The following is a 214,629-nucleotide window of genomic DNA, read 5'->3' as shown; positions in this document are numbered from 1 at the left end:
TTTTTCGGTTGTATCTTTCCTAATTGACCTGATAATTTAAACTTCCTTCCTCGAAGGAGTTACTGAGAATTCCACTTACCTCACCTACCGTAGGTCACATGGGACTAACTTGGGTCCCCTACTTTGGAGAGTCAATAGCGATTGTGGGAAAGACTCTTCCAATGGGCCAGGCCTTCAGAAAAGGCCTTGTTTTGGTTTTCCTTCAGACAGCCTTTATACATACACACACAGACCAAGGGCTTTCAAAAAGCTTGTGGAGAAATCCCATTCTCTCTTCTCCCCCCACCCCCCAACTTTTGGAGGGTCCCTTTGTGTGGCTATGTGTTTTGGGGTGGGGGTGGGGGAATAACAATAGACAGAGTGGCTACTGCAGTAGGTTCAAACCTAACGTTTGGGAGGATGGTGCAGGTCCAGGCAGTGTTCCCTCTGCTGTGCACAGGGTGGCGGTGAGTCAGAGCTAACGCCAACAATTCCCACATGTCTGATGTCATTGATGGGAATGCCCTCCATGTAACATTGCTCATCCCACTTCCTATGCTTCCCGTCCCCATTCCTTGTTCTTTCCCACCCCTCCCTGCCTTCCGCACATTGTCCTGCAGCAAATGTTGCCCTTTGGATTTCAAATGGTTGATTGTTCTAAGGAATAGGTAACTTCCTAGTATAAATATTATTCCCCTTATGGCCTGACTATTGCTGACAGTTGAGCCACAGGGTGAGTTCCCTTCCAGGCTTGAGTGTCTAAGAGCCAGCACCTGGGGGTTCTAGCAGTCTCTTTCCAACCGGGAACCTGACCGTTTTCATGATTTTGCATTTTATTCCACATTTCCTCCCACTCTAACCAGCACTTTCTAATGTGACCATTTTCAGAGTTGTTGGGAGTGGTAGCTGGATACCATCTAGTTCTTCTGGTCTCAGGGAAGCCAAGATTTGCATGGTCCATTGGACTATTATTCTAAAAAAGAGACCTCAACTCTCAGATATAATTTAAGGAGAATATAGCATCTTAAACAGGAAATGACAACACAAAGACACAGGTCATCTGGGTGTGGCGGACCATTAGCACGAGGGTGCAGTGGCATCCAAGGGTTTGCAGAGATACAGACACTTTAAAAGGACACAGAGGACAATGGAAATTGTCACAAAAGCATGACTGGTGACCAGTCAATATAGCACAGAGGTGGGAGTACAGAATTGGGAATGGGACCATCAATTGGTCACATATTCTGTTTAAATAGCTTATAAGATTTATAAGAGTGAGTCAAGGCTCTCCCCCCTCTAGGGTAATCAGGATGTCTCATGACCATGAGACCCCAATCCCTCTAATTCCATTAAGGTCACTCCTGGTCAAGTCACTTTTCCTTTCATCAGTCCACTCTCTAATCCACTTTGCCTGAGTACAAAGCCATTCACAATGATATTCAATGGTCAGAAGGAATTCAGTGATGGTTAAAACCATGTGAAGACCCATAAATATTGTGATAGGTAAGATTATTATGCCAACCTGGCCAATAAACACATGTGGGATTAGTAAGGTTCCAATTTAATTGAAAGGTAAAGAGATAAATGGCTTGGCGAGCCTCACCTTTCTGCCTCAACTTGCGAGTGACACTACCTGTGGGACACCCAACCCATGGACTGTGTTGCTATAGTTTGAGCTTCCTTCAAGACCTGCTTCGCCACACTGCTGGTGTGCACATCACTTTAGCTGGGGACTGTTGGACCCTGTCATCTAGCTGACTGTTGATGACCTGCCTGTGGCCAGACTGCCTGTACTGCTCTACAGAAGACTTGGCTGTGTGTTTCCTTGACTTGCACCCAGCAGCCCTTGGAGTTGAAGGACTGCCAGTGTATTAACTGTCTCATGGAAGTGAGTTGAACTGAGCAATTTGTACTGCACTGTGGACTAATTAGCTTTTTATTTCTTATGTTGTCTCTATCTAGCTAAAATCATAAGTGTCCTGGTTTTGTTTCTCTAGAGGACCCTGTCTAACACAAATGGATTTAGGGCTTCCATATAGACCCTAGCAAACTTAGTTCTCAGAAATTTGACTTCCAGTACACAACACAGCTTCAAATTCCTTTACCCAATGCATTGGACAAGGAGAAACCAGTTGATGCACCTTAAATGGTTGCTCACCATTTTTTAAAAATCATTTTATTGGGACTCATACAACTCTTATCAGAATCCTACGTAAATTCATTGTGTCGAGCACATTTGTATATTTGTTGCCCTCATCATTCTCAAAACATTGTCTTTCTACTTGAGCCCTTGGGATCAGCTCCTCATAATTTTCCCTTCCCTCCCCCCACCCTCCTTCCCTCAAGAACCTTGATAATTTATAGATTATTATTTTTTCATGTCTTACACTGTCTGATGTCTCTCTGCACCCACTTTTCTGTTGTCTGTAGGGGGTATATGTAGATCATTGTGATCAGTTCCCCTTTTGTCCTCCACTTTCCCCTTTCCCTACTGGTATCGCTACTCTCACTATTGGTCCTGAGGGATTCATCTGCCCTGGATTCCCTGTGCTTCTAGCTCTTACCTGTACCAGTGTACATCCTCTGGTCTAGCCAGATTTGTAAGGTAGAATTGGGGTCATGATAGTGGAAGGGGGGAGCATTTAAGAACTAGAGGAAAGTGGTATGTTTCATCGTTGCTACACTGTGCCCTGACTGGCTTGTCATCTCCCTGAGACCCTTCTGTACGGGGATTCCAGTGATCTACAAATGGGCTTTGGGTCTCCTGACTGCTTTCAATTTTTTCTCCTTGGTTTTCAGGACTTTGAACTTTACTTCTTAGAGTTTGCTGAGATTCTTGGATCTGTGAGTTGATGGTTTCACCAAATTCATAGCATTTGAGGTAGTGACCCAAATTTTCTTTTAAAGTATTTCTTAAAAACTATTTTTCCGCCCATGCACACTCTTTTCTCCTTCTAAGGCACCATTTGCAATTATGTTAAGATTTTAAAATACCCCTCAGGACCAATAATGAGAGTAGTGACAACAGGAGGGGAAGGGGGAAGGAGAAAGGGGGAACCCATCACAATGATCTATATGTAACTCCTTCCCAGGGGAACAGACAACAGAAAAGTGGGTGAAGGGAGACAACAGTAGGTGTAAGACATGAAAAAAAATTTTTTCTAAATTATCAAGTTTTCATGAAGGAGGGCAGACAGGGAGCTGATATCAAGGGCTCAAGTAGAAAGAAAATATTTTGAAAACGATGATGGCAACATATGTACAAATGTGCTTGACACAACAGATGTATGTATGGATTGTGATAAGAGTTGTACTAGCCCCCATTAAAATGGTTTAAAAAGAAAATGATGGTGGCAGCAATTGTACAAATGTGCTTGATTTAATTGAATGATGGATTGTTATACTATGTGTAAGAGCTCCCAATAAAAATGATTAATAATAATTTTAAAAGATTAGAGAGAAAAAAAGATTTTAAAATATTTTATCTACGGTCTTTGCAAGATCAGAATGAGGCTTTCTACTCCCATAAAGAGGTCCAGTCTCAGAAACCCACAGGGGCAGTTCCACTTATTCTATAGGGTCACCAGGAGTCGGCCTCGACTCAGTGGCAGGGAGTGTGGCAGGAAGGCCTCTGGGTCACTCTTTCATCTCCTAATCTTATTTCTCTCAATTATATTGGCTAGAGAATTTTGGGTTTTAGTCTGTCTTCAAGTTCATTGACCCTTTCATTTGCCATCTCCAATTTATTCTTAAGTTTACCTAGTAAAATTTGCATTAGTTATTGTACTTTTCAGTTATAGAATCTCCATTTGGTTCTTTAATCGTTTTCTGTTTCATTTTGGTGTTTTTTTTTTCACTTCTCTGATGAAATGCCTTCTGTTCATTCATTAGGACCATCTTTTTAATTGAGTCCTTGAACATACAATAGCTACTTTTAAACTTTACTCCAACATCTGGATCATGTTAAGTTTCAATTGACCACCTTTTCTCATCTTCATGTTGGAGTTGCGTTTTCCCATTGTTGCATATCTTGTGAGCTGTTATTTTTTTTATTGCATTTTGAGCATCATGAATGATACTTTGTAGAAGCTCTGGTTTCTATTATCTCTTTCTGGAGAGTCTTGATTGTTGTTTTAGGAGGGAGTTAAACTGTTGGCAGTCTATTTTGAGCTTCTGGAGACTTGGTGTGATGTTTATTAGGGTAATTCTGTTTCAGTTTTGTCCTTAGTCTTAAGGTCAAGCCTTCAGTCCTGGAACACATAGTCCTTTCTCCTAAGGCCAGGCCTTTCAACAGCAAGCACAAGTGCTCACACAACCCCCTCTAACTTCAAGTATTCCAGCCTCCCAGGTGTCATCTTCCTCTTGGATTCCCTTGAGTTTTGCTCATACATGTGCATTTTAGGAACCAGGGGAGGATTTTCAGGGACTTTAGGGGAAAATGTTTGGGCGGTTACCCCTGTGTGGTCACCTGGTATTTTGATCCAAACTTTACTGTGTGGCACCACTGCAAACCAAGAACACAACGGCTTTCTGCTCACATCCTAGTTGTCCACACTGTGTCCTAGAAAGGAGCGGCAGGGGTGGGGAAAGAGCAGTGCAAACATGGATTCCTCCCAGCAATCTTCCCCTCGTGTTCATCTACTTTGCTGGGTTGCTTTCCAGTACCTCCAAACAGTCATTGTTTGATATTTAATAGCGTTTATCCTTGTTGCCTGTGGAAAAGTCAGCAGTCATCTCCCAGGCCAGAACCTGTGTACCTCCGTTTCTACGTGTGGTTGTGGCATCATGAAATGCCTAAAGTTGAATTGGCAGCCTGCTCACCCGCTTAGGCCTGTGGCCCTAGCACAGGAGAGCCCAGAAGAAAGTAAGCTGAAGGAAGTCATCAGGTGCAGGGTTGGGTCACTTTCTAAGCTGCATCCTTCCCTCTCGTGGACGTGGGTGAGGCACACGCGCCTTCACATCTTGCAGAGCAGGCACCGTGGGCCCTTAAAAATAAGAAACGTGGTGAACTCGCCCCTCAGCGTAGTTTTCAGTCCAATAGCAGACAGGTGTGTAAGGGCTAGGGTTAGGGAGGTGCACCCTTAGATTCATTAAACATCTAAGATCCCAAGGGGCAGCATGGACGGATGGACAAGTTCAGAAAGGTTAGGAGTGAAGGAGGAGGTGGGTAAGTAACAGGCATGGCCATGGCAACCAATGATTGGTCAGTAGAGGACTGATGATCTGTTCTGAAACCGCCACCCCAGCCACAATTTAATAAACGCACATTTCAAAGGAAAGGAGACAAGCCATAAAGCCAACATTCACCATCCGTGCTGGCAGCAGCTACGATGTGGCAGTGCCCTGCCAGGGACGAAGGCCCGAGGGAAGAAAGAGGCCCAGTAATGGAGAAACAGCATTCCCTGGGGACCTTGAGTTGAGCAGCCACCTCACCGTGCCAGTCAGGGAAGTCTTCCTGGAAGCGGGGCCAGCCCTCACAGGCAGCAGTGGGGAAAAGTCGGCCGGCACAGCTGGCAGGGCAGTCCAGGCAAAGACCTAAAGGTCAGACAAGGCCGGCCGAGTACACGCTGCCAGAGAACGCAAGGCAATAAAAGAAGGTGCAGTCCTCCGTCTTACTGAGTAGTGGCCGCTGGAGTGGCCCCCAGAGGTGGGGGCTGGGAGTCAGGAGCTTGTTCAAGCCATTGAAGAGAGGATTGATTCAGCATGTCAGCCTCCTGGTGCAGTTTCCCGCCATGACGGGCCTGGGCACCCATGGGACTGGCGGGTATCACACCTTGTACGAGAATGCAGAGAACATATGACAGGAACAACACAGTCCATTTATCCACCATCTCCCCTCCCAAGGATTTTGAGAAGAAAATAGTCCCTGAGCTATGGAAACCCACACCACTGGCTGCTTGGTGGGATTGGATTATTAAAATCTCCCGCCCCATCCTCTCAGCAACTACCGGCAGAACAATGAACTATTGAAGCCTGGTAGAGGCCTTGCCTCCACAGACCCTGTCCGCTGGTGCTTAGACTAGAAGGGTGGGCAGCGCTGGCAACCCTGGGCCGTGGCTGGACCACCACACTCTGAAGGGTTGTCCTTGGGGTCCAGCATCCGTCTTCTCTCTCAATAGATGGGCACCTGAGGAAAAAACATTGCCTCTCCTCACAGACTTGTCTGCCTCATTTTCAGACTCCTTGTGGCTCAGGGCTTAATCATGTCAACCTCGGGGACATTTGTGCCGGTGAAAATTCTTCCAATAGGCTGGAGACACCAGGAATGTCTGTTCCACCTCTGCTCAGTGTGGCCTGCGTGTCTAACTAAACTCCCCAGACCACAATAAACTCACGGCCACGGGGTCGATTCCCACTCAGCAACCCTCTGGGACGGGTCGACCTGCTCCTGTGCACTTCCAGGCCTGTCCTCAGTGAGGGGGGCAGAAAGCGTCATCTTTCTGCTGCGCAGCAGCGGAGCTCCAAACTACTGCTCGACGGGAACCACTACCCTACAGGGAGCGGCTCCTTCCCTCTAAGAAGGGGGCTGGTGCATGGTATCCCCTCTGCCCCTATTCTCGGGTCCCGGTGGACCCGTGGCCACTGGTGAGGACCGGGCACTGGGCCAGCTGGCTTTTGACACCCTCCCCTGCAGGGGCTACGTCATGAGGTAAGGGCTCCCCTTTATTCCCAAGCATTTGGTGTTATCTGATCATCAGTTATAAGCCTAAACGATCTCAGTTTTATGTATTTATTTTAAAAAGCTCAACTTCATGGAACTAGGAGACCGCTTCTTGCTCCATGAAATTCTAGAGGCTGGAGTTTGTGGCCGCCACCACCACTGACTTTGAATTTCCTGCCAGGGGGAGGGCAAGCGGGCCAAGCCAGCAGCTAGAAGGCCCGGCTGTTTTCTAAGCTCCCCCAGACTCCCCAGGGCTGGATTTTCACTCTTGGGTGCCAACCCACTGCCTGTCCCGGGTGTCCATGAGGACGGGCAGTTGTCTGCAGCCTGCTCAGGATGGAGCCCCTGACTGGCCACTCAGACCGTGCTGGGAAGGCTTTGGACCCCGACTTGGATTTCTGGATTAGGGAAACTTGAGCCCCATAAACCGCAGTGGGGCTGGGATTAGGTGGGCTCCGGCCTAGGGTGCTTTACTGGGCCCAGAAGGGCCAATGCTGGTGGCCGCCTTGCTACTCTGGGTCACAGGTGTTTGGCTTGAGCCCAGGATGTACAAGGCAGTGGGATAAGCAGGTGGCAGGGCCAGAAACCCAAGAGCTTGCTGGGAGCTGGGCTGCCAGTAAGGGGTGGCAGAAGGGGCCACCTGGCATGCATGAGGACGTGGAGAGAAGTGAGGGCGGGCCAGTGAGCCTGCTGGGAATGGGCCTGTCACCTTTCAACCATGCTCACTCGAAGCAAGAAGCAAAGTCTGGAAAATGGGCCCACAGTGCCCCCCACCTCCCTCAGCTACAGCACAGGGGACAGGCCTCAGGACAGTGTGTGTGGAAAATGCCAACACCCTAAATCCTCCGCATCCCAGCAGTGTGCAGGGAAGTATACAGTTCTGCTTCAGACAGACCCGACACAGGGTTTCCATGGGCGTTCTGATGTCACAGTGGGTTATGCATTGGGCTGCTCACTTCAAGGTCAGAAATGGACACCCCCCAGCCGCCCTGCAGGAGAAAGATGAGGCTCTCTCCCCACAAAGAAGTACAGCCTTTGGTGGGGGGTGGGGGGTTAGAAGGGAATGGATATCAAGGAGGAGTTCAAGAAAGAAAAGAATGGGGGGAGCGGGGAGGGAAGGGGGGAAAAAAAAGAGGACCTGATGCCAAGGGCTTAAGTGGAGAGCAAATGCTTTGAGAATGATTAGGGCAAAGAATGTACGGATGTGCTTTATACAATTGATGTATGTATATGTGTGGGTTGTGATAAGAGTTGGATGAGCCCCTAATAAAATGTTTAAAAAAAAAGAATTGTATGATCCCCCAATAATGTGATTAAACAAAAAAAAAAAAACAACAAACCTGTCTACCTTAGCCTGTTGTTTCCCAGGTTACCATTAAAGTCTTCTTTTTGCTAAGAAAAACAAAAAAAGAAAAGAATGCTTTGAAACTAATTGTGGTAGCAGTTGTACAATACTGCTTGATGTGACTGAATTATGGAATGATATTCTATCTGTATTCGCTCCCAATAAAATGATTTTGAAAAGGAAAAATGAATGACAGCCTGGAAGCCCTCAGGCGCAGTGCCACTCTGTCCTACAAGGTTGCTGCGAGTCAGAACTGACCTGGCGGCAGTGAGCTGGGTCTACATGGTTTCTAAGACTGTGAATCTTCATAGGAGCGGGCAGCTCCATCTTTCTCCCATGGGGCGGTGGCCGCCTCCGCTTCGTGCTGCACCAGGTCAGGGCACCCCCATGCAGGGCAACGGGGTCCTTGAGTGGGCTTGGTTGGGGCTGCAGCCTGAGCTTCTCTTTTGAGTGTTGTGACCTGGCTGTAGGCCTCCTCCCCAAGGGACTTTGTCATGCCCACGGCGACCCCCTTGGGTTCTTGTGACCTCACCTTCCGGGCCATGGGAGACAGTGAGGCCTCCCCATAAAAGGCGGGGAGAGGATGGCCAAGTGGCAGCAGACAGGAGGGCCGCCCTGCCCAAGCTTGAGGCTGAGGGAGGGAGGGACTGGGTCCCAGTGACTCCTCCCCTCTCCTGCCCTTCTCCCTTCCCAGGCTCTCCACACCATTGTACAACCAGAAGCTGCAACAGTGTGGCAGGAAAACACCACTGGGGAAATTGTGCTGAACAGTCCAAGAAATTAAAACCATATTTTCATTGCTCCGTAAAAACAGACTAGGGAGGACATGGCCTATAGGTCCTGCCCCCACCAACCTCATACCCATTCAGGATTTCAGCAACACCCACCTACTTCGCCCCAGGCCCATCCCCCCAGCCTTCCCAGATGCTCCGAATCAACTTGCTGCATGTGTCGGGCACTTGGGCCAAGGGCTGCAAGGCTGCAATGGGTGACTGGGAAGCTGCCTCTTTGCCGAGCCCCCGCTTCTCACCCATCCCCGTGGCTGTCTGCAGGCAAAAGTCCCAGGGCCTCAGGATAACACCAGGTACAGGAGCCTGTGGGGTGTCCGTGTCTGTGGGGGCCCCTGGGACTGGTCCAATCAGTCAGAACTAACAAAATCTGGCCCCAAGAGCAGCCCAGGCAGTACACTGGGTAGGCTGGGCTCCTCCCTGCAGCCTCTCACCTGCTCACCATCCACAGGACAGGAGTGGACCCTCAGGGCTGCCTGGTGGCAAGTGGGAGCAGGGGACATCCTGCACAGGCCCTGGGGCCACCAGTGAGCACCTGAGGCTGGCTGTGGCGGGTGTGTGGTGTCTGTGGGCCCCACAGAGTTTGGTAGTGACCAGCGGGAAGCCCATGGGCCTCTTGTCCCCTCCTGAACCCCACTACAAAGGTGCGGTATGGGCCCCATTACGAGAGAAAGGGGACCTACAGAGCAAGCCACGCATGGGGACAATGGGCAGCACCGTGAGCCGTTGGAGGGGTACTGGAAGCACCGTGAGTTAAACAGTAGGCTGCTAAAAGGAAGGTCAGCAGTTGAGTCCCCCAGCCGCGCCGAGGGCGGGAGCAAGGCGAGGCTGTCTGCTTCCATGCAGTTGACAAGGGCCGAGCAAGGCTGGAGGTGCAGGCAGTCCAGTACTGAGGGGTCCCGAGTGCAGTGGACACTCTGTGGGGACAGGGGCAGGGAAGGGACCCGACTGGCCAGAGGGGTTGAGTTGCAGGGACGAAGGTGAGAGCAGGAACCCACCCCCAACTAGGGATGCTGGAGCTACCCTAGGACCGAGGTCTAGCGTAGGGACGGCAACTCTGCCCCCACCCCCACCCGCGCCTCCTCATTGGTGATTATTTTTCCCATGGATGCGGCACTACCCCTCCCCCACCCTCCGATTTTTGGCCTGTATGTCAAGCTATAGGAGTGCTGGTGGTGTCCTGGGTTAAGCGTTTGGCTGCTCTTGGCTATTCAGACCGACCTGCGGCCCTGAGGGTGAAGGTCAAGGTTGTCCCCTCTTTAAAGACTGGCAGCCTTGCAAACCCTGTGGAGCAGCTGGACTGTGTCCCCGAGGGCGGCTGCAAGCTGAATCGGCTCAGTAGGAGGGCCAGCAGGATTGGCAGGGAGGCCTTACCACAGGACCTGTCCTGCCTGGACAGTCCTTGCACAACATTTTAGGAACCCTAAAGAGCCGCTTTCAAGCTCCTCCCCGTGGCCTGGGCAAGGGCTGCTCCCCGGGGGCCTGCTGCAGGGCGGGCAGCCAGGCCTTCCCGGTGCCTTGGCAGGGCGGGCTGCACTTGTTGAGGTACCTCAGTGGGAGTCAGAGACTCTGCACCGGCTTTGCCCCCGCCCTCGCCGGGCTTTGCTCGCCCCATTAAGGTAGAGAGCCGTGCCTTTGTTCCCTGACAAGCAGGGTCCCATCCTGGGCTCCTGGGGCAGCCGCCCCAGTGCTGTTTTCTTAAGGAAGACATGCGATTAGCTGCTGCAAAGCCCGGCACAATGCGGGCCTGTCAGGGCGCCTGCAGGTGACTGACTGCCGGCTCCACCCCCTGACGTGGAGCCTCCCTGTGGGGATTAGTTTGAGCGCAGGCTTACTTGAGGCCACAGGGAGGTGTCCAGAGAAGCCCCAAGTGCCGCCAAGCCCATGGTCGGCTACCCCTCTGGACTGGAGATGAACAGAGAGCCCAGGGTGGCCTGGACAGAAGGTCCTGGGACCAGAAGGACAGAAGGCAGGAGGGTGCTGGGGACCCACTGACCCAGGCCCCCCCACCTATTCCATCTGGGACAGCACAGGCAAGGTGTACACACATGGGGGGCAGGGCGAACCCTCTTTATTTGTACTCCACAAACGTCAGGGGGCTCAGACGTGGGCAGCCCACGGGCTGGGTTTCTGCACACGTCTTCATCATCTGACGCTGAGGTGGGGGCAAGGGGTTGCTGGAGGGCCCCAATCAGGAGAGGGCCAGGGAGTCGGTAGAGGGCAGAGAGCCCCGCTTGAGCCATCTCTGCAGAGCACTTGGGCAGGCTGCGTAGACAAGGCCGAAACACCACGCTGGCCCAGGCTTGGCCTTCCTTTCGGCATGGACACCAGGTCAGGGCAGGTCCCGCTGCCAATCTGCAGGTGCACAGTGGGCTCAGAGCCTGGTGGCCACACCCGTCGCCTCCCTCCCCCAAAGCCCTCCCATTACCAATGTCTTGCCCCGGGCCATGGGGCAGGCACCCCACCCTTCCTCCCTTGCCTCTGGCCCTTGGGCAGGTAGATGCGTCACTGGGCACTGCTATAAAAATATTTTGAAATGATAAAAATTTATAGCAAGCTTTTCCCCCCCAGGGCTCTTAACAAAACAGCTCTGCCAGGCTGGATTGTGCAGATAAGAGCTTCCTCGGCATGCCCCTTTGTTTCCCTGTGTCCTAGGCAGCCTCGCTCCCAGGGCGGGGGTGGGACAGGCCCCCCAGGACCCACCCGGGCCCCTCTGCTCAACCAGTTCTGTATGTGATGGTGGTGGGAGCAGGGGGTGCCCAGGGAGGGGCTGAGAGCCCTGGCTGCCAGACCCCAAAGAGGGGACCATTCCAAGAGGACACAGAGGGAGGCGCTTGTCACGCTGTCCTCCTCAGGAAAGGGTTTGATGGGAACAAACCCCCTCCCTGGGCCTCCCAGCCACCACTCAGCTTGTGAAAAGCTGTAGCAGAACCAGATGTGTGACCAAGCCAGCACGTGTGTGAGCCGGCGTCTCCACCTTCTGGGCAGGAAAGAAACAGGAGCCTAGTTCTGCTCTGCGCCCAGGCAGGGCCAGCTGTGAGGCACAGCCCACCTGCAGCCCTCAATGCTCGCCACCCTGAGCCTGACCAGAGGGCCTCGCCCCAGCACCACAGGACAAGGCTCAACCTTGCTCCTCAGCCTCTGCGGGCTGGGCCCGGGGCTCAGCGGTGGCCTGTGCACTCCCCTCTCAGACACGGAGACTTCCACACACATTTACCTGGATCCGGGACTCTGAGGCGGCAGTGATGACGGCTGTAGCATGTGCTGTGGTGTGGTGATGTGCGCTGTGCCCGGCCCTGCAGGGATGGCGGCTTACCCTCAGCAACCAGTCACAGTGGGATCCTGGCCTGAGCGCTTGGAGATGTGCAGCTTGGACACCTCTTCAGCACAGGTCGGGTGGATACCCACGGTCCGCATCATCTGCTCATATGACGCCCCGCACCTGGACCGAGATGTAGGGGCGGAGTGGGCCCAAGGATGGCGCCTGCACCTCCCACGTCTCCGGAGGTGACATCTATGGTGCCGTGGTATCACTAGGTCTCCCCACTGCCCACACCCCACCTGCCCCATGTTCCAACCAGCCCCCAGGAACACCTGTCGCATCTGTCCGGCTGACCCAGCTCCCTCTAAGAAATCGTCGCCCTGTCCCACCCACAAAGGAGCATGGGTAGGCTGTACAGAGCAGCCTCCAGGCCCAGCTGCCTGGCCTGGCCTCCTCTGTGAACTGAACCCCCCCCCCATCCCTCAGGGTCCCTGGTCCAGCCTCCTTGGCCCCTGTGAACAGACCCCCATCAGGCACCCCAGTTCACCTGCCCTGGACCTTCTGTTTGTGGGTTCTCCAGATGCCTGCACCTGCTGGTGGAAACCCACAACAACCACCCACCTGCTCTTTACCTCCTCAGGGGCTACAGCACGTGGGTGCCCTGGCTGGTGGCACCCGGGCCCCAAGAGAGCTCCAATGACGGCAGGTCCATTCTTGGTCATTAAAGACAGGCTGAGACCAACGCCAGTGCAGCCGCGTGCTGAGGTCAGGGGGGAGGGGTGGACAAGTCCCAGGTGTGAACGAGCGTGCCCGCATTTTCAATGTGGCCAAAGGAGGGCCGTTCCAATTCGCTCCTCTTTTCCTGACAGTGTCTTCCAGCCCTCGGGGTTCCCTGGTGGGGAACTGTCACCCCTGATCGCTGTCAGGGGTCCTGGTGGCTAAGCACTGGGTCGTTAACTGAGAAGGCGCAAACCCACGATTTGCTCTGCGAGAGATGAGGCTGTCCGCCCCATAAAGACAGTCTCAGAAACTTTAGAGCCAGTATGAGTTGGAATCCCCTCGATGGCAGTGGGGTTGGGGTTGGGGTTGGGGTTGGTGGTGGTTTCGACGTCGTCAGACCTTTACGCTTGCACCAAGCAAACGGGTTTCTCGGTGTTTCCACTCCGTTGTAAAATTCTGAATGAGACAGAACAGCTTCCTCCGATTTCTTTCTTTTGGCCTCTCTAGGCTCTCACTTTTTCTACAAGGGACCATCCTATTATGGCTGTTGTTGATTTATAAGTGCTCTTTGCATATTAAAGCAACCAGTACTTGGCTGCTATTGCATTAGAAAAAGAAAAGCTAACAAAAATACATCAACCAATCTGTTTGGAACCTAAAACCCACTGCCCCTGAGTCAATTCCTACCCACTGAGACCCTGTCTAGTGCTTTCACGGCTGAAAGTCTTTACCAGAGCAGGCAGCCTCTTCTTCCTCGCTCAGAGCAGCGGGTGGGTTTCACCACTGGCCTTTCGGTCAGCAACCCAACACTGAACAGACAATGCCACCAAAGCTTCTTCTAAGAGGCTGCCACCTTCTAAAGCGCCTGTCCAGAGACTGCAGGCCTGCTGGTACGGTAGCCGAGCATCGAATTTCTAATGAAAACATCAGCTGTTTAAACCTACCTGGTGCACCAGGCTAGATGGGTGAGGCTGTCTGCTCCCGTCAAGATTGACAGCCTCGGAAGCCCTAGAAAGGAGCTGACCCTACTGTGAGGTTGCTTTGGGTCAGAGTTGATTCAGCATGACCAGGTTCTGTTTCTGTTTTGCCGTTTGTTTTTTCCTGAAGAGTATCTGCTAGCAACAACATCTGCATGTTGGGTATGGATAGATGGCCTGGGGGCAGGCCGGGCACCGTCGCCCTGTGAGCTACCGTTTTAATTTAAGGAGCACCCACTGTCATCAAGTCTGTGCTCCTCATGGACCCTACAGGACAGACAAGCACCGCCCCCCAGTTTCCAAGACAGCCAATCTTTCCAGAAGCAGACAGCCTCATCTTTCTCCCAAAGAGCAGCTGACCTTACGGTTAGCAATCCACAGCATAACCAGGCCCTTTCAAATACGACCGCCTCATTTTCTAATGCAACAATGAAGGGCAAAGAGCTCTTATAAATCTCTGACAACAACAACAATAAGGTGACCAACCTCATACAAAAACTGAGGACATGGATGGGCAATTCACAGAAAAAGGAAATAAGAATCAGTAGTAGAAAACTATTGGACCTCATTCAGAATTTTAAAATGTAACGGCAACACCTGGAAACCAATTCAGTTGGTGAGAATTAAAAAGCTTGACAATGTTGAATCAATCTCCTTATTCCCAGACCAGATTCCCAAGTCCTTTTCGCAGGCTCCGGGCAGGACTATGGACAGAGCTCACACACACACCCACATCGGCCTGGGGCCATCCTTGCGGGGCCACTTCCAAATGATGGCTTTGGCCCAGAGGACACTGGTGAGAAAATCCACTGGGATTTCAGACCCACACTGAGAAGGGAGCCCAGCTAAGGCCCTGTCTCCTCATGCTCCTGTTCCTTGCTCTCTTCTGTGGCCCTGGAGTAGGGAGGGCTGGGCACAATAGCCCAGAAAGTGGCCAGACTGTGCCACAAGTCGAGTTGCCCCCAAGGCTACCTGCATGGTGGGTACCCTGAGGGAAGGAGCCTCTCTGGCAGCCTCTTGGGGTGGCATGTCTGCTGCTCCTGGTACCCCCCAGCCCATTTCCAGGCCTTCCCTGACCACAAAACCCCCACTTCCACCTGCCCAAAGCTGGCCCTTAGCCATACCCACTCACTCAGGAACCCTGGGCCCAAGCAGCCTGCACACTCTCCACAACATGGCAGCCACTTTCTCACGCCTGCATCTCCACGTAGCACCTGGCTGGATCCAGCTATCTGCCAAAGCCCCCCTACCCTCTGATGGCCCCCTCACCACTCCAACAAAACTCCCACCCCAGAGGTGGCTTCTACATCCTGTCCAAACCCAACCCAACACCACTGACCCTACATATGCTTCCCAAGGTTATCTGTCTTTTACACAAGTAAATGGCCTCGTCTTTCTCTCGAGAGCAGCTAGTGGGTTTGAACCGCCAACCTTGCGGTTAACAACCTAACACTTAGCCTATAGCACCATCAGGGCTCCTTTGTGTCCGGTTCCACAAACACACATCCCAACAGGCTCCAGAAACCAATCAGCATTGCAGACACCCTGCCACCTTCTAGGCATCCCAAGCGGACTCTGGGCCTCGCTTACCACTCCCATGGCAAGGGCCTGGAGCCCAGTCTCTTGGGCTGTGCCAAGGAGGCTCTTGGTGACCCCAGCATGGAGGCCCTGATGGGCAACGTTGGCCTGAGCCCTCTCTCCTCAGCCCCCGACCGTCAGCCTCAGATGGACACCCATGGCTCCATGGCATCTGGCTGGAGAAGAAGCCTGTCTCTGGGCTGACAGAACGTGCTGTGTCCGAGCACAGGTCTGAGAGAGCCTCTGCTGCCAATGTCCCAGAGGGACAGAAAACACGGAGGTGCCCCATTGCATGGGGTAGCCCATGCCCATGTCCAAAACACCACCGGTGAGGAGGCTCGGGGAGCCCCTGTCCCCCTGCAAGGTTTCTCAGGGCCCCTCAGCCTCCACAGGCCAGAAACAGAAGGCGTTCCTCAGGACTTACTTGATCCCCAGGGCAAATCCTTGAGTGACTTCACCAGCACTGGGTCCGAGGAAATGCAGGCCAAGCAACTGTTGTGGGGGCTCCCGAAGACACACCATCTGAGAGCCACAAGGTTGCCTCAGGCCCCGTCCCAGCAGAAACACGGCGGCCCTACCCCGGTGTGATGCAGAGGGCCCTGCCCACCCTAGCTGGGGAACGGGGGCAGCCACACCACTCCACCCATGGGGACACCCACCTTTATGTAACACTGGGCCGCCTCTCGCTCGGGGACCGTGAACTCCAGCGGCTTGTAATGCGAGTGATAAACCTGGAGAACAAGATGCGTCGGCAGGTGGGTGTCGGGCTTCCCACCCACCGTCGCTCTCCCGGCGGGTGGATGGAGGGGAAAGAGAGGCTGGGCCTACAGGTTGTGGTTGGGGTGAGTGTGGAGGCTGCTGAGTGACAAAGAGTGGCACGTCCCCTGCCAGATGTCTGTGCGACAAAACCCGCCCTGGGTCAGTCTCGGTGGCATAGGCTTGAAGGCCGGGAGCCCTTTGCCAGCTTCCACCCACCTGCCCAAATCTCAGAGTGGCAGCCAGACACCCATAGGGTGACTTTGGGCGGCTGAGCCCGGCAGTATCCTGTGGGAGGGCAGGCATGAGCTGGCAGGCAGCCGCGAAGCCTCCCTTGGGCCCCCAGTCCTGATTTGAGCTTGCAGGGAGGGAGGGAGGCCGGCCCACACCGGAGCTATCGGACACAAACTTTCAGCACTCGTCCAGGGCTCGACAGCAGCTTTGGGGGCTGCGACGGGGTAATAAATGAGCCGGGGCCCTCACATGTGCAGCCCAGGCATCATTAATTAATTGAACTGCAGAGAATATTGTGCTAACTCAAACACTGAGCGCAAGGAAAACAAACAGAGGGTATTTGGCCATTCAACGTGATAAAACATAAAACAACATTATAAAATGCCCCGAACACATGTCCCAGTGTCCTTGTGATGAATCAAACAAAAACAGCAAACACAGCGCCGGGAGGGAGGCCAGCCCTGTCAGCCGTGTCCGCTGATGGAGAAGCTGGGGGAGGGCACGTGAGGAAGGGGCAGACCTTGGGTCTCAGTGGCTCACTCCCAAGTGGCACCAGGTCCCCCCACTCCCACCAAGTTGGCAGCACGGGCCCTGGTTTCTGTGATGTGCCTACGAGCTGCAGTGGAAGTGGAGACTGAGTAGAGACTGCCAGCAGCCACAGTGTGGCACAAGGCAGGGGGCACAGTGTGGCACAAGGCCCCCTGGTGTCTCACCAGCCACTGCGAAACTTGGCCCATTTGCTGGGACAGCCCCACGGAACAGCTTTGTCCAGAAAAACCCTCTTCTCCTGGTTCAGTCTGACTCCTGGGCCCTGTAAGGACTGGCAAGATTGTGGGTGAGGACTTGGGGTCAGGAGTTCGGGGACATGCCAAAGGGCAGCAGAAAGGTGGAGGTATCCCCTAGGACAGGGCTAGGCTGGGCCTGACCCCAATAGCTCAGGCGAGGGCAGGAGGGGACTGGACAACCTCCCTAGGGATTTGAGTTTGGAAATGGGGTGCAGCCCAAAGAAGTGAGGTGCAGCCAGGAGGAGCAGGGTGAAGGGCAGGCTTCCTAGAAGCAAGAAGGCAGAGGCCCCGATGAGGGACGGAGCCACACAGCAGCCCTGTCCCCACATCGTCAGTGACAAGTCAGGCCTGCATGTGAGTCACTGCCCTGTACACCCAACAGAGGGCGCTGGTGACCCCACAGCAGGGTACCCCAACAGTGCTGGACACATGCAGTGTGGCAGGATGCTGCAGGGGCTGCTGGAGGGGAGGGGGTAGGGTGAGCCCTCTTCCTAGTCCCTCCTTGGGTATGGAACAGGGCAGCCTGGGCCCCTGCCTCATCCCCAAGTCTCAGTGCCACCCCACAGGCTGCCAGAAGCCAAGAATAAGTGACTGTCTTGCATTTTTCTCTCCAAGGTTCCTGCTCCAGGACTCCGGGTCTGCCACACCTAGCCAATGTCCTCTCCACAAGGCTCAAGGACACTGCCCTGCCAAGGCTCACAGCAGACAAACCTGAGGCTGCCCCTGTGGGAAGCTGGGACCCCAAGACCCACCCAGCAGGCCTCCATCCTGTAGGCGCCCTCGGTGGGGCTTAATGCAGTGCCCCGGGCTCAGGCTCACCTCCACGTGCTCCTGCCCATGGCGAGTGATGGCCTCCTCTTCGGACAGCCCCACGCAGCCATACTCCAGCGGGGTGAAGACTGTTGTGGGCACCTGGAGAGCCAGTCTGTGAGCACACCACTCAGGCCCCCAAGTCAGGAGACCCTCCCCCCAGATATAAAGAGCAATGGCGGCAGCCCAGGACCCCAACGTTATGAGCTAGCAGCCTGAAGGACCCAGACACACATGTCAGCATGTTCACATGCATGTGTACATGTTCTATGGCACATGTACTTGTGTACATTCATACACCTGCATATACACACAAAGTGTACATGTGCACACACACATGCAAAGGTGTGTACATGCATGGCCACACATAGGTTCACACAAGCCAGCACATGTACATGTGCAGCCTGCCCATGTATCTGTACATGTATGCCCACCTACAAACACATACAAGGTATACATGTACACATATTATGTGAAGGCTTCAAAAAATCTGTGGAAAACTTAGTTATCCTTCATTCCTTCCCTTGTGAAGCCCCCTCATACATGTGTACATGTTTACTTACATATGGACATGTTTACTTGTGTGTACAGGTGCACACATATATACATACACAGATGCTTCAAAAAGAGAATTTAGGACTAATGGGATTTTCCCATGGATTTTTTGAAGAGTTTTCTATACACAGGCACATACATATACAAGGAGGTATCCCCCCCCAAAAAAACGGATTTTTGTGTGTGTCAAAGTTATGTATTTAATTTTTTTACAAAACAACCTTATCGCCTTCAAAGTCCTCTTCATTACACTTAATGCATCTGTCAAACCCACAGTTCCATTCTGGAAACATTTTCCATGCTTGCATGGCCGGCAGCACCTCCCTCGTATTTCTTCACCTCTTCAAATCGCTGCTCTCTCATGTGCCTCTACATTCAAGGGGGGAAAAAAACCTCACAGAGGGAGGTCAGGTGATTATGGTGTGAGGGCAAGAGAGGCAAGCTGTTTTTGCCAAAAACTGGCGCACTGAGATGGCTGCGTAAGCAGGTGCATTGTTGTGGTGACAAAACCAGCCCCCATCTGCCACAAATCAGGCCTTTTTTGTCGCACACTGTTACACCATCTTTTCAGAACCTCTAAATAGAAAGCTTAATTAATAGTTTGACCTGATGGAATGAACTCCAAATGCACTATGAGTCAACATTTTCATCTTTTCAGAAAGTTGACGGACATCCAGAAGGAGGTTTGTCATCAATCGACATTTCACCTTTTTTGAAATAAGAAAACCATTCATAAAGTTGAGTTTTTCCCATAGTGCTGTTCTTGTAAACTGTGTTCAACGTCACAACAGTTTCTGCAGCATCTTTCCCAAGCAGGAAACACAATTTCACAGCCACACGCTGTGCTCTTCAATCTGCCATCACAAAAAAATGAGTTTTGAGCAAAACTGCTTTTATAAAAAAATTCCCCGTGACCAGAGAGCACCTTCCCAGGCGATGCCACTGGGTGCACTGACTCAGAGAGAGTTGCTTGATGCTCGCCTAGCGGGAAAAATGTAAACTAGGAAAGCTCTGCTCCACCCAGCACAACTCCAGGGTTTTTAGGGGGAGGGTACCCCCTCATGTATACAACTACAAACACACCTGAGATGTACAAAGACACCTGTGCCAGCACACCTGCACACATGTGCACACGCATGTACATGAATGACCACACACAACAGGCCTGTAGCCTGTGTGCCTGCATGCACTTGCACATGGGCACACCTGCATACACACATGCATGGCTGTATATGCATTGACACACATTTGCTCCCCAGCCCCAGAGACATGGGACGCCATTCCCACTGGTCCTGGCGCGTGGTCCCTGGGGGAAGCCACCACTCACATTGTCGTACTCCATCAGGACTGAGGATCCACCAAAGAGCCGCCGGGCTAGCAGCTTTCCTGCCATGATGGCCGTAGGTGTGAGCTCGGGCCGTCCCTGCAGAAGGGAGCGGAAGGCTTACTTAGGTCAGCAGGGCCGAGGGAATGGCTGCTGAGCACCTTCCCAGAGGGGGGCCCTGTTTGGAATCCCCCCCACCCCCCAGCGCTGCAGGAAGGCTAAGGCCTCTCCAGGTCCCTGGTGCGTTTCTCTTCTCTCTGCTGCCCTCCAGCTGCCTGGGGGAGGGAGGCGCCGGCTGTCACACAGCCCACTTTGCAGACCACCTCCCATAAGAGCAGAATCTGCTGACAACCCCCACCCCCACCCCCACACAGGCTCATCAGGTTCGTTCTATGAGCGGTTCCCGCCAGAGGGACCGTGGTGGCCTCGTAGCAGCCATCCCACCTTCCACACAAGGCTGAAGCTAGATTCCCATCCAATGCACCTCCTGTCCATTCACCACCCGTCTGTCTGAGGAGGCTCACGTGTTATAACAGGTGGAGCTGCCAGGCTAGGATGGACTAGGAAGAGGTGCCTGGTGGTCTACTTCCAAAACTCATAGTCAAAGAAAACTCCAGAGGTCCCATCCACCCCGATCGTGGCAGTGGTGCTGGGCAGGGTGCCCCTTTGTGTGGTATGCTGTGCCTGGGTAGCCATGAGCCAGGGGCAGTTTGCAACCGCAAGGGCAGAAACCGCAGTGTGTAGAGTGGGTTGCTGAGCATTCTGGGTGATCTGGACCCCCAGTTTGCCGTTGCCTCCATTAGCCACTACAGATCTCAGACCAGGGCATTGTTCTGCTGCCTCTTGTCCTCACACCACCGTGTCCTGCTGGCTCCCTGCGCTCTGCCTGAGGCCTGCTGCCACTCAGCACAGCAGCAGGAAGTCAGGATGCTGTTTGGCATTCCAGAAATGAATGGAGATCAGCGGGGATAAAGCCCCGCTGGCAGCCGGCATTCCACGGGGCCTGACTAACTGGGGAAACCACCACGCACCCGCTGCGCAATATCAAGCCAACCAGTGCCACCCTGCCACCCCGAGCTCTGCCTGGCTGTCACTGGGCCTGCGAGGCTATCAACTCCATGATCGCTCAGAATCAGCTTGGAGTCTTGCTGGGGGTGGGGGGTGGGGGCTGTGAGGGGAGGAGAAGAGCTCTCACCGCTGCAGTAAAGAAGTGCACAGGTCAAGCCCGTGCACACTCGCGCGCAGACGCGGACAAGGCTATGCGGCTGCGCAGAGGTACGCGCGCATGTGGCCCTTCTCTGACGTTTTCCTCCAGTGCAGCATTGATCTGCGCTCAGGATGCTACCTGCCACCCAGCCGAGCCTGGTGGATGGAGGTGATACCAGGCCAACTGTACATCCAGACACATGGGCAGTCAAGGGCACGCCAAACCACTCACCGCCTCCCACACGAACCAACATGGCTGACTGTGATGGTAAAGACACAGCTTGGGGGAGAGGCCAGGAACTCTGGACACTCTCCACCAAGCAGTTCCCATACACGTGCACGCATGCAAGTCCGTCTCTCACCCAAGGGCGATTCATTCTCAGGGCGCCCGTGTCTCCAGCAGCCAGTTCCAGGTTTCAGGCCCCACCCATGCACCATCTCCTCAGCCTGATAGAGCTCAGGGGAGGACAGGAACAGCTACTTGGCTCAGGCCCGGGCACTGGTCATTGGGCAAGCCCCGGAGAAGGGTGCTGCATGGTGGTCACCACTTCTGGGGACAGTGTCCAGCGAGCACACTCAGCCCTGGGAAGAAAGGGCAGAACTCGCCTGGGATCCTCCCTGGGCTGGCTGGTGTGCCATGGCCTGGCATGAGCAGAGCAGGGGCAGAGGGGGACAGTCCTACAGCATCACTGACACCTTAGCCAGTGTCCACACGGCTCCTGGATGGCCTTGGGGACCAGGTCCACCTCAGGCCCTAGCTCCCCCTTTTCTCCTAACTCCTCCCTGCCATTTCCCCAAATGGCTTCCTTTCCCTAGGATGAAGCCCCTCTCCCACAGGAAAGGTGCAGATAGGTCAGAAGGGTAAACTGAGGCAAGGAGATGGCAGATGGAGGGGAGTGAGTGAGTCTACTGCTGGCCCTGTCCTCAAACTCACTGCCATCATCGATTCCAACTCACAGGGAGCCTCTGGGTCAGGGAGAAACTACCCCCGTGGGTTCCCAAGTCTGCGACTCTTCAAGGGAGTAAACAGTCTCATCTTTCTCCCTCGGCGAAGCTGGTAGTCCACAACTGCTGCCTGCCTTTCCAGAACCTTACATCCCATATGAAGGAAGCCTGGGCATGCGGTGAGGTAAGCCTTGGGCTGCTAAGGGCAAGGTCAGTGGTTCAAGCACACCAGCTAATTTGCCAGTTAAGCTGAGACTGTCGTCTCCCGTAAGATTTACAGCCTAGCTCACTATGTAGGGGTGCTATGAGTTGGAACTGACTCAGTGGCAGCGGGTTTGATTTCAGGGCCTCATCGGCATGTGGAACCTGCCCAGTGACTAAGGAAGACCTGAGAAGATTCCATGCCTTTGAACTCTGACTCTGGCAAAGAATACTGAATAGGCTGCCAGGGGAACAAACCGATCCGTCTTGGAAGAAGGGCCGCTAGAATGCACTTTAGAAGCAAGAAGGGAGAGATTTCGTCTCACACACCGTAGGCATGTGATCAAGGGGATTGGTCCCAGGAGCGGGCATCGTGCCTGGCATGGCAGAGGGTCCGTGAAAAAAGTGGGTGGCCCCCAGCAAGACGGACGGACACAGCGGCTGCTGCCATGGGCTCAAACAGAAGAACATTCGTGAGGCTGGCGCAGAACTGGGCCATCTCTGGTTCTGTTGAGCAGCAGGGAGTTGTCCTGGGTTGGACCTGACTCAAGGACACCTAACAACAAGAAGCTTCCAGACCACAGTGTGCCGCCTAGAGCGCAGAAGCCCAAGTCGGCCTTCAGAAGTATGTCCACTGAGCGTGTCTGTCCAGTCGATGCTCAGCTGTGTAAAAGCACCCACCTCCACACCAAGGACCCATGTTTGAGAGACAGAGCCTAACGTCCGGTCCTTCCCCAAAGCACCTGCGCTGTCAGGCTGCTGGAGACGGCCCCTCCCTCTGCTGCGCTAGGAGAGGCAGGCAGCTCAGGCTGGACTCCAGAGTGGGACGTGGCTTACCTCCACCACGTCCCCAATGGCATAAATGTGGGGAATCGATGTGGCTTCCCGGGCATCGACCACTATCTTCTGACTGTCGGGGTTGATGCGTACCCCCGCCTTCTCCAAATTCAGACCCCTCGTTTCTGGAACTCGACCTGAGGGAGGCAAAGAGAAAGGCTTAGACACGGGCTGGAGCCACCCGATCCCCAGCAGCCACGTCCCCTTACTCACGTTGCCTGGTTTCATTGAGCACATTTGTGGAACTCGCTGAACTGTGTCTGCCCGCAGCAGCCTGGAGGGGCGTGTGTGAGTCTGAGATAAACATTCATGAACAACGGTGCTGGGCACAGTGGCTGCCATGGGCAAGGCGTGGGAGAGACTTTTGGGGCCTTGGTGTCTGCCTCCAGCCTCCAGTGCAGTTGACGCTAGCAGGCAGCCCAAATAGCATCCCCCAAGGCCGGTCTTGCCTGTCCTGGGCTTCTGTGCACAGAGGGCTGAGCAGGGCTTCCTCCAGGGGCGCTGACTGGTCAGCCAAAGCTGGCCAGGCCCACCCTGCAAGCGCACCTTGGGGCTCACTCTGATACTCTCTACCCATCAGGTGCCTTGTCTCACATAGAGTGCAATCCCAGGCCGGCTTCCACGGACTTACATCCATAAGCATACCCCTTCCCTCAAAGGGTGAGGGCTCTGGCCCCCACTGACCCCCTGCAGAGGAACTGATGGGATTTGGGGCCGTAGCTTCATTTGTTTTTAACAAATAATTCAGGACTCTTTCCTTGCTTCAAGAAGCCTTCCTGGTTGCTGCAACCCATTGGGAGGTGGGGATGTCACATTTGTTCTCCGAACCCGGAGAGGGTCCGAGACTGGGAAACCAGCGCCTGCACTCCCATCTCTGGAGAGGCCAAGAGCCCAAGTCCTTCCCAGCCAGCACCCGTCCTGGGCCAGCAGGGCTGCCCACTGACAGCTTGGGCTCTTGCCTGGGCAGCAGGGGTCGGTCCAGTGTGGTGAGAAGTCCACGCATAGCTGTATTCGGTGGAGGAACCAGCCAGGAAGGGGTAGGGTGACAAGGAGCTGTACCCACAGTCCCGTGTGCCCACTCACCAGGTCAGACACAGGCAAGGCTCTGAAAACCCTGGAGGCAGGGTGCCCAGAGACCCAGCTTTCACCCCATGACTGCTACTGAGGTTGAAATGCTACAGAGGAGCAGAACCCGGAGAGCCTGCTGCCCATCCTGCCAGACCACGTGGCTTGTTCCTAGGTTAAGTGCTGGGCTGGCACTGGAGCGACTCCCTGAGGACGAGGGGAGTACCAGGTGCAGCAAGGCAGTGGCACACTTTGGGACCCTAACTCCAAGTCCTCTACCATCCAAACACCATGTGTGTGTGGGGGGGGGCTGGGTTGGCATTCAGCCCTACTGTACATCAGAGAACACACCTAGGCCTCTCGCCTGTCTGCCTGTGTGTGGGCAAGTGAGGCAGCATGGCCCCTTACCCCCGGACAGCTCTCTAGTGGCAGCAGGGACCTGCAGACTGCACAAGATGCCTGTGGTTCTTGCACTGATCTTGAACTTGGCTGGGTACTGAGCTCACATACACCTGGGTGGCCAATGAGGCCCGGTCCAGCCAAGAGGTCCCAGCTCTGCCTTAGGCTCTGAAACTGGCTGGCTTCAGCCTCCTGACAGTGCCTCCTGAACCTCGCCCTCAGTGCAGTCCCCCCAGGGCTGAGGGGTGGCAGCTGCAGCCCACCACCCTCTCCAGCTCTGCTGACATACTCTTCAGGACAAGGTGACCATCTCAGGGCCCAGCCCCACCAACCAGCTGACCAAGAAAACTTCTGCCAGCCTGGCCACCACATATCATGTTTTTCTCCCTCTGTGTCCCCTTTGCCTCTCATCACAGGTACGTCTGTCCTCTCCTGATGTCCTGGCCCCTTCCTCCCTCTAACAGGATAGCGGGTTAGTACCCTGCTTCCGATCATGTCCTCTGAGGAGGGCCTCACACAGGGGACCACTGAGGTCCTTACAAATGGAGAAAAGCTGCCTTCTCTGTCCCGCAGTGGGGGGCCTGGGGAGCTATCCCCCCATCAAAGCTGCGTGCCTGCCTCAGTGCACACCTATGCATATGCACATAGATGCAAGCATGGACATACATGGACATCTACATATAAACAGGTGAACACATGTGCACAAACACATATACAAATGCAACTAGATGTACACTGATGTATACATGCAAATACATGTGTGTATGCATGCTTGAGCACACACACATCTATATGCACATGTACACCTGCATGCATGTTTGTATGGATATGTGCAGATACGTGCATAAATGTGTATATACGTGCATATACATGTGTGTATGTATGTTTGAGCACACACATCTATATGCACATGTACACCTGCATGCATGTGTGTATAGATATGTGCAGATGCATGCATAAATGTGTGTATATATACAATCATACAAAGATGTATGTATGCACATGGACACACAAGATGCATGCATATGTGCATGCATGTATAAATATGTAAATGCAAACACATGCAGACAGTATACATGTGGTGCACGTGTGCATCCATGTGTACAGATACACATAAACACACATGTACATGTGTACATGAACATACAGATGAGATGCACACACAAGGGTATTCAAAAAGTTTATGGAAAAACAAAGTTAGAAGGTAAAGAAATTTTCCTACAAACTTTTTGAAACTCCTTCATACAAGGGAGTGCCCCTGAGCAACGGAAAGAAGCTCCTCTGGGCAGAGCTTTTGTGGTGCCCCGTCTCCCCGCTAGGCGAGCCTGGAGCAACTCACTCTGAGATAGCGCACCCAGTGGCGTCTCTCTGGTCACAGTGAATTTTTTTCATGAAAGCAGGTTCGCTCACACCTCGTTTTTTGTAATGGCCAATTAAGAGAACACCATCCAGCTGTGAAATGCTGTTTCCTGCTCCAGAAAAATGCCGCAGAAACCGTTGGGATGTTGAGCACAGCTCACAAGGACAGCACGATGGGAAAAACTTGAGTGGTTTTCTCATTTCAAAAAAGGTGAAATGTTGATTGAGGACAAAACTCACTCTGGACGTCCATCAACTTCCTGAATGAATGAAATGTTGACAAAACCCGTGCACTTGTGCTCTAAGACCAACGACGAGCCATTGAAGAGATGGGAGTGATCTGGACAGTCTTCGAGCTCGGTTCATGAATTTTATCACACTGGGGAACGAGAAGGGCTACTGTGAAATGTGTGCCTCGGGGTCTGACTGAGCAGGAGAAAGAGCGTCCACTGGCAATATGCGGCACTTTGGAAGAACAGCTCCGAAGCGACCCAGACTTTTTCCCAAGGTCGTTACTGGTGAGGAGACCAGGCGCCCGGAAGCAAACATCAATCACCCCCAAAAAAACTCATCAAGTAAAATTAAAGATTAAGACGATGCTCATTTGCTTTTTTTGATGTGCCGGGAGAGCATTTGGAGTTTGTTCCACCAGGTCAGACTGTTAATCAAGCTTTCTATTTAGAGCAGTGGTTCTCAACCTGTGGGTCACAACCCCTTTGGGGGTTGAACCATCCTTTCACAGGGGTTGCCTGAGACCATCAGAAAGCACATATTTCCAATGGTCTTAGGAACCAAGACACTGCTCCTCTATCCATCTCCAGGCGGGTCCGCCCACATGCAGCTACACCCACATACGAATACCCAACGTGAAGACTGTTACCCATACTACACCATGCTTCAAGACAAAATTTCATTGATTTGTAATTAGAAATAAATATTTCACATTATATAATTACATATTGTTTTGTGATTAAGCACTGTGTTTTAATTATGTTCCATTTGTAACAATAAAAATATATGCTGCTTATCAGATATTTACATGAAAATTCATAACAGTAGCAAAATTAGTTATGAAGTAACAATGAAAATAAATTTATGGTTGGGGGTCACCGCATGAGGAACTGTATTAAAGGGTGGCGGGATTAGGAAGGTTGAGAACCACTGATTTAGAGGTTCTGAAAAGATTGCGTAACAGTGTGCAACAAAAAGGCCTGATCTGAGGCAGACGGGGGACTGGTTTTGCCACCACAACAATGCGCCTGCTCACACAGCCATCTCAGTGTGCCAGTTTTTGGCAAAAAGCAGCACGCCTCTCTTGCTCCACACACCTTAACCTCCCTGGCACTAATCCCGAATGTGGCTCAGGGTACATGTTAACTGTGTGTTAAAGTTTATCATACCTGGAATGTCTACTAGAGAGATTAAAATGAGTAATTTCTTAAGAATTACAGGCCTACAATATAAAACAACAAATTTTATGCAAAACAATGTACTGCTTTGGGTACAAAATTACTGACATAATTAGATCACCAGGGAGGTTAATCACCTGACCACGCTTGGTGTAACTTGTGCTTGTTTCCTCGAATGTAAGGGACCTGAAAGGACAGCGATGTGATGGTGTGGGAGTGAAGGAAAAAGCGAGGGAGGTGCAGTCAGCCATCGAAACAGACGAGTTTGAAAATGTTTCCAAGAACGGAATCGCAGATTTGACAAATGTATTCAGTGTCATGGAGACGACTTTGGAGGTGAGATGGTTGTTTTGTAAAAAAAAAAATTTAAATACACAACTTTGAAAAAAATCCAGTTTTGGGGGGGTACTCCTTGTATTACATGCACATACAAGCAAATTGGAGCTTAAAACTGGAGTTTCAAAAGGCTCATAAAAAATGGAATGAAAAGATAAGGAATTTTCGAACTTTTACTGAAGCCATCCCAAGTGCAGGCACACACATATTGCAAAAATATCAATTAACAGATAAACCAAAAAGCCTCAAACTCACTGCCATCGAGTTGCCGCTGACTCATAGCGAGCCTATAGAACAGGGGAGAATTGCCTCTGTGGGTTTCCAAAACCTTAACTTTTGACAGGAATAGGAAGCCCTATCTCCCTCCCACAGAGCGGCTGGGGTTTTGAACTGCTGACCTTGCAGCAAGCAGCCCACTGTGTAACCACTATGCCAGGAGGACTCCTCAATGAGCAGATAAACCAAGACTAATAGCAACAGTGATAAATAAGTAGGAGAGAGGACAGAGGTGGGGGCCTGTCTTCTCCAAACACAGCTTGTGACACACTTTGTTTGCTTTTCTTTTTTAAACTCAGACAAATGTTTGATACATTAAAAACAATAAACTTAAACCAGAAAAGCAAAACGTCCCTAGAAGTCATAAGGCAATATGCACAGCAAGTGAACATCACTGCAGAGGCTGGTGACAGCGCCCAGGGACCCATCATTGTTCTAGAGACCCAGACCCCAAACCATTTGGCTGACCACACCCCTGACTCAGCACCCTCCCTGGCAATGAAAGCACGTGTCCTTCAGCCCATCATCTAGTTCAAGTGTAGGCACCTGCTTCTGCAGCCGCCTGGATCACTCCAGCCGCACCACGCGCCCAGCAGGGGGCTCGACCGCCCACTCTGGGAAACAGGCTTGAAGGCACTCTTGGTGACACAGATCAAGCTGCAGAGAGCTCCGCCACGCTCCCAAGAAGACAGCGCCACACCCGAACGTGCCACGCTGGAGTTTTGGGTTTTCTCTGTAAAAACATGCGTTTCCCGGAAACAACGTGCATCTGAACTGCTGGCTGAAAAGATGATAGGCTTGTGATGCTTCATCCAATTCCCAGTAAGAACGAGTTACCTCCACACACGCGAAACGCGCCATTTCCTGGCTCTGTCTGGGAAAGGTCTAGAGCAGACACAGTGACAACCCAGTACCAACCTGTCCCCCAAGCCTCATACTGTGATCCCAGACTCCCTCCTGGACACCGAGCACCTGAGCAGAACCAAGGCACCCACATCAGGCGCCCTCGGACCTTGGCAAGAACCACCAGAGCAGAGGTCCTAAAAGACACAAACCAACTAGTGTGCAATTAGAGAGAAAGAGCAAGACCCCTGCTCTGGAAGCGAGTGAAGCCCACAGGGACGCATGGCTACACCTGCCCGCAGCCTGTGCTGCCCAGACGTGCTGGCTGCCCTCCCCCACTGCTCATCGGCTTCATTCTTGTGGAGTCATAGCAGTGCAGATGGCGTGCCAGGGTGGGCTGAGTATCTGTGTGGGGGATGTGCCTATATCCCCAAGATCCAGTAGTGGGGTACATGGTAGGTGGAGCAGAAAGTACTTGGCTCCCCCACCTGCAGGTCCAGCCTTGGCCCTCTGTGCCTGTGGCATCACCTGGCTCCGGCCAAACCTTTCCCAAAAGCCCAAAGTTGGCTCAATGCCCATCCAGTGCTTAGGCTTGTAGGGCAGGAGAGGCCAGTGCTGTCTCCAGAGACATGGTGCAACTTTGTGGGCCCCAGGATGGGTGCCATCTGGGTCTCATCAGCCCCAGCTGCCCAGAGAGGTCCCATTCATTCTAAAGATTCAATTACTTGTTGTCTCACACCCAGTGTAAGTGACCTGACCCAGGCAGTGAGGTGAAGGGGTGCAGTGTGGCAACCCCGGGCACTCTGGTTCAGGGCAACGTCTGAGGTGAAGGTCACAGCTCAGGATGGTGAGCGCCTGAGCCGGCGCAGCCTCATTGCAATGTGAGTGTGGGAGCAGCTGGGCCCTGTGAAAGAGAAAACCTTCCGTTGCCAGCTGCTTTCTGGGAAGGAGCTGGGAGTCAAAACAGAGAGGCGCCACTAAGCCGCAGTTGTCACGCTGTGGGGAAGCCGACTCCAGCCTCACACCACCTTGACCGCAGGCGCCGGGCACTTAGGAGCTGCCGACAGTGCGTCAGACCAAACAAAGGCAATGGCGGGCTTGGGCTTGGGCTTGGTGCTCTGCACCTGGGAAGTGGTGTGCCTTTCTGTCAAAGGGGACACCAGGCCCTACAGGAGTCTGGATACAGGCCCAAGGACCAATGGCTTGGGATGTGTCCAGGCCTTGGGACACAACGGGTGCCCTTGGGCATCTAGGAAGCAGCTGGTGAGGAGTCTGCTTGGTAGGTTGGGAATCCAGGGCTGGTACCAGCTTCTGTCAGCACTGAGGTTCAGGACAAACTGCTGAGCAGTAGACAGACCTGGCAGCTGGCTGTGCCTGCAGCCAGGGACCTGGAGCCTACACTCCCGCCTGGCCGGACCCCAGAAGCCAAGAGCACAGCTATGGATCTTGGGGTGCTGGAGATGAGGAATTAGAGGGCACCCAGAGGCCATTTCCCCTTGGACATTCCTAGCGCACAGAAGTGGGGCTTCTCCACAGCAAAGAGGAGTGTACATGAAGCATGGGAAGGAAACCGCTAACTCAGAGCAATGTGGCGATGGTGAGGATGGGAGCAGTGTAGCGAGATCACTGGGCACGCAGAAGGGCTCAATGTGTGGTGCTGGAGTGGGTGGCACACAGGTGGTCACACAGCACCCAAAGGAGCAGCGTGTGGCACGGTGCCTGAGGGAGGGGCTCAGGAGAGGGAGACCTGGTGCCCAGACACGTGGCCAGAGGGCACGGCAGCTCTGGGCCCGAGAACGCACCGTGGACCTCACTGTGCAGCGGTAGGAGTGATGCGCAGATGGGCCCACAGACAGGTGTGCTGAGGTTGTCTGTGTGGTCAGGTCCACTCCCACTCACCTGCAAGCCCGTACGACAGAGCACTGTCCTCACCACCAGTGTCACGGAGGAGCCCCTGGTTGCAGCCACTGTGTCAATCCATCGCCTTGATGGTCTTTCTCTTTCGCAGCGACCCTCTACTTGATCAAGCCCGGTGTCATTTCCCAGTGATGGTCCCTCCTGATGACATGTCCGAAGTACACAAGACCAAATCCCATCAGCCTCGGTTTGAGGAGCATTCTGGCTAGATCTCTTCTCTCTTCTGGCTGTCAGCAGGAGAGTCCCTATTCTTCGCCAGCACGTCCTGAAGACCTCTTAACACTCTGTTCATTCCTGCTGGGAGTGGAGTCGCCTTCCCCGGGGTGCTGGGGCCCCTGATCAGACCTCGGCTGCCCCCATGCAGCACAGTGATGGAAGCAGAGGAAGGTGCAGAGCTGGTGCCGGGGGTCGGAACCCAGCAGTCACCAGTACCAATTGTTAGGCTAGACCCAGGGTGGTGGGTAAGAGGCATAGGGCATCAGCCACAGGCAAATGGGAAATCATTTCCCCATCCTGCTCCTCCTATTAAAGGTCAAATACGAACATTCTGGTCTGCACTTGCATCTCCCTGGGTGTTTGGCCTCTGCCCTGCTTCATGGGACCTGCCCACACTTCCAGGGCCCCCGTGCTGGGCTTGCCAAGTGCTGCCTGCAACTTCTCGCAGGAGAAAGAGCAGGCTCTCCACTCCCATAGAGAGCTAGTCTCAGAACTTCATAAGGGCAGTTCTCAGTTCTCCCCTGTCCTGTCAGGTCGCTGTGAGTCAGAACGGACCCAGTGGCAGTGAGTTAGGTTTGAGCTGGATGCTCCTGGGTGGGGCCACCGGTAGCCCAGCCTTTTACCTTGTCCCAGTCACATCAGAGCCAAGGTCTGGGCCCATCTTGGGCTGCTCCCTCCCTTGGGCAAATCCTGAGGGAAAGGCAGCCAGGAAAGGGTGTTCTTGCCACAGCCAGCGACGCGGCATCCTGTGAGCAGAGGCGGCTAGAGGTTTCGTTTGGCGTCCCCCAGACTCTCACCGAACAATATGAAATGCCGCCGATTATGGTTATGTGTTCACTGCGGCCGTTTCTTCTCTATCAAATTACCCCTTCCTGCCTGTCCTCGGGGAGGAAGATGTCCGTATGCTCCCTACGCCTGTAGAGCCAGTCTTTGAAACCCACGGGGCAGCCCGAGGGAACGCGGTGTTTCTGCTAGCCTGTCCTCAGGCAGTTACGCACAATCACCACCACGGCTATCTTGCCGTTTGCCCAATAGACATGGTGACCTTCAGTCCCATCTTGTGTGCCACCCTTGTTTACAGAAAATGAAACACGGTTTCCATATCTATTAGGCCAGACAGCCGTGGTGATCCTACCACCTCCTCTGAGCCCTCTGCATAGACCCACGGCTGTACCTCGGTGCCCAGCGTGAAGGTCCCTTCCTCTCACATGCTTCCTCCGCCCCCCACCCCACCCCCCAGGCCACGGTGCCTCTAGGGAGCACAGGCCCACTCCCTCGAAGTCCCAACCTTCCCAGAGCACCCAGGCCTAAGTGGCAGCAAGAACTCGGTTCCCCTACAGCAGGGGTTCTCAACCTTCCTCATACCGCGACCCTTTCACACCGTTCCTCATGTTGTGGTGACCCCCCCCCCAACCATAACATTATTTTTGTTGCTACTTCATAACTGTAATTTTGCTACTGTTATGAATCGGGCGACCCCTGTGAAGGGGTCATTTAACCCCGAAAGGGGTCACGACCCACAGGTTGAGAACCACTGCCCTACAAGCTCCCGTGGCTTGAAGCCCCACCAGCTCCCACCACTGACCAGGGGAAACGGCGCAACCATCCCTGAGGCTGAAGGCCGCTGTGGTTGGAGGGGACTAGCTACTCTCCGAGCTCCGACATCACACTGAAGGCCACATTCGATCGTAACAGCCCTCACTTGCCAGTCACGGGAGAGCTGGCATTTCCTCCAATTTCACGGCTGCCTGGAGCACATGTCCCAACGAGGGAAGAACAATCCGTGTAATGAGGAAGATTTCAGTGCCAGCAGGAGGGTGACTCAGGCAGGGCGGGGGTGGAAAGGCAGTCAGAACAGTGCTGGAAGCGCTTGCGCCCCAGGAACCATGCACTCTGCAGGGGAGAGTGGCCGGCCCACCTGTCGCAGCCTCGGGGGGGCCTGGGCACAGACGTCTCCAGCCGCTCCCAGCATCATTTGGGTTTCTCTACGTGGCTCCCACCGGGTTCTATTCTGTTCCACGTCTTGGTTTCCACTGCAGTGGTTCAGTAGGCTCATGAGTAAGGCTCATGGCCCAGGGCGACACTGGGTAGAGGTGGGCCAACCAGCAGGTCCAGCAGCATCTCAGTCAACACATGTCTGGATCTGAGGCTGTACTGGCACACAGCCAGATTCCAGTCCCTATGCTGGAGCCACACAAGGGGAGGAAAGGGCACCAGGCCTGAGAGGACACACAGTGGCCTGTGTCCCACGGTCACCTGGCCTCCTCAAGGTGCACTCAGAGCACTGAGGCAGTGTGGCCTGAGTGTGGTTCACCTCCCGGGGCTATCGGAGAGGGCCTGGCCTGAGTTCTGTCAGCAAGTGGTCCTCCACGCCAGGCCCAGGCAACGTCAGACCTCACCTGGAAGAGCATGCCAGGCAGGTGCTTCATGTGGCTGCAGTGAGGGGTAGTGGGAGAATGGGTGGCAGGGGCTCCAGCCAGGCTGTGCCTATCAACACTGGCCCCAACACCCCTGATGAGCTTCCAGGGGTGTGGGGGACCCCTGTGTGATCCCCTCCTCCCCTGGGCTCAGAGCCAGCAGGGACGTGTCTGTAGTGGCAGGGCCACTAGCTGGCCACACCTGCTCCAAGAGCCCCTGGGTGCAGGCTAGCACATGGCCCCATCGGGCGGTGGGGGAGCGGGCATCAGTGGGAGGTCTGAGAACAGAGCTTGGGGAGCTAAGGCTTCTGGATCCTGGACACCATGTGACAGGCCCAGGACTGACCCAACTGCAGCTTTTAAACAGACAGTGGCGACCCAGCAAGAGCCCTCCCAGGTGGGCAATTGATGGACGGGGCCCCATGACTGGGCAGCCCCCCCTGCACACCAGCTCTTGTAGCCATAGCCAGGACCCCTGGAGGGTCACCTGCCAGCCTTCAAGCATCAGAGCTTCATCCCTGGCTAGCAGGAAGGGACAGAAAGCCACCAGAGGGGCTGGGTGACTGAGGAGGACAAGAGGCCGTTTCCGCTGCGGCTCCCCCGAAGGCTACAATTGGAAGGCACCACTCTGTCCGTGCCATGCAAAGCAGATCAGGCCAACGCCGCCCAGCGCACGCTCAGAAGTGACAGCCTGGGCCTGGGCCTGGGCCACAAGTGGTTAAGTGAGAGGGTGCAGCCCAGGGAGCAGCGAGCAGAGGGCTGACTGTCTTCACTCAGCGCCCTAATCGGCACATCAGCAGACAGGAAATCCTCGTGCGGCGGGTTCCCAGCCTATTATCTGAGACACCTGGTGTGGGCGGTGATTCAGAGGCAAACAATGAGCCGGCCCCTGCGCAGCAATTAAGGGCCTTACGGGCTCATGCGACTAATCCCCCCAATGGAGATCAAGGCTGCACTGGGACTGGGGGTTCATCCTGAGACTCCTCCACTCCGTGGGGCCACGTGGGCACCAAGGCCACGGCTGGTGCCTCTGTCCGCCCAGTGTGTGTTTAGAGCCCAGCGTGGTGGGCTGGCTCATTCCCACCCTTCACACCCCAGGAGGAAACAGCTCCAGGGGCTTGTGGGGCAACCCCTGACAGCCTTGGATTTTAACCACCCTTCCCCACCCCCCAGCAGACTGTCTTTTACCGCATGGAGCAAGTATGCCTGGCTAATGGCTGACCAGGACCCCTGGTGGTGCAGGGTATTAATTGTTGGATTGCTAACCACCAGGTTGGTGGTTTGAAGCCCCCAGCCACTCTATGGGAGAAAATTGAGGTCATCTACTTCCATAAAGATTGCCTGCCTCAGAAACCCTACGGCATCTTACAGGATCACTAACCTAAGCAAACTAGGTGCCATCGAGCCAATCCTGACTCAGCAACCCGACAGGACAGGGTAGAGTGCCCCGGGGAGTTCTGAGGTTGTGACTAAAGAGTTACAGGAATAGAAAGCCCCATCTTGCTCCAGCAGAATTGGCTAGTGGTTTCGAACTGCTGACCTTGTGGTTAATAGCCAACACCTTCCCACTACTACCAAAGGTTCCTTACGGGGCCACTAGGAGTGGGAGTCAACAGCAGTGGGTTTGGTCTGGGGAGACCCCTGGCGGCACGTGGGGCAGGTCCACCGGCCCCTCTATGGGAGAAAGACAAGGCTGGCTGCTTCCATAAAAGCAGGCAGAATCGACAACTCTCTGGGGCCGGTCAACTTGTCCTCGAGGGTCGCTGGGAGCCAGGCTCCGTGCCGCGGCAGGCAGCGTGTGGGGCTGGCTTTAGAGGTTTATCCATTTAGCAGCAGAAAACATTCCCAGTTCCCGGTTGAATGTTTACAAAACTACCGCCCGGAAGCCCGCGGCGGAGCCCACACATGCCCCAGCAGCCCCACCGGACGAGCCCAAACCCAGCCGCTGCCTCCCGCTGCGCACTGCTTGGGATGCCAGGGTCAGAGGTCAAGGGCTCTGAGCGCTCCCCCCATGGCATAAATCATGCTGGGCGGGCTGTCTCAGGACATGCTCATGGAAACTATACGAAAATCTGCCTGACTCCGGGTGGGGGGAGGGAGGCAGTTTGGGGAGGGGTGGCACAGCCCTCTGGGCAGCAAGTACCATGGTGTTTGGTGGGGTGTGGAGACACAGAGAAGGGGTTTTCATGGGAGGGCAGGACCCTGTCACCTCCCCACTAGGAAAACGGACTTGCAGAGAATAAAGGTTTGCTTATCTTCAAGGTCTTTCATGGAGCGTGCCAGAAACCCACGGGGGCAGTTCTCCCCTGTGCTGGAGGGTGGCTCTGAGCAGGACTGACTCCCTGACAGAGAGTGAATGCAGTCCATCTTTATGGGCACCGATGGTCTCATCTTTCTCCCAGGGAGTAGTTGGTGGGCCGGGGCCACAGATCTTTCCATTTGGCTGCTCCAAGACTTAACTCAGCGAGCCACCAGGACTCCATCGCTGTCTGATACCAAGAAACGAAACCCCTGCTGTCAAGTGGGTTCCAACTCGCAGTGACCCCATGGGGTTATAGAGCTGAGACTGAACCCTCATGGGAGCAGACAGCCTCGTGTGTCTCCTAACAACCCAATGGTGGCTGCAAACGGCCTGCGCTCCACCACGGTGCTACCCCAACCCCTTCAACTGTACTCTGGGTCACCTGCCCACACTAAGTCAAGATGTGCAAAATCCCCTGCGGGCCTCTTGGATCCCTGCCCAATTTGGCCAGTGCACTCTCTCTAATGTCCACTCACGCTGAGCACTGAGGGAAGCAGACCAGCGTTTGTCTATGAAAGCAGCTGTGCTTTCCGACTGGGGAAGTGACAGGGTGGCAGAGAGAGCTGGGAGGCACAGGTGGCAGGGCAGGTCGGGGCTCCGGCGCAGGTGTGATACATCTGAGCCTGGCACTGCCATCACAGAGGAAGAGGGTGCCCTGAGGCACACAGCAGGAACAGAGTAAGGCTGCCATCTGGACTCTCCCCTATGAGGTGGGATCCAGGCCAGATCGCCTTTTCTCCAGACGCACTCCCCCATCCCTGGCTCCAACGGCCCCTCCCACCCCAGGCAGGGTTTGTACCAGGGTCCGTTCTCCTCAAGGGCCAGGGTGCCAGGGAACCTGCTTGGGGCTGCAGAGAGGACCCAGTCCACAAAGAGTTGCTCTTATATCTTGGGAACCTGCACAGTGTGGTCACAAGACAGGCAGTAGGTGCCCTCCTAGCACGTGATGACCCCGCAGGGCCCGGAGCCAGCCATTGGAAAGTACCGGGAGCCATGAAAGCGCCACTGCCAAAGACAACCTACAAGTCTGCATTATTCGGAGGGGCTAACAGCAGCCAGCTTGAAACTGCCGTGGACAATAGATCTCATGGTGCTTATTGTACAATCCCCCTCAATATGATCGAACCATTAAAATGTTCAATTGTATAATATGTGAATTGCGTGGCAATAAGAGTGCTGGAAAATAAACGCATGGCTAGTACAACAACAAGCCAGCTCTCACCGCTAAAAAGAACTATAATTGGGCTCACAGGAAGGCATGGTGGTGGTGCGGCAGGTTATAATTGGGCTCACAGGAAGGCATGGTGGTGGTGCGGCGGGTTACGTGTTTGGTTGCTAACTTGCAAGGTGTGATTTGAACCCACCAACTTCACCTCGGGAGAGGGATGAGGCAGTCAGCTCCCAGTCGGAGTCCTGTAAAGGTGGCCGGCCTCGGAAAGCCTAGAAGGCAGTTCTGTTTTGTCCTGTAAAGTGACTGTGGACCCGAATCAACTGGACAGCAGTGGGTGAATCCTAGCTGGGAAGACAGGACTTCTAAGCTAGAACCTTCGCGAACCTTCAAACTTTTTAAACAGGGACTGGTTCACTGTCCCTCAGACCTGTTGGAGGGCCGGACTATAGTTTAAAAATACTATGAACAAATTCCTGTGCGCATTGCACATATCTTATTTTGAAGCAAAAAAACAAACGGGGCAAAAACACCTAGCGGGCCGGATCAATGTCCTCAGTGGGCTGCATGTGGCCCGCGGGCCGTAGTTTGAGGACCCCTGCAAGGGTACAGGAGTCTGGAGGACCGGTTAGTCTCCAGAATAAGGATGGTGTGGACGAGGCTTTTGAATTGTGGTACTGGAGAAGAATATTGAAAGTGCCATGGTTTTCCAAAAGAACAGAGATTTGTCTTGGAAGAAGTGCGGCCAGAATATGCTCCTTAGAAGCAAGGATGGCAAGACTTCGTCTGACATTAGTTGGCCATGTTGGCAGGAGAGACCAGTCCCTGGAGAAGGACATTGTGCTTGATAAGGTAGAGGGGGAAAGTAGGAAAAAAGAGAAAGACTTTCGATGCAGTGGACGGACACAGAGGCCGCAACAATGGGTTCAGGCACAGGGACAGCCGTGAAGATGGCGCAGGACTGGGCAGTGTTTTGTTCTGTTGTGCACGGGATCGCTATGGGTCAGAACCGACTGGACAGCACCGAACAAAGCTGCCCGCAGACAGCCTCAGCTAGCCTGGGAAGCAGTTCTCTGTCCTCAGGGCCAGTCTGTGTGGGGTCAACTCAATGGCAGTGAGCTGGAGCTACATGTTAAGGAACCCTGGTGGGTTAGTTGTCTGTGCACTGGAACGACGGCTGAGCAAAGCCGGTGGTTCGACTTTCTCCTTGGGACGAAGGTGAGGCTATGAGAGCCCAGAAAGACCAACAATCTCAGAAGCCCTATGTTGGTACTGTTGGGTGCCATCAAGTCAATTCCGACCCGCAGTGACCCTACGCACAACAGGATGAAACACTACACAGTCCTGCACCGTCCTCGCAACTGTCCCCGTGAGGGAACCTACAAGCCCTGAGGACAGCTCTACCCAGTCCTCTCCGGGCGCTGCGAGTCAGAATAGGCTGGCCGGCAGTGGAGCTGGCTTAGCTGCCTGTTCGCCCCGCTGCTGCTGTGCGCTCCCGGAACAAGGTCAGAGCATATTAGAGCGACACAGCGCTTGGCACAGGAGGACCGGGGCGCTGCTCAGTGGGCCCTGAGTCAAGGGGTCCTCGGTAGCGGCCATTTGTCCAGGACCAGCAGGGGACAAAGACCCTTGGAGTCAAAAGGAAGATGAGGACCGTCCCCAGGGAATACCGTCCCCTCACCTCTACTGGGGACCTGGGAGATGCATCGGTGTGGCCTAGCAGCCCTTACCAATGGCCCACAGGACGGTGTCGAAGGTGCCCGAGTCTTCCCTGCCGGAAGCGTGTTCTTGCCAGGTCACCTGGAGGCGGCCGTCCGGGAGCCTGCCAACCCGCAAGGGCGTGCATCCCCGGAGGAAGTGGATGCCGTGAGAGGCCATGTGTCCCGTCACCAACGAGGCCATTTGCTGCAGGCACAAGAGCAGGCACGTGAAGAGCAGCGCCACACCACAGCAGAGACACCAGGGCAGGCCCCGCCCCACGCCGGCTCCGCAAGGAGGCGCCTCGGGGTCACTCAGAGAGGTCTGGAGGAGAAGGTGCCCACCACCCTTCTGATGGGGAACCTCACTCAGGACACACACACACCCCAACTCTAGAGCTGGATGCTGGGCCAGGAAGCTTCGGTTTGTCCTGGTTCCTGATCTATAGCTTCCGATCCTTGAGTCAAGATGCATGTGGTGGGTTGTCTGGACTTGTATCCCCCAGAAAACATGTGTTGTAAATCCTAAGCATTAGCCTGCTAACTACAAAGTCAGCAGTTCAAACTCACCAGCTACTCTGTGGGAGAAAGATGAGGCTTTCTACTCCCATAAGGACGGACAGCCTGGAACCCACAGGGCGGTTCTGACCTGTCCCATAGAGTCACTCCCAGTTGGAATGACTTGATGGCACTGGTCTCTCCTGAGAACAGGTCCAAAATATTTGAGGTGAAGTCTCCCCATACCTTCGCTTCTAAGAAGCATTTTGGCTGTACTTTTTCCAAGACACTGTGGGCAAAGGCGCATTCTGTCTCCTTTGTCCTGCCCCAAGCTACCTAGACGTAGCTGCAGTGCCCACCGCAAGCCCCTGCCAACAACTCTGCTTGTTTCGGGCTGCCACTGGGACCCGCCATGTGGCCAGGCTCACTCCTCTGTCACTGGGTGGCCCCTCCTCTGCCCTTACACAGGTGAGAGGTTTAATGTGTGAAGAGGCCCCCCGCTCTCCCTTCCAGCCTGGGAGAGCTGTGGGCCCTTGGCCGCAATGGGGGCCCGAGCAGGGGAAAAGCTCGTGGGAGCAGATGTTCAGCTGCAGTAGGCAGAGGCATGGCTGGCTTACTGCCTCTTCTCTCAGGAGAAAATAAACAGTCACTATGTAAGTCCTCCTAGGAGCAAACACCTGACATTTGCACAGGTGTACTATTCCTTCCTGGCAGCCCAGGGCAGCTGTGTCTAAGCCCCAGGACCAGGGGCCTCTGGTAGCAAAGGCTGGGCCCCGGGGTGCGGTGGCCCTGGTCCCAAGGTCCCTTGCCCTTCAACCTCGCAGTGCCTGATGACACTGGGCGGCCAGCCATGGTCTGAACAGAAATTGCGGGGCCTGCTCTGGCCCCTCTGGCACAGAAGCAGGCCTGGGTTTCTTACACTGAAACAAGCACATGCCAGTCTTTGTGGCCTTGTTCCAGGTGCTATGTGTCCTGGCCATACCTGCTCCTAGGGGCACCTTGTCCTGTCTTTTTCCTGGAGACCCTACAGGGTACAGACCACTCATGGGCCACCAGTCACCCTGCCTGCTCAATTCTGGGTGTTCTGAGGGTTCTGGTTCTCTGGGTTCCTAGGCCCACATGGACGCTGCACCACTTTGACATGCCCACACCCACTCTCCGGCTCGGCTCGCTCTAAGCCTGCTGCCTGTGCGCCCACTCTCGTTTGGGAACGGGGTTCTTTGCTTGGTTGAAAGGCCAGTAGGGGAGGGTGGGTTCTAAGGCATCAAAGGAGCAGGTTCTAAGCCACTGTCTTAGAGGTGTCAAAGGAGCAGATTAGGCCAGAGGAGCCAGGTCACATGACACTTACCCAGGCGCCTTGGTGAAGAGACAAAGCACACCCCAGACCTGTCAGCTCAGCCTTAGGCCCCTGAGGTCCCCTTGCCTCCTGCTGCCCACCCATGCACCCCCCCACCTCTCTCCAGCAATCCCAAGTCCACCGTCTCTTGCTCCTCAACTCCCAGGGACTCAAACCCTGCAGGCTCCCTCCAACCAGACCCCTGCCCCTCTGTGGTAGATATGTAATCGTTTGTCAATGTGAGGATTAAGAGCATAGGGGTGGGGTTAAGGGTCTGGTAGGATCCCACCCTCCTAGGGTTGTCTAGACATTGGGCGAGGCTCAGTCCTCGTAGACTCCAAAGAGGCTCAGTGAGGAGGAAGCTGGGACTGGGATTCTCCCAGGAGGGGCCGTGCCTGTACCACTAGGCTAGTCACATCTACTGGGCTACACTGGGCCTCAAAGTTCGGCCCACCAGGAGCACCCAGGGCATGTGGCACGTATGACACTGCTGTAGACGCCCCCAGCAGCCCCAGGCTCGGTCTCCTCTCTGGCACGTACACGCCGGCATTTTTTTTCATGCGTTGGGAGGTACCACTGAGCTGTCCCTGGGCTCATAGCACCCACACATCCATCAGAACGAAACCATCCACTCCTGCGCCACCCTCCCTACTGTCCCCATGCATGAGCCCGTGGTGACAGCCACAATGCCAGCCCACCTTCGGAAGGGTCTTCCTCTTAGTTTAGAAGGATGGCCACTTGGCTGCTCGGAGGGAAGGAGTGGGGAGGCCCCGGGGGCAGTATTTGGGATGGGTGTGGGCGGAGGCGACATTACCTGATCAAAGCCCCGCAGGGGGATGCTGCGCATCATCACGGTGGTGTCCAGGCCCACCCCGGAGAGGAAGCCAGCACACTCCAGGGCCACGTCTGCCGGCCGTGAGTTAAGGGAAGTGAACAGAGCCCCAGGGAGTCTGGTGGCATGGTGGGTTACTTACGGGGCTGCAAACCCAAGAGGTCTGTGGTTCAAGGCCACTGGCTGAGCCGTAGAAGCAAGGCAAAGCAGTCTCTTCTGTAAGGATGAGCAGTCTCTGGAACCCTATAGGGCAGTTCTGCTCCACCTATAGAGTCACTCTAAGTCAGAATCAACTCAGCGAAGGGTCGGTGGCTGGAACCCACTGGTGACTCAGAGGGAGCATGATGAGGCGGCTTGCTTCTATAAAAATGCCAGCCTTATTCCACGATGCTCACCTTCCCACACAAGCGCTGAGGACAAAGGGATGCACAAGCAAATGTGGTGAAGAAAGCTGATGGTGCCCGGCTATCAAAAGATATAGATCTGGGGGTCTTAAAAGGCTTGAAGGTAAATAAGCGGCCATCTAGCTCAGAAGCAACAAAAACCACATGGAAGAAGCACACCAGCCTGTGTGATCATGAGGCTCTGAAGGGATCAGTTATCAGGCATCAAAGAACCAAAAAAATCATATCATTGTGAATGTGGGGGAATGCAGATTGGGGACCCAAGACCCATCTGTAGGCAACTAGACATCCCCTTACAGATGAGCCAGTCAGGGTGCAGTGCAGCAATGATGAAACATACAACTTTCCTCTAGTTCCTAAATGCTTCCTTCAACCTCCCCTGCCCACTATCATGATCCCAATTCTACCTTACAAATCTGGCTAGACCAAAGGATGTACACTGGTACAGATAAGAACTGGAAACACGGGGAATCCAGGACTGATAATCCCTTCAGGACCAGTGGAGAGAATGGCAATACCAGGAGGGTGGGGTGAAAAGGGGGAACTGATTACCAGGATCTATATATAACCTCCTCCTTGGGGGGTGGACAACAGAAAAGTGGGTGAAGGGAGTGGGTAAGATATGACAAATAATAATTTATAAATTATCAAGGATTCATGGGGGAGGGGGAAGCAGGGAGGGAGGGGAAAAAATGAGGAGCTGATACCAAGGGCTCAAGTAGAATGCAATGTTTTAAGAATGGTGATGGCAACAAATGTACAAATGTGCTTGACACCATGGATGGATGGATGGATTGTGATGAGTTGTACGAGCCCCCAGTAAAAAGGAAAAAAAAGATGATGACAACATATGATATGTACAGATGTGTTTGACTAAAAGGATATATGTATGGATTGTGATAGGAGCTGTGAGAGCCCCCAATAAAATGATTTTTTTTTTAAGTCAGCCTTGGAATCCTTAGGAGGCAACCCCCTCAACGACAGCGTGGAAAAGGGACCACACAACGGCTCCCGGATGATCCGTGCCTGCTGCACCCTGGCGGAGGCTGCGGGGCCAGGCCAGATGGAGGGGTGAAGTCCCACTTGCACACCCCCTCCCTACACTGGTCCCATAGCAAGCAGAGGGGACTCCCTGCAGCCTCACCTCGCCAGGACCCAGGTGGCGAAAGAGAGCTGTCGGCTGGGGCTCCAGTGGGGAGAACGCCCTTCCTGATGGACATGAGGCAGCCGTTGGGGACTGTGCTTGGCCAATCCTTTCATCTCCCTGGCCCTCTCCCCTGACCCCGGCTCTCCTACCCTGCTGGGCTCAGGAGACAACTCCAGGAAGTCTCAGCTGCAGAAGGTCAGCCTCAAGTGGTCTCAAAGCAGAGGTCACTACCCTGAACACCCCTTAAGTGCTGGAGTTCAAGTGGCCAAGCAACTGCCCTAAAGACGTGAGGGGCTACTGGAGCGGGGGCGGGGGCTGGGGGAAGCAAGGACAGCCTCAGTTTCAGGAAGTCTAGAGCAGCAGCCTGTCACCTCCAGGCTGGCAAAGGATACAGCTGGCGCCGACCACCAACCTGTCACAGAAAGAGAGAGAGAGCAGAGTGAGTCTACACATGGGGCCACCACAGTGCATGTGCCGGGGCCGGGGCCTGACTCAGTGGACATTGGTCTCTGGGCCCTGTAGGCCAGATGAGGGGCTATTCGTTCAACAGGAGGAGCGAAGCCCACAGGGGGGTTCAGTCAGGACAGCAGAGGGGTGCCTTGACTCTGGTCACTCTGGTCACCAGGGCCAGGGGGAGGAGGTGGGGAGCAGGGAATGCTTTATAGCAGGTGTGAGATGGGACGTGCACCATCCGTGGGCCCAATGTGCCACAAAGCAAAGCCGGGAGGCCTGTAGGTGCGCAGGCGGCCCAGGGGCATGAGAAGCAGGGCCCTCGGAACTCAGAGGTCCAAAGGCCATGCCGAGGCCATCCTGCTCTGGAGCAGCAGCAGGGGATGCTGGGAGTTTTAGAGATTTAAAATGTAAAGATTCTGCCTGATTCTCAACACCGCACTCTCTGTACACACACACACACACACACACACACACACACAAGTGAAACCTCCAGCCCAGGGGCAGCATGCGGGTGGGCTCGTCAGATCACTCCCTCTGCCTTTGAACAAGAGGAGGTGATGTAAGGACGGATAAACCCAATGTCAGCAGTAATCCCAGCAGGTACTAATGATATAATTCCATTTCAAAAAGTGCCGTATCCTTTGGAATACTTCTGCAGGGGCCCTGCCTGCGCGAACAAGTGGTCTGGGGCTTTCCTCGCCGGAGCTGGGGACAAAGTCGGGCTGGGCACTGCTGACTGAGCGAGCAGATGGAGTTCAGCCCGACCTCTGCTGGCTCTCAGCGTTCCCCACTGACCCAGTGTCACCCAGGCCCCCAGGCACCGACACGCGATGACCTCCAAGAGTTTACTTGTCCCACAAACATTCTGAAACCCCTGCATGTTTCTAGTAGGAGGCAACCCTGGACAGGGAGAAAGGTTAAGGGCTCAACTATTAGCCAAAAGGTTGGCAGTTCAAACTCACCCAGAGGCACCTGGGAAGAGGCCTGCCTCACAGTCTGCTTGCAGAAGGTCCCAGCCTTGCGAAGCCTGGGAGTGCTTCCACTGTGCACCCACCGGGCTGCCATGAGTCGCCAGTGACTGCACAGCTTAACCCCCTGCCATCGAGTCGAGGCTGGCTCACAGCAACCCTGTAGGGCAGGGTAGAACTGCCCTGTGATACTTTCCGAGACTCAAACCAACGGACAGTGATTCGTTTTGAACTGCGGACCTCACAGATCACAGCCCAATGCTTGACCCGCACCACCAGAGCCCCCGGCAACATACTAGAAGTCTTCAGAACGGCTCCCACACAAAATTCCCTTCATGCCGCGTCTCCACCATCGCATCCCTTTCTCCACCAACGCATCGGGACGCACCTGGCTTTTGGACTCATTGTGTGTGTGTGTGTGTGTGTGTGTGTGTTTGGTGAAAGGCATCAACCCTTGCTTTGGGGGAAGATGAAATTCTGAGTGACTCTGAATGAGCCAAGCAGAACGGAGCAGTTTGACCATCTGGCCCGAAATGCAAACTGGAAGCTCAAGCAAAGCCTGGCTGCTTAGCTCAGGAGGTGGCCCGGGGCCCATGTCCATGAGAGGCGCAGCTGAGGGCCAATGTGCAGGTGGGGGAACGGCTGCCTCAGAGGCCGGCTGGGCTAGCCCTCCTCGTCCTGTAAGCCTCTGGTCTCAGCAATGAAGACACTCTCAGGTGAAGAGGCCAGCCAGAAGGCCCCACACCCTTCACAGCCCCCAAGGCATTACCACACCTTGGACCGGCAAGGCGGGCCAGGCCAAGCTGCTTCTTCATGGCCTCCCTCCTGCCACAGTCCCAACAAGCGGCCAGTTCATCTCCTCACTTGGGAAAATCTGTCTTCTATCTTGGCGGATACCACGTGCTCCTTGCAGGTGCTGGGCAAACAAGCAGGCCCCGGTTGCAGCTCCTTCCTCAAGCCACCAACAGGCTTGGTGGTATGGACACTGTAGGGGCGTGAGCACTTGTGTGGGTTTGCGTCATCAAGCCTCCTCCCTCATCAAGCCTCCTCCCACTGGCTTCCTCCCAGCTGTCAACTCAGAACTGGTGCCAGAGGCTCAGGGGCAAAGGGGCAGGGGCCAGTTGAAGAGGGCATGGGTATGGCTATGGCAGCATTGGCTTCAGTGGGCAATGAACTCCCTGGCCTTCAGCAGCCAGCTGTCCTGGGACCCCTTCCCACCGTCCTCAGTGAGGGTTCTCCTCCGTCCTCATGCACCGACTTATCCATTCACGTGCTTAGTCTTCGAAGAAGCCCAGAAATGAGGGTGAGGAGTGAGGCATCCTGGAAGACGGAACGCCGTCCATGCTGCTTCTCGCAGAGACATGGCCAGGCTCCCTATGACAGGCAGCTTCACGTCGGGACTGACTGGCAGTGAGATGGACTGGGTTGGGTTTGGTATTTGAATCTACAGCTGGGCTGCCTTGGCCTGGACGGAAGCTGGGGTACAAACAGGCCTGAGAGGGGCCCTGAGACCACGGCAGGGGCTCTAAGACCCAGCTTGAGTGGGACCACCGGGTGACAGGCAGTGATGCAGGCAGCAGGGCCCAGCTCCTCATCCAAGAAGGAGAGGCTTCCCTGCTGCAGCCCAGTCCAAGCTTCTAAGGCTAGACGCACTAGGCCTCCATGAAAAGAACGAAGGGCCGTCAAGGTGCAGACTGGCCTCTCTACACCGCAAGACAGAGTGAGGAAATTCAATGCCACACGCCAACAATTAGTCCGAGGGGCCCTGCAAACCTCAATGCCCATCGCTCTGAGCCCTGGAGAAGTAGGCAGTGCCCGCCCCCACTGCCTGCTGCTCTGAAAGGAATCACAATAGGAAGGCCTGGGTGAGGTGGGAGGAAAATGTGGAACAAAACTCAAAATCGTCAAAACAAACAAACAAGGCCAGGTTTATTGGTCTGGCAAGGAGAGAGTGACCTGAGACTGGAACTGAACTCACGCCCATGGATGAAACACAAAAAAACAGCGACCAGGTGCCAGCAGCCTCACCCATGCCGGGCAGAGTAGGCCTGCTCCCTACGTTTTCAGAAGCTGTCAATCTTTACAGGAGCAAGCGGCCTCGCCTTCCTCCCTCGCAGCGATGTGGGTGAGGGGGTTCAATGGCTGACCTCCTGGTTAACTGTCAGCACTCGATCCAGTGGAGCACAGGGTTCCTTTTTTGGCATTACAATTTAGAGTTTAAAAAAAGAAAATCCTCCATGACAAACCTGAGAAATCCAAACCCACTACCTGGGCACGGACTCTTGCTCAGAACACCCAGCCTAGGGTTTCTGAGGCTGTCGAGCCCCGCGAGAGCAGCAAGGCTCATCTTTCGCCCATGGAGCGGCTGTCAGGTTCCAACTGGCGACCTCTAGGCTAGCAGCTCTCAGTGCTTAGCTCACGGCCCCACAGCTCCAACAGGCGGCATGAAATCACCTCAGCGGACACAAATGCCCTCCTGCTTTTCCCCCTGAAAACGGTCACAGAGCCCTGGGGATTCAGCAGAAAGTGCTGGGCTCTGGTGCGGTCACAGGCAGTGGGGGGGGGGGGGAGTCTAGAGCTGGCTTTACCACCTGCCCCAGGAGCCAGCAGGTTGGGTGGGCAGTTCCTGGGGTTGTGGAAGGAGGGGTGCAGCCAGGAGCAGGGTGGTTAGGCCTGGTTGGTGTTCTGGAAGACTCTGGGGCATGGGGAGTTGTGCAGAGACAGGTAAGCGTGCTGGCGCCCACTGCTGGCAGCTCTGAGCAGAGTTTGGCAGACAGCTAGCCACAGAGCGTCCAAGCTCCCTCAGCATAGGTACCAGAACCCCAAAACCTGGCAGCCAGCAGGCAGCCCAGGGGGGTGAGGTCTAAGGAATTCAGAGGCCCCCGTGGCCTGGCAGGGCTGCAGGAGGCAGTCCTACGGTGAGCAGAGAGACCAGGAAAGTCGCATGAACAGTGGGCTCACTGCCTCCCCCTCGCCCTCGCCCCCAGCTTTGGCCATGCCGGGTCCTGACCCCACCTGGAACCTCAGGCAGGCCAGGCTAGGCCCTTCCCTCCTTTCCCAACCTCCACCACGGCTGCCCCACACCCTTGCCCTCGCCGGGCCAGGCAAGGGTCTCACACCCCCTTGAGCCCTAGTCATTCTAGGCCCTCCCCCCTTCCCCCACCCCCAGGCTGAGCTATGCCCACCCTCATCACCCCCCCACCCCCCCGCCTCCACCATACCAGGCCCTCACGCCTCGCCCACTAGGGCCCGTTTCCTCTTGTCCTGCTCACTCGCCACCATCATTTGCCCCCGGCCACTCCCGCCCACCCTACGCCTCTCCACCCGGCCTTGAAGTTGCACAGGGAAACTCAGGAGACCAGACCATGGGAAAGGAAAGGCGCCCAGACGCGGCGCTAGCATTCAGGCGGCACAGACCCTTCAGGTGCCAGGGGTCCGGGCCTCACTTCCCCTGCTGCCAGCCTTACAGGCGTCAGTCCCTACGTCCGTCCAGGCTTCGCTGCATGTTGTGGGAGGTGGGGGCCTCCCACTTGCTCCCTCTCCTCAGATTCCTTCAGCAGGACCGGGCCAGCCGTGGGCACCCGGCAGTCTCCTGAAGAGCATTAGTCAGTCTGTCGCCATCGTTCCATCTACCCGTCTCTGCCAGGGGGCAGCTGGTGGCGGAGGGGCCAAGTGCTTAACCCACTGCACCACAACTCTCCAGGCAGTGGGTAAACAGCTCGGTTTCTACTGCAGCTTCCTGGCCTTGAGCCCTGGCTAGCTCGGAGCTCCTGAGCCACGCACAGTGACAGGTGGGGTCCTCAGGTGCTCACAAGGGTGGCAGGGGGAGGTGGCGGGGGCACATGGAGGAAGGGGAGGTTAAGGTGGGTGGGGAAGCCTCTAGGATCTAAAGAGCCCCAGGTTCTCACTGGTGGGTCCCACTGGCCAGAACCCAAAGTTCTTCATCATTGAGGCCCACGTAGATACAGTGTCCAGTAGAGCTCAGCCACCCTGTGTCCTGTGTGCAGCGGCAGAACCCACAGAACAACTCTACCCAAGGCCACTCTGCAGGCACCCCTTGGCTCCGGGCCACAGACTAGTTGGTGCAGCACCCCCAGCAGCTGGGAGGGTGCAGGCACCCATGTCTACAGAGGCACAGGCGTGGTGCTCCCATGAACAGGCGGCCACCCTGTGCTGGCTTTCCGGAGCCAGCCGGCCAGGCCTCTGGGACAGAACCGGCCTTGACTGTCCCCACACAGCTCAGGGGCCAGAAGAGCAGCCCCAAGGTCCATATTCATTTGAGCTCCATTTTAAAGGCGAGTTAAAATAAACACCAGGGATATTTATAAGGCAAATAAATCTGGCAGAAGCAGCCCCTCCGAGTGTGAGCAGCAGCCTCCCCCTCGGCCCTAGCCCAAGCTGATAAAACACAGAAATGCTACTGTGGACCCTCCAGGCTTATTTTGACTACAGCAGAGGAATGTGGCATGTAAACACGGACTGCCATATTACACTGTTACAACTTGCATTAACAGCAGCGGACAAGAGCGGTATTTTCACAGAAGCATCGTACAGGGGAGATAGCTCCAGCTTAATTTTTTTTTAAAACCATTTCCTCACATAAATCATGCTCAGAACCAAGTGGATTGACTGTTACACTGCAAATGTTTCTTTCTCTCCGTCTCCTTCAACAACAACATACTTAAGATTCCTTCTCAGTGTAAGTGCTTTAAACAATAAAAATCTAAACGTGTGTTTTTTGGGGGTGTGTGTGTGTTTCCTGAAGAAAATAAACACTATCGATTCTTTGCAGACCACACTACCTGGGGCATCCCCAGGCGGCATGGACTCACAGAAGAGCCCACTGTCAGCAAGTCATGGAAGAAGTCTGGGGAAGTCCAGAATCTTCTGGGGGTGGGTGATGATGGCTTGAGGATGTGGCAGGAAAATAATGCAAGAAGCATAATACTTTGTACAGGAATAAGGTGGGTAAGAAACGGGGTGGGGGTGGGGCGGCAGCAATCAGAGGACACTGTGCTGGGCACCAGCAGAGTTGAGGGCAGACACCACATACAGACTCCAGGCATCCGCAGCAAAAGACTGACCCCCGCCCCCCACACACACACCGACTGTGTCCATGTCCAACCAGGGGAGATCAGCGGGTGTGAAAAGCAACATGCTTTTCTGCGTGTTGCCTTGTAAGAAGCCCCCATGCCAGAGGCGTGGAGGGAGGGGGCAGGCAGGGATGTGTGTTTGGGGGGGTACTGGATGGAGATAGTCAGAATACCCTCTCCCCAGCTTCTCAACGATGCAGATGCACGGCGCGGGGAAAAAGAGAGCCCTCGGAGAGGCTTGCCGGCAGTGGGAGGACCCCACCACACTCCACCCAGAGCCTGAGGGTCCCGTGAGGAAGATGAGCAGGCTGCGCCACACACACACACACACACACACGCACTCCCTGACTCGGAGTTGAACTGCCCCATGGGGCTCCCTGGCCGTCAGTCTTTTCCGGAGCGGTAGGCTCATCCTTCTGAGGGATTGAATTCTTGCTCCGCAGTCCATACTCAATCCACTGCACCGCCAGGCCTCCCCATCCACTACTGCCAAATCGACACCATCTCACTGGCCTTGGGTCCCTGCTGACTCAGAAGGTCCCTACGGGGCGGGGTAGGCCTGCCCCTGTGGATTGCTGAGACCAACTCTGCACAGGAGTAGAACGTCGCACTGTACTACCCGGGCTACTCCACTTCCCACATGCGCTCACAAACATCTGGAGACACACTCATGCACACACACACACTCACATGTTCTCACATACACGCGCACAACACACACACACCAAGAGATACTCATTCACGCTTCAGCTCCCACATACAGGACACCGAAACACATGCACACAGGTCTGTGCGCGTGCACACATACCCAAGTAAAAACACACACACACACACACACACACACACACACACGCCGGAGAAGCTGGGCACCAGGATGACCAAGCCTCGGCTGCCCTCTGGTGGCCGCCCTGGTCCCTGCAAGCACGGCGTCTGTGGGCTGAGCTGATGGATGCGCTCAGCACTTGCTGGTGGGGCATCAGGCAGACTGCGGTTCTCAGGGTTCTTTGCTCCATTTTAGGGAAGCTCACCTTTGATGGCGGCCAGGGGAGAGCTAAGGGGCTTTTCCAGGTGACCTGGCTCTACTTTGCCCTTCAACACCCTCCCCAATACCCATGCTGGCGTCTCATCCCGGGGGCTGCCAGGACCCTGCAGAAAAGTCAGTGCCCTGGACATACAACTCACACTGTTGCTTCTCAGGCTGCCACCAGACACTGGGCACCAGCAGAGGGCAAGAGGAAAGGGTTTTCTTTACATTTTTATAAACAAAGGGGGACCAGTACCCCAGCGAGGACCAAAGCCAACTCCCTCTAGGGACGGAAAAGAACATGCGTGCCTGTGGCAGGGCCTTACGTTTTTCCAGGGGACTCCTTCAGCCAGAATATGTCGTCGCTTGTAATGCCATACTCCAGGGCACCCTCAACCTGTCAAGAAAAGGGAGCAGTTCGGCCTGCTGCAGGGCTTTCCTCAGAGAGGCACGCACACAGCTCCACAACCACCCCAGTAGTGTGCTGCATCTGTGCGGACAGAGGCAGGCCTCCCCGATTCTGGCTCAGACCACCGTCTGCCCCGTCTCCTAAAGGAACACGTGGTGCCCAGGCAGGCACCTCCTCTTTCATTCAGACACCAGGCACAGAGGCTGAGGCCCGTACAGGTGCTTCAGGGGCCACACAGAAAGAGTACTTGTGAAGGGAAGAGATAGAAAGGGTGGGGAGTGTGGGAGCAGCCCCCCATGGCTCCAGAAGGCCCAGAATCCGAGGGAGGAGGTCAGGTGGAGCATTTCTGGGGATAGGGTCAAAGGTGATGGAGGTGGAGCCACATGATCAGAAGAATCCTGTCCTCAGAGTGAGTGAAAGCGGGGGGAGTACAACACTGGGGAGCCTCTCAGGATGAGGGCTGGGAGTAAGAGCACCTGAGGAGCATGGGGCAGTGGGGCAGCTCCCCGGGGCAAGGCTGAAGGCTAGACCTCCCAGCCCCCTCGAAGTACCAACCCAGGTGAGTTCTGGGGTCCTGGAATTGACCTGAAGTGGGGCAGCTGCACATTTAGGGCCCCTCTTCCTGGGGTGTGAGGGTACCACGTATTCACTGAGAGGAAATAGGTTTTAAACAGTTTACAATTCTAATTGGCAGGAAAAATAAAGTCCAGAATTTCTGAGGTTTGCGAAAAGCAAACCAAGAAGCCTGTAAAGCCACCCGAGGCAGAATCACAGCAAGTCTCAGGGAGCAGTCTGGGAGGAGGTGGTGAGGCAGGGCAGGGAGACGACGGGACTCAGAGGCTCCCACTTCACCCCTCCTTGGTGTGAGCCGAAGACAAGCACCGCCACCTAGTAGGGCTGCAGCACGAGCGCTGCATCCACCACCTGTCTGTGTTAGCTAGGCTAGGTTAACCGAAAGAGGCCCACAGATAGACACATCACTGAATAACCCAGCCCCCAAAAGAATCCTAGAAACAGTCCAGAAGAAATGGCCGTTGTATCACAAGAGCAATCACAAAAGGAAAACTATTCTACGAGGTCAGTGTGGGAAGGGCAGACTTGCATACCGAATGGAACAAACTACGCGAGTTCCCTAAGGGGGGCAGGGGAGGGAAGGTGAAGTAACGAGGGGAGTGGCAGGTGTTGACTTGGTGAAAGGGAGGATGAAGGACCAAGAGAGGGAGAAGAGAAATTAGAGGAAGAGACAGGGTAGAATACAAGAGAGTTGATGAGTGGTTTGAACTGTTGAACGCAGAGTTAATAGGTGTGTTAGTCACAGAAACTCATGTATAAGAGAGTGTTATATAAAGGTTAAGTGCACATCAAGAAAACATCCCAACCCAGTGCTGCCCAAGCCCACAAGTCCAACATTAACCCATTAACCCATATGTTCAACACCAATCCACAAAGTCCTCCTCCATCTCACAAAACACACACTATGATGCTGACTGCAGGAGGAAAGCTGAATCAGTAAATGTATAAGCATCTCAGCACTGGCAAGGGTCTCCACACGGCTGCTCCAGCACCCAGGGCTGCATAGAGGTAGGTCCATGTGGCTTGCAGAAGTGAGTCTCGCCAGCTGAAGCAGGGTACTGGCTAAGGCAGCTGCACACTGGTCTGACCATCAGAAAGCAAGAGATCCAAGAACTAGAAAGGTGAGGCTCACAGAGCCATTTATCTCTCCGCCCTTCAATTAACCCCACCTGTGTTTATTGGCCAGGTTGGCACAATAAACTAACTACCTCAATAGTCTAAATTTACAGCTTAGACTCTAAAATGTAAATCCCCCACTTGATCCACCATAAAACAAAAAATAGAAAAATGAAGAAGATCTAAATGGGAATTAAGTAGAGTCAGCTAAGGGACGAATAGGTCAGTAGGAGAAAGAGGCTTTCAACTCCCATACAGGATTTCAGGCTTGGAAACTCGCAGAAGCAGTTCTACCCCATCCTACAGGGTCATGATGAGTTGGACCAACTTCATGGCAGTGAATTTGTTTTTGGGGGTGGTAGGTGGTAAGGGATGGATAAAGGGAGTGCTGAGTGGGTCTGGGGGCTGCAGTAAGTAGGCTACCAAGAGCCACACTACCAAGCACTAAGATCACATCAGCTGAGTAGAGAAGAACCACGCTAGAAACAACTCCTAAACAAAACTGAAAGATCCATAGGACAGGGGTTCTCAGCCTTCCTCATGCGGCGACCCTTTGATACAGTGCCTCATGTGGTGGTGACCCCCAACCATAAAATGATTTTCGTTGCTACTTCATCACTGCCATTTGCTACTGTTATGAATCGGCAACCCCTGTGAAAGGGCCGCTCGACCCCCAAAGGAGTTGCGACCCCCAGGTTGAGAACCGCAGCTCCAGGGAACTGTCGGTGCACAAACCCTCTTTGAAGTGCTCTAGAGCCGAGATGTCACTTCGAGAAGACAGGTGCACTAGTTTTGACAGCCTCATCCTCACAGGGACAAGCAGACAGGACTAAGGAAGACCAGAGAAGAACGGGCGCGCTTGGACTGCGGCGCTGGCACGAGCCGACGAACAGACGCATCTGTCTGGGACGGACACGCAGAACGCCTCTTGGGAGCAAGGCTGGTGAGGTTTTATCTCACGGACTTGGACATGTCACCAGGAGGGGCCAGTTCCTGTCAAAGGACATCATGCTCACTAACGTGGAGGGCAGGGGCGTGAGAACACCCTTCAAGGACACAGGCGCCGAGCCGGCAGCGAAGGCTGGAGCAGGAATGGTGTGAGGACGGACGGACGGACGGACGGACGGCAAGGGAGCGGGACAGCTTGACAGCGGCCCAGGGAAGCCCACTGCATGCGGGTCTGTCTTGCTCTTTCCCGCCCCTCACCTCCTCTCCCTACCCTTCCCCGGGGCCCTTCCCCGCCATGGCCTTGTCATAACCTTCCAAGGTTTTCCCTGTGACGTAAAAACCATGTTTGTTGCTGTTTTTCTTTCATGATGGTGGTGTGAAATATTTTCTAGATGAGACTGACAACATTTCCTGACTATAATGTCTTCCGGTTTTGTCCATGATCCGGTGTATGTGACAGTCTCATCGTTGTTTTTACGGCTGCATACTAGTCCATGAGGTGCATGTACCAGAGTTGACTTGGCCATTCCCCAGAGAGGGTCTGGGCTTGCTTCCATCGGTTCGCTGTTACAGAGATTGCTCCGATAAGCATGGAAGTGCATACATGTGTTAGTGTTTTGCTCTTTATTTCTGTCGGGTGTTGACTGGGTAGAGAGACTGCTGGGTCTTACGGTGTTTCCGTCCACAGTTGTTTAAGGAGGTGCTATGCTGTTTCCATAGTGACTATGCAATTCCACAATCCCACCAGCAACGGATAAGTGTTCCAATCCCTCCCCATTCTCTCCAGCATTTGTTACTTGCTGTTCTGTTTATTTTTTATGATGAATGTCAGTATGGGATAGTATGTCATCGTTGATGTAATTTGTGTTTCTTTTATAGCTAATGATCATCAGCATTTCTTCATTTGCTTGTTGGCTGCCTGGCTATCATCTTTAATAAATAGGCTATTCATGTCTTAGTCAATTTTTTCATATGTTAGAAATTAATTTATGTCACTAAAGAACATACCTCTGTCAAACAAGCAGCCATCAAGCAGGGAAGCAACAAAGCCCACATGGAAGAAGCACACCAGCTTGTGTGATCACAAGGTGTCGACAGGAATAGGTATCAGAAGTTCAAAATCAAGCAATCAAATCGACGTGAAGGAGCGTGGAAAGAGTGGAGACCTAAAGCCCACCTGTACAACACTTGGCCAGGCCCTCACAGAGCGGCCACATGCAGGGAGGAAGAATCCAGGGTGTGTGTGGTAGAGCACGGACGAAACTCCTACCGATCCCCTGGTTCTTTCATCTTTCTTCCCCTTACTTTAAGGCAAGATGAGACAAGATGGTTCGATGCAGGCATGCCAGGCTGGATGACCTTTCAGAAAGGGTAATGGGAGCCACGATTCCCTGAGGATACGGGAGGAGGGGGGAGAGGGGGAGAGGGGGAGGCTGATCGCCACGATGACCGCATGGTCCCCCCAGAGGGGAGAGAATAAGAGAAGCGTAAGTAAATGGGTAACCTGGGGGGGGGGGCAAGATACGGCTAGATAGACAGACAGAATACATTAATGATACGTAACAATCATAACAAGGGTTCTTGGGGGAAGGGTGGGGGGAGCTGATAACAAAGAGAGTTCAAGAAGAAAGAAAATGTTTTGAAACGGATTGTAGTAGCAACTGTACTGTTGTGCTTAATCCATTTGAATGTTATGACATGTGTAAGAGCTCCCAATAAACTGATGAAGTAAACAAAGGAACACAAGCCCCTTCGGTTGCACTTGTCCCCCTTTGTCAGCCACTCAGACCCGTGTTCAGGTCTAAGGGAAACGGGACACAGGTTTTTAAGCCTGTGCGCCTTCGCTTGCTTTTTCCTTTAAATTTTAACCTTATTTGGTTTTTAAAGGAAAGCGTATTCTGTGGAGTCGCATAGCTTATTTCATCCAATGAAATCCGTGATAGTGTCGCTTCACACCCCCATAAATGAGCTCTGTGTGTTAGTTCACTCCCAACCTGCCTCCCTTCCCTCCATCACCTCCCTCTCCCTGCCCCTCCCACCCCTGTCCCTGCCCCGAAGCCTGCGAAGTTTCATCCTTTGGTGTGAAGAGTACTTCTCTTTGTTTGTCCTGATAACAGTGGTGTCCTCACAGCTTTGTCTTTATAAGACTGACAAACTCTGCTAAGTGTACTGTTCTCTAGGGCTGTCTGTGTCTTGGGGTGTTTAAGAGCCTCATAGCCATGTGTGACTGCACCAGAGTCGGGGTACCCATGCCTCTGGAAGCGGAAGTTTGGGTGGTTCCATCTGTTTGCAACCATGGAAGTTGCGGCAAAGTCCTAGGTGTGTGCATGTGCTTGGTGGGGCTGTGTTCTTTATCTCCTTTAGGGCACCTACCCACACAGAAGGAGGATTACAGGATCAGAAGATCATACTGTGCTTGCATTTGTTTAACGAAGCGTCATACTGAATTCCACAGAGGTTGTATGTTCCTCAGCCCCACCAGCAATGTATGGTTCCAACCTCTCCATAAGCTCGCCAACAGTAATTGCTTTCTGTCTTTAAATTTTTTTATTTAAAGCCAGTCAGTGTGAGGTGGTATCTCATTGTTTCAATGTGTATTTCTCTAATTACTAACTACTTCTTTTTTCATATAGTTATCATCTTTTGTAAATTGTCTATTCATGTGTTGCAACCATTTTTAATTGGGTTATTTGTCTTTTTCTTTAATGAAGATGTTGTAGTTTTCTATAGAGTTTTGAAATTAGCCCTTTAATCTGATGTATCATTAGGAGATATTTTCCCCAATCTGTAGGTTCTCTTCTAACTCTATCAATGAAGTCTTCTGCTGTTCATAAATGTCGTAATCTGAGAATGCTCCAGACCTGTATCTTGTCTTCTGTGGTGTGGATGGTTTTCATTATGTTCGGTAGTATATTTGTGTCTTGCATTAAGACCCTTACATTTGTCCCTAATTTTTTATGGATGGTTTTTATGGTTCTGGGGTTTATATTTAATCCATTTTTATCCGTTTTGAGTTTCTTTTTGTCCATGATATGAAGCATGGGTCCTGTTTCATTCTTCTGCAGGTGGGGATCTCATTTTCCCTGTTTGTTGAAAAGGCTCTCTTCCCCAGTTAGTGTGCTTTCGTCCTTTATCAGAGAGCCGGGTCCTCAATTTTAACCTGCCATTCTTCATGTCTATCACTGTGCTGTATAACGAGCTTTAAAGTCTGGGAATGAAAAGCCTTCTACTTTGTGTTTAATCGTGTTTCCTTTATCCTGGGCTTCTTCTCTCTCCATGTATAACTGGTGATCAGTTTGCCCATTTCTTTGGAAGAATCGTGCTGAGATTCGGGTCAGAGGTGCACTGACTTTGCAAAACATCTTTGGCGACATTAAGATTGTCACTGTTTGGTCTCATAGCTTTCTTTTTTTTTTTTTTCACAAGAGAAAAGCTTGTAGTTAGTTCAGGGATCGTTTGCTGGCCCTTAGGAGTGTTTTCTGGTCCCGTCTATTGGGGCCCCAAAGTCTACTTTCAGCATTCCCTGGGACCTTGCCACTCCATTCCCTTGCTGTTCCGCTGCACTGCCCCAGTGCTTTGCCTCGGTGTGGTGGGATCAGGTCATGCAATTCCCACACTGTGTCTCCAGTGCTGTCCCCGTATCGCCCTTAGTCACTGAGGGGCATCATTTCTCATAGTGGGGCCAGCCATGTTGTTCTCTCTGTGGACTGGCTGCTCCACTCAGGAACATCCTCCTCATGGTCTGGTGGGCCAGGCTGTGCTCCACTCTCTCCTCCTGCCCCTTCATCTGCTCCCGTGTGCTCTGATCAGACATGTCCATCTCCCGGAGCTGCAGAGTCAATGTCGTCCTTTGAAACAAATTCTTTTCGGGGGAGGGGCAGGAATCCACTTAATTTATGGTGCTGGGGCCAGCCTCCCAGACCTCTCCACTGGTTCCCTACTCCACGCCGGGATATTGCATTCACACCTTGCGGCACTGGGTTCATAGCTTTCTTATTAAGGCGTTGCCATTTTCTATAGGTTTTCGAAATTAGCCCTTTATCTGATACATCATTGCCAAATATTTCTTCTCAATCTGTGGGTTCTGATGAAGATTTCTGATGTGGATAAATGTCATATTTTTACCCAGCCTTCTATGTGGCTTTCTGAAATGTGGGTATTTTTCATTGTGTTTGGTAGTATATTTATGCCTTGGATTAGGAGGAAAAAAACCACTTCCCTAATATGAATGATGAGAAGATATATATATATATCCAAGAAGCTGAACAGATCCCAAACAGGATAGACCCCGTAAGAAAATTGCCAAGACACATAATAATAATCAAATTTTCCAAAGATCAAAGAACTCTGAGAGTAAGTCAAAACAAAAAGCTACCTACAAAAGGGAACCAATAAAGACTAGAGTCTCATTCTTAGGAGAAATCATGTCGGATGAAGACAGAACCACATACCTGGAGGGTTCAACAGGATATTGCTTTTATTTCTTGAGATGGGCCGTGTAAGTATATAAGGGATGCTTCTTTTAAAATCCCTCCAGGTTCCTAAACCCTCAACCCTAAATAGTGGCCTGAGTGGCAACAACAAAAAAGTAAAACTGAAAGTAACTTGGACTCTTTCTTGACAAACAAGTTCATCTGAAACAAACGATGCGGGCAAGCAGGCAATGAGATGAAATATATAAACCTCTGACAGAAAATAATCGCTGCCCAAGAATTATATCTCCAGCAAAAATGGTTCTTCAAATGCAGCGGTGCAATTAGGATATTTCCAGATAAATAGAAATAAAAGGAATCTGTGAAACCAGACCAGTCTTATAAGACATCTACGGGGGCTCTTTGGACAAGAGACTGATATAAGCGCACAGGGCAACACCCCCCAGAAGGCAACCCAGGCATATAAGGGTCCGAAATAAGACAGACCTGGGGAGCTGATAGCAGGGGCTCCAGTGGGAGAGAAGGCTTTGAAAATGATGATGGCGGCATATGTGCAAATGTGCTTGACACACTGGAGGAATGTATGCATGTGATAAGAGATGTAAGAGCTCCCAATAAAAGTATTAAAACAAACAAACAACTTCCCCCCCCCAAATTGTGCATTCATAGACTTTCTAGCTGCATAAGCTGAAATAGCTCCTTTTTATTTATTTTTAATCATTTTATTGGGAGCTCATACAACTCTTATCACAATCCATATATACATCCATTGTGTGTCAAGCACATTTGTACATTTGTTGTCCTCATCATTCTCAAAACATTTGCTTTCTATGTAAACCCAAAAAAAACACCTTAATAAATGTTTACGAGAGTTATATTCCTAAAAAAAGATGGCGATATTCTCCTTTGTAAAAATAATAATACAGAAATAAGATAAACCTACAGGACTGCGAGTAAGAAACCAGAGGCATCAATTTGGAGAGGAGACAACTACAAAGAAAACAGAAGGAATGGTGTAGTTCAGGGACTCCCAGATGGATAGGAAGTCAAGTGAATTTTAAGACAGAATGGACTTTCAACTTGGGAAGTAATAAATTACAGAGTAATCTCAAATAAATCTCATCAAAACAAAAACAAGGGAAACCATAAAGATTCAGTACACACTAAACTAACAACAATTAAAAAAAGACAAGACAAGGAAGCCGGCAAAATGAACTCCGCACAGAAGTTTGTCTGGAGCAAAGAAACCGGCAGTACCACGAAAAGCAACTCACACAGAACGGGCCGAGGTTAAAGTCCCCGGTCCGGAGACAGAGAGAGCAGCAGAACGGACAAGAAACCAGGAGCCTCAATCTGACAGCTATGACACACATCTTAGACACAAAGACAAAAATAGCCTACACGTCAAAGGATGGAAAAAAAAAAAAAAAAGAATCGAGCTAATGGCAGGCTAAAAGGAATCGGTGTGGGGTTCCTAGGAAATGAACTAAGGTTTTCCCACTCTGGAATGATGCAAATGGAATCAGATAGGGACAACGGATGATGACACTGAGAGCAACTGACACGTGTAGTTCAAAAGGGTGGACCTTAGAGTACTGGAGTTCCAGCTCCACAGAGCAAAGGCCTGGGACAGAGCTGCAGTGGAAGTACCATGGGCCTCATGGACCGGGTGAGCTGTAGTGACGGTAGCATTGGCTTCACGTGCCAGCTGAACCCAGAGACCACATGGCGGAGGCAGCCGAAGCTGCCTGGGGGACACTCACATGCACGGGGTACTTGGGCCGTCCTCCAGTAGCAATGACAATGTGCTCAGCCGAAAGCAAAGTCTAAGGATAACCAAAGAAAGCTTGGGTCACACAGGTACATGGAAGCCACACATCTAAGGGGCTTAAGTACCCAGAGGTGCTCTGGGTACCAGGTCTCCACCTTGCAGGGGGCCCCCCCGGCCAGCTGCACAGAGTCTCCACAGTGCTGGCCTCCTGGCCTTGGGTCAGCTGAACAGGCAGCAGGAGAGGGCCGGGGGCATCTTACTGTAAACACTCAAGGAGCACCAGCGGGCATCTCCTGGAACCCCCACCAAACCCTGCCCAGAGGGCACAACCCACCTGCCCCTCGTACCACCCAGCACCCACGATTCCCACTCCTGCTGCCCGCACGTGTGTGGAGGGGACTGTGCCATGCGGTTCTCAAGACTGGGGCCTTTGGCAGGCCAGTAGCCAGGTCTCTTTGTCAAGGCTCACTAGGGTGGGTTTGAACCACCACCTTTTCAGCTCGTCAGCGAGGCCAGTCCTTCCCCGTCTGTGCCACCAGGGCCCCCGGAGCATTGCACATGAGCTGGTTACTCTGTTTCCAAGAAAATTCCAAACCAAACTCACTGCCATAGAGTCCGTCCCAACCCACAGTGGCAGAAGAGCACCTGGGGTTTCCGAGCCTTGCAATCAGCCTCCCCTTGCTGCCAGAGAAGCTCCTGCTTCTCAGAGATCCGCTTCTCCTGTCAACAGCTGGAGATGCTGGGGGGGCTCTGGTGGCATCATGGGTTGGATGTTGGGCCACTAACTACAAGGTCAGCAATTCCAAATCTACTCGCTGGTCCCAGGGAGAAAAGAGGGTCTCTCCTCCCACCGAGAATGACAGTCTCAGAAGTCAAAAGGGGCACTTAGTTCTCCCCTGTCCTATCCGGCGGCTACGCATCACAGTGAGCCTGGTGGCATTGGGGAGGTGGGACCTGGGTAAGAGCAGGTGGTGTGTAGGTCGGAGGCAGGCTTCCTGCGAGTCAGGCACTTACCTCCTTCCCCGCTTTCGTAAGGCCGCGCACTGTGTGCTCGTTGACAAAGCTTGCTTTGATATTGAAGTACTTGACCTTTCTGAAAAACCAAAACCAGATGTTCAAATGTCCCGTTGGAGTAGTCAGCAGGGAGCAGTGCAGACGCCCCCCAGCAGGTCAGCTGCTGGCCCACCGCCCACCACTGTGGCTCAGGCTCAAGGAGTGCTACACTAGGAAACAGAGGGGAGGGTGGGACATATCACTGTTGTCTCCTGGAATTTCTGGACCACCAGGACCACAGGTGCCAAGGCAGAGCCACAGTACTGAAGGGCTCTGGAACATCCCGGCCATCTACAAGGACCCATCCTGCCGCCCAAGTGACTGGCTTTCCACTCACTCCCACGTCCTACTGGACAGGTGTCCAATCTCTGTTTCCAGGGCCCCCCTGAGGCCAGGAGAGGGAGTGTGGCAGGTAAGCAGGCACCCAGGTTCTCTGTGCCCATGTTGTCTCCAATGACCAAGACCAGACTCTTCTCCGTGGCTCCCAGAGCCCCACTCCCTGCTCGCTCATGAGCTGAGTAAGTTGCCTTCACTCTGTAGCCAGGAGGTAAAAGATGTGCGATCCAACACGGGGTCCTACACTGTTTGGCCATGGGTCATGGCAAGGCAGGAAAGATGGCTCTCTCCGGGGCCTGCCAGAGTGAACCACCCGACACCAACCAACTCTGAGGGCCAGAGCCCTCTAGGAGGAGGAACTGAGGCCCCAGTTGGCACCGAGCAGTGCAGCCAGCGCTACCAGCGCCTCTCTCTCAGCCCTTAGATTTAACCCACATCTGGCCCAGCTCAGATCGACCCTACTCGACCGAGTAATACTGTTCTCCAGGCTTCCCCAGGCTACCACTCTGTACAGGAGCAAAATGCTTCATCTTTTTCCCACAAAGCAGCTTGGTGGACTTGAACCTCCAACCTTGCAATTAGCAACCCAGTGCACCACCAGTGTTCCTTTTTCAGGTTTAGTAGAGCAAGGCATCACACAGGTCCTACTGGGCTCCAATAAACCCTGTCCCCTTGTCAACCCATGTCAGAGCCACCACCACCAGACTCGAAGCTGGGCAGAGCCCAGCGCCAGGCCGGCACCTTCCTGGGTAGCAGATCCTGGTGGAGTCAGTGCCAGACAGAGAGGATGTGTCAGTGTTTGGGTCCTGGGACCTCATGAGGTTGTCGGGGTATCCTGATCCCAGGTCTAGGCAAGCCATCCCACGAGTGACCACAGCGAGGAAACCAGATGTGGGGTTTGTGGTTCAGGGGCAGTGTCTGGGGCGTTCTCTTTGCTGCTGGCCAGGTGGCCTTCCCAGGTATCTTCCATGGCACTATGGGCCAGGCCCACTGGAGAAAGATCACATACCTGGAGGAAGGAGCAGGCTCCTCAAGAGTCCCTTGCTGGGCTCTGGGTCCCCTGTGCCAACACTGCCCTTGGCATTCTTTGCTCTCCCTTCAGCATAGCCCCACTAGACTGCTGGGCTATTCCTCCAACACGTTCCTTAGGCACCTCAGGCTCCTCACCAGCACCCACTTGCTCAGCAGACGGCTTCCATGTCCCAATGGCACCCCACCAGCTCCTGATGGGGTCCTCACTTGAGAGCAGAGCCCACACTGATACTCACTCAGAGTCTGCCGCCCACCTCACAGGGGCTGTACTCCCTCCCTGTGGGCAGACAAGGCATGCTTGGGGACCCGTACCTGTCCTGCAGCTGGACTCGGTGGCCCCAGTTCAAGGACTTGACATGGTTCTGAACAGCTTCCGCCATTTTCCGCCTGGCGGCACACAATGTCAAAGGTGAGCATTCACAGGCCACAGAAGAAATAGCAGAGTCCCAGCTGGGTGCCAGCAGGTCCCTCCCAACATACGGCGACCCCGTGTAACAAGCACAACCGGCCCATAGGAGTTCTCTCTAAGCTGTGACATTTATGAAAGTGGAGCGCCAGGTCTTTCTGCACAGGAAGTGCTGCGGGGAAGAGGGTTTTGAGCAGCCAACCCCTTGGTTAGCTGATGAGTGCTTGACCTTTGCACCACCAGGCTCCTTCTGGAACCAACTCTGAGGTGCCAATATCAAGAATCAAGGGGATAGATGCCCCCTGAAGTAGTTATAACCCCTGGTTAGCAATAAAGTCGGGGCTCTCCTACTCTCCCTCCCAGGCTCTCCCCATGAGGACCACCAAGCGGGGCTAACGTGAGCATGCTACCATGAAAAAAAAAGAATCCAGGGGATGGGGCTTCAAAGAGAGCATGGCAACATTCTGGTATCTGGTCATGCATTTTCCCGGCATTTTTGGAAGCCCCCACTTTCGACACCCACCCTGAGGCACCACTGCCTCTGTCCTAAACAGGAGGCCTGGGGCTTGGTTTCTGATCATTTGGGTTATGACCAACAAACAGCAGGGGTCATGTTAAACATTACTGTCACCCAGAGCCTGTCAGCATGCCACCCAGAGGCCATCCCTGGGCAGTTCCTAAGGGCAGCATGGTGGCTGAGCCAGCTCAGGGACTCCTCTGGGGAGAGCCCCAGAGCCACCCAGCTGCCTCCCTGGACGGAAGAAGCCTGGCATAAGCTCCCACGCCCCACACCCTACTGCACTTTCAGGGGCCCTCCTGTGCAGGTGGGGGGTGGGGGTGGGCAGTATCTCTGATCTCTACCCATAGTATCCACCCTCCCAAACACAAAATACTTCTCAGACAATGCTGGGGGCAGAGGTGGGGGTGGGTGGGTAGACAGAGTCACCCTAGCAAGCTCCCTATGATGATTCATGGGACAAGCACCCCCCCCCAACCCCATTCTGCCTGTTAGGGGCAGAAGCGATGGCTCAGCACCCACTCTCACCAGTTGTGTGGGACGGGGTGGGTCACCTCCCAGCCGTAGTGGCTGGCATCTTGGATCAAGCCCCCCAGCAGGGCTGCCTGGTGCATCAGTTTCTTGGGGATACAGCCAACGTTGACACAGGTACCACCAAGACCCCAACTGGTGCCTGGACACAGAAAAGCACATGGAAAGTGAGGCAGGCTGCCAGTGCTTGATGGAAGGTCTGCAGGACCTTGGGGCAGGGGAGGCAGGCTCTGCCCGGGTTTCTGCACTTGTCTGTAATGCCCTTGCCTTGTTCTAACTCAAACGCAACCCTTGAGACTTTTGCCTGATGGGTTTACTCTCTGCAATTGAATTCAGAGTCCTGTGAAAAGTCAGAATCCTGGAGAAACTTTAAAATAATGGCAACCAACACAGGAGGCAAGACATTTTGGGCAACTCTATGGCCCACTGAGGATGAAAGTGTCAGCTGTCCTTTGAACATGACCCAGACCTCCCCCCACCTCAGGCCATCCCAGCCACTCCCATGAGCCACCTACCTCTCAGAGAAGGTTCCACATAATCCACCACGGCCACCTTCCTTCCCAACTGAGCAGCTGGAGTGGGAAGAGGAATGGACAGTGAGTGCATGGGGATGGGGACACCCGGGGCCCACACGGCTCAGGAGGGGCTGCCCAGGGGCTTCCCCCGTGGCTGCTGAGCCCCACACAGCCTCAGGTGGTTGACGCACCCGCCACCTACCTCCCACTCAGATGTGGCTACATACAGGCAGGCCCATCAGACCTCCTCTGATCATAACCTTTGCACTGGCCCTCTTGGGCACTGCTCTCTACACCCAGGCTGGATCTTACCCACCTTGTTTCCTGCCCTGCCTTCTCAAGGCCTGGCATTTTGCCTGGGCCCACAGCCCCTGGGCACCTTGGACAGCATATTAGAAGCAGCTCCACACACCAGAGGCCCCTATCTAGGCCTGCTACCCAGCCCCCACTGCACTCCCACGCTCCTAAGAAACCCAAGTCCCCTATAAGAATGTTCTCAGCTCCTCTCTGCCCTGCTGAGGAGGATGAGCACGCTGTGTCCCCCCACACTGCAGTCCTCCTCGTCAGGGCATGTGTCGGACTCCAGACTGCACTCCCAGCCAAGGTGCCTCCCGGTCTCCCTCCTTCCAGCAGCTCTAGCAGCAGGCCTCCGAGTGTAGGCTCCGGGCTGACTTTGACACAATTGCCCAGCACCCTTCAAGACTCTGGAACCTCGCCCAGGAAGATGACTGGACTTGGGCACCATGGGTCCTTGGATGTCAGAAAGCTGCAGGATGCGCTCAAACCAATGCCATTAGAGACCAAGAGGAGGAGGGGGGTTTAGAGGGTTCATCCTACAAACCTGGTTGGCAGAAGAGTCTCATTTCACCCTTCCCCCAAAACACAGTAAGAAAACAGTCCTTAACTTTGACTCTGAATGGGAGACCTGGGGAAAGCAGCAGGGAACTGCAGACAAGCAAGAGTCAGCATGTTGCCCTATCACCACCCCGCCATGGTTTGTGCAAATAGTGTCCAGTCACTGCAGAGTTTAATCTGTACAAGAAAAAACGATTCATGCATTTTGGTCTGAAGCCAGCCTATGCTGGTTTAACAGTGTCTGAAATTCCATACCACTGGCAAAATTAATAGAATTACCTTATGCCTCGGGGGGATGATTAATGATATTCTCTAACAAAAAGTGAGAATGATGTCTCTAAAGTGAACTGGACACATATATAAATTATAGATACATGAATGGATTGGGGGCACTTAATTTGAGCCCCAATCTATGAAGAATTAGTTAATGGCATGGCCCTGCTTGATGCTCACCCTCATGAAGACATCACTGACAACATGAGAGCTAGCAGTGCGTGCTGAAGAAACCAGCTAGTGCCGCTGTCAGAAGGAATAGCTTCTGGGGTCTTAAGGCTTGTTTTAAAACAGTCATCTCAGTGAAGTGCCGACTAAGTCCACAAGGAAGAAGCATACCAGCCTGTGTGATCCAAGGATCGCAAATAATAAAATCCAAATGTAAAGGAGGGAATGGTACCGGAGCTTAAATTGTGAGCAACCAATTGGCAGGTTATGGAAGACAGTGGAGGCCCCAAATCCACTTGCAGGGTCCTTGCCCAGAGCCGAGGGCTGTGAACAGACTTGCTAGCATACAGAGAACACTGGAAAGTCAATTATAGGAGATGCAGTTAGGCTCAAACGTAACACTGTATCATTTGATCTCTCTCCCTTCTGAACCATTTTTTTGTGATTAAGAAAGAGTTTTATATAAAGGGTAAATTGTACATTAAGAAAGCATCCTAACCCAGTCCAATCCAAGCCCATAGGTATAATATTAGGCCATAGCCCATATGTCCGATCCCAATCTATAAAGTCCTCTTCAGAATCACAAAACACAAGTAATGACGCCAAATGCAGGATGATCACAAGTCAGTGGATAGAGAGTCTTTGGATACAGGGGCAATGTAAGCATCTCAGCACTGGCAGGGTCTCTCTCTCTCTAGAGAGAGAGAGTTCCCAGAATTCTTAAGAGAAGATCACGAGACCCTTTTCACAAAGATGGCGCCGAAGGCAAAGAAGGAAGCTCCTGCCCCTCCCAAAACAGAAGCCAAAGCAAAGGCTTTAAAAGCCAAGAAGGCCGTGCTGAAAGGTGTCCACAGCCACAAAAAAAAGAAGATCCGCACGTCACCCACCTTCCGGCGGCCCAAGACCTTGAGACTAAGAAGGTAGCCCAAATACCCTAGGAAGAGTGCCCCCAGGAGAAATAAACTGGACCATTATGCCATCATCAAGTTCCCCTTGACCACAGAGTCTGCCATGAAGAAGATCGAGATAATAACACACTGTGTTCATTGTGGATGTCAAAGCCAACAAACACCACATCAGACAAGCTGTGAAGAAGCTCTATGACATTGACAGAGCCAAGGTCAACACCTTGATCAGGCCTGACGGGGAGAAGGAGGCATATGTTCGACTGGCTCCTGACTATGACGCTTTAGATGTTGCCAACAAAATTGGAATCATCTAAAGTGAGCCCAGCTGGCTAATGCTAAATATAAACTTTTTCAATATATAAAAAAAAAAGAGAGGTCACGCCCACATAGAGGCCTCATTGGTTATATCTTGATTGACAGGCCAGACTCCACCCCTTCACTTGTAATCCTCTCAGATTGACACCAGAGTATGTAACTACCACAGTCACCCTAGATGACTACATCCCCACTGCTCCGCATGGTTCTTAGGAGTAGAAAGTCAAGTGAAAGACGAATCCCTGAGGTATTGCTCTTAGAGAAGGTGCTAACCCAGTGAGGCGCTGGTTTTGTTCTGATGGACACAGCCAGGCTGAAGGTGGAGGTGGTGAGGCCTTTTTTGATACCTGAGATCTAAAGAGGAGAGGCTTCTTGGGACCTATTGTGCTTGTGCAGGTGCACGATGTCAATCAACACACAGCGTTACCTTTATGGATGTCCTTCTGACCCATTTTAAAGTTGTTTCAGTTTATAATATGTTCTGCTTTCTTGTTTTTCCGTGTATGAAGAGAATTTTAATGGAATGTTCAGTGCGCATCAAGAAAACCTCCCTCCCCAGAGCTGCCAGAGCTCACAGCTCCAACATTACACTATGTGCACCAACACTCCAAAACTCTTCCACCATCTCACAGAAGAGACGAACTGAGACCCAAAGTCGGGCAAAAGCCAAGTCAAAGAAGGGGAAATCATGTCAAGAATGATGGGGTCTCCACATGGCTTCTGGCAAAAAGTGCCGCATCATGATAAGGTCCGGACTCTAAGCAGAACTTCCCAGGGGAACAGGAGGACCTCTCCCACTCTGAGCCCGGCCAGTGGCCGCTCGGACGCTTCCACCTCGGACCTATTAAGGGCGCCTCCCATGGAAAAGAAAAAAAACAAAAACAAACCTCCTCCCTCAAGGTCCGTCTGTTGGTCTGCAGCTCTCAGTCGCCAAATGGTAGATTGGGGAAGGAAGGCGAGCTTAGGTTGGGCGCATGCAATAATCCCCACCAGCTGAGTTCAAAGCTGCAAAAGGAGTTGATTCCCTAGCTTGAGCCAGGGCTTCCTTCCTCCGCTGCCGGCAGAGCAGGGATGCAGCATCCAAAGGGAATCGGCCTCTGCTTCCTTTTGGATTAAGATTTTTCTGTGTTTTGTCTAGTCATTGTTATCGGGTCTTTGTTGCTTCCTGTTTGTGCTTGATATGATTTTCTGTATGTGAAATCCAAGAAGTAGATCTCTGGAGACAGTAACTGGATTGATAATTGCCTGGGGGGAATGGAATGGCGTAGGAGGATGGAAGGAAACAGGGAGCTGACCACAATAGGTTGACGGAGCACCACCACCAAACTCCGTTTCAGAACATTTTCTTCTTAGACTTACCCGGGCAGGGAGTCTGGGGGTTGAACAATTCAATTATATGACATGTGAAATATATGCCAATAAAACTGTTTGTTTTTTTTTAAAGACTCAATGAGTCAACAATGAGTCCCATACAACCCGGTCCGCTATTGCCCCTTCCCCTCCCCCTAACAGGCTAGTGAAGTAGGGAAGTGGTTCCCCCAAAAGAGCCTGCTTCTCTAATCCCCTCACGCCCTGCCTGTATAAAGAGACAGGATTTCCAAGCTTCTGCTCTAAAATCAACAAGACAGACCTTGGAGTTCTGTTTGGACTATACCAGCACCTTCGTCTCCTAGAGACTGTCAGCTAGAAACCCACTGCAAAGGCCCCTCCGTGGAGTCTGCTCTCGCGGTCAGCACTCCCCTGGCCTCCCTGCACATGGCTGTAACTCAGCCCTTCGAAACCACTAGCACAGACTCCTGAGGACTCCGGTGCCTGGTGCCCTCGGCCTGCTCTGCTGCTGGGCAGCTATGAGCCCCTACAGAAGGGCCCTGACAGTGGAGCCAGGAGGAGTGTCACCACAATGGAGAGCTGCCACCCACCACAGGGCCACTAGGATTCTGAAATCCACACGGCAGATGTTTGTGACATTTTTCTGAGAAGCGTCAGATCCTTTTCCTCCTGAATCAGCAGCAGCTTTGCTGTGCTTCTGCAAGCCAGCGATGACGATGCAGCCCTCACAGAAGGAAGCCCTGCATAAAACTCAAGGGTACCGCTCAGTCCTCCTAAAGAAGCTTCACTGGGTGTTGGCTCTCTTGATGAAAATATGGTCCCAGAAAAAAAGCAGGGAAGACTCATCACCAGTGAGAGAAGACGAGCCACCAGTAGGAGGACAGACTAATTGGCCCACGATATCTCTCTCACTAGTGTGGTGATGCTGGCTGTGGATGAATTAATCACAGCGCATCTTCTGGTGAGTCTGGGAGAGAGTGAAAATTAAAAACTGAGACCTGGAACTTTCCAGTCTGATTTAAAGCAGTGAGGGGGAAGCGCTGTGGCAGAGGGAGAGAAAACAATAAGCAACTCTGCCCAGCTGGCAGCTCTTTGCATGAAAAAGTGCAGACAAAACTGTTGATTACTAGGGAGAACCAAGAAAACTAACAACTTCAGAAATCTGTGCATCTTTTGGTTTTCAGTTGGGGCACTGAGATTTTTGTAACAACATCCAAGTGAACAGGTAAAAAGAAATGAAAGTACATACAGGGAGGATAAAAATCTTTTAAAAACTCGAACCACACAACAATGGTAAACAGAATGCAATCCTTAAGGGAAAGCATAGAGGAAAACCTCAAAGAAAGCAAGAAAACAAAAAAAAAACATTAAAAAAAAACAACAAAAAAAAAGAAAGCAAGAAAACAATGCAAGAAAAAAAAGAGTATCTAGAAAAGGGTCCTGCAACCGAAAGGGGCAATAACTGAAATGAGAAATGCAACAGGAGGGCTCGCCCACAGATCCAGGCAGGCAGAAGAAAGAATCACAGAAATGGAGGGTAAGCTAGAGGGGGAAGGAACACCCCAAACGCATTCTGTAATACAAACATAAATAATAAGCCTGCGGCCGAACCCAAAGCCACTACAGAAAGAGAACACAGGGCAAGGTCTCGTATGAACACAGCTGCAAAGGTCCTCAGCAAATACTAGTGAACAAGAAGCAACAGCGTCTCCTAAGAGTCACACACGATGCTCAAGCGGGCCAGCAAGAGTACCGCGTTAGAAAAGCATCCATGTAACATGGACAGAACTGGGAAAGAAGTACATAATCCATGTAACACGAACAGAACTAAGAAAAGACATACATAATCCATGTAACACAAACAGAACTAGGGAAAAGAAATACAAAATCAATCCATGTAACACGAACAGAACTAAGAAAAGAAATACATTATCAATCCATGTAACACAAACAGAACTAGGGAAGAAATACATAATCATTTCTGTGGATGCAGAAAAAGCATTTGAAAAAACCTCACTCCCTTTCTTAATGAAAACCTTACAGAAGATTGGAATAAGAGGGAAATTCCCTCCGCATATTCAGGCCAACAACCAACATTATGTTTAATAGAGAAAGACTAAGAACTTTCCCCTTGAAATCAGGAACAAGACAAAGGTGTACATTTTCACTATTGTGTTAGGAATTCTAGGCAGAACAATAAGACAAGAAAGACATGGTATCCACATTGAGAAAAAAGCAAAATTATCTCCATTTGTGGGTCATAGGATCCTACATAAAAAAAAATCCCAAAGAGGTCATAAGGCCTCTTAAAACTAATAGAAGAATCTAGCAACGCTTCAGGGTCCAAGTGGTATAGGGAAAATCAATACTAGAAATAGAACACAATTTAACATTTAGTTTGTTAAAAATCCAAAATGTAACAGTCCCCTCCCCTACAGGAAACATTCCTTTGAAGCTTTTCATCAAGGGTGTCCAAGCTTGCTTCTGTAGTCCCAGCTGTAACCGTGATGTATTAATCTGCCCGCAATCATTCTTTCTTTCATAACAGTTTCCTTTGCCTTCCATGACCTTTTTAAGTCTGAATGTCTGCAAACCCTTGGACCTTGTGTTAATGGTCTCTCTCATTCGGATTATGTGTCTTTATCTTTGTCCTCTCTTTGTCCTGTTTGAGACTTAATAAATATTCTCCCTAAATTGTATTTGAGATTTGGAGCCTCCTCTTGTACCTTAAAGAAGACATTGCTGAAAGAGATTAAAGATGTAGGTAAGTGAAAGATGTTTAAATAAATAAAAACATGTTTCTTGTTCATGGATTGGAAGACTTAGTATTGTTAACATGTCATTATTACTCAAACAGATGTGTAGCTGCAATGAAATCTCCATTAAAAACCCCAACAACCTGCCTTACAGAGTAGAAACCCATCCTCAACACAGAATGGCAATCAAAACCAAACTCACAGCCAGTGAGCTGACGCCCACCTCAGTGCTCTGGGTGGGATTGGCCCTGTGGGTTTCCAAACACATAACCCTTTATGAGATGCTCAGGGTACAAGAGCCTCCATCTTGAATAGAATTTAAAGAGAACACTTATTAAGTCTTAGAAGCGACAAAGACAACCCAAAGATACAACAGATACATTGTTTAGTAGCTAGAGGCAGAACCCAGGGGTTGTCCCTTTACATGCCAACTCCGCCCCCCCAAACTCCCCACCTTACAGGCTAGAGGGAATGCACCAATTCAGGCCTTGGAGACAGGAAGCCAGCACAATTGGGAGGACCCCAATCTAGGCCAGGTGACCTTAATTCAGCCAATGGGGTCAACCAGTACTGTGGGCCATGCCTCCGAGCGGAGGGCCCTGAAAAAGTCAGAACCAGGGCCCAGCCCCCTCGTTTCCAGCGGCCCCTGCGGCTTCTCTGGCCTCAGGTCTCCACGTGCGGGTGTGAGGTGCCCTGAGGGGCTGTGTGAATCCTGACACTTCTGTCCTTTCTAAAAACCCACTTGGATCACAAACCAGGCTTTGGTGTGAATTCTTTCTTGTGGGAAGCCAAGGACGAGGCCTTCCTCCCCAAGAAACCTGAGGATTCACAATGGAGACCTGAGATAGAGTACTCGAAAGAGGGGGCGCTGTGGTGAGGAAACTCACAAAGGCCAATCATGCTTTTGTGACAGTTTCCTCCCTCGCACCCTATTTATCTCAAGTTGGAGTGGGAAGGAGATGGGAACAGAAAACGGGGGTGGAACCGGGGGTGTGGATGAGCGGTTTGCGCTGCTGTGTGGGAAACTGAGTACAGAAGGAGAATGCATGTGGGAAACTCCTCACAGTAAGGTATGAAAGAGCCTGGGAGGCAGACTCTGGTGGAGGAAGGCCTTCACGCTCGTCAGCTGGAGATGCAGCCCCGTCGCATTCTCCTGACGAAAAGTTATTCCCACAACGTCCCCCCATATGAATGACAATCTTAGATGCTTCTTACGAACGAACTCGGGGTTGCTGACTGCACACTGCCATCTAGAGCAACCAGACCCTATCGTCCGCCCACCCCCTTCTGACACTGACCACAGATTGCCCCCCTGGAGGAGAGCTCAGGGACACCTAAGGTCAAGCCAGCTCAGGGGCGAGCAAGGTGAAGCCACCATCTCAACTCTAGTGCGTGCCTTTCCTGTTACATACGTGCCTTCCTGTCATGTGCGTGCCCTACCTCCCCTCTTATTACATGTATCCTTCTAGTGCGTGCCCTTCCTGTTACATGTCCCTTCCTGTCATGTGTGTGCCTCTGCCTCCCCTCTTATTACATGTATCTTTCTAGTGCGTGCCCTTCCTGTTACATAAGTGCCTATTTTCATGTGTGTACCCTTACCTCCCTTCTTATTACATGTATCCTTCTAGTGCATGCCCTTCCTGTTACACATGTGTATGATGTGGCTTGCATGCCCAGTATTACATAAGCCTGTGGAGAATACCTTTGCTTTCTCTCTGGTCCCAGGCTCCACGGAAGAGGTGAGTTCGTGCACGCCTTGTCTGTTGTCCTTTCTTTCTTTCCTTTCAATTACACAACCACTCCTTAGGACCCTATTGGTTGTGAAGGCTGGTCCCCCACACTGGTGAATGTAGACTTAGTAATCGGAAATATAAACCTCCCCACCCAATTCACATTAAAAAACTCACTTAAAATTATTTGAAAAAAAAATTATTTGAAAAAATGGATAAAAAGCGTGGAGGGTCACTTCTGTTAATGTGAGCTGATACCAAGGGCTCAAGTAGAAAAAAAATGTTTTGAAAATGATGATGGCAACATATGTACAAATGTGCTTGATACAATGGATGGATGGATGGATGGATTCTGATAAGAGCTGTAAGAGCCCCTAATGAAATGATATAAAAAAAATAAAACAAGAGTTACCCTTGGAAACCTACAGCAGTAGTTGGACCCTGTCCTCTAGGTGTCAGGGGAGCCAGCCCCTAACAAACCATCACAGGTCCGGTAGGCGTAATCATACAGCGATAATAAGGAAAGATTAAGTCATAGAAAACTCAGGGGTCCTCAAACTTTTTAAATAGGGGGCCAGTTCACTGTCCCTCAGACCCGTTGGAGGGCCGGGCTATAGTTAAAAAAAAAAAAAAACTATGAACAAATTCCTATGCACACTGCACATATCTTATTTTGAAGTAAAAAAACAAACGGGGGAAAAAACACCCGACGGGCCGGATAAATGTCCTCAGTGCACCACATGTGTCCCGCGGGCCGTAGTTTGGTAATAAAAGAGATAGAATATAGATAACAGACAATAAAAGAGATAGAAGAGAGATTGAAATAAAGGAGTCAGACACATTTCATAGTAGCATGCTCACCTCAGCCCCGCTTGGTGGTCCACGTGAGGATGTGGAAGACGGGAAATGCAGGAGCAAGCAAGCCCGGTTTATTACTAACGATGTCTTTTGGGGGTGGGCAAGCCCCCTAATCACAGGTAAGGGCATACGTCACAGGAACGGGTTGTGCCATAGGTAATACGGTGACGAGAGGATGACCATCTAGGGGTATCCATGCAATAGGAAGGGGGGAATTGGGGGTACACATGTGACAAGATGGGTGGATCCTAGATATAGGGAGGCAGCCTAATTTTGGATGTCATGAGTAGGTTTGACCTGTTCTCTGGCTCTCCAGGGAAACAATTATCAGTAGGGTGTGAACCTACCTACAGTGGACCCGACTGATGGCAGAAAGCCTTCAGTGAGAAGTAATCCACTGTCCTTAATAGCAGGGAGTGGGCCCCACCTGTGGTGGGACCAGACAGTGGTCTGAAGGCTGAATGCATCTGACCTCCCACCATGTGCCTACAAATAGCCTCTAATGTTTGGCCTATCTTTGGGGGAGACAAAACTGGGGGAAAGTTTTTTATATCCCACACTCTGGGGGCGCTACAAGTCAGAATCAAATCAATAGTGGTACGCTGAGCGGATTTCAGCAGAGCTTCCAGACTGAGACAGACGAGGAAGGAAGGCCTGGCGATCGATTTCCAAAAATGAAGACAATGCTAACCCTACGGATCACAATGCTTCTGAAAAGATGTATAACCTTGGGAGTCCAGGGGGCCTGCTCCTCTGTCTCATATGAACTGGATTCCACTCAACAGCAAGCGTTGTTAGTTTTGGTTTGGGAGGATGGCTAAAGTGTGAGAACAGAACATTCTGTTGATGAGGATGTGGAGGAATCGGACCACTTACCCACTGTTGACAGGACTCCAAAATGGTACCGTCATTGTGGGAAAATAACCCTAAAATGAGAACTACCACATGACCCAGCACTTCTATTGCTAGGGGTTATGCCCCAAGACTTGAAAGCACACCACCGTTCACTGCAGCCCAAGCGGAGACAACCCCAATGCCCGTCCACAGACGACCCAGCCAGCAGGAGAAACAGCAGTGTGGATGGAGCTTGAGGACATTGTGCCTCGTGAAACAAGTCAACCACCAAAAGACAAATATTGGATGACCTCACTTATGCAAAGCCAGGAAAAGGCAAATGTCTAGGGATGAAAGTTCATTGGTTAGCAGGGGTGAGAGGGAGGGTGGGGGCAAGCAGGGGTTAATGGTGATGGGAAAGTTACAGTGATTAAAGGTAGGGGCTGCACGGCTGATTGCCGTCAATAAGCTGCAGACCCGCAGGAAGTTGAATTGGCAAACGTGTGAAAGATATATTTACAGCAACAACAAATGAGTCACTGCTGAGGCTACTTGTACAACCGAAGATCTCAGGATTTGGTTCTTGGTTTGGAGGTGAGGTTTGAGGTCATAGTATCCTGGAACACCTAGTTCGCTGTATTTGGTGTTTCCACTCTACCTCCTAGTTCACTGTCTAATGCCTGGGGTCTTAAAAGTTTGCAAGTCTAATCATTGGTCTGGATTCACCTGAAGGGAGAATACGGAAGAAGAAGAAGTGTGTGGCTAACTGCCTCCATGAACAACTGCCTCCTCCGCTATGAAACCAGAAGAACGAACTAGATGACGCTGGGTGAGCAAAGATTCCATTAAAAATCCTCATCAAAAGAGGGAAAGGTAGAACGAACTTTCAAATGATCAGACTCCAGACTTCTGGCACCGTGGAGGTTGGATAAATCCCTGAAACTATTACCCTGAGATAAACTATGAACCTGAAAGCCAAAATACCCCCTGAAGTCTTCTTAAATCCAAACAAGAGGTTATGTTAACAAGTTCAAAACAAAACAAAACAAAGCAGGTCTATCTTGAGCATTATGCTCTTCTAAGAATTACCTAGACGGGATCAAAGTGAGTCAATTCCAACTTAGAGCGACCCTACAGGGCAGAATAGAGTCGCCCCTGAGGGTTTCTGAGACTGTAACTCTTTCCGGAAGTAGAATGGTGGGTTTGAACTGCTGCCCTTTCAGGTAGCAGCGCAAGGCATAACCCACCACACCACCAGGGCGGCAACTCTAAAGACTGGAGCAGAACCTTAGAGAGCATTGAGGTTATGGTAAGGGGGGGAAAACAACTCGGAAAAAGCGAGTGAGAATGGTAGCAGAATTCAGACAATGTAATCAGTGTCACTGAAAGTAGAAACTATTGAATTGTTGTATGTTTTCCTTTTGTAGTCTCGACAGCAATGTAAGTTAACAAGATAACAATATTCTCAGAACAACACAACGATAATAAAACAACAGCATCAAAGAGATTTGAGAAAAAGAGAGTTGAGAAACTGACGGGTTGCTTTTTCCCTGAAGTGTCAGGAACCCAGAGCCCCAGTGTCACCGCGGCCGAGAGCTGGGCAGCTCAGCGAAAGGCCACATTTCAAAGCCGCCAGTCGCCCTCGGGGAGGACAGGGTGGTTCACTAGTGCACTGAGGGGACTGCAATACGTGTGCTGAATTAGACTGTGTAAGCGGGGTGCAATGTCAAACGAAGATCTGTTCTCTAAATGTCACCTAATTCACCAGGAAAAGATTAACATTTTTCTCTTTCACAACTGTGAGAACCCAGAGGGGCAGTTCTCCTCTGCCCCAAGGGTGTCTGTGCGTGACGGTCAGTCTGGCGACCAGAGGTTCTGGTTAGACAATGTAGAAGACAGAAACGCGACTCTGTTCTCTTCAATGGACAGAGCTGTAGTGTGCGCTGAGGCCATTTCATGTAACTTAATATTGGTCAGGGCCCAGTGGCAAAGAATCAATCCATACATTTGACCATGAGCATTTTTATAATTTGTGCTGCAGATAATACCATCAAGAGAGTGGGGGGAAAGACAGTGAAAAGAGAGCCTATCCAGTGAGAGGAACTATTAGCAAGTCATATGCTGCGATAGTTGATTGTGCCAGCCTGGCCGATAAACACAAGTAGGATTAACTGAAGGGCAGAGGGATAAATGGCTCGGTGAGCCTCACCTTGGTTGTTCTGTGCCTCAGTTTAAAGGGGTACACTACCTGTGGGATGCCTAGCCTGTGGACTGTGTCGCTGTAAGCTGAGGTCCCTTTAAGCCCACATGATTGGAATGTTCATCTCTGGAGCTGGGGACCGACAGTTGATGACAGTTGGGGACCTGTCTTGCTGTTTGCTGCCTGGGTATGTATAGCCCAGCTCTCTCTACAGAAGGGGACTGGCACCTGGCGGCTCTCAAAACTTGAAGGACTGCTAGTGTCTCACTGCTTTATAATTTAACGGTTAATTCATTGTATTATCTATCTGTATATTATTTAACGGTTTATTTCTTGAATTATAAATCTATCTTTATAAATATATTTATATATACTTACTAGCAATCTGGTTTGTCTCTCCAGAGAACCCTGTCCAATACATATGCCTTACAAGAGTCCAGTAGTCAGAATATAGAAAGAATTCTTACAATTCTATAACAAAAAGACAAAAACCCAAGTAAGATCAAGGCAAAAATTCTGACTAGACAATTCTGCAAAGACACGCGAATAAGTAGCCAATAAGCACATGAAAAGATGTTCCGCTCTGCTGGTCAGCTGGGAAGCGGAAATCAAAACCACGATGTGATGGCACTTTCCAAGCCCTTGGACGGTACAAAGACATAGACAGGACGGCCAGTGCTGGCGGAGGCCTGCATGCTGCTGATGGCACTGTAACGGTGCAGCTGTGGTGGCTGCTTCCCAAGAGAGGAAACTGGGTTAGCTTCTGACGCTGCAATTCCACTCCTGGGTGTGGTGCTATACACGAGGAGTCTCCCCACCACGGCTGGACAAAAGCTGCCGCAGCGCTCTCGGCAGGCACATTGTCCCGCTGCGGGCACCAAGCAGCTCCCTCTGACCTAGCGCACAGTGCTATCGCCTGAGAAGGTTCTCTCGTAAAAGCAGTTTCCCTCCAAGCTTGTTTTTCGTGATTTAAGAGAACAACGTGCGGCTGTGAAAGGTTGTTTCCTGCTTGGGGAAAAATGCTGCAGAAACTGTTGTGATGTTGAACACAGCTTACCAGGACAGCGCTATGGGAAAGCTCAAGTGTACGTATGAGTAGTTTTCTCGTTGCAAAAGAGGTGAAATGTTGATTGATGACAAACCTCGTCTGGACATCCATCAACTTCCCAAGCGGATGAAAACGCTGGCTCGTGGTGCATTTGGAGTTCATTTCACCAGGTCAGACTGTTAATCAAGCTTTCTACTTAGAGGTTCTGAAAAGATTGCAGAAGAGGGTGTGACCAAAAAGGCCTGATTTATGGCAGATGGGGGACTGGTTTTGCCATCATGACAGTGCACCTGCTCACACAGCCATCTCAGTGCTCCAGTTTTTGGCAAATAATAGCATGCTTCTCTAGCCCACACCCCTACTCACCTGACCTTGCTCTGTGCAACTCCTTTTGTTTCCACAAATGCAGAGGGACATGAAAGGACGGCGATTTGACAACACAGAAGAGGCGAAGAAAAAGACAAAGGAGGTGCTGTCAGTCATCCAAAGAGATGAGCTTGAAAAATGTTTCCAAGAATAAAACAGCACATTTGACAAATGTATAAAATGCAGTGGAGAGTATTTTGAAGGTGATAAGATTGTTTTGTAAAAAAAAATTAAATACATAGCTTTGAAAAAAATTCCCAGTTTTCTTTGGGTACCTCGTATCACTTAATATGATCTCTCTAGCCATGTATGGTCTCGTGACTCCCACACAATGATGGGGTTAGACTATGCAAGGTAGAAAGAAAATGTTTTGAAAATGCCGATGGCAACATATGTACAAACGTGCTTGACACATGGATATATGTATGGATTGTGATAGAGCTGTAAGAGTGCCCAATAAAATGATTTATTAAAATAAACATAAAGACTATAAAGGTGTTTGCGGTCCACCAAAGGGATTGGACCGCTTACTAACAATGCAAATAAAGTGCGTGGCATCCTTGTGGAGATGGGGGATTGGTCGGCTTTGCCATCCCACTAGGCTTTTAATGAGCCAATCCCAGAAGCTGAGAGGTGACCTCACTGTCATCAAGAACAGCCAGGAGTAGAGTCTATCTTTGGACCCAGGGCTCTGTGCTGAGAAACTCCCAGACCAAGGAGACAAAGAGAAATGGCTTTAACACCTGAAGCAGCAAGACCCAAGACAGCAAGAAGTCGTGCCAGAGAATGGGCAGCGGCAGCAGAACCAGAGGCTGATGCAGAAAGATGCCGCGGTCTCCCCTGACTTTAAAGCAAGGCAGCTGCAGTGGATGTGCCAGCCCACAGAGCGACAGAGCCGATGCCTGTGCACAGAAGGCTGGCTGGTGGAGCAGAGTACTTCTGGGCATGTATTGGAAGAATGAAAGAGCTTTGTAACACGCAGGCAAGACAGAGGCCAGGCTTCAGGACTGAAGCCAAGAGAGACGCCTGCCTGTGGGTAGAGCTGAGAACTGTATCCACAGGTGTACTAGCTACCTAATCTGGTGTCAACTTGCATAGGGGTGGAGTCTAGCCTGTCAATCAGGTCGCAGCTTGATGATCTCATTTGGAGGCTCGATGGAGATAAATACCTCCCTAGAGTCCAGATACAGAGAGGCTCTCTGCTTGGTCTTCCTGCGGACAAGACACATGGGGCTCAACTGATGGGACCAGAGCCCTGGAGCTGGAGGAGCCACATAGAGACCCACGCCAGTGCTGAGATGCTTCCACCGCCCCTGGATCCACAAGGCTTTCCACCCACAGGCCTGTGATCTTCCTGCATCCGACATCATTGCATGTGCTGCGTGAATCTGAAGTAGACTGATATTGGAAATATGGGCTAATATCGGACTTATGAACTTGATCTGGACCGGGCTGGGATGTTTTCTTAATATACACTTACTCTTGATATAAAGCTCGTTTATACACACGAGTCTCCCTGCATTTGTTTCTCTACTCTACCCGAACTAGCACAACCCTGCTCCTAAATTGTAACGCTGCCTCCCTAATCAAACTGCTAAGTGTGAGTACAATCTCCGAGTTCTGTGTGGCGTTGCAACGAGTTACCAAGCCAGCAGAACAGCAAAGAGTGCCATGGCTGGAGTCGTGATTGGTGACCAGTCTGGAGAGTAGAGCTATATGTCTGACCTCCACCTCGTGAGTAGGGACCGTGAGTCTCCGATCGAGCAGAGAGCCCAGCTCAAATGCCTCCATGCCCCATTGCTATGTCATGTAGTTTCATGAGAGAATTGAAAGCGTCGTCCACATGTAATATCGTACGGGATTGATCGTAGCGGCCCTACCCATCACGGCAGCTGCTAGAAAGACAGACGCAAGCCCGGGAGCCATCCGAGGTTGAATGGCAGATGGACATAGGATCCAGAGTGTTCTTCAGCAATGAGTAACCTTATAGGGACAGCTGGCTCTGTGCTGTCCACTCTGGCACCCGGTCTCCAACAGCCCCTTTCCTGGGGCAGCTCTGATGATCCAGTGTCACTCTAAACCCGACCCAACCCAACTCATTGTGATCCTAGAGAATGGAGTAGAACTGAGGTTGCGAATCCTTACCGGGACAGAAAGCCTCATCTTTCTCTAGAGAAGAAGGTGGTGGTTTCCAAATGTTGACCTTGGGATCTGTGGCCCAATGTGTAACCCACTATATTACCAGAATGCCTCTGTGTCACACTCTGCTAACCCCCAAATCAGGTGGGACCCTGTCCCCACCCCAGCAGGCCAACCCCCTCCACCTGCTACTCAGAGCTCAGTCTGTGGTTTTAAAACCCAATTGTTGAACATTCAAGAGGCCCAGTTTTGGTGTTAACGTCTGGTGAGCAGCCACCTAAGATGCAACTATTGATCTCTCCTCATCCAGAAGTAAAACGAGGGAAGAAATATGAGTATGCGTGGAAACAAGTTAGTCCAAAGGAGTAATGACCACGTGAACATCAGTCTCCATGACCCTGAGACCAGAAGAAGTAGATAGTGCCCGACTACCACTACCAAATGCTCCAAAAGGGATCCCATTAAAAGATCCTGGAACAGAGTGGGAGAAAATGTGGCCCAGACCTTAAAATCATAAAAAAGATCAAGTTTATAGGTCAGAGAGAGACAAATTAAACCCCGAAGACTATGGCCTTTGGTTATTCGTCAGGAACTGAACTCACCCCCATGGCTCAGTTTTCAGGTCTATAAGGGAGCAAGAGCCCCAGGGAGGGAGGCACCCACTTCTTCAGATCAAGGTGGCCACTTTGCCCAAGAACAAAGCTCAGCAGGGTTAGGAGAGAAGGAGGGCCGGCAAGAGGGAGCAAGTGGGATGTGTTAGGCAGAAATTGGAGTGGGTAGGGCAAGTGGAACAATACCCTGAGCAAGTGAAAAAACTCCAAGGACACTGCGACAAACCAAGCCTCCCCCTCCTCCTCGGTGCCCTTCCAAGCCCCAAAGCAGGCGGCTAACATTGCCATAATGTGAACTTTGTAGCTCAGTTCCCAGCTTTGCAGGCAGCCACAGCTCAATGGAAAGTTCCCCAGCTGCTCCCTCCTCAAGAGCCGGGCTATGAAACCCTTCACCTCTCTCCCAGAGAGCGCGACTTCTCTGGCCCCAAATCAGGGACCCAGGAACCTCGCCCGGGAGCGCTGAAATAAACCTTTAAAACTATCTCCTGCCGATCCCCTCACAGAGGGGTTCAGGAGAGGAGATGGGTCAGTCAGGGTGCGAGGTAGTACCGATGAAGAGCACAGCTTTCCCCCAGATCCTGGATGCTTCCTCCCCCCAACTACCATGATCCGAATTCTACCTTGCAGGGCTGGATAGGGCAGAGGCTGTACACTGGTACATATGAGGGCTGGAGGTACAGGGAATCCAGGGTGGATGGTGCCTTCAGGACCAAGGGTGTGAGGGGCGATGCTGGGAGAGTGGAGGGTGAGTGGGTTGGAAAGGGGGGACTGATTACAAGGATCCACATGTGACCTCCTCCCTGGGAGAGGGACAGCAGAGAAGTGGGGAAGGAAGACTCCGGATAGGGCAAGATATGACAAAATAACGATGTATAAATTACAAAGGGCACATGAGGGAGAGGGGAGCTGGGAGGGAGGGGGGAAAAAAGAGGACCTGATGCAAAGGGCTTAAGTGGAGAGCAAATGCTTTGAGAATGATTGGGGCGGGGAATGTATGGATATACTTTATACAATTGATGTATGTATATGTATGGATTGTGATAAGAGTTGTATGAGTCCCTAATAAAATGTAAAAAAAGAAAAGGGAAAAAAAAGAAAGAAAGAAAAGAAAATGATTAGGGCAAAGAATGTACAGATGTGCTTTATACAATTGATGTATGTATATGTATGGACTGTGATAAGAGTTGTATGAGCCCCTAATAAAACGTTTAAAAATTTTTTTTAAAAAACTATCTCCTGCCTTTGCCTTCTTTCTTTCCATCACCAACACTGTCTTACAGGATGAGGATGTTCCATGGTGGGAATGGCCATCAATGAGGAGAAACAAACCTTGTCCGAATGGTTGAATGGGAAACGGCTCTGCTCTGTCAACCTTTGCCCCATTCACAATCAAAGAGAGACACCAGCTTTCCGCCAGGACACCTGGCTTGCTCATCCCGGTCCTGCTTTCCTATCTCCACCCCTCCCATCTGCCCAGCATCCGCCTCCTTGTCCCACAGACGTCAGGGCCTCCTCTCAGAGCAGAGTCCTGGTTCAGTCCAGCCATCTCAGGAGGGGCTGAAAGCAAACTGTAAGGCCTTCTGGTCTGGCCTCTGGGTCAGCGTGACCCTGGCACACCCATTGTGCCCAGGCCCACATGGCTGAATGCCCAGTGGCAGCGCTAGAACATGCAGAGGCTGGATATGTGAGGGCGTGCCACGGGAGGAGGGTCACCGGGCAGCCTCACTGCCATCTTGAGCCTGAGTCAGAGGAGGAAGAGAGGGAGGGCCCATCCCCAAACAACTGAAAGCAGCATGGAAGCAGCGGGACGAGAGGGGTGTGAGTGAGAAGGGTGGATGAGCCGGGCAGACCCTGTGGCCTGAGGCTTCTGGTGGCTGAGTGAAGGGGAGGAACTCTTAGGAACGAAGAATTCTTGAGGAAGTCTTAAGAATTAAGTCGATAACATGCCACCCTGCAGGAGCCCTGGTGGTGTAGTGGTTACATTCTAGGCTGTGATCTGCAAGGTCAGCAGTTCAAAACCACCAGCCTTTTTAGGGAGAGAGACAGGGCTTTCTACTTCTGTTAACAGTTACAGTCTCAGAAATTTACAGGGCAGCTCCAGCCTGGTTAACAGGATGGCAGTGGGTCCTGGGCCATGCTGGCTGACTGCTGTGTAAACAGAGAACAGGAAATGCTGGCAGCAGGGAATGGAGTGGTGGCTGCTGGGACAACCTCTCAGAGGTGACAGGGCTCCTGGCTGGCTCTGAGAATGGACAGGCCACCCCTGCACCTACTCCATTGTCATGCAGGGAACATTCCCAGCAGGCTCTCTCTAGGCAATGTGCACAAGCATCTAGACTCTGCTGTGCCCTGGGGGTGAAGGATGCACACATACCTTCCTTGGCACAGGCCAGGCCGCCAGATCCCCCGCCAATCACCAGGAGGTCATAGTCTTGCTGCCCTGTGGTGGCCAAAGATAGGAAGTGAATAGAGGGGTAGGATGTGGAGCCCCAAGAACTTCCAGAGTGTACCCCATATACAACATAACAAAACACTGCCCCGTGGCCGGTCTTGACTAGGACTACTGTGAGCCAGAGAGCGTTCATTGGCTGGTTTGGGGAAGAAGACACCAGCCGGTTATTTCTTAGTGTGGAAGCTGTGCTGAAACCTGCTCAGCATCCCTGCAACATGGATGGGTGGTGGCTGCACTGGAACACGAACCCTCAGCTCCACATGGCAAGGGAAAACCCTACTGCTGTGCCACCCCTGCTTTGCCATCATTGTTGTCAGTGCCAGAGCTGGTCCCAACCCACAGTGACTCCATCACAACAAAAGGACTCAGCCCAGTCCTGCGCCATCCTCACAAGGGCTCCTGGGCTTGAGCCCATTGTTGCAGCCAGTGTGTCAATCCAGCTCAGCGAGGACCTTCTCTTTTTTGTGTCCCTCCACTCTACCAAGCCTGAGTCAATTCTGACTCATGCCAGCATGAAAGAACACAGCAGAACTGATCTATAAGACGCCTGAGGCTGTCAATACTTATAGAAGTCAACACTTTTTTTCTAATCATTTTATTGGGAACTCATGTAACTGTTATCACAATCCATCCATCCATCCATTGTGTCAGTACATTTGTTGCTATCATCATTTTCAAAACATTTTCTTTCTACTTGAGTCCTTGGTATCAGTTTCTCATTTTTCTCCCTTCTCTTCCCCACCCTCCCTCCCTCACGAACCCTTGATAATTTAAAATGTATTACTATTTTTTCATGTCTTACACTGACCAATGTCTCCCTTCACCCACTTTTCTGTTGTCCATTCACCTGGTGGGGCTTTAGATAGATGATTGTGATCAGTTTCCCCCTTTCTCTCCCTACATTCCCCTTACTCTCCTGGCACGGCAACTCTCAATATTGGTCCTAAGGGGTTTATCTGTCCTGGATTCTCTGTGTTTCCAGCTCTTATCTGTACAGGTGTACATGCTCTGGTCTAGCCAAATTTGTAAGGTAGAATTGGGGTCATGATGGGGGGGGGCATTAAAGAACTAGAGGAAAGTTGTATGTTTCATCGGTGCTATACTGCACCCTGACTGGCTCATCTCTTCCTTGTGACCCTTCTGTGAGGGGATGTCCAATTGTCTACAGATGGACTTGGGTCTCCACTCTGCACTCCCCCTCATTCACATCTATATGATTTTTTGTTCTGGGTCTTTGATGCCTGATACCTGATCCCATCAACACCTCATGATCACACAGGCTGGTGTGCTTCTTCCAAGTGGGCCTTGTTGCTTCTGAGTTAGATTGCTGCTTGTTTACCTGCAAGTCTTTAAGACCCCAGACACTATATCTTTTGATAGCCAGGCACCATCAGCTTTCTTCGCCACGTTTGCTCATGCACTAGCTTTGTCTTCACAGATTGTGTAGGGAAGGTGAGCATCAGGGAATGCTAGGTTAATAGAACACAGTGAGTAGAAGCCCAATGTCCATCTGCTAAACCTATACTAAATATTAAACCTATATTTAACACCAAACCTATACTAAATACTAAACCTATATTTAACACTAAACCTATATTTAACACCAAACCTATGAGTATATGTGCATAGATCTGTTTACCCATCGTGATAGTTTATTGTGCCAGCCTGGCCGATAAACACAAGTAGGATTAACTGAAGGGCAGAGGGATAAATGGCTCGGTGAGCCTCACCTTGGTTGTTCTGTGCCTCAGTTTAAAGGGGTACACTACCTGTGGGATGCCTAGCCTGTGGACTGTGTCGCTGTAAGTTGAGGTCCCTTTAAGCCCACACGATTGGAATGTTCATCTCTGGAGCTGGGGACCGACAGTTGATGACAGTTGGGGACCTGCCTTGCTGTTTGCTGCCTGGATATATATATAGCCCAGCTCTCTCTACAGAAGGGGACTGGCAACTGGTGGCTCTCAAGCCTTAGAGGACTGCCAGTGTCTCACTGCTTTATAATTTAACGGTTAATTCATTGTATTATCTATCTGTATATTATTTAACGGTCCATTTCTTGTATTATATATCTATCTTTATAAATATATTTATATATAATTACTAGCAATCTGGTTTGTCTCTCTAGAGAACCCTGTCCAACACACCCATTGTCATATAAATATATTTACATATGTACATACCTGTATTTAGACCTCTATAAATGCCCTTTGCCTTCTAATTCTCTCCTCTGTTTCCTTTTACTTTCCTCTTGTCTCACTATCATGTTCAGCCTTCATTTGGGTTTCAGTAATTCCTCTCGGTTACATTGCCCTTGAACAAACCCTACCAGGCCTCCTACACCCTCCTCAGCATCTATTTTAGATCACTTCTTGTTCCCTTGTCCCTGGGTTTGTCAACACCCACTTCCTTTCACCCCGCCTCCTCCTCTCCCATGTCCCCCCAGAACCATTGGTCCCATTGTTTTCGCCTCCAGATTATTTATTCAACCTATTTTATCTAGATAAACATGCAGAGATAATAATATGCACAAAAACAAGACAGAGGAAAACAAATGCAACATACTAGCATGAAGCAGGGAACCAATAGAGAGGTCTGAGGGGCTGGCCCCAATCCCAACTATGTGGACTGCCCCCCCCCCCACCTCCTCTCAGAAGAATTCACTTCAGAGGACAGCACAACCTACAGCTCAGGGAGAGGGACAGGTCTGATCAGAGCACACGGGAGCAAAGGAAGCCGGAGAAAGAGAGAGTGAAGCACATCCTGGCCCACCAAGCCTTGAGGATAATATTCCTCCTCCGAGCAGCCAATCCACAGAGAGGACCATGTGGCCAGCCCCACCACAAAACATGACATCCCTCACTGACCCATAGTGCTACAGGGGACAACACTGGAGACACAGTGCAGGAATTGTGCCCAATCAGACCCCACCACACTAAGGTGAAACACTAAAGACGTGCAACAGAACAGCAAGGGGAGCAGAGCAAGGAAGTTCCCGGGGAATACCAAAAATAGACTCTGGGACCAGGGTGTGGCACCCCATCAGACTCGACAGGAAAACACTCCTAAAGGCCAACAAACAGCCCTTGAACTAACTACAGACTTTTCTTTTTTGTTGTTGTAATTGTTGTCATTGGATTTTTGTTGTGGCTGTTTTGTTTTCTTTTGTTGCTTTGTTTTGCTCTGTCTTGTTTTTTGTGCATGTCATTATCTCTGCAGGTCTGTCCAAATACGATAGGCTGGATGAACAATGTGGAGGAGAAAACTACAAGACCAACGGTTCAGGGGGGGACATGGGAGAGGGGGAGGTGGGGGCAAAGGAAGTAGTGTTAACAAACCCAGGGACAAGGGAACAACTAGTGATCCAAATCAGTGGTGAGGAGGGTGTAGGAGGCCTGGTAGAGCATGATCAAGGGCAATGTAACTGAGAAGAATCACTGAAATCCAAATGAAGGCTGAGCATGATAGTGGGACAAGAGGAAAGTCAAAGGAAATAAAGGAAGGAACTAGGAGGCAAAGGGAATTTATAGAGGTCTAAATAAAGGCATGTACATACGTAAATATATTTACATGAGGATGGGGAAATAGATCTATGTGTATATATTTATAGGTTTAGTATTAAGGTAGCAGAAGGACATTGGGTCTCCACTCAAGTACTCCCTCAATGCAAGAATACTTTGTTCAATTAAACTGGCATTCCATGATGAACACCTTCCCGACAAGATCGCTAAAGACAAATGGGTACATAAGCAAATGTGGTGAAGAAAGCTGTTGGTGCCCGGCTATCAAAAGATATAGCATCTGGGGTCTTAAAAGCTTGAAAGTAAACAAGCGGCCATTTAGCTCAGAAGCAACAAGGCCCATGTGGAAGAAGCACACCAGCCTGTGTGATGACGAAGTGTTGAAGGGATGAGGTATCAGGCATCAAAGAACTAAAACTCAAATCATTGTGAATGAGGGGGAGAGCAGATTGGGGACCCAAGATCCATCTGTAGGCAACTGGACATCCCCTTACAGAAGAGTCACGGAGAGGAAACGAGGAGCCAGTCAGGGTACAGTGTAGCAACGATGAAACATACAACTTTCCTCTAGTTCCTAAATGCCCCCCCCCCACTATCATGATCCCAGTTCTACCTTACAAATCTGGCTAGACCAGAGAATGTACACTGGTACAGATAGGAACTGGAAACACAGGGAATCCAGGACAGATGACCCCTTCAGGACTAGTTCTGGGAGTGGCGATACTAGGAGTGGGGAGGGGGGGTGAAAAGGGGAACCGATTACAAGGATCTACATATAATCTCCTCCCTGGGGGATGGACAACATACAAGTGGGTGAAGGGAGACATCGGGCAGTGTAAGATATGACAAAATAATAATAATTTATAAATTATGAAGGGTTCATGAGAGAGGGGTTTAGCAGGGAGGGGAAAAATGAGGAGCTGATACCAAGGGCTCAAGTAGAAGGCAAATGTTTAGAGAATGATGATGACAACAAATGTACAAATGTGCTTGACACAATGGATGTATGTATGAATTGTGATAAGAGTTGTATGAACCCCCAATAAAAGGATTACATAATAATAATAAAAAGAAAGTAGGGAGGCCAGCATGCTGCTCTCCTAGGGGTCAAGGTGGGGGCTGGGGGGCAGTGCAGCTGTTGGGAGAGACAAAGTCACCTAGCTGGAGAGATGGGGGCGGGAGGCAGCCATGACCCTGAGCAGTAGGAGAGCTGGTTCCCATCCTGAATTCCTTCTAGGTTCCCATGGTGCTCCCCCACACATTCAGTGTCTTCCTGTACCTTTCCTGCCCTGGAGACACAGAGTAAGTGGGGGTGGGAAGAAATGGCAGGGATGGAGAAGGGGGAGGGATGAAGGAGGAAGATGAGGGATCAGGTGGGCTGAAGGAGGAGGGGTAGAGGGAAGGGAGACAGCAGGGTGAGGAAAGGCCATGATAGGGAGAGCAGGCATGTCCCTGGTGGCGGCGAGCTTATCAGCCTAAGCCAGCAGACCCAGGGTCAGGGACACCCAGCACCAGGAGTGACCTGCTCACATAGGGATGCAAAATGATTCCTTCACTCGGCTGCGCCGTGGTGCCCAATCCTACACTGACACACATGGGGTCACAATGGGTCGGAGGTGAATCAGCGGCAACTGGGGATGGCAGAAGGGAGTGGTGGGGGGACAGTTGTGACCAGGGTCTGGGTTATAAAACAAAAGCAAAGCAGGAGTCTCCCTTCCCGGGCGTCCGAGCTGGATGGGCAACAAGCTCTGGAAAAGGAGCCTCAGACACCTGCAGTCCCTGCCCAGCCCTACGTACCCTAGGCCGCAGCTCTGCAGGAACCTCAGACGGGGCAAAGGAGACCTCCCTCGCCCCTCCAGGAACCCGCTTGCACCTGAACCCCACAGCTGGCCCCACCCCCAGGGTCTGAGACACGCGCGCCCGCACCCTCAGCATGAAGGGCCACGGCTCAAAAGCAGGCCCGGTCCAAGGTTCCACCCTGGGATTTCCAACAAACTTAAACGGTTGCCCAGTAACTGGGAGGGCCTGAATTTGAGGCCAGTGAAGTAAGAGCTGACTTTGTCGCACACAGCACTAATCCCACGACTTTGCTGAGGGTGTCTCGCCCCTGCCTTCCATAGCAGACACCTGTCCTGCTCAGGCCCTCTGATGGAGCCCTTCTGTAGGCCTAGAGTCAGCGCCTCTGCCGGCTACCGCAGAGCAGTGGCTTATCTTGAGCAGTCCCCAGCCACACTGGTCACACCGCAATGTCCGTGTGCTAGATAACCAGTTGGGAGAGGCCAGAGATTGGCAGGTGGCTGGGAGGGCCCTGAAGAGGTCTGGTCACTGGCTTGCAGCCGGCCCACCCTCAGGCTGTGGTCTTGTTTCTAGTCTCTCTGGACGCCAGGGCCTGGCCAGGAGCACACCGGGGAGACAAAGGACAAGTGGGGGGGTGCAGCGCCCAGGTGAAGGCCAGCTGAAGAAGCTCCCTGTGCTGCCCCACCGGGTGCACCGGCCTACTACCCAGGTCCGGTTCTCCCGGCCTGCATGCTTTCCTGAGGGGGGGGCTGATTCTAATAGCAGTGACCCTGGCTCCAGAGCCACCTCAGCTGTCCCCCAGGGTGGGGATGGAGTGTTCTCCTGTCTCTGTAGATTCTGTGGGGCAACTACATGAGGAGGTTCCAGTCAGATGTTCCTATCTTTCTGCATCACCTGCAGCAAAGTTCTCATTGGGGGCATTTCCCAGCTGCCAGCACACCTTGACTGGGGCTGCAGGCCCAAAGGGTCATCCTGGCAAAGGTGATTCAGCCCGGCTGTAGAAGAAATGCACTATCCCCGGGCCAGGCTGCTACCCAGGCACATAGCTGCACTGGCCATATCTGGTTTGCCAGCACTTCCAGTGAGTCCTGGAGTCCAAGGGCAGTGACTCTAGGGTCTTGCAGGGCCAGAGGGCAGCTCAAGGTCGGGAACCAGGGAGCCCTGGTGGGACAGTGACTCCACATGCTGGTTACTTGTTGGGCTGTTTGAAACCACCAACTGCTTGAGGGAAGAAAGACGAGGCTTTCTGTTTCCATAAAGCGTTCGTTACACGCGGAAACCCATCAGGGCAGTCCTACCCTGACCTATGGGGTCGCTATGGGTCGGAATTGATTGAATGGCAGCGAGTTTCTGTGGGAAACTGAGGGACAGGAAGAGAGTGTATGCCGACAAATTCCTTATTCTCATATTTAAGAAGCCTGGGAGACTGGGTTCTGGGCGGAGGGAAGCCTTTACACTTGTGAGTTAGAGATGAGTCCCGATCACATTCTCATAATTAAGATTATTCCCCACAATATCCTATCATAATAGTGCTCCCTTAAAGTTACCTCTTACAAGCACATGGCCGACTGCTATCTGGCCGGCAGCTCTATGTAGAGCAGGCGACATGTTGCTATTGCTCTCCTGCTCAGGGATGGTCACTTCCCCTTATCTGTCCCCAGCACTGGTGTTAGGTTACTCCTCCAAGGAACTCAGGGACCGCTAGGAGCAGGGTACAGCCCACTTTGATAAGTATGTGGTTACCTGTAATTCCGGGGTGGGGGCTTGCCTGTCCCGAGACTATATAAATCGGTATGAAGAATACATTTTCTCTCTGTTCCGCTTGGACCTGGTTCCTGATGCCATGGAGGTGAGCACCCCAAAACTTTTGCCTGTCTCTTAATTTCTTCCCTTCAATTACACAACGGTACCCTCGGACCCATCCGGATGTGGGGCTGGATCCCACACGTTTGGGGTTTTTGGAGGTCGGGCTCAGCAAGGCCTTCACAGTACAACGTTGTGCAGGTTTATGTGTGAAGTCAGCTCTCACCACTGGCTCCCACCCCAGCTACCACTTTGAAAACATCCTCCCTTCCCACCCGCCACTCACACTCCTGTCATCATGATCCAGGGCCAGGACCGACCACATTACCACAGCTAGAGTGGTGCTGTGGCCGCCGTGGAAGTCTGCCACGCAGGTTGGACTTAAGTCCTGCTAAGTGGCCTGGTCAGTATCCAAGTCTTCCTGCGGGGCCCTGTCAGCACCTTGGACTGTGATCACTCTGGTCACTGTCATGTTTCCGTAAATGTTCAAGGTGCCCGAGTGGCTCTCTGGGTTAAGCATTGGGCTGCTGACCCACAGGTGGCTCAAACCCACCAGCCTCCCAGAGGGGCAAGGTAAGGCTGTCTGGCCCCGTATGCAAAGACTGACAGGGCGCCGCAGGTCTACTGCCATCTGTATTGTCTCTGTATGTCGCAGTGCAGTGTGCCTCAGTGACAGCTCCTTAAAGCGGTCTGGCCGGTCTTTGGCGGTGCAGGGGTGTCGTTATGTACGGGGCTGCTAATTACAAGGACGTGGCTCGGGTCCATTCCGTGGGAATCCAATGGCCTCTCTGCTCCCTTAAAGATCCACAGCCTTGGACCCGCAGGGGGTGAGTGTCCGTGTCACGGCGTCGCTGGGCTGCAATGGCCTGGCTGGAGCGGGGCTGCGCTGGACGCGGTCGATGCGGGCTCCGCCAGCGCAGCCCCGCCGCAGCGCCGCCCCGCCCCCGCCCCCCGGCCCTGCTGCAGTGGGCGCGCAGGCCCCGTGCGCCTCCGCCGCGTCTCATTCATTCCCGGCATGCGCAAGCCGCCAATCGGCTGCCGCCGGGGGCTCGGGGGCTCGGGGGCTCGGGAGCTCGGCGCCAGGGGAGTCCTCCCCCAGATCCGCAGGCTCAGTGCTAGCGTCGGGCTTCGCCGCGAGGAGAGCTGAGCAGCGGCAGGTGCAGCCGGCGCGGGTCTCTTCGCACGCAGCCAGGAGCCGCCCCCCCCCACAGCCTCAGTTTCCCCGCCAGCGGTGGGGGCGACTGAAGGACGACTGCCGCTCGCTCGGACGTCCCCATCGCCTCCGCCGGCGCCCTACCTGCCGCGGCCGCTGCGCCCGCCGAGCTCCGCGCGTACCGCCAGAAGCGCCCGCCGCGTCCCCACCGAACCGCCGCCATCGCCGCCATCGCCGCCATGGTGGCGCGGGCCCTCGTGGCGACCGGGGCTGTCCGCGGCTTTGCCTGCGCCAGCCCGGCCGAGGCGGCCGGAGGCGGGCGCGGCCAGTGCGCCGCGAGCGGCTTGGTAAGTGCGCGGAGCCCGCGGCGGGCGGGCGGGCGGGCGGGGAGGGCAGCCGTGGGGGCGGCCCGCCGCCCCGGCCACGATCACACCCCCCGGAGGGCCCTGCGGGCCGCGCGGATGGACGACGCAGTGCGGCAAGAGGGGTGCGGGAGGGCTCTGCGGAGTCCCAAGCCCTAGGGGTTCGTGGGGCGCCCCAACAGATTCCTCCTTGGAGGTCCGGGGCTGCTCCCCCAGGGCCTTCCCGGCCAGAGACGAGCCACCCCCCAACCTGAGGGCGGGGTCTGGGTGGTGCGTAGGGGCCTCTCGTGGGAATGCCACCGAATTGGGGGGAAATCCAGAGCCTTTCGGGTTTTTCCAGCCAGGCACTGTGTCCTGTTGATTTTGCTTTTTGAATGTGACCTCCGAGCCTGGGGGGGGAGGGGCGGAGGGCAGTGTGAGCTGTCCGCAGTACCAGCCCCTGAGGCCTCCTGAGGGGTCCCGAGAGGAGAGGGACTCCCTGCCTTGAGGAAACCCCCGACCCCCTTTCCAGGCCTTCGAGGACCCGAGTCACCAAAGGTTAGCTTCTGCGCACGCACTGCGGGCTTTGCGCAGGAAAGGGGGAGGGGTCTGAGGCCCCAGGTCACGGTGACCTACACTGGGCTCTGCAAGGGGACAGCTGGGCCAGGAGCTGCCTGGAGGGGTTCTCAGAAGAAGGAGGAAACATCGTCCCCCGCTCTCAGGCAGAAAGGTTTGTGGGACCACCTGCCCTCCCTGGACGGTGCCTGAGGGTATTTATTACCTTTGCCCCCCCCTCCAAAGGTACTTCCTTCTGCTTTCCCCTGCCCCCTGAGGACTGATCTCTTTTGCCTTCCAAACCTCTTGGGGCTCAAAGAGTGGGGGAGACACTGTTCCTTGTGACGGCATCGAATCCCTGCAATGCTCAGTACGCAGGCCCAGTGCTGCAGGCCCAGTGCTGCTGCGTCAGAGCAACCTTCCCCAAAAGCGGGGGGAGGGGCACGGCTGGGCCCCCACTGCAGGATTAAGGCTCAGCCAGCGCCCGTTTCTTGTTACACAGTCGCAAGAAGCAGCAGACAGAGTCCAGCAGAGCTGATGTATTTTTTTTCTGCAACTTGGGGCTTATACCTCTGGGTCTAATAACCCAGCACCTTCCTGCCCACACCTGTTATGCCCAGGCCTGTGTCTGGCCTGGTACCTTTTCTGTTTGTCATTCTAAAACTGGTGTGAGTGCAGCACCTGACCTCCCTAAACTTCCCTAGAGACTCCTCAGCACCGTCAGCTTGAAGGTGAGACCCTGTGTGACAGGGGTCAGCCATCGCCCCTCCCTCCAGCTTTTTTCCCAAACCTGACACAGCCATCCCTGCTTCTCTGCTGGGTTCCAGAATTCCTCATGGCCACACAGAAGTCACAGACAACACTCACAATTTCTTAAGGAAGTTCATGGGTTACAATTCAGGATCAGCAAGGTCTAGGATACAGTTCTTCAATCTGGGCAGCCTCTTCTCAGTCATATTCGCAGGCAGACCCCTCTCTGCCCTTCAGTCCCTCTGCCCCACTCAGGCAAGTGTGACCGTGCACTTGAGCTCCACTGACGGCATGCCTGGAGGCCCACCCTGCCATCTCCCGCTGGTCTCCTGGTGCTGCTGCTGCTTTTGTACTTTTTCTTGCACTGCTTCTCACCGTGTCTGGTGTTCCAGTTCTTCCTGTTAACTAGGTCTAGGAGGTCCTTAACTAGGAATCCCGGGTCCCAAAGACACACTTCACTGCCAGCTCTGTTTTCGTCTTTAGTCCCTTCTCTGTCTTTTGTCTCTCGGGAGACGAAAGGTGTGACTTCCGGAAGGGCGTGACTTGAGCCACCCTCCTCAATAAGTGGTTCAGGATCAGTTCCAATCCTGGCTCATTAACCTAGTGGACAATTAACTCACTCCCAAATGGGACCACAGCCACAGGCCTACCAAATCACTGTCACCGGGTTAATTCCAACCCCTAGTGACCCTGGACAAGTTTCTGAGACTGTAAAGAGCAGACAGCCTCCCCTCTGCCCGATGGAGTGACTGGGAGATTTGAACAGCCCAACACCTAACTCCCAAGAGCCACTGGAGCTCCTGATCAATAGGCACAGAGGTTTAGGATTGCAACACATCGCAAAACGGAGGATAATTGCAGCTGGTCTCAAAATGGAGGGTGATGACGTCACTGTAAAATGACATCATTACCTAGCTGGCGAACCACTGAAAATCCTGGCCGAGCCAAGGAGACCCCTAACCTTCACCATGGCTTTCCATGTGCCTTTGCATAGTGTTAGATCCTTAGCTGGTTCTGACTCAGTCGCCTTTTGCACAACAGAATGGAACGCTGCCCACGCCTGTGCCAGCCTCACAGCCGTGCAGCGCCATCTTGTCCTTGACCAGTTCCCTCGTGTTCACTGGCCCTCTGCTTTACCAACCACAACGAGGACTGGTCCCGTAATAGCTGTGAGAATTCCCTTCAGGCATTGTGTGGGAGTCAAAAGCTTTTCAACAGAACCAGACCAAACCCACTGCCATCCAGTTGATTCCAACCTGCCGGGCAGACTGGAAGTGCCTCTCTCTGTATTTCCCAGACTAGAAACAAAGCTTCATCTTTCTCCCTTGGAGTGGAGGGTGGGTTTGACCTCCTGACCTTGTAGTGAGCAGCCCAACGCATATTAAGTCATTCACTACACCACCGTCAGAGATCCACAGAATGTCTTGTGGAAAGGGCCGGCTACTCAACCCTGCTCTCACATAGGGCATGAAGAGGCAGGCACGCTTTGTAATGGCAGACCGCTGTCTGCGGCTCTAGAGTCCCTTTCCTCCTCTTCCCCCGCCGCCGCCTCTTCCTCGCGCTTCACAGGGACAGCTGGATGCCGTGTGTCCCCTTTGGGAGTTGGAGAAACAGAGAATTGGTGGTTGGGGGTGACCGCGGGCACACGAGAGAGATTTGACTGGAGGTTTGAGGTGCTTCACTTCCTGCAGCTCCCTTGAGTTTCAGGGCCTGCATGGAGCTCAGTGGCTTACAGGTGTCACTTGCTGGCTCACAATCCTCTGTGCACCCACTTACCTCTCAGGGTAGATTGCCTGGTGTTGCTCTGCCCAGTCTCTGAAGTCTCTGGACTGGTTTTCCAGCCCTTCTTTGCCTGAGTTCCCCCTTGACTTCTTGAGCAAGCCCCTCCGTCTGCTTCTAACCTTGCTGAGGAAGCCCCCAGTAGGACTGTCCTAGCCTGAGTGATCTGCGTGAAGAACAGACTGGGTTGTGCTGTCACCTCCGCCACATTGGACACACCAGCCCCAGGCTGTCCGATCCCCCAGCTGTGCTTCCTACCTGCCCCTGTGCTGAGGACAGGACACACCAAGGCCTGGGGAATAAGTACACATTCAGGAAGGACAAGGACCCAGAGCCGCTGTCGTCATGTCCATCCCCACTCTAGAGCCCCAATAGGACAAGAGTAAAACTGCCCCCTGTGAATTTCGAGACGCACTCGTTACAGGAAGAGGCCGTTTCAAACTGCTGATCTTGCAGGTAGCAGCTCAACTCGATCCCTCTGCGCCACCATTCCTCCTACAGGGCAGAGTAGAAGTGCGCTCTGGAGTTTCCGAGCTGTCCGTTTCCACGGCAGCGGACAGCCTCAGGGGCCAGTGGTTTGAACTGCTGGCTTTTTGATTAGCAGCCCAGAGTAACGCCAGAGCTCCCTGAGGGTGTTTCGTTATATATTCAATGAAAAAAAATTTTGTAATCCTAGCTGAGGAAAGGTAGAAAGCATCTGGATACCAAGGTCAAAGAGAAATGGAAGCCAGGGTGAGCCCAGGGGGTCACCAGCCTCCCCGCACCCCACCCCAGCAGTTGGACGCTTCTGGAACAAATGCTTTCCCTTGGCCTGCCTCTGCGTGCGGGGGCCCAGGCCTATGGCAGGCTCAGGCTGCGTGCCTCTGAGAACACCACACGGGGTGCTCTGGGGCGGCCAGGCGTCTTGAGGGTCCTTGTTTACCCTGAGCCTGCCTGAGAAGTGGCAGGCAGCCTCACTCCAGTGTACACGTGAGGAGTCTAAGGCCAGGCAGCAGCAACGAACATGCCTGAGGTCCCAGCATCTGGCCTGAGGCTCTCCTGCCCTTCCTCAGCCATGCTGCCCAGCCCCCCACATTCAAGGCCGCGCTCACTGGGGCCAAGTGACTGCAAGGCAGTGGGGGATTGAATCCAGGGCGGAGTGCCAGACCCAACCCTCCCTGCAGGCAGCCATGGGGAACGCAGCGGCTAGGGTCTCTAGGGCCCACTCCACAGCTGGAGATGCTGGCCACCAGCACACACTCCCCGCTGGAGGAGACCACGGCCGAGCTGAGGACCATCTCTGGAGCCTTAACCCCTGGACGTGGAGAGCAGAGCCAGAGTAGCTGACCCTAGTTACGTTCACTTTCCACCAGCTGGGATTTAGGGGGGGGGGGGATTCGTCCCCTGCTTTGGCCTCTCTGCCCAGGGTGGCTCCGTGGAGTCTGGCTGGGGCTCCAGCCTGGCCTGGCCTGGCATGGCTGGCTGGCCCCTCTTGCTTCTGCGTGCTTAGGAAAGGCTGCCCTTTCCCACCCAGCGGCTGTGGGCCGTTGCTGGGCCCCGTGAGGTCACCATAGGATTCTTCCCAGCAGTCTCTGTGAGTCACGGAGCTCATTCCCTGCATGGTGGGCAGCCAGCAAGCCTGTGACCTCCCAGAGAAGAAGAGGCGGGGGGAGGGGCACACACACCTCTGCCTGGAGGGCTGGATATGCGTGAGCACATTTTTGCCATCTCCTGGACCAGGGAATTGGTTGGAGTTCCAGAGCTCCACGTGGCAGCCCATTGGCCTGCGTGGTGGTGCCAGCTTTGTCTTCGTAGGGAGATTTCTCAAGCACATAACCAAAACCCACTGCAGACCAATCGATTCTGTCCCTGCGACCCCCTAGCATAGGGTAGAACACTCCTGAGGGTTTTCAAGGCTATAGAATGGGAGCAGACAGCCTCATCTGGCTCCTGAGGTTGACTGGTGGATTTGAACCAATGTATCCTCAACCCATGGCACTACCAGAACCCCTTCGGCAAGCTCATCGGAGTCAAGCAAGCTCACTGCCATCAAGCAGATGAAAACTTACGAGTTGCTCTGAAGGACAAAGTGGAGCTGCCCCCGTGGGTTTCCCAGATTGTATAGTTTTACAGAAGCAGACAGCCTCACTTTCCTCCCGAGGAGCTGCTGGTGGGTTTGAACTTTCCGCTTAGCGGCTCAGTGCCTAGTCTTCTACACCAGCAGCACTCCTTCCTCACGCTCATTAGGGGCCATGGAGGTGGTTCTGACTCTTAGCAGCCCCATGTACAACAGCCACCCAGTCCTGCCCCGTGCTCACAATTGTTCTGTGTGGACCCAGTGTTGCAGCCACTGTGCCAACCCAGCTTGTCCTCTTTGTCACCGCCCCTCTACTCAGCATGATGTCCTTTTCCAGGCACAGGTCTCTCCTGACAACGTGTCCGAAGGAAGTAAGACGTGAAGTCTCAACATCCTTCCCTCTAAGGAGCACTGGGTCGTACTTCTTCTAAGATAGATTTGTTCGTTCATTTGGCAGTTCATGGTACTTTCAGTATTCCTCCCCAACACCATAGTTCAAATGCATCGAGTCTTCCTTAGTCAGTGTCCAACTTTCACAGGCACAGGAAGAAACGGGAAATACTATGGCTCAGGTCAGGCACACCTTAGTCCTCAAAATAACATCCTTGCTCTTCAACATTCTAAAGAGGTAAAGTGCAGCACATTTACCCAATGCCAGGCACCAGCTGCTCTTTTTGACTGCTGCTTCCAGGAGCACTGATTGTGGGTCCAAGCAACATAAGCTCCTTGACAACGTCAACCCTTTCTTCCATTTTTCATGATATTACCTATTGGTCCCGTTATGAGCATTTTGGTCTTCGTTTTTTAAAATCACTTTATTGGGGGCTCATACAACTCTTAACACAACCCATACGTACATCCATTGTGTCAATCACATTTGTTGCCATCATCATTCTCAAAACATTTGCTTTCTACTTGAACCCTTGGTATCAGCTCCTCATTTTTCCCCCTCCCACCCGGCCCCCCCATGAACCCTTGATAATTAACAAATTATTATTTTGTCATGTCTTATACCGTCTGATGTCTCCCTTCACCCACTTTTCTGTTGTCCATCCCCCAGGGAGGGAGTTATTTGTAGATCATTGTGATCAGTTCCCCCTTTCTGCCCCATTTTCCCTCCACCGTCCGTTATTTATTGCCACTCTCACCACTGGTCCTGAGGGGTTCATCTGTCCTGGATTCCCTGTGTTTCCAGTTCCTATCTGTACCAGTGTCCATCCTCTGGTCTAGCCGGATTTGTAAGGTAGAATTGGGATCATGATAGTGGGGGAGGGAGCATTTAAGAACTAGAGGAAAGTTATATGTTTCATCGTTGCTATCCTGCACCCTGACTGACTTGTCATCTCCCTCCCGCGACCCTTCTGTAAGGAGATGTACAGTTGCCCACAGATGGGCTTTGGGTCCCCACTCCGCACCCACCCTCATTCGCAATGACATGATTTTTTGTTCTTTGATGCCATTTTGGTCTTCTCGACATTGTGTTGTAATCCATACCAAAGGCTGCCATCCTGGATCTTCATCAACAAATGTCTCAAGTCCTCCTCACTTCCGGCAAGCAAGGTTGTGTATCTGCATGTCACAGCTTGTTAATGAGCCTTCCTCCAATCCTGATGCCGAATTCTTCATATAATCCAGCTTCTCTGATGATCTGCTCAGGATACAGATTGAATAAGGATGGTGAGAGGATACAACCCTGACGCACACCTTTCCTGACTTTAAACCATGTAGTATTCCCTTAGTCTGTTCTCACAGCTGCCTCTTGATCTGTGTACAGGCTCTTAGAGAGGGTTTATTGGGTGCATGGGGGGGGGGGGTTAATTGTTACTGACTGGGGACAGGGACCTTCTCCTAGCTCAGGCTTGTTGACCCCATGTCCCTATAGGAAGGAAAGGCTTGTTTTGAGGACAGTGGTTCCCTGGCCTTGCAGAGGGGGCTGGGGAGGGCAGCAGAGGCAGCTGGAGGTGAGCAAGCAGCACACCCAGAGGTGACTGTGCATGGGGCAGGGACACTGAAGATCAGTGTGTGTGGGGCCCGGGACTAGAAGTGAGCAAGACATGGGAAGCAGGCCCAGAAGTGACGGAGTCTGGGAGTCTATGCTCCCGCAGTGGGGGCGGGCAGGCCGGCAGGGCAGATTGCCTGGGTCCCTGGGGGAGCTGAGTGCTGAAGTTGTTATCCTGGGCCATTTCCCACAGAAAACACCAAGTCCGCTTTTCCTTTTGGGGACTGGAAGAGCCTGGAGCATCCCTGTGTCCCAGCCTGGGTTGGGGGAGGTGCAGACGCTGGAGTGGGAGTCCACAGCTCCTCTCATGCTCTCTCTGCTGCCCAGGGAACAGTTACCAGAGGGGCACTGCCATCGGGGACAGTCCTGGCTTTGATCACATACTGATGAAGAAACCAGGATGGGGGTGTCCAGGGTCCCTGGCACCTCCCAGGTAGTCAATTTCACATGAACTCACGTGCAGTAGAGGCAGGGCAGCGCAGGACACCTTCAGTGAGAGTAACAAGGGACACATCTCCTGGGCCAACAGCTCCCTCAGGAATGCTAAAAGTCGAGGCTGTCCCAGCCCACAAGGACACCAGGCTCTCTGGGCAGGCTTTGGCTAGACCATTGTCCTTTCATGACAGCTCTGAGACCCCCTCAGGCAATGGTTCTTGCTGAAAGAGGCCCTAACCAGCCTTGCTGCCCCAGAGGTTCGAGTAGAAAGAAGCTTCCTGACTCCAAGATGCTTGGCAAATAGGCACGATGACCCAAGCTGTGTTGTTACCCTTCAGAGACGGAAACCCTATAGGTGCGTGGTGCCCAGAGGAGGCGGGCAGTGTTGGGCCAGGGCTGCCCTATCCTGCTTCTCCCTCCACCCACTCTGCTCAGTTTCTGAATATGGCATGTGTGACAGAGAAGAATCTACTCAGTCCATAAAAGGTAAATTTCTTCAGAAAAAGTATTATACCCGGATGTAGAAAGACACGGACTACATGAGTGAGGAATGATGGTCTTTCCACTAATATCTTTTCACACCAATAGCTATAGAGTTCATGAAACACAGAAACTAAGTAACACCTCCCTGTAAATTTTTTGTTGAAGTCACAAGTAGGACGGGTTAAGGATGAGGAGAGGCATTCAGTGGGGCTACAAAATGGCCAACGACACTGTCCAAATGCTTCAGATGGACACTTTGCAGGGCCAGTCCTAAATATGTCAGAATCGATGGGAGGCGTTCTTTGAAGCTACAGCTGCTGATAGTCACACCAGGGCTCCTTCTTGTTGAGAAATTGTTTGTCAAACAAAACCTTGGTTGTCTGGAAAACTTTAGCCAAAAAGCCAACACATCAAGGGTTTTTGTTTTTTTTTTTGTCCCCTTGAGATTTTGTTTCAACAAGAGGACTTTAAAACTTTGTGGAAATATGGAATTAAGAGAAAATGGAAAATAAGCTATTGAGTGGGGGTTGATGAGTATGATAAACTACTAACTACAAAATTGATTGTTGGAAATGTAAACCCCACCTAATTCACAATGAAAAAGTTGTTTTTGTTTTTTTAATAACATAATGGAATTTTTCCATGAACTTTGGGGCATGTGTCCTTATGAAAGAATATTTAAGGCACCAATGTGTCTGTTAAACCCCCATCCTTGGGATTTATTACAGAGAAAACATTCTCTTAGTTATTTATGGCTTCTAGTCGTTAACATAGGCGCCCTGATGACTTAGTGCGTTATGCGTTGGGTCGCTAACCACAAAGTTAGTGGTATGAACCCACCAGCTGCTCATTAGGAGAAAGGTGAGGCTTTCTGCTCATGTCAGGATTTACAGCCCGAGAGAAACCCACAAAACCAAAAACTCAGTGTCATTAAGTCGATGCAGCGATAGAACTGCCCTTGTGAGTTTCCGAGACTGACTACAGGAATAGGAAGCGTCCTCCAGAAACCCAAAGGGGGGGAGTCCTACTCTATCCCAGGGGTCTACTCTGTCACAGTGACTTAGTATCAAAACTATATGGTAGCAGGTCTTTTGCGAGGGGGGGAGGGGTAACGGAGCCAGAAAACAGGAGCTTCTCAAGGGAACAGATTTTCACCCAGGATTCCCCCCATTCCACTGCCATGGAGTGGATTCTAACTCATAGCACCCTTTGAGACAGAGGAAACTGCTCTCTGGGGTGTCCAAGGCGGCAAATCTTTGCGGTAGCAGGCAGCCTCGTCTTTTCCCAGAAGAAAAACATCTACTAAATTTAACAAGCCCCCACCCCCTAAAAAAAAATTCTACGCGAACTCTGGGCTTTCATTTCTCAACTTGCAACAAACCACTACGGAGTGGATTGAAACTCAGGGACTCTGTGGGACAGTCTAGCTGCTCCCTAGGGTTTCAGAGCCCATCGATCTTTACTGGAACAAACAGCCTCATTGTACCTCGAGGAGGTGAAGGGGGTTTGAACTGCCAACCTTGTGCTTAGCAGCCCAACACTTAACTCAGTTGTATAAAAAGAACAGTCGAATTCAGCAAAACTCAAACCAAACTCACTGCCGTGGAGTTGATTCTGACTCAGCCACTCCATTTAACAGGGTAGCACTGCCCTGTGGGTTTCTGAGGCTATAACTATGGGAGTAGAAAGCCTCGTCTTTCTAATAAAGAACAGCTAGTGGTTTCAGATGGCTGACCTTGTGGTTAGCAGCCAAAATGAGCAACTACTATGCCACCAATCTCACCCTGTTTTGTTTTTTAAAAAAACAAAACCACTGGGGGGGGGGGGGAGAGGGCCAGTGGAGCTATTACCAGGACAGACCCATCAGAGGCAGAGTGGACAGTGTCCAGCCAGTCCCTACTTTCCAGAGCTCAGTGACTCTTGCTCCAGTGAACTCTGAACCGTCCTGGGAGATGGTGGCGGCGGACACATGAAGGGGAAATTGAACCCCCAGGCGGAGTGATATCCCCCAGTCTCAACAAGTACTTGTGCTGGGAGCTATTGGATCATTGAAGCGGGGTGGGTGGTCACTTAGCACAGAGAAGGCTGGGAGTCAGGCCGTCCATCCAGTCATGAGCCAGTCCGTTGCCTGGCTTCTAGAGGCTTCTCACTGGCTTAGTCCCCATTGGTATCTCCAGCCCCATGGTCCATGTGGAGAGCAGGATCTACATACGATGCAGGAGCAGGTATGAGGTATAACTGCACCCCCCCTCCCCTGTAGTAATAGGAGCACTGGGGCGCCCACCTCAGGTGAGGGTGTGATCCCCAACTGTCCCTTCCTCAAGCCCCACCTTCTCAGGGTTCCACGAGAGCCAGGGCTGCAGACTGAGGGGTTACACCCACTAAGATGGCGGAGTTCTCTCTCCGACCCCCACAGCATCACCATCTGATGGCCAAAGCAGCTTTCTCCCGTCAGCGCACCTGTCCCCTCCTACCCTCACTTGGGTGCCAGGCTGCGCTGTGGGGGAGGGAGGGTGCCACCATCCTTAGCTCTAAGCTGAACATCTGGCCAAACCCCAAGCCATGCTCACTACCATTGAGATCACTGACCAAAGCAACCTCCGAGGACACAGCAGAGCGCCCTGTGGGTTTCCAAGCTTGACGGGAGCTGACAACTGCCGGGTCCGATCCATGCACCTCCCAGGTAGCAGCCCATCACTCAACCTGCTGCATCACCAGGACTGATGGCTTTCTGGAAGAAACAAATCAAACTCACGGCTATATGGTCAATTCCCACTCACAGTGACCCACCCAGTAGGCCAGTGTGGGCTTCCGAGACGCACTCTATGACTTTCTCCTGCAGAGAAGCGGCCAGTTTCAAACCACAAACCTTGCAGTCAATAGCCCACTACTTACCCAAAAGCGCCACCAGGGGTCTGGAGAAAGCATAAAATAAGCTCTTGGGAGCAGTAGGTGGGCCCTGGCCCCCACCCAGGCAATAGTCAGTGAGCCTTCCCAGGCTTCTGGTGTTTTCTGTAGATTATGTACCCAGATCTGCTGCTCTCACACCTGCTTCTCTTGTTCATCTTCTGAGAGGTCCGTGTGTGGTTTCTGGACGCGAGCCCTTGAGGTCAGTGCTAGCGCCCAGCTTGTAAATTGCTCTTTGAGGAGAAGCAGGTCTTGTACAAACGTGTTCATTGAGGCGGCCAGCTTTTCCCATGGCTCCTGGGCCACCTGCCAGACAGCATTGACAGGGACAAATAGACTATCCTGAGGGGTCCCAGACCAGAGCAAGGCCAGCCTCCAGGGAGGGCCCTGGACCCCCTGCGTGCTCAGACCACAGTGTCTGTTGATGATTAGCTGGCTAACCGTGAAAAACTCTGCACCCATTAGATCAGCTTTGTCGCTTGGCTAGATAGGAGACGTGCAAGGGGCACCTCACTGCCTCGTCACATGACCTCCCACATGCTACCTGAACTTGCTAGCCAGGCCTGGACTGTCAGGTACCCTGTTGAAGAGCTCCACAGAAGGCCAGGCTGGGCTGTTTCCATGGGAAGCCACAGGTAGTCCAGGAGGCCACCTGAGGCCTTGTCTGGCAATCTCTGCTCGTGTGTCTGTCCTTGCCTTGGGAACTGCCCTGGGCCATGTGCCCCCCTCAGATTGGTCCCTTCCCAGGTGTCCTCAACCTGCCGGGAGGGTAAAGTTCACTACAAATAAGCTGGGGGTGAGTGGAGGGTCATGCCCCTCCCCTAGGGATTGCCACTGGGTAAACACCTCTCACAGGGACGTGTCCCCAACAGTCAGTCTACCTGCCGCCTCAGGTGGTTTGCTCAAGGCAATAAGGACAGAGCAAGAAGACCCGAGATGGCTTTTCCTTAGGATTGTGGGAGTAAAGGGGCATCACGCCACCCTCCCAAATCCAGAGGAGTGGGGGGGGGGGAGTCTGGAAGGGTCAACTCCGCCAGGAGGCTTCAAGGCGTCAGTGGAGAAAGGGAATGGCGTTTTGCCAAGAACCTTTTCAATCTGAGGAATCCTGGTGGCAGCGTGGTTAATCGTTGCGCTGCCAACCATAAAGGTGGCAGTTCAAAACCAGCCCCCCCCTCCCCCAGGGCGAAAGATGAGGCTTTCTACTCCTGTAAGCAGTTGGTCTCAGAAGCTCACAGGGCGATTCAGCCCTGTCCTCTAGGGCTGCTACGCACCGGCAACCATCAAAGGCACCAATGAGTATTTTGGAAGCCAACCCCTTCCAGGAAGCACTTTGCTGGCCCGAGTTCAGAGGGCCCAAAGCCCTTCCTGATTTCTGCCCCACCCCGCAGATGCTGGAAGGCCCGCCCCTGCCACTAGTGGCTGTTGCGCTGGGCACTGGGCTGCTGGCTCTGGTGCTGTACCTGCGCTCCCGGTTCCAAGGCCTGTGCTTGATCCTGTGGAACGAGCTTGTCCTGCAGCCCATCCGAGACCTGCTCATGGGCGACAGCAAAGAGCAACGCATCCTGCGCCACGTGCAGCAGCAGGCGCAGCCTGGGGACCCACAGAGCGTGCTGGCCGCCATCGACGTCTACTGCTCACAGAAGGAGTGGGCCATGAATGTGGGCGACGAGAAAGGTGGGCACTCAAGGTGGGGGGAGAAACCTGGGTGCCAGGGCCGGCACCACAGCCCTGTTGGGAGAAGCCTGCTAGCACCCACATTTCCAGGAAATTGAGGGGTCCTTAGAGCCCTGGGTACCCGAGAGCATAAGTGGAGGGGCAACAGTGTGTGGACCAGGACACTCCTCTTGCAGGCTGGACACTGCAGGGATTTTGTACCCAGGCCAGATGTCCCCTGGGCAAGAGACATTATGCCCTGACTCTCAGGAGGGAGAGCCTATTGGCTCGCTCTGTGGGAGGAATCTGGCCTGACTCAGCAAGCCTGCCCCCAACGCCTACATCAGGCACCTACTACCTGAGACTGGCCCAGCCCCTAACATTCCCGCTGCAACATGCTCTAAGGAGGCCAGGCAGTGTCGACACCCACAGACCCTGGGCTGACAGAAGCCTGGGTGGGCAGGCTGGCACCCTTGGGATGGGTAGAGGTGCTGCCCAGAGTCTCCCATGACTCACCTCTGTCCTGGACCCCAGTGGTCTGGTAGACACACAGTCCCTAACTGTCCAGCTCATGAGCACCACGGGGAGACCCGAGTGCAGGCCGTGGGTGGAAGTGGGGTGCTTTCCAAAAGGGTGAAGATGTTTGGCAGGGAGCCAAGTGGGTGAGGAGGGAGAAGATGCCTATAGAAGAACATACGAGACCCTGAGAGCAGGCCCTGGGGTGGGCCTCAGAATGGGTGGAGGACCCTCTTGCTGCAAGGGGGAAGGCATGGGAAGGGAGGTCTGGCCTGGGGGAGAGGCCCAGGACTGGAGGTCAGTATTTGTCAGAGGGGCTCCCACAGGCCGGCTGGCCATCTAACTCACCCCACATGCCCTCCCAGGCCTGATTGTAGATGAGGTGGTCCGGGAATACCGGCCCAACCTGCTGCTGGAGCTGGGCGCCTACTGCGGCTACTCGGCCGTGCGCATGGCCCGCCTGCTGCCACCTGGTGGCCGCCTGCTCACCATTGAGGTCAACCCAGCCTATGCGGTCATCACCCAGGAGATCCTCAACTTTGCCGGCCTGCAGGACAAGGTACTACCCCCCAGTTCTCCATAAGAAGGCAGGGAACCAGGTGGGAAGTCAGCCCCACCTCTCAGTGCCTCTGGGCTCCCCCATGGCCCTGTGGGGTGACTCCCCAGGCCTGCTGGGGGCAGGAGGGACAGAGGAGCATGGCCTTCACGGCGTCATCATCTTCCAGGTGACGATTCTGGTTGGGGCGTCCCAGGACATCATCCCCCAGCTGAAAAAGAAGTATGACGTGGACACGCTGGACATGGTCTTTCTCGATCACTGGAAGGACCGGTACCTGCCGGACATGCTCCTTCTGGAGGTGAGCGGCACGTGGTCCCGCCCTATACCTGCCACTGAGCAAGGGTGTCACCAAATGGGTGTTCCGCCCCCCCCCTCGCCCCCTTCCTGGTCTTGGTCCCTCAGCAGAGCAGGCAGGAAGGAGCACTGCTGAGCAGGTTGTGAGCCATGTGAGCGGCTGCCTGGTGTTAAGGAGTATACATACGTGCAAGAGAGGTAGCCGAGAGTGAGGGTAGAGGTACAGGTGTGGGGCGTAGGGTGGCGAGGTGCTGTGGCGGTGGCCGGAGAGTAAGGGGCCCTCAGAGGTGCCACAGCTGGAGGGGGTGAGCACACATCACGGTGCTTGGACCAAGGGCCACTGGGCCTGAGAGGCAGTGGGCAGCAGGCCTTCAGGGACACCTGCTCTCCTGACTTGGCTACTGGTCCAGCCCCACCTGACAAGGTCCCTGAGCCCCCTGTGGTGCAGCTGAGGCAGAGACAGGGCAGAGCCTATCAGTGGGGGCTCTTGATACGCTGGCAAATGGCATTTAATATTGATGTCCCCAGAGTGACACCTGACACGGAGTCCTCCAATGGGGGTTCAGGACGCTCCTCGACTACCACTTCCCTGCCCTGCAGTATATCTTCTCCACACAGCTGACCCTTTGCACCATGGGACCACAGTGCAAGGGAGCCCCGGCCTAGAGGCCGAACCAGGACTCCTATGCCAAGGGGGTATGGTGCCATCCGCATGGGATTCTCAGCACGTGGGCAATACAGCCCCTTCTGTAGCCTGGATATGGCAAGGGCAGAACCTGCACCAGTAAGACAGCTGTGGGGAGCATGCCCAGAGTGGGGCAGGGCAAAGCAAGGCCCACCTCCAGCTGTGGGTCCCCATCCACAGCCATCCAGTGAGGCTATCAGGTTCTACGGGAGCAGACAGCTTCAGCTTTGTCCAGCGGAGAAGCGGGTGGGTTTGACACATCAACCTTGTGGTTAGCAGCCATCACTTAACCCACAGCACCACCAGGGCTCCATCAGATCCGACATGGAGGGCACAGACTGGCGGCCTCGAACTGGAGAAATCCACACAAGGACTGTGCCATGGCAGGCTGTGGGGTGGGGCGTACTCAGCAGCTCTGGGCTATGTGGTAATTAAGGGGCTTTTGTTTACAGAAAAGCGGCAAATATTGCACTCAGTAACTAGGAAACTAACAGTTTTCTCAGTGCTGCCTGTTCAAAGCAGGTAATTATCTCGAAAGAGGATAAGCAGTGAATTGGAAATGGCTTCCGATGTTCAACGTGTGTCCCCAGCCCTGCAGTACCTTGGCTTCTGTGGGGCAAGGCTGAGACTGGCTCTGTGGGGACCCACAGGGGGAGGGACTGATAGGTGGGGACAGGGCTGGTTGTTAGGTGCCTGACTCACAGTAACCAACGCCCAACAGAAGGAAACGCTACGTGGTCAGGTGCCATCCTCACGATTGTTATGTTTGAGCCCATGCTTGCAGCTCCTGTGCCAATCCGTCTCCCTCCACTTTACCAAGCGACGTCCTTCTCCAGGGACTGGTCACTCCTGATCACATGCCCAGAGTGGGTACTCTGGTGGGCTTGGAGGCAGGTTGCAATTCAGATTGGAAGAGGGCTGTTCAGAGGCAGCCCAGTGTCCTTGCCACACAGGTGTCTCCTCACCACTGATGTCTGAGCACCTGTCCAATGTCAAAAGGACCCGACCTGTTGTGCAATGAACCCATGTGTCCCATGTCAGGGCCTGAACTGCTCACCTTTAGGATTAATAGTCAAGCACCAACCGTGTGTGCCACCAGGGACATGGACAGCTAACTGTACCCAGAACAAGAGAGACAGAGAGGAAGAGGATGCTGCAGTGCCCTGTTCTGATCTCGTACGCCAAACCACAAGGAGCCCTGGTGGTATAGTGGCTACATGGCCGGCTGTAACTTCAGGGTCAGCAGTTCAGAAGCTCTCTTCGGGAAAAAGATAAGGCTTTCTATTCCCATAAAGAGTTAGTTTCAGAAGCCCACAGAGGCAGTTGTACCCTGTTCTGTAGGGTAACGCACTGTGAGTTAGATTCCATTCGATGGCGGGAAGTTTGGAGTTGATCCCAAACCACGGAGAGCTGGGTTGCATAAATGGCTGAGCGCCTGACTAGTTTTGTACGTGCCCCCAGGAAGGGCCAGCTCCTGGGCAGGACATCACGGTTGGGAAAGTAGAGAGGCAGTGACAAAGAGGCAGACCCTCCATGACACAGTGACTGCAAGCATGGGCTCCGGCCTGGCAGTGGTGGTGAGGATGGGGCAGGACTGGGCAGTGTTTGCTTCTGTTACACGGGGTCATACAATAGGGAACCAGCTCAATGGCACCAGGCACCACCACCACCACCAGCCAAAGGGTTGACGTTTCCCACCCGCCCAGCCATCATGGCGGTCTGGCCCAGCCATGTGCTTCTGAAAGGCCATCTCTGTAAGCTGGGAGAACCTGATGGGCAGTCCTACTCTGCACATCACGTGGGGTCTCCAGGAGCTACAATCCACGTAGTGGTAACCAGTAACCGATCCCCACGCTGCCATCACGTCTGCCTTATTCTGCATGCTACGAGCCAGCCTCTGAGGCCAGCCGATGCTCGTGGGCCAGCCGATGCTCGTGGGAGAGGACTTGGGTGCCACTTCGAAGGGAGGAGCATCAGGATCACAGGACAGACCCACACTTCTAAAGTCCCCTACCCGTAGTGCTCGCGTGGCCTCGGCATGCTACTTCCTGCATGTCAGGGCCTGGCTGGCTGGCCGGGTCAGCAGCTCGCTGTTTCGGCCACAATCCTTCTATTGCAGTAGGCCCCGGTGCCTGGGGAGAGCAGGTTCAATGCTGCCTTTTTCTCTGTTGGGGCTGGTTTCCCAGACAAGTGGGGCCCCTCGAACAGCCCCCTCAGGTGGCTGAGTCCACTTTCCTTGTTGATCGTGTTTAAACTCACAAGGTCAACTCAACTCACAGTTGAAGTCCTTCAAGCCATCAGTGACATGCAGACAAGGATGCCGTCAGTCTTACTGACCACAGGTTGCCTCTGTGGGGACCAGCAGTACCTCCTCAAGCAGGCCAAGTCTTGGCAAACTCTAGCCAACCCTGGAGAGCAACTTGTCCATTTCCTGCCCCAATCCAGGTGCCACCCACTTCACCAAGGCTGTTTATTCTAGATTTTTCCATCCAGTCCCAAACCAAACCCACCATCGGGAAATTGAATCCAACTCCCCATCAACCCTACAGGGCGGGATAGAACAGCTCCCTGGGGTCTCCACAGCTGTCAGCCTTTTGGGAGAGCCTCATCTTTCTCCTTCAGGGAGGTCAGGGTTTGGGACAGCTGACCTTGCGGTGAGCAGCCCAGTGCTGTACCCACTGCACCTTTTCAGCCACAGACTTGGGGAATTGCTTTATAGAGAAGTGATCCATCACAGTTCAGTCTGACACTTTCTGTTCGCCTCTGGACCACACGAGGCTTGGCGGCCTCTGCCCATGGCAGTCAGGGAAGGGGGTGCGCCAGCATCAGGCAAGTGAGACAGCTTGTCCGGAGAGCCTGGCCTGAGGGGCCCCTCTGAGGGGCCCGGACGGCAGCAGGGCCGTGTCTGTGTCATGTTTCTTGCCTGCTGAGTTTGGATGGCATCCTCTTAACTTTCAATGGGTGACTGGTTTGGAAAGCTGCCTGCTTCCAAAGTCCAGTCTCGGAAACAAGGCCTTCTGGAGATGTCCGGCCTCCTGCCCCGTGCCCCTCGCCTGGGTCTGCCCCTCTCGGGAAAAGCCTTGGCGCTTCATCGCTGCATCTTCCCGACCCGAGTCCCCTGGAGAAGCCTCCCCTGGTGGTGCTCTCTGTGCTGACACCTGCTGGCCAGCCCTCCTGACCTCGGAGTCCTCCCAGGTGCCAGTGGATAGAGAGAGCCTCCAGGGCAGGAGCAGACCCAGCACAATCACTTTGGTCAGGCCACATTGGGTCTCAGTCCCTCCAGCAGCCCCCACCCCTGTGCCCCTCAGAAGAGTCACATTGCCCCTGGGAAGGTGTATGAAGGACCCACAGACCTTGGGGTTGACGCTTGGCTCCACTGCCCCTCCAGCAAGCATTTACTGAGCCTGTGCTCCATGGGAGAAAAGTGGAGCGTTGTACTCCTGTCAACAGTCTCAGAAATGCACAGGGAGTTTGACGCTGTCCCATAGAGTTGCTGAGTCGGCATCGACTCGACAGTGAGCACGTGAGTGAGCAGGTGTACTGCATTACATACAGGGTTCTAGGAAGAGCCAGCACCTGCTCTCAGCACAGCTGCCAATGCAGAGTGCAGGTGCCCTGTGACTACAGCAGGAGCCACTGCCCACCTTGGGCCTGCGCTGAGCTGGCTGGGCACGCCTGACCTTGCCCCCTCCCCCCACCTCCCCCCTGCAGGAGTGTGGCCTGCTGCGGAAAGGGACAGTGCTGCTGGCTGACAATGTCATCCTCCCTGGAGCCCCGGAGTACCTGGCCCACGTGCGTGCAAGCAGCCGTTTCGAATGCACCCATTACAGCTCGCACCTGGAGTACTCCAAGGAGGTGGACGGCCTGGAGAAGGCCATCTACTTGGGCCCAGGCCCTGGTGACAAGGGGAAGAAGCCTTGACTGCCCACCCTATCCCCCAGGCTCCGCCCCCCCAAGCCTGCTCTAGGGCGTGGTCTGATCTCCACCTATCCCACAGGCCTCTGAAACCCCGCCCTCCCCCCAACCCCAGTCCCCTCCCCCTGCTGCACCGGTCATCACACACACTGTGGGCGCATAGTAGGTGATCACTGCTACAAGGCCAAGAAGGCATTTGCTTCTAGACTGAGCCCAGGAGTTCTGGGTGGGACCTACTACCCGAACCGGCATTCTGAGAGGGGCTTCTCTGCCTGGCTCCCGGAGGCAGGCCCTCGGGCTGGGAGAGGTAGCCACTGGATGCAGGAAGTAGGGGAAGCTGGGAACGTTGGCCAGCTGCTGGGTGGACTCAGTCTGTCTTTAAAGTTTACTATCACCAGGTGGCAGCAAATGCCTCAGTGATGGGCACTCGGACCAAAAGTTCTTATGTATTGCATGTCTGTTTTGTGTTTTTGTTTTTTTAAAGAAAACCTTGATCATTTTACTAAAAACTACCGGTAGCAGTCTTACACACCTATATCATGTTTCCAAGATGTTAAAATAGAAATTAAAGATACTTAAAAAATTTACACCATGTCAGTCTTGCCTGTTGTCCGGCTCCTTCCTGTCCCTGTTCGCCCCAGCTTTGACATGAAACAGCCTATATTGCCCTGGACTGGACATTGACGCTGTCACCAGGTGCAAGCCAGCTGCATTCTGGGCATCACACCCAGCCCCAGGGGTTCCCAGACATTAGCAAGGGAGTGGGGGAAGGCCTGGGACACGCGGTGCAGCCTCACAGAGAAGTCATGGGTCTGGGTGAGCCCAGGCAGGAGGGTTGGCCAGTGTTCAACCTTCTCTGGTCAGTCGGCTAAGTGTGGTGGGTATCCCACTCAACATTACACTGGAGTGCCCTCTTTTCAGGCCAGTGAGCCAACCATGTTTACAGAAGAGGACAGAGAGGTTCAGGGGTCTTGGTGTTTCTGCTACCAAGGGATGGACCAGCTGCTCCACTGGACAAGCTCATTGCCACTGAGTCCATTCGACTCAGGGACCTTCTAGGGCAAAGAACTGCCCTCGGGGTTTTGAATCAGACTGCCTCTTTGTTCTCCCTCTAACCGGCTGGTGGGTTTGAACTGCCAATTCTGTGATTCGCAGCCTAGTGTTTACACAAATCCAGTGCTCTCCCAGCCTGTCTTGACCTCTGATCCCAACTCTCTACAGAGGCAGTAGTACTCACTGTCCTGCAGGCGCCCAGGGCAGCCTCGGACCAGGACGGTTTATTGAAAAGGGGATTGACAGTAAGTCTAAACGGGGGCGGAGGGGACTGTAGAGTGGAGGGTAGGGAGTGGAGAAAGCCCAAAGACCCAGTCTGGAAGTGTCGAGGCTGACCGGGCCAGCTGATAGGCACATGGTAGCTATGCCTACCCATTGCCCAACAAGCAAACCGAGGCCTCCGCTCTCAGCGAAGGGGACCAGGCAGTCTGTGACAGTAAACCTGAGTGGCAGAAAATGGTAAACTCCTTTGTTGCATTTTTTAATTTTCAAAATTTCTTACAAAAATCTAGATGTTTACCAAGACAGTCTTTTGGTTTTTCTTTGTGATGTTTGCTTGTGGTGTTTTTCTTCCGTTTTAAAGTTACAAACAGCAGGCACTGAACAGTGACCCTCTGCCGCTGCTGCTGCCGCAGAGGATCAGTCCCAGAGGCGCTGTGGGGTGGCCTGGGCAGCTGCAGCTGCCTGCACAAACCCATGGGCCAGAGTTGGTTCAGAAAAGGTTTCCACAGGGCTCCTGGGCAGTGATCCCAGAGCAGGGCTCAGGCAAGAGTCTGCCTGATTCTATCCATTGTCCCTGCAAAGACTCCGCTGGGTCACCCATATGGGCTGCCTGTCTTGCAAGGTGGTACTCCAGGGGTACCTTGGGACTCCCTCCCATGATCTGTTCCTTGCTCTCTTAAGCCATGGCTACCTGTGTGCCTGGCTCTGGTCCCTGTTCTCTGGGGCAGGCATCGGAAACCCTGTGCCTATACATGCCCTCCTAATTCTACACCAGGTCCCCTCCCTGGTCACCTGGCCATCCACTGAGCCAGGTAGCCTCCTGCCCTCCCCTCTCACACAGCACCATGTCAGTAAACATCTAACGCAGGGCCTAAGGCGTTAGGGAGAGTGAAGTTCGGGGAGACAGCAGGGGTGTCTACAAGGCCTGGCTGGCCCTGGCTGGAGAGAGAGGGGAGGGCCAGAAAAGAAGACGCCAACCCCTGCCGCCAGGGGGCTTGAAACTCCACAGCAGTGTCTGCTCAATAAGGGAGCAGCGGAGATCCAGTCCTAAGAACAAACAGCTGGGCCCCAGCCCTGAGGAGGAAAGGAAGGGAGCGTGGGTGTTGCAGCCAGGAGCAAGGCTGGTTGTCCCGGAACTAAGTGCGCAGAGGGGACCTGGTATGACTTTGAGGCTGGGTGGCACGGGGTACTGCTCAGCACTGATGGATAGAATTGTGGGTAGCCCTCACTGGATAAGCTGACTAGAGAGCCTTGGGGGGGGACCCCCATTGTCAGCCAGAGTGGCAGCAGACACAGCCACCACCTGCTCACCTATGGCTGCAGGGCCATCTTCAAATGGGAGTCATTCCCACTTGCTGTCCTTGTGAGGTCCCTGTAGCTGGGCGGGGGGAGGCGGGGAGCGGTGAGAGGGTATCCCACGCCCACCCTTGAACAGGACTTGGAATGGGGCTGGGAATCCCACCCCCACCCTCTCAGGCCTCAGTCTGCCCTTCCCTAAGATGGCTGTGTGGGCTTGCTGTGCACACAGAGAACAGAAGCACGCAGGCAGCAGAGAACGAGAAGCCCCCAGCCTGACAGTGGGCATGTGGACGGACATCAGACGGGAGAACGTACCAGGCATGCAAGCTAGACCCAGGAGTCAACGGGCTGAGGCTTAGGGTCCCCCACGGCGTCCACCAGCCTGACCGTGGCCCTGCTGGGCCCGGGAGGAGGGGCCTTCCTGCCAGGGTCGGGCTGCAGCAGACAGGGATGGCGGGAGGGTGTTAGAGACAAAAACAATGCAGGGTGAGGGAGCAGATAGGATGGGGTGGGCTGGTCTTTGGCAGCACCAGGGAGAGGCAGGGGGGGGAGTTGAGGATGGGGTCAAGGGGGCTCCAGGGGAACACTGGTCAGTTAAGGGGAGCAGGCAGGTTCTGCTTGCAAGGACACACATGATGCATGGATTCATTCATAGCCCTGTATGAAACTGAGGGGTGCCACAGAACAGGAGACAGGTGGGGCCATCGGGGCCCTGCCCAAGCACAGACATGCAAAGAAGACAAAGACTAGCGGGCTCACAGCCACCTTGTCAGGATGACCAGGGGGCCCTCCCTGAGCCCTTCCCCCAGGACTGTACTCCAACTGGAGCATCATCAGAGGTCCTGAGACCACACCCCCTCGAGATGGTCTCCTTCAATGGGCCCTCCCAGTCCCCATCTCTCCCCTAACCATGGTTGGCTGCTTACTTTCAAGGGTTCCTTTTGGAAGACCTCCCCAGCAGTGTCACTGCCCCAGAGCCTGCGACCTGCCCGGTCAATGGTGGAGTAGGCATCTGTAAGGGGGTAGGGACCGGGTGAGGGGAACTCCAAAGGGGCAGTCGACACCCCAAGGTGCACCACCACCCTCTTGGGCACCCCTTGTTTGGTAATGGCCTGGACCTGCTGCCCTCGCAGCTCCCTACCAAAGCTAAGACCCCACAAGGCTCTTCACAGCAGGGTGTTGGAGGCCCTAATGGGAGGCAAATCCCTTCATGGGTACCCTGCCTGGCCCCTCAGCCTCGTCAATCAGAGAGATGGACTCAGGACCTCAGGGCACCCAGCCCTACACTCACCCCACCAGGCAGCCTGCCGCCACCACCAAGGGTCCAGCAGCCCTGCCCTTGAACTCACCAGGGCCCAGTGGGTCCATAGGGATCACGTCTCGGTTTTCTGGCTTCTCGCCATCTGCAAGGCATGCTCAGATGAGGGCCAGTCAAGCCCGAGACACCCAGCAGGCAAACTCACAGGGCCTCTGAGGGGCCCTGAGGCGCCAGGGTCTCTGCACCTGTCAGCTTGGAGCCAACAGGCGCCATGGGCAGGGAGGGCAGAGGAGACAGTGGGCATGGAAGGGGGTCCTCTCCTCGAAGGCCTTGGCTCCGCCCACTATCAGGTCACTTGGCTCCTCCCCTCTGGGCTCCTACTTGCCAATGCCCACACCCTGCTCACCAATGCTCTTGTCTACCAGAGGCAACGTGCTGTCATCAAAGCCTCCCGGGCTGGGCGCGCCTTTAGGGACCTTGGTGGCTGTAGTAGCTGACTGGGTAGGTAGGACACATATACGTGAGGTGAGGTCTGGGGGGCTTCTGAGAGCCAGTAGGTGTGAGGAAACCTGGCCGCCCTCACCTGGAAGCGGGCCTTGGTCCAGCCATCCTTCTGCAAGGCACCGCGCAGCTCCTTGTAGCTCCACACGGTCTGCAGCACGTGCGAAGCTGCCTTGGCCTCCCGCACCGACTGGCTGCAAGCGGGCATCAGGTGGGGTTAGAACCCAGCCCCGGCCCCGGAGGAACTGGCCTCGTCCCCAGGCGCCAGCCCCCTGCCTCCGCACACACCTGGTGGCGCCCAGCCCGACCAGCGCCGGCACGCCGCGGGCCTGCAGCAGCGAGCGCGCGTTGTCGGCACTGTCGGACACGATCTCATGGATGGTGTTGAGCACCGCCACCACCGTGTCCTCCTCCAGGTGGGCCCCGGGCCGCACGGGCGCCTGCGCACTGCGCACGTTCCTCACCAGCTCTGCCATGGCGTAACTCCCTGGGGACGTGGACCAGGGGGAGGTCACACACCTGCCCACTTCTGGCAGGGGGTCGCAGTGACCGGGAGGGGCAAGGAGGCAATGCCAGGAAGGTCGGGAGGCCGGCTTCCGGAGGCACCCGCGGGCCTCCCCAAGCGGGTCTCAACCTGAGCCTTACCAATGAGGTCTTTGTTGCGCCGGTCCAGCGAGAGGTTGCGCAGGGCAATGGCGACCGCGCGCACCACCTTGTCGGTCTCTGACTGCAGCAGCTCCACGAGCACCGGCAGCCCGCGCTCCTTGCGCACAGTAGCGCGGATGTACGTGGCCCACTGTGCCGAGGGCACAGGGGCTGTTCAGGCCTGCCCACCCACTTCTCCAGCCCTTGCGCCATTCCTCTATGCCCCCCTCTCCTCCCTGGCCAAAGTCTATGCCAGCCCCAGCAGCTCCGGGGCACCTCCACTGTGTCCCCACAACCAAGTGCACTTCTCCCAGACCCGGACCCTCTCTGAGGGGGGGGCGAGGACAACAAGCCCCCTCTCTTTCCTCCTCCTGTGTCCCTGCCAGCCCCGACCCTCACCGTCCAGCTGCCAGCGCTGAGATTCTGCAAGGCGCCTGCTGCTGCCTCCAGGGTATTGAAGTTCCGGCTCTCCGTGAGGAGAGAGAGGTAGAGACGGACCACCTCCGGCTGGTACAGCAGCTCAAAGCCTGTGTACAGGGGACCCACCACCCACAGTCACCCCCAACCATCAGTGTACCTGAGACTGAGAGTGACAGCCAGGACACAGGGACCCCTAACATATGCCTGACAGGCTTCAAAGGGGAAAGCATTCCCATTTCACCGAAGGGCAAACTGAGCTGTCTGGCTTGGAGAAGAGACAAGGAAGAGGCCAGCTGAGCCTGTTCCTCTTCCAACTCTACTGCCTAAGAGCTGGGTCTAGGCGGACCTGGCAGCCAGAGTTCCCTAGACCAGGCTGGGACAGGGAGCCTGAGACCAAGGCCCATGGATTCCTAAAGACCAAGGCTGCCTCAGATGAAGCTGGCACAATTCTCCCACCTTACAGAGGTTTCCAAGGCTGCAGGCCCCACATCAGCTGGCTTCTAGCCACCTGTCTTCTACCTGAGCAACCTGTCCCCAGGCTCGTGTACCCTCCAGTATGGCTTCCAGGAGCTTCCTGCTCTCTAAATATTCCCAGCGTGCCTGCTGCAGTGTTCTTTGACCCCTTGTCCTGCCTCACACCTCCACCCCCAAGGCTGCCTGGCCCCCTGCTCCTTAGGTTGGCATCTGGACCATCCACTGGCATGGCTGGCAATGGGTAGGGGCTCAAGAGGTGCTGAGTGCCCCAAGGGTAGACCCCCTCTTCTGGAGTCTGTTCTGCCCAGTATGCCCACAGATTCTGGACACATGCAGGGGAAATACCCGGCCTGTGTGTGTCTCCCAGCTTTTAGGGAGTCCTGTTCCTCTGGGCCTCACCTGCTCTGACCATGCCTTCTTGGTGCCCAAGCCCCTGTGCAATGCACCTGAAGACCTCATCTGAGCTGTCTGGCTGCCCGCCACTCCTCCTGGCTCACCTGCCTCCATCCTACCTCTGCTTCTCATGTGCTGTGTAACTTTCCTCAAGTGCCTGGATCGCTGGACTCACGGCACTGGCCCCCATCTTGAACCCTCGTCTGGTGCCTAAGAACTGGATGGCCCTCTCAAGAAACGTGGGACGCCCTTTCTCCATCAGGCCTGTGCAGGCCCCTGGCAGCATAAAGCACCCTGCCCTGTCCTGGGCCCATCGGCACTACGCTGCTCACCTTTAGCAGCCTCGGTTCGCTTGGGCAGATCCAGCGTGTCAAAGTTCTGGTCCATCTCACTGTCCTTTTTCCCTGGAACAGAAGGACAGTGGGTGGTGAGGCAGACCCCACAGGGGGAGGGGAATGGAGACACCGTCGCCTCCGAGCCAGAGGCAACGAGCACCTCTGTCTAGAGCAGTGCACAGAGGCTGCGGGAGGGGCAGCTGTGCTGAGAAGTAGCAGCAGTGGCTTCCGGGGACAACCTCATTCTTCCTGTAGTACACAGGGCCCTGCCCTGCCAGGTGGTAGGAGCCATCCTTGACATTCTCCCGATGGCTCCCAGCAGCTGCCAGGTGGGTGAATGGAGCGGCTGAAGCCCAGGCTGAGCAGCCCCTGCAGATAGGTAAACTGAGGGTTGGCAGGGCCAGAGCTTGCGTGGGGCAGTGATGTAGGACTCACCCAGAAACCCTATAATGGTCAACTTTTCTGAGCCTAGGGGAAAGGTGAACCCCACCCCTAGGCTGAGGGCCTGCAGCAGCCCGACTGGACCTTCCCCATCTCAGGCTGCCTCGCCCTGTCCTCTGTGCTGCCCCTGTCCCTGAGGCCCACGCAGCCCCACCCCACTGGAGGGGCCCAGGCTAGGTTGAGGCTGTCGGCAAGCAGCCCCTCCACCTCCCAAGCAGCCCAAATGCACATTCCTGCAGCTATCAAGTCCACACAGTTGTCATGGAGACAGCAATAGAAGGGGGGCAATGCAGGCCTTGAGGCTGGGGCCACCTCCAAGTGCCCACTGCAACTCCCACCCTGTGGTTGTCATGGAGATGGCTCTGGACCAGTGGGGCTGGGCTCCTTCCCAGTGCCCATGCCAAGACTTGGACAGCAGGACACACAGGGACTCACCTTGGTGGAACCACTCTTCTGGGCAGCAGGAGGAAGCACAGGAGAGAGGAGACGAGGCTGAGCGGGAGGCACCCCCACTAGCCCCGCCCTGAGGTTCCAAATGCTCACTGCAGAGCCTGGGTCAGGCAGGCGGAACTCGGGCCTTCACCCCAATTACATCCGTGATAGGAGAGGAGGGGTGTGTGGTCAAAACAGGCCCACAGTGATAGGGTGCAGACCGGGGAGTGGGGGCAGGTGTACGCAGGTCCCCCACAAAAGCTGGGGACAATAGATCCCTGGAATTTGTACCACAAGTATGTCAGGTCTAGCTCCAGGTGGACAGCCCTGCAGGGAGTTTTCTGGGCTCAGGGGTTGGGGTGGAATAGGGTAGGGGGCGAGGAAGCAGCACTAGCTGCAGCCCCACACACCCCCCCCAGCAAGGCAGCCTCGTGCCTCCCCCCACCCTTCTCTGAGAACCTCACACTGCTGGTGTGAAGTTCTGTACCCTAAACCTGTCATCTGTGTGACCCAGCCTAGCTGCCATCCTCAGCTCTCTGCCTCCCCACCCGCCCACCAGGCTTCCAAAGGATGCCCCAGGCTCTGGGCCTGAGAGAGGTCTGGAGTAGGAAGCCAATCCCTCCCACCCACCTTTGGCCTTCTTGCCACCAAAGCAGCTCGCATCCTCGTGTCTCCTGCGCTGGGAGCCTGCTGCACTGGCCGGGGGCCCAGGCTCCGCCTCCTGGTACCTGTCTGCACCAGGCACCTCCTTGTGCACATGATAGGACAAGTTGCGCACGATGCAGACACAGTTCTCCACGGACTAAGGGGAGAGAAGCAGCTGGCCACATGTCGCAGTGAAAGGACTGGAAGCAGACCCGACCCCCCACCCACCCACCCACCTCCAGCCAGGAGTGCTGACAGGGAGGGATGTGGGAGAAGGTAGGGACCCCGGGCTCAGCCATTCATCTGCAGCCCCAGGCCTCAAGCTCCTTGTGGGAAGCTAGGGGACCCACGTGTGTTTGAGGAGGAGGGTCTTGCCACATCTAAGGAACCCTGGTGGAGTAGTGGCTACGTGGTGGCTGGGTGAGAAACCACTAGCCGCTCCACAGGAGAAAGATGAGGCTCGCCGTCCCCATGGGGTTACAGTCTCGGAACCTCACAAGGGCAGTTCTACCCTGTCCTATAGGGTCACTGAGTCATAACTGACTCTGTAACAGTGAGTTTGTTATTGTTGTTGTTGTTGTGGGGTAGGGACTATTCTGTGGGGGGGACTACTCTGTGGGAGACCATTAGGCATCCTGCTTCACGATGACTGGCAGTCTGAGAAACCTCACAGGGCAGTTCTAACTTTGTCCTATAGGTTCACCGAGTCAAAACCCACTTAATAGCTGAAGGTCTGGGGGAGGGGTTCGAACCCACCAGCTGCCCTAAAAGACAGACAGCCTCAGAAATGCTGTCATCTCTGAACCGAAACCGACTACACGGCAACGGGTCTGGGCTGTCATGCCTGGGACCTCCCTGGGGGTCCCCTTGAAAGTCCCCAGCCCCGTCCACCTTGTTGTCAGTGTCCTTCCTGCCCACAGCCGACTGCAGTGCGTGCAACAGCGCATCCACCAGCCCCTCACATTCCCGCAGGCGCCGCCGGGCCTCTGCGCCGTCTGAGCTCACATTCCTGGGAGCCAAGAGCAAACTTGGTGAACTCCACTTCCTGCTCCCCCACCACAGGGTCTTGCCTTCTGCCAAATGGCCCAACACTGCCCCACTGGGATTAGTGAGGGACCACACCACAACCTGGCAAGCAGGACAAGGACAGGGTAGTCTGAGTCCTTGGGGAATCCCATGGAGATACCCCTAACGCCCGGTGGAAAAGGGCAGCAGTGGAGGCCACAAAGTCCTGGCTCCATGCCCGGGTGATGCTGGGCTCCCCAGGAACAGGCAAACCTTGCAGGGTCCCAGCAGGGCCTCCAAGGGACAGGACAGGGCTGGGGTCACGGGAAGTGGGATGAAGCTTCCAGGGCAGCAGGAGCTGAGGGTCTGGGCGCCCCCGTTCCTGGTTATCACGGTGACAGCACACAGGCTTGCCGCTGGGCAAGGCAGGAGAAAGCAGGAGATGGCCAGCCTTTCCCAAAGCATGCCCTAGTCTCCGGACACAGGGAGAGGCATGGGGCCCACACCAGGGTCCTGCCTCCTCCCCAGGCCCCATCTTCCTGCGGACCACCCCAGCCCCGCCCCCACCTCAAGCAGCCAGATGTGTTCTTGAAGACCGTGGTCCACTCGGCATCTCTTGGTTTCGAGTCCTCGTTGGGCTCTCGCTCCCAGCCCGAGTGAGGGACAATGACCTCGTGAGTCAGAGTCTGCAGGCCATGGTCAATGATGACCATCTTGAGGGGCTCGTAGGAGGACAGGTTCCACAGAGTGCCTGCGGGGGTGTGGTGGGGGGGTGTCCACTGGTGCTAAGCGTGGTCCCACCTCTGAACCTGCCCTGCCCCCACAGCCTTGCCCCAGCTCTGGCACAAGGAGGGAGGGGGGACGCCCCTCAAAGCGGATGAGGATACAGCAGAGGACTGCACCGCCTCCTGTTTCCCAGGGTGCAGGGGATGGCCAGTCACGGCCAAGATGTCCCACGGACACAATTCCAACTCATGCACGGCCAGGTAGATGAGAGGGAGGGAGGCTGGTCTCCAGGCCTTGTGCAGGCAAACGCAGGGCGGATGAGGGTCCAGCCTCAGGGGCCCAAGCCCAGCCCAGCTCGTAGGAGTGGTTTCATGTGGCCCCACCCCTCACAAGCCAAACCTGGCTCTCCTCTCACCTGTGACCAGCTCTCGGACCTCACTGTCCCGGGCAGACCGCAGCAGGCGCACCAGGGCGGGCACACCACCACAGTCCCGGATGGCAGCCTTATTGTCGGTGTCCCGGCCATAGGAGAGGTTGCGGAGCGCCCCACAGGCCCGGCGCCGCACCTCTGCCCTCGGGTGATCCAGCAGTGCCACCAGCAGTGGCAGCCCCCGCAGCTGCCTCACACGTCGCTTCACGCCCTCATTCTCAAAGCACAGGTGCTGCAGGTAGGCTGCTGCATTGGCCTTCACAGGGTCCACGGGATGCCGCAGCATGGCCAGCACCTCAGGGAGCTCAGGGTCCCGCCAACGAGGCTCCTTGCGAGCGCTGTCGACAGATGGTGAGCGTCGAACCGCCCGGTCCAGGCTGCCCAGGCTGCCCCGTTCGGGCTGCGCGAGGGGCGCTGTCACTGGTGGGAATGGAGGCCGTGCATCCAGTAGCTCGCCGCCATCCTCTGCAGCATGCTCGTAGGGCCTGCTTGGGCAAGCGGGGTGTGAGCGTCTTCCCGACTGCCCCAGTCCTGCCTGAGCTCCCCTGCCCAGAGGCCCTCAAGTTTGTGGAGTCAGGAGTCAGGAGTATTTGCACTTTGGCCCCAGCACAGCCAGCACCCAGACTAGTGAGACACAATGGACAGACTAGACCAGTGGACCAGGAGAACCTCAGTCTCCATGCCCCCAAGACCCGAAGAAACTAGCTGGTACCTAGCTACCACCTTCAACCCTTCTGAAAGGGCTCACTCGCATTAGAAGGTCCGGATGGAGTAGGAGAAAAAAGGCCGAACCAAACTCAAATCATCATGAGACCAGGCCAACTGGATGGAGAGAGATGGGGGGAATTTTAAGACTTTCAAGAACACTAGGGGGCATGCACACCTTAGAATCATTAACTATTTGTAATCGAGGAGGCAGCATTTGCCCTAGGGCCAAGCTCGCAGGGTTAGAGAAAACCACAGGATAGAAGCAGGAAGCCCAGGGAGCAGGTAGGAGGTTGCACAGAGCAATGCAATGGACGAGAGGTGGTAAAATGTGGGGGAATTGTTGCATGGAACCCTGACAAGCTGCTCGATAAGCTTTCACCCACCTCATCACAAAACGTGAAAGAAAACACAAGCAAAACCCATTTTACTGGTATGGAAGAAACTGGTGAACCTCGGGACTCTGACCCTTTAGTTATCCCGTCAAGCCTGGAACTGTACTCACACTTCAGCCCAGCAAGAGACAGGCCTATGAGGGACCAGTGACATTACAGGTGCACACACTCCTCAAAATAAAAAATCAAAGAGAAGAACCACTGGCCGAGCCAATGATGAGGCAGAGCCCAGCCTCTGCGCACCAGGACAGGCCCCGTATTCCTTCTAGAAGCAGGGGCTCACTCCCTCCTTTGTCCAAGCTGTTCCCTGACCCTGAGCAATGTCTACGGCTGTCTAAAGGCCCTGTCTTCCCATGAGCACCAAGATGTGTGCGTGTGTACTTGTGTGGGTGGGGTGGGCAGTGAGCTCTCCCCGGAAAGGTCATCCCAAGAGGACCTGATGCAAGGGGCTTAAGTGGAGAGCAAATGCCTTGAGAATGATTGGGGCAGGGAATGTATGAATGTGCTTTATACAATTGATGTATGTATATGTATGGATTGTGGTAAGAGTTGTATGAGTCCCTAATAAAATGTAAAAGAGAAAAAAATGATTAGGGCAAAGACTGTAGAGATGTGCTTTATACAATTGATGTATGTATATGCATGAACTGTGAAAAGAATTGTATGAGCCCCAATAAATTGTTAAAATTAAAAAAAAAAAAAAGTCATCCCAGTGGCCTCTGGGTGATGGGCAGCATGGCCAAGAGTGTCTTCTGTTCGTGAAGTGGTTGCCTGCCTCAGGGGGAGAAAGACTTGCTATCTTAAGAGGAGTCCTGCTGTCTTGCTGGAGAAAACCCCATTTTGAGAAACAGAAAATGTTATGGTACATGCAGACAAGACATTCATTTGGGTTCCCTCCCTGATGGCCACCATGAAGGATGTTAGTCCCCCTAGGTCATTTGTAGGCGAGCGTCAGAAGAGGTACTCCTTCCTGGTTGACACCCTGAGCATCCAGGGGACATCCTGGAGGCATTTAGGCCACCTGCTCTGCGAGGAACGAGATGACTCTCAGCAGACTGGTGGATCATCCTATCAAACCCTCTTTCCAGAAGAGAGACTTGAAGTCAGGCAGGGTCAGGCGACTTATTCTGAGCCACTCAATAACATCCACACCCAGTTCTGGTCATGTCCCCACTCTAGGGACCCTGTAGGACAGGGTAGAACTGCCCCTGGGAAGAGGGGGTGGGGAGTGTGTTCCAAGACTATAAATGCTAATAGGAGTAAAAAACCTTGCTTTCGTCCAACAGATGAGGGCAGAGAGGACAATACTGAAAGCCACGCCAAGAAGGCCCTGGGTTCTGGGTAGATGAGGCACAAAGGGAACAGAGGTCCAGGGAGAATATGGGGGCCTCCTGTTCAGAGTGATGTGTTGAACCTGTAGGGCTCAGGTCTTCGAGGCGGTGTGCCTAGAGGAGAGGTAGCAGGTGCCAGGCACTGCTGTTAACTTCTCTCCTGCCCCAGGCCCGAAGAACCCACTGAAAAGCCTGAAGGAAAATTCATATTAAAGTGCGCATGACGGATTCAACTCTGCTTGGCTGTCTCAACCTGGCCATGGGGCATTCTGTGGCAAGGGGACATAAGGAAGACATCTCAGAGATGGCAGCATGAGATAGAGTGCCCACCTGGTACGAGGGCCTCTCCCACAGTCAGGCCTCTGCCGAGAGGCCGTGCCATAGTCAGATTCCAGCTCAGGACCTCCCTCGTCCTCTGCGGCCAGGCTGCGAGTATCATCCTCCAAACCATACGGTTCCGCCTGGAAGCGCTCGGGCAGAGAACGGCCACCAGGGAGTGCAGGCTCAGGACCTGCTGGGTATGCTTCCCGACGGCCAGGCAGGGTAAAACTGCCATCGCAGGGGCCCGGGCCCAGGGGCCCTGCTCGAGGTTGCCGCCCCCCCAGCCCTCGGGACAGGCTGCCATAGCTGGGTCCATCCCGGAGCTCAGGCCCGTCTGGGAAGCCACCCCCACCACCGAGGTAGGCCCGAGAGAGTGTGGCTGCTGGGCCACCACCTCGCAGCAAGAAGTGCTGGTCCAGGGGGCCATCAGCAAAGGGGCCCAGCAGGGGACCACCTTCCAGCAGCGGGAGGCCATCTGGGCCTAGTGGCACCTGGCGGACTGTCCGAGTCGTCACTGTCTTGACCGTCTTGGTGACCTGGAAGACAGGTGGACATCCTGAGGGCTGACTGGCGTCTGCCTGTTGAATGATGGCTTGTTGGCGGAGTTCTCAGTGGCCAGGGGGGCATGCCTGTTTGGAGAGGGGACTACACAGCCCACCAGCCTGGACAAGGCTGTACCTTGGTCTCTGTCCGTCGTGTTGTGCCATCTGTAGATGTGACAATGGACACATGGGAGGTGGGTGTGCCAGGGTCCTCCTCCACGGTCACTGTCTCCTCCAGTACCTCCGGCGCCTCTGGCATGGTGGCCAGCGAAGTCTGGCCACCTGGACTCTGCTCCTGAGGGGAGGTGGGTAGGCGTCAGCAGGACAACACCAACTCGGTTCGTGCTGGTCTCTCCGTCTCTCCGCCCCCCACTCCATCCAGCCTGAGCAGGTGAGACCAGGCTCACTAAGTCCTCTGACCCTGGCCGTCACCCCAAAGAGAGCTGGTGGGTCGGGTCACAGACCCCAGGGTTGGGTAGTCTGGGGCAGCTCTCTCCCAAAGGGTCCATGCTCAGGGCATGGCTGGACCCTCCTGCACCAGCCCAGGGCATGTGACACCTGGGCCTCTCCCTTGTCCTACCCCAGGGACCAAGCACCGAAAGGACGTGCAGTGGTGCTTCCAGCATGTCCTGATAGCCACGCCCAGACTCCCACTCCCATGCCAGCCAGATGCCTCACAGGACAGAAATACCCAACTCCCAGAATGCCCTGGACACCCAGAGGCCCAAAATACTCTTGCTCCTGTCCAGCCCAGACACTCTTGGGGTGTCGAGTGGGCAGAGTTCAAGCCTGCGCCAGGTCAGTACTCCCACTGGGTTATGGCAATTAGAGCCCAGAGAGGACGGGATGGTCAAGGGGGCTCAGCTGGCCCTGGGTGGACACTCCACGGCCCCTTCCTATATACTCCCACCCCCAGGACTCCCCAGCTTCTGCCGCCAGTTCGGACCACCTGTTTCATTCTCAACCAGCAGCCACCCTTGAACATTGTCTAGGAAAAGCATCACAGCTGTAGAATTCCTGGCAAGGCAATTTGGGGGTTCCCATGCCCACTGGCCAGACTTGCCAGTGGGGAAACTAAGGCTCAAAGCTAGGCTGGACATCAGCTGTGCTGAGTGGTGTGGGGACCACAAACTCGGTGTGCCCTGAGCCTCTGAGTTTGCCCACCCTCGCGTCGGCAGCAGGCCAGGCAGGAAACCAGGCCATGGTAGGCAGCAGGTGGGTGGTGGGCAGCTGGGGCCGGGTTGGCAGGAGACAAAGGTCTGTTCCTGAAGCCCTGCCTGCCCCTCAATCCAGGGTCTGCTCAATCCAGCCAAGGCCACACCCACACCCACTTCTGTCTGGCTCTAGAGTTTGCACTCAGAGCCTATACCTGGGCCCAGAAAGGTTCAAGGCCAGGTGCACATGGGGCTTGCCTCAGGGGGCAGTGTCCAGCAGAGAGGTCAGCAGAGAGGGATACAGCTGGCCCAGTTTAAGGGTCTTTGAATGTGAAGCCTCCCCAGACCAAGCCCCACCCTAGAGGGATGCTTGCCCCTCATTGCATGCGGCACGCTGGCTCAGGGCCTGCCACTCTGCAGGTGCACACACACACGGGCGTGGCTGCAGCACACAGGCTCAGGCCCCACCCCGCCTCCAGGACAGGCCCTTAGAGGCCCTGGCGTGACTTTACAGAGGGGGAAACTGAGGCATGGTGAAAATGACACAGTCGCAAATTGCTCATGGGGAGTAGGGGAGGGGTGTTAGGCATCCACAGGAAGGAGTGAGTGCAACGAGGTCTTTAAACAACACTTGTGCCCCCTGGCCCCCAGGCCTGGCTGCCACCAACCTGGTGCTGGAATGCGATGTGGGAGGGGTGTTGGGGGGCCAACCCAGGAAAAGGGGGCACTGCTCTGAGGCTCAGTGGCATGCTGATGGGCTGCCAGGCACGGTGGCCAGGCCCTCCTCTGACCTCTGAGAGCACTAAGGCGCCGGGGTGACTCTGGACCCGGGGCAGCCCTCTACTGCTGTAGCCTCAGCTGCCCCATCTACACTAGGCGAGAGTGGCGGACAGTCCGTTCTATGGAGGGTCGAGTCAGAGCTCAGGTCTCAGGGACAGCACCCTCAGGCCCTATGTTGGCAGGAAAAGGGGTAACACTGACATCAGATGATGGTGGCCAGGACACTCTGCCAATGGGCTTGGGTCCTGTGGAGATTTGCATACATTTGCCTACATCAAGCCCTCTCAGAATCAGTCACCAGACCGCAAGTCAATGGAGTATGTGGTGGGGACAAATCTCAGGCCCCCAGGGTCAACCTGTGGTGCAGACGATTCCTCCCAATGCAGCCTGCAGAGTTGGGGGCTTGAGACAGGGGTTGAGAAGAACCGGGGCCTCCTCAGCCAACACTCAAACATGAGCAACTCTGCAGCGGACTCCCATAGCCCTGAGAACCCCGCTGGCAAATGACCTCAGCTAGCTAAATATGGTGGATGACATCACCCAGGCGGGTGGGGTTGGGCATCAGGCAGCTGAGCTCAGGGAAGGCGTGGCACCCAGATACCCCCTCCCTTCCCCAGGCAAGGATGTATGCATGCACGTGTGTGTGGGCACCCCACCTGGTACACACATACATGCGTGTAGCTGGCCCTCAGGCAGGGATGTATAAATACACAGGTACATAAGCACTCTGTCTAGTGCACGCCTGTGCCCCCCCACCCACACACACACACAGAGGGCACACAGACATGCATCTGGCCCATCAGGCAAGAATGTAAGTATACATACATGTGTATGAGCACTTCACCTGATCTGCGCGCACACACACACAAACACACGTGCACCTGGCCTCTGAAGCTAAGATGTATACATGTATGACTGACTATCCTGCCTGGTGTGTGCATGTGGGAAGCAGGGAATGGGAAGAGAGTAAAGACGGACGAATCCTTTATTCTTACATATTAAGAAGCCTGGGTTTCCAGGGCAGAGGGAGGCCTTCACCCTTGTGAGTTGGAGACAGTCTCAATCACATTCTCATAATTAATATTATGCCCCACTCTATCCTCCCATAATAGTGCGCCTTAAAGTTGGCTCTAACAAGCACGCGGCTGACTCTATGTAACCTGCGGCTCTAACTCGAGGAGCAAAGAGGAGCAGACGGGTGCTATTGCTCTGGAGCCTCTGAAGACAGCCACTCCCCCACCTGCCGCAGACACTGGTGTTAGGTTACACCTCCAACAGACTCAGGGACCTTTAGGGTTAAGGTACACCCCACTTTAAGATATATGTGATTACCTATGTTTGGTGGGGCTTGCAAGGTCCAAAGTATAGAAGCTTCTGTTGGAAATATATTTCTCTCTCTCTGCTCAGACCTGGTTCCTGAGGTCATGACTGAGAAGGCGCGCCCTTGCATGCCTTATCTTGTCTGATGTCTCTTTAATTTACCCCTCAATGACACAACTACCCCATGGACCCATTCAGTTGTGGGGACTGGTACACCACATGTGCATGAACACATACATATCCTGGCCCCTCAAGCAAGCACTGCATCTGATGCATGGGCACACACACATATGTGTGCACACAAATGTATCTGGTCCCTCAGGGAAGGATGTACATACACAAGCATGTATATGAACACCCAGCCTTGTGCACACAGACATGTACCTAGACCCTCAGGCAGACATCTACACAAAGGCATACGCATGACAGCTCTGTCTGCTGAGAGCATGTATATGCATGCGTGCATGTAGCTGGTCCCTCGGGTAAACAATGTGTACACCTGTGCATGGGCACCTGCCTGGCCTGCATGCTTAAGCCTGTCAATCTGGCTGTTTTCCTAAGACCACTCTAAGCATACCCATGTCCATCGTTTCCAGTACATGTCTATACACACACACAGCTTCCCCACACATGGGCAGACCTCACTCTATACTGCAAGGCCACACGTGCTCTCAGCATTCAGTGCCAGAGCCTTGCCAGTGCCCTAGGTCACCCACCCAAGCAACAGAGTGGGAAACTGAAGCCGCCCCATCATGGGGATGCAGGAAGATGAGCAGCACACAGTGGGTTCTCAATGAGGTGGCCAATTCCTGCTCATTCCAGTGTCCTGTTCCAGGCCACCACATCAATGTCCATCTGGCCAGGCTCATCCTCAGGACCTCCACGATCCTGCAGCCCTACACAACAGACGCTGGGCCGTCCCACCTGCACCTCAGACACAGGTACTGTCCTAAATACATCAATCACCCCACCCCTTTCCCGTATCACAAGATGCACCAATTCCTGCCATGTAGCAGTAGCAACTTGTGGCCTCTCACCACTCCTGTCCAGAGTTTGGGTTCCTCCTCATCCTTCTTGCTGGGACCAAAGTACCAGCCTCCTGTCACAGCCAACCTGTGGTTGTCATATTCTGGCCAACCTAATCTCTGGGGCTGCACATCCCCTAGGAACTCTCTTGGGCTCCTGGACTGAGGCTGGAGCCAGCGATGCCACCGAGCACCCCGTCCTTAAGGGGCCCCCACAAACCTAGAGTCAAACTTGCAACAGCCTCTCCTGGGACCCAGCTTCCTCATCTGGAAACGACCAGCCCAGAGCTGAGAAGGCAGACATGGAAGGGCAGACCCCTGAGCAAAAGTCTATGACTGTGGGTGGGGGGTGTGTGTGTGTGTGAGAGAGAGAGTGTGCATCTACTGGGGCTGCAGCACTGTGGAGGGGAGGAGCCAAAGGAAACAAGTCAAGTCCTAACCAGAGCATAAGCCAGGCCTGGGGTCCGGGGTACTGATGTACTCACACAGCTTGGACTTTAGCACTTAACAGGGGCCCAAAGGAACCCTGGTGGCATGGTGGCTTAGGCGCTGGACCGCTAATCACAAGCCACTCCTAGACCAAAAGATGAGGCTGTCTGCTCCTGTATAGAGTGGGTCTCAGATTTACATAAGCTAGACATGAGTCGGAATCGACTCCCCAGCTGTGTATTTGGGTTTTGGTTGGTGGATGCCCCACCAAGAGAGGATAAAGTAGGGGTCCCACAGCTGGCTGATTAAGCTCCCCCCCACTTTTCCCCAGAGAGAGCCCTGATGGCTGTCACTGGATGACAGAACGGCCCTGGCAACCACAAAATACTCCCTCATTTCATGCCCACAGCTGCCCATCCACCCTCCTTGGACCCGACCCTTAGCTGTGCCAGTAGCAGATGCACCTGGCCCTGCAGACGGGCCACAAGCAGGGAGCAGTGAGCAGGCGAAGGAGCAAGGTGGAGGGCACAAGAGGGCTGAGCTGGGGTCTCACCCCTTCCCAGCTTCCCAAAACCAGGCCCACTGGTGGGTCATTCCCTAACTTGAACTCTTGAGCACTCCAGCTGGTCTCCCCACTTCAGAGCAGTGCGAGATCAGACTGGCTCAGGTAGGTGGGTGGCCACAAGAGGCTTTGGGCAAGTTTTTTTTTTTCCTCATTGGGCAGGTTTCTTGCCTGAGTGTGAGGTCCCCTGACTCCCTGTGCCCCAAGGCAGCTGTTCACAAGTCCCACCACAGGCCTGTGTGGTTTCGTCGGTGCCCTCTCCGGTCCCCACACGTGGGCAGGGGACAGCCTCCCTCCTTCAACGCCTGTGCGCCCCCTTAGCAGGCAGGGCATCCTTGAACGCAGCTCCCGGTTGTCGGAGCCTGTGCAGGAAGCCGAGGGAGCCCCACGGAACCGGAGGCTGACCAGGCTGCCCTCTCCTGCCTCGGCCTCCCTCCTGCACGGGGAGGGGCCGCCAGCACCTGTCTTCGTGCCCACGGGGGACGTACCCTCCAGGTGCCCAGCACGCCAGGACTCCTGCCAGGGGCCCCCAGCGCCCGACCTGCGGGTTGGGACTCCGGAGATTCCGGGGCCCTGCCCCGCGCCCCGCACACCCGCACGGCGGCCCGCCGGCCGGCCTCCGCCGACCCGGCCCCGGAGCGAGCGCGCAGACAATAGCTGCCTCTGCCGCGGCTCCGCACAACAAAAGCGGGTCCTCCCGGCCAGGCCGACGCCGCCCTCGGCTGCCCGGCCTCCCGCAGGGCACGGCGCGCCGTCCCCCCACCCCCTCCGCCCTCCGCCCCGGACCAAGTTCCATTCCAGCCAACCTGTCTGAGTTCCGCCGGCATCGGGCCGGGGCTCGGCGCGGCGGCGACGGGCGGCGGACCGGGCTCGGCACGGGCGCCTGGGCCGCTCGGGCTCTGCGAACTCGCGCCCCGCGGGGGCGGATCCGGCGGTGGTAGCGGCAAGCGGCCAATGGAGCAGGGCCGCGCCCAGGCGGGGCGGCGCGCGGACCGCCCCCACCGGACACGGGGCGGGGCTCCGCAGCCTGGGCGGGGCCGGACCGCCCCTCGGCCCTGGGGCCCCTCTGGGCTCCTTGGCCTTCTTCCCTACGGACGGACGATGGGGTGTTGCCAAGTGACAAGCCAAGTTCACATTCCCGGGCTCTGCTAGCCGCCAGTAAGAGGGGCACCCACAACCCCTGCCCACCCACCCACTGACGGGGACCGTCTCGGGCTCCCTAAGCGTCTTCTGCTGTGAGCTGATGGCCAATAAGCTGTCGCGAGTATTTCGGAATCCTTCTTGAATGTCCTCTCAGGTCTCCCCAGACTTTAAACTCAAACCCGGACCGGACTGCCTCTCCCACCCGCAGCCCCACCCCTGCTGCACGCAGCCGATGGGAATCTCCCCTCACAGAGGTCATTGGTGATCTAAGGCCCCCAGGAGATTTATTTGGTGTCTGGGGCTCTCCCCATTAAGACTCAGAAGCCCAGGGACCCCTGAGGGACCAGGAGAGATTATAGTTCAAATGGAGGGGGCGGGGAACTGTTGGGTGACTGGAGCCCGCCATGTCAGTGCTCTGGTCTTGGGTCCCAAGCTCATGGAGGCTGAGCAGGCTTCACCCACATTTGTGATTGGCTAGGAAGGGCCAGGTGCTGCTGCACCCTGGGAACCTGGCTCTGCTGTGACCAGGGCCACTGTCTCGTGTTAGGCCCCAGATAGGACCAGCGGTGGCTTCCTCACCACGGAAAAGGAAAGGGGTCTGAGATAGGCAGGGCTGGACCAGCCTGGAGAAGGAGGTGGGGGCAAGTGCAACCACTGAAGCCTCAACTGGGGTCACCATGCCTCCATGATATACCACATATACAGCCCAGGGGACTCACATCCATTGCCTAATGAGACACTGGAGGCTGTGAGGGGGACGGGGCCACTGCCCCGAGTATCAGGAAGTCCCTGGTGTTCATGACTGCGCCATTTCTGGCTTCTCCCAAATCTTACCAGCTGCTCCCTATAGCCACTCAAATCTCGGACCCTGGCTTCCCCGCCTTGGCTCTGGCTGCTGCCTGGCCACCAGCCCCAGAGTAACACCAGGACCCAGACCCTGAGTTCCAGCCCTTGGTGGGAGTCAAGGCTGCGAGGCCTGGCTGGCCCTGGTGCTCCCTAGCCAAGAAGTTCCCGCCTCTTCCAGTGTACCCACACAGTCTGGCCATGCTTGTTCCTCACCCAGCCTGAACAAATGAACTCCTCCCTAGAGACAGAGGCCCCAGTGGCCAGAGAGGGCAGAGCCCAGAGGCCGTGGTCTACAGCCCTCCCAAGGTCTGGACTGCTCCAGCTGTGGGAACATCTCCCTGGCCAGGGCACTGACCCCTGTGGTGCCGGCTACAGGCTGGAAGCTGGAGTGGGAGCTGGAGAGCCTGGGGCCTGAAGGGTAGTGTTGAGGTCACTGGCTGCCACTGTACCCCAGAGACCCAGCTGGGCTGTCCCGCCCCCTGTGAAGTGCCTTGAGATCTGGGGGACAGCAGTGTTGGCCCTTGTCCCTAAGTCCACTCTAGCCTGAATGCTGGCCACCAGTGGGGTAGAGCCCCTTGAAACCTCAGGGCATGATGTGATTGGGGAAAGACCCCTCTCCAAGAGATCTGAACAGTCAGTGGAACCTGGAGTCCCCTGGAAATGAGCATTTTTAAGGCTCCAACCATGTCCCTGTGCTGGACTCACACTTACAAGGACGAGGACTGCATGAGCCAACCTAAGGGCCATCACTCACCCCACTGAACAAGGTCACTGAGGGAAGGTCAGGGAGGGTCACTTACCCCCATGTCCCCCAGTCTGATGCCAGCTACTAATTCTAAGGCTCACTCCTAAGACTTTGCTCTATAGCCACAAGGGACACAGGCTGCCCAAGCCACCAGACATGGCATGGCCAGCCAGCAGCCCACTTTCCTGCAGTCAGGGCTTGGCAGGACCAGAGAAGGTGGTAGGGTGTATAGGCAAGGAGTCCAGACTACCCCTGCCCCAGGCCTTGGTCTTCTGATACATGAATAATAAAATTCACAGGCATGGCCATTGAGCCAATTCTGACTCAGCAACTCTACGGGCCAGAGTAGAACTGTACCTGAAGGATGCTCTAGCTGTAAATCTGCAAGGGAGCAGGCAGCCTCATCTCTCCCCCATGGATTTCCATGGTTCGGAAGGCCCACGTGACCTCAAACCTGCTGGTTAATTTAACTTCTGAGCTCGAAGGTGGCAGCTCAGGGCCATCCCACTGCGCCCTGGGCTCCTCGAGGACTCATGAGTCGGCTCCCATTCACAGGGACTGAACTGCCCCTGTGGGTTTCTGAGGCTGTCACCTTTGACAAGGCAGATGGCCACACCTTCCTCTGTCACAGCAGCTGCTCAGGCAGAACCACTGGCCTTTTGGTCAGTGCTTAACCTACTGTACCACCACCACTCCTTGGAATAATCCTAAGAACTACAATGAGTATACCCCAAACTAGGCCTCTCCTATTTCCTCAGCTCACCCTGAGATTCCCGTGAGCCATGTGCCCTTCCTAGGCTTAGCAAGGCTCTGAGCCCAGTCTTGGAACTGGGATCAGTGAAAACACTAAGGCTCCCAGGCCACTTTCGAAACCACAGGCAGAGCCTGGGGACTGTGCAGGTGCCTCCACCTGTCCCATGTACAATGAAGGCGACCACCTTGGCAGGGCGACCCGCAGTCCTTAGGCTGACCACCAAGCCATGGGGGCGCTGAGGGTTCACTGAGAGGCCCAGTCATCATCTGCTACCCCTCACACCATGGGACTTCTAGTCATGAGCACCCCCACCCTTCCTCTCCCCAAAAGCAGCCCAGGCAAGTCTTACAATAAACCATGCTTACTGGTTGGTGGTCTACTAGGACCCCTTGATCGTTGCCCCACTTGACCAGTTTCATCCCTTTTCAAATTGCTGGGGTGTTACCTGCAGGACCAACTGTTGCCAGGCCATCGGCAGGGGCTGCCCACAGCCCGCACCACCACTGCCCATGCCAGGCTGCTGAGCACGCTCCAGTTGCAACGCCACGTGGCGCCGTTCTTGCTCCAGTGCCCGCGTCAGCCTCTCAAAGCGGGCCTCCTGCTCCTTCACCGAGGCCAGGATGCTGGCTGCTGAGTGCACGGTACAGTCCTCCATGGCCTGGTGGCAGCCAGCTAGAGACAAAGCAGAGTCAGGTTAGGCGGGGTTGGAGTGGGTAGGGCGGAGGCCTGGCGAGACCATCGTGGGAAACCCCTGGCCCCATCCCCCACCCTGCAGGAACACAGGGTCACTCCTCAAGCAGAGCATCCGGCTCCTGGAAGGGGAGGCTGCATTGATTGAATTCTAAATTAGAAGCTATTAATCCGAGGCTGACCCGAAGCCCCCGGCTCTCTTCCCACAAGGCTTGGGCCTCTGACCTGGGCTTTTCAACTTCCAGCCAGATCCAGCACACCATCCATGAAGATGCCTCGGGGCTGCTGGGAGGGGCAAGGAGAGCTGGCAGGGCATACTTACTACTTCACAGACCCTTGGCTGTGCCCTGCCCATCACCCAGCAGCTCACCCAGCTCCGAGGGAGGGATGCTGAGAGTGGAGCAGGTTTGCAGCCACTCCACTGGTGCGGCTGGGGCCCAGGTGAGTGAGCCTCAGTGGTTCTGCAGGGGCTGAGTGCCTGCTGGGGAGTATGAGGGCAAGGCAGTGTGGGGAGGTGGCAGGCCCCAAGACCCTCCGATGTGGCTTTGGTGAAGCTCAGGCCTTCTGCGGCCTGGCCCAGCACTGCCCTCTAGGGCCCCAGCAGCACCACCACCCCTTGCCCCCAGGGAAGTAGGCAGTGGGGTGGGGTGGCCCCAGACAAGCCAGCATTTTCCCTCCCAGGCTGCCTAGGGAATGTGTTTCTTAGGGGCAAGAGGAAACCTTACACACGTATACAAGCACAGATCCAAGCAGCAATCAGTGGCATGGACACCCTGCCCTGGCAGGCGGGGCGCATGGCCAGCACTCACTCCAAGAGAAGCACAGGGCCTCTGCCTGGTCCACCCACAGCAGTGTCGGGGCCCCCTGGCCTCTTCACCCTGCACAGGCATGAAGAGGCCTCAGAGGAGACAAGGGCCCTGTACATGGCAAGGGGGCACTTGGCTAACTGGCCTGAGTGGAGCCTGAGGAGAAAGAGGGCAGGGCTGGGCTTGGTCACACCAATACCAGATGGAGCAGGGACACACTGGTAGCCTGTATGCACCCACAGAAAACTCAGACCCACCGTGAAGTCTTGGGGAAACCAAGGTTCACTGACAACAAGAGGTCAGCGCAGGCCCCAAGCTGGGCTTTATTTCCCTGGCAGCTGTCACACAAACCAAACTGTCAGTGTGAACTTCCAGGGAAGCAGTGCTAGCAGAGGGCCAGCTGTTAAGTCAGCTGGGGCAGAGGGGGCAGCCCGGCTCCATCCTGGTCACAGCTGTGGGCGCAAAGCCTCTGAGCCCGCAGGAGCCAGGTCCTCCCGCACACATGTGGGCAGCACTCACAGGCAGATGCTGATGGACTGAAACTGGTGGCTGGGCCCAAGGGGGCATCAAGGGTTTTCCTCCACAGGAAAAGGGCTTGTGTGGGAGGAGGGAGGGGGCAGGAAAAGGTCACTGGAGCCTTCAGCTTAGTCTCGTTTGCAACATCAGCCCACTGTCAGCAGAGCCTTAGACCCAAACCAATCACCGAACCAAGCCTGAGGTTGTTGAGTTGATTCTTACCCAGATTGACCCTGTAAGGCAGAGTAGACCCACTCCCTAGGCTTCTCAAGGCTGTCAGAATTCATGGGAGCAGACTGCCTCATCTGTCTTCAGCAGAGTGGCTGGTGGGTTTGAACCAGTGACCTTGCGGTTAGCAGGCTACCGCATAAACCACTGTGCCACCAGGGCTCCTTTTTTGAAAGCAAGGGTTGGTGTGTAAAGGAAGCTGCCCTGGGGCCTTCATAGCTGCACCCAGGCTGCACTGGAAAGGAGAAGGGAAGGTGAACCCAAGGGAACAGTGATCAGGATTCAGGGGCCACACAGGTGACTACTCAGCTCAGAGTAACAAGAGGGAAGAAAGCTGGGCCTGAGCCTGGCTGACATTGGCCAATACCACTGGGCTTCTTGAGGATGCGAGCAAAAGAGCCTTCTCTCTGAGTGCTCATAGATTAAACCAATCCTACAATACTGGGCCCGGGGGGTGGGGGGGGGGAGAAAGATTCCCTTTTAGGGGAAGAACTTCACAAGCTAATGAGGGTTGGGAGTGGGCTACCTTGTTCCTCCACACAGTGTGCTTCACACACCTGTCCCAGGGTGAGATGAGGGCAGTTGACCAGAGGAAAGGCCTCTCCAGAGAGAGGTGACACCGCCAGTATCCAGGCTAGAAAGCATGCCCCCAGGAACTGGGGAGAGGACCAAAGAATGACAGGATTGGGGTTCAAACTTGAAAATCAGGAACTGCAGGAGAGACGATAACTCAGTCACAGATGGTTGTATGCTCCCCATGTGCCTGGCATCAGCTCAGGTGCCCCCACCCACCATGTACAGGACCACACTGGACAAGTTAAAGACCCTCTGGGAGGCGAACCACTCTACCCTATGCCACTGATAGGGAGAGGTTGGAGAAAGCGTAGTGGGTTGGGTGTGTGGGTGGGTGGTCAGGGAGAGGATGGGTGGGCAGGGGGTGGACAGACAGAGGAATAAATGGATAAATGAATGTAGTAGATAGATGGGTATGCTTGGGGAGGTATGAATGATTGCCTGGGCAGATGAATAGATGAATGAGTGGGAGGTCAGGGGACGTTGGATGGAAGGGGATGGATCTATGAATGGGAGGATGGTAGAGGGATGACTAGATGAACAGATGACTAGGTAGGTGGTGGGTGAATGAATGTGTGGATAAATAAATGCAAGAATGAGCAGGAATATGCATAGGCAGGAGAAAAGGAGGCTGAAGGGTTGGGATATATAGATGGATGGAGTGGATGGGGCACGGTAAGGTAAATGAGTGGGTACTTTGTTGGGCAGATGGGCAAGAACGAGGCCTAGAAACACTGGACTAGGAAGAGGAAGGCCCAGCCCTCCGGGGCAAAACTGTCCGATGCCCCATCAGGAACACAGAGGCTCCATCCAGGCAGCGACAGAATCAAAGAGTCCTCCCTCTGCGAGTGTTGCTGACATCTGATGTCTTCTGGCCAGCGGAGACATTCCTTTTCAGAGGAACCCGGCCAAAGCCCCGCTCCAGAAAATCAAATTACGAAGCCCACGTACAATCTGGGATGAAGAATTAGAGGAATTTCCTAAGAGTCGGGCCTGCAGTGGGGCAAGGAGGAAACCCTGCTCCCGTTGGTCAGTTGCTAGAGGACAATGAGCGCCACCTGTGTTTTTACCAGTTCTTCAGTGGAAAACAAACTGACACCTCATCACACTGGCCACTGGCCTTACTCAGAACATTGTCTTTCCCAGTTAGCCCACTGTGGCTGCCTGGTGTCCAAGACTTGGCAGGGGGGTAGGGGGCAGTAAGGGAGCTCCTGGGTTAGTCCACAACCATGGTAGCTCTGTGAAGGCTGGGGTGATGCCAAGGCAGCAGGCCTGAGAGTGTGGTTCACCCAAGGTAGTCCCTGATCATCCACACCAAAGGTAGAGGGGCTGAAGCAGGACCACCCAATCGTCCCAATCACTACTGGGCTAGAGGCACCAAGGCTCACCCAGCCATGCTGGGGCTAAAAAATGGGGACCAGATGCCATCAAGTCTGTTCCGACTGCTATCAACAGGACAGGGCAGCGCCGAACTGCCCAAGGGTTTCTGAGGATGCCCACCTGTCCAGGGGCCTCACCTTTCTCTTGAGCAGCAGTTGTGGGGTTAGCAGCCAGAAGCTTAGCCCCACACCCCCAGGCCTCCTAAAAGATGGGAAGAAACTGCCAAAAAAATAATCGAATGCCTTGACTTTGTAAAGATGGACTATTTCTTTATCTCCAAAATAACTAAAAATGAACAAAGGCCATAGCGTCACAGATGACATGATAGGTGACTTTCCAACCACAAGGGAGACCCAGAGAGGGAAGCAGTGAGGTGACTGTGTGATTAGGGAGCATCAAGTCAGTTCTGATCCGAAGTGACCCTGTGTACAACACTGCCTGGTCCTGTGCCATCTCACGATTCTTGTTCTGAGTTGGACTGTGATGCACAAGGAAAGAAGTTCAAAACCACCAGCTGCTCTGCAGGACAGAGACTGGGCTTTTGACTCCCATCAAGTGTTAGTCTCGGAAACTTACAGGGAGCACCTGTTCTACTCTGTCCCGAGGACTCCAAGGGTCGCTATGAGATGCCATTGATGGGTGGTAGAAATTCATGCACACTGCTGCCTACCCAGGTGCTTGGGAATGTCCCTAAGAAACACAGAAATAAATCCATGTACAGAGCCCTCGCATGGATGAAGCCTCTAGAACCCCCTGGGACCACTGCTCAGGGAGGTGAAAAATCTTGCCCTCAGACAGAGTGCATTGGAAAATAGATTGCTGCAGATATAAGCCAAACTCCAAACTCACCGCGATCAAGTCAATTCTGACTCATAATTACTCGACAGGACAGGGTAGACCCGCCCCTGTCAGCTTCCAAGACTGTAACTCTTCTAGAAATAGAAAGCCTCCTCTTTCTCCCTTGGAGCAGCTGGTAGTTTCGAACTGCTGACCCTGCGGTTAGCAGCCCAATGTGCAACCACAACCACAGGGCCAAATTTAACATCTGACCATTTGTTTTCCCTTTTGACCCATTTAAAATTTGGTCTATTTCTATTTTCCTCGGCTTTCTCTTGGATTGAGGCTTGGCTGTGTTTTGTTTTGTTGTGGCTGTTGCTGGGGTGGCATGATTATCTTTATGTGATATCCACAGAGAAAGCAAACACAGGAATAGTTCCTTAAGGCTATGGCAGGGGAGAACTGGGGGTAGTGGGGAGGCTAACAAGAATGGGTACAAGATCCCTCCAGATTCCTTAGCCCTCAAACCTAAACAGTGGTCTGAGTGGCTTAAAGAAAAAGGAGGACAGTGAAACTGAAGTGGACTTGGAGTCTTGTGACAAACAAGTTCACTTCAAACAATAACACACACACACACACACAAAGAATGGGTACAAGAATATGCTCTGAAATTGAGAATTGCATAACTCATTTTTTAAAATCATTTTATTGGGGGCTCATACAACTCTTATCACAATCCATACAACCATCCATTGTGTCAAGCACATGTGTACCTTTGTTGCCATCCTCATTCTCAAAGCATTTGCTTTCTACTTGAGGCCTTGGTATCAGCTCCGCATTTTTCCCCCTTCCTCCCTGCTCCCCTCTCCCTCATGAACCTTTGATAATTTATAAATTATTATTCTTTTGTCATATCTTACGCTGTCCGACTCTTTTTAATATACTTAAACCACTGAATTGTACGATATGTGAGTTATATGCCAATGAAACTGTTAAATATTATTCCAAAAAAAACCCACAAAGAGACCAAAAAATCATAAAGATGACAAGCAAAAGCCTTGTGATTAATGAGGATCGAGTATTCATCACACCCATAGAAAAACTGATGTGTTTGAATGGTGGTGGTGGAGGGAACAGTGTAAGTCCCATGGACTAGAGCAAGGACAAACCAATCTGTCTTGGAAAGGGTACGGCCAAAGTGCTCCTTCGAGGCAAGGGTGGCAAGACTTCGTCTTACATTCTTTGGATATACCGTCAGGACAGACCAGCCCCTAGAGAAGGACATCATGTTTGGTAAAGTGGAGGGGCAGCAAAGAAGGCCCTCAAGGACATGGACTGGCACAGTGGCTGCATCAATGGGCTCAGGCACAGGAACAAGGGTGAGGATGGCGCAGAACCTGGCAGTGTTTCATTCTGTTGTGCGCAGATACCATTTGCCTCATCCAGCAAGAGCACGGTATCTCCATCTGTAAAACCCACTACCATCGAGTCGATCCCAACTCATGGTGACCTAATCAGACAGAGTAGTACCGCCTCCTAGGAATGTCCGAGCTGATGCCAGGAGCTTAGGTGGAGAGCAAATGTTTTGAGAATGATGAGGGCAATGAATGTACAAATGTGCTTTACACAGTTGATGTCTGTATGGATTGTGATAAAGGTTGTATGAGACCCTAATAAAATGATTTTTTAAAAATCCACAGCCACAGAAACCCTTAGGTCGCTATGAGTTGAAAGCCCCTGGATGGCAGTGGCTTTCCCTTGCACTGAGAGGTACCCAGGCCACTACAACAGAGGCAGTACTGGCTGGCCCCAGGCAGGGAGGCAACTGGGCTGCCTATGGCTTGGCTCTGCCACATCTGGTGCAGGAGGAAGAAGCAGGCTCAGGAGGTTGGGGTGGGATGGGGGAGCACTGGGTGTGTGTGTGGGGGGGTGTCAGGCCAAGGGGCCAGGAAAGATGGGAAGCAGAGAGCCTAAGGTGTGGGCATGGAGACCTGAGCCCAAGGGCTGGGCAGGTGGTAGATGCACAAGCCAGGGAGCAAAGTCAGATGTGGCAGAGGCAGGACTTACCTGGCAGGTGGGAGAAAGGTACTCTGAGAAGGCCTAGTCACACGGAGCTGCTGCCGGGGCCCCAAATGAGGTTGCTGCTTATGAGTCCGGCTCAGGGTGGGGAACCTGGTCACATACGCTCAGCCTCTGTACACGGTGTCACCCACGCCTCCTCTGGGCCCTGGGAACCTTGCGATCTTTGAGAGGACCCTGGAAATGGACCTTTTCAGGAGTTGCCGGCCCCAAGCTGCAATTCAAGGTTGCCCCCCTTGGCCTGATCCAGAGTCCAGCTGCAGCTGTGGCCAAGGGCAATGGTCAGGGGCTCCCTCCAAGTGGGGGTGGGCTTGGCCAGCAAAGGTATGCTTTGTAGTACCAGCCTGGGGCCCAACTCTAGGCTGTGGGACTCTGGGGGGCTGTCAGTGAACAGTGTTGTAGCTGCTAACGCAGTGAGCCCAGTTCACTAGGAAGAGGGGAGTGAGGTTGTGTGGGGGGGAGCGGGAGTGTAGGAGGGAGGCACTGCCTCTAGCACCTCTCTCCACAGGCGAAGTCCCAAATCAGCGATGACAGGGGCAGCGTGGCAGGCAGTGTCAAACCCCTCCCCAGCACACTCTGGCACGAGTGCATGGGCCAAAACATTCCTAAGGAAGAAACTGAGGCTGCGAGCCAGACTGAGATCAAACCCAGACAGGCCAGCCTGGCACCGGGGGTGGGAGCCCACCTTGGCTAAGAGCCAAGGGGCTGTGGCTCTCCAGGCACAGTAGGGGGGTACAGCTTCTGCCCAGACTGAGGGCCACAGCCGGGCAGGGGCAGCAGTTAGCCAGGCCTAGCGGCCTGCCTGTGTGCACCAGTGCCTGCGGCCTCCACCACCAGGGCCCCTCCCAGCAGGTGGACCTCTTCTTCCCAGCCTCCTCCATCGCCATGGCAACACCCAGGCTTCTCCGGGAGGGACAGAGCCTCTTTGTGGTGGTACAAAGCTCCTTTGAGGGGCTATGGGGTTCAGCCCCTGGGAGCCTGTGACCAATAAGCCTGTGGGGGGCCCCAGTTTCCCTCCCCCTGGGTCACAGAGCCAACAAGAGGAGTCTGGTGGTCAGGGGCTTGGACTGGCCCCAGCCTGCCTGTGGACAGCACAGCCCTTCAGACCTTGGGAGCCGGGCCAAGCCTGGCAAAGAGAGGGCTGATGACAAGCGGCTTCTCGGTGGGGGTGCTGGAGGTCACCCCTTTCTTCCTGTTCATTTTGGCAATGAGCACACATTGCTTGTCTAGGCAGAAAGGGGTGGCAACATAAGGGAATGCCCATAAGACAGGGAGTGCCACTCTGGCCAAAGGGTCAGGCGGAGCTCAGTACCCACTGGGGCCTCAGGCCCAGGAACTCCTGGGAGGGCAGACAGAGGAGACCCCCAAGGTGGCAGATCAGACCAGGCCTGGGGATGGTAGAGTCCCCATCTCCCAAACCACCACCCTCCCCAGGCCCACAGCCCAGGAGCTGGCCCCCCACTGCAGAGTGGCTCCCCGGCCCGGCCCATGGGTTCTTACCCACTGCTGACCCAGGCACTTGGCCGAGCCGCCGTGCTGGGCACCATGCCTGTGCAGCCCTCCCCAGCTGACCTCAGTCTGACCTGCGAAACTGCTAACTAAGCCCGTTGGGGGCCCTCCGGCAGCTCAGGGCACCGCTGGGCCTATGAGCGGGCATATTTGTGGACAGATGCACAGGGATCCTGGGGGCTATCCCTGACTCTGAAGCCCCACCCGCTTGCAGTCAGCAAAAGGGCGCCTGCACCCCCTGGAGGCCCCAGTGAGTCCCCCATCCCCCCCAACATGGTCTCCCATCAGCATTCAGGAGTTCTGCTGACACCGCTAGGCTGTCCAGCCAATGGGCTCACTTACAGCAATCCTGGTTAAGCCTCTTCACAGCCCTGGGGGCTGAGAAGGTTGGGGTACCCCAGGCTCAAAGCGCAGTCGGTTGCAGGGTGGAGGGGTTCAGCAGCCTCAGCTAAACCTCCCAAGGCAGGCTTTCAGTGACGACTGTGAGAGGTCTGGGGAGCCCGTAACTGGGTGCCAGCCTACAGGGCGTGAGGCCCTCCGAGCCACGAGGCTCTGCCCAGCTGGCCCTATCAGGCAAACATCCAGTAATGCAGTGAGATTTACGGGGTGCTGTTGGAGACACAGAGGAATCGAAGGAGCGGCCAGCGGCTCTGCCTGGTTTTCAGGGGCCCCTGCCGTGGGATGGGTAGAAGCCAGGTGTCCTCCCAGGTAACTCGGGCAGGAGGTGCAGGAGCTGGGAGGTGTCAGAGTGGCGGGCTGTCTTGGTTCTGAGTGGGTGGGAGGTGGGGGCATCTGACGGAGAAGATGAGGGTCCACTGGAAACGTGAATTCAGGGAGAGGCCTGACTGGAGAGGACATGTTGATAGTTTCAAGCATAGAGTCTATTGGATAGGTGCAAAGATTCCACTGGGAGAGGCCCCTCGCGCCTCCTGCCACTTGCCGGGGAGCCAGTGCCCGGTATAGGCAGGGCTCTGCCACCCAGGGAAGGTTGTCAGCGCCTTCCTCCCCGCCAGTGAGCCAGGAGCACTGCTTACCGTGCATGGGTCTGGATCTAGAAAGGAACCAGGTCCACCAAGTCCTAAGCAAGGTAGTCCTAGACCCTTTTAGCCCTGCTCCTGGCCCTGGACATCAGCAGCAGGCTCCTCCCCTGGCTCACCCTTTCCTCAGGACCCTACGTGTCCAAGCTGTGAGACAACGGTCAGCTTGGGCTCCACCGGGGGCCTAGGGGACCCTGCCCCACTAGCACCTGAGTTGACTGCTCCCAACCCTTGTGAGCCAGCTCAGCTGCTCCTGAAGCATAACTGTCCATAACAACAGGGTCCAGACCCACCATTCCCACACAGAAAATGAACAACACCCCGGCTTTTCTATGCAAACAGCATGGCCTAAAGGGGTGACTTTAGGCCTGTGGGGGCTCCCCTTCCCACTCACCACACACACACCAGGAGAGTCGGCTGGCAGCTGGATTGGTCTCGGGGTACCCAGCAGGGGAAACTACTGCAAGAGTGCTAACATATCGGGGGCCTAGCCAGAGCCATCAAAGGTACATGCATGCAGCCACCCACACAGCCAAGCCTACATAGGCACATACACACACACATATGCATACAGTCACCTCATCCACATATATACACACACATACACAGCAGGCCTTCACAGGCACACAGATGTACACAGCCGCCACCACCCCACCCCACACACAGTTACCCACACGGCCAGGCCTACACTGACTGGTACATACCGTTGAAGCAGAGGCACATACCCCCACTACTCTCACTCACTCACTGCCATCAGGGCAGCTCACAGTGACCCCCAGGAAAGGAAGAGCTCCCCCTGTGGGTTCTGAAGACTGTAACTCCGCACAGTAGAAAGTCTCAGCTTGCTCCCACAAAGCGACTGGTGATTTCAAACTGCTGACCTGCGGTCAGCAACCCAACACGTGACCACCGGGCCACTAGGGCAGCCCCACTGCAGGGGCCCATAAACCTACTACAGGCACCTGTGTGCACCCTCACACCCACGTAGGCCACCATTGGCAAAGAGGCTGGAATGAGGTGGGGGCCTGGCTCCATCCTGAGGCTCCAGGAGATGCCATGCTGGTGTGATTGCACCAGACTCACCACCACTGACTTTTGCTGCCTCACTTGCCCCACATGGAAAGGGGTGATGCTGGTTTAGGGTTCTGAAGGGCTCCTCCCCAGGGGCAAGAGGGGGTCCTGGTGAAGATCAATGTCCTATCAGACCCCATTACTGTCCAGGACACCAAGATCTCTAAGGCATGCCAGACCTGCCTACCCCCTTCCCCCACCAGGCATCCCGGTCTCTAAGGTCCCTGTGACAGGCAGCAGTGGGTGGGCCCAGGAAAGCTGCAGAACCACTTACACAGATCTGTCAGCAGCAAGTACAGAGAACAATACCCCAGGGCCCCACAAAGGCCCACAAAGGCCACCAAAGAGCAACAAACCAAAGCCACACCAAACTCCCTGCTGCCCAGTAAATTCAGACTCCCTGTGACCCTATAGGACAGGGTAGAACTGCCCCTGAGGCTTTCCAAGACTGCCACCCAATGCCTAACCACTATGCTGCCAGGGTTCCACATAGATAAGTAGTAGCATGTCACAGCTGAGAGGTGTCCTTGAAAGGTTCAAGACAGTGCTCCATCGGGGCACTGAGTACAGACAGTAATAAAAAGGAGCCAATGGTGGCAGTAAGGATTCCATTGAGACTCAGGGGAAAAAGGCAGCAGAGGTATCAAACAGCAGAGGGACAGGCAGAGAGAGAAAGATGGGACTTTCTATTCTCACCCAGAGTTACAGTCCCAGAAACCCACTGAGGCAGTTCGACGCGGTCCTGTAGGGTCGCTCAGAGGCAGACTCGACATGATGACTGTGAGTTTTGGGTGATGAGGCAGAAAGGCAGTCTTCCTAAACCCAGCATATAATGACAGCTGCAGGGAGAGAAGGCATGGGACAGGCCCAGTGGCTAAAGTTTCACAAACAGGAATTCCCAGAGGGAGAAAGGGCAGAGAAGGGGCCCCACGCCGTGCCAGAAAGCACTCTCCTCGTGCAGGGTCCCTCCTGTGGGTCAGCATGCTTTCCGTGCAAGCAGGCTCCTTAGGCTTGTGCTTCCACCCGCCTTCAAGCCAGGCTTTGTGGCCTGTGTGGTGGGGACACGCACTGGCCCTGACCGCCCCCGCCCACAGGCCTGGAGGGGCTGGAGGCGACCTGGTTGCAGGAGTCAGCTTCAGCTTACTGTGGGCTAGCTCTCGGCTTCCACATTACAAACTTCATGCCTCGCCTCCTTAACTGCAGAGTCCTTCACACTGAACCTAACCCTGACATTCCTTAAGAAAACAGCACAGTGAACTGTCTAGATTTCTCAGAGGCGGGCCTGCCCTTCACGTGGCCAATGACTTTCTTGGGAGCCAGTGAGTGAATTTGTGGCACGTCGGATCCCTGGACCACCCAGGGAAGCAGTTTTGTTTTAAAAAGAAAACGTCCAACATCCGAGAGGCCAGGCTGCTCTGGGAATGCCAGCACCTGTGCTATCACGTTCAAGGGGTGAGGGGTATGGGGTACCCCCCCCCAGAAAGAGAGACTCCAAACCCCCTCCAAGAGCCTCGGTCTAAAAGCTATGCCCCTCGAGGGAGCAACAGTTGCTAAAAAGTGGCACTGTTGGCAGCGGTAGCCGGCTGCTCTGAACTTAGTAAAATGGTGTATGTCTTGTGTCCCCATCTACTGCCCGCTGCTGTGCAGACGCCTCTGGGCTTGGAGATCTATGGAGCTGGATGCTGACCAGCTGTGAGCCCACTGAAGCCAACCCCAATCAACAACCATCCACAAATCCAACTTGCTTTCAGGAGTGCCCGTCGCACCTGTAGAAAAGTAAAAGCCCAGGTTAAGTCAGAGGTCTTCGGAACCAGTTTGAAGGCCCTCCGGCCAGATTCACATTCAGAATGAGGCTGCTTGGGGGCACCTTGCTTCCTTATTCCCTCTGCAGAGAACAAGGGCCCCGAGGGAAGCAAGAAGGCACGCTGGCCCTTGTCCACTTCAGTGGCACACATCCGACACAAAGTGACTCCTAGTATATGTAAGCCAGTAGATATTTTTGGTGGTTGTAGCTGAAAGCAACGCTGGCAGATTAAGAAACATTTAAAAAGAAAAAGAAAAGCTTATAAATAGTTCCAGGTCTGTTTGTTGACTTTTAGGAGTGTTTTCTGGTTGAGTCTGATGGGGCGCCACACCCTATCCCCAAAATCTATTTTGGGGATTCCTTGGGGACTTCATTGCTTTGATCCCCTTGCTGCTCTGTTGCACACCCTTATTATTTAGCCCTGGTGTGGTGAGGTCAGATAGGACACGATTCCCACACTGTGTCTCCAGTGTTGTCCCCCATAATGCTATAGGTCAGTGAGGGACATTGTGTCTCAAGGTGGGGCGGGCCCTATGGTCCTCTCTGCATTGGGATGCAGGAATGTCGTCCTTGGGGCTAGGTGGGCCAGGTGGGCCACTACCTCTTTCTCTCTCCTTCTCTCTCCGTTTGCGCTTGTGTGCTCTGATCAGACACGCCCCTCTCCCTGAGCTGTAGGTTCCGTTGTATTCTTGTCTTGGAGTACCGGGTTGAGGTCTGGTCCCTCTCCTGTGTAAATACAGATAATACCCTCCCCTTGGGTGGGTTAGTTCCCTGTTTCCCTGCTATCCATGTCTTTTTCTTTCTTTCTTCTTTTTTTTTGTTTTGTTTTGCTTTTGTGTTTCTTATTGTTTTTGCATGTGTATCTAGATAAGATAGGCAGGATAAACAATCCAGGGGAGGAAACAACTAGACGGATGGTTAGAGGGGCAGGGGGAGAGACATGGGAAATGGGGAGGTGGGGAAAAAGAAGGGGGGAGCCAACAAACCCAGGGACAAGGGTACAACAGGGATCTAAAATCAATGGTAAGGAGGGCATAGGATGCCTGGTGGGGCTTGATCAAGTGAAATGTAGCTAAGAGGAATTAATGAAAGCTGAATGAAGGTCAAACATGATAGTGGGACAAGAGGAAAGTAAAAGGAAATAGAGGAAAAAACTAGAAGGCAAAGGACATGTATAGACCTCTAAATACAGGCATGTACATATGTAAATATATTTATATATAATGATAGGGAAATAGACCTATGTACATACATTTATATGTTAAGTATTAAGGTAGCAGACAGATATCTGGGCCTCTACTCAAGTACTCCCTCAACGTAAGAACACTTTGTTCTAATAACCTTGCATTCTGTGATGCTCACCTTCCCGACAGGATTGCTGAAGACAAAGTGGGTGCATAAGCAAATGTAGTGAAGAAAGCTGATAGAGCCTGGCTATCAAAATATATAGCATCTGGGGTCTTAAAGACTTGAAGATAAACACGTGGTCATCTAGCTGAGAAGCAACAAAGCCCACATGGAAGAAGCACACCAGCCTATGTGATCATGAGGTGGCGATGGGATCATGTATCAGGCATCAAAGACCCAGAACAAAAAATCATATCATTGTGAATGAAGGGAAACCCAAAGTCCACCTGTAGACAATTGGACATATCCTCACAGAAGGGTCACAAGGAGGAGACGAGCCAGTCAGGGTGCAGTATAGCACTGATGAAACATACAACTTTTCTCTAGTTCTTTAATGCTTCCTCCCACCCCACTATCAAGACCCCAATTCTACCTTGCAAGTCTGGCTAGACCAGAGGATGTACACTGGCACAGATAGCAACTGGAAACACAGGGAATCCAGGGCAGATGATCCCTTCAGGACCAGGGGTGTGAGGGGCGATACTGGGAGGGTAGAGGGTGAGTGGGTTGGAAGTGGGGAACTGATTACAAGGATCTACATGCAACCTCCTCCCTGGGGGATGGATAACAGAAAAGTGGGTGAGGGGAGACGTCAGACAGGACAAGACATGACAAAATAATAATTTATAAATTATCAAGGGTTCATGAGGGAGCGGGGAGTGGGGAGGGAGGGGGAAAATGAGGAGCTGTTGCCAGGGGCTTAGGTGGAGAGCAAACGTTTTGAGAATGATGAGGGCAATGAATGTATAGATGTGCTTGACACAGTTGATGTATATGTATGGATTGTGATAAGAGTTGTATGAGCCCTAATAAAATGATTGAAAAACAAAAACAGGGCTCCCTGGGCTATAAAGCGGTCTGCCTGGGCTACCACAGGGAGGCCTGGACTCCTGAGCCACACCCAGGGCTGTGACTTTCCTTCTCAACCTCTAGAAGTGACCGACTGGGCTCTGGAAAGACAGAAGCCTGGGTAGCGCACAGGCGTAATTAAAAATTAACAAAGCCACTGACTGCCAAATCCATCTCTGGAATTATCTCTGCAAACACAAACAGGCACACCACAAACAAGCACCCCCGCAGACGGGCCAATGCCAGTGAAATGTCGCCAAGAGGAGTCTGGGGAGGGAAGTCGGGCTGCTGGGAGTCAGCCTATGAGCCAGGCCAAGCTTCCACCCACAACCACCCCCACAACCTTATGCGGTAAGGTTCCTGAGGTGAAACTGTCTCCCCCAAGGCCCTGGTTCCACCCAGGCTGCAGTAGTTAAGAAGGAGAAGGTCCAGATGGCAGGAGGCAAAGCCAGGAGGGGTCCTGGCAATGCTTTCACTGTGGGCCTAGCCAGGGCACTTGCCTCCTGGGTGGCAATGAGCCCATCCTCTCCTGGGTCACGAGAAAGCAGGTGGGGCTGCAGTTTATGTCCTTGCTTGGGAATTTCTTGGCTGTGGCCTGTCCTTTCCCAGAGTGCTTAGGGAAAGCACCTCTCCAAGAGTTCAGAGAAGCCTGGAAGGCCGGGGTGCCCAGAACAGACTGGCCCAGTCTTCCTTGTTTCCATATTTCAATCTGTTCCTTCCTCCCCATGTACCCAGACCACCAGAGTTCCTCTACGCCCACAGTGCAGAGCGCACGTTAGGCACGGCAGGGCCTGGCCCAGCCCGGGGATCACCTGCCCACATGGTCACATGGGACCTGGGAAGTCCTATTTTACAGATGAGGAAACAGGTCTGGGGCAGAGGCACTTCATCCGAGATCTGGCTTCCTGGGTTGTCTGGCTGTCCAGGGTAGACAGGGTGTGTCCTCTGTAGAGTAACCTCCACCAGGTCCCAGGCTAGTCTATGTCTGAAGAAGCTGGGCATGGCTCTCGCTTAGGAGAGGGTGGTCCCACACCCTCCAGGAGACTAGCTCTCCAGGCTTTGCAGGGGCTTGACAATCTCCACCACGGCTCTCCTCGAGCACAGCCCCATCCTGCCTGGACCTCACAGTCAACAACCGCAGGGTCCCAAGTCCAGCAAAATAGCTCTGGACATTGAGGTGTCTGCTGCAAGAGCCCTGGAGATGCAAAGACTTGAAAACAGTTCCACATCACTGTGATGGTCTGTGTCGTGTGCCAATTGGACGGTTATGGCGTAGCTGTCATCCATTATGAGATCTAATACGGTCATCCCCACGATGAGATCAGCTATGAGCAATCAGTTGAAAGGGAATTCCCTCCAGGGTGTCACCATTCACTATATATGGATAGTCTAGCAGCACGCTCCTGCTTTTTGCTGGATCTGGATCCTGCATCATTGGCTGTCCGGTTCTTTGGACTTGAGCCAGAAGCTTACTGTATTACCTGTCCATCTTAGGAAGCAATCGATAACCTTTGCGGTCTGTGAGTCAGGAGCCTACCAACTCACCTACCAGCTTCGGAGTCATTTTCTTCTACAGCCAGCATGCTGCCATCTGGCTTACCAAGATTGAGTTCATCGGCCCCTGCAGCTACGTGAGCCAGGAGAAGCCTCCAGTCTGACACGTAACACACAGACCTGGAAGTTGTCATCTTCTAAAACGGCATGAGTCATCCTTGAGATAAATGATCTATTATCTATCTATCTATAAGTTTCAATGGTTTTGCTTCTCTAGAGAGCCCAGCCGTAGACAACCACCGAATCCAACAGTATCTGTAGGCACATGACTGGGCTGTCAGCCCGAGCTGACTCTGCAGGGCACCACTGACAGAGGGTTCCAGACAACCGCCTGTAAGTCCTGAGGCCCAAGAGGAAACAAGGAGAGGCAGGGCCAGGACTGCTGGGGTACAGTGGACAGAGTGTCGCAGTCCTGGGCGGTTGGTGGAGCTTGGCACACATCTTGCTGGTACTTGGAATGGACTTGAACAGACCTCGGGAGGTGCTAGCTAGGAAATGTGGGGGCAGAAAAACAGAGCAAACTCACTGCTATAGAGCCATTTCCGGCTCGTAGCGACCCTATAGGACAGGGTAAAACGGTCCCTGTGGCTTTCCAAGCCTCCTCTTTCTCCCACAGAGCTGCTGGTGGTTCTGAACATACCTACACGTAACCACTACACTATGAGGGTCGAGTGGGACTTAAATGCACCCACACGAGCACACACACACACACACACACACACACGAGCACACACACACACACACACACCGTGTCTGCTGAAGAGCTCCTGGCCCAGGACAGGCAGAGTTGGGCACCTAAAGGCATCGCTTGCTTTCCCTTCTTCTCGTTTTTTTCTGCATTTCTAGCCATGAGCACACATTGCCTTGACCATGCAGAAAATGATGATTCCGGTAGGCGGGGTGGTACCAGGGTCCCCGGGCCTGTCGCTGCTTGACCCCCCTGTCTCTCAGCTGCCACAGTGGGAAGCCTGGCCTGGCAGGACTCAGGAGGTGCTCTGCTGATGCCAAGAGGCTGTGTCCTTGACCCTGGGACTGGGGTGGCAGAGCCTCTGTGTAGGAAGATGCTGCTTTGTGGAAGGTAGGCGTTGTCCAGCCCAATCCTAGAGGCTCCTGTCTGGCCCAGTTTCAAGGCCCAGACCTGGACCCTTCCACCTGATGGGGATCAGAATGGGCTATGGGAGTGTCCAGCTCCCCCTCCAGGGCACCCCACCCAGGCTGCCTGCAGCAGGGTGACATGGGCCCAGTGGGGAGGGGTGTCCTCCCTGGGGGCTCCTCAGCTCTCAAAATGCCGAGAGCAGCAAGTCTGCTCAGGCGAGTGAATGACCCAATTCACATTTCAGAGAGAGTGAAAATATTTTGAGGGGAAAAGTTTTAACTAGAACTACATTGGAAATACCAAAGGCATCAGCTGGAAAATGTCAACTCAGCAAGAAGTGTGTCTGTGTTGGCGGAGACGAGGGGCGGGCACAGGTTAACCCCACGGGCAAGAGCGGACTCCGTGGCAGAACCCTCCACCGCTACATCTAAAATGAGGGGCAGTCCCTGAAGGATTTCCCACTGCATAGGACTGTGAGACCCACTGCATGCCTGGAGCCCCAGCTGAGAGAGACAGGCTGGGATGGGGTTCCTTGGGACAGAAACTCTCATGGGCAGCTGGGGAGGATAGCCTGGCAGCGGGGCGCGGGTATGTGAAGAGGGTGTCCAACCTGGCCCTGGCTGTGGCCACAGTGACAGAGAGAGGCCCAGGGGGAAGTCGTGTGAGGCAAACTGAGAGACTGAGGTGACAGGGAGTTGAGGTGACAAGGAGCCGTGAGGCTGGGGGTCAGAGGCAATACAGGAAGGGGAAGCACACCAACAGTCTGCACACTGATGGAGACTGATCCAGGAGCCTGTGGATGGGCCCTGCAGGCTTGGCTTCACCGGCTGAGAGTGGGTGGGCAGGGTTGGCTTCACCCGCTGCAGGATGGGGGAGGGCAGCATGATAGCCAGGGGTGTAGGCGTGGTGCCTCTGAGCCCCAAGCCTCTTCTGTGACCTGGGGGTGCACCAAGCACACTCCCCACCCACGTTCACTGGTGCAGAGGGCAGCCGGACCTCAGCCAAATCTTGCCATAGAGGATGGGTCTTCCTTCCCCACCCTGGAGGTGTGAGTTCAGGACATGGGTGTGGATGTGGAAGGGGCTGGGGCCTCCACTCCCTGGGCTTATACAGCTCTTAGGACATTCTCACAGAAAAGGACCCACAAGTCCAATCACAGAAACCTGCACATCCTAGTTGAGTACTGCCCACCTCGAGGGCAGAGGCTGGCCACACTCGGTCCCCAGGCACGGGAGCAGCTCCTTCTGTGGCTGGCAGAATGGCATGGCCCACTTGCAGCCACCAAGCCTAGGACATTCAGCATGCGTTACAGGGATTCCAGAGCCCAGGACCCTTAAGGACAGGCCAGGCTGCCACATCTACCGTGGCCAAACCGCTGGAACAGCCATGGGTGAAAGGCCACAGCAGAGAGCAGGGGATTCATACCCTGGGGCTGCAGGTGGCTCCCATGAATGTCCCCAGTAGTACCCACCATTCAACATTGGAAGACTTGCCACCAACAAGAAGGCCTGAGTCACCTTGGGGGTTTCTATACCCATACGAGGGTATAGAAAACAAGGTCACTGGGTGCCACAGGGACACTGACACCCAAGTAAAATGAGCAGGAGTCGCCTGGTCCAGACCAGGTACATGAGATAGTTAGGTTTACTGTGCCAACGAGGCTCCTGTAGGAACATGTGGGCAGAGTTTAATCAGGCCCCAGCTTGATTGGAGGGCTACCAAAATAAATGGCTTTCCCATGCCAGCCTCCCTCTCTCTTTCTCCATGGTGACCAAACGAGCATACTGCTGCCAGAGCTGGTCCTTTGCCTCAACCGTGTGCTGCGCTACCTGTGGGCCGAGCCAACCCATGGATCTTGCTGCTTTGCTACCCTCCAAGCTACTGGCCTCAGCTCTGCCTCAACTTCTCATCTTTCTGTTGCCCTCACCCCCACCCAACCCCATCTGCTGCCTGTGGGCTGGCTGACTCTGCTCACCATGCTGAAGGGTAGATTCCTTGACCTTGGACCAGCAGCCAGGGTGCGCTAAAGGACCTGATTCAGTTCCTCAAAAGTGAGTTGAACTGAGCCCTCTGTATTGGCGTGTGGACTAATTAGCTGTTGTATTCCTTCTCACTGTATAAACCTATCCTTTTATATATATGTAAACTCATATGTCCTGGTTTTGTCTCTCTATAGAACCCTGCCTAACACAGTGCAGAACCAGCACAGTCAGGGCTGGTGCTTCTCTGGGCAGGGTATGCCTGGGTGGCTGCAACAGAGACCTGAGGGGCCTTGATGGGGCGAAAGAGAGGCATACTCATCTGCAGGAACACATGTGCCCTTCCCCCCAGGGGTGCACAGAGTAAAGCTCTGATCGGTACAACCACTGGTCCAGAGGAAATAAGCCTAATGAAAACTAAGATGCATAGAAGTAATTCACCCAATGGACCAACAGACACACCTACACATCAGGCTCTCGGACCCTCATGGACCAGAAGAACTAGGTAGTACCCGGCACCATTTCCCACTGCTCACTCCATGGCAGTGAGTTTTTGTTTGTTTGTTTGTTTGTAGAGTAAAACTCAAAGTCACCAAAAGACCAGGCTTACTGCTTGGATAGGATCTGGTGGGGCCCTAGAGATGATGGCCCTTCGTCTTTAGCCAAATGACAGACAGGTCTATATGGGCAGCAATAACGCTAGGGAGGGACACTCCTGGGAAGCATCGGCCCCTGGCGACCCAAGGGCAACCTGCCCCCCAGGAAAATGTTCACAAGCATTAGGAGAGGAGGCGGGATGGGAAGAGGAGACGCAGGGAAGCAGTGGGATGAGGGATGGTGCCATGTGAGGACTGTGATTGATGCCATGGGACAAAAGGCACCTGGATGCTGGAATGGGAAACAGACCTGCTCTGTGCACCCAGTCACCGTATAGAACGCTACAAACCGCGGAGCATTAACACCGTCGGAAGCATTAAAAACGACGATGCCACAAAATTCCCTTGAGCACTGCAGTCTTTAAAAAACTACCTATATGGGATCAAATGGACTGTCAGCAAGTGGGCTCTGCCTCACAGTGAGCCTCTAGGGCAGGGAGGACTGCCCTTGTGGGTTTCCAAACCTGTGACTCTTTATAGGAGTAGAATTCCTCGTCTTTCTTCTCCAGAGCAGCTGGTGGTTTTGAACTGCTGACCTTCAGGTTAGCAGCCCAATGGGTAACCAATATGCCACCAGAGCTTCAAACTGACAACAGAGACTCAAACAAGATTAAATAGGAAACTTGGGGGGCAGGTGCTCATGTTCATGGGGGAGGGGCAATTTGGTCAATAAGAATGAGAGTGGCGGCCCAGTTTGACAAATGCCATTGGGCATTTGAATTGGGCACGCAGGAATTGCTGAATTGGCATCTGTTCTGTTGTATAACCTCTTGATTAAAAACAAGCGAATAAAACATTTTTCTTTGTTTTGTTTTGTTTCAATGGAAACAAAACCTACATGAAGAAAAAGGTTGTACTTTCCAAAAATAAAGGCTGACAAAAATGTGGGGCAAAGAACAGATAGCTCAAATACACGGAGATACAGTAAAAGCTGAAAGACCTCAAAAGCCCAAGAAGCCACCAGACCTGGGGGGTGTGGGGGACAGGGGACAGAGCCTGGTGCAGGAGCAAGCTGAGGTGGACCGCTGATGGCCCAGGTCCCGGCAGCGGAGCACTTCATTCCGGCCCGGTGTTCTCAGTGGTTTCACGACTTCGGACATGTCATCAGGAGGGACTGGTCCCTGGAAAAGGACAGCGTGCTTGGCAAAGCAGAGGTGGCTGGACATGGTGGCTGCAACAACGGGCTCCAAAATTGCAATGCTGCTGAGGCCGGTGCAAGTGTGGGCGGTGCTCCGCTCCGTCGTACACAGACTTGCTGTGGATCGGAACTGACCCAAGGACGCCTAACCACCGCCACCGCCACCCACAGCCTCCAATGAAGCCACAGACACGGGTCCTGGGCAGGCTGAGTCGGAACCGACTTGAGGACACCGAATCACAGTGGGTAATCCCCGAAGCCCCGGCGGCTGTATAACCACATCCTGCCACTGCAATGCTGTCGAGGCTGTTTTTCTCAGCCACCCAGGACTGTGCAGCTGTGGCCCCCGGGGCCAGCCCTTCACTACTTGGCCCTTGCAGACAAAAGCTGCAGAGTGGCCGTCTAAGATGCAGCCGCTGGTCCCTCCCATTTGGGCAAGAGAAGAGTGAGACCATGGTAGACACATGGTCCCGAGGCAGCTTTCCGCTCTGGAACCGAACCCATCCCACTGTGCAGTTTTCAGCCAAACCATGGACGCGCCCCTGAGCTGAGGAGAACTAGAATGGTGCCCGGCTACTGCTACCCGCTGCTCCGGAAGGAATCATCATGCACAGGGCCTGGATAGGGTGGAAGACAAATCGGGAAGAGAAGTCAAATTCATAAAGAGGCCCGGCTTGGTGGTTGGGGAGAGGCTGGCGGAATTCACAAGACTATGTATCTTAGTCACCCTTTAGGTGCAGAAGTGAACTCACCCTGTGGATCAACTTTCAGCCAAACAGCAGACAGGTCTGTAAGGAGAACACTAACTCTAGGGAGGGCCATGCACCCGACAGCAGATGTAAAGGCAGCACCGAGCCAGACAGTCAGGAAAGGAGGAGGAATGGAAGCAGGAGACAGAGAGGAAGCGGGATGACGGAGAGGGTGTTGTGATGATGGCTGTCAATGACGTAAAAGGAAACGTGTCTGAACCGTTGACTGGAAACCCGATTCGCCCTGTAAACGTTTATTCAACAATAAAAGTTTAAATACAAGAGACAAAGACTACACGGGTCATCGTGGGACAGCAACCTGCCTCTCGTCCCTCCACCCCTAAAACACACATCAAGTGGGTGGGTGCTATACATATTTAGACCATTAGCAAATCCAAACAGGGGTGGCAAGTGGGCCCCATGTCCAGCCCTGTTCATACCCAGGGTACTGCTGCACGGGCTACACCCCATCCCTCTGCCAACCATGCCTGCTAGCCTGCAAGATCATTCCACTGTCCTGGGGGGCAAATCATTGGGAAGGGCGGCTATGGCCTGGGGTACTTGTCCTCCTCAAGGGGAGGTCAGCGTGGCCTAACGTTCATCCTCTTGACTCTGGGTGACGCCTGGGCCTGTGGGGTCAGAGTATCCCCCAAGCAGGTTATAGGGATCCCAAACCCCAATACTGCCCCATGCCTGGCTCCTAATGGCTCAGTGCCCTCCTGTCCCTGTAGGATTGGGACTATCCACATTTGCAGCCTTCTGCCTGCTAGTTACCTTTCATCCTGATTGTGCAGAGTATCATACATCTAGACCCAGGAACGGATGTTGGAGGCTGGGTGTGAGGAACTGTTCAGCAGGGAGGGCTCTCTAGATCAGGGGCCAACAGCCCCCACGGGTCAGCTTCAACACTAGCCCCGCCTTGATTTTTCATTTTTATTTTAACTTAAAAAAAATCATTTTATTGGGGGCACATACAACTCTGATCAGATCCATACGTACATCCATTGTGTCAAGCACATTTGTACATTTGTTGCCATCATCATTCTCAAAACATTTGCTTTCTGCTTGAGCCCTTGGTATCAGCTCCTCATTTCCCCCCCCCCTCCCTGTTCCTCCCTCCTTCGTGAACCCTTGATAATTAAAAATTATTATTATGTTGTCATATTTTATACTGTCCGATGTCTCCCTTCACCCACTTTTCTGTTGTCCATCCCCCAGGGAGGAGGTTATATGTAGATCCTTGTAATCAGTTCCCCCTTTATACCCCACCCTCCCTCCACCTTCCCGATATCGCCACTCTCAGCACTGGTCCTGAAGGGATCGTCTGTCCTGGATTCCCTGTGTTTCCAGTTTCTATCTGTACTAGTGTACATCCTCTGGTCTAGCCAGATTTGTAAGGTAGAATTGGGATCATGATAGTGGGGGAGGAGGAAGCATTGAGGAACTAGAGGAAAGTTGTATGTTTCATTGTTGCTACATCGCACCCTGACTGGCTCGTCTCCCCCCACATCCCTTCTGTAAGGGAATGTCCAGGTACCTATAGATGGGTCTTGTGTCCCCAATCTTTACTCCCCCTCATTCACAGTGATTTGAATTTTTTTGTTCTTTGATACCTGATCCCTTCGAGACCTTGTGATCACACAGGCTGATGTGCTTCTTCACGTGGGCTTTATCACTTCGGAGTTAGAGGGCCGATGTTTATCTTCAAGCCTTTCAGACCCCAGACACTGTATCTTTTGATAGTTGGCACCATCAGCTTTCTTCACCACATTTGCTTCACCACAAATGCACCCATTTGTCTTGAGCGATCATATCGGGAACAGAGTGCACAATGGTATGATTTTTTTATTCTTTGATGCCTGATAACTGATTTTTTAACTTTTTATTTGAATTGGGTGAAGGTTTCCAGAAGATGATAACCATTTCCATTCAACAATTCCTGTACATCCCCTGCTATCCCCTAACTGTACCATCCCGCATCCCACTTCCTTCCCGTGTCTCCCAGTTCCATCCCTCCTTCCTTTCCAATCCTTCCAACTTTGTCTGGGGAAATGCTCCCCTTTTGATTTTGAAAGGCTGATTCTTCTGAGTTCAGATCCAGATCTGAAGGCAAAGGGCCATTGCCTGGTCCCTGCTAGCAGTCTCCATCCAACCAGTAAGCCTGGTCTCTTGGATGCTCTGGAGTTCCTTCACATTCCACCACTCCCCCCAGTCCCCGCAAGGACCTTCGAATGAGACCCCTTTCAGAGCAGTTGATAGTAGTAGCCAGGCACCATCTAGCTCTTCTGGTCTCAGGGACAACCTTGTTTTTGGCTTCTGCAGCATTAAGATGCAGGGGTAGGGGGAAAGGCTGATAGTAGGCAGGATTTCTGATCTCAGACCACTGGCCAAGTGTGGCCAATTTGTTTTGGGGTGACCAGAGTATAGAGGTCAGAGTCAAGGGGCGTGATGACAAGGTGGTACCTATCTCTCAACTCATGCCCCTCTATGGGGATGAATGAATCTTGCACCTTCCTGTCTTGCCTGAGGGCCCTGGGGACATATTCCTTGCCATTATTTCTTGGCTCCTGAATAACATTTGTGTCGTCAAAGTGAAAAAAACAGAGTAGCAGAGGTGTAGGCAAAGGCCTGGGCTGAGAGTTGGAAGCTACCTGGGGGTGTACATGACAAGACAAGATAAGAGCATTTTCTCGACTGTCCCAAGCCTTTGCCTGATATTCCTGAATGGATATAGTCTATTTGGGTACCCACGGGTGTGTCTTCTTGCCTCCCTGCAGGCTCCCAGCCCATCATAAGGAGAGGCCTCAAGTGGGGCTGAGAGGGTGAGATGTTGGTCTCTGTCCCAAGGGTGCCTTGCCACTGTAGCATTTTATAGGTGAGGTGGGGAGAGGGGACAGGGAGACCTCGGGAGGCCGGGGCTAATGGGCAGCCCTGCTGGAGCCCTGACTGACAGTGGAACCTGTAACAGGACTCAAGACAGAGGAGGGTGACTGTCCTTCCTATCCCCTCTCAGCACCCTGACTGGCAGCCTCTAGGTCCCTTCAAACGCAGAAGTCTCAGAGGGTTCCTCTTGTAGAGTTCTGGCCCCAAATGCCACCACTGTGACAATATATCTTGCCAAGGTCTCTCTATCTGATTGGAGTGCTATGAGTCCCCCCCCCCCCGCCATGTCTGCCCCAGCCTTGACACCCCGCTGACCACCCTGCCAGAGACGTGCAGTCATGCAAACAGACATGTGCACTACAGCGCCCCCTGCCCATCCTGTAACTACACAGAGTCTAGGAAGGGATGGTGCCCAGGTCAGCAAGGAAAGTGGCTCAGTTGGGCCACAGGGGCAAGAGGTCAGCTGAGGCTCTGCTCTGGATGGGGCCTCAGTAGCCATGTCTATGAGAAGGCAATGAGATGGTGGGGGGGGGGGTGAGGGGCTGTCTGTGCCATTCCCAACATGGGTACAAATAAGGAGCCAAAGCCAGTGGACAGGGAAAGCTCTCACAATACCCACTCGATGATGGAGGGGCAACAGCTGATTCTAGCACATCCCATCCCCAGTCCCTGCCCCAGTACACTGTGACAATATGCCCACTGCCTCTGTACCCCTCCCCGCCATGCAGAGAACTAAGGCACAGGCCCCATCCTCCCCCAGGATGAGCAGAGTCCACCCAGGACCCCCCGGGCCACAGTTAGAGAGTCCCTCTAACCACCTAACTACCCTACAGATTGGCCTTTGGGGTCGCCAGCCTGCAGCAAGTGTGCTGAAGAGGACTGCTCCTAGGACACCTGGCTCTTCTCCAGCTCTGTACCCAGGACAGAGCGAGAGCAGCGGTTCTCAACCTGTGGGTCACGACTCCTTTGGGGGTCAAACAACCCTTTCACAGGGGTCACCTAAGACCATCGGAAAACACATAAATATTTCACAATATATAATTACATATTGTTTTGTGATTAATCACTATGCTTTAATTATGTTCAATTGGTAACAATGAAAATGCATCCTGAATATAAGATATTTACATTATGATTCATAACAGTAGCAAAAATGCAGTTATGAAGTAACAACAAAAATAATGTTATGGTTGGGGGTCACCACACCATGAGGAACTGTATTAAAGGGTCGCGCCATTAGGAAGGTTGAGAACCACTGGTCTAGAGGAAGCTCAGCCACGGGCAACACACCAGGCACCAGGCACCTGGGTCCAGCTTGCAGGGAGGAAAGCCTAGGGGATCCCCCGCCTGCCCTCCAAGGCAGTCCCAGATGCCCTCTGGTGGCCACACTTGGGTCTGCACTGCTTTGCCAAGAGGCAGCAGCCCCTCAGACCCACTGGGGTAGTGGAAAGGGATGCTGGGGCTGTGTGGGCGGACATCAACTCTGTGCTCTTGTTTTCCAGCGTGTGAAATAAACCAAGATGAGAAGCCCTCCAAGTGAGGGAGGTCCACAAAAGAATCCGTCCCCACCCATGTCCTTCTGGTCCCTCCCCCCACCCCCTGGGCGGGTTACCAAGATCTCTTCTTGGTCTTGGGGGAGGCTGGTGACCAAAGAACAGACATCTCCCATATCTAAGTCAGAACCCCTTGTTGCCACACCTAGCCCTCTGCATGAGGGATGGCCCACTCTCAATCCCTGACCCCAGCTGCAGAATACACCCCGACTCCCCACCTATGCCCCTTTCCAGCCTCTGATCTAGCCAGGAGACAAGAAGACACCAGAGGATGGTCAAAGCTTTGGTGTGCCCAGCACCCTTAGTCTCTATAGCTGTCCCAGACTCCTGGCCCTGCTCAAGGACTGGGCCTGTCTCGTGGGATAAGAGAGTATAGTGAAGCCACCCCAAATCCCTGTGCAGCACAAATAGCAAGCACAAAAGCCCAATCCCACTGCAGGGAGCTTACAGATGCAACTAGGGGTCCCATGAAATGGGAAGAGATCTGAGGGACCTACCCAAGAAGAAGCACCAGTAGGGATGCTGGGGAGCCTGGGGGAAAATGGGCCCACCTGTCATTTAACACAGAAGCCCTTGGAGCAAAATGGTTACAGGCTGAGTTACAAAGTCAACAGTTCAAAACAACCAGCTGCAGGAGAAAGAAGAGGCTTTCTACTCCTGTCAAGAGTTAGACTCGGAAACCCACAGGAGCAGTTCCACCCTGTCCTATAGGTGTTGCTGCAAGTCAGAACGGGCTTGATGGCCATGAGTTTGGTTTGTGGCTTTTGAGTCACTTGTGGGACTGAGGGCCCAGGTCAGCTGATACCCCTGGGGGCCCTCGGAAGGCAGGGCTTAGCAGAGGTTGCATCCTCCATCACCCTCCTCACCAGGCTGAGGGGGAGGAACCCCCGTTGCTAAGTGTATCCTGCCCTGTGTGGGGAGAGGAGGTCAGAGACAGACAAGGAAAAGAAGCCTTTATCAACTAGTTATACAAGCCCGTACTCTGTGGCCATACCTAGAGGTCTGCATCCAACTGGCCAAAGCTGCCAGGAAGCCAAGGGAGAAGGCTCCAGTCGTCCCTATCTCAGCATGGTCTCAGGTCCAGGGATAAAGCAGATCACTGGATAGGCAAGACCTGCTCTTGGATCAGGCATCTGGTGTTGCAGATAGAGGAGAGGTGACAATGTTGATACCACCCCCTACCCCCACCTCTGGCTACATTTTCGGGTGAAGTCAGAGGGGTCTATGGGAGGTATCCGGAAAAGGGTGGCAGTGGACCCTTCGTTTGTCCTCATCCCTAGAAGCTACCCCAACAGGCCCTAGCATCCTCCTGCCAGGAACCTGTGCATTTATGAATCATAACCCCTGCACCTTGTGGCTGGAGAGATGGAGTGGCACTGGGAAGGGGTGTATGAGAAGAGTGGACTAGAGCATCAGTGCTGGGCTGTTAACCAGAATGTCAGCAATTCAAACCCACCAGCTGCTGTGTGGGCAAAGATGAGGCTATCCCCCATGAAGATTTACAGCCTAGGAAGACCTCCATCCGGGCACTAGGAGTCCCTACCCTGGATGGCAGTGACTTTATTTGAATCTTTGTTAAGATGGTTTTATTAAAATTTCTTCCAACTTTCTAAATACCAAAGAAAAGTGTGTGCGTGGGGTGGGGCGACAGGGTGGGGGTTGACAGCGGGTAGCAGGTGACTCTTAAGTATTCCATTTCCACTCAGATACATAGCACATTATCTAAATTTAAAGCAAAAATCTGAAGCTCCTAGCCACCTGCCCAGCTCTATGGCTCCCAGCGCTAAAGGGCGGGGTATCACCCAAGTGCCCAGCTTGAGTCTCTGCCCTGGGGCCAGGGAAGACTACATCCCGCTGGGTAAGAGTCCCATCAGAAAGGTGCAGGGGTGCGAGCCGCCTGCTCCGTTCGGGAAACCAGATGGGCGCCAGGAGGCGTTCTCTCTCTTGCCATACAGCAGCCCGGGGACCCAGCGGTGCCATTGCCTGTCCCGCGGTGCACCACCCCAGGGATGTTCCCTTGGCTCCACGCCCCTCGAGCTCTTGGAAAGTTTCCAAGGCTGCTAGGCCCAGCTTCCCAGGTGGGCATGGATGCCAGGTTAGGCTGCATCTCCATTTCGGGGAGAAGGCGCGGTGCGGGGCACACCGGTGGGCAGGGCAGGGTCCCCCGCGGAGGTGCACAAAGGGACCCGCCTCTGCCGGCCTGAGTATGTGTATGGCGGTGGGGGGGAGGGGGCGGACACCGCATCGGCCACGTAAGATGCCAGCTGGGCGAAGGGATGGAGCTTGTCCGAGGTCTGCGCCCCCGCCCCGCGCCCCACCTCCACTCCAGGTCCGAGATCCACCCCCCACCCCCCACCCCCGGTCCAGGCCTGGACACCAGAGCCCGGGCGGGCCTGCAGGCCCAGACCCCGCCCCCGGGCTCCGACCCCGGCTGGACAGGGACCCGGGTTCCAGACCCCGCCCCTGCCGGAGCTTACCCGCGAGCGGCGTGGGCGGCTCAGCAGCGCGACCCTAGTCAGACGGGCGTCCCCGGGCCCCCGGCGCGCAGCAGGCGGCGTTCTGGGGCGCGACGCGGCGCGGGGCGCAGTCCAGGCTCGAGACGCGCGGGCAGGCAGGCACCGGGCGGCCCTTCGCCGGCCCAACGCGCAGCCTGCGGGCCGCCCTCCCGGGCCGCACGGGCTCTGCCTGTGCGCAAAGCTGGCCGCGGCAACGACGGGGCCTCGCGCCCCGCCCACCCGACCGCGAATTTTCCCATTGGCCGCCCGGCCCTGCGCCGTCCGGCTGCCAGCGCCGATTGGACGAACGGGCAGAGACGGCCACTTGCTATTGGGCCCCCGGCGTGGCAGTCCCAGCCGACGCCCATCCTCCTCGCGGGCCGGTGGAGGCCCGGGCACCTGCCGGGGCTGCTGCGGCGCGGCTCGAGGCCGCCCTCCGAGGGCTCTCTCGGATTTCCGAGCCCGAGTCCGAGGGGCCCCTTCGGTCTGCTTGGCCCCTGCCAGCGCCCGCGGTTCAACAACTGCCCCCTCCCCTGAAGCTGCGCGCCGCGCCTTCGAGAGACTAGTTGTAGTCCTCACGCTGCCCACGAGGGGGCGTGCTACGGCTGCGCCCATTTACCCGTGGGGAAGGTGAGGCTCAGTGGGGTTGGCGCCCACTTGAGGTTGTCAATTGCTTGGGGGGTCATTGGAGCTCAGATCCAGTCCGCCTGGCTCCACAGGCCCGTGGCTGTGGCCCGCTCTCTTCATCTAGAGTTCCCACAGCTGGCGGGGTTGTGCACCCTGGACTCAGAGTTTGCGGGGAGGAGTGTCATGCCTTGGAGAACAGGAGGGAGCCCTCATCCAGTTCCCCCATTCCGAGGTCTGAATCTTCTCACACCTTGGGCCTGGCCCATCCTGCAAATCCTGAATGGGACATTTCTCCCATCGAACCTCCTTCATTGCACCCTATGGCTCCACTCGCCTACCCTCCCAACCCTTCCCAGGACCCACCCTGATGGCCTTTTTTCTCCACCCACCCAAATGTTGGACTCACACACATCAGGGCGGCGTGTGATTGTACCATTTTCCTGCTGAGTGGAGAGTCCCAACCATGTCCTTATAGTGACATCGGCTACCCAAAACAATGCCATTAGAATCCTCAGCCAGTTCCACTTAATTCTGTGGCGTGAGGGCACCAGCAGGAATAGCCCCTAGTAAGGCTTGCCTGGGGCTCTTTCTGAGATGTCACCATACTGCCCATTACAGTGCTAATCTGGGTGACCTCTGGATTGGGGTCAGACACTCACATCATCTCTATCCCCATTAAGAAGTCCCATGTGTTCACTCAAAAGTTACATGTTGTGTGGTAGTTACATAATTGGGTGTCAATTTGAGGATTCAGAGTGAAGGGGTCGAGACTAGCCTGTCAATCAGGTCGCAGCTTGATGACCTCATTTGAAGGCGCTAAGGAGATAACTAGCTCACTGGAGACAGGAAACATGCTCACTCCCTGTGAGACATCCCTGTGGAGAAGACACATGGAGAGAGACTGATGGAGCCAGACCTCTGGAGAGGAGGAGCCACGTGGAGAGCCCTGTCAGCACTGAGATGTTTCCACTGCCACTGGATCCACAAGACTTCCCACTCACTGGCCTGTGATCTTCCTGTATTCGGCGTTATTGTATGTGTTTCGTGAGTCTGAAGAGGACTTTATAGATCTATCTCAGACATATGGGCTAATATTGGACTTATGGACTTGATCTGGACTGGGCTGGGATATTTGATCAATATTCAACTGCTCTTGTATATAAAGCTCTTTTGTACACTTATGAGTGTCTATGGATCTGTTTCTCTAGTCTCCCCAGACTGACATGCATGGTCAGAACAACAGCAATGGAAAGTGAAAGGTTTTAGGGCAAGAGCTAGAATCTGCCTGTACCCTAGTAGACAGAGTCAATCTCAGAAACTTTCCAGAGTCGGGCCCTTAAGATGAAAGACAGTTTGCATCCCTAATAAGGGATGTTGCCGGTAGCTCTGAACAGGTGGGATGAAGTATCTCTTCCTGGAGCTCCTGTGAGCAAGGTAGCTCTCAGCTGGTGGAATAGCACCATCATTGACTTTCTGTCCCAGCGTCTATGTAGGCCAGGATGTTTGTTTTCCTTCGATTAAGAGTGAATTAGTTAGCCCCCTTGTCCTGCCCATCTCACTAAGGACATTATTGCTGTTCAAATGAGTGGCATGCTCTGAACCACTCATGTTCTAAATGTGGAAACTGTAACTGCTTGGAGGGACTGGCAAAAGCAGCAGGATATACTGAGATCCGGCATCCTTGGGGTCCTGGTCCTCCGAGAGCAGCGGTTCTCAAGCTGTAGGTTGTGACCCCTTTGGGGGTCGAACAACCCTTTCACAGGGGTCACCTGATTCATAACAGTAAATTACAGTTACGAAGTAACAATGAAAATAATTTTATGGTTGTGGGTCACTACAACAGGAGGAACTGTATTAAAGGGTCATGGCATTCGGAAGGTTGAGAACCACTGCCCTAGAGTGACCTCTTCTCAGCAGTGACCTCCCAACCCAGCACTGCCCCTCTCCATGTATTTGCTGATGGTAGCAGGGCAGTCCACATAGACTCTGCTGAGGGTCAACAGAGATCAGTCACCCAAACCAGCCAAACTTAGGAGTCTAGGTGATTGGCATCTGTCTCAGGCTGAGTTCTCTAGAGAAATAAAACCAGTGAAGTTTATGTATGTATATATACAGAGAGATTTATTTCAAGGAAATGACTCACAGGTTATAGAGGCTCACAATGTCTAAGTCCATGGATCAGATGTCAGGCTGGAGGGTTTTCTTGACTTATGTTGCTGCAGGGCCTGATGATCCCAAGATTGGCAGGTCAGATGGAAGGCTGCTTGCTGATAATTCTCAGGATCAGCGGGTGATATAGAAGATCACTGACTTAAATCTAAAGAACTGGGAGTCAGATGATCCAGCAAATGCAGGAACGATGCACAGCAAAAGGCAAACAAGCTTTTCTACATTGGGGGGGTGTGGAGGGGGCGCTGGGTGCAGTGTACTTTATTGATGGTACATGACAAGGTTAGGCTCCCTAAGCCCCTCCCCTTCTTCAGGGGTCTGGATGGAAACTCAAGATGATGGGACATTATCAGTATGTTGGGGGCTAGAGGTGGGGCAAAGACTCCCCGCAGCTGATGGTCTCTCTCTCTCTTCCTCTAGTGTTAGTACTTGGGCTGCTGGTCCAGGGGTCTCTTATGTATTAGAGGCCGTGTGGACCACAAGGTCCACCCCTCTGTTGCTGTAGCCAAATTCATTGTCATACCAGGAAATGAGCTTGACAAAGTCTTCATTGAGGGCAATGAAGGTGGAAGAGTGGGGGTCACTGTTGATGTCCCAGGAGACAACCTGGTCCTCTGTGTAGCCCAGGAGGACCTTTAGGGGACCATCCGACACCTGCTTCACCACCTTCTTCATGTCTTCATTGTGCTAGTTGCCAACATAATTTTGTGTCAACTTGAAGGGTATATGAATATCTCTGGATTTGTTTCTCTAGTCGACCCGGCATAACACATACGGTACCTGTGGAGTGGGGTACTAGAGAAACAAATCATGAAGATGGAGGGTGGACCTCTGCCTCATGGCTGTCTTTCTTCTTTAGCTAGCCAGAGGTCAGATAAGGTCATACTCAATTGTTTTCTGGAAGGGACATGCGAAGTGAAGGTTCTGATTCCTAGGACTTGCCTTTAGTTATGCCTATCTGAAATGGTGAGAATGAATGTGATAGATACACATTTTGAGCTCAGGGGTGGGAAAGTCACCTCTTTAACTTCTCTGAGACGGTGCTGCATAATCAAAATGGCTGACAGAAGGCCCCACCCTGGCTTGATGCAAGAGGCTTACGGTCATATTGTATATGAATGGGATAGCTTAGATAAGGATTGACTTTGACTGTTTTAAGAATGTGTTTATGATCTCTCTGTACGAGGTTTGTATTGATTTCTTCTGTCTATTATTATTGAGATAGTGTGTAATAGAAATGATTATTGGGGGGAAAATAAGAAATGATTATTGCGAAGTATGATACAACACTTGATCTCAGCCAAAAGGCCGAGAAGCAATGGACAATATAAAAATAGAGAATTTGTATGCCACTGCCTTCAGCCATTAACTTGTTTCTTTAAATGGGTGGAGGATATGCCTGAAAAGAAGGCTCTAAAGAGATAAGCCCCACCCAGTTTCTTGAGTGCTCAGTATATTTTCATTTGAAAAGACTTGCTGAGAGGGCTGTTGACAGACTGAAGAAAGAGAAAGGTGTCATTTGGTTTTTTGAATTTTGAACTAGTGGATTGTGCCTGAAGCTAAAAAAAAAAAATGGAGCTAAGAAGAAACTCTCTTCTCTAGGATTGAAAATAAAGAGCCTGTGGGCAGCCTGAAAAGCTCACTAGGTGACCACCTGGATCCACTTTTTCAGTTGAAATGGGAGAAAAGCAACAATGCAGAGATGGGTTGAGTTTGGCCACTGACACCCATGAAAATGGTTCACAGAGTAGAGGAGAGTATGAGAGTAGGTTGGCTGGTCTGAAGTTTAAAGAATTCTGTGGAACCTGAGTCTGTCTGTGCCTGACCTAACCCAAGGAGTATGGGGTTGTTGAGAATTTGGGTGGGGGTTCATGATCGGAAGGCAAGGCAGCCAATGGGCACATGACTAAGCAAGGTGGTCCCCACTGAGTTGACCAGATCCCGACCAGAAGAAGATAAGACTTTTGAGCCTGTGAATTGGTGCATATTGCTGCTGACTTTGTGGAAGGCATGCCCTGAGTTGACTTTGCTTTATGAATTCAGACTCACGAGGTTCCAACTGAAATGAAGATTTAAGAACATGCTCGTCTCCTCAGAGGTGTGAGTTGCTGTAAGTAATCAGTACAGAAACTGGATACCCAAAATGGGGAGGATAAAGGTATGAAGCGGCTGGCTTACAAACACTCATGGGTAAGGGAATAATTTGAATAGGATTATGATGTAGATGTTCACATAACTGCAATTGGATTTTTGTGTGCGTGTGTTTGATTTTTGCAATTGTTGAGTATAGGATATTTTTGTTTTGTTCACTTATAGATTACTATGTTGAAATGAGGCTGTCACATTTTGAGTTGTATGCATTTTGATTTTATCTTGTTAGGCACACATATAATTTACTATTGTCTTTGTTTTTAAAATTATGTATGGCTAAAGAGTTACATAAAAGTGTCAAGTTGCTTTGAAAATGATGATGGCAGCATATGTGCAAATGTGCTTGGCATACTGGATGAATGCATGGATTGTGATAAGAGATGTAAGAGCCCCCAACAAAAGTAAGGGAGAAAAAAGTGTCAAGTTGACAAGGGGTGGTCTGTGGTAGTTATATAAATTCATGTCAACTTGAAGTATAGGGGTGGAGTCTAGCCTGTCAATCAGGCCACAGCCTGTTAGTGCCTCCTTGTAGGACTGACCTCCTCATAAGGAGGGTCTTGGGAACCTCACCCCCTCACCTCACCACCACCCCACCCCGTCCGCCCTGCCTTCAGCTTCCTGTTGAGGAGTCACGCTGAGACCTGTGAGAGCCCTAGAGATGCGCCCACCACCGTCGGATCCACAAGAATTTTCACCCACCGGCAGGCAGCTGATGTTACTGCATTCTGTATCATTGCATGTGTTTCTGTGAATTTAAAGAGGGACTTATGGACTAGTGTCAGACTATGGACTTGATTTGGACTGGGCTGGAATATTTTCTTGACATACAATCACTCCTTGATATAAAGTTCTTTCTTACACATATATGAGTGTCTCTGGATTTGTTTCTCTAGTCAACCCGGCCTAACACCATCATACCTGGCAGCTTTCTCCAGACAGCAGGTGAGATCCACTACTGACACACTGGGGCTGGGGACATGGAAGGTCATGCCAGTGAGTTTCACATTCAGCTCCGGGTTAACCTTGCTCACAACCTTGGCAGAGCCAGTAGGTGTGGAGATGATATTCTGGGGAGCCTCAAGGGCAAGGCTGTCATGTCAGAGTTTCCCAGAGGGGTCATCCATGGTCTTCTGGGTGGCCGTGATGACACGGGTGTGGTCATGAGTCCCTCCACAATGTTGTCATGGATGAGCTTGGCCAGGGGGACTAAGCAGTTGGTTGTGCAGGAGACATTGCTGACAATCTTGAGGGAGGTGTCATACTCCTATGGTTCATGCCCATCACAAGCATGGGGGCATTGGCAGAAGGGGCAGAGATGATCATGCTTCGGGCATCACACTTCAAGTGATCCCTAGTCTCCTCTATGGTGGTGAAGACACAAGTGTCTGACATGCTCAGCACCAGCTTTACCCTACTTGATGTTGGCGGTATCTCGCTCCTAGAAGACGGAGATGGACTTCCCTTTGATGATAAGCTTCCCATTCTCAGCCTTGACGGTGCCATTGAACTTGCCGTGGGTGGAATCATACTGGAACAAGTAGACCCATGTAGTTCGGGTCAATGAAAGAATCATTGATGGCAACAATATCCACTTTGCTGGAGTTGAAAGCATCTTTGGTGACAAGGTGCCCAATTTGGCCAAACTTTTTTTACTTTGGCATTCATCATCGTGTCTCCAGGATGCATCTGGGACTGTGGGGAACAGGAAGAGATGGAGGATGTGGCTGCCTGTCACACAAGGAGAAGCAGAGAGCGAAGTTTTTCTAATTTATTGGAAGCGGGACACACTTCTGAGGAAGTTCTCTTTCAACAGATGGGCTGCTCATTGCAGATCTCATAGTAAAAATGATTACATTGTATCTGATCTCATCATGAGGGATGGCTACAGCTTAACTGCTAAACCACTGAGAATCCTAGCCCAGCCAAACCGACACACTTTTAACTATTACCTTTAACTATTGCAGCACCCCTGTATCCCAAGTGAGATTCCTGAGCCTGCCTACTCTTAAGTTAGATCCCAAGCTTCACATAGAGGAATAGAATGAGCAGTCAGTGTGAATGGGTCACAAGTCATGTGATAAAGATTGGGGCCCGACCCAGCTTGCTGCCCCACCAACAAGTAGCCCAGTCTCCTCCCTTTCTCTCCACCCTCTGTACCCATCTGCTGGCAACTCAGCAGAGACAATCCCATGGCATGTAGGGACAGACATGGCAAGGGTGGGGATGGGGTGGGGGGGGTGTAGTTGGAGCTGAATGCCAGGAAGATCATTCTAACGAGGTGCATAATTCAAGTGGATGGTCACAGGAGGTAGTGAGTTCCCCTTCTGAAGATAGGTGCAATTACAAGCTAGAATACAGTGAGTTTCTTCCAGTCCAGAAATAGTCGGGCTCAGCTGCTTACTGTAAACCCAGCTCATCTGGCCTCGTCTGCTCCTTAGCACCAGGCAGTGCCCAGGCTCCATAATGACAGAATCAGGGTAAAATTTAAGCATCTCTTGTCTGTCTCCTGCCTAGATAGGGCAAGCAAGGCTGGAGAATAGGAGTGGGGGCTTGCCACACATGACTGTGGCACAGCTTTGACCCAGTGCCCCGAGGAAAAAACACAACAACAGACTCACTGCCATAGAGTTCGATTCTGAATCATCGTGACCCCATGGGACCGGGTAGAGCTGCTCCTGTGAGTTTTAAAGATTGTCTCTTTGCAGGAGGAGAAAACCCCATTTTTCTCCCACAGAACAGCCAGCTGGTAGTTTTGAACTGCTGACTTGATCGTTAGTAGCCCAAGGGGCAATTACTGCACAAGAGAGCTTGGTTAGTGCTTGACCCACTCCTGTAAGGCATAAGCCATGTGGTTTGAGGAGGACTTCTCAGGCTGCTGCCTCCCGGCCTCAGTCTGGGCAGCATGCTGGATGATGGCAGCGTGTACTGTCATAGACACTCACGTGTGTATAAGAGAGAGCTTTATATAAAGAGTAATTGTATACTAATAAAACATCCCAGCCTAGTCCAGATCAAGTCCATACGTCTGATATTAGCCCATGTCCATTACCAGTCTGTAACTTCCTCTTCAGACTCACACAACACACGCAATGACACCGAATGCAGGGAGATCACAGACCAGTGGGTGGAAAGCCTTGTGGATCCAGTGGCAGTGGAAACATCTCTGGTGTGGGTCTCCACACGGCTCCTCCAGCTCCAGGGTGCTGGCTCCATCAGCGTAGTTCCATGCGGCTTGTCAACAGGAATGTGTAGCAGAGAGGGTGTGTGTCTGGCCTCCAGTGAGCTATTTATCTCCCTCAAGCTTCCAAATGAGGCTATCCAGCTGCGACCTGATTGACAGACTAGACCCCACCCCTTCCTCAAGTTGACAGTAGATTATGTAACTGCCACTCAGGGAAAGAGAACAGTGTGCTCGACTAGGTCTGCTGTCTGCAGAATGCTCATGATTTCCTTGTCTGTAAAGAGCTCTGCTGCCTGCAGTAAGGGTCACGCCTCAACACAGAGAAAATAAATGTCCTACCACTGAACCCGTGAGCAACATCTCAGTAGACAAAGACAAGGTGGAAGCTGTCAAGGATTTCATCTTGCTTGGATCCACAAGCAGTGCTCATGGAAGCAGCAGTCAGGACATCAAGTGATGCATAGCATTGGTCAAATCTACTGCACACCAAAGAAAACCCTCTTCAAAATGTTTGAAAGCAAACAAAGCTATCACTTTTATTTTTTTTTTTTTTTTTTATTTTTTTAAGCTATCACTTTTAAAATGAAGTGTTGGGTAGCAGAACAGGGACCAAAGTGTCCACCGGGCATGAGCCAATTCAGGCCTGAGGGGGTGGGGTGGGGGGTGGTACACCTGGATTGGCCCAATCTAGGCCAGGTGGGCTTAATTCAGCTATTGAGGTTAATCAGTACCGTTGACCATGCCTCCTAGCCGCAGACCCCCAAAAGGCCGGAACTGGGAGACCACGCTCTCCTTTCGCCCTGTTGCTCTGCCTTCGGAGCGGCTGTGTCTCTCTCTTTCTCTGGCCCGGAGCCGCCACGTGTGGGTGTGTAGTCCCACAAGGTTGCCCGCGTTCTTAACTGGAGAACCTGAAACTTCGTCTGTCCTTTCTAAAAACTCACTTGGATCACAAACCAGGCTTCGGCGTGAATTTCTTTCGCATGTGAAGCCAAGAATTGAGGTGTTTCCCACCCAAGGGATCTAATAAGGTGCCCTGACCCAAGCCATGGTCTTTTCTATCCCCTCATCTGCGTGTGAAGTTGGACACCGAATAAGGAAGACCAAAGAAGAACCGGTGCCTTTGAATGATGGCAATGGTGAAGAATTTTTTTTTTTAATACCGTGGACAATCGGAAGACTAAACCCTGCCAGCTGGTGAGGCTTTGGCTCATGCTGTTGGGGCATATCACCAGGAAGGACCTGTGCTTGGAGAAAAATATTGGTAAAGTGGAGGGCAGTGCAAAAGAGGAAGACCGTCAGGAAAATGGACGGATACAGTAGCCTCAGCAGAAGCCTCAAAGATAAGACTGATCATGTTCATGGCCCAAGGTCAGCTACTGTGGGCTCCAGCCCCACAATCAAATGGAGTCCGGAGGAGATGACCACGCAATTGTAGGGAAAAGGAGACAGGAAAGTGAGGCACAGGGGACTGACCGCCAATAGTGGGAGAAGAGCAGTTTGTTCAACAATAATATTTTATAGCAATGGAGTTTGCAAGTCTCTTGTTAGTACACACACTGAAATGTGTTATGTGTTTACCTTCACTGTCCTGAGCCTTCTAAGGGAACACTTCAAAGGAAGTATCTGTCCAGAGGAAACAAATGGTGTCAATAGTTCTTTAAGAAGAAAGACAAAGGCAACAGCTACTTAGAGATAGGGATCCTTTAACTGACACACGTGAGAAGCCAGGTGTCTGTAGGAGACAGCTTATCATATCATGGAGGGTGGATGTGAAGAACTGTTCTGCCTGGAAATTTGTGCATTTGGCTTTCCTGATTATCTCAGGACTTCCTCTAAACTCCAGTGCTGGCCTTCCAAACGCTGTGGTCCAGGAGGGTAGAGAGTAGGCCTCTAAGGTCCTCAGTTTCCCACAAGCTACTCTTTCTTTCTGTTGTGCATAGGGGTGAGTTGAAAATTACTCCAAGGCACATAACTGCAGGCTCGCATTGTCGCACATGCTGTAAAGATCGTCTTTAGCAACAACTCCCCAGTTACCATTTATTGAGGCCCTTGAGGCAGGCTCTGAGCCTGTGTCCATCACCCTGGGCTCAGAACTTGGGCACAGCCAGTGAGGATCCCAAATAAAGGCCTCTGGCCTGCTGGGGGGACCCCAGTCAGTGCCCACCTACCCCACCTGCTGCTCCTACTCCAGGCCCCTTCCCTGCCACTTGCTGGGCTGTCTGTTCACCCAGCATAGCTCAAACTGGGCTAGTCTATATTCTGGGTCTGGAACTGCAGATCGCCCTGAGGTGGGAAGAGCGGGGCTGGAGAAGCAGCCTACAAGTGGGGTCTGTCCTTAGCAAGGACCAGGAGGAGAGACCAAAGAGATAGCGATGCCCATAAAAAGGACGTGCAGGTTCCGGGGCAGACACGAGGGGAGTCCAAGGCCCAGACTGACTCTGGCGAGGGATGTGAGCTTGCGTGTGACAGGGTCCGAGAGGGCTGCTAGGCGGGCAGGTGACAGCTGGGAGTCTTGGGCTCAGGCTGGGTCTAGCAGCCGAAGCCTCTGAGGACATGCGATCGGGGGCAGCTGCAAGAGGCTGCGGGTGCAGATGATAGACCACCAGGCTGCTGTTAGGGTCACGAGGAACCCACCCGCCCACTCTGTTCCCAAGGCTTGGCGCAGCCTGGAGGGAGGGCGCGGGGCAGGCTGCAATACCCGAGGGACGGCGCGCGCAGCCAACCAGACCACAGATCGCGGCGCACCGCCCTGTCCCTCGCCGCGTGGTCCAATGGCGAGCGCGTTGGCAGCTTGCGGGGCGGGGCTTTGGCCGTAGCTGCGGCGCACGGACCAGGGACCCGGAAGTTGGCGGTGGCAGCGAGGGAGAGAGAGAGACAGCGGGTGAGTGCCCGGCGGGCGAGCGGGCGGGCGATCTGGGCCGGCGGACTTTGCTTTTGGCTGGCTGGTCTCGGGGGGTCGCGGAGATTGGGGGACCTGGGCGGGCCAACACCCCCTCTCGGTTCTGGCTCCTTTAACGCGGAGTGGAAATCTAGCTTCCCTCCCGGGGACTCGGGGTTCTGGGGCGACCAGATCGACACCTGCGGAGGGAACGCACCGCACGCAGTTTGCAAGGCAGTGTCCCTGCGCCCCGCCTGAACAGCGAGCGGAGGCGCTGGCAAGTAGGACCTAGGTGCCGCGGGGGCACGGGGAACTGTGTGGTCACTGCGGGGTGGGCAGGCTGTGCGCCCTCCCCCTCTCCCCACCCCCAGCCCCCCGCCAGCTTCAGGGGCAGCTCTGGGAGCAGGTGACAGCTGTTGCTCTCAGGGCCAGGGCATTCTGTACCTGCAGGCGACCTTCCTCGTGTGTCTCAGCTCTTCAGATTACCCACTACCCAAAACAGGGCAGACAGCTGGGCGAAGGGCCCCCTCCCGCCAGCCCTGGCACTGCAGCCGCTGGTGCGCTGCTCCTTTCCTCCTGGAGATGGCGCTCCGGCCAGCTGAAGCTCCTGTGCGTCCTGCTGGGCCAGCACTCTGTTCTGAGGGCGTCCACTGCACGTGGGCAAGCCCCAAAGCCTGAGGGAGGGGGGGAGGGTGGCGGGACAGGCTCATTGAGGCTGGGCTGCCATCTGTCTCCTGTCTGCTTTAGCTGCCCTCGTTAAACGCAGAGTTTTCTTCCTCGGGCAGCTGTGGTAGTATGGGCTTGAGGGGCTCACCTCCTGCCGCACTTGGGAAGCCCCTCTGCTACACTTGCTTACAAACCTGGCTGACCCAACCCTGACCCAACCCTGCTCCAACCCTGACACAGGGCAGCACCCTGACCTAACCCTGCTCACAGCTCAGAAGAATGAACCTGAGGGAACAAATACTGTTCCCAAGGTCATCCCTGCTTAGGCCAGTTTCCAAGGTCCCTGTGCTCCTAGGCTTGTCTCCCAGGAGCCTTCCTGTAGCAGGTGAGTGGACAGGTCTGGGAAGGATGACCACAAGGAGCTCCACCCTTGGCCTCAGGGGCCAGCATTCCTGCGTTGAGTGGAGCTGGGCTCCTATCGTCCAGATTCCTCTCCACTCTTCCAGCTGTTACAGGTACATTTGCAGGTGACAGACCCCTCCCACGGAGGACATGGATCACTTCGGCCCCCTGGTGGGTTTTTCACCACTGCAGCTTGTCTTTTGTGAGCAGCCGTGGTCCTCACACCTCACAGTGTAGTGTTGTAGGTACTGGCTCCCATGCCAGACTCTGCCCTGGTTGGTGAGTGCTCTTCCAGGCCCCCCAGGTACCTCCCTGGTGGCACTCCTTCAAAAAGCATCTGCTTGATAGGTGAGGGGCCTTGTGGGGAATCCAAGGGCCTTTTGGAGAGAAGTAGCCCAGTGAGGGGGAAGCAGGGATTTGTAGAAGTGGTTCCAGAACCTGCCAACCCTGCATGTCAATAAACACTCCTGGCTTGAGAGGGCTAATGTCTGTTCTTTAATGATGTGTTGGTCAGCATGTGAGGTCACACAGAGTCCCGTGTTGATTGAATCTGTCCCCATCTCCTAATCCAGGAGGGTGACCATGGGCACCATGCAAACAAGGTTATCCTCGAACAACCTAAGCCTGTCACCATCGAATCAATTCTCACTCATAGTGACCCTAAAGGACAAGTGTCCCCTAAGGGTTTCCAAGGCTGTCAATATTTTCAAAAGCCTCATCTTGCTCCCATGGCATGGCTGGTGGGCTTGAACTGCTGACCTTTCAGTGAAAAGGTCATGTATAGCTCACTGTGCTACCAACCCAAACCAAACCCACTGCAATAAATTTGGTTATCACTCACAGTGATCCTAGGGGACAGAGTAGGACTGCCCCCTAGGGGTTTCTTAAACCATCCCTCTTTACAGAAACTGATGACCTCATCTTTCTCCCTTGGAGTGGCTGATGACTTTGAACCTCCGAGGTTGCTGTTCACAGCCTGGCACCTGCCCATGGTGTCCCAGGGCCCCCTCCCTAGCACAGCAGAGCTGCCCTTTCAACGTATCAGTGCCACTTCTGTTTTCTCCGCCTACCTCCGAGATTATAAAAGTGACGTTGATGTGCTTAAAAATAGCAAGGGTGAGTGGCTGCTGCCACGGGCCCTGCTAACCAGTGGTTGCTTGTCCCCCAAGTTTTCCACCTCTGCTGCCTACCTGCACCCCTTGCCAGGGCCAGAGCCTGGTAAATCCTTGTTCATTGCCATGCAGGCTGCAGTGGCCACGCAAGTCTGGGTCTCATGGGGTGGGGGTTGTGTCCTACTTTCTGAACTGCAGATTATTCAGCTGCTTTGGGTCATGACAAGGTGCTGACATTCTGGTCTGAGGTTTAGTCGCTACCCGGGAACATATAGAAGAGCGTAGAAGAGAACATGGCTGTAGCCACACAAAAGGCCCCGGGGTGCCAGGGTTCCACTCTGGGATGGGCACAGGAAAGTGGGGCCAGCTAGGACAACAGCTGGTGTACTGCTAGGAACACAGAGACGTCAGGGCTTTCTTTGCCAAGACCCTGGGGAGCCACGCCGGGCTCCCCTGTGTGCTGGTGTCCTCTGCTGGCGGCCATGTGAAGTTCATGTGTAGAAAGACAGCCCTGCCCTGAGACTATACAGGACTTGGAGTCGGGGAGACAGTGTGAGACTGCTGGTGGCTGGGGATCGGACAGTGGGGGGCTTACTGAGGGGCTTACCGGAGGCTGGCAGGCCGTTTTGTGCACCCAGGCAGACAGGCTGATGAGGAGCCTTCAGATGTATTTCCCAAATGTGCAGCAAGCTTAGCACTGCTGTGTGCAGAGGCGCCGTGTAGGCAGCCCTTAGGAGACTGGCAGGTTGTGAACTTGGAACCTCAGGCTCCCAGATAGGGCCCTTGACTGCTACACACACGCCCCTACACACTTGCATCCTATGCAATCCCTGCTGTCTGGGGATTCTGGCCAGCTGTCTCTTTTTGTCTTCTCAGTTGGAAGGAAAGTGCTTTGGGGAAGAAGGGAGTTTGGAGGCGGCAGGCCCGTTCCTGCTCTGTGCTCTGGTGAGGCCATGGGCATGGGTAGAAGAACTGGAGAGAGCCGGGTGATGTGCAGGCCTGGGCCGGGGCAGGGGTTTGCACAATGCTCAGCCCATTCTTGTGGTTACAGTCTCCTGTTGTTGCCCACCTCCTCTTCCCGATTCTCCTTCCCTGCCCTCCCCATCTGCCTGGGGGTGGAGCTAGCGGGACTGAGGAGATGAGTTGCCCAATTTCACCTTAGAGGTTGGGATGCCGATGCACAGTGACACTGTAGGACAGGGGTAGAACTTTCCTTGTGGGTTTCCAAGAGTGTAGCTCTTGATGGGAGCAGAAAGCCTCAGCTTTCTCCTAGGGAGCTGGTTGGTGGTTTGAAACCGCTGACCTTGTAGTTAGCAGCCCAACGTGTAGCCACTGCGCCACCAGGGCTCCTTCATTTTTTTTCCCTACTGCATGGTATTTCAGCTTGTGTATGCTTCACAGTTTGTGAATCCATATGTCTGTTGATTGGCTGTCGTGAATGGCCCTGCAGTGAGTATTCGAGTCTAAGAATCCGAGTCTCGAGGCAGCCAGGCCCTTGATCGCAAAGCTGGAGGGTGGTGGTTCTAAATGGAGGATGGGAGCAGCTAGGTGGTTCCTGCAGCCAGGTCGTGATGCGTATTAACCCCCTGGGAAGGTGGGGTTGGTGGCCATGGTGGCATGTGGGACACCGAAGAGGGTTGCCTGGAAGTGACAGAGGCCAGGAGGGGTAGAAGGAGGATGCTGCTCTACACTCAGCCATCTCCTTGTAGCACTGTGGTGTATGGCAGTCCCTGCTGGCCTGCTACTAAACAGAGGGCTTACCCCACCCACCCTTGACCAGCTTCTTCCCCACCTGGGTTGGCAGTGCCATCTGGGGTGTCGAGGCATGAGTCACCTTGCAGAAAGCCATTTAGCCATTGTTCTTTTGAACTGGGCAATACCTGATGGATGGGGGTTGACTAGACCTGCTGACCATGCCTCTTGTAATCTGCCCTGGCCACATGGTGAGCCCTGGACAGGGAGATTCAGGTGGAGCTTCCTGGTGGGTGCCCATGCATGAGCAAGGGAGAGGATTTCTGGCTCCTCTTCAGGACATAGAAGCTCCACACTGCGACCCCTCCCAGACCTGCCTTTTAATGATTTTGCTGTGTGGTGGTAGTAAATATGTGTCCTGGAGAAGGACATCATGCCAGGTGAAGTGGAAGATCAGCAGGACAAGCGTAGCTACGAGATGGATTGGCCCAGTAGCTGCGGCAGTGGGCTACAGGTGTGAGGGCGGCACATGACTGGGTGTGTTTTGCTTTGTGGTCTAAGGGTCAGGACCACCCGATGGAGCCTAACAAGAACAACAACGCTAACTGTAGACGTGCTGTTTTGTGGTGGTTTGCCACCGACTCGTTTCCCCTCACTGTTTGAGTGTGCAGAGCAGAGCTGGGCTCTGTGGGGTTTTCAAAGCAGTGCCTTTGGGAAGCCGATTCCCAGGTCTCTCTTGCAAGGCATTTCTGGGTGGATGGGTGCAAACCGCTAAGCTTTGGGCGAACGGTGAGTGTTGAATTGTTTGCTCAACCCAGGGACTCCTCAGGGTATGGTCCTATGCAAGCCACCCCCCAAGCCACTGCCACCCAGTCTACTCTGACTTGTAATGACTCTCTTGGACAGTGTAGAACTGTGCTGCGGAGTTTCTGAGGCTGCACATCTTTACTGGGACAGACCTCCTGATCTCTCTTCTGTGAAGTAGCCGTGGTTGCTAACCACCTAACATTGCCCACACCCCGCCCCTGCCCCAGCTCCTTGACAAGCCCGAACCAAACCTGCTGCCAACCATGATTCTAACGCACTGACTGCAGGACAGAGCAGACCTGCCCCGTGGGGTTCCGAGGCTGTCAATCTTTCTAAGAGTAGAAAACCTCATCTTACTCCTGTGGAGCAGCTGGGGTGTTTGAACTGCTGACCTTGAGGTTAGCAGCTCACCATGTGACACATGGGGCCACTCAGGTTCCTTAAGGTCTGCTGTGCTCAGCGTGACTGCTGTGTCATTCCAGCAAAATCCCAGTCCCCTCAGGGGTAGTGGGAGCCAGCAGAGGCTGCCTCATACCTGCCCTACAGTCTGAAAGCTGTCCCTCCAAGCCCAGACAGCTGGGGCGATGACAGAGTGTGGTGGACGAAGCTAGAGAGGTTGAGAACCAGATCCATTTCCACTTTGGGAAACTGAATCCTGATGATCCTGACCATACAACTAGCCGTGAGGCTGGGAATTTCCTACCATGCCCCAGGCTTGGAATGTTAGCCCTCACCACTTGGCATCTCTGCTTTGTCCTCCGGGCCCCAGATTTGTCTCCCTGTCTGTCTACAGCACTTCCTTGCCAAACTATTCTTAGATGTTGCCTGGAGAGAGACTTAAGGCTTGACCCAACTTGAGTCTTGTTCTTGGTAAAGAGGCTGCATCGTAATCCCGTCCACCAGCTGTTAGGACGAGGCCCCATTGGGTCCTTGGTGGAGGCAGAGGGAGGAGCAGACCCAGCCTGATGAGGGCACTTAGCCAGAGACGGAATGGGCTTGGGCCCAGAGACAAGAGTGCACAGCCGCCTGGGACATCGTTACCATGCGGATGGGCTGGACGTGCCTGAAAAGAGGCCAGCCCTCTCCGCCGGCACCAGCGTTTGCTACGAATACCGGTGTCAGACCCAGATTCTCCCTTCCTCATTGGAGGGACTACCAGGTGTGACCCAGAAGCATGACGTGTTGGGGGTTGGGAAGGGCTTTCACCGTTTCCGAAGGAGAACAGGAAGCTCCTTGGCTGTACTTGAAGAGCCTTCTTCTCTTTCACTTCATCCCTGGTAGTCCCTCTGGTGAGCCAAGTGAGCCTGGGGACTCTTGGTCCGGCAGGCTGGAGTGGCCCAGTGCCGAGGCTCATGGGGTGCTCTGGGCCAGCAGAGGTTTGGCTGGGAGTCCTAGTGTGAGATGGGCCTTGGCCTCTGGTTGGTGGCGGGCAGCTAGAAGGGGAGTGGGGCTGCAGCCAGGGCGGTGCCTATGGGGGAGGCACTTGAACACTCATGGTCTACTGAGCACTTTCTGTGTCTTCGTGCCCATCCATGGAAGATGCCCATCTACTGCCTGTGCAACTAGTAGCGGCCCCAGAACTTTGAGGAGGACTGGCCTCTGGGGTGTCCCAAGCTGTAACCCTTCCAGAAACAGATGCTGCATCTTCCTGCCACACATCGGCTGGTATGTTCAAACTGCCAACCATGTGGCTAGCAGCTGAATGCTTAACCTCTGCACCAGCAGGGCCCTTCCCCATGAGGGTTAAACCAACAAAACCGAACACCTGGCCAGTGAGTCGATTCCAACTCACAGCAGCTCTATTGAACAGTGAACTGCCCTGTGGGTTACGAGGCTGACGAGCCTGAGGGGAGCAGACAGCCTCATCTTTCGCCCATGCTGCGACGGAAGGATTTGGGCTGCCAACCTTGTGGTTATCAGCCCAAGGCCTAATCCACTGCACCACAGCGGATATGGGGGGTTTATTGCAGGGATGTGGAGTCCAGCCACCCCATCTCCTTTGCCTACTGGGTTGCAGGCAGCACCCTTGGGACACAGAGGTGGTCCCCATGTTGTTGAGAAAGCAGGGGGACATTCTGCTGATGCGCCAGTGCCAGTGAGGTGTCCTTCTGTATGGCAGCTGACACCTCAAAGATTGTTGCAAGGGGGCAGTCCTGGCCCCAGAGACGCCCCCCCTTCCTGCCTCAAATTCTGGCTGCCTGTGAGAAGCTCCAGGAGCCCTGGTGGTGTAGTGGTTCCACACTGGGCTGCTAACCCCACAGTCAACAGTTTGAAACCACCAGCTGCTCCTTGGGAGAAAGATGGGGCTTTCTACTCCCATCAAGCAATCCACAGCGGCAGTTCTACCCTGTCCTAGAAAGTCAATGGCACTGAGTTTGATGAGAAGCCCCAGAACCCTGCAGGGCCCACAGACTCCCACCAGGGGTCTCTGCCTTCTTACTGAGTTGACAGAGTAGAACCTGATACTGCAAATTCCAAGCACACGCCTCCCTCATGTCACCTACATTGATGCCACTCAGCCAGGTGAAACTTCCGTCTATAGGGGTGCCTCTGGAAGCACTTTCAGGCTGCCTGTCTCTGCTCTCCCAGCTGCAGCCCTGCCTCCAGCAGCCCCTGCACCACGGGCAAGTACAGACAGGATAGTGGTCTGTACAGCCACTGGTGGGCAGGGAGCCAAGAGGGTGGGTTTGCTCACTTGCTGTGTAGGTGCCAGGGAGGTTCCATGGTGGACTGGCAGGGAGCATGCTGGGAGAAAGGGTCCTGCACAAACTCACAGGCACCTGCCAGGAGTCTGCTGAGGGCCCTTGGGAGCCTCAGTGAAGAGGGGTGAAGCTGGGCAGGCAGGTGCTAGGATGCAGCAGGGTGGAGGGGTTGGAGGGCAGCGGGCCTGGCTTGAGTGGGGGGTGAGGGGCTGGAGAGAAAGGCAGTCCCTGATGGTCCCCTCCCCAGGGGCTGGCTTTCCTCTGGTCCTTCCTTCCCAATGACCACGTCTTTGTCAAGACTAAATCTGCTGGGCTCTGGGTCACTCCTCTGGGCCCAGGCCAGCCTGAAGACAAGCCAATGGCTCTGTGAGGGACCGCAGACTGCCCCTTGGATCACAGAACCTGCCCCTTGCCTTTCCCTCAAGCATTGGTGCTGTGCCGTCTGCCCCTGCCTCCCCGCCAAGCCCTGATCTGCAGCTGGCATCTCAACAGTGGGCATCAGTGGTCAGGCATGTGGCCAGACAAGGACCATGAAAGGATAATGATAGCCATCTCCTCTAAAGTCCCCAGAGCAGGGCCGTCCCAGGGGGATGGTCCTCCATCGCATGGGTCTTGAGGCAGACCAAGGGCGCAAAGGCGGTGCATTCACACCTGGGATGAGGAGCACCAGCATGGAGGTTGAGATTTTTAACACATCACGTTGGGGACGTAGTGGGCAGGGATGGCCCTCAAACTGGCCAGAGATGTGCAACACAAAGTCTGCACTGGCCTTGTGTGTCATCACGCTCCTGGGGGACTGTCTTGCTCTGTCCCCTGCTGCCTTTGGCCCCAGCACCTGTGAGATGGCTAGCAGCCCTCTTTTAAGACCTGCAGCATCCTGCAGACATTGTGTTTCACCATGCAGATACCTCACCTGTCTACAGGTAGTACAGGTTGGGGATGGTCCACTGAGCTCATCCCACTGTGCCCGTGGGGGCCAGCAGAAGCAGTGCTGGGGAGGGACAGTGAGAGGGTGAATGAGCATGCATCGGCCTGCTGTGTCCTGAGTTAGAGTTAAGTCTTGGGGATTCCAGACATACTGTGCACAGCCAGGCCTATGCCCCACCCTGATCCCAGCTGCTGACAGAGGTGTTCAATTCAGACATACTGGGTCCAGCCAGGCCTATGCCCCACTCTGGTCCCAGCTGCTGGCAGAAGGTGCTCAGGTCAATGGGGAGAGGGTCCCGGTAGCCTGGAGCATGATGACATTGTCATCCGAGACAGCCACTTCCTTCCCCTCTGAGCTGCCAGCTGCATCTACAGTGCTGGTGGCAAGTTCAGCCTGCTCAGATCGGGTCAGCAGTGGCCTTGTCTGGGCAATCGGTTTACCAGGGTGTGGCCTAGGGAGGTGACATGGATAGGGAGCCCTCAGGGTCTTGGCTTCCATCCACTGCCCTTCCAGGGAGCATAATTTTGGGGTCCTTTGTTGAGATGGTGATGCTTGTCCCTGCCAGTGTCATGTTCTCTGTCTGGTGTGACCACTCCGAGGCCAGATAGCGGAGCAGACAGGATTGGTCTTTCCCCACCTCCCTCTGACGTGGCGCATAACTCATGCCTCTTCCACACTCCGACAGGCGTCTGAGACCCAGTGAGCCACCCCTTTTTTCCTCTGTCCCTTCTATGGAGAAGAAAACCCTTCCTGGTCCTGGGGTGCCCCATGCTGGTGCATAACACCGCCACAACCATGCAGCCCTGAGCTGGTACACTTAAAACTTGGTGTACTTTTTCAGACACTCAGACACACATGTGAACACGCAGCACACAGAGTCCACATTGTACATGGCATAGAAATGTGTATACACAGCTCATAGAGATACATGTGTTCACATTGCATGTGGTGCACGGAGACGCAATCAAATACACATAGCACACAGAGACATCTGTGCACACAGGCACATGCACACATTGCTCCTGAGCATACACATGTCAATACAGCATAGACACATCCCTCACCAACACATGTACACACCGTTCATGGACATGCAGACGGGCACCCAGCATAGATGCCCGAGGTTATTATGTGCGTATCACCACCCATTCAGCAGCACCACTCTCCCCGGTGGCTCCCTCGGAATTTGGACAGCCTCATTGGTCTTGTGCTTTTGACCACAGAGCTGAGTCACCAACCCCTCCCCGGGCTCTGAGGCCCCCTGGAGCTGGGAGGAGAGCTGTGCTGAGCCCACATCCACTCATTGCCCATGGGCATTTCACAAGACCTGGCATCTTTAACAGCCCTCACTCTTGCCTGGGGCAGGCCTTCCTTGTTGCCTGCCCTGTGATCTTGCTCTGAGGTCCCAGCACGGTTGGGGTCTTTGCAGAGGGCGTCCCTGCATAAGAGCTGCCAAGCAGCCCTCCTGGATTGGATGAGGCTCCCTGAGTGGCTGGGGGCTGACGTGGGGCGACCTGCCACTGGCTGGTGGTAGGGCTGGGCACTGTGGCCCAGGAAAAGAACAAGAGGCCTGGGGTCTGGCTATGTGAGGGGGCTGTGTTCGCAGGCGGGGGTCACTGGCTGTGGTCCCAATGAGGGCGACAGCTCTGCCCGCTGCCAGCTAGTGCCGCAGGCATCGAGGCAACGATTCAGTCAGTGCCGGTGTTTGGGGTTCGTGCAGGAAACTCTGATGTAGGGAGGAAGTCTGGGCTCCTGGTGCCAGCCAGTGCTGCGGCCTGCCCTCCACGCTCACTAAATGCATTGTCCCTCTTCCCGCAGACTGTGTGACCGTGGGAGGCAGCCTCCAAGAGAACCATGTGTATCATCTTCTTTAAGTTTGACCCTCGCCCTGTGTCCAAAAATGCTTACAGGTAACCCCCTCCCCGCCCCCCCCCCCCGTCATGTCTCCCCGGTGCTCTCGGCACTAGTGGCCAGCGCACCCAGGCATCCTCGTTTGCTACGGATGAGGTGTTGGTGTTGCTGGGTTATGCCCGCTATGGCCAAGGGACCCGGAGGCTGGTTTGTAGCCACCTGGGTAGGGATGGTGTGGTGGGGGCGGTGGGGGGGGCACTGAGCTTCCCAGCCTGTTCTCCCAGGGTGATGAGGATAGGGGAGAGGGTAGCCAGAGAGCCTGGGCCAAGCCCCCAAACTCAGCCCAGTGATTTGGAAAGGCCTAAGCCATGCTCTCTTGGCCAGAGGTCAGTCACTGCAGAGTGGGGAATGCTGGCAGCATTGTCACCGTGACTGGGACCCTGAGCTGACATGCGGTGAAGTCCCAACACTGGCCACAGCTGTGCAGGGCTGAGAGGCTGAGGCGGAGCTAGGACACGCTTGGAGAGTGGAGCTGGGCGTGGATGGTGAACATGAACCCGACTCGGGCTGCTAGCCCACGCGGCCTCCTGTGGCACTGGGCATGCGTGGGGGGTGGGGAGCAGTGACGGAGCGGAGGGGGCCAGCTGGAGGCACTGGGCTCCCTGTCTTTGATCCTTCACTTATAAAGACGACAAGGTAGAAGGTCTGACCACAAGCGTTTGGACTTGCTCATCAGTGCAACCAACTGGGGAGTTAACCTCATTTTGAGATTTGCAAGAGCAAATCATTTGAAACGTTTCAGCCACAGTGCGATGTGAGGCCCCCCACCGAATGGCACCATCACCAAACTGCCTGGTACGGTGACCAAGTCAGCTCACGTCAGCCCAGAACGCAGGACACAGAGTCTGCTCCTCTTGGTAAACAGATGATGTAAACAGCTCTGTGGAGTCAGAGTTAAGTCCAAGGCGTTCCTTGAGTGACCCCGAAGAGAGCATCTGCATGAAGGGGGACCCAGGCAGCAGACAGCACGCAGATGCCGCGCTCACACAGCCCGCGATGTCAGTGCCCTGGAGCCCATGCCCGCTGAGAGCAACCCGCGAAGAGCGCAATGAAACACGGCCTGGTCCTGAGCCGTCTTGAGCCTGTTCTTGCAGCCACTGTGTCACACCAGCTCACGGAGGGTCTTCCTTTTCCCCTCCTTTCGCTGACCCTCTACTATACTACGGTGACCTTCTCCAGGGATTGGTTCCTCCGGGGCACAGGCGCCTTGTAGACCTAGCTGGGGGCAGCCAGCAAAATACCTGCAGAAGCTGGCAGAGAGAGCAGCCCCTTCTCTTTCTGTTGCTCTCTAGTGCCACCTACAGGCAAAGCATAATAATGCTGGCTGTCATGTACATCCTGTGGATTCTGACAAAACATTGGGCTGCTAACCACAAGATTAGCAGTTCGAACTCCCCGTGGGAGAGAGAAGAAGCTTTATATTCCTGTCAAGAGTTACAGTCTGGGAAACCCACAGGGGCAGTTCACCCACTCCTCTAGGCTCCCCACTGAGTCTGGCTAGCTATAAAGAGATTTCCAGTTCATCACCACAGAAGCCTCCCAGTGGTTCAGTGTTGCACTGCTAACTTCAAGGGCGGCATTTCAAACTCACCAACCAACAGAAGGCGGATGGTGCCCGGCTACAAAAAGATAGAGCGTCTGGGGTCTTAAAGGTTTGAAGTTACACAAGCCACCATTCAGCCCACATGGAAGAAGCACACCACTGGTGTGATCATGAGGCGTCATTGAGACCGGGTAATAGGCATCAGAAGACACATAACAAACAAACAAAAACACATTGTTGAGAACAAGGGTGGGCGGAGCGGAGACCCAAAACCCATCTGTAGGCAATGGAACAATCCCCCGACAGAGGGGCCACAGGAAGGAATGAGTCAACCAGGGTGCAGTAAAGCAGCGATGAAACACACAATATTCCTCTGGTTCCTTGAGTCCTCACCCCCCACTATCACGACCCCAGTGCTGCTTCTCAATTCAGACTAGGTCGGAGCATGTACACAGGTATGCACACGACACACAGAATCCAGGAACAGGAGTGGGAATCGTGATACCAGAAAAGGGCAAAGGGAAGGTGGGGAGAGGAAGGGAGAAAGGGGAACTGATTACAGTGATCAGCACATAACCATGCACCCCTCTCCAGAGGGAAGGACAACAGAAAATATGGGGGAAGGGGTGCAGCGCTCGGTGTCAGATAATAATTTCTAATCTATCAAGGGGGTATGACGGTGGGGGGGTAGAAAGAGGAGCTGATACCAAGGGATCAATGGAAAGTAAATGTTTAGAAATGAAGGCAACATAAGTATAAACATGTCTGATGCAATCAATGTATGGATTGTAACAAGAGTTGTAAGAGTCCCCAACAAAATGATCTTTTAATAATAATATTTTTTTTAAAAACAACTCACCAACCAACACTTGGGAAAATGCCGCTTTCCCCTCTTCTAAAGATTGACAGCCTCAGAAACTCGGGTGAGCAGTTCTTTTCTGTACTAAAGGGTTTGGTTTGGTTCTGTTTCACTCAGCAGGAGGAGTCCTTGGGTGGTACAAATGGTTCTTTAGAAGCGCTTCTAAAGAAAGGCTTGGTAATCTACTGCCCCACTTAGTCACTGGAAACCCAAGAGCCAAGGACCTGCAAAAGATGCAGGCATCTGTGAGTGTGGCACAAACACCCTTTGAGTCAGTGGTAGTTTCAGGGTGGGCATGGGGTGGGGACAGTTGACAAATAGCGCACACACACACACACACACACACACACCCTGAGAAGGAAGTATGAACAAAGCCTGGGCAGTGCCAGCTCTGGCCCAGGGCCATCAGTCTGCCCCTCCCCTGCAGCCCCCTGTTACCCTGTCCCCGCAGCAGCAGGGCTGCCCCACATTCAGGCATGGCAAACCATCCCTCTGGGCCCCACTTAGAGCCCTGTCCACTGCTTCTGGCCTCCAGGAAGTTCTCTGGGTAGCTGGGCTCCGCTAACCTGTGCTCTGCCCACACTGCCTCCTCAGTGTGCTGGGCTTTCCCTGATGGTGGGCGTTTCGGGGAGCCTTGCTCCCTGACCTGTAGGACCACCCCTGGCACATCCTACATCTCTCGACCTGGGTGTGGTCCCTTGTGGAGGCCACTCTGCCCCATTCTCCAGGCCATCAGTGCCGGGCCATTGCGCCTCAGGCCCGTGTTGCCTGCCTCAGATGCGGCTCCTGTTTGTGCTGTGAGTCCTAGTTCTAGGAATGGTGTTTGCAGTGCACTAGTGAGGAGCACTGTGGGTGAGAAAGCCTTCGGCGTGTGTGGAAAAAGCTGGCTCTGGCCTGGGCCTCACCCTGCCAGCATTGCCTGGGTCCCAGTGACCCAGCTGTGCTCCGTAGGGGCAGCGGTCTTTGGAAGGAATTCTGTTTTATGTAAAGGCATAGTCCACGAAAATGTTCAAAGTAAAATGTGAGTTCCCATAAGCCACCATGGTAGCAGAACTATGAGCTGGCCCCACGGTTCTTGCCCCTGCTGTGTGTAGGGGCCAGGCCCCATGACTCAGTTACTTCGTGGCAAGGGAAGAGAGGCCACTGATGTAATTAAGTCCCCAGTCAGTGGGATCATCCTCTTTTCTGGCGACCCCTTTCTCAAAGAGTGGTTTTGAACTACTGACCTTGTGGTTAGCTGCAGTCCAACGAGTGGCCACTATCCCACCAGGGCGCCTCAGTTCCTTACTTTACCAAGCATGATGTCCTTCTTGAGAGGAACTGTTCTCCCCTGATAACAAGACAAGTCTTTCCAACCTCCCTTCTTTCATTTTTTTAAATTGTTGTTTTAGATCATTTTATTGGAGGCTCTTAGAACTCTTGTTACAATCCATCCATCAATTGTATCCAATGTATTCATACATATATTCCATCATTCTTTTCTAGGCATTTACTTTCCATTGAGCCCTTGGGATCAGTTCCCCCTTTTTTCGCCCCTCCCTCTCCCCCCCCCAACCCTCGTGGCCCCTTGATAGATTGTAGATTGTTAATTATTTTCAAATCTGACACTGAGCACTGCCTCCCTTCCCCTCTGGTTTCTGTTGTTCTCCCCCTGGATGGGGGTGTGTGGTTATGTGCCATTCATTGCGATTGGTGCCCCCCCTCTCTCCGTCTCCTCTACTTCCCCCTACCCTTTTGATATCTCTATTCCCATTCCTGTTCCTGGGTTTCATGTGTTGTGTTTTATCTCTTCCCTATACCTATGTACATGCTCCCGTCTAATCCAGAGTGGGAAGCGGCACTGAGGTCGTGATAGTGGGGGGTGAGGAGGCCTCCAGGGATCATGGCCCATTAGTGCTCTACTGCACCCTGATTGACTCATGCCCTCCCTGCAGCCCCTCTGTGGGGGGCTGTTCCATTGTCCATAGATGGGCTTTGGGTCTCCACTCCAACTCCCCCTCCATACTCACCAAATGCATTTTTGTTTGTTTGTTTACTATTTGTTGTGAATCTTCTGATGCCCATTGCCCGATCTCAATGACACCTCACGATCACACCAGCTGGTGTGCTTCCTCCGTGTGGCCTTGTGCTTCACTGTTGGAAGGCCACTTGTTTACCTTCAAACCTTTAAAACCCCAGACAATATAGCTTTTTTTCCCCAGATGGTTTAATGTTTTTCAATAGACACTATAGCTTTTAATAGCCAGGCACCATCCTCTGTCTTAACCACATCTGCTTATGCACCAATTTTGTCTTCAGCAATAGAGTGGGGTGGGGGGTGAGCATCACGGAATGGCAATTTGTTAGAACAAAATGTTCTTGTATTGAGAGAAAATATGAGCCAAGGCCCAAGGCCCATCTGCAGCCTTAGTGTGTTGCCTTGTAAATATATGTATATAGGCCAATACCTCTATTTTTATAGATTAATGTGTTTACATAAGTGCACGCCTCTGTTAATCTCCCTATCTATGCCTGTGCTTCCTAGAGCTTGCCTCTGTTTCCTTTTGCCTCCTCCTGCCCCGCCATCACTTTCCCCCTTCTTCCACCTCTTAGTGCTTCCTCTCCACTAGCTTGGTGTTGTTCTAACACTCACAGGATCTCTACCCTCTCCTAGATGTTGGTTTCGATTCTCCTGTTAGTGACGCTGTCCGCTCACCACACCCTTCTCCCCACCTCCTTCTTCCCCTAGAGCTTCCGGGGCCATTGGCCCCATTGCCTTCTCCCTGAGCTTCCCTCCTGTGTCCGTCCCATATAAGTATGTCCTAATCTGAACAATAAAAAACCATATGGTTGAATAAAGAAAAGGAAAGAGACAAAGAAGAAAAAAACCGCAATATAGGTCCCCATGATCCCGGGGGAGATCCGGGGCTGCCCCTCCAAGCCCGAAGTCCTTTTTTGGGGCTCCTCAGGGGCTCTGTGAATCGGCTTTACTCCAATTGCCGATGTGTTATGCTCCATTCCCACACTATCTCCCCGCCGCATGTCCCCATTATTGTCCCCTGCCACTGTATGCTCTAGTTAGGGGACATGTCTTGAGTTGTTGGCAGTCCCACAATCCTCTCTGTGCCCCAGCAGATCCATGCAGGGACCTCAGCCTCTGGGCTGGGTGTGCCCATATGGAGTCTAGGCCGACTGCCCCTTTCTATTTTCCCTTCTTGGTTTGCTTCCATGTGGGCATAGTAAGTCGGTTCCTTTCCTCCACCTGAAGGTCTAGTGTCGTTCTCTGCGGCACACACTTCCAGGGCGGGAGTCCAGCTGGCTCTGGTTGGGCCCTGTAGTCCAGTCTTTCCATGCATTCCCCCACGTGATACGTTGCCCTCTTGGTTTGGTGCACCATGGTAAGGTCTGTATGCACACTCCAATTCTGTGGAGACACAACCAATACCCTCTTCCTGGATGGGTTAGTGCCCTGTTCCCTCCATGTCATCATTGCAGTTTCTCCCCACCCCCATTCTCCCTCCTCCTTCCCCCTTTTCCCTTTAGGTTGGATTCACATGTACCTCCCTGGGTTTGGTCTGACCTCCACCCGACTGCCTGGGCTTCTGCCTGTATATTGTGAGATAAGTGTCTTTTCTTCTATTCCTGCTGTGCTGGTTATACTCACCTCAGGGGACTCAATATGCTTGTCTTTTTTTGTGATTGGCTGACCTTCCAACTCTTCCCATGAAAACGACATGTTTCATGTGATCGTCCATGCTTTTCAGTGCTGCATAGTACTCCATTGTGCGTATGTGCCAGAGTTTACTAATCCACTTGTCTATCGATGGAAATTTAGGTTGTTTCCAACTCTTTGCAATTGTGAATTGTGCCACAATAAACATTGGCCCTCAGATGACTGGCAGTGTTTTATTTCTTACCTCCTCTGGGTATATGCCCAGTAGAGGGATGGCTGGGTCATAAGGCAGATCAATTTACATTTTCTTCAAGTATCGCAGATCGCTTTCCACAGTGGCTGTACAAATCTACATGACCACCAGCAGTGGAGGAGGGTTCTTATTTCACCACATCCCCTCCAACACTTGTTGCTCTCTGATTTGCTGATTTAGGCTAACCTCAAGGGTGTTAGGTGGTATCTCATGGTTGTTTTAATTTGCATTTCTCTTATGGCTAATGAACAGGAACACTTTCTTGTGTGTTTATTGGGCATACGGGTCTCCTCCCAGTGAAATTTATTTTCAGACCTTTGCCCACTTCCTTAGGGGGGTTAACTGTTTTCCTCTTTTTGCAGGCCAGGAGGATGTGTAGATTTTAGTTATAAACCCTTTGTCTGATGCGTCATTACTAAAAACTCCTCTCCCAGTCTGTGGGTTGCCTTGTTACCCTCTTGGTAAAGTCTTTCGCGGTGCACAGGTGTTTTACTCTTATTAAATCCCATTTGTCGGTTTCCAGTTCCCCTGTGTGTGTGCCCTTCCCTACTGCGGTGAGTCTATGCATTCCCTAGGCCAGTCCCGATTCCCGATTCCAACCTCCCTTCCAAGGAGCATTCTGGGTAAATTTCTCCCAGCCCAGATTGGCTTGTTCTTCTGAACAGCCCCCAGAATCCCCACTGCCCTTGAGTCAATTTCAAATGTAAATCTTTCATGGGAGCAGAGAACCTCATTTTTTCCCTGGGAGCAACTATTGGGTTTGAACCACCAACCTTTCTGTTAGCAGCCCAACATCTAACCCATAATGCCATCAGGGCTCTTGACAGTCCATAACAGATTTAATAGAGAAATATCCACCACAAGATGGGTTGACACGGCAGTTACAATGGACTCAGACACAGCAACAATGGGGTGGGTGGCACAGGGTCCAGGCAGAGTTCTGTCCTGATGTATATGGGGTCAGTAGGAGTCAGAACTAATTTGATGGCACCTAATAATGATTAGAAAGGAGCCCTGCTGCATAGTGAGCTATACTAACAACAAGGTTAGCAGTTCAAAGCCCCCAGCCACTGTGTGGGAGAACGATGAGACTCTCTACTCCTGTAAAGAGTTATCGTCTGGAAAACCCACAGGGGCAGTTCTGCCCTGTCCTATTATAGGGTCCCTAATGAGTTGGAATTGTGAGTTTGAAAAGTTTAACAACCGTTAGTTGGTTTTGAGTTCATCAAAAGGGCAATTATTGTTGTAGAAGAAACAATGTCACTGAATTGTATACCTGGGATTAGTTGAAACAGTATATCCTTTGCTGTGCATATTATATTTAATAAAGTAAATATTGTAAAAGGGTGGGAAGGGGCAGTTACCTCAGTGGGCTTGACTTAATCCGGTGGGGCCCTTAAAAGAGATGGGCTTCTTCCTGAAGGAGAGATCGGATGCCTGAAGGCAATTTTGCCTCAACCTTGACAACATGAAGCCCCAAGGTCAGCTTCTAGCGCTGAGTGAGATCAGTCGATAGCCAGAAAGACAAAGGGGCCTCAGGTCCGGTGCTACAAGGATTCAAACTCTACTAACAGCTACATGAACATGGACAAGGATGCTGAGTCTCAGCTGAGACTCCTACCCGCTGGCAGACCCTGGACAGAAGACCCAGCTAAGTTCCTGGCTCCCAGAAGCTGCGATAACCTTTGAGTATTTGTCATACAGTGGCAGCACCCTGGTGCACCCCCACTGTCATACTCATTGTTTTCTGAATGCCTGTGTAGCTTGATGGGACTGTGACTCTTAGGTGACCTGATACCCTTCATGGAGGTGGTGGGGTCATCGCTAAGATAGGATGCCTGGCTCTCCTAGGCTGGGTTCTCTAGAAAAGCAAAACTGACATTTTTTCCACACAGTTGTAGAGGTTCAAGTCCATGGGCTCAATGTCAGGCTGATGGCTTCTTCTGGCTCATATAGCTTCAGAGACTGCTGACTTCAAGACTAACAGGCCAGACAGGAGAGACAAATGAATCCATCAGTGGCAGGTAAGATGGCAAGCCACTAAAAATTCCTAGAGCCAGCAGGCATTAAGACAGCCTGCTTGGATTAAGTCCAAAGAACCAGAGGTCAAGGAGCCAGATGCAGGATCCAGATTCTGAAAAAAACAAGCAAGCTTTCCCATAATGCCCACTTAGATTGGAAGCAGGCCACACCCCCTGAGGAAGCATCCTTTCAATTGTATGGAGGTGATCACATTATATTAGATTTCATTATATTAGGTGATTATATTATATTACATTATGGAGGTGATTATATTAGATTACATTATATTAGGTGACTGCATTGTAACTTCCAAACCACTGAGAATCCTAGTGCAACCAGGTTGATACACAACCTTGACCATCACTCCAGGTGTTTCACAAGGCACATGACCTATAAACAGCTGCTGAGCCAGCCTTGGTGCAGCGGGTCATCCATGGTTTCCATTATTAGAAACAAGTCCAATCACATGGTAACTTGCCACCTTCATGCCCCTTCCCTCTGTGGGGACACGATCCCTGCCTCTTGGGCACAGACAGACACAGGCAGACTGTGTTCCAGTTTTGAGGCCCCGATGGCTTTGAGGGGAATCACTCTGTGTCCCTCCGTAGGACCTCAAGTTTCACAAAAGCGCTGAATGACCCCAAGCCATTCAATGGGGTGACAACTCCTGCGGTCCATCAAGGCAGCACATGTGCCGCTCCTTGTGTTAAAAACAGACCATTAAATGCTGTAGGGCGCACAGTCAGCTTCTCAGTGTTTGCTGTTTTGTCCCGTGTCTCCCATCCCCCCACCCCCGAACTTTACACATGACTCAGCCAAATAAATGAGAAATGAGGGGTGGGCATCGAGTTCTCTAAATGGCGGTGGGCAGGTTTGGAAGAGCGGGGCAGGAGTGGTTCCACAGCTTGTTGGACTGGTGTATAATCTGCTGTGCATGAAACTCCACGCTCACTTCCATCTAGTACACGCTGACTCACAGCAACCCTCTGGCACAGAGAGTAGAACTGCCCCTGTGGGTTTCCAAGACTGTCATCTTTGTAGGAGTAGAAAGCCTCTTCTTTCTCCCCTGGAGCAGCTGGTGGTTTCAAACTGCTTGACCCTGAGGTTAGCAACCCAACACGTAGCCACTATACCACCAGGCCTCCTGAGCTGCTTCGGTATATAAGTTCACCAAAAAAAAAGGATGAGAGCCAGAAGCACAGGCCTTTCATGGGCTGCAACCAAAAGAGACTCCCCTGGCCACTTGGGGTTAGTGGAGACTGTCCTACCTACCTCCCTGGCTCCCCACTGATCCTGGCTGTTCAGCGATGTTGGAATCAAAGGAAATGCTTGCCTGGGACCATGTGAAACTGGACTTACTGCATTGGGAGACTCTGCTGCACAAGACCTCTTCAATGTGTCAAGTAGGCAAGATGTCCCTTTAAACACCACTGTGCCTCTGCCCTCCCCGTGGTCTGTTCAGCCAGCCTCATATGTATGGGGACCTGGACTGTGAATGAGGAAGACTAGCCCCGCAGAATGGCTGCCTCCGAGTTACGGTGTTGGGAAACAATAGTCAAGGGGGCTGCATTGTAGTTGCATGTTTTGCTGGCAATGGGACACAACAGCTCGTGGGACATACTCACAGGGGCCATGGGGAGGAGACCCTTCCCTGTCACTGAGCGATGCCTCCCTGCAGAAGGGACAGCAGACATGACAGGTGGACTGTGCTGGGCTTGCAATCAGCTAGCTTCGCCTTCAGGCCCTCTCCTTCCCTTGGGCTTCACCCCCACACAGATCACGGGTCAGTATTCTGACCAGAATTTGGTAGTGACATTGAGACAAGTAGGTCTGGGAATGACTGTGGCTCCTGTCGGGGACCGAGTGCCACCCCGGGAGCACCTCGGTGGACCTGGCACGGCTCCTTTGAGAGCTGGCTCCAGGCAGGGCCTGAGGCGGAGGGGCGCTGGGTGAGGTGGGGTGGTGCAGGCTCGCAGTCATGGTCTCTGCCGAGGCGGTCTTGGGTAACTGGGCTGACTCCTTAACTCCGAATGTTCCATGTCAAAATGCCCTCCACACATGGCTTAGGGCCTCCCCTGGGACCCACCCCACTCTGTCTCAGACTCAGCCGTCAGCCCTGCCACTGTATGCTCTCTCTGCTGAACTTTTCTCCCCCAGCCTGTCCTTCGTGACGTGCTCTGGTGCCCCCTCCCCTCCGAGGGGGACCCAGGACTTGATTCCTACTATCTGCCCCCAAGTGCATCCCATCTCACAGGGACCTTTGAGGCCAGCAGAACTGGTCCCCAGGCTTGCCCCAGCTGTCAGTCTTTATGACAGCGTACACTCTCGCCTTTTGAGTTTGACCGATCACTGCCCTGTAGTTAGCAGCCCAGCGTGAACTCACTGGCTCCAGAGAGCTTCTCTTAGATGGCATTCCTGTTTCATGAGGTCCTGGGGAAAATGTGCCCTTTCAGATGGCAAACACTTATCCTCTGATTACACGGTGAGTGGGAGAGCTGGGGCCACCGTCCAGTGTGTTCCTATTTAACGGTATTTTAAAATGGCAGCAAAGCTCAGATGGGAACGGTCTTCCTGCAGCAAACTGTAAGCAAAACAAAAGAACCGTGCCTACAGCTGTCTGGTGGATCCCAACCCAAGTTCAACCATCCCATCAGGGTTTTCTCAGCTGTCATCTTCTCGGAAGCAGATTGTCAGGCCTTTCTTCTGCGGAACCACCAGGTGGATTCGAACTGCCAGCCTTTCGATTATCAGCCAGGTGCAAACTGCTGACACCACCCAGGGATATTGCAAAAGCGGGATTCTTGAAATGTTCGTACCTTCACCTCCTTTGGGGGAATGGTTCCTAGAAATGGCTATCCTGCTTGTACAGTAGCTGCTATTGTCAGGTGCCGTCAGGTCAGCTCCCACCCATTGCAACCGTGTGCACAACAGAACGAAACACTATCCTGCCCTGTCCTCCAAATTGTTATATGTCTGTGCCCGTTGATGCAGCCACAGCGTCATCTATCTCGCTGAGGGCCTTCCTCTCTCTTGCTGCCCCTCCACTTTACCCAGCATGCTGTCCTCTAGGAACTGGTTTCTCCTAATATATCCAAAGTATGTTAAAGGAAGTCTCTCACCATGTTTGCTTCTAAGGAACATTCTAGCCTTACTTCTTCCAAGACAGATTGTTTACTCGTTTGTCAGTTTAATTTTTTAATATTTTTCTGCATCAAACGCATCGATTCTTCTTTGGTCTTCCTTATTCTGTGTCCAACTTTCACATGCCCATGAGGCAATGGAGAGACAAAGGCTTGAATCAGGTGCACCTCCGTCCTCAAAGTAACTAGAGGCAGTGAAAAAGGGAAGGCCCTTGATGAGGTGGACTGACACAGAGGCTGCAGCCACGGACTGAAATCTAACAGCCATTGTGAGGGTGGGTGCAGGACCAGATATGGCTTGCTTCTGTTGCGCAGGGGGCGGCTATGAAATGTGAACCTACTCGAGGTCAGATCATGTGAGATCTCTTGGGGGAGAGATAGACCTCGGTCCTTGGCTCCACACGAGGAAGAATTTATGCTGAAGCCTAATTTGCGATCCAAGTGAGTTTTATGAGAGTCAGAGGTTTCAGGTTTACCCAGGCACCCACAGGGCCCCTCACCCCGTGCGGCCTGACTAGAAGCTGCTGGGAAAGTCACATGGTGGGCTCCGGGCTCCTGCCTTTTTCAATTATTCCTCGGGGAGGGGTGGTGGACAGCCCTGGTCGACCCCATTGGCTGAATTGAATTCACCTGACCTAGGTGGGCCAATCCAGGTGCAGCGCCCACCCAGGTGTGCCTCCCCTCCCTGGCCAGAAGCTCAAACCTCTGAGCATGCGTAATGGACACCCCAGTCCCTATGCTAGCTACCTAACAATCTAATTATGGAGATGCTTGTTTAATTCACAATGCAAACAGAAAAATAGAGACCCCCACCCCCAAACAGTCCAGCACATGCTGCGGAGGGGAGTGGGGTGGGGGCGTGCCCTCTCACTGGCCACTATGATGGGTGTGCTTGCTTTTCCAAGTATCTGGATGTCCTCAGGCTGTGAGAGGGGCATCTGCGGTGGGCTTGGGGCATGCTTGGTAACCACCATTCCAGGTGGATGAGGGACATGCCCAGGGTGACCTGCTGGGGCTGCTGCAGTCCCGTGGAACTGGAGGCATGGCAGGTATCAGTGGGCCTGTGGCCTGGTTGTGCAGTGCAGTACCTGTTTTGATTATCCGCTTGGCATTCGAGGTTTCCAGTTGGTTTCCACTCATGGCAGCCCCACACGAACAGAGTAGAACTGCTTCATAGGTGTTTCAAGGTTGAACTGCTTCATAGGTGTTTCAAGGTTGCTGCGGCAGCAACTTCTTTCATTGTTTAAGTCACTCTTCCGGCCAAAGTGTCCAAGCATCCTTTCCCTGCACGGGTCTGGTGAGTCTGATTGGACTCACCTGTGAGCAATTGCAAACAGGTTCTTTGAGAGTGCCATCCTGCTGTGTAGCAAATGAGCCGGCTGAGAAGCAGGAGGGGAATTTCATTACCAGCAAGGGCTCGGAGAGGGGCCAGAGAGCCCCATGTAGTGAACCATTCGGATCCAGATGAGCGCTCTCCCATCAGAGGAGTAGAAACAGGGACTGGGCGTGGAACAGAGTGATGGACGTCCCAGGCCACGGAGCAAGGAAAACCGAGTGCTTTTGTGTGGGGCTGGCTGATGGAGTGGGGTGCCCCCAAGCGCTCACTGGGGGAGGTGGACTTGCTGACCCATGGAAATGGAGCTGAGTGTCTTCAGGGTGAGGCTAACTGGTGCGGGGTGCCTCTGGGCACTTCATTTGAGGAGCTGGGTTTGCTGACCCACAGCTTTAGCTGAATGGGGCCTATAGCAGCGTGGTGGTATGCCCTCTGGCCATTTAGTAACAGACTTGCCAGAACTTTGTAACATGGCCTGAGAAACTACTCAGCCCTGAGTACTTTCCACTGGCTGCCCTGGCTTGACAACTTGATAGACTTCCTAAAGAAACCCTTTCAGCTGCAGCTTTGTCTGTGAGCTCCTGGGTAGCGGTGGCAATGACCCCAGAGATAGTAAGTAGAGAAGAGAATATTAAGACAGTGTGGAGGTTGTGACCTTTTGGAAGCAGATGGCCAGGCCTTATTCAGAGGAACCTGGGGGGCGGGGTGTAAAGACCCCACCTTTTTGCCCATGGTCGAGTGCTGAGTCATGTGCCCATGTTTTTGTTTTGTTTTGGTGTTTTGCTTCTGTTTGATTCTGGGAGCTTTCTCCTTTCAGGCTCATCCTAGCAGCCAACCGAGATGAGTTCTACCACCGGCTTTCCAAGCGAGCCGACTTCTGGGGGACCAACAATGAGATCCTCAGTGGTAAGTCACTCGTGCCTCCATTTCTGGGGCTGTGTCATGTGGCACCGTCGGCACCTGGCCTGGTGGACGAACTGGAATCGGGGGATGGCTGACCAGTCCCTTTTGACTGGTTCTTAAGGAGACACAGGATATGTCAGCAGGCACAGGCAAGCTGAGTCTTTCATGGGTCTGGGGCCCAAGCCAAGCTAGTGGTGGCCGCCTCGGCCTTCCCCAACTGTTCACCAGGCACAATCCACGTGGTTTTCCTGAGGCCTGGTCTCGGGGGGCCTTCCAGTGGGGTTCTAGAAGGAGCAGTCGATCCTGTGAAAGGGATCCCATTGGCAGATTCTGGAGAGACTTGTGGAACAAAGTTCAAAAAGAGAGGAAAGACCAAGCTCACTGATCAAATAGAGACTGGAGGAACGCTGGGATGATGGCCCTTAGTCACGGTCAGGTCTAGAACTCACCTCACCTCCATGGCTCGATTTTCAGCCAAACAATAGACAGGCCCACCCATAACTCAAACCAAACTCACTTGCGTGGAATCAAGGCTGACTCCTAGTGACCCTATATGACCGGGTAGAACTGCCCCTGGGGGCTTCTGGGACTGTGACTCTTACCGGAGTAGGAAAGCCTCGCTTTTGTCCTGAGGAGTGGCTGATGGTTTTGAACTGCTGGGTTGCACAGCCCAACATGTAAGCACACGAGCATTGGAGCTCCTTCAGACAGGGCTGTGAGGGGAACGATAAAGCTTGGGAGGTACACACACCTTAGCATGTCAACCATTACAGATGGGGGGATGGGGGGTGGTATCAGCATTGACCCCAGGACCAAGTTCAGCAGGGCAAGGAGAGAGGAGAGTGGAAGCAGGAAGCGCAGGGAGGAGGAGGGATGCTTCACGGTGAGGACGGTGGCCCTCAGTGACATGAAACTAAACGAAACCCATCTGACCGGGAAACGGATCTGCTCTGCGAGCCTTCAGCCAGTTGTTACTGTTGCATCCAATGCCCATGTGGTGAAAACATAAATGCCCCAAATGTTGCTCCACAGCAGCGCCACGCCGACAACTCTAGCCCCGCTCTCATGGCACCTTTCACGTGTCACCATCTTCATCTAGAACACTCTACCCTCTTCACCTACACTCTGTGCCCCGCCCAAACAAACAAAAGCCCTCTGTCCCCCCCCCCCCACACCTCTAGTAACCATTAACAACCCATGGCTGCTACATTTCGTACAATTTGCATCTTCCCAGACTCTCTTTTGCTTCACATTCATCGGGGGATGGCATGCACCAGACTTCATGGTGCTCTACAGCCGAGTGGTGCTCCATGAAGGAGCCCTGTGGCAAGTGCAGGTTACGTGTTGAGCTGCTAACCAAAAGGTCAGCTGCTGGAGGGGAAGACGAGGCTCTCTACTTCTGTCAACAGCAACCGTCCCAGAAACCCACCAGGGTAATTCTTCCCTGTCTTGCAGGATCCACTCGATGGTCTATTCCATTGCACACACTCTGTTTTGTTTATCCTTTAAGACACATTATCACTGAGTCATGGAAGCCCTGGTGTGATGTGGCTTCAGCACTGGGCTGCCACAGGAGGAAGACGAGCCTGTCTGCTCCCATGGAGCTCTACAGTCTCAGAAACCCTATCGACAGCTCCATGGATGTGACCCTAACAGACAAAGGAAGCCAGCTCCCAGGGCGGCTCAATACTGTCCGCATCTTACAGAAGCAGGCTGCCGCCTCTTTTTTTTTTTCTTTTAAAATTTTTTCATAATATGTTTTTTAGGAGCTCATACAACTCTTACCACAATCCATACAGACATCAATTGTGTAAAGCACATCTGTACATTCATTGCCCTCATCATCCTCAAAACATTTGCTCTCCACTTAAGCCCCTGGCTTCAGGTTTTCATTTTTTCCTCTCTCCATATTCTTGTTTGTTTTTTTTACAGCGTTTAGTTTATTTTTTAAAAACAATTTATTAGGGGCTCATAAGTGGCTCCTGGGTTTGAACTGCTTGGCTCTTCGTTTACTTCTCGGAAGTTCACAGGCTGGGTTCCTAAGGGGTGCAAAGCAGTCATTTTGTAAAATGTCGGTGTTGTGTGAGTTTTCATCTACATACATGCCTACACACAAATGTACAAGGAGCGCTCATTCCAGGGAGGTCTGGGCCTCAGTCTGGAGAGCAACGGCTTGGATGGGGCACCTTCTGGTGAGCAGTTGGATGCCATGCACCTGTGCTTCCCAAGGTGTTTGATGGGAATGAATGGAAGTGACAGCTGGGTCTCCCGCCCTCACAAATGGCAGTCTCTCAGAGATAGCAAGCGGTTCTAGTGTGCAGGGTGGGCTGCATGGACACCTTGGCCACACCATGGGTCCCACTGACTGGCTTGTGCTCCAGTTGTTAGGTAAACATTGGCAGATCTGACAGGGAACTCCAGGGTACCAGCCAGACCAGGTGTGGTCTTATGGGTCTAGGGAGCCTGCTCCTCAGGCTCTCCATGGCCCTTTGCCCCTTCTCTGGCCCATTTGGACAGGGACCAGTGAACCCAAGATAGGCCCCTCACTGACAGCATGGGACAGGAAAGGTGTCTGAAAGCTCCATGCAGGGGACTTGAGTTTGGGTCCCAAGCAGCCACCATCTGTCTTGTCAGCAGTGTCCTGCGTGTTGTTAAGATGCTGATAGTTTTTAAATGTTTCATTTTCTTTGGATCCACAATCAATCCCCATGGAAGCAGCAGTCAAGAAAAACAAATGACATATTACATTGGGCAAATCTTCGGCACAAGATTTCTTTAAAGACCAGAGTCATTTTGAGGATGAAGGTGGGCCTGACCCAGGCCATAGGCTTGATCAATAACCTCATATGCATGTGGAAACTGGGCAGTGGTCTAAGGAAGATCAAAGAATTGATGCATTCTTCTTGATGGTGTTGGTGAAGACTATTGGCTATATCTTGGATTACTGGAAGAATAAACTAATCTAGCTTGGAAGAACTACAGCCAAGGTGCACCTTAGAAGTAAAGATGGTGAGACAAGACTTTGCTTCACACATGTGTTAGGCTAGAGAAACAAATCCAGAGACACTCATACTTTCAAGAGAGAGCTTTATATCAAAGATTAATTGTATATCAAGAAAACATCCCAGCCCATTCCAGATCAAGTCCATAAGTCTGATATTAGCCCATTAGTCCAATACTAGTCCATAAATTCCTCTTCAGATTCACTCAGCACATGCAATGATGCCAAATGCAAGAAGATCACAGGCTGGTAGATGCAGACTTTTGTGGATCCGCTGGTGGTGGAAACATCTCAGTTCTGGCACAGGTCTCCACATGGATCCTCCAGCTCTGAGCGTCTCAACAGCAGGAAGTTGAAGGAGAAAGAGAGAGAGAGAGAGAAGAGAGAGGAAGTTCCCAGAATCCCCATGAGAAGGCCACATCCACAAGAAGGCAGCATCAGGCTGTGACCTGATTGACAGGCTAGATTCCACCCCTACACTTATTTATCAAGTTAACATGAAATTATGTGACCACCACAGCATACTTTGGACATCGATCAGGAGGGACCAGTCCCTGGAGAATGACATCGTGGTTGGAAAACACGGAAGACCCTCAAGGAGGTACGTCGACACAGTAGTTGCAACAGTGGACTCAAATATAGCAATCGTAAGAACCAGAACGAGTTTGGTTTGGTTGTGTATAGGGTCACTGTGAGTTGGAGCTGAATCCCTGGCACCTACAACACCAAAATTCTGAACTCGTTGGAGTTGTGAAGTTAGGCAGAAGATACCTCATATACACACATACAAGGCCTGGGGAGTTGTCTTAGGTCCAGTGTGGCACAAAAGCAAACTCAGTGAAGTTTACATACAGGCGTGGGGGTTGGGGTGGGAGAGGATTGATTGTCTCAAGGAAATGGCTCACGCAGTTGTAGATGCTGGCACGTGTCAATTCCATGAGTCAAATGTGAGGCTGGAGGCTTGTCCTGATTCATGTGGCTGCAAGGGCTGATGGGCAAGATCGGAAGGTCACATAGCAGGCTATTGGCTGTCGAGGTGAATAACTCCAAGGTCTGCAAGCAATGTGGCAGGCCTTTGGTCAAGTCCAAAGAACTGCATGGCAGTCAGTCAGCCAGGTGCAGAATCCAGACCTAGCAAAAATCAAGCAAGCCGTGGGAGTGACATAATTTTGTATCACCTTGAAGTGTAGGGGTGGACGCTAGCCTATCAATCAGGTCACAGTCTCATGGTGCCTCTTTGTGGGCATGGCCGCCTCATATGGAAGGTCCTGGGACCTTCGTCCTCTCTCTGCTTCATCTTCCTACTGTCACTGCCATTGACCTACACCCACTGGTCTGCGATCCTCCTGCATTTTGCATCATTGCATGTGGCTGCGTGAGTCTGAAGAGGGATTATTGACCAACATTGGATTTATGAACTAGGATTGCATTTATGGACTTGATCTGGACTGGGTTGGGGTGCTTTTCTGCTATATAAATCCTTCTTGATCTAAAGCTCTCTGGCACATATATGCATGTCGCTGGATTTATTTCTCTAGTCAACCTGGCCTTGCACACAAGCCTTGCCGAAATCTCCCCATCTATTGGAAGCAGGCTCCACCTGTGAAGAACCCCTTTCTGTTGTTTGGCTGCCCATAGCACAGCCCATCATGGGAGGTGATTCCATTAGATCAGGTCTCATCAGGAGGGATGATGACATCATAAGGGCCCAGCCACACAGAGTGTTAGCCCAGGCAAGTTGACACGCAACCTTGACCTCACAGGAGTGATGTCATGAAGATGCTGGAAAGACTGATTTGCCCTGCAGCTGAGGAGACATCTTTCTGAAAGTGTCTGGTCAGGGGCCCAGGGACTGATGGCTTCAGGAGGGGAAATGAGAACTCGTGCAGGGCGGGCAGTGGGCAGGAGTTACCTCGTGATATTGTTACATTGATTTCTGTAGCTGAGGCACCTCCCACCCTGCTCTTCCACCTGTGCTGCTCCCAGCCAGGGAGGTGCTTCGGGTGCACAGAATTGTTCATTCTTTGCACTGATTCTGAGATGACCAGCCTGACCACCACTCGGCAGTGTCTGTCTCCTAGCCACTAAGGCAGTGCTGGTTCACTTTCCAGGCAAGACCAGTGGGTTTGATTCTCACTCTGCCACTTCCTATACTGTCAGTGCGTCGTTATGGTTTTGAGCAGGTTTCAGAAGAGCTTTGGGACCAAGGCAGACTAGGGACCAAGACCGAGTGGTGGTCTTCCCCAAATCAGCCAGTGACAGCCCCGCGGACTCCAGTGCTCTGATACACAACAACTTGGGATGATGCCAGATGGAGTGACCTTATGTTCCCCTCGCCGCCATGAGTCAGGGCCAATTCAGCAGCAGCTAGCAATAGCCTAGTGACATGGGGACACTGTCTTACCTTACTGGGGGCACCCAATGTCCACTGCACGCAGGTTGGGGCTAGAAGATACCATTGGGGATTTGAGGCCAGTGCTTCTCCAAGCATGGCCCCTGGACCTGAAGCTTCAACTTGACCTGTTACAGAGTGAAATTATGTCTTTCAAAGATCAGGCGCTGGGCTGAGCTGCATCTACTCCCGGGGTAGGGGAACGAGACTGGGGCTGGTACCACCTGTTGGGCACTGCTGATGGTGACACCACTGTCCACTGCAGGGCTGGACATGGAGGAAGGGAAGGAAGGCGGGACGTGGCTCGGCATCAGCACCCGGGGCAAACTGGCAGCACTCACCAACTACCTGCAGCCGAGGCTGGACAGGGACGCCCGGGGCAGAGGTAGGTACCCAGGGCAGTGTGGAGGGACAGGCAGCCTGCAGTTGGGGCTTCTAGGATACCGTCCCTTGTCTGAGATGACGTGGTCATGCCTCTCAGAGTGCCCTCCACACTGTGTCCAAGCCAAGCTTCCTCCTGACGGCTGTGCCTGCCTCCCTCACCCATTTGACTGGGTTGTGGATGTCCTTGATATTTCTAGAACTGATGTCCTGAGAGCTGTGTTCTGTAGACGAATACTTCCGTTACAGACTGCTGTGTGTGTTAGGCTGGGTTTCCAGTGTGGGCACATTGGGAGGGACAAGCAAAGCAGACCACCAGACACTGAGTGGTCACAGCAGCCTCCCTGCCCAGCCCAGGTGGCAGTCAGCCTGATACCAGAACTTTGGTCGCGTCTCTGAAATCTTCTCCCTCAGGGTCCCCGTCAGTCTTCCTGTGGGGAGGGGCTCAGCTGCTCCTTGCAGCCTCAGCCAAGGTTGCCTGCCCCCACCCACAGGTGAGCTGGCCACCCACTTCCTGACCAATGACATAGACAGCTTGTCCTACCTAAAGAAGATCTCCACAGAGGGGCACTTGTACAATGGCTTCAATCTGATCACGGCTGATTTAAGGTAGGTCTGGCCCAGCACATGGGGCCTTGGTAGTGCAGCAGGCTCTGTGCTACAGGTCAGTAGTTTGAACCCACTGGCGGCTCCATGGGAGAAAGATGAGTTGTCTGCTTCCATAAAGACTGACAGTCTTAGCAACCCTATGGGGCAGTCCTGTCAGGTCACTGTGAGTCTGAATTGACCCGAGAGCAATGGGTTTGGTGGTGTTTTTTTTTTTATCAGGCAGCTCTGTGGTCTTGGTGGCACGTGGGTTGAGTGTTGGGTGCTGACCACAAGACCCAGGGGTTCGAACCCACCATAGTAGAAAGATCAAGTTGACAGCCTTGGAAGTCTTATGGGATGGTTCTACTCTGCCCTAGAGGGTGACTTGGAGTCAGAATGGCTATGGGTTTTGGGTTATGGTGGGATCAGGCACCCTGGTGGTGCAGTGGGTTAAGCACTGGACTGCTGACCTTGAGGTTGCTGGCTCACCCCCATCAGGCATTCCAAGGGAGTCTGCTCCCGTCAAGATTTATACCTGCAAAAACTCTATGGGGTGATCCTACTCTATCTTGTAGGGTCACTGTGAGTCAGAATAAACTTGATAGCAGTGGGGTTGCCCCCCACCACCAGCTCCGTGCTGCAGGCCCAGCAGGTGGAAGGATCGGATCCTACCCTGCTGGTTGGCGTGGGGTCCACCATAGGACAGAGCCAAGGACAGAGGGGAAGGGAGGTAGGTCCTCTGCACACAGGCACTCCCTGCCAGGGTGCTTTCTTCCTGGCCAGTCCACTCACTAGACAGTAGAGCCCAAGCTCCTTTGTTCCCAAGAGTTCTCCCCCAAGGGGTACCTTGAGGTTGCCCCACCGGCAGGAGTCGGTGCTGGATAGAGGGACTTCGGGCACCCAAGTGCTCCCTCAGAGTGGACATGAGGCTTCCTGCAGGTCCCCCAGGAGACGAGCTTTCCAAGGATGCAAAGGGGCTCCATTTCCCTGTTGACAACTTGTGAAGGCTGGTGGCAGCCGTGCAGCCTGGATAGGGTACTGGTGACGAAGCCCAGGTTCCCAGGGGAGGGGTCTCACCCCAGCTCATCGCCGCAGCCTGGGTCAGTTCCCCTCAGTTGCCATGCAGTGGCATCACTGCCACACGCCCACATGAACTCAAGCTTCCTTCTTATAAGCAAAACCTCCTAAATCAACAGCCACTTGTTAACAACAAAGGAACCAAGGAGCCGCTGAGGAAAAAGGGGGTCAAAACTTGGGCTAGGGGTGCAAGGGATGGGGCAGGAACATGGGCCCTGCTTGCAGGCAGATCAGCAGGAGGAGGGACCGGAGGCCCCTGTCTGACTTGTACCTGCTCCTTGCCCTGCGTTTGCTGCTCCAGAAGGGAAGATGTGTCCAGTGTTAGCCGGTGTGAAGGAAATAGAACATTTCCAGCTCTTTAGCAACCAGCACCAGCAAGCACACCTGGAGACTAGAGGTGCCTCCAGGGTAGATTTCCATGGAGCCCTGTCTGCCGGGCTCCTGCAGCTGGAGGGACTCAATGGGATGTAGATGCTGTTGAATAAGATTGAGCCAGGTGCCGCCTGGTAGTTTACGGGCAGCTGCTTATACCCCATTGGGGAGCAGTGCTCTGGATTTCATAGGCCTGGCTCCCCCATGTGTTTTGCTGTTGTAGCCAAGCGGGACCCACGCTTGGAGGGAATTGGGCTAGGCAGGAGGGCTTTTGATATGCTGCCACCTTCCAAGCCCGGTGGTCCCCTGTGACACTGGACAAGAGCCTGCCTGAGAGGCAGAGGTGGGAGTGGGCTGGCTTTTCCCATGTGGTTGCCAAGTCAGACTCCCGCCTCGGACTGAGGGCCCACCTGATCCCTCTCCTCCCATTCACCTGCAGCACAACCAAGGGAGACGTTGTGTGTTACTATGGAAACCGAGGGCAGCCTGAGCCCATAGTCCTCACTCCAGGTGAGTCCCCTCAATGCTGGGACAAACAGGGTGGGGGGCTGCTCAAGCAAACAAAGCAGTACCTCCCTGCAAAGAGAGACTCTGGGGCTACGCACTGATACCTGTCCAACTCAAGTTCATGCTGTCTACCTTTTTTCTTCTTCTCAAGATAACGACCATGTTCTGTTAGCATGTGTGAGACCTTGATCTGGACACCATTTGATCGGGGATACTCCACATGGCAATGGGAGGCTGGACTCTGTTTCCACTGAGCCCTTGCCCGTGCCTACTTGGCGGGGTGGGGGTGGGAGTGGGGTGGGAATTGTCCCTGGTGTTTGCCAGTTTCTGTAATTGCCAACCCGGGACTGACCCCAAGTGGTGGCCTTCCTGGCCTTGGGTTTCTGATTCTCCCACCCTTGACTCTTTACCTTTTTAGATGGATGTACACACTAGAGAGTTTTTCCTGTTAAATAAAGAGAGGCAGGGATGGATGGATGGATGGATGGATGGATGGATGGATGGATGGATGGATGGGCGGGCCCTGCTTGGAGGGTGAAGGAGTAGATGGGTGGGGGATGGTGGATAGATGGACAGATTGATGGCTGAGTAGGTAGATAAGTGGATGGGTATGTGGGTAGATGGATACATGGATGGACTGAAAGACAGACGTGGGAGTGAGATCCTGGGGCAGGGCATGGGTTGGCCACCTATCTGGGCTCTTTCTTGAGGACCCTGCTGTGTATTGCTAGCTGATTTTCAGGACAAGCACTCTTCCCTCACCTGCTCACCCAGGGTCTCCTTAGACCTTCCAGATTGTTGGCTTCTGTGCTCCTGGCTCGCTGTTTGGTCAAGGCACAGGTGGGTGGGAGGCCTCAGCCTCTACCTGGTCTGCATCTGCCTACTGCTCTTGGCTGTTCCCTTGGCACTCCCTGCACACGAGCCTGCCAAAAGCCCTGTAAACTGGGGGTTTGGGGCATTCACCCTGAAGGCCACTTGCCCTGTGCTGGCCAGGCTGACCCTGCTTCTCACAGGCATCTATGGGCTAAGCAATGCCCTGCTGGACACGCCCTGGCGGAAACTGAGCTTTGGGAAGCGGCTCTTCCAGGAGACTGTGGAGCAGAGCCAGACTCTGTCCAAGGATGCCCTCATCGCCCAGCTCCTCAGCGTGCTTAACAACGAGGAGGCGTAAGTGGGCACATTTGGGGTGGGTGGGCACTGGGGCAGCAATAGGCGATCTGGAGGTGGCCCAGCAAGTGCTTCCTGGGGCTCCTGGCTACCCTGACAGGAGTGACCCAGCAAACAAGGCAGGGTCCCTTCTCCCCCTCCTCTTCCCCCCTCCAAAGCTCCAGCCCAGCACCTGTGTGGAGTCTCCCAAGGCCTACTTTTTTCAGCCAACACTGCACCCCTCGTCCTTATCCATATCTGGTCCCCAGCACAGGGGAGGTTTGTGTAGGATGGACAAGTGAAGCAGCTGCAGGCTGCCAGGCTGGGAGGTCCTGGAGGGCGGACTCAGATCATGTGGGGCTGAGAGGAGCTGGAAGACTAGTGGGAGATTCCAGAAAGGTCCAAGTGCTTAGTGATCACTGAGGAACAGAACCAACCACAGAAAAGACCAGCTCCCTTTAGATCAGGCCTGGGGTCTGACTGTCTTTCCTAAGTGTTCATGAGACACTTGGTCACCTGACCATGAACCCCCTCCAGTGGAATGTCACAGATTGGAGTGAAAGAATCCTGGGACCACTGTGGGTATGAGGAATGCTCTCCTACTGGGCACTTGTCCTGGGGGCACTCACTGTAGCCTGTGTCTTCCCAGTGGGGCCATGGTGGTGCTTGCCCAGACAGACAGTGCTGCCTCCACCTGCTTCTCTGCCGTCCCTCTCCAGGCCAGGCTACCATCCTGACTGGATCTCCCAGCATCCCCTCCACCCAGCCTACTGCCCCTGGGGACCTATTCAGAAGGCAGGTCTGGGCATGCCCTACTCCTCCCTGATCCAAACCCCCAATGGCCCTGCCCCTCATCCCCGTAGTTCCTCATTGTCTGCCCTATGGTCTTCTCTTGGGTTTCCCAGGGGTCCCACAATGTACAGAGGAACTACAGAAAAACAGTCATTAAGCTCCCTCCTTGCCTTTGACCCCCTTCCCTTCTCTTAGCTTTGCTACTTGCTAAGCCACATCTGTGCTTCAAACTTCCCCCATCCCCTACCCTCACCCTTTTCTGGAAGCTTCTCTAGCCCAGTCCGTACCAGCCACCCTTGGCTGCAGTCACCCCACACAGGTTCTGTAGATGCCCCCAAGGGGGGCCCCCAGGTCCCTTTCACTTACCACTGCTGCCCAGCAATCAGGGGCTCTGTTGAGGGTGCACAGGCCTGGTGACTCAGTCTGTAACAGGTCCCCCCAGCTGAGCTCCACACACTGCAGCTCCCACCTTCCCCACTCGGGTCCCCACTCGGGTCCCTGGCACTGTGTCCTCCCTGGAGAAGGCCCCTACAGCCCAGCAGTGCTGCAACTGGGCCTCCATTGTGTCAAACCAACAGAGCCTGGGGGTGCTGAATACTGGGTGCTCATGTTTGCAGGGCTCCATAGTCTTGGGAAGCCAGTTGGGCCAGCCCATGCCAGTGGCCCTGGCTAGAGGAACTGACTGCCCAGAGACTTGGACTCAGTGATGGCGCCTGCAAGTTTTAGGGTGGGCAGGGGCTTGAGGTTCTGAAACAGGAAAATGGGTTCTCAGTCCACATCAGAGGGTGGGGGGCGCTGTAGGAAATGAGATGCTATTGCAGCCTGAATGGCTCTGCCCAGCCACAGCAGGGGCAGCTGAGGAGCTGACAGACAGGGACCACACCCCTGTCCTTCCAGACAACTGCCAGACCCAGCCATCGTGGAGCAGGGCCAAGAGTATGTGCAGCCCATCCTGAACAAGTATGCGGCGGTATGTGTGCGCTGCCCAGACTACGGCACCAGGTATGGGCACAGTCCATGGGCGCTCCAGTGCCAGCAGCTGCAAAGGGCTGGTCCCCTACCCTTCCTGGGCCCCATGGGGGAGTCTGCAGTCTAATCAGGGCCCAGTGGGAAGTGACAGGTGCCAGCCATTGCTGCCACCGTGTCCACCGCACACTTGGTTCTGCAGTTTGGATGGGATGATGACCCGCATGTTTTCCCAAGCCTACTGCCATGAGGCTGGGTGGGGCTGGGGGGTGGGGAGGTGGTGGTGGTGGTGGCGGTACTCACAGGCGGTGCAGGGCAGCCTCACTCTACCTGCTGACAGTGGGCCAAGGCCAGGTGACCAGTGTCTAGCTCAGCACCCTCAGGAGGCAAGGAGATAGAACTAGAAGGCCTGGAGACCCCAGGGCTATTGGGAATGCAGCCGGAGGACTTGATTCCCAGAGCCAACTGGGGGGGGGGGAGGGGGAGGGCAGCAGCAAGGCCAGGCAACTAGATTAATTGCTGACCCTTTGTTCACCTTGAAGTGGGAGGCGAGGCAGGGAGTGGGGGGAGGCAGGCCATGGACTCCATCTGGGTGATTTGGTCTCTTTGCAGAACTAACTTACCTGCACTTGTGGCCTCAATGTGTCTGCGCCTGGCTGGTGCTGAGCACTGGGGTCGAACTGGTTGGTCCTTCAGTCTGCTCAGGGGTGCTCTGATCACCCCATGTGGTGTGTGACAGCTCAGACCAGAGACACAAAACCAAACCCACTGCTGTTGAACTGATTCCAACTCACAGCAGCTCTCGAAGACAGTTGAGCCGTTCCAAGGGGCTTCTGGGGGGAGGTTTGAACCACTGACCTTGTGGTTAGCAGCTCTGTGCTGTGCCACCAGGGCTCAGTGCTGTGCTGGGAAGGGCGGGGCCAATTGAGATCAGTTGTCGGTGGTGTTAGGCAGTGAGGGACAGGTGATTGGGGAGGGAGAACCCAGCCTCTCAGGAGAGCAAGACCTGCTTGTAGACTTGATGGGGGCCCGAGTTGAGTTGGGTGGATGGATGGCGGGCAGGGCTGGCTGCAGGGGGAGGAGCTGGTTATCTCATGGCCCGTGAGCCCATTGGCCAGGGACAGCTAGCATCCCAGATGCCTCCAGGCAAGTGGGGCTGGTGGGGACTGGTGCTGGGGAAGGTCCAAGGTGGAGGTAATGGGTTCAGAGAAGGGTGGGCCTTGAGTGGGACCCTGGGAACCCTGGGAGGGGAGGGGCAGTTAGATCACCTGGCTGGCAGCCTAGGAGCCCTCAAGTGAGTCCTTCTACGGCCCCAAAGGAGTCATCTGAGGGGCAGGCTGGGTGGCCTGGGGCAGTCAGCAACTTGGTCCTGCACACTCTTTCAGAACCAACACCATCATCCTTGTGGATACCGACGGCCAGGTGACCTTTGCAGAGCGCAGCATGCTGGACAAGGACCCCACCCGCTGGGAGACCAGTACCCACGAGTTCAGGCTACAGAGCTAACCCCACCCCCACATGGGGCTGGCACAGACAGGACCCCCCATAACCACATTGCACAATTATGGGAGACTCAGACAGCACCCCGGTGATCAGGGCTGAGATCTGTGTGTTGTCTGTGTCCATGCCCAGCCTGGGGGGGGGGGACCATGTCTGACACCAGGTGTGTTGTGCATAGGTGAGTGTACATGGCCAGCCCCCAGACACATGCCTATCATTCACACAACTCAGTTATACACACAGTTGTACACACAGGTACCCATGCTCACACAGGCATAAATACACACAGGCAGGCACGTGCCTTTACACAAGGTGCATGTGCGCACATCCCACATCCTTATACCATACATCTGCACATAGAGCACACACATGTATGTGTGCACACTTGTAGACATAAGGTACACATTTGCAAATGTTCACACTCACGTATATACGTTTATGGGCACAAATTATATATAAAAGGCACATTTGCACACACACATCCCACATACACTTATACACACAAGGCACACATGGCATCACACATCATACGCTCACACACGGTATGCATGGATGCATATGTGTGGGCCCACATTCACTCAGGTACCGGCACACACACGCGCGCGCTGATGAGGTAGAGGCCTGTATTTCATCCCACATGTGCTGCCCCGTGGACCTTGGCTTTGTCAAGATGACAGCAGACGATATTTGTCAAAGGGTGACGCTTCCTCCCGGCCTCTCTGGACACACCTAGGACTCTGTTGATGACAACCAGCCTACCAAGAGAGGAGACAGGCCAAGTATGGTGCCAGGAAGACCTGAGAGAAGCCCGTGCATAACCACAGTCCGGCCTGGTTGGGGGTGCCGGGGGTTCCTGTGGGCCTGGATTCTGGGTGGTCTCCTGTGTACTGGTCCTATATATGTTGGGCGGTCAGTTCTGCATGCCCCGAGCCCCCCCTCCTGCCTCTCACTCAGGTTCTTCTTGGTCCAAGTGGCAGTCAGGTCATGTGTTCTGAGGTAGGCTTTTCTCACCGACGACCCAGGTGGCAGATGGTCTGTACCATCCCCCTTGGCCAGCTGACCTGCATTGGCATCCCACCTTCCTTGGAGTGGGCACTTAAACATAGGCTGCTGATAATAAAAGTTTGTTTGAGGTTGTGCCAAATTCATGCGTTTCAGGGTCCTTCCCGTGTGTGACTGCTGACCAGTAGAACACATTTGTGCTACGGGTCAGTTCTCCCATAAGTGCCTGCCTGCTGTCCTAGTAGTCCTGGGGGACGGGGGGTGGGGTGGAGGGGAAAATCTTCCTGTCAGCAGGAACTCATTCTGTGGGCACAGACTCCATGCGAGGATCCAACTACTTTCTCCTTGCACCCTCTTGTACTCTGTGGCAGAAGCCAGGTCAGTCTACCCATCAGTCTTTGCTCTTGCATGGGCCACCCTGCCCATCAGGTGTCAGTGGGCAGCTCCTGGAGGACCATCTGGAGGGGGAATGGCCAGGCTTGTGCTCCTGGGGAACCAGGAAGTGAGGGGATGGAGGGAAGGGTGGTTTTGAGATCCACCAGGCAAGGAGACTCAGCAACTCCACAGGACAGGGTAAAACTGCCCTTGTGAATTTCCCAGATTTTCTTACTGGAATAGAAAGCCTCATCTTTCTCTCACAGTGTGGCTGGTGGTTTTGAACTGCTGATCTTGCAGTTAGCAACACAACGCATAATCACCCCATCACCAGGGCCCCTTACATTGGAATAAACTATCATAGCTTGAGGCAAGTAGAGTATGTGCCTTAGCCCCTGGAATCCCAGGTTCAGGGCAGGCACTAGGGGGCCTCTCTCCCAAACTGGTCAAGCCTGGAGGGGTCTCACTTTACCTCTCCTAAACACCAGAACCCCTTCTCAACAACAGACTCCAGCTGGGCCTTTTTAGGCCATGTAAAGATGGGGTAGAATCTGTAACCCCGGTCTGTCTGGACCAGACATGCCTCCTCACCCTTCAGGTTCCAGGCCTGACAACCCTCCTCTGCTCAGGTTTTTATTTTTATTTTTAATTCCAAAAAAAGAACACATTGAAAATGAAGTCCAAGTTTGCCAAGCCAGTGCGTGAATTCTTTAATCTTTCAGAGGCGCAACCAAAATACGGTACTGAAGGAGGGGCACCCCAGGGTGGCAAGCAAGCTGGATGGAATGGTTGGCATTCCAAGGCACCTCTGCAGGCCTGGTGGCCTGCTTCCCTTAGGTCATCACAGCCCTGGAACCTCTTGGAGCCAGTCACCCTTGAGTGGGAATCTACTGCAGGTGACATACATCAACCACAAAGAGAAGATGCAGAAGGGTCTGTCGCACAGAGCAAGTCCCAGGCATGCTTCCGCTCTCCCTTCACAGCAGAAGTGGCTGCTGAGTGAGTAAACAGCGTACTGCCAACCATTGGGCTTATGGCCAGGCATCTGCTTACCACAGCGAGCCACCCCTACACCCCACCCCCCAACCTAAGTGGTATTTTGATTGCACCGATTGTTAGAAAGATTAAAGAATTCATGCATTGGCTTCAGCAATTTGAACTTCAATGAGTTTATTATTTGGTGAATCCATTAATCTAAAAAACAACAAACCTGAGCAGAGGAGGTGTCAGGCCTGAGGCCTGAAGGGGGAAAGGTGAGGAGGCATGTCTGGTCCAGACAGACTAGCAATTTTTGCCCAGGGCTGCAGGTCCCACCTCACCCCATGTTTACATGGCCTGAGAAGGCCCAGCTGGCGTCTGCTGTTGAGAAAGAAGGGGGTCTAGTGCTCAACAGAGGTAATGTGAGACCCTCTGACACTTGGCCAGTGTAGGAGAGGGCTTCCAAATGCCTACCCTGAACCTGGGATCTCAGGGGTTGAGGTCCATACTCGACTTGCCCTGAGCTCAGACCCGTTGAGTTAATTCTAATATCTAGTTCAGTCATCTCTGACTGATGCCAGAGCCCGTGACTGAGCACCTTTCCATAATGCAGTGAGCTCTGAGCTATGTGGAAACTGACTCTACTGGGTAGGATCAAGGCCTGGGGTTTGCCAGGAGAACTCCTAAATGCCACTTTGGCTAAAATGGTGTTTTGATTTCCAAAAGGCTCTGACTAGTGCTGAGCCAAGGCCAGCAGCTGTCCCAGTCATAGGGAGACTGGCGTCTCCTGACTGAGTCCAGGAGCCAGACCCTCTGGACAGTCTACCATGAGGTCCCTGGTACTGGTGACTGGGAAGGCCAAGCGAACAGCCTAGGGTAGGAGGGGAGTAAGGAAAAGGTTCCGGGAACCTCCCCGGGAGGGCCCAGATTCAACATCCCCAGACCTCCTCTCCCCCTCTTCTAAGCTTTTTTTTGTTTTGACCTCATTGAAACTTACTAAGAAATTGAAAAACTTAGAAATCCTGTGTACCCTTCAGCAGGCTCCCCACACATTAACACCTTGATCTATGCGAGGGACAAAAGACCCTCGCAATAGAACAAAACATTGCTAGGTTCGGTGTCATCCTCAATGGTTGTCATGGTTGAACCTATTGTTCTAGGACAAAGATAAAACAAAGAGTGTCATCCCTGAAGAGGGATGTGTCAGCATGCGCACAGCAAGAAGCTGATGGAGCCCACTGACGCATAATCCTGCGTTCATTTTACGCCATAAGAATACAAAGGAAATCAGTATAAGATTGTGACTGGTTGCTGGTCAACCCACTACTGTTGCAGGTGGGAATACAGAAGGGTGGGGGGCATGACTGGGATGAGTGTACAATCGCAGGTTAATGGGTCATGAGATTGGTTCTTGGGCCTTGTGGTCCAGGCAACACTAAGTCATAGCACAAGTTAAAACCAGGACCCCAGATTGTTAAATTACACAATGTCTGATTGGCTATTTTTTTTGTAATTGACAAGTTCCCTTGTCTTTTGTGTGAGCACATTCTGAATATTAGCATACTTTCAACCACAGTTCCAATAGCCATGTTGCTGGTCTAATGGCCCACAGGCATTGAAGAAGTAACAAGAACCTGAATGGCTTGAACTTATGTCTAAAACCCAGGAGGTAAGGTGCCTGCTGAAGATTGCAGGCTTCCACAGCCAAATGCCTCGATCACTTGGTTAAGGTGGTGTCCTGTCCCCCTCCCATTGAAGTTATGCTCTACCCTTTATAATTAAGTATCGTGGGGAGCAACCTTGCTACTCTGTAACACTCTAAATCAGCCGTTCTCAACCTTCGGAGTGCCGTGACCCTTTCATACAGTTACTCATGTTGTGGTGACCCCCAACCATAACATTGTTTTCGTTGCTACTTCATAACTGTCATTTTGTTACTGTTATGAATTGTCATGTAAGTATCTGATGTGCAGGATGTATTTTCATTGTTACAAATTGAATATAATTAAAGCATCGTGATTAATCACAAAAACAATATGTAATTATATTGTGAAATAGTTATTTCTAATGACAAATCAATGAAATTTTGTCCTGAAGCATGGTGTAGCATGGGTAATGGTCTTTATAGAACAACAGTAAATTACATTGCTACATTTTGCCACAGTATGCATCACATACAATGGGAAGATTGAGATCGCTTCTTTCTCACCAGATTGGAAATTTTCAGGGCAGTCTTTGCAAGAGCACAACGAAGTTCATCTTCCACAACAAGTCTACTTCTGTATTTAGACTTGAGAACCAACAAGCTGGAAACCCTGTTTCACAAAGATATGAAATGGAAGAAGGTGCAACACAGAACAGGATATGACTGCAAACACTTGATCCAGAATTTTGTAACTGGCATTGTAGAGAAATCAGTTCTTGCTGCATCACTGTTAATACGTTCAATGAACTCCTCCTGTGCAGTCTCAGGAACATCTTCAGCTTTGACTGTGAATGGGCTTCTGGCAAGTGCAAATGGGGTGTCAGGTAGATTTGGAAAGCACGATGAAATTTCACCTGCAAGCATGTGCAAGTGCTCTTTCACAGAAATTATCATCGTAATTTTGTCTGGTTCAATGTCATGTTCCTCAAAGAAAGCAGATAAGGTAGGCAACATATAAATTTTATTTTCTGATGGTCTTAGGTGACCCCTGTGAAAGGGTTGTTCAACCCCCAAAGGGGTGGAGACCCACAGGTTAAAAACCACTGCTCTAAACATTCACTGCCATTAAGTAGATTCCCACTTATTGCCACCCTCTAGGACCCGGCAGGACTGCCCTTTTGGGATTGAGACTAAATCTTTATAAGCAGGCAGCTTCATCTTTCTCCTGAGGAGCAGCTGGTTGGGGTCAAACTGCTGACATGGTGAGTGGGCTCAATGCATAATAACTTGCACCACCACCAGAACTCTGTTTTCCAAACTGGGGCTACTAATTTTAGCATCCACGGGTGATATGTCTGTTACATCTGTTATTGTCCAAAACTCCAAACTCACTGCCATTTCTGAGTCATTGCGCCACCCTATGGGTTTCCAGGGCTGTGGATTTCCCCTCTTGTATCCTGTTCATTTGCTACTCAGTTGCTGTTTCTCTTTTGTAATCGATTGGTATTTCAGGAAGCAAAATTGCAACTCTGTAACACTTTACTTCTCACTACCATTGAGTTGTTTCTGACTCATTATGACCCAGACAGAGTAAAATTGCCCCAGCAGGTTTCTGAGACTTGAGTGTTTAGAGAGCCGAAAGCCTCGTCTTTCTCCTGGAGCCTTTGGTGGTTTTCAGCTGCAGACCCTGTGATTAGCAGCACGACTTGAAATCCAGTACGCCACTAGGACTATTGTTAGGCGCCATCAAGTTGGTTCCGACTCATAGTGACCCTGGGCACAACAGAAGGAAACACTGTCCGGTCCTGCTTCATCTGCACCATCGTTTACGTTTAAGCCCATTACTGCAGCCCCTGAGTCAATCCATCTATCTCATGGAGGGTCTTTCTCTTTTTAGCTGCCTCTCCACTTTACCAAGTTTGATGTGCCCACCAAATAGTTTTTTCTATTCAAAATTACATTCTTTTTGCACTTATAATTAAGGAAGAAGTCACCTTTCTCCATTTACTTGTAT

General features: G+C 53.6%; 4 protein-coding genes across 9 annotated transcripts; 2 read left to right on the top strand and 2 right to left on the bottom strand.

Annotated features, from left to right (window-relative positions):
* Nucleotides 1–10,822: 10,822 nt before the first annotated feature.
* TXNRD2 (thioredoxin reductase 2) lies at nt 10,823–91,165 on the bottom strand. 2 transcript variants are annotated; one of them, XM_075534951.1, is made up of 19 exons: nt 91,020–91,056; nt 82,527–82,592; nt 76,367–76,459; nt 63,763–63,819; nt 63,245–63,389; nt 62,106–62,180; nt 60,387–60,465; nt 59,365–59,427; nt 50,449–50,519; nt 42,977–42,996; nt 41,016–41,107; nt 38,401–38,575; nt 22,964–23,100; nt 19,778–19,873; nt 17,905–17,997; nt 15,970–16,041; nt 15,735–15,832; nt 11,991–12,215; nt 10,823–11,128 (listed from the first exon to the last, which is right to left on the bottom strand). In XM_075534951.1, the coding sequence occupies exons 3-18, from the start codon at nt 76,407–76,409 to the stop codon at nt 12,092–12,094; spliced, it is 1,440 nt and encodes a 479-aa protein (XP_075391066.1). In that variant the 5' UTR covers nt 76,410–76,459; nt 82,527–82,592; nt 91,020–91,056; the 3' UTR covers nt 10,823–11,128; nt 11,991–12,091. The 2 variants fall into 2 exon arrangements, with proteins under 2 accessions (XP_075391066.1, XP_075391065.1); XM_075534950.1 differs by lacking the exon at nt 76,367–76,459 and having other exon boundaries at nt 91,020–91,165.
* COMT (catechol-O-methyltransferase) lies at nt 90,743–110,389 on the top strand. Of its 2 annotated transcripts, XM_075534953.1 has the most exons (6): nt 91,167–91,222; nt 97,856–98,033; nt 103,569–103,854; nt 104,715–104,908; nt 105,075–105,206; nt 109,599–110,389. In XM_075534953.1, exons 2-6 carry the CDS (start codon nt 98,031–98,033, stop codon nt 109,806–109,808), a joined length of 825 nt encoding a protein of 274 aa, XP_075391068.1. In that variant the 5' UTR covers nt 91,167–91,222; nt 97,856–98,030; the 3' UTR covers nt 109,809–110,389. The 2 variants fall into 2 exon arrangements, with proteins under 2 accessions (XP_075391067.1, XP_075391068.1); XM_075534952.1 differs by lacking the exon at nt 97,856–98,033 and having other exon boundaries at nt 90,743–91,222.
* Nucleotides 110,390–111,153: 764 nt separating this feature from the next.
* ARVCF (ARVCF delta catenin family member) lies at nt 111,154–132,800 on the bottom strand. 3 transcript variants are annotated; one of them, XM_075534110.1, is made up of 17 exons: nt 132,579–132,800; nt 123,512–123,670; nt 122,843–123,369; nt 120,067–120,566; nt 119,493–119,676; nt 118,812–118,929; nt 117,906–118,077; nt 116,400–116,471; nt 115,180–115,307; nt 114,781–114,931; nt 114,424–114,622; nt 114,218–114,329; nt 114,041–114,131; nt 113,726–113,779; nt 113,303–113,388; nt 112,692–112,811; nt 111,154–112,151 (listed from the first exon to the last, which is right to left on the bottom strand). In XM_075534110.1, the coding sequence occupies exons 1-16, from the start codon at nt 132,786–132,788 to the stop codon at nt 112,704–112,706; spliced, it is 2,871 nt and encodes a 956-aa protein (XP_075390225.1). In that variant the 5' UTR covers nt 132,789–132,800; the 3' UTR covers nt 111,154–112,151; nt 112,692–112,703. The 3 variants fall into 3 exon arrangements, with proteins under 3 accessions (XP_075390225.1, XP_075390227.1, XP_075390226.1); XM_075534112.1 differs by lacking the exon at nt 132,579–132,800 and adding an exon at nt 129,452–129,541 and having other exon boundaries at nt 111,161–112,151; XM_075534111.1 differs by lacking the exon at nt 112,692–112,811 and having other exon boundaries at nt 111,161–112,151.
* A 39,114-nt stretch (nt 132,801–171,914) lies between these two features.
* Nucleotides 171,915–209,759, top strand: TANGO2 (transport and golgi organization 2 homolog). Of its 2 annotated transcripts, XM_075533927.1 has the most exons (10): nt 171,915–171,971; nt 182,096–182,187; nt 195,808–195,896; nt 199,415–199,495; nt 201,552–201,671; nt 202,162–202,276; nt 204,144–204,214; nt 205,225–205,378; nt 207,047–207,151; nt 208,501–209,759. In XM_075533927.1, the coding sequence occupies exons 2-10, from the start codon at nt 182,132–182,134 to the stop codon at nt 208,619–208,621; spliced, it is 912 nt and encodes a 303-aa protein (XP_075390042.1). In that variant the 5' UTR covers nt 171,915–171,971; nt 182,096–182,131; the 3' UTR covers nt 208,622–209,759. The 2 variants fall into 2 exon arrangements, with proteins under 2 accessions (XP_075390042.1, XP_075390043.1); XM_075533928.1 differs by lacking the exon at nt 199,415–199,495.
* The last annotated feature ends 4,870 nt before the right edge of the window (nt 209,760–214,629 follow it).

This window comes from Tenrec ecaudatus, chromosome 16, assembly GCF_050624435.1.
Source record: "Tenrec ecaudatus isolate mTenEca1 chromosome 16, mTenEca1.hap1, whole genome shotgun sequence".
Taxonomy (NCBI): domain Eukaryota; kingdom Metazoa; phylum Chordata; class Mammalia; order Afrosoricida; family Tenrecidae; genus Tenrec; species Tenrec ecaudatus.
The sequence above is the reverse complement of the archived record's forward strand: the minus strand, read 5'-3'. Positions and strand labels throughout refer to the sequence as shown.

Coding starts and splice junctions, on each gene's coding strand:
- TANGO2 (XM_075533927.1), top strand. CDS start 182,132: ATGTGTATCATCTTCTTTAAGTTTGACCCTCGCCCTGTGTCCAAAAAT. Junction 199,496..201,551: donor CACGGAAGACCCTCAAGGAG/GTACGTCGACAC, acceptor TGTCCACTGCAG/GGCTGGACATGGAGGAAGGG. Junction 205,379..207,046: donor GTGCTTAACAACGAGGAGGC/GTAAGTGGGCAC, acceptor CTGTCCTTCCAG/ACAACTGCCAGACCCAGCCA.
- ARVCF (XM_075534110.1), bottom strand. CDS start 132,788: ATGGAGGACTGTACCGTGCACTCAGCAGCCAGCATCCTGGCCTCGGTG. Junction 113,389..113,725: donor TATGGACCCACTGGGCCCTG/GTGAGTTCAAGG, acceptor ACCCCCTTACAG/ATGCCTACTCCACCATTGAC. Junction 112,812..113,302: donor TCCAAAAGGAACCCTTGAAA/GTAAGCAGCCAA, acceptor TGTCTGCTGCAG/CCCGACCCTGGCAGGAAGGC.
- COMT (XM_075534952.1), top strand. CDS start 91,115: ATGGTGGCGCGGGCCCTCGTGGCGACCGGGGCTGTCCGCGGCTTTGCC. Junction 91,223..103,568: donor AGTGCGCCGCGAGCGGCTTG/GTAAGTGCGCGG, acceptor CCCACCCCGCAG/ATGCTGGAAGGCCCGCCCCT. Junction 104,909..105,074: donor TTGCCGGCCTGCAGGACAAG/GTACTACCCCCC, acceptor ATCATCTTCCAG/GTGACGATTCTGGTTGGGGC.
- TXNRD2 (XM_075534950.1), bottom strand. CDS start 91,116: ATGGCGGCGATGGCGGCGATGGCGGCGGTTCGGTGGGGACGCGGCGGG. Junction 82,593..91,019: donor GGGCGCAGCGGCCGCGGCAG/GTAGGGCGCCGG, acceptor TGGCCACCACAG/GGCAGCAAGACTATGACCTC. Junction 23,101..38,400: donor CACCGTCCTGTGGGCCATTG/GTAAGGGCTGCT, acceptor TGCCTCCCTCAG/GTCGAGTTCCAGAAACGAGG.